Here is a 288,358-nt window from a genome sequence, read left to right on the forward strand (position 1 = left end):
AATAAATTAAAAATAACGCCAATTCAAAACTCCTTATCACCAAGCGAAAGGGTTATGTATACGTATAGGTAATTTTTAGCCGAGGACTTTCTCAGAGCAAAGGTCTCCGGCGATAAAACGCTTCTTTCGCGCTTTGCAAATGCACTGCGCCAACATCTCTCCGCGTTATAATATACACTACGGGGCGATATCACGCTGTACACACACACACACACACACACACACACACAGATACGGCGACGGTCAATAGTAGTGAGGCTGTCGACAGATTATTTTTAAACTTATCACGGCTTATCTGAAAACAGCGCGTGGTCGTGCAGTTTTCTTATTTCCTCCGAGAGCTGCGTGTGCTGTGCGTCTATACCGTCGGATTATAAATATTCGAGCCGCTTCAATGTCACCGCTCGATTTTACTCGTATATATAAGGGGCTCGAACTGCAACAGCAAACTTTCTTCGCGCGAAGGCCTTATCGCTTTCGCAACTCTGCAGCTTTTGTTAGCAGAGCTTTTCCTATTGTAACCAGTGCAGCGATTGGCGGAGGTTATGCCGACGCATAATACGCGAATTAATGAGATACGTTAATTTACGTCGGGACGATGATGAGCAGAGCGAGTTTTTTTTTTCAGAGGATTGTTATGACACAATATTGACTTTTTTCGAGGAATCGAACGAAATCGTTGTGTGCGTTATGCAATTAACAATATTTACGAGAATGACACCGCAATTCTAGAACGATCCGGTTAAGCATACGCTCGATTGTTGATAAACACGAACTATAACGCATAATTTATGCAATTAATTTTTCCCGGACGACCAGCGTGATACGGCGGGTTTATCGCGCTGCTGAGTGGGCTGAGTATTTTGTAGGTTATAATAATAATGGGGGACATTTTTTTCAATGCGAGAACTTTAACGCAAGTCGAGTTATCGATGTAAAAAGAGCAGAGTTAAATAATACAGTTGGTATTCACCTATTCGTATGTGCAACGATTACCCGGCAAAACGTGCAGAATGGCTCCCCTCACAGTCGTTTATTTTCACCAATAAGTATTATTGTCGTTTACAACGCGTTACGCGTCTAATCTCATTGCTTCATCTTCATCGCTGCTCAACTCCTGCCTACACAAGATTTCCTATGGTCACTGCACGATTCCCCCCCCCCCCCTGCATTACCAACCTGACATTATACGACTAACGACCGACACGTCCAAACCGGAAGTGAAAATTTCCTCCTTTTTTACACGCACGCATTTATCCCAATCCGCCCAAATAAAATCTTAATTAACCATCCCTCACATAATCCGAAAAAATCAGCATCAAAAATTGCCTACTTACCTCGAAAAGAAGAAATAGCGCCGAAAAAATCTGCTTGGCGGGAGAGGCGCTTTTCCCGGAATTCGCGGAAACGACGGTTGGCCGCTCGCGGCGTCGCGAGATTCGGCGGGCGCGTCCGTCACTCGCCCGCCGCTGCACTTGACGCTCGGACCGCTGCTGAAAGATCATCGACGAATCTTCCGGCTTCATCACTGCAGTATAATGGATAATTAAGCAAGGCGAATTGCGAGAGTAATTAGGTATTTAGTTGTATTTGTGTGCGCGAGTCGCGGCCCCGAAAAGTAATCGAAAAGTCGACTCTTCCCCCGGGGGAGGTTATGCGGTTTTCGCGATGTCCGTAATCGTTGGGCTCGGATTCGAGCTCTGGTGTGTGTTTGTTCAAGAGAGAATGAATAGTTATGCTGATTGTGTAACAAAATGGCCTTTTTAGAGTGTGAAAAGTTGCTTTAGTTAGGTGATACAAAGTGAGTGCGGTTTTCGCGATGCCGATGTTCGTTGAGCTCGCATCGCGCAGAGCCTGTGCGTTTGTCGAAGAAAGAGCGAATAGAGCTGTGCTCTTAGTGTAGCAAAATGGCCTTTCTAGTGCAAAGAAAGCGTTTTAGGCAGTGATAGAGTGTGCTTTGCGTGATGTGTTAAAGAAAGTGCTAAAGTGAGAGCAAAAATGGCCTGTTCGCAATTCCCTTGCTCATATAGTGCATCGCGACCTGATAGAAGACGCTGGCATACATCGTGCCGGCGCCTGATGGGCTCAAGTGCCCGTCTTTTCCTGTAGCCGCTTCTAGGAATCACGAAGATGCAACGCCGAGCTGAGCTGGCCAAAAGTCATCGCATCATCGCGATGGCTTTCCAATCACCCCCCGGGCGCCATTGCAGCTTCGCGGTGAGTTTCGCTTTTGTGTCTATTCTAACATATACATTTTGACGTTTTTCCTCCTACATACGCCCGATTTTAACTCGGGCCGCGGCATTTCAAAGTAAGCGCCCATCTCCGAACATTCCTAACGGATACTAGTTTACCAAATATCGACAAAATGTCTAGCGATCGATACCTTCCCGACGACGCGTAACCGTCAAAATTCCGAGGTTGCTGGTCGGTAACGCAGACCTCTACATGTTACCGACGCTCGAATCGCAACTTACCATCACTGAGCATCCACGGTCGATAAGTCCCCACTGTAGCTCCCACCAGATGCCGCTGAGGCTCATTTTCCAAGCTCGCAATTCGAGAAAAACATAACCAGCTTTTATCAGCTCAGTGCTACCCTTCGAGATGTTTATTAAACTAAGTTGCTCGCTTTTTGTGCTTTGAGTATTTTTCCGATTTCTTTATCGCTCAAGTAGCGAAATGGCTAACGATCGCGAAGTGCTTCGTGAAATATGGGAAGGCAAAGTTCCCGTCTGTTTTCAACTGGACTCGGAAGAAGTTTATGAACTTCAAGCTCCTGATCCTTTTTACTTGATGGTGCCGAGGCTAAGCTATTTTCCACTTTGCACTGATAAAGTAAGTGATTCATGACTCGTGATTAATATCCTGCAGCGATAAGCAATCATATTATTATCATATTATTGTATGCGTTGACAGGTTCGAAAACACTTTCTGCGACATGTTCAGCAAGACATACAAGATAAACAAGAAACCGAGATGTGGCTGGAGTTTAACGGCACACCCCTCAAGTGGCATCTTCCCATTGGGGTACTCATGGATCTTTATCACAACGACATCCAGCTACCTTGGAATATCGTTGTGCACTTTGACAAATTCCCTGAGGAAACCTTGATGCATTGCCAAAATAAGTATGCTCGACTATTCTAAATATTGATAAATCAAAAATGAACATCCGACTTATCGAATCATCTCTTTCAGGGAAGTTGTGGAATCGCATTTTCTTTCTTGCATCAAGGAAGCAGATGTACTGAAACATCGTGGTCAAATCGTTTCGAATATGCAGAAGAAAGACCACAACCAATTGTGGTTAGGATTGCTAAATGATAAGTTTGATCAATTCTGGGCTGTGAATAGAAAATTAATGGAAACTGGCAGTGAAGAAGGTTTTAAGTACATACCTTTTAGATGCTATACAAGCGAGGATAAATATATACAAAAATTAGTGAAGCCTATTAGTGAAGATGGACAGAGGAAAACGTTGAAACACTTGCTAAATGAGGTGTTTCCAGACACGGAGCAAGGTTTTTAATACTCGATCATTACATTCAACAATTTTCTTTTCTTCTGATCTAATATGAATATGTAATTTTTGTTAGCTATAGTACGCACACATGGGATCCTTCCTCCACTCGATACACCTCTTCAGTGGCTCTCAGAACATCTCAGTTTTCCAGACAATTTCCTTCATCTGACGTTGGTAACGTCCTAACACCTACATATAAATCAAGATACTCCTGGTGGCTCTCAAAACTGAACTGAGAAAGAATCTCAGGATATATAAAAAAAGATTACCTTATTTTTTTACAATTATAACGTTTTCTTTAAGTAATTGTACAATGCTTAAATGTTCTTAGAGTTTTATCTATACGATTCAGAAGCTTCAGTTCCCTGCTCTTGTCTAATCGTATTTTGATATTCAGATAAAGATTAAATAATCATATCCAATGTACTTCAGTTGTGTCCAATTCTGATAATAACAAAGATTCAAATGTAGAGATGGAACATGTTATCGACTTGATAAAAATGAAACACTGAGTTAACTTTTCCTTGTACATGAAGTTTCATCTATAAGAAGTTGAAAGATTTGGGCACAACTACTGTCTTGAAAATTTTGTATTTTTTCCAAATAAATGGTAAGCCACATTGTTGGACAAGACCAGAGCACTGGAGCCTCTTCAGACTGCTTGTACGAAATATCAATCGAACGGTCTGAAAACAATCTGCGTATTGTACAAAATATCCGATATTGTGAAATTATAATTATAATTTAAAGTGAACCCGTGCATGTATATAAGTTTAGATTTATGCATAGTCAAAGAAATTGTAAAAGCTTGCGAGCGCCAAGCTACCAATGCAAATGTTGAGAAAAGTATTCTTTTATTTTTTACGTTCATCGAATGTGATTATTGTCTGTTTTTTTGTTTTTGTTATAAGTTTTATTTGTATAGTAATAAAAAACATTTGTTCGCTATAAAAACGTCTTTGCAACGCTACGTTATGTACACAAGAATAATCATATATATATATTACACAGAAGTACTTAGATTCTAAGGATAAACCGTTTTCGTCAGCTTATTGTACAACTTTCGCTCGATTTGCGATAGCCGCGGAAAACGCGCGACAAAAGCCTCGCGTTCTCGTCCTCGTGAATCGTGACGCTCTTCATGGACCTGTGCACGAGAACCGGATCGTTGCCGTTGCTACTGTACGCCATGGTTCTCCGATTGATACCGAAACTCAGATACGTCGATGCCTCTCGTTCGCTCTCTCCTGTTCTTCGTCCCCGAAACAGCTGATGTTCCTTGGCACAAAAATTCGAATCGTAATATGAAAGTCAACTGTAATAACTAAATTGTTCGTCGTTTCAGAAATGTTCTCTCACTTTGAAGATAACCAGCGAAGTGTCCCTGTACCTCTGCCGAATCTCGTCGAGCGTCAGCGTGCTCTTAACGTCGGGCGACACATAATTAGCCGGCATCTATCCGAAAAGCTCTGCAAGCATGTACAAACAGTTAGAAAAAACTTTTCCCTCGAAAGCGTCGTCGTCGTCGTCGTCGTCGTCGTGCGGTGCGCGTAAGCATACGGCGGGTAACTAAATCATGGGGTGAGGAGGAGCTTTCGTCGGCGGTGGGCTATCGGCGTGAGGAAGATTAACGTTGCGCATCTCCTAAGCGTGTTACACACATACACACACATATACGGCTATACAGCCTAGGTACGTATGTGCGTGTTCGCGCTCGCGCGCAGGGACAGAGAGAGAATGCGAGACGCTCGGATAAAAATACTCTCTTCTCTCTTTCGAGAGAGTCGGCCGTCGCGCGGCCTCTGCTCGAGGCGAGTCGCGCTGTTGCTGCTGCTACATCTCGTCGTACACACTACACACACACATACACGCACGATTCTTGGGTGTTTTCGCGCTTTTCGCAGTACGCGAAAAAGTACAGAGGCGACGTACATCAGAGATAAGCGGAGTCGAGGGCGCGAAGAATCTAGCGTCTTGAGAAATTTCTCGGTGTACGTATCGCGAACGCGAGCGAGAAAGTTGATTGATCGGTGAGAGGATTTATCGAGAGGTTCGATCATAACCGAGTTACAGCCGATTTTTTGCGCGCGCGCACGCAACGATTTTGGTTTCAAGGGTGAGCCGCGCCGCGCTACCTTCGGTTTCGAAAGCTTTCTCGATTGCCCGATGAGCGAGACTGAGACCGCGAGTCTGTGTGCGTGTGTGTGTTTACAAAATGGCACGCATTAAAGTGACCGATAAATCGCCGGCGAGAGGGTTATGCAAGCCGGCGTATTATGTTGAAAGCGTATTTTTAAACAATCGACGGCAGCGCGTTTACTGGTTCGGTTCTTCTTATTGTAGCGCGCAAACGAAAAGTTGAAGAATCAAAATCGAGTCCAACGCACTGATATCGGCCGATATTCGAGAAATCCGACGGAGCTATACCGGCCGCGTATCGCGATGCAGTTAATCATCCAATTCTGGCAGTCTATCTTTCGGTCAAAGCTATACGTTGTCACGTAGTCATGTGCAATTAGTCACTTGCTAGCCAAGACATATACCGCACGGTCATTGCGCGCATTTTTGTTACTTAATATTCGGTCATTCGTTCCTCTCATTCATCGCATCGCGTTCTCATTTTTACGCGCCTCGATTTCCTCTTTCGAGTAAAAATTCTTCGCTCTCTCTCTCTCATTATTATGCGCTCGACGCTACCTCCACACCCAAAAAAGAAACCCATCCATCCGCGCGTAAAGCGGCGCATTAGTGCACTCGATCGAGGAATCCGCAATCCGCGCGAACCGAGGAGAAAAAAAACGTCCTCGGGCGCGCGCGCGCGACAAATAATAGCCTCACCGCGTGCGCAGAGCTCTGATTCAGTGCGTTCGCAATACAAAAGAATCGGCGGCGGCAACAGAAGACAGACCGCCGCCACCGCTGCCGTTTCGGTGTTTACTTGGCGCGAATGACATGTTTGCATTACGTGCGTCGCAATATATCGTGTGATTTCTCGAGGCGAGTTCGCGCGCGTGTGTGTGAGTGCAGCGATGGATGCTCGCGTCCGATAGTAATGTATATAGCCGCCGCCGCAGCCGCATGACAGTCGATTACGGAGTCGGCGGAGCTCCTTAGACGCGAGAGCGAGCGAGCGAGCGACACATTACACAGTCAAGGCGTTGCATTAAAGCCGCATTAGCATTTACTGTGTCGTGTGCGCCGCGACTCTGTGGATGTGTCCGCAACCAACTGCTGCTGCTGCTGACAATGAGTTGCGTGCTCGGAAAACTTAAACGCGAGCGAGCAGCAGCGCAGCCTTTCGCGATAACGGAAACAATGCGCGGAGAGTCGAGAGTGTGCGCGTATACGTAAGAGAATTGGATGGCGGAGCGCGAGAGTGCAGTATCTCTGATGCTCGAGGGGAGATTGATGCGTTGCGAAAGTCGCGGAGATGAGAGAGCTTTTGCTCTGCGCGGTGCTGCGAGTCCAATTGAAATGCTTTTGCAGTATAATATTGTATGTAGTGCGAGGAAAACTGAGCGTATCTTTTTTTTCGTAACTTTTAGGGAGATTGCGGAAAATACGCACCGCTGCTGATACCGATTATCTGTCGTTGACACCGCGCGCTCGCTATTTCGTTTCTGGAAAGTAGACGCAATTATTTTAATCGACATAGAGGAGAGTGCGTATTTAATTAACGTTTTCTGCATAATACAATCTCTCTCGCTGAGCTTCCTGTGCTCTCTTTGGCTTCTTGGAAATCGTTACAGACTCAGCGTCGCGCCGAAATGAAATATTCTCAGCGGAGACGCTCTTGATTTAACATTGATTCTATGCTCTTTTTTTAACGCTTACGTATACGCGCAAGACACACTTTTACGCACTCGCGAGATAAGCACGAGTTTGTGCAATGATTTCTCTCTCTTTCTCTCTCTCCTCTCTGAGCAACGAGCGAAAATTGCAAGCAATTAAGCGCGCTGTAAAAAATGCGCGCAACTACGTAGACTGCTACTCGTGGCTGTGTGGAGATTGAAAAATTGGAAAAGTGAAAAGCGTGCTGCTGCTATGTACGAATTCTTGTCTTACAACGTGCAATTAATAGCTTGGAACGAAACTCTTTAATAATTTATTCACGTAATGAATTCCGAATCCAAGGGTGCAATTATAATGTTTTGCGAAGGGTATATAGAGACGTAGTTGCTCGAAAATCAGATAAGAGAGCCCGTTCGAATTATTTTAGATAAAGAGGTGTGGGCTTTTGCCGAGAGATCTTGAGGAGATAGAAAAAGGATGGAGGTGTTGTTTTTGCAATGAGAACATGATTTTGTTTTGTTTTAAAATAATCTCTTATATTTCTTTCAAATTCAATATAAGTTTCTATTCTTTCGCACATATTTCTGCATGTACGCGCGCATGATTGAAATTTATATACATATACAAATACAATAATTATCAATACAATATAGTTTCGTTTCTCGAGCGTAGAAAAAAGGACGTCTTTTTTCTGAACCGATGTATACAACGCCGTTTTTCTCTTCCCCCCTTTACACAGTCGATAGAGACGTATCTATACGTATATAAACTAAAAAAATCTTTTTGCACTTTTTAACGTTTGACCATTCTCACGCCAACGCACACGTTCTCAGCCACTTTCACTTGTCTCTTTTTCTCTTGAATCGCTTTTTTCGTCGATCTATATAATCACAATGTTCGATATGTTCTCGACGCATATCGTAACAAGAAAATTTTGTTGCGAAAATTTCGTGTATGCGTATACATAATATAATAATATGCGCTAATTAAATATAAATATATAATATATACTCTTACATTTTTTGTCAGGCACGACGAAGACTCGTGGTCGAATTATACAAATTTTTTTAGAAACAAATTTCGTTTTATCACATTTTTAGTTTAATCGGAGGATCCTTCCGAAATATTCAACAGCAAAGACATTATGTATATCATATTATATTGTTGTCGTAAGGCACGATTGTGATTCCTCTGTGTCTCGTACCCGAGCAAAAGCTCGCGCGTTTTGTGTTTTGTAATAAAAATATCGTATCTTTCCCGAATACAAATAGTACGTTGTGGCTTTTTTCACAGGCGCTCGACGCTCGCTTATAAATATAATAACAACTTTTTCTTCGATTCGTATACACCGATTGTTTTGTGATTCGCAAGACACCCGAAAAAACGATCTGCTTAACTCGCAAAGGCTGATGCGTAAAATATATACTATATGTAATATAATGTGTGTATGAATGATTGCACGGAAAGGGGCGTTGGTCGGCCGGTTTTTCACGCCGAGCCACCGCAGGTGTCCCGTCTCGCATACTCTTTTCCTTGCTTCTGTTTTTGTCTGTGTGTGATTATGGTGTCGCTCTCTTTCTCTCTTAAACAAACTCGCAGTCGTCGATTGATACACGCATACACGCGACATTATACAGTTATAGACTCTTGTGGGCAACGATGCTGCAAAATATATAACTGATCGCCTGCGCTCCTACATACCCTCAGTCGTTCGGCGATGCTTATGCTTCGTTTTTTTTTTAAATCCTTTAACTATAATGTATAATATAATAATTATAATAATATAATATATCTCTATGCGATAATTATGTAAAACATTATGGCATTATGTCATTTCATTATGGCTTACGACTATTAAACTTATGCACTTAGTTCACGTCGTAGAGACGACGTTGCTGTATTACTATTATTAGCTTTCAAAGTTTTTGAATTTACTTTTTATTGTACACATTACGGCCTGGACCCGGCGAGAAGGCCACGCGGGCAGGCTAAGGCACACGACCCTAATATTCATATAATTATTGTTGCATCTGTTTTTCGAGAATCACGAAAGTCGTTTAGTCGTAGATTTACTGCTTCGATTGTTTTTTTTCTTCTTTATCTTTTTTGGAAATGTCTCTTACAAACACTTTTTAGACGAAAAGAATACCGGGGCTTCGAGTCGAGACGCGTCGTTCGCGAATCCATCGTTAAAAAATATATAATTTACTCTCGAAAATACTTGCGGATCGTTATTATGCTGAGAAATTCGCGAACGAGTCTCGACGCGCAGCCCGTGAAAATACTGTTCAGAACGAGAAAAATCGCTTCTCTCACAAATCGCACGCTCGGACGCGTTATTATAAGGCACATGAGTTACACATCGTCATCACACGACTCTTAATTGTTTTTCGATAAATGATCGATCGAGATCTCCTGCGCGCGTAATATACATCTATATTATCTGCACACTCGCGTCTCTCAATAAAGCACCGATACGCTGACGCGCTCTTCCGTCGGAAGAAAAGGCACACGAGGACTCGTATACAATATAACGTATCGATCTAGTTTGGAATCATCGTCGCAAGTGTTTCTTCTGTCTTTTGAAAAAGCACATCGTTTTGAGCGTCTTATCCGCGCGATTCTCCAACCGATCGATGAGGTACAAAAATATCTTTGCTGCTAAGCGGTCGAGAACTCTATTTACATATGTACAAATTACAAACGAATTATGCAAAAGAGAAAAGAAAATGATAACGATAGTATAGAAGAAGAGAGAAGAATATACCGTCGATCCGCTCGTCAATGGAAGCGAAACACCTCTCGCAGCGACGGACAAGCACCCACGCTCCGATATATACACGTGTTGAGTGTGTGCGTGTCGCGTCGATTGGCCGTCGCCGCCGCTCCTATTTGTCTGTACGGCGGCCCTCCCCCAGCGGATCTCGCGTAATAAACGCGTAATTATCGTCGTCGGCGTACGCGCGCTGCACAGGACGACGCGACCTTCGCGCGACCTCGTGTCGCCGCCGCCGCCGAATTCTCGACTTTTCCAGCGGCCCGATTATCATTATTATTCGAAAAGAGTATATTTATAATAACGTACGCTCACGACTAGTCGATCGCCCTGTCAATCTCCGCTACTTGTGTACGCATGTCTTCTGACCCCGCCCGCGAGTGTATAATTCGATTAACCGATCCAGCGTTGATTGCGATTCAATCAACGATGATAATTCGAGAGCATATTCGTTTCAAACGCAAACAGCCGTAATAGATGCAGATCATCGGAGGAGGATGATCCCCAGAGTGAAAACAGCCGCGGAGAGGGTCAGAAGAGATATTCCTCAATAATACCGACTAGATCCCATTTGTCCGGCTCTGTTTCTTGGTGCGTCCCTCCGAGATAAGATCTCTCTTTCTCTCCCCGTGTTATTCTCCCCCCGTCTGCGCGCGCGGGGCCTATACAAACAAGAGATAAAATCCGCAAGTCCGCCAATATACGATCTATTATACACAACAAGGCAAGTAGTTAGAAGCTGTATACATCCGACTACTACGAGTAGTGAACGCCGATGGTCGGATACCTGAAGAAGGCACTTCGTTGCGGGTACTCCGGGTACTGAACCTGCTGCTGCTGCTGCGGTGCTGGTGGTCGGAAACTTACCGGCGGCTTGAAGCTAAGCTCGAGCGCCAGGTCTGCTTGCGCCGTGGGCCTCTCGTTGAAGTTGGTCGCTTCCTGGCTGTTGTTGTTGTTATTGTTGGTGGCGGCGGCCGAGGTTTCCTCTGCGCTGGGCTTGCTCACGGGGTTGTCCAGGTACGGTTTGAACAGGATGGCGTTCTTCTTGCTGGTCTGCGCCGCTGGTGCAGGGAGCGTGGACACGGTGCTGGACACCGGCTCGTCGGCGGGCCTCTTCGGCTTTACCAGACAGAGCGGCGTCTCCTGGATGGGCTGTTCTTCTTCCTTGGGCTGCTGCTTCTCCTCGGTGCAGAGCCTCTTGGGCGCGGGATAGCAGCAGGCCTCGGTGCATGGCGACCGCTTGAGCGCCGGCGGCGTGCTCTCAGGCGAGTAGCAGTAGTAGGTCTGTCCGACGGGGGTGGGCTCCTGGCAGCAGGAGAGCGAGCAGCCCGGGGCGCTGTAGGGCGGCGTCAGCGATGAGTCGACGGCGTACTCCTGGTACTGGTGTGGCGAGACCTGGCCGAGCTCGCTGGTCCTGAGGTCAACCGGTGACTCCGGGCCGTAGGGCGTCTGGGGGGTCTCCTGGAGCGGTCCCAGCCGCTGGCGGTTGTTGCTGCCGCAGAGCTCGATGACGCCGCGGAGCTCGCTCTCCTGGCCGAGCCATTTCTGCACCTGGCGCCGGTTGATGCCGAACTTGCGGGCGGTGGCGCGCTGGTTGCCGGCGACGCCCGCGTCCCGGTGGAAGGCGTCGAGTACGTCGAGCTTGAAGCGCAGACTGAAGGACCGTCGGCGAGCGAGGTCGGCGGCGTTGGGGCCTCCGGACTGCTGGTCCATCTCGCTGTCGGACGAGGAGCAGCCGGTGGACCTGTCGCTGTGCTGGGGGCTGGGCGGCAGGGCCTCCAGGTGGTGCTGCTGCTGCTGGTAGTCCAGGTGCTGGTGGTGACTAGGCAGGGGCGGGCTGACGCTGCTGCTGGCGCTGCGCTGAAAGTCGTGCTCCTCGTCGTCCAGTCGCTCCCTCTTGAGCTGCTGCTTCTCGGGTTCGACGGCGGGTGTGAGGGACTCGCGCTGAGAGTCGGGGCTCGCGCGCTCGGTCTTGATGTCCGCCGGCGCGAGCAGCGAGCTGCGCGGGTAGCTCTCCTCCTCGAGCTTGGGAGACTCGACGGGGTAGCTGATCGTCGGGGGCTGGAAGTAGCGGTGGTGGTGGTGGTGGTGCTGCTGCTGCTGCTGCTGGTAGAGGCTCGGCGGATAGAGTTCGAGCACGGAGTAATCGGCCGGCGGCTGGTAGTGCTGCTGGATCGGGAGGACTTTGTCTTTCAAGTCCGGATATCCGGTCGGCCGCGCGGCGGCTGCAGTAGCTGCAGCGCCGTGAAATCGGTAATTCGCTGCCGCCGCCGAGGCTGTGGGTTGGTGCTGCGCAGCGAGCGCTTGCGCGCTCGAGGAAGGAGGCGGCGGTGGAGGGGGAGGCTGGTGCTGCTGCGCTGCGGCCGCGGCGGCGAGCTCGTCGCCGTGCAGTCTGGCGAGACTGAGGTTCAAGGCCGGCGATGCTGGAGCGCCATTATGATGATGCTGCTGCGGTACTGTTGCTGCTGCTGGTGGCACGGCCACGCACGAGTCGAGGAGCAGCTCCTTCTGGGGCGAGCTCGCGGGAGTGGCGACGTTCGAGGACGAGCCGCTGCTGCTGCTGCTGCTGCTGCTGCTGCTGCTGCCGTCGGCGCTGCAGCAGCTGCGCAGGTTCTCCTCGCACTGGAGCCACTTTTGGATCTGTCGCCGGTGGATGCCGTACTTACGTGCGGTGGCTCGCTGGTTGCCCCGGCAGTCGATGTCTTTGCGGTACGAGTCGAGCACTTTGAGCTTGAACGCCGGCGCGAAGATCCGCCGGCTGCCCATCACACCCACGCTCTTCCTCAGATTGCCGCCCGACTGCTGCATGCTCGTCGGTGGCTGCTGTTGCTGTTGCTGCTTGCTGGCGGCGAGCATTTTCACGACGGTGCTCCCCTCGCCGAGCACTTCGCTCACGCCATGGGCCATAGCGGTGCGTGCGGGCGCGTGAGACGTGAGTATGTGTGGCGCGGCACTGGTGGCGGCACGCGGGCGCGCGCTTTCTCTCTGTCTCTGTTTCGCGCTGCCGCTGCTGCTGCCGCTGCTGCTGCCGCTGCTGCTGCCGCTTCGTTCGTTCACAGATATACGTTCAATGGAAATATACGCGCGCTTGCCCCTCTCGGCGCTAGCGTGCGTGCAATGCAATAAAACAACGTCCGCACTGGTGGCACTCTCGCTGCTCTCTTTCTCGGAGGAGAAGAGCCGCGCCGCTGTTCCGAGTGTAGTTGCACAATGCTGAATACGTATACGGGAGCACTCACACTGTCGGCGACGATCGGATATACACGCGCGCAATGTGTCCGTGATTCGTCCGTCTCTCTGCTTCGGAGTGGCGCCTCTATCTGCTCTCACGCAACAAGACGAAGATGAACAAGGCACTGGCGATGATGAGAGGAGGCTAGTCGACGACGACGACGTAACATCGCTGGGGTATCGGACAGGCACACGAAAATACGAGCTGCTGCTGTTGGTTCTCTGACTGGCTGGGTGAGCGGCTGCACTGCTGCAGCACTCTCTCACGTAGCGCACACACCGGACGCACACAGCAGTCTCGACTGACTGGCTCTGGCAATGCCTGCGCTGCCTGCCTCGCTAGACTCACAGGCGGAGGCGCTCGCTCCGTCTCCGTCGCTCTGCGCGCCGGGCTGCCCCCACCACGCGCGCTCGCGCTCTCTCTCTCTCTCTCTCTCTCCTTTTCTGACGAGCAGCCGGGCACCGCTCCACCCCCCTCTCCCGCCGCTCTCCTCGCCGCACCGCTCTCTGCGCGCCCCTCGGACCGTTTACCCTTCCAGGAACGGCCGAGAGAGACGGACTGACGAGGCGCTAGCGCACGCACGTACACCACTGCGCCGCGAGCCGAGTTCTCTCTCGCGTGTGCGAGCGAGCGAGAGAGAGAGAGAGAGAGAGAGAGAGAGAGAGAGAGAGAGAGAGAGAGAGAGAAAGAGCGGCGTGCCACTGCCACCAGTCGTTCTTCTTTCTTTGCGCCACTGCCTTCTGCTGGCTTTCGGCCTCCATAGGTACTTTTCCGTCTCGCTCGCTCTCAGATATACGTACACGGAATACATGCACACAGAGCCGGGCGTAGGCGCCCTCCTTCTCCGCCTTTCACACCTCGAACCGAGTCCGTCGATCGTCCTCGACGTCGACGCTAAAAGGACGCCATTTTGTGGCCTCACTTCCGTTAATGACGATGCATACGTTGCGCACACGCATACACAAATGCGCAGCCTTCGTCGGCGATGCATGTGCAACAAGCACACACACACGCGCAGAGGACGGCGGACCCCGACGCGCCTCCGCGATCGCGCGCCCGAGCCGAAGAGAGCGAGAGAGAGAGAGAGAGAGGAGTGGGAGAGAGAGTGCTGCGGAGAGCTGCGAGTCAGTCCCGGCGCCATGTTGTCTGCTCGATCGGTTGCCGCCGCCGCACCGCAGTCGACCAAGCCAGCCAGCTCGGAGCCAAGCGGATTTTTACGCGCCTGCCTCTCCCTCCGCGTTCCTGCGGCGCATATACCGAGTTGCGCTCGCTCATGCGCCTGTACGTGTAAGCTCTTTCTCACTACCACTTTACCGTGTCGTCCACCTCCCCCCCCTCTCGCGATGATAATGACGACCACGGCGACGATTTTTCTCTCTGAAAGCGTATACGAAGATTGCCGATGCTCCTCTCTGAAAAGTCGGTAAACAAGTGTGTAGGTATATCACGCGCGCGCGCGTTGCTGGTATGCCAGCGAACACATACATAGAGTCGCCGCGGCGATTCGTGCCTAGTCCCATAAAGAGGTCAGCTGTTATCTATCAATTTAGTCAAAACATGCGCGCGCGAGATTATTACGGCAGGCGCTGACTGATGCCGTCGCGCACACATGCTCGCGCGGGGAATGAGTATGCGCGTTCGTGTACGTACGTACATACACATACGCACACGATACAGGCGGGAGTGTATCAATTAAAACGACTGCTTTATGTCGCGATACTTGGCTTTTCCTCCTATACACACATCGGTATGCGTGCTGGGGAAATGTGTGTGGTTGGATTTTTCTCTCTCTGTCTCTCACTCTCCCGATGGGTGTGTTGGCGAGTGATTTGACGGATTATTGGGATTTTATTGCTCGCGGACCGTTGGCTCTCGTGATTTATTCGCGGATGTGTTGTGCACGCGCGTGAGTGGATGTGCGGAGACGGCAGTAAAGCTCTCCGCTCCTCCGCGTTTAGCAAAGCGGGGCTATAATTACGCCGAATAATAAAAGCCGTTGCGTTTACGTGGGTAATGCCGCTAATTATAGATGGCGGAGATTCGCTCTTGCGAAATCGGGGGCTGACGCTGCTGGTGATAATGCGCTGCGCTATCGGCGCACTCGAAAAGATCGGTATTAGATTAGTTTTCCGAAATGATCTTCGGTCGGAAACTAATCCCCCTCGCCGTCTTGTTGTTGTTGTTGTCGTCGATTGTGTATTGTGTAGCAAAGCAAACAGACGCGCCGGTGTTTTGGTGAAGACAGCGGAAAATAAAATTAATCCGAGAGCCGTTCATTGACGTAACGCGAGTATTCTCTCACCTCGAGCTACGTGACGCCTCTCGATCGAACGCGGAGAGAGAGAGAGAGAGAGAGAGAGAGAGAGAGAGAGAGAGAGAGAGAAATCCGTCCAACTAGCAGAGAGAACACATATCTGTGGAAATTCGCCGCTGATTTACGATGTTTACATAATACGCTGCCTACTAAAAAATCACGTTTATCGTATCGCTCTCTTAGCGCGTGAGAGAGAGGGGGGGGGGGCGAGAAAGAGAAAAAAGAAGCGAATCATCGAAAATATAATAGCCACTTATCAAAATTGCCGGAGAGATAGCTCGACGAGTGTTTACATAATATGTCACGACTGCGGGACAACAAAAAAAGCGAAGAAGCCACCTGAAAATCCGCTGCCGTGTGCGCGCGAGAGATTTTTCAAGGTCTCGGTGAAAACCAGATTTTCATTGAGCGCCAGCGTATCGTGTTACTCGCGAGAGTCACACGTTTTGAAACGTAACCGCACACGCCGCGAGCGCTGGCGCGCGATTCAAAAGTTGGCATTTAAATGCGCGCAGTGTTTGAGAAATTCTGAAATCATCGAAAACACGACGGCTGACGCCATTAGTTAATGGGGTGGCTGCATGCGCGCGACAGATTGCGTCGGGTGTTTGCTCGCTGGCGTTGAAGGTTTTCTTCAAGGAATTTCACACTCTCGAGAGAGCATATGCTTGCATTTCAAGGGCCCACATCTCTCGCAGCAGCGCGGCGGTGCGTTTCTCCGAGCACTGGTAGGTTCGTTCGTCTCTGGGATAGGAGATCGTTATGATTTCGACCTGCGTCAAATGTCGGGTTACCGTCGTAAAGTGTCATAAAAGGTTCTGCCGAGTGACACCTTCCCCTCCCCCTTTTTCGCACAATAATTCCGTACGGAGCTGGCTGGCATATTATAACGGCACGGGCTCGCGCAGCTCTGCGACGGCGGCCGATTTTGTTTAGAACATTCTGGACGGCCGAGAAACGCGTCTTGGCAAGAGGGTACGAGGATAGAGTGTGAGAGAAGGAGGAATCCTTTCGTCCAGCCGTAGAGCTTCTAAATATATCTCCTAATCCCGAATATCTGGCTTATATGCAAAGCCGGCACATCGATCGGCGGCTGCGATTCTCGCTGTCGAATGCCTCAAGAATGTTAACAGTCCGCAAAATTTCTCCTCTCCCGCTCTCCGGCGGCGCGCGGAGATCTATACTGCCAAAAGAGTCGCCCCTCGCGCGGGAGAGAAATAAAAAGAAGAGGAAGAAGAAGAGGTCGAGAGCGCGAGCGCGCGCGGCATTCTTCATAAACCACTCGGCCGCTCCGTAAAAAATGACTCTCCTCTCACTCTAGAAATTCCCGTCCGTAAAATCCGTGTGAGTTCGGTAGACTCGGCGGCGGCGGACAGAGAAAGAGAGAGAGAGAGAGAGAGAGAGAGAGAGAGAGAGAGAGAGAGAGAGAGAAGAAGAAGCGTAGCGAAAGAGAGCTAAGCAAGCACCGCTCGGGCCAGCCTATCCGGCACCTAACGAAGCTCGCTTCTCGGAATTCCAACGAAAGTGATTTCCTGCCGCCGCTGCTTCCCTCGATCATCATCATCTCTCTCTTTCTCTCGTATGTTATATACTCGCGCATCGGGCCGCTGCGAGCCGAGTGTATGTTTTCGCGCGACTTTTGCTCGCTGGCGCGTGCAATAAAATCGGAGCGCCGCGTGCGCACCGCTCGGCTCCGAAGTCCTATGTGCGGATAATCGCTCTCCGGCGAGCTATGCATGCGTACACACTAACACACAGAGCGACGCCGCCGCCGCCGCCGCGCGCGTATATAACGCTCTTAAGCGGAATGAGATCATGTTGTTTTTGTGTGGCGTGAGCCGACAGTTTAATATGTTTAGCTGCGGTGGCGGCCGCCGAGAGAGCAGAGAGCTGCGCCGGCACCGCCTGCTGCTGGCGCGCTGCGTTGCCAAGTTTCTCTTCTATCTCTTTCTTCCTCGCGCGGCTCTTCGCGCTCCTCTCCTCCGCGATATGCCCACGTACCGATGTATATACGCGCGGTGTTCTCTCCCTCTCTCTCGCTCTGTCCGTCGGAAAGTCGGAGCAATGACGCAAAGCGGCGCGATAGGAAGCTCGTAAATTTCCACCGAGCCGCATCTCTCTCTCTCTCTCTCTCTCTCTCTCTCTCTCTCTCTCTCTGTGCCCGCGCGCGCTCAAGCTCAAGCTGTACACTCGCAGAGGCGCACACGTGCCAATAATCATCAGGGATTTCGATTCGGCGCGAGAGGAGATCGAAAAATCCGAGCTCGCGTAGCGCCCGCGGATGTGGGTATATAATTCGAGCCGGCGCTGGCTCTCTTTGAGTCAGCGCTTAGGAATTCCGGCATTATCCGGCCTGAATCTCCTCTTCTCTCTCTCGCTCTTTTATTCCCAGATCTTTTCCTCGGCCCGGCTTTTATAAGCGCCACGTACGCGACGCCGCCGCCGCAAACACGCGCGAGAGATAAAAGTTTTTCCTTGGAAGCAACGCGTCCGCGTGATAGATGGCCGATGATATTCAGCGCGGTGCATCGCCGAAGCAGAGGAGGAGCGAATGCTCAATGCTCCGTCTTTGTCTCTCGGCGGTCGGACGAGACGAGATGGCGACTCCGCCGGGGCCAGGTGCATCGGAGCGTGTATACCTGTGTATACGCCGGGAGAGCAGTAGCGCACGCATGAGCCGCGCTGCCGATGCCGAGAGAGAGAGAGAGAGAGAGAGAGAGAGAGAGAGAGAGAGAGAGAGAGAGAGAGAGAGAGAGAGAGAGAAGAAAGAGCGAGCGAGACAGCGAGGCGTCGGCCGCGGACAAGTGTGCGTGCACGCGTACGTGTGAGGCTGCTGCGAGTTCGAGTTCTCGTTTCTATCCTCGTCGCTCTCGCTGCTCCGAAGCCCGCAAGCGTATAGTGAGTACGCGAGCAGAGCCGGGCAGCGCAAAGCGCAGTCGGCGCGCCACGATGGCTGGCAGCGTCGGATTTGTCCTTGGGAGCCCGAGCGCGCGGCCAACCTCGCGCGCTCGCGTACGTGTGTGTGTGTGCGCTGCAGTCGACTCCGAGAGAGCGAGAGAGAGAGAGAGAGAGAGAGAGAGAGAGAGAGAGAGAGAGAGAGAGAGAGAGAGAGAGAGAAGGAGAGAGAGATCGGCTCGCCGCTGTCGCCGCCGCAGCAGCAGCGATTCATAATGCACACACAGAACCGGCGCTCGGTGTGTATACGTATATACATCCGTATTGGCGAGGCCGGCTAGACTTGGCAACGCCGCTCTCTCGATGTGTCTCTCGGCCGGCGTTACACAGAGAGCGAGAGAGAGAGACAGCACATCGTCGGTGCCCCTCCTTTGTCCGCTCGCGAGCTGAGCTCAGCAGCCTGCCGTGCTCTCGAGAGCCGGTCTTGCCAGACAGGGTGTCGCCAGCTCGCTCGGCCCTCGACTCGTTCGCTCGTGCACTCGAGGGGGGAGCGAAAAAGGCAGCGCGCACACACACGCGCGCGCTCGCTCGCTGGTGCTTTATGTAAGCACAGCAGGGATCGGTTCGCCGCCGTCGCCGCTGCCGCCGGTGTCGAGGACCTACATTCGCCTACACACACACATGCAGCCCGGCAGCGCTTGGAGGGGGAGAGAGACCGAGAGCTGCGGAGAGTAGCCATGTTTGAAAACTCGCGTCCCGATGGAATGTGGCCTGCTGCGGGGGCTCGCGCGGATGTGTGAGTGCGTTGCACGGCCGCCTTCCCCCCCTTATTGCCAAGGCAGGCGCGCTCACACACTAGCTTGGCGCCCCACATGCTCTCGTAACTTCGTAACCAGAGACGACGAGGCAGCAGCAGCGCAGCGCAGCAAGCACGGCCTGGATGGCCCCGCCGCCAAGCGCGCAACGGAGCTGAGTCGAGCGAACGCGCCAGACTTCTCGGCGCCCAAATCGTGCTGTACATCGAGCTCTGCTCTGCTGCTGCTGCTGACTCTCTGTCTGCCGGGAACATTCAATGCTTTCTCTCTCTCTCTCTCTCTCGCTCTGTCTTTCCTGTTAGCGTATACACTCCTTCCTTTTTTGCTCGTTCTCTCTCTCTCTCTCTCTCTCTCTCTCTCTCTCTCTAGCCACAGCACATACTCGCGCTACTCGCTTTTAAGACACACGACGCACCGCGGCCAGCCTCTCTCATTGTGCACGTATCGAGAGATTCCGGCGTGTACTCCGCAGCTGCGGCGATTTTTTGCCCCCCTTGTCGCGCGGCGCACAATCATTATTATTATTGCGCGGAACGCACGCATGCTTATGAGCTAGGAAAACAGAGTCGCCACCGCCACCGCGGCTTCTATACACACACGCGTATTATGCGCACACGTACACGCGGCGTGCGAGCCGACGGCGCTGTTGCGCACTTTCGATTTCCGAGCGCCGGCTCTTTGACAGGGAGTACTCCACAGTGTGTGCGGCGTATTGCAGCTCGTTTGGGGAAAATTTTAATCGATTGCGTGTCGACTATAATACACTCCGCTTGGGAATGTTGGCTTTTATGATTTGAGCCTTGCAGCCGAGCCGAGGATGGAACGGTCCGCGAGAGAGACTGACGAACTCTCTGCGGTGGAAATTTTATGTCCGGTGGTTAAGAGAGCTGCACTTTTTTAAATGGCCTGGTAATTGGATTTTTGAGAGCTTTGATGGGCTCGCTCGGAGTCGCTTATTTTTTTCTCCCCCTTTACCGCCGATGGATACTTTCGTTTATTGAACTGCACGCGCGCGCGAGCCTTCGATCTCGAGGAATTTCTCGTTGTCCTGAGGAGCTCGAGTGAGAGAGAAAGAGAGAGAGAGAGAGAAAACGCGATGCCTTTTTTCGGCGGCTCGTGTCCCGCGAAAAAGTGTCGTAAATTCTTGCGCGCGATATTGTGTGCGCTCCGAAAGAGGCAGAGGGATTTAGAGAACAAAGTTCAAGATTCGAAATAAAATTCTCGGAAACGATGACGGCTCTGATTTATAAAGCCGCGCGCGGGCGAGAGAGAAAAGTTATCTACGCCGAACAATAGATTTAAAAATACGACGATCGGAGAGTTTTTGCCGAGAGTGAGATGATAATTCAGCGTTATATTGGATGCGCGATTGTCTTCATAGGCTAGATTGCTCATTTTTATTCGCAACTTCGTTTTCCCTCACGAGATCAACGCTCAGACGTCAATGGCAATCGATCAATATTCCATCTCTCGATTACTTCTGAAGAAGTTCAATCGGGGACACGCGACGTCGAGCTAACACTTTTTTTCTCTCGCAAACAAACAACGCGCTCCGAAATTTATTTCTAAATTTCTCCGAAAGACGACGCTTCTCGAGAAGCGAGTATAACAAAAAACAGCTAAATATTCCACTGGCAATACACGCCCAACGCGAACGGGTTACCATTACCGCGGCATTATCTCGCGCGCGCAGAGTGTGTTTAAACTATCATCGATTGTGTATATGGAGAAAAACACGAACTGCTGTTGTCGAGTGCATCTCTGAATGTAGAGCGAAAAATGTAAATTTTTCATCAGCGCTGCTGCTGTACAGTAGCAAATATTTCAAAACTAGAATTCGAAGCGAGCACTCAACGCCGCGCGAAAAACATTCGAAGAATGCACTTACCGCATCGACGAGCTTACAGTGATTCATATTTTTATACGACGCCGCGCGCGAGCGATTTGCATATTATCGCAAGTATTTATTCGAATAGCAATAACAATAGCGCGTGTGTCCGCGAGGGAAGCTTTCTAACGTTTTCCTCTCGGCCATTTTGCAAGAGCGGCGCATTATGCAATTATGCGTTATTCAAATGTTTAAATATGTGCCGGGATACAACAACAATTCGTTATACACGCACACACCCAATCGCTTTTTCGGTCTCGGACTCTATCGCTTTAGCCGCACAGATACACACACGCGCGCACAGGCACACACGATCGATTAATCTGCCGGCTTTTTTTCTGCACACGAGCCTCTCTAATAATCGCTCTCTCAAATATTATTCTCGCGTATAACAACAAGATAATCGAATATCGCCCGGTATATCTTGCTCAATTTACCGTGAAATTCTAAGCACGAGCTCTCTCTATCTCTCTCTCTCTCTCTTTCTGTGCACACACTGCTGCGCGTATAATACAGAGTCAGAACGCAGAATTTTTACACGTTCAGCAATAATTCACGCGGCTTAGCGACGAAAACATTTTTCGGAATTTTCCTCCACCGCTCGCGGCAGCGGCCCGCGCTTGGCATAGCTCCACCGCCGCCGCCGCAAGCAGACATGCACGTCGCTGCAGCAGCAGCACAGCTGATTAATTCAGCTCACGCAAATGATTTAAAAGTAATGATCGCGCGAGCCGTGGCGTGGCTTGTAAAGCAACAATTTCAATGCACTAAAATCCAGCCTAAGAAAAAAAGGGAGCGTGGATAGGTTATAGGAGAGGAGAAAAAGACTCCTGCGACAAGTTTTCCCCCCACGTATGCGCGCGCGCGCGCGTTAACGCTCGTTTTTATCGGCTCTTTCTCGAGCTTTTTGCTCCTCGTAAAATTGTTGCACAGCACAGCATACGCTTTAATTGTAACGTAAACGCTCGCAATAATACGGTGTGCACACACACGATCGCCGTCGACGCTGGTGCGCGCGAGCGCATGCGATACGCTTGTTTTTGTGCAGGCGGTGCACATGTGCAGCGCTGCATGCATACATATGTGATGCCAGTGCTCTCGTGCGCGCGCGCGCGTGTACGTGTGTGCTAGTGTGTGCCCGAGTGAGACGAGGAGGAGGTGGAGGCAGTGAACGAGCCTCGGACAGCATAATAATAAGAGTGACGAGAGCTGCGCGGCGCGGCTGCGGCTCAACACACACGTGCATTTTTACTCATACACGGACACTGATGCTGTGCGCATGCTGCGTGCCAGTGTAAGCGAGCGGGTACCTTTTTATCTTATCGCTGCGACGAAGGCACATGGCCGCCGGAGCTCCGCTGCTGCAGTTGGGTCTCCCCCGTATAATCGGACGAGACGCAGCGCCGCCGCTGCTTCTGCCTCATATTTTCTCTCTCCTTCTCCTCCCGCAGAGAACGACGACGCTCTCGTGTGTGTGCTGTACGTATAGTACGTGCATGTGTGCGCGAGCGCGCGGCGCGTCGATTCCCTCCGATTCTCGGAGAACGCTCTTTTTCTCTCTCTCCCTCGTGCGCCTTCGGGGATTCAGGATGCGCCGTGCTGCTCTTTTTCCTCTTTCTCACGACGTGCCGAGCTCTCCGCTGCCTTCTTTCCCCTCGTCGAAGCTGCTGCTGCCGTCGCTGCTTCTTCTTCTTGTTCTTGGCTCGCAGCGTCGAAGAACAACCAACGCGACGACGTATAATGCGCAGAGGACACGCCAGCAAGTCTCCCGCGATCGATTGCTAGCCGCTGCTGACGTCACGCTCGCTCACGCACCGCGATCGCGCTCACGCGATTCTCTCTCTCTCTCTCTCTCTCTCTCTCTCTCTCTCGCTACAGCCCTTTTACCGACCGAGACGATTCTATTGGCGCTGGATACACACACATAGGTACACACATACATTGTGCGCGAGTGTGTGAGTGGCGACGACGGGTCTGCCTCGAACGCTACGCTGGAATGAATGTATATTGGGAAATTGCCGCGCGCCGCGCCGTCGAATTTTAACGACGCAGTCTGCGTGGCGACAGCAGCGGCTCCCGAGCGCACTGTTTGCGCACGCCGGGCTTTATAACTCTCTGCGAAAATTGGCCCGCGGCTTCTTTTTTTTTTTTTTGCTGCCACTGCCGCTGCCGCTTTTACGGCCGAGGCCGAGTTTTTATTTTTCTTCGCGGCGTACGTACGCTCGAAAGTTTTCGGTCGTTTGGCGAAAAATTTTTATACGACCGATGACTAATCGGACCGCGCGCGAGCGCGATATTTATCCGCGCGCAGAATGAAATGAAAGTAAAGTTCGAGAGTAGCTCTCGCGAGCGAGCGCGAGGGGGACAAGTTTCAGAAAAGTTTTTTATGCGTACACGACGTATAATATGCGTTCGAGAGCGCGATCTCGGGAGTTATATGGAAAACATGAGGCGAATAAGCAAACGGGTAAATTACAAGCTGTTCCCGAGGCTTTTTTCGCGGTTTATTAAATGAAAAAGATCGATCACGCGCGATTTGACGCGCTTATCTCTTGGGCCTCGGGAATTAAGACTCATTAGGCGGCGGCTCAATTTAGTTTTGTTTTGCATCCTGAAAAATCGATTGCGTGATTGGATTTTCCTCGGGATTACGAAAATCGAAAATAACGCGGCTCAGCTCTGCTAATGGCTCGTATCAATTCTGATGGAGAAATGAAAATATAGAAGAAAGCCTACATATACTGTTATATTTCGCGTAAACAGATAAACTCGCCTGTGAACAATAACGTGATCATCCTATAAAACTGTTCACAACTGCTAAACGTTCGCTTTTTTATCTGCGATTTGATCGCCAATCAAATAAATTCTCTATAAAAGTTTTTTTTTTCATAAAAACGCGGATCTTCTTAAAAAGGCGCTTTGAGATAAGACGGCACATCTCGTCGAGTAAGACGAAAATAAGCGTGACTGACTTTGAAGCGAGACAGAAAAAATAATATCGGGATTATACAGCAGTTTTAGTACTATAGTACGGCCGTGCTTATAATCGTATGCAGTCTTCAAGTTTGGAAATTGAGACGTTCAATATAGCGATGCTGATGTCGAGTTTATCAGCTGTTGGCTCTTGCAACGGATACGCTCTGTAGAATGGGTTATCGGAGGCAATTTTTCCGTTTTAGACTAAAATTATTTAACAGTTCATGTTCTTGCGCATTTTTAGTTTGTAGCAGTCACGCGATAACCTCTGATAAAATTGATACTCTCGATACACGCTATTTTTCCGAATAGATTTTTTTCTCATTTTCTGCGCGAGGTCTATTTCTGCGGCCATCGTCACGCTGTTATTCCAAAATGTATAGCCAACATTTGAAATATTCGCCCCGCGCGTGCAGTAAGCGTTCCGCTATTATTTAACAGAAAAGTGCGATACTGCAGGACCTTTTAAAGTCAAAATTATCAGAATTTTCATTAAAAACTGTTACGTATGTATATATATATATATGTACGTATATCTGATCTAAACAAAATATAACATAACATGCATTTTCTGCCAGCGAAGATATTTCTCTCATCAATATAAACTATAGTCATTTGTTTGACTATTTACCTTTGTTCGACTTATTGAGAATAGTTCAAATTGAATTGCATAGGTGTCAACTTGCAAATGTCGATATAAGTTATCATTATTTCTCGCCCTTCGAGACTTTAACAAAAATGCACTAAATGCACTAACACACCCCGTACGCTCTATGAATTTTAAACCTGCCAATGCAAATGTTCCGCATAGTGTCCTTTTTCAATTATTGGATTTCTGCGTATAACAATACAGCCCTCTTAGCATGCGCATTCTAAAGTAGAATAACTACGAGCGACTGGTTCCTAGAAGCGAGGTCGAACTGTGGAAGGCGGGGATCATGCAAAATAAATGACAAAAGTAAATTTCTCTTTTGTTTAATTATTAAAACAGTTGTACGCATACATAAATAGTCTAAAATACACACACTTATTATATGTACGATATTCATGAATGCATGTATAATGTCGTTGTATACAAAGTACAATGAATTTTCCGAATTCCTGGCTGCGATATATACATTACGACAACTTTCGCTAATTTCATTCCACATATTTATCATTAGTATAAATTCATCATTTATAAAAATCTTTTCCTCGGGTGGGCGTGAGAGCTGAATTTCGACGAAGAATTTCTTACACACTACCGTAGACAAGAAAGAAGTAGAGCTGAGGACGAACGACGAACAAAAAAAATATATCATCATTATAAACACGAAACTACGTAAAACTGTCTGCATATCATATATGTATATTAAGATCCAGTCTGCGCGTCACGAAGCTCGTATGCACGCCTATATGCTTGTGTATATATATGTATGTATAAAAGTTACGATACAAAAAATGAAGAAGAATAATGAAGCAGAATAAGAACCAGGAGACGCAGAGAGATGTGTGTATTATAAAAGATGGAAGAGCAGATAGGCGAATCGTATATAGAGTCATCGCTATAATTTTTGCTCTGTCGCGCGAAAGAACCTCGAAAAAATTTCTCAAACGAAATCTGACATCATTATAATATTTATGTGCGCGTGTGCGCGCGACGGTGAACCGATGCGGTGTGTACAGAATGTGCGTGTGCGTGCGCGCACGCAAATATATATATATATATATATATATATATATATATATATATATATATCCGTTCGTCCAATTCGAAATTCATTAGAGAGCCGTCGCGTGCCGATTTCGAAAGAGTTTTTATAAAAGCCATTTTAAACTCGCGCACATTAACAGCGACGGCGCGAGGCTCCATTGCGCTACGGAAAGAGTGAGAAGACAAATTCCTTACAGCGCGCTCGCTGTCTCGCGAATATGCGTTATGTATATATATATTTTATAATGAATTCCTAGCTTAGTAAAATTGTCGCTCAACTAATGTCCTACCGTATGATAATATATAATGATACCTTAAGAGCTACCTTATACAAAAAAAGAAACACATGATTTATTCGAATTTTTCTGGATATGTTTTCCTTCTTTCTTTCGTTTTCCATCGAGAGACGTTAGTCAAGCGTGAACCTTTAAATGTAATATATTTATATATGTACCGCTAGTCTTGATGCAGGTTACACGTGTACCGCCGATTTGCAACTTCAGCTAAACGTGTGCGCGTGTATACACGTTGATGCGATACACGCGCACCGAGAGACGGGCTCGGACAATGCGTGGACGAAAAATTAAAATAATAATAAAACTCAATTCGACGCATACAATCATTCGCGAGAAAAGAAAAGACCGTGAAGAGACGATGCTTTGTTTTCCGTTTTTGGTGCCGCAGCGTCATCCGTCGCCCGTCGTATTTATCATTTTTTTTTTTTATACTCGTTGGCTCCTGCGTGCGCGCATTTTTGCAACCCGATCAAAAGTAGCCACGAAGATAATGAAGACTTGTTATAGGAAAAAAATGCCTTATACGAAGATAGAGTGAAAAAGTACAGTGGGCTCGTGTAAATATGTATATGAGATAATGAGGCGGTTAATACGAAACGAGGAAAAGTCTTTTTTCTTGTATACACGAAGCGAATCGAACGCTCGGGTCCCGAGGCGCAGCTCGCGACGATTGTCGTGCATTAACTTTTCATGAAAATGCATAGAAGCTTGTCGTCCTACATCGATCCCCCGATAAAAATCTATTTTCTCTCCCATACTTGATTTCTCTTCTCTTCTTGTGCTTGAAAAGAAAAAAAGAACTGTCCTAATATACTCGAATAAACACGCGAGGAATCGGCGAAGGACGGGATTCTACGCAATTTCATGACTTTTGGAGAGAAAATCGGTGCTGCCGGGGGACCCGAGCGTAAACGCACTGCTTTTTGTTCGCTTTTTCCCACTACTCGTGCGTATGTAATAATTATTAAATGCAAGTCTAGCGCGGAGTGATTTAGCACGTCATCACCTCCTCAAAGAAAATAAGTCTTCTTAATAATCCTTTTCTGTTTTCCTTATCTTCTCGCCACTCCTATCTCCCTTTCACCCCTTGATTTTCGTACTTTCGCCTGCCGTCGGGCGGAAAGAGACGAGATTAAATTTCCGCTTTCCCCGATCATTTTTTTTTTGTTTTGTTAAATTATTGCAGTCTCTTTCCGTGTCGACGGCTCGTTAGGGTCGAGTAACTCGCGTTCAAGGCATCATCTTCCGCGGCGTCAGCCACTTCTTCATGTAGTAGCAGAAGATCGTCGAGACGTAGATGAGGATGAGCAGGGCGCACGTCACGCCCAGCGCCAGCACTGACGTCTTCGTCGGACATGGCTCGATGATGGTGACGGTTTTGTCTGAGAAAAAAAGAGTACAACGTTTTAAAGATATGCGATCGTTGTGCGTTATTGTACGCGTGAAAGGAAAAGTGAACGATCGACCAGTTGGTCGTGTACGTACCGGCCTCGTTGAAGTCTATACTCGCGTCGCTCTTCAAGAACTGCGATTGCTTTTCGTCGCCAAAGTCGAGGACGAGGATTTCTTGAGATAAGGTCATGTCTTCCGCTTTCTCCTCCGTCGAGTTGTCGAGACTTCTTCTGCGCCTCTTGCCCCAAGACTCGGACGAATCACGGCCGTACTCGCAAACCGCCTGCGACAAAGAGTTTTTATCGTATTACTTGGCTTGCCTCTGATTAAAACTTCGTTTTCACTCTCTCGTGATGCATGATTCACTCCATGTTTTTAATTCGATTTTAGAAATTGAAACGAAGGCAATTTTTCAATTGATCGACGTGATTAAGCGCAATAATTACCGGCTCGCAAGGTCCGAGACAGTATTTAACGTTGCATTGGAAGATGACACCGTATGACTCAGTAAACCTAAAGGCCTCGTACGACGACTGCAGAGCGTTGCCGTCGGGTGTAAAGCTCGGGAAGATCGAAGAGTCCACTGGACATCTGCAAGCAGCGAAGCGGTGTTTATAGTTTAATTACATTCCACGAAAAAAAAACGATTAAGCTTTATTAATATTTGAATCACACATACCCTTCGTCGTCGATGATCTGGAAGGTGCTCTTGGCGTCCTTCGCCATGGCTACACAGCTGCGAGCGAAGATTCCGTAAGGAGCTGGAAAAGAACGAGCGCAAGATTAGCGATTGCGTCACGGTGCCGATGCGTTTATCAGATGCTAGCGTCGAGTATTCTCTCCGATGAAAATTCATTTCGAACGCGTAATTGGGTGCTTTTCAAGAAGCGACCGATCCTTGAAAGCGCGGTAACCTTGCGCGTATTGTGATTTTACCGTCACGTACCGATACACTTTTATAATATTCAGCGGAGCGTGTTGTATTGTACTCTCGGCGAGATAGCGAAAGAATTTGTAAACCACCGATGGAAAAAAAAGTGTGACGAAACACAGCCGGTGCTTCTTTCTGGTCTATTTTTTGCTAAATAAAATAGGAGAGCAAAATCGTCCTTACTGTCTTCGGGGATTTCGATTCTGAAGGTGAGCTTGTCACCGATCCTGACGGTCTCAACCTCCTGGGCGCGGTTGTCGAGGATACGGATCTTCGGTGGTGGCGCCTCAGGTGCGCTGGTGATGCTGATCATGTCCGGATCGCGGATCGGCATCATGCCGAAGGTGATGTTCTTCGAGGACATGTCGTAGGTACACTTGACCTTGTAGATCTTGTCGGCTTTGGTCATGACGACCGAGTGGTGCTGCAGCACCACCGTGTTCGAGTAGGTGCCAGTCTGAAAACCACCGTCACGCTGGAGATGAGAGAATATTGCGGACGGCTTTAGCTTTACACTTTTCTCATTGACATGGTTTATCACGTTTTTTTAGTACAATGTATTGGTTTAGTTACGTATGATGCAGCTGCCAAGCAGTTTCGAATGCGCTGAGCGATTTTGCTTTGCTTTTCGGTTGATTAATCAGGCGATTTTTTTAGAGAACATGCACACAGCGATCATAGCTTCAGGCTTTCTTTCCTCGAAATTATTATGTATGCGATAGTACGTGAATAGCATTATGCACGAATGGCGTTACATGGCGTTAGATATGCATTATTACAAATTGCTCGTCGGTACTTACCACGCTCTGAGTGTTGCAGTCCTGTCCGGTCATCGTGAGATCGAGTCGGAAGAATTTGCTGTTGCTGACGTCTATGTTACACGTCTCCGAACGTCCGAGGGCATAGATTCTTCCGTTGAACGGCTTGTTCGTCTGCACCTGCACGGCGATCCTCGTGTCCTTACAATCGACGATAACTGAAGCAGCCACATGGCATTTTCCGACCGTTAGTCTCATAAATTATTAAGAAGCTCGCTCTCGCGATTGTCGCCGAGAGTGAAAAGAAAAAACTCGTTCTCTTACCGTCATAGCAGGTACCAGTCTTGTCGCAGTTGATGTCGAAGCGCGAGTCGCTGGGATTGATCGTGGTGAGGTTCAAGTCGGGCTGCGTGTCGGTGATCTTGCCCTCTGCGACAGGAGAAAAAAAAGCCTCGTTGAGGATCGATTTTTCAAAAATACTCGCCGCGGTTTTGAAATTGTATAGCCACAAAGCGGCGCGTAACCGCAGGGATCTGGCAAAAACTAGTTTCACAGAGAAAAAGCTGCGGCTCTTTGTGCCGATGATCCGCGGGCAACCCGATAAAAGCGCGTCATACGTTTAAAAATTGAAATTACTTAATCACGCTCTCGATAAAAGGGAGAGAAAGACAAGAGTCGGCCCGACGTCGGTGCGCGGCCGATAAGTCGGACTATAAGAGAAAAAAAAGGTAAACATAGCGTGCGCTTCGATAAAAGAAAAAACAGAGATGAAAAAAAGCGGCCGAACGAAAGAAGAGCACGGACGATAAGCCGTTCAGGAGTTTCCACGTCGTTGCGCAAGAGCCGCGCGCCCATGCGCGCGTGAGATCTAAACTCCGATGGTGGATTGTGTGCATAGTTGACTTTACGAGAGCCAATCGGGCAGTATTCAACGGCGGCGATGAGATTACTCTGCACTCTAATTGCTTCCGAAGAAGAAATTAAATCGCCGCCGGCCAATTAAGAGACTCGTCTCGGACGCGCCGTTGCTCCGTAAGAAAATAATCTCCTGCTAACGGTACGACTGCGTTTTTTACGAGCTTGATAGCTATATCAATGTGCGACGCAGTTAAGTACGAAATCCGGCGAAAACTTACTCTCGCAGAAGTTTTCGTAATAGGTGCCAACGCGCTCGCCATTATCGATAAGCGGCCTCTCGGCGTTGAGGTAGGTCGACGGTCCGTCGGGTAGGGTCCAATGATCCAGATGGAACAGGTGGCAGTTGTAGGCCTGTCCGATCGGCGGTCCGCGGTACAGGTAGGACCTGCAGAGGAACTCGTTCTCGATTTCGCAGGCGATGCGACAGGCAGGGTCGTTCTGCACCTGCAGCTCCTTGTCCGCGTAGTAATGCAAACCGGCGTACTGGGCCACCTTGTCGTCGGCGACGCCAATGCGCGGTACTTGGAAGTAACGCTGGGCCTTGCAGGACTCCTTACCTGCTCGAGTTGTCAAGCGCAGCAAGAGATTAGAATAGAGTACGAGTTATTGCGGGGATTTTATTGGGGGGAGGGGGGGATCGTTGTCATGGGATAATAAAGGTGTTTATGATCGGGGGAGTGGGGGAGAGAGGCGTAAGCGAAGATTTACTGCGGAACGGTCTCGATGCGGCTTATGCATGCGCAAAAGCAAGCCGAGCGGTGGGAATATGCGTAAAAACTTATCTTACGGATGCGTACGCCGATGATTCAGGCGTTGCTAGGTACAGTTAGTCGATTTTCCCGGTAAGTCGGGTGAATCCACGCGACGCGATACGGCGGCTTTTTACCCAATAAACGATATAATCGTTCAAGGAATATGGAAGCGGGTCGTACGCGGCGTATCAGCTTTTTCTCTCTCTTGTTTGCGCGCATTGCTTACCTTTCAGGCAGAGATTCTCGAAGTAATCGACGCCCTGGGCGTCGACGAATTGCACGAACTGTCCGGTGGTTCTCCTGTCGGAATCGCTGAGATGGCACTGCAGAGTCACGTAATTGTACTCGACAGATCTGCAGGTGAAGCGGTGCTCGTTGAGACACGCGGCCAGGCAGGCCTCCTTCGTCGACGTGTAGATAAGAGCGGCGTCGAGGCCGCGGATCATCTTGTTCGGCACTCGCTCGAACGCCCATGGCCGCAGGCAAACGTTTTCTGAAAAATTGTATTTTTGTTATTTTTCACGCTCGTAATCCATACGTAACGAGAGTCTGTTCTGTTACTCCTGGCTCTATCTAGAGCTATTTCCACAAGCGACGAGAATAACAACGATAGCCGTGCAACATTGTCGTGCAATGATGAGTAATATACTATACTCGGCGCATCAAAAATACCTCCCGCTGTTCAACGCGTTTTATTGCCGTACTATAGTTATAAACCCTCTTCCTCTCGACCCTCCTCAAAATCTTCATTCGGTCTTATACCTGCAAACCCCCAAAACTTTTATACGCATACAAATTTTCCTCCCCCGCCCCGAGGGAGGGCGAAAGAGAGAGAGAGAGGGGGGGGGGAGAGCACAGCTGCTCCACCTCAAAGCACCGATAAATAGGGCTTTTGGCGCCTATTAAAGTGTGCGAGCGAGCGTGCGCGTTAATTATAACTCGATTTCTCGGAACGCATCGCGCGCTCGCGCGACGGCCGAACTAGCAACAAATACAGTGCGCTCGACAAAAGTCGGATAGGTCGCTAACGATCGCGCGTGCGTCGCCGCGCGAGCGCCTACGTGTGTGCGATTCTGGCCCCGATCGAGCGGCGATTCCGAGAAGAACCCCTGTAACCCCGCAACCTCGCGCGCGACCGCGATCGAACGCCTGCATGATTCAGGAACGAGCGGCGCCAGAGACTCGCGGTCGCGGCGGCGCCTTACTGGCTGCAGCTCTGCGGGGCTACATCGGGCCCGGCGGTCGGGTTAATCTGCCCGCATCTGCCGTCGGCTCTTACGAATTAGCGAGTCGATACGTCCTGAAAAGCAATCCAAAATTACCGCGGCCAATCGAGTGTGCGAGAGTGGCATTGACGTTTTCTCTGTGTCGTCGATGCGGAACGCGAGTCACCCACATTTGTATATCCCCCTTGCATTCGCGAGATTCTCGGAATCCGCTACCGCTATTCTTTCTTCGGCCTACTTATGTGGGGGCGCGTGTGTGTGCGCGCGCGCGGGTGGCGGGGCGTTGTGTATAGAGCACATAATTTATATAAAGAAGCCAGCCGTCGCACTGTGGCGTGTTTATCTAATTTAGGAGTTGTCGCAACAGTATTTATAAGGCGCGCTATAGAGAGTCGTTCCCGGAATCGCCGATGCAATTTACGAGGAAAACTATCGCAGTGAGAAGCTAGTGGCGCAGGTGTATGTATTAGTGCATAATCGGCCCGAAGTACGTGCAGTGCTATTTTTACAGCCGTCCTCTAGCCGCCGCTGAGCCAGTGAATAATTGGCTCTCTCGATGCGCACCTTGCGATATTATTGTCTCCGTGGCGCTAGGACGGATCATCGGAAATCCGCAAGCAGATCTCTTCTCGGAGCGAGTCGTTCCTAGGACTGTACCCCCCGACGAGTCTTTGGCTATTCAGGGTTAGCAGTTAGGTCCTTTGGATTACGGAGACTAGCGAGAGAGAGAGAGAGAGAGAGAGAGAGAGAGAGAGAGAGAGAGAGAGAGGCGCATCTCCTTTCTCCTCGAGAAGAAGATGAAGTCTCTCGGAGAGAAGAGCAGGTAAAAACTGGGCGCGCAATAATCCTTTTACGGAGGACACATAGAGCCGAAGGTGTGTCTCTCTTTCTCGCTCTCGGCGTGTGAATCAGATAGAACGCGCCGCTGCACCTGTACACACAGACGAAAATATTTTCCAAATTATCGGAGCGGATCTGTTTTTCCCGGTAAACGTTCTCGCGCGCGCGCGCCCGTTGCCGCAGGGCGCGCTCTCGTGTTTGCGGGCCCAATTTAAACAGGATACGGCGCTCGTGATTCCCTTGTTTTTTCCTGTGTGTGCTTAGGCCCTATCGTTGAACGCGCTTGTTTTCACGCCTGATTTCCAAAATATTTGGCTTCTCGCGCGCGCTCCTACACAAGGGCGATCTCTCTCAAAGTGCGAGCCCTAAATATCGGCGCAATGATCCGAGGAACGTCATACGCGCAAACCTTTCTCATTCATCGGCTTTCGGTCCCGGCGGATCTCGAACCCCCGCGTGTACACGAATCAAAAGGTAAAGCCACCTCGGCGCGATTAACGTCAAAGGCATAGCGAGAAAGAGCGACGCCGCATCGGCGCAGGAAGCGCTGCTGCACGCGCGTCGAGGTCCCGCTCGCTTTTCGCAATCCCTCTCCCCTGACCTCTGCGTATCGAGTGTCATCCCCGTACAGTAGAGGGTCTCGGCCGAAAAGTCCGAGAATAGGGATGGTGGCGCGGTGGACCCCCCGTGCTGCGAGAAAGCTCACCTCCCCCCTGATGGGGGGGTACCTGCGAGCGCGAAAAATCCGTAGGGGCGCTCTCTCTCTCTCTCTCTCTCTCCTCTATTCCTCCCCGGCGCGCGCAGGTAGTAGGAGTGTCGGTGTGCTCGCACCAGCAGGCTTGTTAAAGCAATATTAGGGGCTCCTTTCAAGCACTCGATCTTTTCGACACCTCGGCTCGGCCGCACGGAGGGCACGGCCTGCGCCGACTACCTGAGAGACCGAGCTGGTCTCGGGGGGTAGGGGCCCCTGTTTATGCGCCGTCTCTCTCTCTCTGTACTTAGAAGCTTCTGCTGCCGGCCCAAGGCTAAGATGTTCGCGCCAGCGGTACCAGCCGAGGCCCTTTGTCTTCTGTCGCCTGGAAAACCGAGCGAACACGGAGCACCAGTGCCGCCGCCGCTGGCACTCTCTCCTTCGTGCATATTCAGCCGCATTGAGAGGCAGCAGGGAGACGAAACGCCGCCGAGGTCTCTCCCTCTCTCTCGCTCTCTCGTTTGCTCGGAGCTTACTACGCGCTTTATGGCACCCCCAGAGAGAGCTAAACGCCAAGCTGGGACACACAGTACGAGGGTGGCGGGGGAGGGACCGGTGCCCATTTGTACGCTCCTTTGTTGGGGTCGTAAATTTTTTGGCACTACGCTCCTTTCAGGAGAATTACACTACGCGCGGCGGTCCGGCAAGCGGTGAGCGGAAAAGAGAGAGCTAAGCTAGCTGCGCGGGGACCGATTGATCTCTCGTGAAATTCGAATTCGCGATGGTTTTTACCTCTCTTCTCCATTAGCCTTTGGCGGTATGCGCGCCTCCGGTACCAGCTGCTACCTCTATACGTGTATGGACACACGCGAAGAGAGCGGCTTAATTGAAAGTTACGCGCGCTGACTCGGCGTTTCGATTGTTGTATCTCCCGTAGAAGTCGATCGTCATCGCGCCTCTTTGCGCGCGCAATTTTATTTCGAAATTTTCTATTCTCGGCAGCTCCTACAGCCCCTAAATCACGCAATCGGCGCATCTGGCAATTCTGCGCGGCTTCTTCCACGGTGCTCTCGTGCGCGCAGTACGCACTTCTAAATCAATCTCCCTCGCTTGCGTTTACTGCCGCTGCGGCGCTGATCCCTCCGCTACGATAATAGAGCGCACTGTACCTCGTGGAAGAGAGCTGAAAGAGCCTCGGCATTTAATCAATGGAGCGACCCTCCCCTGCATCGCGATACAGCTCGCCATAAACACCTCACCTGCCTGTGGAGCATAGTCCGCTCGCGCGCACAAAGAAACCTACAATATATTTTCTATACGCACCTGATCTGATCTGCAGCTTGGTCATGTAGTACATGTTGACGGCCCGCTGCGGCGTGGATGACGGGTTGGTCGCGGCGGTCTCGTTCTGCAGCTGGCAGAGGGTGTCCTGCATCGGCGCCAGTGGATTAACCACGAAGCTGAAAGCCGCGGCCTGACACTCGGGTTCCTCTCGGCACCAGCCCTGGCACTCGTACAGCGACAGGTTGCGCACGCTGTAGTAGGTGGTGCCGCGGTAGTCGAAGTCCGTCAGCTTCTCGAACGCCGTCCGCGCTGAAACATGGCCTGTCGTAAATATACTCTCGGTTCTCGTTGTTGCTACCTTTTTTGCGCTTCCGCGCGCGAGATGCGTCAAGGGAGTGGTCGCGGAAACGTCACGCACGGATAGCCGCGATGGATATCTGTCGCTGCTGCTGCTGCACAACCGCTCGGAATTTTGCACAGCGGTAAAAGCAGAACCGGACCGATTTAACATTCATGAAGCCAAGCCGAGCTAGCGGTAATAGGGAAATTGATTCTCGCGAAAATAACAGGCCGCGCGTGTTATGTGCAAAATGAACTGCGCGAGGAATAATTTAAAACTCGATTTTTCTTTTACAGGTTTTCAGTTATCCCCGTGCATAAACCGACGCGGGAGAGACGGCGGAACAATCGCAGGTATTTCATTGGTTGCATTTACATACAATACTGTTTGTGGTTTTTATCGACGATTGATAGCCGACGAACGTCATTAGGCCGGCGCATTCCTGTACCGATACAGAGCGCCGATCGGAAACAGGGCCGGGGATATGATATAAAGAAGGCGACTTACCAGGTCCGGCGAGGGTTCCGGTGATCAGGGCCAGGAGCAGGCATCCCGAGGCGACGGATCTGATCGTTCTTCGCGAGTCCATCTGCAAGAAGAAAAACAAAGGGGAAAATAAGTCCTCGGTTAATTGCACCTTATCCCCCCCCCCCCTGGTAGCGCTGTATCCCACCTCCATCGCACTGTCGCCCGAGGCTATGATTTTTTTTTCATTTCGTTTACTTTCTGTTTTCGTTGCGCGGAACTGACTCCCCTCCACGGCTCTCGGCGTGACCCCGGCCGTAACCCTCCCTTTGTCTCTATCTCCATCTCGTGTTTTCTCGCACGCGAACTAGACACCGGAATTTAAAAACAATTGTCTCGTTAGTCGTCGCCGTCCGAGGGGCAGCAGGAGGAGGAGGAGGAGTGCAGCACAGCAGTGCAGGCAGAGTCTCGGGACGGAAGGCTAATCTTTATAAGCCCGAGCGGGCAAAACCCGCAGACGCTTCCTGCTATTCTTCTTTGCCCTCTGCTATTTCCTCCTCCGCGCTGCGCTGTTCCCCCTATTATACAGAGCTTCTCTCTCTCTCTCTCTCTCACTCCGCCTATCGATTTCTTATATGTGCTACTCTCCGCGCGGTCGCTCGTTAAATCCGCGGCCGTAAAAACACGGCGCGGAAAGAATGATAAGAGATTATTATCCGCGTGCGTGCCCGAGGAATCCGAGTCTCTTTGGATTCCTCCGGTCTATTACGTGCAGTACACGCCTCGCGTAACGACGATTTTCACACTGATGCCGCGACGCCGATGCAAGAAGATATCGTCGTCGATCGCTCTGCACACCGTTCGAAACCAAGAGCGTTTTTTGCAGCTCTCTCTCTCTCTCTCTCTCTCTCTCTCTCTCTCTCTCTCTCTCTCTCGGTCGGCTTCCTGGTGCGCGTCTTTCTTTTTCAAGCGCGAGGATAGCAATTAGCGCAAAATTGCGCGAGAGGGAGAAGCGAGCTCTCTTCCTCATTTTCCTCGCTCGCGCTTTCCTCTCTCTCCGTATTTTATTTGCCAGCAGTACGACGTGTGTATAGACAAGGCGCGGGGCATCTTCTCGGAAGTAATACGTGCCTGCGACGGGCTTCTTCGATCCTCGGCTTCTTTTTTCCCGTATCCGTGCAACTCGGCTTTTGTTTTTCACCTATGCCATACACTATGGCCATAATATCCTCCTCTTCTGCAGCCCGCATATTTTTCCGAGCTCTCGCGTTGCATGCGATTATCCTCTCTCTCTCTCTCTCTCTCCCTCTACTCTTTCTCCCCGGCGCTCGTTTGCGCGCGCCGTAACAAATCAGGCTTAGGTGGACGGCAAAAATTAATAACGCCCCTAACGAGCCTTATCTCTTTCACTCGGCGGTGTAAGGAACGAATGTATACCGCGCGATTGCCGGAGATGATCATCCGGAACGAGAATTAGCTTCTTAGAACTGCACCTATGTGTGTACGTGTTTTCTGGGGTCGCTGCACTTGCTCTCCGGTGCGTATGAGTACGTGCAGCACCTCGTCCCTATACGTATACAGGGGAATTTCATGGCAAGCGGGATTCAATCGCCGGAGGATGAGGCATCAGCCCGGTGTTTTATGTAATACGCGCGGTCCGAGGGGATATTTATTTTACGATTTTTCCGAGTGATTGAGGGGTCGTTAATTCGCGATGCTTATTATTTCGTAAAAATATACATACGCTCGCTCATTAACGGCGATTACGCGTTTCGCGGGAGTGTACGAACGCTCGCTCTTAATCTCGCGCGTGGAAAACAGGTTAAGCTCGCTCTTGCGCGCGTAGGCCGTGTGCAACAACGGACAATTTGCGTTGTTCGCGAGGGGGGAAAATCGCGGCTATCTCGGAAATATTTAAAACCGGCGCCCATTCCGACTCTCTCCCTCTCGAAGTGTGTAATGTAACCGAGTGGAGAACGTAAGACAAGAGAGCGTAGTTACACACACACACACACACACACGAGGTGGTTCGAAAGGGCAACCAAACACTCCGCGTGCGCTCGTCCCGCGTTAGCATCAACTTCTCGTTAGGCCTTTTTTCCGACGCGTCGCAAGGCGAAAAAGAAAAGCGTCTTCTCTCTCTCTCTCTCTCTCTCTCTCTCGCGCGAAACCAGTTTGCTCTCTGTTTATCTCGCGCGGTTTATCACTCGACTACTACTCCCTCGCAGTGAGAGCGAGAGAGCTCCCTTTATGTATGCAAGAGTAGAAGCCAGTTCTAAGGTTCTCCTCCTCCCGGTATCCGCACACGGCTCCTGCGCAATGATCTCCTCGCTCTACGTAGGTATACGAGATAACATCCGCGGGAGGACACGAGAGAGCGGCTTGTCTTGATTTTCGCCCCCCACGCGTCACGAGTCGCAGCTCCTGTGAATGTCACGGTCACGAAACTCGCCGCCGCTGCTACTGCTATTATCTCTCTCCGAGGAGGGTAAAGGGGGGAGTATGCGAATGAGAGACTCTTCTCTTCTCTGCACTGCATAAGCGAGTCGCGCTCAGCTCGCTCGGTTATGTGAGCTCTGCCGTAACTGTTATCTCATCCCGCTCCTGCAGTCGTGGATGCGCTTTCCAGTTATCGATTGCACCCGTCGGTGCAGCTTCTGTTTTTGGAATTCTAGATACACGCGGATGCATATGTATCTTATGGGAATTCTCTCTCGACTCTCCGCGGCTGAACGGCGAGTTGTGCAATCTTCCTGAATCCGCAATGGAAACGATTTTTCTCCCGAGAGAGAGAGAGAGAGAGAGAGAGAGAGAGAGAGAGAGAGAGAGAGAGAGCCAGAGATAACATTCCGATGTTGTTGCATTATGGAATTCGCGAAGCGGCAAAAACCTCGAAGACGAGCGGGCTACGCTGAAAATTAAAGCAACAGTTCGACGCGCCGTCTGTACATCACGCCGAGCGCCATGCAAAGTGGACTCTCTCCGAAGAAAAGCTCCGCTGCACGGGAAGATTTTACTAAATTCCCGGTAGACATTACAGAAATTGGCGCTGTCCAATTATTTGCTTTCCGCTCGGCGGAACACTGCTCTCCTCTTCTTCTTCTGCAGTCCACGCGCTTGCTGTGTATAGTTCCAAGTAACATTTCCTTGGCCTTTTTTCCCTTTGAAAAACCTATGCAAATTACTACGAGACTCGCTTCGGTTACACTAGTGCTTAATCTTCTCTCTCCCTCCCTCTCGTCTGTATAAATATTTAATTCGCACCTCTCTCGAGCGGTTTGATCTATCACCCTGCGCATTAGGAAAATTCTTTCCTCGCACCCGGTTGGATTGCAATTTCTAAGCACAAGCTTGTACATCATTCAGCGCTGGAATTAGCATGTGCGGAGAGGCGCTTGATTTACGCCGCAGGCATAGGTTCTCTCGAGAGGGAGAAATCGTCGCGCCCACGGGTATCAGTCGAGCTCTAAACACGAGTGTGTTGCGTCATCATCATTCTCTCCCGCGTACCCTAATAAACTCGGAAATCCTCTCGGCGAAGTACCGAGTAGTACACTGGTATTACACCTCGAGTCAGGGGCAAATTACAAGCCGTAATCCTGGGACAAAAATCCCTCTGGAAAATGATACACTGCGGCGGAGCAGGGAATTAGATTTCCTGGAGAAGAAGCTACCGATTCGCTCGGAGCCCTTTGTCTATATCTAATTAGAGAAGAAGATGCAGCTTTCGGCCTAAAGAGCGAATAAGACACGACGCGAAGGAGTGGGGGTATCAGAAGAAGATCAATCCGCTGTCTCTTTGTGCGCGCGCGCGGAATGAATCGTGACGATGGGCCCGCAGTGACTCGGTAATAATTCCTCGAGAGCGAGTAAGAGTGACTCGCTCGGTAATGGCAGGCTGCTGCCGATGCAGCATAAATAAGAGTTCCCAGAGCTATGCGACCGATGCTGCTCTTGCGCAGGGTCAACGGCAACACTCTCTTTCTCGATCGCCATCTACAGATAAAATTTACTCTCTCTCCGTCTTCCTTGGATATGATCGTGAACGAGATCGCGATCGTCCGTTTCTGCGCCGGATAGAAAGAGTCTGTGTGTGAGGAGAGCACTGAAGAGCTGCCGTTACCGCGGCTATGCAGATTTATGTTTCTCTTAGCGGCTATGGACATGTGCTGCTCTATACGCGCGATTCTTCGCGGCCCTTTTCTATCGCCTTTCCTGCACCAGCCAATTCTGTCTGTAAATCAGCGGCATTGATTTTCCGCTGTGCGTACAACGCCATGAATGCGTTTCGAAACCCGTGCTGATACATCGCGAGAGAATAGTGTGTGTGTGTGTCTACTTCCTGTGTGCCGACGAGGAACACCAGTGCGTGATTTGTTGTCGGTAAAGCGAAACGATTTAAAAAGCCTATTACGAGCCGATGTTATAAATCATAAATTTACATACGTCTGACCTTAATTGTGCTCTCGCGAGCCGAGCAATACCTACGTAACGGAGCGCGCAATATTCGGGCTTATTATCATTACTTATAGCCGCGCTTGCGCTGCTGCTGCTGCTCGGCAACGGTACCGGCTAATTCTTTCGCTCGTCTTCGGGTCATTACATATCCGCTTCGATGTCCGCGAGCGCGTATCTCGCGCATAAATCAAATCGCGCGCGATTATCATTACACGCGGAAAATTAATATCCCTCCCCCACCCCCGCATCAGGCGATAATTATTAATAAAGCATTGTAAACGAGATAATTATCTCTCCGCGCGGACTCGCGTTTATCGGCGCTTAGCATCCTAATCGGCGGATTAGCCGCGCGCGAGCGCGTGAATGCGCCGCCGGGGATGCGATTATCATCCACTTGACCTTTTTTTCTCTCTCGCTCGTGTTCGCGCGCACGCTTTCGCGCGACTGATGGAGACTCGCGGAATGCGGTTCCCATTATCGGGGGGAATATTTGAATATTTATGCGCCTTGTGTGTGTGTGTGTGTGAGAGAGAGAGAGAGAGAGAGAGAGAGAGAGAGAGAGACCAGGGGATGACCATAGATAGCGCGATTACGATCTCTCTCTCTCTCTCTCTCTCTCTCTCTCTCTCTCTCTCTCTCTCTCTCTCTCTGCGTATGTACGTATGCGCAGAGGAGAGAGCGGGACAGACGCATCGCGGGGGGAAATTGACAAAGGTACGCGACGGACGGTAAAAATGAATACCGCCGCGGCGCGGAATAATCTCTCTTCCTCGCTATTCGCGTATTCGTTTTGCGGCGGAGAGGTTGCCGCAGCTGCTAGGAATGTGGGACTTGACTTTAAAGGCAGTTCTCGAGAGAACTGCCGATGCCGAGAGACTTTTTTCGGAAACTCGCACGCGCGCGGAACGGGAGTGTATCCTTTGTCGGCGGGGAAAAATGGAAACTGTGAGAGAGCGGGTCGCCCATTGTATATACGTATATTATAAGAAGAGGGGAGGGATATTTATGCGCCGCTGCAACACCTACTCGGACTACGACGTATAATCTGCTTATTGCGCGTTCTTTCTTGACGCGCGCGGTATCTGTACGAGAGATCGGTACAGAATTCCGCTGGAAACTGCGCTTCCTGGAAATGGAATATCGCTCTACCGTAAGAAAAAAATTCGCTCGACGGTGGCGGCGAGAGATTCACTAGAACAATATCGATACACATCAAAGCTTGAAATACGGCGAAGCGGTGGCCGCTTCCTTACGGATCCGTATAGCTGTATAGCGCCGCGTTTACCGACCTATAAAGCTCGCATTTACGAGGGACAACCGTCAGATTCCTCGAGCAGTTAAGTAATCTCCGGGGTATCTCGCGCTCTCCTCCGCGGGAGAGAGACAAAGCGGAGTAATTTTCAATAATATCGCTTCGCCTGCTGCCTCCGGAGAATCCGTTATGCGCGTATCCTCCCCCCTCTCGCTCGCGCGATTGATACCCGCACCGAATTCGTTTTCGTCTCTCTTACATCATGCGGCGGTCATCCATGAGCAATAAGGCACGTACAGCCCATTCGGGGGGAAATGAGAGCCGGGTGAGTCGGTGAATTTCGCGGAAACAATGGGACGGCAGCGCGCGCGGGACGATATAATAACGGAATATACGAGAGAGAGAGAGAGAGAGAGAGAGAGAGAGAGAGAGAGAGAGAGAGAGAGAGAGAGAGAGTCCTCCTCCTTCGCTTAGCAGCAACCGCGCACATCAGGGTTATACTCGAGCGCGCGGCGGCTCAAGCTCAACCCCCCGGCGCGCCGCTGCCGCGAACGGTATTCGATCACGGCGGTGGATCGTGATCGGGTCCGCTCGCGAATAACGACGAGCTGGCGGTATACCGCAAGAGATGGCCCGCCGCGATGAATCGTGGAAAATTGGGTATCAATCGTGAGTCTAGCCGCGGAGTCTTTCTGAAGATCCTCTTCTTCTTCTTTTCTCTCTCGAAGTGGGACGGGACGCCCCGCGGGATTCAACCCACCGCGCGCGCGCGCAGAGAGAGAGAGAGAGAGAGAGAGACTGTGAGAAAGGAGAGACGGAAATAAGGGCAGCGGAGAGCTGACCTTTCGGTGAGAGGAGATACCCAAGTGAGAGAGGTGAGAACGTATGCGCGATGAGATGCGGGGCTGATAAGCGCGCTCTCTGTACGTATAGGTTCGCGCGAGTGTGTGATCCGCTTTGATTAATGCGACCGGCGACCAGAGATTTTCGAGAGCCTATGTGTACAACACACGCGGTTCTCGTGTAAGCCGATATCGATAAGTCGTGTACCAAACTTCAATGCGGCTGTATGCGCCCGTCGATCGTTTATCAAAGGCTCGATGCGGTCTGCGTTACGAAATTCTCTCATCCTCGGGCTAATGCACATTAATTAGCCGCGACTCGCGGCAGCAGGTGTAATGGCTTTCCCGTCATAATAGAGGAGCCATTGAGCATCGCGGAAAGAATGCGCGCGTTGTACGCCTCCGTATAGACGTATGTATACACACGCGGACGTAATTAACAATTCAAAGAGCGAAATTTGTCCATCCCGTTACGACGAACTCTCTCTCTCTCTCTCTCTCTCTCTCTCTCTCTCTCTCTCTCTCTCTCTCGTCGAGTAAATAAATGATATATAAAGCCTCGCGCGCATGCATAATATCCCCCGCGCACATACTCGTGTATGCACATACGCAACCAAACCCGCGGGAGGCCAGCGAACGCGCGCAATCAATCCGCCAGAACTGACTTTTTCCGTATAAAGAGACGCGCGCCGCGATATGCATCGACATCGGTGCGCTGCGCGATCGTTTACATAAAATACGACTCGATAAATCTCCGGGGTAATTAGACGGGGCCAAAGGAGCAGCGGCATATACTCCCCCGAGTCTAAGGATATACGCGCGCGAGCTTCCCCGCGGGGAGGAGCAACGAACTTGCAAGAGGTGCACGCACACTACAGCTTATTTTTTCCTCTCAGCGAACTGTGATTTAGGTGCGTTGTGTCAGCGGCAGGTGCGGATACGCGCGACGACTTCATTTTCTACCTCGACTTTATTATCGAAAATACACACTCTTCCGCGAGCGACACACACACACACACACACACACACACACAGAGGTTATTAACCCCGCGCGCGCAGGTATAACGATCATCGCGGCGCGTCAATCAGAGAGTCGATGAGCCTCTAATCCGTCACTATGATCGACGACTCGGCTGCAACGGCGTGGAATATCCAATTTCACATACTACCTCCGCTCCTCCTCCGGAAAAAGCGCATCTACCGAGCCCGTAAAAGTAAAAAATGACAAGCTTCAGCTCTCTCTCTCTCTCTCTCTCTCTCTCTCTCTCTCTCTCTCTCTCTCTCTCTCTCTCTCTCTCTCGCTACTAAAACTTTTTCCCCGTGTGCTGCAGCAGCAACGCTGATACAATGGCCGGGGTCCTGCTGCATAAAGAAACGCTCACGTTTTCGCCATTTTACCCGGAATCGCGCGTACATTACAGCGGCAGCAGCATCCTCGGCAGCTTTTTTCCCTTCTACCCGCTTCAGAGAGCTCTCGCTGTGTGAGTGAGTGAGTGTATGTTGCATACACGGGCGCAGTAATGGATCGGTCGTTCACGGCACGAGATTAGCCCGAGGCAGTGAGGCTCGTATAAAAGCCCCGAGGCTCGTTTTGTGCAGCTCTCCCCTTCGCCGCCGCCGCGATGTTCGACGATTTTTACCCTCCCGTCAGCGTATACTCCTCTCTAAGCGGATCCTCTCTACGACCATACGTTGCTCGATGCAAATGCGCGAGAGGATGTCGCATACCTATACACGAAGACGACGTTCAAGGACGGACGAGCGAAGGCCTGCCGTATACCCGTGTGCCCACACGTCTTCTTCTTCGTGACACAGAGCTTGAGAGAATCGCAGCGATTATAGGCGTATACAGCACGAAAGTGAAGGCGTGAATAATGGTGCATCTCTCGGTCTTACTCTCAAAAACAATAGCGAGAGCAATAAAACACTATTGCCGCATCTCTCGGTGCAGAAAACAGCGGGCCGCGATCGCGTGTGTGTATGAATATACATAAGCGAGGGAGAAGAGGGTATATCTCGTACAAGAAGATGCGCGCTCGGCAGGTTGCATTTACATGAACGCCTCGCTGCGTCCCCCCGAGCTAGTACTCCTCTCCCTCTCTCACGCGGAGAGATAGAGATGGAGAGGTATTATAAGAAGCACATACGCGTATGAATATATACAGAGGAGAGGAGCGAACGCGGCGCATATAAATTCGCGGAGAGGATCCCAGCGAAGCCGAGAGAGCAAGAGCTTTCGCGGCTCCTGGCTTAGAACGCTTTCGCTACTCTCTCTCTCTCTCTCTCTCTCTCTCTCTCTCTCTCTCTCTCTCTCTCTCTCTCTCTCTCTCTCTCTCTCTCTCTCTCTCTCTCTCTCTCTGCTATCCCTGCTCTCGTCTATTATGCGCGCTCTCAAGGCCGTCTTTTAATAGAAGCTCCTGCAGCTGCTAGAAAAAAGGGCTTCGCTATGCGTGACCATCCTTAATCATCCTACTTGTTGCGATTTATGCGCGCCGGCTATAAATCAGAGACCGGGAATTACATACATGCGCCGCGTAGTAGTACTCCGTATCGTTAATGGGGGATGAGTCCGAAGAAACGTGCTGTTACTGCTACGTAGTGGAAGACACACGCGTGGGAGCCTGAATGACATGCATGTGGGTCATCGGGTGCGTTATTCAGGATCGTGACACGTGCAGGTGTTCGAGGAAGTTATTTACTCGGTGTTGTGTATATATATAAAAAAGCTGCTATGCTAATGCAGTAATTGAATCATAAAGTTGGAAAAAAACCGGCTAGTCTCTTGCAACTTCGCGGTATATTATACTAAATTATGGAGATGCCTGTGCCGATGTTACATAAATAATGCACGCGCGCCTATCACGGCCAGCGAGAGTAAAGTTTATTCTACTTACTTCCATCGCTTATTCATTTGCAATTCAATAATTAACGCCTTCGAGGTGCTACTGATTCCGAATCGCGAGCCTCGCTCCTCGAATAGCTTTTATTAAGTTCCTCGCGCAGCCTTTTCATGTACTTCGTGCTGTATATCGCGATGAAAAATCCGACGTTTACAAGAGTTTTCGAGAGGAGCGAAGCGCACCGCCGCGAAACCAGAAACTACGCCAGCGGCCAATTATGCAGCGTACGAACCCGGAAGGATTGCTCATTAGAAAATATAAAACAAAAAAATCTGCAGCGATTTAATCCGTGAATTCAAAGCCTGTACAACAAAGAAGCTTCTCTCGCTCCACCGCAACAAATAGCCCCCATTATACCCTACAATACACAGCGAATCGTGTTACGCCTCCTTCGCGACACTATTAGTCGTCCCTCTCTCTGTGATCGTCCCCTGGGCGCCTGTCTCGCGGCCACACGGCTCTGCACGCTCTGTAATCATCCCACAGGCGCTCGATCCTTCTCTCTACTCCACGACGACATTGTGTCGCGCGCTGCTGGCTTTGTCATTTCTTCCCGGGAGAGGTATTGCACAGGAAGAGTGGAGGCGCGCGCGAGCGAGCGATTAATGAAGATTCGCTGTCTGACGGTTTTGCGGCTCGTGGCGAATCTTTGTTGCAGCGGATAATGCGCGCTTGATCGACGCTGATGAAATTTCCATGGTAATCGAAAATCGCCTCCCGACGACGACGACGACGAGCCGCAAGGATTTTTACGTATTGACCGATGCCTGATTAAACAAGTCGAGATGAGGCTCTCTTCTATTACGAACGAGTATATGCGCATTATTCATGAGGTAATTACGGCGTAATCACGGGAGCTGCCGCTTTTAGAGCTCGTATTTTGCCAATTTTAGAGTGCAAATAAATCCGTCAGGTGCAGCGCGGTGATGCGCGAAAAGTCAAAGGGAGCTGCGCGCCGCGGCGATACTTTTTCCAAGGCGTAATTAGACCCCCATTTCAAGGTAATCTCTCGCGAGTGAATATATGTGGCTAAGAGCAACAAGTCGCTCACTTCGGTACAAAGCAACGCGGAAAATAGACACGGCGGAGATGAGGGAAGGAGGAGGTGGTGGACGTCGCGGCGACGCGATTAATGAAGATCCCCGCACTATCAGGCGGCCCCGATCGTGACGCCGCACGACGTGCATATTTCTCTCTTTCCCTCTGCTTATTCTATAATTAAACCCGCGCGTCGGGATTCCTCGGTTTTTTGCCCCCGACGTCGCCGCCGCTGCCACTTCCTCCGGATAATCTCATTGCGAAAAATCTGCCGCTGTTGCTGTGGTGCGGTATTACTTATGTATAGCGTACAGTGGAAAAGTTATTATATATGGAACGCACGAGCGCCTCGGCGGTTATGCTCGATGCTTAAGCGCGTGATTACCCGCATGACGGAGAGAGAGCATACGCACGGAGTGGGACGAGTATCTGGTCGGTACAGTTACGGATTTTTCGCGGCGGGATAGGAAGCTGCGGGATCGCGGAAAAAGAGAGCAGCGAGGATGCGTGCGCGCCTAAGAAGTGTACTCTTCGTTTTTGCACATCTCGGGCTCTAATCGCGAGCTTGGACTTTTTCCGCGCGCATTAGTACCGTTTTTCAAACTGGTTATGCATCGCCGACGACGTGTGTCGGTGTTGGAAATTATAAAAGCCGATGGATCGCGGCGAGGAATGATGCGTTTAGAATTACCATGCGGTTGCACAGTTACGAGATTGCGTCGGGAGAGTCGTTTGTACGCGTCTTGAAATTGATGGCAGGCGCTCTCCTAATCAACGATGAAACATTTTGATAAACAGCTCGGTGATAAATTGAATTAATAAATACTCGAGTTTTGCCGAACACGACAACATCCTATACCCGGCCAATAATTACGGATGTAAACGACGTCTCTTCAGGCCTAATTCCCCGGCACTTACGCAGCAGCCGCCGCCGCCGCGGTGCAATCAACATACCAGCTCGCTGCTCTGCTGCATTCAAATGCTAATCTCCCCGGCGCAATCTACTTTTCACTCTTGTGTGTGTGTGTGTGTGTGTGTGTGTGTGCATGTACATCGCTACCTGTCGTTGACACATCCAGACCGTTTTCACAGATAAGCACCGCTCTTATTCTCTCGCAGTTCCAATATCTCTCCTCAATTATCGGCGATTACTCGACAGATACGATCGAGGATTCCTTATATTCATCCTTCCTCTCAGTGCACGCGAAACAAACGCGTCCTTGTCACGCAGCGGCCACGCGTAATAAGCCCTCTCTCGACTCGGATATATATATATATATATATATATATATATATATATATATATATAGTCTATTGAATTTACGGTTACCCGTCGAAAGAAGCTCGCTTCCTCTCTCGCAAAAATGCTATACGCTCGCTCTCCCTCTCTCGAGTGAGAGCAAGAAGCTGCATGAAATAGACTGACAGGCGTATTTATCGGCTACAACGCGCTCGCACTCAGGTATTTGGGCACGGGTAAAAAAGCTCCTCGGGATATCTCGTCGTCGTCATCATCATCCCTCTCTCGAGTCTCGTTATTCACTTTCAGTTCGGAAGGACTTCGCGCTGGATTTTCACGCGTCGTTGCCGTGACGAACGTCGAAATTTCGAGTGCGCGAGTCTGATGAGGTGTTTTGCTGCAGCGCACTCGTTATATTCCCGCGCGCGTAATTGGACGCGACGGCGTGTCTCCGCAGAATCGGTTTATTATACATCAGATATCCTTAAACGCTCGATCGAATCGTCGTAATCGTTCTTCTGTGCGCCAGTAGGTCGTTCGGAGAAAATATATCGTTAGCTCTCTCGGGTGTGGACGACGACGCAATTAAAATCGCATCAGCTTGTGGGAGAAAAAACGCCGTCAAAAGCTCGAGATAATTCTGTGAGAACCGCCGCTCTGCGTTTCCTGCAACCTACTCTCTAAAAAAGCGCAGTCTTCCGAAACGAGGCGCAAGAAACAACCAGGTGCGGCGGCGGCGAAACTATTCTTCGGCTTGTAACGGTATTCATATCCTTGCCGGGCAAAGCAGCAGCAGCAGCGACACCAAGCTCTCGTGCAGCTCGAAAACTGCTGGCGCGTGCGCCCGAAAGAAGAGGAGAAGAAGCGGTGATTAATTGTTTTGTGAACACCTAGCGGTGAATCGGACGCGATCACCGTTACCTACATATACACCTGTATATATAGCTGGTATATTAGAGTATCACGGATTTTTACTCCCCCGCGCGTAGCTAACGACGATGATCAGGCTTAGGTTATTAAGTCGAGGTCGCGCGCAGAGTATGCGTGCGAGGGAAAAAGTTTAAGGGCGAAGAACGATGCGGCCATGTCCTCTTCTTCTATACGCGCGTACCCCTTTCACATCGATCATCATCCTCGACGTGTGCGCAGCTTCTTTTTTCGAGCGTATAGCAACTGCTTTTTTTGCCGCCGCAGTCACGGACGAAAAGCGCGCGAGACACACCTCGTGAAGAGGGAGATGATAGATGGATCTTGAGTGGGCAGACGTTCTTCTTCGCCATTACCTTTCCCCAGAGATAAGACGTACGCTCGCTCGTTTGTTATGAAATGTTTACGGGCTATTGTTTTATTCGCGGCCGCGAGTCCGCGGTACAGTTATCGCGAGTGATGAAGTGCGTTATACACACACACACGCACGTGCTATGCAAATCTCGCGTATGGAGAGAGAAAGGGAGAGGGAGATCCGCGAACAATTTCATCTCTCCCTGTACTGCGCCGCTCGGCCACGCAGTAATCGCTCGTCACGCATTGACGTGCCCTTGACAAACAGCGTACGTGCCTCGGACTCTCGCACCACTTAATTAAAAGTAACGAGAGCGCGAATAATCCGAACAAGCGAGCATCGCGAGGAATCCAAAAGCAAACGAGCGAAAGCAAGTATGCCGTACATGCACACACGTATCTATAGGAGCTGAGCTCGTTACAGGGCGACTGCCTGCACGTATTAAGGCAAAAGGAGCGCTCGCGCATACACGTCTATACATATCTATATACACGTGCGCGCGCTGCAGCGGTCAGCTCGCGCTGGCGTTACATGTAAACCGGGAGCCCGCCGCCGCAAATAGGTCACGAAAACGTGCAGCGCGCGCAGAATGTCAATTAAAGCGGCTCTCGGGGGTCCCGCCGCCGCGTGGAAATAAGACGGCAGCGGTGGCTGATTTGCGTATGGAAAAACAACGGCCGCGACGTGTGCTATAGCAGTAGCTCATATTTATGCCTCCGCTTTATTATTCACGATCGCAGTTGCAGTTGAGAGTCGAAGGGATTGTTCTTTCGTGCTGTACGTCGGCGGTGCGCATGTACCTTCGGCATTGCCGAGGTTGAGAGAGAGAGAGAGAGAGAGAGAAGCTTCTATGATGGGTGGTCCTGACTACTGATGGCTGCAGTAGGGATTTCTTCTCCCTCTAATGGTATGTGCGCGCAATATTCGACAAAAAAAATACGTCTGTAAAGCAGAGAGAGAGGCTACACGAGATTAAACGTTCTGGAAATTCGTTCGCCGTGTGTACAAGTGCGATCGTGTTTCAATTTTAGTGCGCGCGGCGTACGCGAGTATCCAGTTACGCTACTTCGCGTTTTTCTTTACCAAGTGGGCCTGTTATGACTCTATTACGGAACAGTTATCGGATAGTGCCGTTCGATTCGCTGCATTATGCATAGAACAATAAAACGCCGCTTAATTTTCTAGCGGCGGTATGCGTTATCTCGGTTGCGCGGAGTGAAAAAAAATCGCATTCACACGCAGCGGGCTCGGCTCTCCCATTAAAAATGCATTAGATGACTCTGAGAAATTCCGGCAATTAAATCATAACCGTCGTACTCGACCCCCCCGAAAGAATCATCGTCGTCCTTTATCGCTTTATCTCTGGCTCTCTGCGATGCACAAAAGATCAACTCGCTTGCGCGCGCATTATGCCATTGTTCCTTTCGGCGCCTCCTTATCTCTCCTCTCTCTCTCTCTCTCTCTCTCTCTCTCTCTCTCTGCGCGAGACGTGGGACGATTATTACACCGGTGCGCGCGCGCGGCCGACTGTTTAATCAGGCCCTATTATGCCACACGACAGCCGTTTAATTGAGACGCTCGAATATTCGTGACACAGCGGATCGCGCACACAAAGCTCGCAGTATGTGCACTCGACCTTCCGCGGCGAGGCCCTACTCGTGTCTCTCGTTCCACGGACACTCCGCCGTGTGATCTGGTTCATAGAGCCGCACGATGATACGCCACACGCGTGACGGAAACGCCAGCTCGATTATAAGTGGGCCGCACTGGTCGGGGCCAGTGTCCGCTTCGATTATATTGTTTCCGTTCGATGATTTTTTAACGGTACATAATACAGACGCACAATACGTGCGTATGTGCGTGGTCGAAAAATCTAGTCTAGCTCTCTCGCGTGGGCGGGGAGGAGAGGAAGAGTATTGAATATTCATGAGGGCAAAGGCGCCGGCGAAGCATTCCGAGAGAGAGAGGATAGTCGCCGCGATGTAACGATGTGTTTTACACATGCGCGCGCGATGACGAGTGTGCTAATACCGGCAAGGTGAAGGTGACGTCGCCGACTACCGCCGCTGTGGAGGTGAGCCAAATGACAAAGGCAAAAGTGTTCTTTTTTCGCGCAGCTCGTCTATAGAGCTCTCTCCCTCTCGCTACTTTCCGCATATCGCTCTTCTTTACGAATGCAAATCGTCGCGCCGCGCACGGATAGTCCCCGCGGAACCGTTGCTGGAAATAACGTCGCTCTTTTGTTGTGAGTAGCGACGCGAGGTATTTAGTACACACATACTGTGGATTCTATTCGCGCATCTTCACATTACAACGTATCAAACTCATCAAGCCCGCTGCTCCCGTTGCTCTTTCTCTCTCTTTCTCTCCTACGTCTTAATTGCCCTCCTCGCGCGCGCAGCACCGTTCCTCCATCCGAGCGTAATAACCTTCCTGCGAGAGCGGGATAGAGCATAGCGGCAGCAGATGCTGCTGCAGCTACCTCGCACAATCGTCAAATGGGCTTCATAATTCATACTTGACATAACTGCAAACACACGACGACGCGAAGAATTTAGCTCGAACAACGGCGCCGGCAGTTATTATATTCGCGCTCGACCGAGTCATCTCTCGCTCTTGGCTAACCACCGATGTTACGTTTCGGTCGGAGCCGCCGTGAGTAAGCGGCTTCTTTCCTCGGAACGACGCTGAGAGAGAAAAAAAGAGAAAGAAATAATAAAATCGGAGCGCGCCCGCTGTATCGAGTCTATACTATCATGCGTATACACACGTCCCGAACGGTATTCCACTGTTTACCGCTAGGACTATTAATTTGGAAGGATCGGGGCAAAAATTCGGGCGCGGACGGACCCACATTCGGGGCGCTCCGTGCGTATAGTAGCGAAAAAGTAACGGTCGGCGAAATCCTCCAATAATAGAAATTCCTGCGCGCGAAGGATCTTGCCTACTAGCTCGCGTCACGCTTTAATTAAGATGGTTGGCGCGTGTATACGCACGCGAAAATCCCCGGAAGGTTTCCGTCCACGACTTTAATAACGATTATTCGCTCTATAGGATAGGGGGAGAGAGGAGAGGAGTCCCGGCTATAAGTGTAACGGTGTTAAAATGCAGCGTTCCGTTGCACGCGGCGGCGGTGGCGGGGTCCACTAAGTCCTGTGGCTTCTTCTCTATCCACAGAGCTCTCGCGAGAGAGAGAGAAAGGGACTCTGTTTTCATTCCGGCGCGTCCCCGACTCTTCTTCCGCATGCGACGCGACTCTCGCGGCTTCTTGCGCTTCCATCCGAATTCCAGCCTACATTCTTCGCGAGTACATGTATACTTCTGTGTATAGCCTCTCGTGTACACACGCGTGGCTCGGAAAAATCGGGTGTATGCACGTGGAGAATCGATTGTATCGGATTTGCACGCTTTTCATTTGCATGAGAATTCCGCGCGAGCCTTTTCTTTATCCTCTCTTTTTTTTACGTTCGTTTCCTCGCTCTGCACACTCGCCGTTTCGAAAAAGCGTGTGGGTAACGGTTCGTCGCAGTGCTTTCTCGTGTAGGTGGAATCGGGCGCTGTATGGAGTATTTTGTCCCGCCGCGGCGGTTTTTTGTCGGATCGGGAACACGTAAAGCTGTGTATGTGCATGTGTGTTTCTCACGAAGCGGGGAAATGAGATATAGCATGGGAGCAGAGGTAGCTATGTACTATGTAGAAGCTGATTCCGGGGAATTATAATTTTTCATGCAAATTACACCGGCGCTGCTGTCTAGTTTTCTGTTCTCAACGCTCGCAAGGCTACGATGCGCTTTTATTTATACCTCCTGCGACTCTATACGTCCGTTATTTATTTACGCTAGGAAGTTGCGCAAATTGCGCAATTATGCCTTGTATGTATGTATAGCTGTCAAGTGCATATATTTTGACGTTTGCTCACGGCTCAATACGCTGTATTGATATAGTTTTCGAGGAAATAGACTTTTTTTAGATCGAACTCGTCACAATGGGGCGTGTTATTCAAAAGCCTTTTTAGATACACACCGGCCGTATAAACGTGACTGGCGCTATGGCAATCCCCTCCGAGCGCACTTAACTCGTTAACTCGGCTTTTCCATATCCTCCCTCGTCAACTCGGTGTATATTAATTCTACCGGCAGCGGCACCAAATAAAAGGCGCATCGCCGCCGGCAGAAAAATTTCAATTCGATTTAATCTCGTCGATCATCCCCCAACTTTACGATCCGCGTATTACAACCCGCGCAAAATACCTCGAACGTTATTATCCGACTCCGCTCTAAATTCAGTCCGATAGACCCATAATGCATCCCGCGCCTCTCTCGTATACGTTATATGTGTATAAGAGCATAATCATCGCGCGTAATTAGAGGCCGATACAGCCTTGTCCGCGCAAAAAGCCCCGCGTATAATAGACACGTGCAAACTCACGTGGTCAGAGACAATGTAGCGGGTAATTGGCGTAAATTATTCCTGGCGACCTCCTTCTTCGATGCACGTATATAACGTACGTATAAACACAATGTACGTTATAGATCGTATAGGGCCCTGAATCGATCGTGTTTCACCGGACCTCAAAACCGTTAATCGATCAATTTGCAAGGTATACCTATAGGTTCTCTCCCTCTTTCTAGGTGCATAGCACAATCGGCGGCGGCGGCGGCGGCTGCACCGTTATCGATCTATTGATCCCGATCTACATTACACGCCGCACGCGCCGACGCCGCCTTCTTGCGCGCGTGTATAGCCAGCCGAGAGAGAGATAGCCGAGCGAGCGACGAAAAAAAGGAAATTAACAGAGCATCGGCGTTATCTCGCCGGAAGCGGACTCGATCTTCTATTTGTAGCGAGCGCGTTACACAGCGCGGCGCTAACCATTAAACTCGAGCGGAGCAGAAAAAACAGGAGACATTCCTCGGCTGAGCTCGCGGAGGTGCCGGAGCGAGCAGTTTTACTCCCTTTTTTTAGCTCTCAGCTCTCTCGCTCTCGAGTTCGCGTGTTGTTATACGCGTCCCGGTGCGTAATGGTCATCGTACGCTCTTCCTGCACGACATTGGCGATCTTCGCTACCGCTGCGGCGGAATAATTGAATTTCTGTTTAGTGTGTGCACCTGCCAGCGGCGACTCTCTTTCTCCCCCGGATCGCCCGTAACGAAAGCGTCGCTGTTACTTATATACTATTGTATACGCAGAAGAAAGAGGCCCATAAAGAGGGAGACGGCTAGTGTGAAGCAGCGGCGCAACCTCTATGCATATACGTGTGTGTGTAGCTCGAGCAGAAGAAGAGGCGGCTAGTATATAAGAGAGAGAGAGAGAGAGAGAGTCTTGGTCAGGCGCTCGGGGTCAATGTCCAGGCGGCGCCTAAGATCCTCCGCTGCTGCTCTATGCTCCGTCTCTCTCTCTCTCTATAGGTGCGCTCACCGAGCTCTCTCGCGCGCGCGCTGAAAGAGAAGCAAAGCAGCGCGAGGAGGATAGTGGGGCAGGTCGTGCCAACTCGATGAAAAAATGCTTAATTTAATGGGCCGATCGAGATCATCTCTCCGCTTCTCCCTCTTCGTTTGTCCGCCCGGCTGTATAGCTTCTCGGCGCAGTCCTCCTCCTCTTCTTCTGCTTCTCTCCGCTGCGAGAGCTGCTCGGCGTTTCTTGTGTATGTGGAAGAGGTTCTCTGCTTCTACGGAGCGCAGGAAATTTTCTCGGCTGGGTTAACTAATTTGCTCGCGAGCGAGTATACGTATGCGACAGGGGGGACGTCGTCGACGTCGTTCCCTTTTTTTCTTTTTTAACGCAGCGAAGAAGAAGCAGAGGAAAATTATCCGGAGATGCTTACCGTGAAATCGGCGTCGGATCGGAGCCCGGCGTGCGTGATACACGCCGCTACTGATTTTCCCGATTTCACGGTAAGATTTCGGTGCGCTCAGTCAATTAAGGCTTCTTCTTCTCCTCTACTGTGCGCACAGGTGTACGCGCGAGAGATAATCGAGCTTTGTCGCCGCAGAGGCTTCTGTAATATAATTAACGCGCGCGGAACTTCCAGCGATCGATTATAATTAGAAAGCCTACCGGATTTCGCGGGTAAATTGCCATTCCGTCCACACCCGTCGCTCATCATTCCGCACACGTTGTACAGCTCTCTGTACACCGCGCCTTTTTCGCTCCCCTGAAATTCCTTCCTCTCGCCATATTCGACAAAACATTCGCATCGGCAGCGGTGTGTATAACCCTTTCGTCCGGCATGTGTACCTGCCACGCGACGTTTACCACTGCTCGCTGCAGGGCTTATCGGGCTTGCGATCGGATTGCATTTTTACCAAATGCTTAATTAGCCCGATGAAGTCGTCCGATTGCTCTTTTTGCTCGGCAGCCGTCGGTAATTGATCTCTGCTCGAAATCGAGACATACCACGGTAATGACTCAATGAAGCCGGCGCAGCGACAATGCGCTCGCTTTTCAATTAGAAACACGATTTTTTTTCTTCACCGACGCTCTTTTTTCATCGAGTGACTCTCTACCCCGCATGAATGCGGTGTAGCACTTTTCTTCGAGGGGCTCTACCTATTAGCCTGCGTGACACGCGTGCGCGTGTATAATAATCGAGCGGCGAAGCGTCGAATCATGCGGGCGGTGCGAACGTCGAAAAAAGAAGAGGATGTGAGAGAGAGAGAGAGAGAGAGAGAGAAGCGATAAGTCCCGTGTTACACCGTGGCATTAATTACCGAAAATAAAGCGTGACGACGGCGACTCGAGGCACGCGGTGTGTGTAGCGATTTTTTTACGCCGTACAGAAGCGCGACTTTTTGCCGATCGGCATTGTGTGCGACTGGCGGGGAAAGGTCGAGAAACTCTCAGCCATATCGGGCAATTAACTCTCGGGCGTCCGGGGGCTGAATCGATTCGCTCGAGGTGTTTTAATTGCTCATTTCTTAATCGCGATCGACTGCCTCGGAGCACGCGTCGTCACTTTTTTCCCTTTCATACCCGCAGAGCGCGCATAATGCCCATCTGATATTGTATAGACACTCCGGCGGCGCTCATGAATATTTACAAGCCTCGAGTATAATGCATTTTTCCAGTCGACAGTCGCCCCTTTTAATTTTCTCCAATCTCCGGCCAAGCTAAAAGCTTGCATGAGTGAAGAGCATAGGAGCTCGACGAGCGCCGCTTGAAAAAAAGCTGTTTTAAAGCTTCCTTTCCGCGCTCGCGCGAGGCGGCGAGAGTTAAAGACGGAAACTCGTAAAACTGTCCCTCCAGCTCGACTGCATTCCGAAATATCCCCTCTATGCGCCGCTGCTCATTTTCATACTGCCGACAACACAATTATCGGCGCCGCGGATAGACCGACAGTTATCCGCTCCTCCAAGTGTACGTAAACACACTAATTTTGGTACAGATAGCTATACCTGGAAGACGCGGCGGGGAAATTACAGCAACTAATATAGTTACGCCACATACTCCCGCAGCGGATCTATGCGCCGTGATTCCACTTTCATTAAGAAAAAAAGAGCAAGATGAGAGCGCAGGAAGAAAAGAATGGAGCTAAAGAAGAATGGCTCGTCGAGCACTACACACACATCTTCTTCCGAGAAGCGACTTGCGCGCGCGCACCACTTCTCTCAAGGTCGCGCGCACGCGCAAAAGGGCATATAAAGCCGCTCTTGCGCGCTACTGTCGTTGAAATTCCGTGGACGATATATAGCGCAGTGGTCGTCGTAGCCGCCTGTTCAAGCGTTGAACTCACTCGATATTTCGTCAGAGGCTGCACCGTTCGCTAGCTTGGATTCCTGGCACGCTTCGGGGGGCATCGGCTCTTTTATCTATGCACCCGCGGAATATCAATGCGCGACACACGGCGTACGAAAATAACTCTCGCGATTTACCTTCTCTTGGAACTGCCTTCGCGCTCACACTCATCAATCCGCGAGGAGTCGTAAGTCGCCTCTTTCTCTTCCTTTTTCTATTTCTTACACTGCTTCTCTCTCTCTCTCTCTCTCTCTCTCTCTCTCTCTCTCTCTCTCTCTCTCTCTCTCTCTGGCGCAGCTCTGTGTGTACCAATGCTTCTTCTTTCTCCTCCTCTTTTCGCGAAACTAAGCGCTGTAAATCATGCCGGATAACGATCGTGTGGGAAAACTTTTGAAAATCCACACAGCGCGCGCGCTCTGAGAGAAATTTCTAGCTCTTTGAAATTCTCTTAGCCAGGCAGATAAGAGCCGCGAACGATCTTCAGCGGCAGAAAGAGCTACCGCGAGAGTTAGAGGTTTATGTATCGGCAAAGTGATGCGAAATCGATTCGGCTCGAGCTGGGGAGAGAGAGAGAGAGAGAGAGAGCCGATTGAATTTTAGATTGAAATTCAACAACTGAATTGATCGGGAGGAATCGCGGCTGTATCGGTCAAGGTCTAGTTTGCCGCGCAGCATCGGCGATTTAGTTTATTGAATGAGAAAATGCGCCTTTTCAGATCGGCCGAGAGAGATCCGAGCGCTAATTTATTACACGGCGCATCGGGAACGATCCATTCGTTCGAATTCGAGACGTCTTTATCGGTGTGTGTGCAGGAAAAATAAAATTACTCCGATCTATCTACCGAGAATATAGCGCATTCTCGCGAACCTAAAAATAGCCTCCTCCTCCTCCGCATCGGTGTTCTCCGCTTCTGCGGAGATCGTCGTAATTGTTAAATTGCCGCCGCCGCGATTAAGTTCTAAACGCGCTTCCCTAGCCTGTACATCTGTGTGCGGACATATAGCTATATATACACGCGCACAGGTTGCGCGGTAAGAGAGAGAGAGAGAGAGAGAGAGAGAGAGAGAGAGAGAGAGAGAGAGAGAAGTGGCCGGTTGCCTAACCGTCGCGCGGCTCTGACTTTGACCGCCGACGAGAGAGTTCCTAGGCCGCGAGGAGAGTGTTTGTGTATATGCGGAGAGCGTTCACCGTGGGAATGGAACTTTTTCACGGGAAGTTCGCTTCGCCGTCTATCTCTCTTTATTAGTCTGCGTCTGCGTCTGCTGAGTGGTTTGAAGAGCCCCTGCTTTTCGACCCCTTACTAATTGCTCATTTCTGGCCACTTTGCCGCGTGTCCGCATCGTGAGGTAACCGAAAAAAGGAGAGAAAATTACGGGTCGACTCTCGAGAGTATTATGCGTGCGGTTGTATAATCCTAGAGCGTGTCTGCGACTGGGTTTTTGAACCTTGAGAGCTTTGATGATTCCACGTTTCCTATATGTGGATTATTTGGGTCTAATTTATTCGGCTTTGCAGTTGAAACATTTCGAAACAATCTAGAGACGCAGCGACCGCCGCCAGTCCAATTATCAATGCCAGCTACGATATCGCGTCACTCGATACTCGAGCACAGATAAAACTCAAACTTTCATATACACGCACGGTGCAACCGATACCCCGGACGACGTCGTTAAACTACTCGCAAACGGACCAAGTTCAAGGCCCTCGACATCCTCTGGTTCTCTCTCAAACTCATTACAAAACAAACCACGACGAGAAGGCAATCTCATCAGCGCAGAGCGGCACGCTCGGGCGACTTCCGCGAGGCAAAAAGCTCGTGTCGAAGAGAGAGAAAAAAACGAGTCGCGTCGATACGTACGGCGCGAACACGCGATTTACACCCGAGATAGAAAAGCTCTCCGACTGTACGCGTACATATTTAAACGCAGGATATGTCGACGATAGCTTCCGATGTGCATATGCGTGTGTGTGTGTGAAGAAGAAGCACGTACCTTGATGGCTCACTTCCTCGACGACGTTTCGAGCAAACTTTTCTTCCAACGGCAAACAGCGGCGGCGGCGGCGGCAAGAGGAGCAGCAGCAGAGTTTTATCACACGGCAAACACTCGCGCGGGCTCAAGCGCAAGAAGAGACCGGCCGGCGAACGGCCTACAACAAACTTCCGGTTCCGTCGCACACAACAGTCTCCTCTGATATACGGCACGCGCACACACTCGCGGGGGCACTTGCTGCGCTGTATGTTCAGATATAGCTAAGTAGCAGTGTTCGAGACGAAGAAGAAGTAGTAGAAGAGGAAGAGTCTGTGAGCTGCGCTGCGCGGCGCGTCCTGATGGCTGCAGCGTCGGCACGGCTCTGTCTTCGGGGCCGCGACTCGACCTGACTTTATAAACCGGGCTCTCGAGCTCGCGAGCGCACGGGCCCCTCGGTTGGCCGCGTCCCGCCAAAGCTCACTTCCCATTGGACGCTCGGCTAGCGGTATCATCCACCGCGGCTAGCTCTCTTTCTCCCTCCTCGCCTCCTCTCTTCCTTCGCTCTCCCGCTCTTTCTCGCTCACGGCCTTTCCTTCCTCCAGCTTATATTCTCTCCTCGATCTAGCCGAGCTATATTATATATACCCATACGTGCAAGAGGCTAAGTGCGCTCTCCTTCCCCCCGCATAGTGTAGCTACTCTTCTTCTTCGTCGTCTTCTTCTTCTTCTTCTTCTTCTTCTTCTTCTTCTTCTTCTTCTTCTTCTTCTTCTTCTTCTTTCTTCTCTCGCGCTCGCGTCGAGAGTTTCCGTCAGCGGCGAATTCGTTCGTTGCTACTTGGCGACACTAGTAACTCGGCGAGTCGAGCGCGCGCGAGCGGCAGCTAACAGTGACATTTTACCGTTTTCCCTCTCGCTTTATGCTGCTGCCAGGCTCGTGCTCCGACTGCTTTTTCGCGAGGTACACGTCCATAACACACACACTCGACTTTCGTTTTGAATTTTTCGCTTTTATCCACGCGAGGGCAAGGATATCTTAATTACTTAATCGACTTTTAATGACCCCTCATTCTTCTCCCTTTTTTCGATTCTTCTCACGTCTATAATTTCGAGGGAGCGCTAGCTGTATTTTTTTCCTCCTGTTTAATGAAAGTATTTGCATAATCGCCCTAATTAGAGCAGCAGGCGCTAGTAGCTCTCGGTAAACAAAAAGCATTATTTTTAACGACGGGATTTAATCGGTCATCCGAATGCGTAATGCGGAGATAGGAATATATAGTTTGTTATTTCTGGACCTACATATTAGGTGCGAAATTAGCACACGGCGCGATAGGATCGCCGATGCACACGTCGCTGGAATTAATAAATAGCCGCTGCTGCAACTCGCTCGCTCGAAAGTATCTTCCGTGACGATCGTCGTGCGAGCTTCGATGCATCATGAGTCGCGATGGAAAAAAATGAGCACCTCGGTACATTATACGCCTCATTTGTCAGAGCCGGTGCGTAGGCCTCCGCGTGAGTATCTAAACAACGGCGATCGGCGCGAGCTAATAAAATTTGGGTCAATGCAATTTTTTCGCCATTACGCGCGCTTGCGCTGCGGGGTAGGTACCGTTATGCTCACGATTTATCGCTTTCGCACCTCATTAGGAAAAAAATGCGCGCGTGAAGGATAGGCATGTACGCATCTTTATTCATGAAAAAAATTCGTCAACTCTTAACCCCGTTTACCTATATATAGGTGCTCGCACACGCGCGCGCGCGAGTATTACAATATTATATGGAGAACGCGGTCATTATTACGCTCGGCAAAGCCTGACTGGGCCCCGTTAATAAAAATCTATCCAACAAATGTTTGATTAGATTACCCAAACCGTTCGCTCTCCATCCACGGCGCGATACGTACTCTTTGCTCGATGTGTATGTACAGCGTCTATAGGTGGGATATGGGTCTTTTGAACCTCCCGCGGAATGTTTGCGCCGCTATTACGCTCAGCACAGCGGGGTGATTGAGAGCTATCGAGGCGTGTAAATTGAAATTGAGGAAGTAGCACCTAGCATGTTATAATACAGCGAGCGAGCGCCGAGCGAGGGAAATTGCGGGAGAGAGCGGCGGCCGGCCGAAATATCGCCCAGAGGCCTGACTCGACCCGCGCCACTTCCACTGATGCAGAGGAGGAGGACTGCTGCTATATGTAGTGTATACCGTCGCAAGCGTGCTCGCGCGCTACTGATCGAATCCCGAGATACACGCGGCGTAGCGCCGCTTACCGCTATACACAGCCACCGCTCGCGTAATGTAATTTGAAATTCATTTGCTTCGTTTTTTTTTAGAAAGGGCGTGTTGCGGAAAATGCCCCATCGCAGGGGTGCCGTTATAGACGAGTCGGTGCGAAATCAATTTCACATCCCATCGTGAAGCATTGCTGTGGCAGTGCTATGAGGTCGGAAAAATCGATTGGTTTTTTCCGCGCAGTCAGTGCGATACACGTCGGCGATGAGATCGCACGCCTACGCGATTCAGACCGAGTTGTTTGAGGATAATTGCGCGCATAATGTCGAGATAAAGCCAGCGAAGCGCGCAACAATAAAGACATTTGCATCGCACTGCTGCATCATGCCTACACACGTAACATAATCGATCGTCGTCGCCCTTTTCATTTCCCGGCTCTGTAATCGCGCAGCACGACGTGTCTACGACGATGATGATAATAATAATAGCGCAGAATGAGACGGCGAATCGTGATGGTCGTGCGACGAGAGGATTGCATCGGAGAGGGAGAGAGACAAGACGCGCGAAAACGCGCGCCCCGTCGCCTAAGCATAATGAGCCGAGTTCTCAGATAGCTGCGGCGGCGGCGGCGGCGGCGACTGCTGGAGCTGAACGAGTCGCTGCACTTGACACAGATCAAGGACACGTTACGTAGACTCGCCGAGCCAATGCCCCTGAATAGAGAGTACATACAATGCGAGAATTCGCTGAGAGGAACATTTTTGGACGCCCTTTATTGACGAGGGTCGTTTTGATTGACGTGTGTTGAAGGTCGATTCGGTCGCGAGGCAAATTTGAGAGAAAAAGATGATTGAATTTCGCGAAGGGGAAAAAATCGATCAGCAATTTTAGAAAGTCATCGCCTGTATAAAGCAACACGCAGATATTCCAAAAAACGCAGAAAATAGAATTTCGCCGCCGAGAAAAAGAGAGCGTTCGATAGATCCTTAATAACCAACGCTCATTTGAGAGAGATAGATAGAGAGAGAGAGAGAGAGAGAGAGAGAGAGAGAGAGAGAGAGAGAGCCTAGAAGATGCGCGAGAGCGAGAGGGACCCTCGGCTTCTTGTCTATCCTCTCTTTCTCTCTCACTGCGTTCTCCGCGTTCGCGTAATAATGGGCTTTCGCGGTCGTTAGTCTCACGCGAACTTCGTTATCCATGGTTCACGTCGAAATCGACAAAGGAAAACGAAACGGCGAAACATATGGCGTCCTTTTCGCCGCTGCGGCGACTCGTATCTGCGCAGTATACACCCACGCCGTTTCCTTTCCTCCACACACACACACACACGCGCGCGCGCGTCTTTTAACGGCGAGCCCGAGCTCACGCGTCCTCTCGCCCAGCGATCCGATCACGACTACTACTACTTCTCGTTTCCTCCGCGTATAATACACTCGACGCAGAGCAGCTGTGCCGACCGAAATATTAGTTCGCTCGATTGGTGGCTATAATTCTAGCTGAACGAGGGGGTTAAGCATTTTACTCGGAAACAGACTGTGGGGCTGTTAAGGCGCTTATCTCGAAACTGTAACAATGCTGCTCTGCTCCTGCTGTAGCAGTCGTTAATCGAATCTTCATGGTCAACAGTTCGCCGGTGGTATTTAGAAGCACTTGCGAGAGTAATGATGCGCACGCTGACGAGAGAGAGAGAGAGAGCAGAGCCGGAAATTTGAGCAAGCATTCTCTCTCTGATGCGGCTTTAATTGATGCAAATTGCAGTCGGCGGTAATAAATTCGCGCGCATTACTTGCGATTTCTAGACTACCACCTCTTCGGCCAGAGAGAGAGAGAGAAAGAGAGAGAGAGAGAGAGAGAGAGAGAGAGAGAGAGAGAGAGAGAGAGAGAGAGAGAGAGAGTAAATGCTTCTATGCAGAAGAGTCATCGAACCGTCACAAGGGTCGCCGTGTAATTCCACGATTTCCTGAAAATCGCTTCGTAGCGACGAGTGATTGCGCCTGACTTACATTCGGGGATAAAAAGCGCGCGCGCGCAGCGCCCTCCCCCCCTTGATGCAACTTATATCGACCGTGTATTATTTTGTATTACGAGGCAGGTTCGCGAAACAAGTCACCTGGAAAGCGTCGAGTTCTTCTGCTGTCCCTTCTAGTCTCTCTTGTCTGTAACTTAATGCATGTCACACGGCCATTACGTCGAACGTGTTTTCTTCTCCTCCACGCGCGCGCAGCTTTCCAGTTTTCGAGCTATAAAATAAGCGCAAAAGAGACGAGCAGAAACAACGTCTCGCGTTACGCCGAACGACTGTACAATGTAACGTAAAATGCGTATAAAATCAAAAATGAGCATCGGAGTGCACAGAAGATAATCCCCGCACGTCTCCGTATTATAATGATACGTCACGTAACCGCACTAAAAGCCCCCTCTCTCTCTTGAGCATTGCGATCCGCGATAATTGCATCGCGGCGTCAAAAAGCTTGAAAATAAACAATCGCCGACCTTGAGCCTCTCTCTCTCTCTCTCGTCCTCGTCGCATCATCATCGCGCTCCTCCTCGTCATCATCATCATCATCGCAGCAGAGTAGTGCCGCGCACCAAGAGTATAGGGCTGATGATTATTCAACGGCTAGAGGTGCGCTGCTGCAGCTCTTTTTCCCTCCTCTTTTCTTCTCCCTCGCAGCTCGCTGTCCGCGCCGCTCTCTCGTTATTATCATCAGAGCTGACGGCGAGAGGGTTGGCCCCTCGATTCTTTTACGATCGCGTCGCGCTTTTCTTGTATATAAGCTGCGCGCGCTTCTCTTTTTACGGCTGTATAAGACTCGCGGTCGGTCGCCCCGTGATTACGGCGCCGCTGAAAAAGGATTTATCGCCGCGCACGCGGCACGGCTCGCTCGATTTATATATATACAGGCGAAGGGCATCAGCACAGTATACTGACTTTTTCCGAAATCCCTGGAGTACCTGGAAGCTTTCTCTCTGGAAATATGTAAGAGGAATTTTGTGTCGCTCGAGCGCTGTTTTCTCGCGCTGTTTAGAGAGAATACAGAGTCCGCGGAATGCGCGGCGGCGGCGTTTCCATTGAGAATTCACCGGGGAGCTTTAAACTAATTGATGCAAAGGCGTATAAGGCGCGTCGACGATTCCGATCGCGAAAAATCGCACCGCTGCTACGTAAGAAACTCGGTGCGGATGTGAGCATACATCACGTGCCGAAAAAGCGCGAGCCGTGTATACAGTTAAATCGCCAAAACTAGCGATTTACCGTACGCTTCGCGCCGCGCTAAACTCGAATATTCTCGCAAAGTGCGTAAGTACACACATGCCCAACTGGAGCTAATCCCAGTTTAGCGTGTACAGCCGGCGCTATTCGTCACGCTCGAAGAATGTCTCGTGTGTTCCACCTCTGGAAAAAAAATACACACGCGCGCATATGAGAGCCGTCGTTAGGCGGTACAGTAATACAGTTCCCCGGCGAGGATTAGGCCGGTGCCTCTGTATAATATACCCGCACACGTCGTCCTTTTGTCGCTAGCGAAGAACAGCAGCAGCAGCCTCGCGCGCGCCCGAGAAACGGTCCCTCAGGAATGCGCCCTGGATAATTACGCTTATAACGCCGAGCGTATGTGCTGCGCTCTTCCTCCTTGTTTTTTCGTGAGCCCGAGTCTTCGCTCATCTTCGCGCTACGGCTTTACGACGCCGTAGTAGCCTCTGCGCCAACTGGCTTTTGCATATAGAGGCCATAACGGAATTTCGCGACGCCGCCGCCGCTCGTTTCTCCCTCTCGCGCTAATTACACTCCTATACGTGCTGTGTACCCCTCCCACATATGTGTTCGCTCTTTCGTGTCAAACACGCGTCGTTTGCCCGTCGAGTTATCGCGGAGAGAGCGGATGTATAACGCGGAAGCATCAGTCGGGGAAACGGCTGCTTTTAGCCGAGTGACTTTTAGAATATCGAGCGGCTCGGCTTATCGCGCGTTTTTTGGCTCGCCGGCAGCGAGAGAGCGGCTTTTTATCGAAATCGCAAATAAACGAGCGTTTCATTCGATCCTGATAGAGCATCGTTTTTGCTCCCCGCTTTATAGATTTTACGGCTGCTTTCGTCGAGAGATAAACGCGCTTTTTCCCCGTAAATACTCCTCGCCGCGAAACTGTTTCAGATAGATACGCGCACTCGAGAGGGACACACGCACAGCTATAACGTCGTCCTCGATGATTCCACTTCCTAATGGTTTGCGTTCTCCAAATAAAAATTACTCGCGCGAGTGCACGAGCGTCTATCTTTAGCCGTAGGTAGGCTTATTAGCGGAGAGTTTACATCGGGACGAAGTAGCTTATCGGGAACAGGTGTCGTTGCGGCAGACCCTTATCGCCGCGGGTAATTTACACTTCTGCCGCTGCCGCCGCTGCGGGCTCTATAAAACCTACTGATTAAATTTAATTTAATTTTTTCATCCTTGTAGCCGTTGCCGATCCAATTACACACGCGAGGCTATAGGAAACCAGTTCAGGGGAAAAAGCTCTTATCGCATAAAGCAAAACAAGTCAATTATTCGCCGGGGGATAATCGCGAATACAATGCGGCGGCGGCGGCGGTGCAGGCTTCCTTCCTGCCATTACATACCGCAGCGGCTCTCTCCAGCTCTTCCGCGTATAACTCTAATGGCGTGTAATAATATGCGCCGCAACTTGTGTAACACGGTTACGGCGTATTACGCGCGTTTAAATCCCTTGTCGCGCTCCGCAGTATCAATGGCATGTAAATTTCCTCCGCGTGTCAAGTGCTCTTTCTCCCCCTCTCGAGAGAGATAGGATAACGCCGCGCACAATGGACAAAAGTGTGTTGGCTCCTTTTGTTTCTTCTTCTTCTTCTTCTACTTCGTCTCCTTCTTCTCGCCACCTATGCACAACCGCATCCCCCTCCGGCGGCGCAGTAAATCACGCATCATCGTGTGTCACACTTGTGCGCTCATATATCGCATGACAATGAGCGAATACAAACCTGCGCACTGTGCTCGTTGTTGTCGTCCTTGTTTTGTGTACACCAGGCGCTTACGTGTGCGAGGAGGATCCCGTCCCCCGAGAACGCGTCATCCAGTGCGAGTGAGAAAACCGCCGAGGGCATTTCTCATAGTGGCTCTGTTCGGAAGCGCCGCGCGCGGATTCCTCGCTCGTTCGCCAAACAAATCTATCCGCGCTTTTCACGTCCGATGTCGAAGTAATCGTCGGAGGATTAAATGATTATTACGATTAGAAACTTAAGCAAGACGATCGCGCGTATAACGATAGCCGTTAAAATTCGCGCGCATAAATCATGGAAATAACGACGTTTCGCCTTTAATGGCCGTCGAGTGCGCTTGTTACTTGCAGTAAAGCTCCCTGATGGTAAAACTTGAGCGAGCGTGCGACGCGCTTTAAAAACTTTATAATACCTCAGCTGTTTCCCCGCACGCACGTGCACACGCGGCGAGCATAGAGTACCGCGTGTATACCCGCTACTCAGGAATCGATTTTTCTCGGCTCGGAATAATTTTTACAAGCTCGTAAATTAAGCCTCTCCGTGTAATACGGCCGCGGTAAGCGCCTATACTAAAATCCGCGAAAAGCCCCAGTGCACCTGTCCGACTGGGAGCTAGATGATCCTACTTTGATCTTCTCTCTCTCTCTCTCTCTCTCTCTCTCTCTCTCTCTCTCTCTCTCTCTCTCGCTTTTACGATCAGCTGCAGCCCTTCTATATAGAAGCTCGGGATAGTTCTCCACACACGAGGACGAGTCGAAAGCTGTGGTATTGGACGTCATTACCGCGAGAGAGAGTAAGAGAGCTTCGGTGGGGATAGACACAAAGAGGCGCGTTACAGGCTGCACGGAAGTTGCTACCGCTTATCTATCGAGCTCGTGATGCGCCCGCCGGGAGCTTATTCCCCATTCGTCGATATTAATCGAGGAGATCGCGCCCCGAGATTTTTCTCGAGGGAGGCTGTAATAATACGGCTCCTAATAGATTCGCCGTGTTCGTGTGTGTGTAAGTATAGCTGTATGTACAGAGAAAGATCGCGAAGCCCGGTAGCGTTGCTCCAGCGGGGGATAATAATGCCCGGCAGATTTTCATTTAACTTCGTTCTCCAGATCGAGATACCAAAGTACACACACACAGTCCTTCTATACAGGAGGAATTTTCGGCGACGTTCATTAGGTACAGTTAGCCTCCTCTTTGTTTATGCATAAAGCCGTTGCAGTGTATAACGACCCATCGCTGATGAGATACACGCGCAGAAAATGTCTAGTCCATCAATAGTCTCTCCCTCGGCGTCCGGCATAAGATGATTTGCCGCGACAATAATTGAAAGGGCCGCTCGTTTACAGTATTTAACGCGCGCCGAGCGATAAAAGTCATCGGTCGCCTTATGCGCAATTCCCGCGATTTATCGCTCGTGCATGTACGATGATGGACGCTCCGTAAACGCCGCCTTTTGTTTTTTTCCCTCCGCGTAGTAGTGCACAGTAGCAGCATAGCAGCGTGGATAATGAACGAGTGGGCTTTTTTCGCGTCGCAAATCGGCCGGGCGTATTCGTTCCGGATGCAAGCCTCGGAGAAAAGGATCGTCGACTCGAGCGAAAAAGACGAAGGAAGAGCGGCAGTGGACGCATATAAGAAAAGCACGCCTATCATTGTTGCGCGCACGGCGTTTGCGCAAAAAAGAGATCCCTCGAGAGCAAGAGTCACGCCTGCGCGTGTATGCCTACGTCCTCGAAATTACACACAAATCCTGCTTAGGCTCAATCGGACACTCCAGTGTGTATTCGGAGGTAATTGTTTATGCGCGGATAACGATTTCCGCGGATATACGTGTCGGCGTCCTCTCCGACATTCCTTTCGGACGCACAGCTTCCTGCTCCTCTCTCTCCCTCCCCGGCTTGGCTGGATTTTTACCGCTCGATTCGCACCGCGTCTATCTATCCCATCCGGCCGCGCGCGCTCTTCTCTACAGGCGTAATCACTATATTTTAACCGAGAGAGAAAGAGAGACTGGCTTTTCCTCGCGCGCAGCGCCGCGCCGGAGCAGCGCGGGGTAGGGAGAGCGCGAGGTTCAGGGTCGGTCAAGGACTCCGCTCTCTCTCTCTCTCTCTTTCGCTCTTGCCTATGCGATCGACCGCGAGCGATCGGACTACTACTACTACTACTATGCTGCTTGCTCTCTTTTCTCCCCCTCGTCGCTCCTCGCGCCTCTTGGCTAATGGAAAGTGCAGGACGTATGGTTGCGCGCGCGCATAGCACGGTGTCGTGGGCGCAACGCCTGTGCCTGCGGGGCTATTGCTCTCTCGTTGCGTTTCTGATCCCTGGAATTCGCCGCGGACTGGGTACAACAATGGGGTTACGACTCCGCGTTTTCGCCGAGACGGAGTAATTGCTCCCCGCCGCGTTGTTGTCCACTTCTCTCTCTCTCTCTCTCTCTCTCTCTCTCTCTCTCTCTCTCTCTCTCTCTCTCTACCCCATTATAAGCTGTAACAGTACACGGGGACCAAATAAGGGCACCGCGACTAATGGCGGCCAGATTGCTGATGTATGGGATACGGCCTTGATTGTAAGCGGCCTTGAGAGCTGATTCCTAATTTAATTAGACTCCGCGCGGTGTGCGTGTGTACTTGTAAACCTCATCAATCGCGCGAATCGCCGGATTTTTGCCCCAAATTTTTACCATTCCTCCGAATCATCGCCGACAATTGGCCGGTCGTTACGTGCTCCCCGCCTCCTCCGTCGGCCCGTCGTAATCATCAATCACTCGCACGCTCGCTCGCGCGCGCGAGTGCGAAGGTAAGCTTTAGTTGCGCCAACAAATCTGCCCACTCGGCGGAAACTTCATCGCGCGCCATCCTATTATCAAGTTAAAGCGAGGCTAAAGAGCTCTCCTCTCTCGCGAGAGAGCGTGCACTTATGTACCTATATCCATTTTTCAGTGAGCCGATATAGCTAGTCTCCCCGAGATTGAACCATTTTTCAGCGATCGCGCAAGCCGAGTCAATCTTGATTCCTCGCAGCAGCAGCGGAGCAACGTATATGGCGATCGTTACGTAGGCTCGCGAGTCCCTCGCTCGGTAATTACCGGTCATTTGATTCGGCTTAACCGGCCGCAGCTTCGCGAAAAGAAGAGATAGCCGGCCGCGCGCTTTATGACGCTGCTGCACTCGGTGTGTATAGCAATATATACCTTCCTCTTCGCGCATGTATAAGCGATAGGTTCGTTCCTTCGCTCGGCTACTGCTGTTGCTACGCACTCGGATATATTGAATTCGATTTAAGGCGTATGGCTTAATGGCATGCTTTGTGCGCCGGCGCTCTGGGTAGTTAGGAGCGTGTATAGAGCCTTTCCCTCTCTTATATATATATGTATATATATATACTCTTTCCATTTGGAGCTTGCAAATTAGCCGGCGCGCGGCGTCGTTAAAGCCAAAGGGCGAACGATGAGCTGCGGTTTCTCTCTCTGTATACGACTACGTACATAGACACGTATGTGCAGAGGATGTGTGTGCGTACGCGAAACGAAAATAAATCAGTGATTAAGTGGCAGCCATATATCCCGAGACGGCCGAGACAGCAGCGGCAGCGAATACGCGCGAGCCAATCGTCCGATTTTTCCTCGCTATTTTCAATGCCAAGGTGCTTGGTTGTTGCGCAGGTGCCACCTCTCGCGCGAGGATGTTTCCACTGCAGCGCAGGGAGAGGAGGAGATCAATTTCAGCTGCTATACAGCTCGTCTGCAAACACACACACGCACGCACACATACACACACACAGGGACAACGACCCCCGCGTCGGCTGTTTATAGTCTGGTCTCTCGCCACTCAACGTCCAGCTCATATACGCTTTACATCCATATGTATAATATATGCTAGTTGCAGAGGCAAACACCTCGGCCGAGATCGCTGAAACTTACGAGACGAGATGCGAGATGGTTCCCGAAGCGCGAAAATACGCTCTATCGCGCAAGCGTGCAGCTCTTGTACGGATTGTGTACGTGTACGCGCGCGACTCAAACCGAGCATGAAAACGCCTGTTTCTCTCTCCCTGGACTAATCTCTTCCTTTTACAGCCAAGCGCACTGAGCTGCTGTGTGTTGCATCCAGATATGCGCGCGGGGGAGAGAGCGAGATAGATCGACGGCATTCGAAGCAACGTATAATGCTCGCTACTCTTCCCCGGAAGTCTTTTGCGTAAATCCGCTCTCCCTCGCAGCCAGAAGAAGAAGAAGAAGCGCTGCAGACGAGCGAGAAAAAGCAAAGCTCGCGCAACAAAAGCATATCTCTCTCTCTCTCTCTCTCTCTCTCTCTCTCTGCGCGCACGCTATGGGAACACGAGGAGCTAACCCACTGTCTATGCACAGCCTGCGCAAGAGTGAGAGAGAGAGAGAGAGAGAGAGAGAGAGAGAGAGAGAGAGAGAGAGAGAGGAGACATTCCAGTCGTCCGCCGCTGAGCTGCGATTCTGGTATTTGATTAGGGCAGTAGCTGCTGCCGCTGCTCCTCCGGCTTTTCTTTTATTCTCCGACGGACGAGTAATGCGGAAGAGAGGGAGAAGAGCCGCGAGGAGCGACCCGGAAAGCCAGAGGAGGATACTTCTTCGACGTTATTCGGAATGCCCACGATGTTAAGGAGCTCCGCAACTCCCTTCCGTCCGTCGCCGACTTAATTAAGAGCCGCGCGACGCGCGTATGAAAAGCAGCGCTCGCTTTGCATCCCGAGCTGGCGCGATCCTCGCCGTGTTTTTTCCTCTAATATAAGAGAGTCTTTTATATATTGCACGGCGCGTGGGCTATCGCTTAGCGGCTTTTTGCGGTGCGGCTAACGCGCACGGAAGACACGGCCGGTCATTAGGCGTGGCGGGGACAAAAAGGATAGAAGCGAGATCCTCTAAGCGGAGTAATTGGCTGCAGTGTTCGGCGTTTAGCCGCAGGTATATACTCGCGCAGGCAATTGGTTTCTTTGCGCTAATAGCCACGGGCGTTCGTATCAGCTGTGCCATCGGAAATTGCCGTTTAGGCTCTCTGTCGTTGCTGTTGTTGTTGTCATTGTTGCTTTTTGAGAAAACAATCCGCGCGTAATGACGACTCTTCCTCTCCTCCTCCCACCTGTTGCCGCCGCGAGTGTCATCGCATTTCCTTGTTATACGGTGCAATCGCTGGAAATCGATGCGGCCAAGCGAACGGGTGGCCGAGACCTTTAATCAGAGTATAGAGAGAGAGAGAGAGAGAGAGAGAGAGAGAGAGAGAGGTCTTTATTTGCTAAAAGCAAAAAATAATACAATATATATCACAAAGACTGTGTCGCATACAGTCTAACAAAAAGAGAAAATAAAATTTATAAAAATACCGTCGCATAAAATCACATTTCGTCCTATTTAATTATCACATAAAACTTTTCTAATATTACGCTGTACATTTAAGGTTTGGTCATAGACCTATCTGTATTGCATGTTTGAAATCTAAAAATACGTAATATTGGAAGAATTTTTACGGACTAAGGGCCGTGTCTGACTAGATTAAAACTAGATTAAGATTAAGAATGCAGCGCCAGAAGGCTCAGAGTCGTCACGATTCAGTGACCAGCAGGTGCCGCCGTAGTGCCCCCTTGAAGGAGGCGAGAGATGGCAGGTTTCACAGAGTAGAAGGGAGAGAGTTCCAGAACCGAGCACCCTGGACCTGGAAGGCCCTAGCCCCGGTTTCAGTACTCACGGTAGGGATGCTCAGTTCCGGGGGAACTCCCCTACTGGTGGGTCTTTGCTTGTGTTTATTAAACAATGAGGCCAGATACGAAGGTTCACCGATCCGGATTATTCTGTATAATAGAATGGTCTCAAAGTAGAGCCTTCTGGAATCGGTGCAAAGCCTTTCTAGACGCCTCCGGTAAGGACTGATGTGTTCATCCCTCCTAACCCCGAAGATGAATCTCACACACGAATTGCTCAGTCTCTGTATCCGTATTCGTTGTTCGTTAGACGCGCCCAGGATAGTCACAGCACAGTAGTCGATGTGCGGTTGTATAAGTGTCTCAACTAGCCTTCTGCGGAGAGTCTCAGTGGTGCAGCCCCTGATAAACCGCAGGCTATACAGGACTTTATTTACTTTTTTCGTGATAGCATCCACCTGCGGTTTCCAAGTAGGTTTGCTATCCAATACAACACCGAGACTCACGACCGTCTCACTGAATGGGACGATCACTCCGTCCGGCAACGGAACCCCAGGCAAGTTCCATGATTTAATATCGTTAACGTTCTTCATGGACCCGAAAAATATAGACTTGGTTTTGCCGGAGTTAAGTCGCAGACCGAAGCTCTCCGCCCAGCCAGAAACCAGCCGTGCCGTCGTCGTCGGTCAATTTTAATAACGCTGTCTGTGTACTGTGGTGTTTTCGGAAACCGGCCTGGAAGGGGTCGATAATATTATTTTTATTGAGATACTCCGTGATCTGGGTGTGCGCGATCTTCTCGAGTACCTTTGAGAGGAAGCAGAGCAATGCAATTGGACGAAAGTCCTTAACATTGGAAGGAGCGCTGGTCTTTCTTAGCGCGATTAACTGTGCCTGCTTCCAGATACTCGGAAAGATCCCCTGTGCGAAGGAGCAGTTAAATAGATTAAGAATAAATTCGCCAATAATTGGGAGGGCCTTGACGACCACCCCGCATGGAATACCATCGATACCCCTCGCTTGCGAGGAAAAATGCGATATAGCTAGGACAACGTCGCTCATACTAACAGGGCTAAAAGTAAAGCCCTCCTCGCTTGCAAGTAAAATAGTGCGCGTTGCATTGTCTATATTTTCGAGGGGTGACACCGATACTCCCGCAAAGTGCTCGTTCAGTTCCCCCGGCGTAAAACCAAAAAACTCCTCCTCCTTACGCCCAGGCAGGAGGCCGAGATGACGCATTACCTTCCAGATATTTCTATTTTTATCAAGGGCGTCTGATAGTTGTTGGCGAAGGAAGGACTCACGCTCTTGAGCAGAACGCATGTCGACCTCGTTGGTGAGTCGAAGGACCTCATCGAAAAGCTCCGCCCTCCCGGTGCGCTCATAGCGCCTGAGTGTAGCATTGCGTTTATCGATGAGGGGCCTCAGCTCTGGTCCAGACCAAGGAGCATATTTCCTACGTGGGCAAACCGTTTTCAAAGGCGCCAATTCATCAATTGCTAATTTTATATTATTATTAAGAATGCATAAAGCGCCCTCCAGATCGGATTCGATGCAATTCATGGCTGTCCAGTCACAACAGGACAAGAGATCGACAAGACTAGTTGTGTCTATGCACTTGTAATCCCGGTAGGAGAAAGTGTCACTTGCGGGAGTGGGAGCGTAGATGTCTAGCGAGACATCTATGACACAATGCTTGCCGAAACTAGGCAGCCACTCATTCTTAGAGTCCAAGATCGTGTCGTTTTCGTCGGTCATGATAAGGTCAATCCACGTGTGAGACGATGAGGTATGATGTGTGGGACCATGCCGGATGATCTGAAGAGATAACTCTTCGGACAAACGCTTGATAGTAGCAGCGTCGTCTGAGTCAGATAGTAAATCCGAGTTCAGATCACCCATTATGATCTTATGACTAAATTCGCCGCATCAGTCCCGCAATACATCAAAAAGGTCTGAGTCCTTTTGCATCGGAATTTTCGGGGGCCTGTAAATAACTCCGAGTAGCACCGGACGTGAGTCGCCCCTTTGTATGCTACAAAAAAGGTACTCTGGGATTCCAGGTTTTCCTAGACCCATAGTATCAGATGAAGCAAGCTTTCTAATTTTGAATCCATTGCGCACAAACAAGGCGACGCCACCTCCGTTTACATTTCGATCCTGCCTAATGATGGAAAATCCCCCGATGCTAACTAGGCTATCATCCACAATCGGACCCAGCCATGTCTCCGCAAAACCAAAGACGTCAAACGAGGGGCGCTCTGCCAAAAAATTACGGACGATCTCAATGCGAGCCCTGAGCGAGTTCACATTGAGAAAGCCCGCCCTCAAGCCACTCCCAGTACCCGGCGCATTGTCAGGGGGCCTCGCGAGTCACATAGAGGGTGCGGATGATGATGATGACGATGATGACGACTGTATGGAAGTTGATGCAGATGATGGCATCGATGCTGGCAAAGTTGCAGCCGATTTGCTTGCCAGGTCCGACTCAGGTTTGTTACTTGAAGTAGCGTCAGAGTTTTCGTCCTTTTCAATGACAGTCATGCGTGTGTTTTGTCGTCGAGGTAGTTTCGAGCCGGCCTGACACGCTGTGAGAATAGCCTGCAAATCGGCAGAGAGAGAGAGAGAGAGAGAGAGAGAGAGAGAGAGAGAGAGAGAGAGAGAGAGAGAGAGAGAGAGAGAGAGAGAGAAGGATCGTACACGGCGGAATGAAAGGAAACGTAAGATGGCGGAAACGTGGATCCGTTTCATCTGCGCTCGGTACACACCGGTCATTTGTAGGCCTGGCATTGCCGCGAGAGGGATAGCTGCGTACGTGCCTTGATTGCGATGACTTTGAGTTTTTAATTGAAAGGATGTATAGCGAGACTGACTGGATAGGAGAGCTGGGCCTGTCAGATGCGCCGCTTTTGTAATGGACGTTAATGAAAAGCGAAACATTTAATTACCAGATAAAAATAGGACTTCCCTCCCTCTCTCTCTATATCTCTCTCGCGTGATGCAGACCGTCGTTTTGAATCCGATGATTATTAGCTGCGCGCGCGCGGAGGATGCGATAGCTGGAAATTAATTTATATCCCTCGCGCGTCAGTCTCTTTCCTCGTTCCTCAGATCCTCTTGCATCGCGCTGCACGCGCTAATTTTAGCTATACGTAACTCCCTCGAGAGCATTTCGTTTCGAGTCCCGCCGAGATGCGATTGCGATTCATCGCGTGTTTATAACAGATGACTTCACGTGCCCGTGGCAGACGTCAGGCGCACTCTCGCATCGTCGAAACTTGTTTATGATTGAAAATTCACATTTCAAGGATGAGAGCGATGATTTCAGGAAGTTCTGAGCCGCTCGCGCAGACAGCCGTCGTGTCGTTCATCTTTCGCACACGAGCGCGGAAAACTGGTTGACGGGGCAATGCCGGGAAAAAGAGCCGCGACGGCTCACGATCTCTATCCCATACACACTTGCGCATCGGAGAGAGAAGGACAGTGACGAGGTCCCATTAGCTCTTCGGCTTTGTCCTCGCGCATGCAAATTCGCCGCTGTACACACGGGGTAATAAAACCTCACCTACCACTATATACGCCGTTTACGGCTTTACGAAGGATCCTCGCTTTTGTATTCCGCGAGCCAGCAGCGTGTACGAGTCTATTTGCCAGCGTAAACTCTCCGCACGTCGGGAATTTAATCGAATTTACTACCACGCGGTTTTGTTGCTCATATTTACAGCAAACGCACGAATCCCCCGCGGCGATCAGTGTTTGTTTTGCATCGCGTGCACGCGAAGCGAGAGAGGGTCTCGGCTGCGACAGGAAAAATATCCGAGCTTAGATAAATTAGATAAGTCGATTTTTGCGGAATTTATTACGGACCTCTTCCTTTTCTATATCGCATCGCGGACGCGCAGCCTCTCCCCGCGCTCGAACCGGTTCATTGCGCAGTTAAGTGTGACCTTGATACAGTCTATCAGCCCCCCAGTGCCCCGCGCGATGCTCTCCCAAGCTTCGCTGGATCTGCACCACATGGACGCGAGAGTAATTATTTGCGCGTTTCTAATGGTGCGGCGGCGTATTCGTGCAGTATCGGCTATCGCGGGGAAATTGAATAATCTCTTCCGCGCGGACTTTTACGGCTGCATTGTTAATCCGCCGCATTATACCCTCGCCCGCAGCGGCTGCTCCTATAATTAATTTTCAAAAACAAACTCACGTCGATTATCTCAGCGGAAGATTCAATACCATATCGTTACAGCGAGAGGCAGGGAGCGTAGAAAAAGAATATGCTATCTCTATACTACACACGGGCATACGTGTATAGGTTCGAGTCTAAGAGTTGCTCAGCGAAAACGCGCTTTCTCGATAAAACAAAGCTTAATTAATGCTCCTCCCGCTGCCGCATATTACTGATTAGTAAGCGAAATCGTAATCTCGGGGGAGAAAGAGAGAGAGAGAGAGAGAGAGAGAGAGAGAGAGAGAGAGAGAGAGAGAGAGAGAGAGAGAGAGAGGAGATTAGTGGCTCTGCTTCGCGGAAAAGTCGCCGCACCGCTGCCGCCCTTAATTAGCGCGCGCTTCGATTCAATTCTCTCTCTCTCTCTCTCTCTCTCTCTCTCTCTCTGTCGCGCGCGGTTATAACAATGCCTTTTCTCCCGATGCATTTTTCCCCTCTCGTCGTCGACTCTCCCCCCAGCGCGCGGCCCACACAGCGAACGTAAGCAGAGAGAGATAAATCCCGCTGCGCTGCTGGATACGCTGTTGTCCGCCGCGCGTATCAGCAGCTTCGCGATGCGGCATCGGATTTTCTGGAGCGCGCGTTTTTAAAACTGCCTCGCTGCAGAACGGAAAAAAATAAAACGCGAAATCTCGGGCGTGTCTTACACACAATCCGAACGCGATCCGTCCGACGTTTAAAAACCCATCCCTCCGCTCTTGCGCGCGCAATCCATCCTGATCCTCACTGGAGGGCAGGGCGGCTACGATCTCGCTCTCTGCGCGAGCGCTAGAGAGGAGAAAAAGGCGCAGCAACGAACGCACGACAGCAGCGCAGGGTCCGAAAGGGCAATTACATCGGCACGGCGGATCTAATAATAGCGCGGCTTTTTCCCCAGCGCCGACGAGAGCGAGCAAGAGAGAGAGAAAGAGACCTTGACGTAGTCAGAGCGCGCACGCGCGCGAGAGAGAGAGAGAGAGAGAGAGAGAGAGAGAGAGAGCGAAGCAGCAGCAACCTCGTCAAGGTCGCTCAAGGTCGTCGCTTCTCGCGCTCGCGAGGGATATGCATCGCGGGCTCAACAACCTCCCCCCGTGTGTACGTACGTACGCGAGCTGCTGCTGCTGCTGCGAAGCTTGTATAATAAACTAGTCTACGAGCCGCTCCCAAGGGCTTCATCCTTGTCGCGATGTTGCTGCCGCTGCTGCTATGCGCGACAAGTGTGCTGCTGCTGCTGCCCGTGGCGATTTTTCACGCGCGCGCTCGCGCATATAAGATACGCGAAATTGGCTACGCTCGAGGGGCGCCTGAATGGGTTTCCGAGAGATCGACCGATGCTGTCTCATTCAGGACGTTTTTTCACCCGCGCTCGTCTTCCTCTCCATTACGCACTCCACTGCGATGCCTCGGATGGAGGATGATTGTTTTTTTTTTCGATTGGTGCGGGAGTAGGCAAAAAGTCGCAAAAAGATGATGGCTCGTGTAGTCGTGTTTTTCGACTGGCAAAAAATGTACTCGAGTGTAAAAAAGGAGCCCGCGGTTGCGTACGAGTTCATCTCTCGAGCGCGCGCGATGATTGTCTTGTTTTTTTTTTCTGTTTGGACAGACGTCACGTATCGGAATTATACGCACTTATTTACTTTGCTTAATAAGATTGGCCGCGACCGTTAGCGGCTGAAAAAGTAGCTCTCCGCATATTATAAGATACGCGATAATTCGCCATCGCTATACGGCCAACTGTCGTTTACGATAAAAGCCCCGAACTTTCTCCGCATCAGCATAGATAAAGCCGGCACCCCCGTATGTTCGCCCGAAAAAAATGCGAGAGAAGTAGCTTACACAGCCGGTGTTCAGGGACCCACATACGTTGCGTAACCATCTCTTTCTTGCTCTCGCACACAGTTGCAACCGTAAGTATATATCCAGTCTTGCGGGCGAGACACAGTCTCCCTCTCTCACTGTATTCACGCTCGGATAGCCATCTCTGCATCCGAGCCAAGAGCCAGTTCGCGTAGCTATACGCATCGAAATGTACCGACTCGCGCTCGGGGGCCTCACCGTCGGGTATAATTCGAAATTGCGCCGCCGCGTGTATCTCGACTCTGGCATCTCGCTTAGATATCTCTACGCGCACACTGGCGCAGAGTGTACACATATACATATGCAGCATGTATATCGGGAGAGAGAGAGAGAGAGAGAGAGAGAGAGAGAGAGAGAGAGAAGTTGCGCGCGCGGCACAGGGCAAGGACACTCGCGCCAAGACCGGAGGCAGCTCTCCGTTGGGTCGTTGATCTGCCTCCTAGCGCTCTGGCTCTCTCTCTCTCTCTCTCTTTCGCGCGCGCGCGCGCTCTTGCTGCTATACAGAGCGCATTCATCGCGCGGTGCAACAGCCCGTATACTAGCTAGGTATATGCTATACGGCTTTTATACGCCGCGCGCTTTATTTATATATATATTATTTACTCTGCTTGCGCTAGTGCTACCTGCGCGCGCGCGAGCCGCAAGATTTCCCAGAAGGGCGAGTTCGTACACACCTGGCTCTCGGAAGTGCCGTGCGGCTGTGCTAAGCACTACTCGGCGTCGAGTGCATAGATGTACACACGCGCGTATCTGATGGTTCGATGATTGATTGCCGATCGCGTCATCGGAGAATCAAAACAGTTCTGGACTGACTTTTCCTCCACTGCTTGAACTTCTAGTGTCCGGCTATCGAAGATAGGTGGCGCGTACGGACTTCTTCATTTTCCTCATCGCAATGGAGCGTCTCGATTCGTTGGTGTAAATAGCGGAGCGTGCTACTGCGTCTAAACTGCCTTATTCGGGCCTGCTGCTTGAGCTGCTCATGCTGTATTTCTTCCTATCTTCTATTTTGGCTTTGGCCTTTCCCCGATTTTCCGCCGCTTGCCCTTTCACCCTCGAGACGAGTCGATTTTAATTTATCATCGTGCTGTTCCAAAAGCGTTGCGTAATGCCTCGCTAAAATATCACATTACGCGACGGTAAAGGATACGTTTATGGATCTCTCTTTGCGCAACGGCAATGGGAGAAAGGGCGGTTAAAAATTACGCTTAGAATTTGCGGGAGAGAGAGTTATGTCTGCCGTACATACATCCATATGCATAAGCATCGTTTCATTTCGCTCGTATATAGCACTCACACTTACACGTGCATATAGTGGTTGAATGCACTTCCAGAACTTTATATATGCTTCGACGCTGCAGTTGCTACGCGAGATAATGCGCACCTGCGTTATAAAAATTTAGAAGCCGTGTCGTACTTATATGAACAAAAAATAAAATAACCGCGGGAGATTAGGATATTATGATATTATTTATACGCCTTCGGTTTTTTCCGATCGTACATCTTAATGCCGCTAGAGCATTATAGAGAGCTCCGCGGTTTAATGACCATGAATGCGACTAACTTTAGCTGAATAACGAGCCACCTTAGAGCCATTGCACGATTACTGCATTAACGTTTAATGGGATCGTCTCATTAGCCATATATGCGGTTCCGATACGCGTGTGTATACCCTGCACGCGCCAAACGTATGGGGCTAATACGACCTTTAAATTGCCCCGGTCCTTTTAGGATACCACTTTAATTATATAATAATATCGAGAGCTGGGTGTATAAATACGTATATTAAACGTCCCATACTCAAAGGTCTTTGGCGAAAAGTGGGATCTTCGAAGTGACGAGTGTCACCTGCCGGCGTCGTTCGTCGTGGAACCTGTCGATCATAACTCTTCACCCTGATGCGCGTATATTGCAGCCGCCACAAGTAAGTGTTTTTCTCGTAAACGTATATAAGCAAACAACCTCATTCCGATAAACACACCGCACTCGGTATAAATCTCTCTCAATATACACGCCGTACACAGGTGCGCGCGAGGCGACAAAGAAAGAGAGAGAGAGAGAGAGAGAGAGAGAGAGAGAGAGAGAGAGAGAGAGAGAGAGAGAGAGAAAGACACCGCAGATCCCGCAAGAATGTCACGCAAAACAAATCTCATCTGCTCATCTTCACGCAGCGAGTAGAGTGTGCGCGCGCCGCAAATTCGCAAATAAATATTCTAACTGTGCAGCGGCAGTAGTCCCTCTCTCTCTCCCGGCTATTATAAAAGCGAAGAGGAGGATGAGACTCGCGTATACACTCGGGACAAATAATCGTTACGGGATTCGCTCTCAAGAAAGAGAGAGAAAATGACGAGGCTCTCGGCGTGCGAGAGAGACTCACTCTCGCACCAAGGGTATAGCTGATAGAGAGCTGCGCTGGCCGTTAAAAGCGAGCAACGCCCAAGTTCCGGCAGCGCGCTTAATCTCTCTCTCTCTCTCTCTCTCTCTCTCTCTCTCTCTCTCTCTCTCTCTCTCTCTTATTCGAACGGTACACACCGTGGCCAGTCGAGAGAGGAGTCGTCTCCGCGCGCGCGAGTGTCGCGTGAGCCATTTTACACTGGCGTGCATTAAGCCCCGGCGGCTTAGTCGGCGAGTCTCTCGATAGAGACAGACTTCCGCCATGTCGTACACACCCGCACACCCCGGGTTAAATTGGCATGAAGCGTGACCATTGTCCGGCGCGTATCGCGTTTTAATTGCTATCGCGCCGAGGGACCGTGATGCCCCGTACCGTTCTTTTCCCCGCCGCGTCCTTCCGCGTATACCTGTATACACGACGAGAGCCATAGTCGCGAGGGGACACATGCGCGAAGAATCTCGCCGCTGCTGCTGCTGTCGTGAGGAAGCGTTTTATTTTCGCGGGTAACGTCCATGAAGTTGCGCAATGATAATGGCCGGGGCTGGTTTCTTGTGTGCTTTGTTTGGAGTTACGCTGCGGGGGATTCGCGATGATTCGGCGAAAGCGTCGCCTCGGCTAATTTATTCAGAGAATATTTATAGCTAGGAATCGCGCTATTTCGAGTTTCTTCTCAGGAGGCTCAACGCGGCTCTCCGGAACATTCTTGTTAGGCTTTTGAAGGATATAATCGATAAACGCGCCGATGATAAGATTCAGGTTCTGGGCATTATCCCGCGCGCGAGCACATGGCCGATAGGAGTAAAAAGACTCGTGATTGATATATCGACTAGAGGGCTCTATGCGATACACACACACACACACACACATACACACACCTTCGAGGAGATAAACGCCGCCGCCGCAGCCGCCATAACCGGCCACATCCTTTTCCTCGGCCCCGCTGCTGACGGGATCAGGTTCTAATTTCAATGTTTCACTATGCGCAGTCCTGGGAGTAATGCACCCACGGACCGAGCGAGACTATTATATCAAAGCGCCGGATAATCTCCAAATGAATTTAAATAACTCGTGCGCTAGCCGCGTCCAGGCGGGGAGTAGGCTTATACGGAAAGGATCACGCGCGGGATAGATCTTCGTTATGTGGAGCAATTTACCGATAAGTATACCGTTTTGCTTAATAACCGCTGCTTTTTATTGAGAGACGCGCGCGAGAGTGGGCTTGAATGCGCGTGATTTATTAATTGTATACGCGCGCACGCGCCCATTAATCGACGAAAATAGCGAGGATTCCGGAAAGCGGTTATTATTCGCTGCGGTATATGGAGAACGCGAACGCAACAGTTGTTAGAATTTCACATTCTCAGCACGTTGAGTGAGATATGGTCCCCCTTCGTACGGTCATTGATATCACCGGCGAGAAGCAGTGGTATAAACTTTTCGATTAATTTGATTTAACAGCGTATTAGTTTTAATATCTGGCCGAGAACTTCCCGGTGTATTAGAGATAGTCAAGGTACGTTAATCGCGATTTAATTACAGGTCTCCCGTAATATAAGCGTTATCGATAACGTCCAAGTTCCCGTAGAAGATTGCGCAGTCAAAATAAACTATTTCTCCTATTTCGGTGAGAAAAAAGAAACGAATAAAGCGAAGATCTAACCGCGATACGCCGCGCGTATAAAAACGCATCGATCACCCGAGAAAAAGTCCAGCCGCGGCATTTCGAAATGTCATAAAACCACGCGCACCAATCGATCCAGATCGATCAATGCACCCGACCGCAAGCGAGAGAGAAAGGACGGAAAAGGGCCCGCTCTTTTTCCGGAATGCTCTCACACAATTTTTTTTCTCCTCTATAATGCCCAGACGCGGTCAGTCGAGTCACCTCGAGAGACTGCGGCTCTCGAAGGCTATGAATATTCTCGGAAGCGAAAATTCCGCTCCGAATCGCTTAACGGTCTGCGCCTCGCCGCTCCATCAGTCTCGAGCCCGTACGCCCCCGCCGTTTCGTCGCGCCATTAATTTACCGACTCGGCTGTTTGCCCAGACTACGCGCGATTTGCCTATACACTACTACATTCGCTGACTTTGCTTCGATGGAGGATGACACTCCAAACACAGATCGGATGAGTAATTGGGCTTTTGACATTTCGAGTGTAGTAACGGTCGACGCCGCTGCAGTAGCGCGAATTTTTTGCCGCTTATCGCGTAGGATGATTGTTCGGATGTATTCGCGCAACGGTACAGCGCACTCTCGTAGCTCTCGTGTTGATTTTATCCTCGATGAAATAATGGTTTTCGGATAAATTATATCGACCGTTAAGACGACACGTATTATTAATCCGAATGTAACAGTCTCTCGTCTATTAATTAGCGGCTGAGCCCACCGCGGGAGATCTAGAGCCATATACCCGTGAACCGTTCTCCGAAAGACCGAGAGCCGCATTCCCGAAAGCAGATCACCTGCGCCGCGAGCAGCCCCGTTATCGCCCCGGTAATTGTTACAAAATTCGAGCAGTGCCCTTATCTCGAGCCGCTCATCTCGCGCCTGCCCTCACACACACACACGGGCGTAGACCGAATCCTCCTTCCCTAATCTAATTAAGAGAAGAAAAAAAGACGCGCTCTCCTCTCGCCGCCGCAGTTGCTGTATACACACACACACACACACACATATATATATATATATATATATATATATATATATATACACTGCTCGTCGGTTCGGAAGACAAAGTGTGAGAAAAGGAGGCGCAGCTCTCGCGGAAAAGGCCTTGAGGGTATACGCAGCACACGCATACATATATCCTGCACAAAGGCGAGATTCTCAGAGTATAGAGCTCGGCCGTGTGTGTATGTGTGTGTGTGTGCTGCAGCGTGCACTTCCCTCGACTGCCGAGGCAATTAGCATGTAATAATCCTGCAAGTTCATTAGCTGGCCCTTTGTTCGACTCGAGCTCGCTCGCGCGCGCTGGCTTCCTCCTCCCTCTTTTCAGCGTGTATACGTATATAATAATATGCCGTTGCTGAACTCGGCAAATAGAAAATTAATTCCTCCGTGCGGTAGCCGTGTGCACGATGAGCCATCGATTATTTTGTGCGCGCTGCGCAGGGAAGAGAGAAGAGACTCCGTTAGCGGGATTCACTGGTTACTGTTACGTCATTTGCAAAGCATCACGAAAATCACTTTTACCTAGGTGTCCGAGCGTTGGCGCTCGCGCGCGTGTGTCGTGTGTCGAGAGGAGGCTGCAGCTCGCGCGTGTGCCAGCCCCGAGATTGCACCCGCTGCTTTCACTAGGTTGTCCGAGTGGTTGATAGTTGAGGTGAGGAGAGAGAGAGAGAGAGAGAGAGAGAGACTTGTCGAAACTGTGCATCTTTGGAGGGACGCTGGTGAATGTGTGCGTGGATTGAGCTTTCGTAAGAGCTGAGTGCTGATGAATTGTTGCGATTATGCCGTTGCTGTGGGAAGTCGTGCTGGGAGATATTAATTGCTGTGATGTATTAGTGTCGCTGGAAATTATTGTTTCTTGAATAATTCATAATTTTCGAATATTCTTGATTTTCATTCATTTATAAAACAACGTGCCTGTATCGATTTCAAAACAGTCTTGCTTGGCTTATTTCGGTCTCTCAAATTATAACTGCTCGAATGACAGCTCTGTCCGATGTCACTCATAGATAAAGTCGCTTGTCGTCCAAGAAAGTTTTCAAAATTTCTATCTTTGATATCTTCTATCTATTTTGTAAAATTTAATTTTTCATCTTATTCCTTACAAAAACACCATTCTTGAAAGCAAAAAAAAAACTTTTTTCAAGCGACGAAATGAATCACACTCTGCCTCACCTCATTCCTCAAATTCGACGCAAGCCATAATTAAAGCCCAACTCCACTCTCCGCGTTATTATCTTGGAACCCCGGCGCTGAGCATGAAACGTCGTAAAACCTATCAATAATCTTCACGCGAGGTGTCAACAAAAAAAGCCACACACACACGCGTCCACTTAACTCCACGCATAGCTTCGTGTATAATCAGGAGAGAAACGTACCGCCCTCGATTGCGTAATTCAATGATCGTTCCGGGTTGAGCGCTCGCTGAAATTGCCCGAAATCTTCTTCGCTCTACTCCGCCGCATCCCCCTCCGCTTCATCTATAATAACAGACGGCAGAGCCAGAGCGAGAGAGCCTCATGCGCGCTGCATAAACGGCTATTCGTGCGCGAAGCCGACTCTCCTCGGCGCATATTTTCGAAATCGTGTGCGGCCTGCATCACACGGACAGGTATAGCGCTGCAGTATGCGGAGCCGCGCACTGCACACAAACGCTAAAAGGGCAGCGGCTCGTGTGTAAAGAGCGGCCGAGTGCGTGTGTGTTTGTGATGTAACGCAATCAAAAATCGAGAAATCCAAACGGAACTCGAGATTCCACCAGTCCGTATACTGCATATCTGTCCGTGTGTATTCACACACAAGACACTCGGGCCGCGGGCTGCAGGCGGAGCGAGTCAACCGGTTTTCATAGATTAGAGAGCACTCTAGGAGCAGTCTCCTCTCCCAGCGTATCCATGCAAGAGCGAGCTTTTCCGTCCGGCGATACAGATATATATATATATATATATATATATATATATATATATATATATATGTGTGTGTGTGTGTGTGTGTGTGTGTATACGCGATTGCGGCGAGTAATAATACACAGCCGCGAGTCGTAAAGAAGGAGCAGCCGCGAGAAAAAACGCGCGCAGCCATACAGCCCGCGTGTAAATCGCAGCTCGTATAGCAGCAACGTCCATTCGAATCAAGCCGGGCCGTAAAGTCTCGTGTGCTGTGTGTCTCTCGACGAGTATATGCAATCGCCACGCGTCAATAATCCTCTCGGCCGCTCTCCGCGGGATAGTTGGAAAACTAGTCCCGCCGAGGCGAGAATCTGGTCGTATAATGCGCCCACGACTGTCTTCGTTTCTCGATAAAGCGCTTTTTCCCCCCGAGGGAGGAGGTGTCGGCCGGACATTCGTATACCGTTCATTTTTCGAAATTTCTCTTCGCTCCTGCCGAGGCTGGTTTATGCTTTTACTGTATATTTTGACGCGCGCGAGAGAGAAAGATGCCGACCGACGTTTAATTGCCGGTTGGCTGCAGCGCCGCGCGGCTATCTGGCACCTGCTGGTATTTTTACCTAGAAGAGAGACGCGTGGCTGCGATGCCGGAGTTTTACGGCGAGCTATCGGGAATGATGAAGAGTTTAACTGCGCTTTTTTATGAAATTTTTCCGAAGCGCATTCTTCGCTCTCTTATACCGACGCCCGCCGCTTTAATTGCCTCGATCTTACATTGCTGACAAATTTCGAATTCCTATACGTGTAAATACCGCGATGATCGATTTATACCATAACTTTTTGAATACACATCGTATACTTCGCATGTGTAAACAAAACGCTTCCGCGTAGGTCATAAAGCTGGATTTTTAATTGGCCTCCGTATGAAGCTTCTAATGTCAAGGTTGATCTTTCGCAGCTGGCAATCAAAATGCTGTTATTCCTCCGCGCACGCGTTGCGGAGACTGCGCGAGCCACAAAGATGCATTGTTGTATCTGGGAAGCAGCTCGCGCTGCAGCTCGGATGTATAAAGCGGCTGCAGAGCGCATGCTAATTCGAAGCCGCTAAACGTAACCGTTATCTACAGTGCGGCGTCAGGCGTTATTTTGATGAACCATCTCGTACGGGAGCATCGACAAACGACGCGCGGGACTCTAATAACTCGTCGTAAAAATCATCGGCGCTGCTTTTTGTTTGCATAAAAGTTTTACGAGTCGTCGTTATTTGCGATGCTATCGACTTAATGAGCTATCGGGAAAGCACTTTGCTCGCGCGGTTCCATCTTTTCTTCGTCGCCTATACCAGATTTTAACTATACTCTCCGCGAACACGGGCACATTCACTTGGCCATTGTGTATTATGGTTCCGCGTAAACATCAACACCGATCTTGCTAATCAATTCTCCGGAAAGCGGATTAATCAACATTGGGGAGAGAAACTTCATCGCACACTCAGACACTCGAGAGCCTCCTTCGCTTAACAAACGGCCTCCTTCACTCTCTCCCACACGAGTTTCGCGCACTGTTTACCGATATATTCCGCAAACTCAACCGGGAACAACGAAATGCCCTGTACCCAGGCGCTAAACGTACATAACCCCGCAGCGGTGCTGCGCTCGCGGAATTCGCAACGATGTTCTTCCCCCTCCCCTACTCCTCCGCGCGCGCTTGTATTATGTATATGCACTCTTATTCCGCTGTGCTCTTCCGGAGCAGCGGATCGTCGCTCGCTCCGGGCCATAAATTCCCTGGGGCAATATGTAATATCGTTGGACGATGGACGACCGCCGGCCGGAGACTTCCGCCTGTGCAGAAGAACTGTTTTCGCTGTGTTCGAGGGGGGCGTCCACGCCGAGCTCGGATTATTTATATCTAATGGAGATGGACGGATGTGTGTGTGTGTGGGGACTCTGAGTTTCGCTATTAAATTGCAGAGAAAACGCGAGGAATTCGAGGAAGCGGAAAAACACAGGCTGGATCGGGGTACCGTACGCTCAAAAAGCGCCTTATCTATACCGCTCATTAGGCGAAATAAAAAAGAGTCAACATCGCGGGATCCCACGTATAAAACGAGAAACCGCGAATCCTTTCAAAAAAAAAAAAAAAAAATACACCCCCGTACACTCTCAGCTTCTCGTGCAATTTATTATCCGACAAAAAGAGGAGGCGCTCACTGAAATTGCACACATACGTGGTGCAGTTCCACTCACACACACACACACAAGCCCCCGAAAAAAGGCCGCAACACGTGAAAAGTCGTGCGCCGCCGCGCGGCAATAACAACGTGTATTTCTCGTATAATAGCTTAACTGCAGGAGCCGCGGAGTCTCTATATATAAGAGAAGCAGCAGCGGCTATAGAGCGGCCGCGCGCGAGTATAGGGAAAGAGACGGCGCGGAGAGTGACGAGGATCTCCCCGGCTCTCGGGAGCGTAGATGTGGAACGGCGGATAGCGCGATATACAGTTACCTTGACACGACAACGACGCATCCTTGCTCTTGCTGCGGTGGATATGCCTCGTCGTCGCCGCTGGAAAGAGATATAGCGACGCACGCGCACCGAGGAGCGATATCAAGGGCGTCGAAGGAGGTCGCTTATTACGATTATCAATACGTATTTATGCTACCACTCTCGGACACGCGCGCGCGTGCGCATGTATGAGAGAAACTTCGCACTGCGGTCAGACACTCGGCTTCCTTCTCTTCCGACGCGTATTCCACATACGAAACTAGGCGAGCAGACTACCACCACTACTACTGCCAGCAGTCGTATAGGAGTTATAAGCGCGGGAAATTTACATCGCCGGCATCTCCAATTTACTTCTCAATCGCGCCTGCGCTTATAACCGATTTCTCGCGCGCGATCGTGCCGAGCGCGTTATAATTTTAGCCGAGAGTAGGTGAGCGTTTGGTTGAATTATGCACGTGAGATATTGCGCCGCGTTTTGTCGTCGATATAACGCTTGTATATAACGAGGGATTCCGCATTGCCCCGCGCGACAAAGTAATTTACTCGCGCTCGAGGTTTCAGGGCTATTTTCGCGGTGTTGTCGGTTTTTATCATATACGTATCGGCGCAGGTTACACGCGAGAGGGAGAAAATATCGCGGAACACGAGCTTTTGATGGTCGGATACAAATTCAGGTGCACACGAGCCTACGGGCGCATGAGAAAGACTTTATTCTAATAGCTATTACGGGAGCGCAGCGGCGGCGAAATAGATAACTCAGCCGTGAGCGCGCGTAAATTAAATGTAACATTGAACTTTATGTTACGGCTGTATAATTATGTAATTTTGAATCTCGCATCATGCGCTAGCGTACAGCTCTCTCACGTGTATATAATATAATGCTTCTGCAGGTATACGCGAGTATAATTTATGCGCAGGAGTAGCGATATTCTGAAAAATAGCGATACCCTCGTTTCTCTCCCCCACCGCGCGCGCATCGACATCTAAATCTCGCGAGCGCGCGATATATCAGCCGCAGGAATCTGCGCAGCTCTCGGTATGCGCGTACGAGGAAAAAGTGGCGGGATTTTTGAATCCCAACCTGTTCTCGCACGCACGCACACACGCTCCAGATACACCGCCGCAGGACTAGAAGGAGAGAGCAGTCCAAGGATAGATGATCGATAGAGGCTATCTGCGAATGTTTATCGGCAGCGCGAACAGCGCTCGACACGCCGTGTATACCGGCGTAGTCGGCCTGGCCAAAAGGGTCTGGGCCGTCATAGATTTATCGGAAGCACAGGCTAAAACTCTCTCGGCAACGTCCTCGTTAAGGTTGTTTCACTACCACATAGCGCGCGGCAGCGAGGAGAGGGAAAAGAAGGAGGCTAGTACGTACGCGCCGAGGGGATAACGGTTCAAACGAGCTGTGATGCCAGTGACACCTAAATCTAAAATGGCCATGGGGGTCGTCTCTCTCTCTCTCTCTCTCTCTCTCTCTCTCTCTCTCTCTTTCGCTCGGTTTTAATGATACGTGCGCCGCCTCCGCGTATATGGCTCGGCAGAGACGAGCCGACGACCACAGCGCGCTCCGCTTCTCGCGAATCTCGTCTCGATTTACCTACGTGTGTCCGTCTAAAATCGAGGGGCTTAATACGGAGGAGTGCACGTGGCTATCCGTGTGTGAGAAAATGAGCGCCGACGACGACGAAACTGGCGCATGTGCTGTATGTGGGCCGGTGGATATGCGGGAGTAGTCGGCCGAGTAAAAGTCGTTTTTGGCTTGCGCGACGATAAGAGCGCGCGGCGGCGGGCCTCGAGAGGTGAGTAAGTCATAACGGCATTCCGTGGCTTTTTTTACAGCGGCGCAACAGGTCGCTCCTATCTGATATGATAGCACATGCGTATCTCCGGCGGGATCGTTGGATTTATCGATGCGTGAATCGATGCGCTTCGTTAATGCAGGACGCGACGCGCGCTTTATATAGTCGCGGGTGCCATTATATTAGATCCTATCGATATGCAAGCACGCGGTTAATCGTTATTGTACTGCACATAAACCCGCGATGATGCGCGTGGAAATCGCTTAATTCGGCTCTCTGTGGCGCCTAATCGTGTTTGTACTCGCGACGTGGCGTGTATTCCGAATGGGAATTAATTTCGCCTCCTATTAGAGACGCCTGATAAATGGCTATAGCTGTGTTGTTTGAGAAAAATTTGTTGAGTAATAACAACAATAATAATGCGTCACGCGCGAAACAAATAAACCGCATCAGTTCCCGCGCGAGCGCCGGCGTGGGCGATCGATCACCATAATACCTCCGATACATAACTCTGTCTTGGGCCAAACTTTATCATTACACGCGAGAGGAAGAGAGAGAGAGAGAGAGAGAGAGAGAGAGAGAGAGAGAGAGAGAGAGAGAGAGAGAGATAGAGAACAGTCTGCACTTACGCAATACACACACACACACATACACACACGCAGAGGGTTGTAATTAATGGTATCTCGAAATTAATATCGCTAATTGGAAAGTTAATAGAGCCGTCGCAAGAATAATCATCATCGGCGAGGAATTAAGTTCCCCGGAGCTATCCATTACAATGTACTACGACGTGCTACCTTTTTCTCTCTCCCCGGTGTATTACATAAAAGTGCAGCAGCGAAGGGCCGATTAGTCAAGGAGCAGCATCAGCTGCGGACGGGAAGCAAAGAACACCGCAGCGGACCCCACACTCGTCGCTTTTTGTATAATACCGCTGCACACAACTCCGCGCTCATCATCCGCTTAATTAACAATAGAGCTAGCCCGCACCTTTGGTAAAAATGAAAAGGGTTATTGATAGATCGAGCAAGACTCTCTATTTGCTTCGTTTGGGTATAAATTACACATTGAACGAGCGACGCCGCTCTATTCTGGAAATTGCAGCCCCCTTCCCTCTCTTTCTTCCCGAGGATGAAATACCGAGAAGAAGAAGAAGAAGAGGCAACGGCCGCTTCGATTTCACGTTCACTTTATATTTCCATGATCGCTTTCTCGGGAGAAGAGCCTCTTGTGTATACGGATAATACATCTCGCGCGCGCCCGCGGAATTGCTCGCGCACAAAGAAGAGGGGAGCTCGCGCTTTTTATGGATCAATCGCCGATAGAATTTCCGAGAAGCCAGTGAGGAACTGCTGCTGCTGCTGCCGCGGGAGAGAGTATACGTAGGGGCTGGAAAAAAAAGACATAGGGAAACGCGCGAGAGTTTCCTTGATACGAGCTCGTTTTCCGCACGCAGATGATTTTTCGGATCGGCTTCATTATTTGCATCCTCCCGGCTACGATGCTTCGATATTTAATGGCGCGCATGCCTGTGCAGGGTGTATAACCTCAAAATATTATACGCGTATTTATAGCTTCTTTAAAAAAATACCGCGAGCTTCCTGTATTGAACTTTATGGTCACTTAATAACGTCGAGAGAGCTTCAAAGGAAAGAAAGCAAGAAAATCTCTCTAAAAACGATATTCCGTGCAAGTTAATTAAATCCAGCTTCTTGCGAACACCCCCAATCCGGTAAAAAACATCATCGGCATTCTACCCGCACGGACCTCCGCGGTAATGGACTTTTTTTATTCCTCGCGCGGCCGATTCGACGACCATCCCTTTTTTACAACACAGATTACGCGCGCACGCTGTATAGAAACGCAAGTAGAATTTTCTAGGCGGCAGTCGCGGAATGTCCCTCTCGCCGAAGCTGTCAATTATTTAGATTTACGATTTTCTGCGAGTGGTAATGCCGCCACCGCTTCCTTCTGCAAAGATGTGTGTGCGTCCGCGCACATGTACACACGTTTACACGTCGGACTGCTGCGCAGCCGTAGCATTGTGCCGCAGCCGGTAAATAGCTACACCCACGAACATAACTGTACCGGCTCGAGAGACATTTAACATACGGACATACGTGCCTCGAATAGAGCCAGCCGCTGCTGCTGCATCCCAGGAGGCTTGTTTTGACTTTGAGCTTCGCTGCTTATTACCTCTGTTCCTCTTGTTACGCGCCTGGCGCTGATTGCCTACTCGCAGTTTTCCGCTTATAGTTTTTGCACTCTCGCGATTCGTAATTGAAAAGTTGCATTGTGCGTCGCGCGGATCATAAGTTGCGCATATTGTGTGCGAGTGTGTGTTTGTTTTATTTTTCGGAGGAAACTGGATCTCGCAGCAGCGGTTAGAAAATAGACTCGAGAAAACACGTTTTAGTCGCGTATGAACGCGCGACCGATAAGGTTTTCTCTCTCTTTCTCGCGCGATCGGGTCCCGGAATCTTAATTTCGATCGGAAATTGTTACTTACGGCATCAGATATGCATACGTTCATACAGTCGCGGGGTATATCGAGAACCTGTAAATTATCTGATTTGAGAGCAATTAAACGCACGCATATCGGCTGCTATTTCGTAGCCGCGCCGAAGCTACATTTCAACTTCGTCCGGCAATTAAACACGCGGTGATGGAAAAACGACGAAAACAACCGGTAAAAAAATCAATACGCGTTCGATATCGCAAAAAGCTGTGACTCGATTATTCGCGCTCCTTCTTCATCATAATAGCCCTGAGAGAGAGAGAGAGAGAGAGAGAGAGAGAGAGAGAGAGAGAGAGAGAGAGCAGCACATGCTCCCCCGATCAAAATAAGTAAGCCAAATATCTCATTAAGCCCGACGGCGTCATTACGCTTCATTGATTTGTTGTACATGTATATACAGCCTATCGGGTATAGCTAGCTAGCTAGAGAGGAAAAAAGCTGATTGACCAGGTCGCGATATAACCGTCCGGAGTCACGAGGGTTCGCCGCTTCGAAAAAAATACCCCGCGCCGAGATATATGGGTTAGACGTCGTCGCTCTCGCGAGCCCCATAAGTCTCCTAATCGACATCACGACGTTATAGACTTTCGAGAGATACGCTTCTATTCCCGCGATATCTGCGCACACGTTACGGAGGAGCGCTTTCTGCCGATCCCTCTTCGTGTCTTATACATACATACCCGCGGTATACCCCCACACTCTATACATACATATCCATACAGCAGAGCGATGGTCTGGAGAGTATTTTTCATGCCGAATGCGAGAGGGAGAGAAGAAAGCGCATCGAACAAAAGGAGGCGATTGACAGAAGGCTATCTTCGATTGGTAATTGCCGGCAAACGGGGTAAACCGCGCTCGCGCGCGCGAATTCCCGCAGTGGACTCGGCATATGCGAGATCGCCGCGGTTATTATATATCGACGGCGCATCGATATGGCACCCGGGTTATAGGGTCAGAGGGTCAGATGATCTCGGAGAGGAGTCAGTCCCATGGTTTATTTTTACCGTCAGGGGAATGTATCGCTTTTTTTCTCGCGAGTCACGACTCGTCCTGCAGCAGCAGACGTAATACTAATCCTATACTGATGACGACGACGACGACGATGCTGGGATTACGAAAACCGTATGCAAGATCGTAATCCGCGACGAGGAATCTCCAAATAATGTGCGTGTATTGCACTTCTTCTCGCGGAATAATCGAAAATCCACGCGCGCAGCAATGCAGCCGCAGTATAATTTGATGCCGATAGTAAACTCAGGGCTTCCATCATAAAAGCCTTACAGCGAGATATTCTCAGAGCCAACACGACGATCGGACGAACAAAAAGTAATCAAATGAAATTTACCTCTCATCTCCTCCTCGTGTATCTGTATTATATACTCGGCCATTGTCTTTTTAGATCTTTCTGGACCCCATATACGCCATCCCTTCGGAGAGACGCTTATCTCTCGGCGAATTGCATAGATATAGGCAGTTCTCCTATAAGAACTGATGCTGCTGTGCCTTAAACCCTTAAACACACACACACATGCGCGTGAGTGACAATACATTCGAATAAAATCGCGTACATTCTATTTTTACAGCGAGAGACCAATTATTATTGACGTGACTTTGCTTTGAATACTTCAAAACTGAACAACATCAAGCTTTCGAAAATTATATGAACTTGATTAAGAATGAATTTGTTGTATTGCTCGTATGAGAAGTCATTTTGCTCTCGATCATTGGACTAGTCTTTCCCGTACTGCTACGAATTTTGAACTTTCTAGTCCTTGACTAGCGGCGATAGGTGGCGCATAGGCAGATTTCGATCTCCCTCGTGAAAATCTGCCTTCCAGTCTAGATGTAGAGGTGTGTCACCAATGCCAAGACAGCTTTGTTAGGCCTGCTGCTTGAGTAGCTCATGTTATAACTGCAACTATACTATATGCAGCATTTAACCCATGTGGACAAAATTTTCGATACTGGGAAAACCCCTAAAATATTCTTTTCTATCAAGTCATATTCCAAAAGCAATTGTCTTTCGGTCTAAGTTCGCAAAGTCTCGATCTTTCCATCATTAATTATCATAGTTTGCTCGATATTCGATCCATCGTCCTATTGCAACGACGCTCAACCCGCGCCTCGTCGAGGTTCGCGGTATAAAGGGCGTTACATCCGGGTTTCGGAATATTTCACGCTGGTAATTTTCCGCCGCATTCCCCGCTGAACTCTGCCGGGGGATAAATATTAATAAACATTGATGAGTTATACGAGCGGATAAATATTCGCGGGTAAATCGAGCTGGATCCGAACGATATAAACAACTCGGCAGGACGTGAAATAAGCTGTGGAAAACGGCGAATACGTATCAGAATCCCAGCCGAAATCCAATTACAAACGCGCGACCAGCACCGTGCAACACAACAAATCTTCTTTCCGGCCGGTGCACGCACGTCTTTTACGGCTCTCGGTTTCGCGAATCGCTTTACATATTGTGCGCGATGCGCCTGCGCGTGAGATCGGAATCCGGGAGCAGATATTGCGCAAGTCAAGCGTAACCCGCTGGGAGAATTTTCATTTCGAATTCATTAGGCGTTATCGCGGCGCAACGGTGCTGTCCACCGCGATTTTTCCCTCGCGGTAGAGAAAACCGTTCTCGATCGAGAGAGAGAGAGAGAGAGAGAGAGAGAGAGAGAGAGAGAGAGAGAGAGAGAGAGAGAGAGAACTATCGAAAGCGCAGATGTGCCAAGTGAAAAGAGTGAGTGCGTGCACTCTATGACGCGAGCGCGCGCGTTGATTATTCGGACGAACGGGATAATGTCGCGCTCGGAGGAAAGTAAATATACAAGGATCGCGTGAGGGGAATGTTATAACGTTCGCGAGGGGAGATTCGAGTTTATCCAGAAAAAAACGAGCACACTTTCGGTTTATTAACGCAATACACACATTTTTCTTCCAAGAAGGTGTTAACAGCTTTCGCGAGAAAGCTGCGCGCAATGACTGCAGGCTTGAAAAGCGCGTCTCTCCCATACGTAAAACCCGATCGCCAGCTCGCATCGCACTCATCACCTCGCGGCACTGCTCTCCCGTGTGCATTACCCTCGTAGGAAACAATGACTCTCCGGCGCGTAAAGTAACGCGCGTTCGCATCGCTCGGCAACATCTTCGAGCTTTTTCCCCTTATGCGCTCATAATAAATACACACGCGACGAGAGAGGCGGCTCTCTCTCTCTCCTCTGTGGGAAGTTGAACTTCCTAGCGACTTTTGCCTTCGGATGAAAAGTCGTGCGAATCCCCGCGCATATATATTGCGTGAGCGCGTTACATAACGCCGCCGCACGGTGTACAGCCGTGTACGTACTTGCGCGCGCAGTAACGAGTTCGTGTATACGCGCTGTGAATCTCCCCCGATGTAAGCTAATATTTTTCTCTCCGCGGGCTTTTCTTGTAGCGAGCGAGCTCCTGCGATGTAAAAGGACTTTTCGTTTTTACGTTGAAACGGCGGGGGGAAGAGAGCAAGTGAGAAAGAGAGGTCGTGTGGCATTGACTTTGACATTCCTTCGGCCGTGAATTACTCCGGGGAATTCGCTCACGTACTCGCTTCGAGAGCTGTTTAGAGAGATGGAGATTCCGCGGTGGTGTCCGTAAATTGCTTTCCGGACACTTTAAATCAGTTCTTTTTTTCTACTGTTCTCTCGGATGAAATCAATTCCCGAACACGATGTCTTACACAAAGAAGCCAGACAATGCGTCATAAACACCTTTGTCCGCGACGCCGCGCAGCGTTTATTACCCCAATTCATTTGCATCTCCGCGCGAACACGAGCCCCCCGAGGATTTACCGTCCGCGGTAATCGACAAGACTCGCAACTAATTGCGCTTATTAAGGCTAACAGAGTCAGCATAATTCTCTCTTCGCGGCTATAGCAGCTTTATTGCGGCTCATTGTCAATGCGAGAGAAAACGGCGCGTGTGTGTATGTGCATAGTAGTTCGCGTGCGCGCTCGCACGGGATTAATGAACGAGGCGTGTAAAGGAGGGAACTTTCCGCGTCCCGTTCTCCGGGCATCTAAACGCCGATGAAACGGTAAACGCGTCGATGCGCGTGGTACACTAGTTGCCAGGATATCGCGCGAATATACATCCGCAGAAGAGAGGAAGCAGAAGCTGCGCGTCTGACTTAACGAGCGCCGAATGATCGCTGAAGGACAGTCGCGCATCCGAGCGATAAATCTCCCGTTTTATTGTCAATCCAGATGCGAGCGGTAATGAACCAATCAGCGGCTGCTTAGATCTCGGCCGTTCCCTCTGCGCGTGTATAAGCGCTTCCTCGAGACCGATCTGCTTTGCTTCGATTTTTTTTCCATTCTCAATCGAGAGCTGCCTAATTAAGGCCATGGCGGAAAAAATACATTATTACGACTGATACAGACGTATCGATCAGATATGTTTTCTTCTATTCGACGTCTATTAATCGAACAATTACATTTTCGGAGGCAAAAAAGTGAACCGTGACCAAGACGGCGATATTAAATTTTCTTCGACTGCACCTTACTTCCCGGCGAAAAAAAAATGTAATTTAAATCGTGCATCACCGTACACACGCACGTGCCGTTGCATTCCTCCGAAAAAATAGTCCGGCGCGCGCGCGTGTGAGCCCCCGAGAGTGGAATCGCGTTATTATTCAAATAAGACTTTTTTAAACGGTCGTGAAATTAAAATTCTAAAAATGTAATGGTCGTATAAAGACCGCAATGTATTTTAAGAGCCGGTCGCGCTCGCATATACCTATATATGCGTACCTCTCTCTCTCTCTCTCTCTCTCTCTCTCTTACATGCAAACTCGCGCCGCGGCCGCCTCCTGCGTTTATGCGTGCTTTTCTCGGCCCGACATTCAGGTGCGTATGCAAATTGAGACTTGTAAAATTTTTAGTTCCCGTTCTAGTTCTCGCTCGACGAAGGACGAGTGTCTGCAGCAGCAGCAGCCGCCGTCTCGGTACACATACACGGAGAGCAATAAGCCCACAGTTGCTTGCTCTCGACTCTCGAGCGCGCGACAACGGTTTATCCTGCGCGCACAAACGATGTTATATAAACCGAGAGAGAGAAATAGAGAACTCGTAATTGTAAACGAAGCTCCGGGATTCGCGGAAATTTTAACGCTACGCCAGGATTGGTCTCAAGGATTTCAAGGTCACACGCAGCCCAGCGGAGTCTATTTGCATCGAACATAATCTCGCGAGTTAGTCGCCACCGTGTACAGTCGAGTTTTTCGATTATAAATTAGCTGCAGGCTGTGGAGCTTAATCTGGCCGGGAGGGTAGCTTTACAGCGATTACATCATTATGCGAAATATCTGCATTTGGAGTATGGAACTGGAATCCGCGGCGAGTGAGCTTAACTGTATAGCCGATTAATTCCCATGAGAGATGAAAGCAGCTACAAATAGCCTGCGTGGTGTACGGGTTTCTCGCAAGGGATATAATCACCGCTTAATAATTTCGTCGAGATCTCTCGAAAGGCCGCAGCTGTTAGAGAAAAGTGTAAAGCGAGTACTCTTCTGAAAACTCTTTTGAAAATCCGACGGCGGGCGATAAAAATAGTGCCATAAAGGTATTTCACGCGCGGTATGGGCTTTATGCGCTCATAACCCGCCACACGGCAATCGTAAAAACGGCGCTTATACCCTTTGAAAATACGCGAGATTTTCAGTTTCGGATTTCAGCTCGGCGTCTACGAACCGTTTGCGGCGCGAGAGATATCGCCTTAATATCTTAAAGTGGAACAGCCTAATAAAGACGTAACAATATAAACGAACGCCATACGTTACGCAATTAAAACTGGCGCTCGTACACGAGATGCAGACGCGAATATCAAGATCCTCCGGGAAATGTACATTATAAAGCCGGCCTCGGTCTCGCGTAACGTTACGAGGACACGAGGGAGAGAGAAAGAGAGTCTGTCGCCAGGACTGCGCTATCAGTATGTTCGTCGTGGACTCGACGAGCGGCTGGCACGTCGATATACATGTAAAAGAGAGAAAGGAGGAGCCGGAGGAATGTGCCGCTACGTGTCCCCTCGTACGACTCTCTGCCTCCGCAATTATATACAATAGTCTACGTACGCGCGCCAGTGTACAGGACTCGCCTCCGTCGCCGCCGCTGCAATTGCAAATCGCGAGAATTCAATATTGCAGCGCTGAAAAATAAAAAAACTCATAATCCCGTCGTCTACGGTTTCGCGAGGAGAGAAAGATTACGCAACGGGGAAGTGCGAGGAATAAAAGAGAAAAAAATCCCATGAGAGCTGCGCGAGGATTAAGGTTCCTCCTCTCTCACACGCAAGCGCGCTGCGGCGGAACAATATACGAAATTTTAACGGTTACTTTGCATCCTGCCTTAACGAGAGACGAAGAGAGCTGCTGCTGCGCGCGCATAATACCCCGTCGTCGTCGTCATTTTACTCTGTATAAAGCCACTTATCTACAATCGCACGATAATTCCTCCCGCCGCTATGCACTCGCTTTTTATTATAGAGCGCGTTATTGCTCTCTCTCTCTCGCGCGCGCGCGAAGTATAAAAGGCAAGAAAGGCCGAGAGAGAGAGAAAAGAAGCCTCGCGCGAAAAACGGTCACGCACACATTCCTCTCGATATATTCGTATACGGCCGCGCGCAGTTAAGCTGGGATATCTGTCTTCCCGGAAATATGGGCCACGCCGCGGTATCTCCGCGTAAAAATTCCACCGATCTCTCTCCTACACCTGTATTTATTCGTATCTATAGCGAAACTGCCGCGGAGGCACAGATACGCGCGATTTTTCGCTCCGTCTTCAAAGGCCGCGAATGATCGCGAGGGTAGCCATATACCCCGGAAACGCGGCGCGCACGCTGCAGTTGAAACGACTTTGGCCCATATTTCCTTCTCGAGACACTCGAGAACGCGCGCGCGCGCGCGAGAGAGAGAGAGAGAGAGAGAGAGAGAGAGAGAGACAGAGAGAGAGAGAGAGAGAGAGAGAGAGAGAGAGAGAGAGAGAGAGAGAGAGAGAGAGAGAGAGAGAGTGCCCCCGCGTTAACTTACAGTTACGGCCGACTCTCGCGCGGGTTGTTCTTCCATTACCGCACACGGTTAGCTTCGTACGACATTAAGGTCCTTTCGAGACTCATTTCGTTCTTTTTCCAAGCGGCCTTTCTTCGCCGCTGCTGCATAGCTCGATTTTCTAAAACGCGGGAGAGACAGAGAGGTTAATGCGCGCCTTTGTGTGCATGTGAAATGTGTGCGCACACAGGTTGTATAGAGTGTCGTGTGAATAATTGGACGCGGCACTCTCGACTTTTCTAAAGGTCGTCTCCTCGTGTGTGTGCATCCCGTGTTTGAATAGGGTTTCCTTTTTCCACGGCGACGGCGTCGCGTGGGTGTCCTCGGGTGATTAATCGCGTGTCGTCCGTTAGAGCGGGAGATGCACTTAATACGGCTTGTTAAATTTATTATTATTTTGAGCGATACTTCGCTCTAGGAATGCCGACTCTCCCCGCGCATTTCCTTGTATTAATTGAGAGCGCACTTGAGCGTGACTGCAATAACATTCGTTTAAGGCTGTGCCCGTGTATGCGTGTGTTTTAATGAAAATCCAATCGGGTCGAGTTGTAAAATCCGACCTGCTTTCGTAAGATATTCCAGCGCATAACCGTTCGCCATCAGCGATCTTTTGGAGCAGTCGGGAGGGAGAGAGGATGTATCGAGATGATGTCTAGATTAGATCGAATCGAACATTCACGCACTTTGGAGGAGAGCGTATCTTGGATGCAGGCCGTGTGACACGTTGACAGTCATAAATCGTCGCCGGCGTGAGCTCGCGACAGGTGTTTGCATTTGTCGCGGCTTTTATCAAAGATTTCTCGCTGTGTAATAAGCTGCATCGATGATCAATTCTCTTGTTACTCGTTACGAAAAACACTTGAATTACATCGGATGTGCTTTCTTGCTGCGTACATCTCCGCAAAAAGTCTAAACTCAATAACGAGGCGCATAATCGCAGCCGTAAAATAAAGACCGTGCAGCGATAATACCTCCGCCCCGAGTCACGCGCGCCAAAAACAAACTCTCCGTCGTCCCGGCGACTATTACGAGGAAAGAGCGATAATAATAATTACGAGCCTGCCGACTATAAGTGATTGACGTCCCGGCGGCGCATAAAATACACGGCTCGACAGCAGCTGTCCTCGAACCCGGAAAATACTCTATAAGCAAAGAGACGACATCCCGCACACTGTACCGAACGGCAGTCGATTAAAAGAGCCAACGCGACGCCAAAGCTGCACAATCTACTTACCCATTTTCTCGCGGCACACACGCTAGCAGCGTAAACATAAAATCGCGACAAGCCGAGGCTATATTAGCCGAGCTTGGTATTTATGAGCGCCGGTGCGCGAAACTTAGTGGCGCCGATCGCTCGCCGTCGATACATTCGCGCGCGTCAGCGAGCTGGGTATTAAAAGGAGCGGAAGCGTGTACTGCAGGCTCCACTCAGGGGGAAAATAAGGAATACGGGTCACTGTTACGCTCAGCGACGCTCGTAAAGCCGCCCGTATATAAACACGCGCTAAACTGTTATAATTGCAAAGACGCGAGCCGAGCGCGATGAACGGCGCCGATGCGCGCGCGTGACGCAATGGGACGCGATATATATATATATATATATATATATATATATATATATATATATATATATATATATATATGTGTGTGTGTGTGTGTGTGTGTGTGTGTGTGTGTGTGTGTGTGTGTGTGTGACATAAAAGCGCGAGGCAGGGATTAAAGAGCGAAAACGAGGGGAGAGCGCATCGCAGACTCGCGTAACGGTGTCTCCGTGGAAGCTCGTCGTTCCAAGGCTGTGCACGTATAGCTCGAGATCTCGGGTCGACTGGCTCCCTCTACTCGGCGGGGATAGAAATGATAGGCTCTCCGCAGCCATGTAGGTCCATACGTAACGTCCGCGTAATTATCCCCCTCGCTACGGTTCGCCTAAAAATTGGGAGAACCACTACTCTACGCGGCGACGGCGTCGGCGGCGATGTCGACGGTCCTCGTGACACGGCCGGGGGGGAGGAAACGGTACACCGCAGCTGCTGCGCTGCCGGTGTCGAAAAATATCGCAGCCGCCGCCGCGGCCGAGAGTATTTACAGCTAGAGTCCTACTTCTGCAGCAGAGGAGAGAGAAAGAGGAGCCGTAAGTTTGATATAATGGACAGAGAGATGCGGGGAATTACGAAACGATCGAGCGGAGGGCCTTCCCAGGATAGTCCACGGCCACGCGATCTCCAGAGAGTCTATGTGTGTGTGTGTGCGACGAGGTGATGGGGATAATGGAGTGAGAACCCGGATGATCCGGATAGCAGACCGAAAGAGCCTTGCTTTTACGAGCCGTGTGCAATGATTAGGGCTGATTGTTTGCTGATGATGCTCCGGAATATGTATCTTCGATGCACGTGAAGCGTTTATCGCGCGCCGGGATTCTCTTCTCTATCCGTCATGAAGAAATGCGGATCGCGGATACTTAGGCTTTTGGAAGCGTATAGTAATGTCAGCCAAGTGTGCGAAACAATAGAAGAGCTCGAACGAGAGCTAAGTGGAAAAGCGCGGCGCACTTTATATCACATAAAACGAGTACACCCTTTCCCGCGCGCACGCGCGCGCGCCGGCTTCTCTAAATTGTTTACCGCGCAACAAGACCCCAATGACAAATCCTCGTTCGCCTGATGCTCTTCCAGCGCGCGCAATTTGCCTACCGCAATTGCCCCGGCAAGAACAATAAAACATTCTTTCTCGCTCTCTCTGCTCGAGGCAGGATTTTCGCGCGCGCTCCTTCCCTGTAATTCTCCCCCTCCTTCTTCCAAAACGAGCACCAAAGAGTACGCGCGCATACGCGGTAGCGGAAAAAAAGAAGGATTTCGAAGCTAGAGCGGAGCGAACATGTCTGCTCGGCGCAGCGCACATATGCAAATGCGCCGCGTAAATGTAAATAGGCGCACGTGAAGCGAGTTTGATGACTCGCGTCATTACAGCCGCGCGGCGGCATATGTTTGCCGAGAGAGCGTGTAGAACAACACAGCTCTCTGCTGCTGCAACAGTAGCTCGCACCTCTCTCTCGAAGTATGTTTATGGTGTGCTGCTGCACCGCTGCGTGTTGTACGAGTATGGTATAAGAGCAGAAAAACGGGGCTTTTTCAGCAGTACGTCTTTTAGCGATGATTCTCCTCTTCCACTTCGCTTGAGATTTAGCGTATCGACTGTACAAAGGACTCTGCGGCTCGCGATGATTATAATAATCAACGCGAGTACACGAGCGCCGAGCACACGTGTCGACGCCTCGTCGTAATGAGCGCGATAAATTATCCGAAAAAATTAATTTTACACACACACGATAGGTTCCATTTGTATTCTCTCTCTCTCTCTCTCTCTCTCTCTCTCTCTCTCTCTCTCTCTCTCTCTCGCGCGCGCGCGCGCTCACACGAGGCACATACGTGTGTGTGTAAACGTGCCGGGAATATCTATAATATTTACGAGCGGCTTTAATATCTGTGGATGTGTACATTCGCACATAAATTCATGAAACCTGTTGCGCATATATAAAATCCTTTTTTAACACGCTCTCGCGGGGTAATTTGGATTTTTACCGACTCCCAGCAGCCTACTCGGAGTCCTTATACTCTCTCTCCCTTTGTGCGAAACATCATCAGCATACGCGCAAAAAGCTCGAAATTCCATCACTCGCCTCAGAATCTAGTAAGATAAAAGGCGCCCCAACAAAAACGAGATCTAATCAAAAAGCTCGCTCGCGCGCGCGTGCAATATCTCGTGCGGCGAATCAAACGATAAATTATACGCGCGGGCTTATTGACGCGGCGCTGATGCAGCCCGGGCTACTACTGCTGCTGCGGCTGCTGCTATCCTAGAGAAGAGGAGAGGAGACGAGAGAGAGAGAGAGAGAGAGAGAGAGAGAGAGAGATCGAGAGGCTGTTATTGAAGCCTTCGGCGGATCTCAAGCGTGGAACACATTGCGCGGACTCCCCGCAAAAGAGATCGAGCGCGCGGGCGCGGGAGGAAGACGAAGTGCACCGCTGGCGCGAAATCGCAATTGTGTGTATGCGCGCTATGCACTGGTATACGAGAGCAGTGCACGTCGTCGTTGCCCCGACAGAAAAGAAGCATTAGCTCAATATTCATCCTTTGCTTGTCGCCGCCACGGCGTTTTCCCCCGCGGCTCTCTCACTCTCTCTCTCTCTCTCTCTCTCTCTCTCTCTCTCTCTCTCTCTCTCTCGCGAGTAGTGTCTATCTCTTCTTTCTCTCTTTGTTCGACTATACGAGAGCTCTGCGCTCGCTGCATTCCAACGCGGCGGCTTTGGTTGCGGCGAGCGACCGCTCGCACCTTCCCAGAGGGATATCTCTTCGCTTCTCTCTTCTGCACCCTTTGTACACGGGATCGCACGCGACTCTGTGTCTTTCCGCGCTTTTATTGCAGCCGCGCGCGCGAGCAAAGGTCGACGCCGTGCGCGGAGGTGTCTCCTTACGAGCAGGAGGTGGTGCTGTACACTCGTATTGCGAGTGGAAAAATGCTTCGGAGAGGGTATTGGATGGCTTTGCTTGATTTAGAATTTCGTAGGGTGAGATTGTCCTTTCGTTTTTTAGAGCAAAATTTTTATGTGAATCGGAAACTTTAGATGCGCTCCGAGGATCTTCGTTGTAGTGGAGGACAATATTTTTTTACATTTTCAAATTAAAATTACTTATATATATATTTATTAAAAACAGCTGCGAATCCAGTCTCAGTCAGTATGGTGTATCGTAGACTATGTACGTGCCTTTTCCCCTACCGTTACAACACTCTGTGTCTCTGGTCAGCGGAGATAGGTGGCGCATAGACTCTTTCCTATTTCCCTCATCGCTATTTGCGAGTCCAGTGCATATATAGCGGTGTGCCATCTATGCCAAAACAGCCTCTCCTGCGTCTTAAACCGCTCATGCTATAACAGCTAAAGCTCTAGAAAATATATATTAAAATGTCAAATTCAATGTCTTAGAAATGTCTAAACACACTGATATTTGCAAAAAATTGACTGTAAATAATAATTGTAAAAATGCTGCAATAGAAGTAAAGTTATTCTTCACACGAAAAAACGAAACAATTTAAAGGTATTCGTGAAATATATAATCACAATGCGGTTAAAAACTAAGAAAAGCTGATTTTATATTACATCTCGAAAACCGGAACCATTCGAGCGTTAAACACACAGGCTGATGTTGTTAACAGAAGAGTTTGCACACACACACACACACACACACAAGCAACGCAAAAAAATGCATAACCCGTTTGAAAGCGCATTCTTCAACAAGTCACACACCCGCGCGTTAGTCTCATTAGTACGCTCTATTCGCGCGAACGCAAATCCTCGTGGAATAGCGAGATAAAGGCCAAATACACACAGACGCACACACGCGATGCCGCAAAGTTGACAAGCGTAGAGACCCGCTAAATAAAGACGTCTCGACGACTGGACCTCCACATATATTGACTCTTCAAAACGCACACGCACATACACACACACGCGCGCGAGAGTAAAGTGACTCATCGCCCCGTGTCTGCGTGGAAAAGCACGAGCGAGCTGTCCGTCTAACGCACGCGCCTCAAGAAATAGAGAGGAAAAACAGATAGAGCATAATACTGCAGCACCAAGAGAGAGATATACGTCCGAGGGAGGAGTAGTAGAGAAGACGCAGAAGAAGCTGCAGCAGCTTCACTCGCGCAATAATCAGCCGGGACAGAATTATAGACATCGCTCTCGCCGACGCTCCGCGCAAAAGCGAAATTCCTCGCACTGCGTTTCCTGACTTCGTGTCCCGGGATTCCTGGTCTGTATACACGCTTGCTATTACGTATACGTGTAGAGGAGAGGAATCCCCTCGCGCGCGCACGTGTAGATAGCGCACGGGTCAAAGTGTCAGGCTCGATTATTCAATAGCCGCAGCGCCGCGTGTGCCGAACTAGAGAGACTCAAATGCGTGGATACTCAGCTGCAGCAGCAAAGAGAGACGATCGATCGAGCGGCGATGTGCCTTTGAGCTCGTCGTCCTCGTCGTCCCAGTTGCATGAATGAACGAATGACTCGCGGCGGATATTAGATGAATCTGCCGCGGCGGCGCAGTCGGTTTATAAGCTAAGCGTTTTTAAAGCTCCTGCAGCGTCGCATCAGGCGCATCGGAGAGGAATGGGTTCCGTTGGACAGATGAACTCGCGCCTCCCCTATTAGAAAGACGGACGAGTGCGCAGCGCGGAAAGTGGGTTTCTCGGAGAGTTATACTACTACCACACTGTACTCGCGGGAGACAATCTTCAGCAGCGGCGGCGGCAGCGGAGAGCTCAGGGCAAAATCGTTGCGCTCGCGCGCGCCAAACACAAGAACCGCTATGCGCCAGATGGCTGATGCTCGTGTGACGCTAATGCCGCCGCGTGCGCTCGGCTCCTCTTTTCCCTATTCATCGTCGACTGCAGAGTTAGTGCGCTGCAATTGGCACAGAATGCGCCCCAGTCGCTGCCGCGAGACAAAATCGCACCACGCTCAGCAGCGTACGCATTAGCGGGCCCGCATTTTTTCGCCAATCAATTACCGTCTGCGATGCAGTGTACGAGGCACAGCAGCTTCTTGCTGATGCAGCTAGACACGAGGAGGGTACCTTGTCATTATGAGCTGATGGGCCGTGTGCGCGGAGGTTCAGCGCGCGATAATCGAATGATGGTTTTGCCTTGATTACCTCATTGCTGAGGAGAGGCCTTACCTGCTCACATCAGAGGCTTTTGTAGAACGACGTGATGAATTCCTCTAGACGCTAGAATGCCGTGGTTTTTTTTCTTATTATAGTACATAGCATTCTGGGCTGTCGGAGTATAGTGATGTATCGGTGAACGCTACCGCGTACACACGGGCTAGTTTATTCGTGCGTCGAGTTTTTTCGTCCGGACCGCGCACGGTGAACGAGATTCGTATTAGGCTGATCGTATAATAATGAGCGGCGTTCATTACGGTAAAGCACGAGGTAATGATGAAAAATTGACGCGGTAAACGGTCCGACGCAGCTGCTTCTTGGGCGGTTGAGAGACAAAAACGTTATTTAGATGGGAGCGTGATTGTTCTCGATGTTTTGTTTTGATAAGAAAGGCAGTTGATGAGCTGAGGAACTCGAGAAGCATATTAGTGAAAGGTTGTGTTTCAGTCGGATGAATTGTACATTTTGAGTAACTAACGGTATGAATTACCGAAAGAGTGCAGACACGCGAGTGCTATTGATCGGCCGCATCTGCGAATCGTGCGCCTCGTTCGGACCACCCAAAAGCCGCGGTGAGCTTCGACCTGCCTCGAGGCATTGTAATAAAGCTTGCGTCGGCAAAAAATATTGTCAGAAGTGGGATTCGAACCCACGCCCACAGAAGTGGACTGCGACCTGAACGCAGCGCCTTAGACCGCTCGGCCATCCTGACTTGTGCCGCTGCGCCGATATAGGCCTAGAACAAACTGGGGCCTAAACTATTTATAGTTCTCGTGCTTTTTGCAAGCTAAGTTGCTAATTGGATGTCTTTGATCAATTTTCAGTGCAAGCATGCACGGTCTGAGGCAGCAAACAGTATTTTGAACAGATTTTCCAGACGCTTGCGTCGCTTATTTCGTGAACATTTAATTTTGATTAGCTGCAGTTAATCATTCATCAGATTTGCATATTCGAAACATCGGGTCAGTTGCATAACAGCGCTTATCAGTCTTTTTCAAAATCCATCAAATTTAACCCATCGCAGCAGTTGAATAGCACAGCCAAGAACTACGTTATCATTCGCAAGAAAACGATTTATATCAAACAATAAAATAAATCAAGTATCAATATCCTCTCATCCCAAAAGTACTCGATCACTCGCAGTACCCAGCGATGTCAAAGCACCCGCCTACCTTACCGACTGCAGCCAGTACCAGCAGCTACACGCGCCGATAAGCCTGAGTAGTAGGTGGTGCCTCTGCATACTCACTCCACTTATGGACGCGCTCGATCCAAACCTGTACGGCAACTAGCACATATCACGTACTCGCTCGCTCTTACGCGTATGACATTTGCGAAAATCATTTCCGAGGAAAGCTTTTCCGCCGATGTATCGACTTTCACTTCCGCGATTAAGTCCGGTTTGCATTTTGCGTCTGGGACTCCGCCGCGGCGCGCGCACACGAGTGGAGCGAAGTTTATTAATTCCCCTAACGATTGCGCGATTACGTCGGTATCGAATTATCCGCCGCTGATGAATTGCGCGCGGCGTTTTTAATAAAGAGCCGGCGATAAAAGTCGTGGTAAATTATCGAGAGCGTTCGAGCTCGTTATCATTCGGTCCGCCCACGCTTCTCGTTGCCAAACTGACGCGCACGAGCTCGAGAGTGTCGGGTTAAGCACTCAGTCAGTCATCCCGAGAAGAACCTGCGAGAGTACCTTCGTGCGGTGCAAATGAGAGGAAAGAGGCGGCACAGGTGAAAGTGGGCGCAGCTGTGCGAATTTCGGTGCAACGACAGCAGCGACGAGCGGAACGATGGACATAGCGGCTTTCGCGGATTTATCTCGATCACATGGTCGCCTCTCTCGAATAACCGGTTACCTGCCGGTGCAGCTCGATCGCACACGTAGAAAGCTCATACGCCGGCGCGTTGCGTAAGCCGAGGCGCTAAGAGATTCCAAAGAGCTTGTGTGAAATGCGAAAAATTTTCGAGGAAGTGGGGGTTCTCAGGCGGCCGTATATTAGCAACGTAACTCTCGCGCGCGCGGCTCGATCTGATTATGCTGGCCTGGAATCTGAGGAAAATGTACGTGGATACGTATACTGGATTGCAATTTTTCTTTTATTACGTATGTGTGTGTGTGTGTGTGTGCTCGGATTAGACGGGTTTCAGCTTTTACTCGCCGGAATTTTTCACCCGTGAAGAATTTCAGCCAGATGCGGTGTGTAATTGCGCGCCGCGGCGAAAAGTTTGATTGTACGCGCTTGCGCAATAAAAGCGATCGGCGGCGATTTTAAGGCGCGTAAATCAAAATATTTTTTTAGTCACACGTATACGTGCGCTCAAATCGAGCTCGCGGTGAAAGCTCTCTTCCGCGGGATTTTTCAGGCAGTCCACTTTGGCGAGGGCATTCCGGGAAAAAAGTGCGCGCGCGAGGATTCGTGAAATGCGCATCGACATCCTGAAAAGCCGTTGCATCATGGCAAACGAACGTTTTTGAAATCAAGATAATGGAATTTCGCAACACAATAGAGCTGCCGTGTGTCTTCTAGAATCTGATAAGCGCTTTCTCTATCAACGAAGCACAGAGAGAGAGAGAGAGAGAGAGAGAGAGAGAGAACTTGGTCACAATCCAGGTCAGCAGTGTACTGCAGGATTTCGGCCGTACGTCCCCGTGGCTCGACATGATGCAGCTTTGACGCGATGTCGCGAAGCCGTTTCCGCCGCTGGGCGTATGCAATTTCCGGTGCACGAGGCTCTACTCTGCTAGGACGAAGGCTCGAAGTGCAGGACAAGAGAGACGGAAGCTGTGCACCCACACACGTGCGATCGGCATCGGAGAGGAAAACCTGGCGCGATTTTTATAAGTTTCCATTAGGAAAACTAAGTACCGGAAAATTTTTCGATACAGCTCTAGCCTTAGGGAAATGTGCACGTTCTATGATCTGGGTCGGTTTTTCGCTCCATAAATCGCCGATCTATTTGTACTCGAAATTTTATCCTCGGCCGAAGAAAAAGAGAGCGAGAGGGAGAGAGAATTTTATTATCACTGTCGTCGTTGGCCGCAAAAAAGAAAAGTCCGTTTCGCGGCCGCGTTAGCAGGCCAATAAAATATGATGGCGGCGCTCGTAAAGAAGAGCCTAGCTACCACCGGCTACGGGCGTGATTGCAGTAACGGAATATTTGATTGCCATTTGATTGTAACACTTTTTCGTCGCGCCAGGTATATAATGAAAGCGCGAGCGATGCGCCTCGTTTTTGCCGCAGGCAGCTCTCGGCTGACCGGCGTGATTACCCTTTTTTTCGCCAAAGCGCAGCGCGCGGCCTTTTTTGGTCAAGAGAGACGACTGCGCGCTCTTAATTTTTCATTGCGTATACCTTTTTTCATAATCTCACACCGCGTCGGCGTATAAATCAAACCTGCATTTTGCAAGGGGTATGACAATCCGTCAAAAAACCCAACAGCATTACCTGCATCCGCCGTGTCCGGCGCACCAAAATCTCCCACAGAAGCGCGTGTCGCAAGCGCGCGCAAGTTGCCAATCGCTCATCAGCCGAGAGCTATAGTACGGCCCATCAATTCGCGAGGAAGTTTCGCATTAGGCTCGGCTGCTGCAGCACGTGCATTGTAACGATTTCTACGGGAGAGAGAGAGACGGCGACGGCCGGTAACAGCAGCGAGAGCGAGAGTGGCAAAAGGAGCGAACGGCTAGGACAACAACAGCAGCAGCACCAGCAGGTACACTGGAGTAGTGGGGCCGGCTCCTCATCGAGGTCCGCGCACGATATTTTGTCGTGTGCATGTCTATAGCCATAGCGGTGTGCCAGCGCTTGGCGGCGAGAGGAAAATGCAGTGCGTCGCTGTTCAGGAGAAAGGGGACCCGTATAGGCCGGCGTCGAATGCCACCGCTGCGATATTCGCCTTCCGCCGCTCATTCAGTTGCCAGTGCGTGTGATCCACGGACAGCTCTGCATCGGAGGACCGCCGCCGACTTCCAAAGATCGATCCTCGCGCGTAGTCGCGGTGCTGTAGACACGCTCCCCTGCAGTGCGCGACTCGACGATAACGCAGGAAAGTGGCCGAAGAATGGACCGCCGCAACACCGGTCAGCTCCTCCCGCACCGTGAGACCTAACGAGAGCGACTCTCCGCACGTGTCGCCGCACACACACACACGCGCGCGTGTACGTGTACGCACGCAGGTGAATGGCAGCAGTGGTGTGCGCGGTCGCACTTAGATATAGATAACGACGCGGCGAGTCTCCGCAGTGAGAGGTGAACCGGCGATTCGAGAGCACTGTCGGGTTAATCGGACACACGGAGTCCATGCGATCCGCTCTTCGGCACATCATCCCTGCGCGACCTGGTAGTTGGTAAACATGGCCTCGATCTACTGGTCCCACCTGCTCCTGGTCTTCTGTCTGCTGGAGTGCTACGATGCCGCCGGAAACGAGTCCAACATCCTGAGGCTGAGCAAGCCCAGGACGAGCAGTGCTGGTGCAGCGCCGACGAAGCTGGAAGTGGCGAACAGCAACGCGACCGGTAAGCCCGACGTCGGCGGACACAGGCCGGTGGTCGAGTTCAGCAAGAACAACCCGGAGCTCGACTGGAAGACCCAGTTGAGGAAAGTGGCCGAGCAGGAGGAGAAGACCAGGTCCAAGGAGTTCGACCTGGACTTCATGAGGGACAGGCTCGAGGAGAGCGCCAACAGCATCCAGTGGCTGGTCGATCTCTACGACCCGCTCAGGTGGACCAAGATACCGGGAGACGTGGGCAGCGAGTGCCGGAGGGACATGACCACCTTCCTGAACAATCTCAAGAGGGGAGAGCTCTGGGCTGCCAAGTGTGAGTCTATTCACTTTCGATGTTTGTTACGCGTTTCCCGCGCGTATGCTGAAACGGCGCGGAGTCGATCGAGGGTAAACTGGCTTTTTGCGCTCTCGACGCTATACCCAGTACACGGAGCCGTTCGAGATGGAAAGTGCGCGGCCTTTGTGCATTCTGTTTCGAGACAATGACACTTCCAGCGCTCAAAGTAGATCCATTACCCGTTTAGCATTCGTATACTAGTGCCATAACTTTTGAAATCGATGACGCGCGCAACGCGAAAGGCGCGACGCAACGAGCCGACGTTACGACTCTGGAAATCAATATACGATGTACTTTCGTTTTAATGCAAAAGTACATGTTAACGACCGCTTTCGCAACGTTTCAAAACACAATAATCTATATCTCTTTCAAAACTAAATCGCAAGCGCGCTCGGCCTGGCCTGCAGTGCACCGGTCACGGGTGACGGATTCCGAGAGCTCGTTATGACTGAAACGCTCGATATGGCCTACTTGAATCTTTCTCCCTCCCTCTCTCTTTCCTGCCCCGAAAACTACGCGCGGCTTTCATTTTTCTCCGAGAAGCTCCGATACCGCAGGAAAAAAGTTCGACGAGTCGAAATCCCCGCGCGTACGAACAATTAAAGGCCAGAAAGGAGAATCGATTTCACTCTCTCGCGAGTCGAGCTGAGAAAGCAGCGCCTTAAAATCAAGTTTGGCGCGTTGTATGTGCACGTAGTGCTCCGCCTCGGTGTATATGGGTGCAGCTTACGTGTGCGAGTGTGCGTGTACGTGCAGTTGTGGCGCAACTGCACAGAACGGGAATTGGGACTCTCGTGCACGGCTGCAGCTCGCGAAACTTTATATAGAAAGCGAGAGTGACCCCTACTGCAGCGGCATGAAGATGCTCGACGATCGATTCATATGACTCTCGCCGGACTGTCATTACGTGTGTACTCGTCCCGAAGCATTGCGGGGACCGGTTACATTGTGTTTTTCGCGCTTTTAAAAAATCCCCAGCTAATTTGTCGGAGCTTTCTCTGATTTAATCGCGGCGGCGTATCAATTTGCATCGCGAGATCGCCTCCTCCCCGCGGTGTTATTTCGCGCCATTAGTATACTTTCATTAATTTAATTATTGATTATTACTTATCGACCGCCTGCAATTACATTGCCAGACGCTCTCGCGTTCTATATCTTTACACGTCAGTGCGCGGCCTGTCATTAAATTAAGCTGCCTATACCGATCACGGCATCAGCTTCGCTTCTGCGTTATTGTTTTTCCCGCGCAAAGACGAGCGAGCACGAGAGAGAGGGCTATTATCGAACAGCAGAAACGTATGCGCACGATATCGTCGCGGATATTGGGCGTCGCAAACTTCCGGTTCACTGCGTTACGAAACTCTCTCACACACTAGGCATTAATCGCGTTTGGCGAATATTGTGTCAGAGTCTCGCAATTATATATACGCGAGCGAGCGAGCGCACCGTCACGAAAGTTACGCAGTCATAATGCACTTTCAGAGGTTGCACTTATAGGTATACGCGCGTACCCCTTCTGCTTTTTATTGCACTTCTCTCGGTGCAACCTCATTTTTCAAGATCAGAAGAAAGATCGGCTGCTGCTGCTTGTGTTCCTCTCGGTTCCTTTTCCTTTTTTTCTCGGTTTATCGTGCGTGCGCAGAAACTCGAGACTACCTATTAGCGAATTAATGCCTATAGTGTGTATACGAGAGACTCTTTGCTCTCTGCGGTTCTGGAAAATCGCTCGGTCGGATATACGCGAGAGGGTAGGAGAGCAGTCGTAATTGTTGTTATTTTTCGGATGAAGGGGTATACGCGATTTCGCGGAGGTCGTTAGACGGGAATGACCTCGTTATTCGTGTATCGTATACCTTCAATTTGAAAATACAGCGGACGTTTTTTCATTGGAAATTAATCAGACAGCTGCTCATTGGAAAGTCCCTCTCGCTACTGCGCAAGCGATCTCCTCGTTTAATAAATTCATTATCATTACGAAGAATGGGAATATTTCGTGGTTGTTAAAATTTTGCAACATCGCGCAGGCGAAATGCACGCGTCGAGGGGCATACATTCTGCGCGCGCAATACTCTATGGATACTTTCTACGTTCGTCGCTGATCTTTTGCCTAGATTTTACGTGCACGTGCACTTTTACACGCGCATCAGATGTATATCATTCGCCTGTGCGTTTGGCCACTTTGCAGAGTTCGACCCGAGCATGTGTTTGTATCTAAGACGCGGACTGTAAATCTGGCCTAAACAAATTTCTGACCAGGGGGCGTTGCACAACGCGTGCATGTAATAAAATAGTCGAGACCGTAAACGCCTGCTTAGGTATTTCTCAATGTCCATTTTCTCAGCGCGTGCAAAATCAATCTCGATCCTACTCGTTCTCAAAGCGGCTTGGATTTTCGATATTTGTCACAGTCCAGTATTATAAAAGCGAGCGATAAATACAGCTCACTGCAGCCGACGTTTGTGTATACGCAAACTCGCTCTGAAATAAAAAAAAGCTCATCCAACAAGCGCTCGTTACTCTCGTCCGCGAAAAGCTGCGTCTCCAAAACAACGACTACGACGCGATCTCCGTCATCCCAACGAAAATTTGCTAGCTCGCGAAAAAAAGAGAGAGACGGACGCACGCATGGGAGAAGCGTCCCGCTAATAACTTCTCGTAATAAGAGAAAATGTATGCCTCGCCGATGTAACTCGACCGCATAGCGGCGTCGGCTCTGCCACACGAAATTGCACTTTCTACTCCTCGTCGCCGTGGTGTGTTTACGCAACCTGGCAATGAACCTCCACCTCGCGGTTCTTTGTATTCAGTGCAAAACACCGGTCAAGTCGCCTTACCTCCCCGAAAGATTTTCCGCGCGCACATGTGCATATCGCGTGAGAATAATCAATGTTAAGGTCAGCGCTTTTGCTTTCTATACACTCAAGAGTGAAATTGCAACGAGCTTGATTTTCGAGATGATCGCGTGCGCGGCAGCGAAGGTATAAGAAGGTGCCGCAGGCGATCGTATGATTAATGAAACGGCCGTATAGTTTTCGAAGATCGAGCAGATGATGCGGACAACAATTTGCTTTCTCTCGCGCGAGCGAGGGATTCGACATTGTTTACGAGTGACGAAGTTTTACCTGCAGCGATTAGCGGATTTAATTTGAAGAGCCTTCGATAAATCACAGATGCTGGGCTCTAATGAAACTCGCGTAAAAACGACGCTGCTGCGGCGGCGGCGGCCGGGCATCTCAATTAGCCTCGGAAGTGGTACGCACAGACGCGAGCGAGAGTGAAGCGGAGAGGAACCTACTTACAACCGCAAGGTATGAATTTCGGAATTTATCGACGGTAAATCGGCGCTTTCAGTTTTCACTGGCAGTCGTTTGTTTACACTGCCCTATTCCCCTGTGTATAATAATAGTTGCTCAGTCGTCGTTTGCAAGAGCGAATCGTTGTTCGTCAAAATTACAGTGACTGCAGGAACCTTGTGCCGCGCTTTACGATCAAGGCGTTACGGCGAAGTACGAAATTAAGGGACATATCCGCAAACTAAGCCATCAAATTATGCTAACCACCTTCATAAAAATCTACCCACGGAGAAAAAATATATCGTCAGGTGTAGTAGCGTGGAAATCATACTAGCCGTGAAATAAAACGGCTTGGATGGACTGTCCTTTGCTCCACCGTTTGAACTTTCCGGCAAGCGAATGTAGATGGCGCATAGGCACTATTTCCGTAGGAAATAGTTTTCCCTAATCAGAATTTACGCGCGGAATGTACATATAGCGGTGTGCCACCCTTGTTAACACTGTCTTATTGGATGTACTCCTTGGGCTGCTCAGGCTATAACTGCCTACGCTAAGTATTTCTGTATATAAGATCCTTTGGCTTTATACGTTCAGTATTTTTCCTAAGGATTGTCTCTGCCACGCTCATATAATATTCTTGAAACTTCATCAATAAAATAACGTAATTAATACTGTTGGCTTCGGCCCGATTTTGGTCAGTATTATATACGCAAATGCAGTAAACATTCGCTCTCGATTATCGCACTAGTCGGCTGAATTACACCTGCATACATATACGATATCCCGGCGCTCGCTCCCGTAATACACGCGTTCCCTCGTAATACCTGAGGATTTTCCACGTACGCCGGCGCGTCTCAGCTTCCTCTAGAAAAAATCGCACGCCGAGAGGGAAGAGGCGGAAGTATCCTTTCTCGTCGTTGCTCCTTCGACTTTACACAGGGGGGAAGGAAAGAGATGCCTATCGCTGCTAATCAGACTGGCGCGCGCGATTACTAATTAAATGTCGGAGCCTTATACTCGCGTCCGGAACAATGTCCGACAATTTTCCGGATCGGGAGCTTTGGTAATTGCACGATACGCGCTGCTAGTACTGCAGCTCTGCGCTCGTTATGCCGTGTGTGTGGGATCGATTATTAATCTTGGAGGGAGTAGGTACGCATCATAGAGTTATATTTTTTCGCAATTTTCGGAAGGATGCTCGCGAGGCGTTCCCCCGCTCGCGCAGGGGCTGATTATCTAAACGTTCAATTTGCTTGTTTGCCTGGCGATTCGAGCAACGTACTGATTTGGGAAACGACGAGTCATTAGGCTCGATGCTGGGGGTACACAGTTTGTATGTAAATACGTGCGAGTGCGAAAACGTTTGCGTAATATTTGTAACGGGTATTGAATTTAATCGGTATTATACTTTCTATACCGCGCAAATTGTCAATAATAACAAACACGGGGACTAAAATCCAATCATCCCATGCTCAGAGGCATTCCATTCAATTCCCCGGTGGGATAGCGCTTCCAGAGACAAAAAGGCGCAAGAAACTACACGGTAGTTATCCGATAGCTACGAGATTCGCACAGAGCGGCTAACTCTCACTTTTTGCAGTGTCGGACGCGAGCGGACGCTACTCCTCGCAGTACCACTTCGGAAATGGATTCTGGCTCGGCTCGAGCACGCTCTGTCGTGAGCTCAACGCCACCGACGTCCTACCCTTCCACGTGCAATTCTACGTCACGCGCATGTTCTTCATGCTGCCCAGCGATATCGAGAGCTCGGTGAGTATCGAGTGTTATTATACTTCGCAACGATGATTCCGACATCGATCACACAACGCGAGTGTGCGTAGTTCGAAACTCGGCTTAGATAAATTGCGGGAAAATTATTGCGAGCCTGAAAAATTCAATTCTTTTCTCTCGCGCGCGCGGGAAATCCGCGAAGATTTATATGCCCGCTGAACGCCACCCATATAACGTTCGGCGAATTGATTTGTACGAAACCTCGGGAATCGCTTCCGGTCACACTTTTTACGCCCGACGTGCGTTCGTATATTTTTGTTTCGACTTATAAAGTAAACGCAGCTATCCTCTCGGGGTATGATACATCAGGCTCATTTTTCAGTCGGCTTCCGCGCATGGAATCCGGCGATACATAATTTATCGAGGCGCAGGTCTGAAAAACGTCGCGGAGCTTATACCTCCGAAGGGACTACTATAGCCACAATATCTCGTTTCGCCTTCCTAAGCGCGTCGTCGCGTGAAAAATAACGCGCGAGAGGCTTCCGCGTTGAGGCGTTAAGCCCGAGTTTTGTGTATATCTATATATGTGCGCAGAGCGACGAGCCGAAACGTCGCGGCTCGTATTTTAAACGCTGAAGCGCGCACAGTTCTGGATTTTGGATTCGGAAGGCCGATCATGCAAAAATATACGGCGAAGCTTTGAATTTCCTGCTTTGTTTTATCGCGTGTACAGTTCGAATTTAATGACGTTTGAAATTCCCTGTCCGCGTATACATTACATCGTGTCGTAACAGCGACGTCCCGGCGTGTACACCGCGAAAAATTCTCACGAGAAATAAATCTAAATCCTCGTCCGAAGATTACTCGGAATATCCCTTTCAAAATAACGTCTCTAATGAAAGTTCAACCGCGCCGTAGGCGACCCCGTCGCGCGGAAAACATACATATAAATGCCGCGCAGCCGGCGTCGAAAACTCGCAGTATAGTATGGCAGCGGCAATATGAATTCCGCGAAAGCAAATTTATCCCGACGAGGATTATACTTTCTTCTCTCGCACACAAACTTCGGGTATACATGCACTCGTCGAGAGTAGTCGCACCGCCGCCGCCGCGGCTGTGACGAAATCCGAAAGGAAAACGTTTGCACTCGGTCATTATGATCCTCTCCTTCTTTTTTTTCTTATTTTCGCGCCTCGCGCAGGCGGTCCACCGCAGAAGAAAAGTCGCGCGCGCGGGTACCGTCCGAGACATAAATTACCTGCATTACGTGGCGCTTGCGTAACCACGTGTACTCGCGATTGCAGTCGCGTGTATGTGTTTTTTCCAGTGTCTATAGACGCCGAATTTTCACCGCCTATACGCTCTGTGCAACGGGTTGATCGTTGGAAATTGATAGATTGATCGAGCACAATTACGCGCTTATCGGGCCCATGTAACTTTCAGCGTTTTATCGCTTGCGAGAGAGAGAGAGAGAGAGAGAGAGAGAGAGAGAGAGAGAGAGAGAGAGAGAGAGAGAGGGAGGGAGAGATTTTATAATACCGTTGGGATCTCATCGAGTCGCCGTCGTCCGGTTTTCGACATACGCCGATATAAGCGGAGGGGAAGTCGATTCTTACATGGCGCGTATTACGAAAGAGCGAAACGTTAAGAAAGCATCGATCTGCATGCGCGGTAGGCTTTTATTTTTAATTACGTTATGCGAGCTTATTAAAGGCCTTTCTGTGAAATAGAGTATCGTTTATGGCGTCGATTCACCGAGATTTTTATACTTTTTGCAAACGATTTCTGCAATGCGGCTGAATAATGCATGCGTGATTATCGTCTTTAATAAATGTAACGAGTTGCGTATGCGAATCAGTCTGGATAGAGATACGGCATTATTTTTCTCGATTTATTTACAACGTAAGCGACGGGCGTGTGTAACTTTCTATGCGCAATATCGTGGAGAGCGAGCGAGGTCTTCTAGGGGGTCTGCTTTATCCTATTATTTTCTATAAATCCGCTCGGAATATCGTATACGTCGATAACAATATTGACGCTGACGTTGACGGGGTCCTCCAGCTCGCAAGATCCTATCGCCGAAAGTATAGCGAGAGAATCAATCTCTATGGCCCCCTCGCGCTCTTCGCGCGTCACTCACACTCTCAATAGATATCGGACCTAATGAAAAATTACACCGCGGGAGCGGTGGCCTTCATATTTCAAAATTATCATCACAGAGAGCTTTCTATCAATATATCGTTAAATCGAGACCTATACATAGCCGCAATAGAGCCATTCATCTCTATAGTTACGCTATCCCATTACCAGCCCTTAAACGTACTGTCAGGCCGAAAAACGAATGAGCCGTCGCTCGCGGCTTTAATAACAACAAAACCGCGAACAAAGAAGCCCCGAGAGCGTCCTTCACGCGCCGAGTCGCGAAATAGCGTCGCGCATCCGAGGCAATTTCTTCTCTCTCTCTCTCTCTCTCTCTCTCTCTCTCTCTCTCTCTCAGCACTATACAGCACATCAGGAATGAAAACGCATCGCTATCCCTTTATTCCAGTCAGCTGCGGAACTAGAGCGCGCGTCCTTTTTCACTGTCTCGCCGAGTAGACTTGCTCTCATTCGCTCACGAGTGTGTGACATTTCCACAGACGAGGCAGGTGTTCATCGGACTGTGCCTGCCGAGCACGTGCGATCAGTCGTCCGTCAAGTCAATGCTAAGAGCCTGCGCCGACAGGGTCGAGCGCCAGGGCAACGGCACACATCGATCCGAGGGTCCGAAGATTCACATAGTCCAAGTCAGGCGGGTTCCCTCCGACGACTACTCGCCATGGAGCGACCCCAAGTTCTACGCCCTCGCGTGAGTATTACATTACATTATCTCTCATCCCGAATCGACTCCGTACTCCCACGCACGCGTCATCTCGCGTCATCTCGTCCGTCTTACGGCCTCGGATAGGTGATTTACCTACATTTGCCCTTCTGATTGAGACGAGCCAAAGACGCAACTGGTGTCTCTTGGGATACTCGCAAGGATTTCACTTCTCCGCTCCGCGAGAACTTGAGGACGTATACGGCATTGTGTACGCACGCCTTGACGACAGAGAATGTAATCTTATTTTTGAAAAACAACCACACGGGGCAATTTGCGATCGCGCGCGCTAGAATTTTTTATCGCACACGCGGCGCGCGAAAAAGAGAGGGCAATTTCCTTGGTAGATGATGAAAACTGAAGGATTTTTATGACGAAAGTCAGGCTGCAAGTGTGTCTCGGCTAATGGGCTAACCAATTTTAGATGACTGCTTGAATTCGAGCGTAATTACTCCCGGCGATCGTTAGAGAGAGGGAGAGAGAGAGAGAGAGAGAGAGAGAGAGAGAGAGAGAGAGAGAGAGAGAGAGAGAGAGAGCGTGAACATGCTGTTTTTTATTTTGCAACTCTTTGAATAATTGGGGGAAGTGTGTGTTTTCGAGCCTCGTCGCCGCGAGGTGTGATAATTTTTCCCTGGCAAAATGGGAAAAAAACCCAATTCAAACCGCCGAGATATTTCCATAAGTCCTTCTAGACTCGGCCGAGAGGAAAACTCGTTATTGCGGATACGGGCGCGCAGATGTGCGAGAAGTCGTACAAACGGCACATATCGACGCAGTGGTGCCGGCGCAGAAGGGGCTATTAGTGCAGCAGCGGTGCGATTGTCCGATCGCGTAACAGGTCTCATGAAAATTCCAAAGTCGATCTTCACGTAATATTCGAGTATCGAATTTACGGAAGCGAAACTTTCTTTTCGCATGCGCGCACACTTACGCAACGATTGCAGCTGCCGCTGCAGACGCGATTTTTCCCGGCGCACTTGCATGCGTATGTGTTCGTGTTTTCTGCGTATGCGTCTGATTGGAGGCTGCCGCTGTCGTCGCTTTATTAGAGAGTCGTAACGCGCTTGAACCAGACGTCGATGTGTGTATAGGAAATTCTCTAATGTTTAATTTTGTGAGATTTACGGTAGCGACGGCCTTTTTTCGAGCCCGATGTTAATTAGCGAAAGTTGTATGTAGCGTAGGTAAACATTCGCGCCGATTCTCGACGGATTCATTAGGCTCGCGCGGGAAAGCGGATGCTGAGAATTCCGACGAATTCATTTCGTATAGAATTATAGCACGTTCGGCAAATTGCCGTGTACAGGGCTGATTGGATCCTACGGTAATTTTCTTTCGAGCTGTCAAAACACTCGAGATTCGCTGAAATATTCAAATCCGATGAAAAAATACTACCCGTCATATCAAGCTTATCCCAGTAAAATAAAACACCCTCTTCCTATCCCGACGGCCCAAATCCGCAGCAGTCCGAAAGGAGACAAATGCACGTCCCACTATCATCAGCAAACACAGGAATCTACTTAGTTCCCGCACTATAACCAAATAGCTCCGCCGCGTACCGTACAGCGCCGAGAAGAAAAACAAAAAAAGGAAGCCAGTCCGCGAGCGCTAGAGCTATTACATAGCTGCCCCGCTGCTGCACTCTCTTCATGGAAAAGCTCTCGCCTATAGCGGCGTTTACGCGCGAAAAAGGTTAATAGCTGCGCCGCGCTACCACAGGCATCTCGATTAGATGGCTCCAACGAATTTTACGTAGGCGTATGGGTACGCGCAAGGCTTTTAGAGCCGAACGGCCGCCGATCGCATTTTACTCGTACAATCCGAACGCGCGCACTCGTAACACTTTCCGTACGTATGTGTACACTTTCTTTCGAACGGTATTATAACACTTGGGGAGGGGCTGATTTTTTTGCGATCGCGCTTGCGAGATTCCGTGATCGTAATTATTCTCTAATCATTCGCTCTGCGCAGCAATACACGTCGCGCAACAACGAAGTAGGTTCTCGGACCAATTTTTTTTTCGAGGGAGCCGAGAGACTCGCGCAATGAATCATTGCGGCTCTTGAATAATAAAACGGCCCATCCGCAGCGGTCTTTCTCTCTCTCTCTCTCTCTCTCTCTATCCCGCAATTGCGCAAAGGCTACATTTCTGCGTTGCACCGAGTTTGGCGCATCTCTCCGGCGTGTATGTGTAATAAATAATTGCGGTCGGACGCGTCGTCGCGAATCTCTTGCAGTGGAAAACTTTCGAGCGAGAGTTGCAGCTTTGTGCAATCGCTCGGAAAAACTTCGCAACTAGTATCGAATCGAACGCAGGCCGTTGGCCTCTGCTGATAAATTAATTCAAAGCGCGAGCGACGATGAGTATTTTCCGACTCGATCGCCTTGATACGGATAGCCTATAGCGTCTCTCGCAACTGGCTAAAGTTTCTTCTTACACCGACTATACGTACACACTGTGTGTTACCCAACTTTTAATCGACTTCGCCCTACAGCCAAGAAAAAACGGCGCATAACTCGAGAGAGAGCTTCTTATGCGTTTACGAGCTCATCGAGCGACATCGTGTGTAACACCTATATGTAACACATGCACACGACGAGCGATCGCTTACGTCCGATAAATCGGGATTTACAGCCTCGGAATTTCGGGGCAACGATCGTCGAACAACTATACAGTTCGCGAGCAATAACTGCAGCGCGCGTTTACGGGTAATTAATGCCCGCCCCGAGGATTTGCTGAGCCGAGGCTTCAAGGCAAGTTACAATCTAGCCGGCCTGGATTTGCCCCACCGGCTCACTGAAAGTTCTCCCGCTCTCTATAGAGTTCGCGAGCGAGTAAAAAGGGGCCCCGGTGTATATGCGGCTTTTTTGTTGCTGTGTGTGCGCGCGCGGTGCGTTCGTCGAAATAAAGGAGCTTTTGCCGCGGAAAGTTGCGAGGGTTATTCTGGAAAACTTGCTTTTTGTATAAAGTCGGCAGCAGCCGAGTGCGTTTTATTATATCCCTGCAGTTTATTATACGCGTTTGCTCGCGCTTGGTTTGGCTAATTAGTTTTTTACGAGCCGTGTGTGTACTCGCGAGAGCGGTATACAGCTGTCGAGAATGTAGAGAGGCTTGTTAATTTATTGCACAGAGTGTCAACCGTCGGTGGGGGATTAAGCAATCAACGAGAAACTGGTTCTTCTGGAGGGGCTCAATCAGCGATGTGTATGTAGAGCTGGAAGTTATTCTAGGTGTACGATATTATAACGAATTTGATCCGTACTTAGGAACGAAATTGTCGGAAACCCCGGCGAACACATCCGACATTTCAGATTATTATTCAATTCACATCCGCGCGGAAAGCTCATTAACTCTTCTCCTCTACAATTTCAGCTGATGCTTGCACACACTTTCCATCAAGAGGTCGAGCACTTCTCTCTCTTGGCTCATCGGTCGCTGATAATTAAGACAGCGCGGCGTCGCAATTATCGCCTCGACTCTCGTCATCCAGCACACACACGCACGCACACGTGCACACAGTTCTCGAGTCATTGAACCGCGAACCAATAATCACCCGCCGCAGCCAGCTGATAGGTATAGGATCTCTCGCCGAGAAATTAGATACATATACTCGCGGCTATGATTTATACGGGAGATTCAACGCTTCCATGTAGCTAGTGGAGCGCGAGATAGTAGTCGGTCCGTTTTCCAGCGCAGGACGACGCGCGAAGATGAATCTCGCGTGATAAACAGTCCTCTTTACGAGGAGACGCCGCCGTTCTCGCCTACAAGATTTACCATCCGGCCAAGTTTCTCGGCGCGAGCATTGTTCAGGCGATTCGCTGCTGCACTTTGCCGTAGTGGCTTCTACCGATCGATTCTAGAAAGTCGACACGGAATCTAGCTTTGCGCGAGCGAAATTTTTATCGCTCCTTTTTCGAGCTGCTCGCTACTGTTTTGTTGTTGGGGGCCACTTGAAAAGAGCTGAAGTCTCGCCAGGCGTGTTATTGGGATAGTTTTATCGGCCGGAGTTTGTATGACTCGCGCCCCGCACCCGACTCAAAGTGGATCCGCCTCGCGAGTTTATTTCTATAGAGAAGAGGGCGACCTGATTATCGGCTCTCTTTCTGCGCGTGTGTATATGTTCGCACAGCCGGTGGTGGTTATTCGCGCGCCCTATTTCGTAAGGTAGAGAAAGAGAGAAAAAGTTGTTTGAACGAGTATCGACGAGGCGGAGCTAATAAAATTGCCGACCAAGTTTCGAGTGTGATCGGCGTATGATACATTCGGTAATTCAAAAGCAATTTTTCGGTGCACCGAACTCCAAGCTGATTCGATTCATTATTATTCATACTGTGGCGCACTTCATAATTTTCATTGGGATTTACGTCCATCAACGAGCCGTATGATAAAATAAAATCCGCGCAAAAGATTCGACAATTGGATTCCCAGCAGCTCTCGTATATATTTATATTGCCGTTTAATTTCGCATGAGCCCGCGAGCTCGGCGAATTTAACGAGCCTTTTTCCGATACTTGATTATTACCGTCGGCCGCGCGGCGCGGCGATGGGCTTTCGTATATGCAGGGGGTCGTAAATCATTGTTACGATGCTCGCGCGGCAATTAGATAACTCTTACACCAGATTGTATGTTATTTTACGTAAGCTTCGGCATAATATAGTCCGTTTTTCAGCGGATACTCTCGCGCGCTGCTCCGCGAAGATATCGTTATTGAAACTCGCCGCGGTCGTTGTTGATGTACAGGGGATATGTGCGCATGGTAATTGAACGTAACCCCTGGTGCTAGCCTGTTTATTATTTTCAATGACTCCTGAGAACGAGCTTTATGGTTAATAAATTGTTCGAGTATGCAAAATTGCGTATCGACGCGCAAAAACGCTGAATACGGCGGGCTGAACATAGCCGTCTGTTACTACTCGAAGCGTTATTGGCTTCTGCGCTCGCTGTGTCATCAATGGCGAAATTACATGCAAACGACCGCTTTTATTTTCCATGCACTTTGTTTATACGTTGAATGTAAAATTTAATAATTATCTTTCACCACCGCTGGATACACGCAACCTCTTTCAATTAAACCAATAACTCCCGCGAGTAATACGTAACATGCTGTATATGTATCGGGGGAATTCCCTCGTTTAAATCTGCAGACTCAGCGCGCGACAATAATCGAACTTCCCGCGCAAAAAGCACCTCGAAACTTGATGAATCACGTCTCACAGCCTCGCGCGCGAGATCCTCCTTCTCTCAAAGCAGTTGCCGGGTAACCGAACCTCTGTCGCGCGCAAACTCGATACTCCGCTGCAACGCACCTTCGGATTATATCTGCATATGCATAGGCGGACACGTGCGCTCGGCTGGTCATAAGCGTCCGAATATTACGCAAGCCCGCATATAGAAAGCCTCGGAGCAGGCTGCACCGGCTCGTGAAAGTGCAGCGTATCAAGTGCATTCCGTACGAGACACGCATACGCGCTACGTAGATATATAATGCCGGCCGAAACGCTGGCCGCTATTGTGCCGGTTCTCGCGGTGGCGACCTGACAATTAATTACGCGCTATAAGGGTAACGAGCCCGCGTGTAGCGCGTCAATTTTCCGAGATTTTGCAAGGCGGTGCTATCTGACGGTGTGCATCTCGACGGAGGTTGCAATGTTATTTGGTGCAGCGTGCTCGAAAGAATATTTCATAGAAAGGTTTCTCCTGTTTTGGTTGCATCGTTACAAATTGTAATTCAAGAGCGAGCATCCGAGAATAGTGTAGATTCACGTGTTGGTCCATTTGTGGACAAATACAAGGGTCGCATAAAGTCTCCAAGTTGCAGCGAACTCGGAGAGAGGAGTAAAACACTTCCGTCAGTCTGCATAAAATTGCAAGTTTGTAGCTCAGAGTTACAAGTCCACTTGATTACAGTATCAAAAGTTTCTCAGGGAAAACAACGCTCGTACACGCAGTCCTATGTATATGCACGGGTCAACATACCCGTCAGAACTCTGTCCATTTGGTCGCTCTCCAAGCGCGCTGCACTTTATCGTTCTTTATCGTAGCCTCTCGCTTTCATGGCCAAATTAAATTCGCCGAAAGCTCCGCATATAGATTCGGGAACGAAAGGCTATAAGCTCGAAGAAATTGACGTACGGGCTCCCATCCTCTAATATCACAGCAAAGCTCGAATAAAAAATACCACCATTTGTCAGAGCGTCTATTACTTAATTGCTTATAAGAAAAGAGCTCACCGGCAGGCGAGCGCAAAAAGCCACGAAGAAAAGTCCAATTAAAGCCGCGCCGCACTACTGCTGTTGCTGCGGCTCCGCGAATTTCATACGAAAAACTTTGCCTCGCCGCTGTCTGCAATTTCCGACAAATCACCCAAACTTTTTCCTCCGCCATAGCCCATCGCACGCGGCTGTATACCCCCGCGCCCGCGCGCTATATATATATATATATATATAAGTAACAGATTTACAGTACGTTCGACTCCTCCCTTATCTCATTCTCTCACGATCACTCTCACTTTCGGCCATTATCCTTCGGCCCTGATGGTCTCGCGGGTGTAGCCATGTGCGCCGATACCTATATACGTATATGTATATAACGTATACCTTCGACCCTAGTATAACACAGGGACACTGCAGGGTAGAGAACGGGTCACTGGCTGCTCTCTGATGGCTCACGCTTTGCTGCTCGATTTGTCCACTTATCGATCGTTGCACGAGCCGTGTGCTCCTCTGATGTAGTTCGGACTCGTGCGGTCGAGATTTCGCAGTTATCGTTTGCCAGAAAGAGAGGGTGAACTAAGGCCCGTCTTATAGCTCAGAATCAGGATAACGGCGCTCTCGAGTCGAGGGCTATACTTTTTCCCGTAATGCCACAACTGCGAAACACTTGGCCGTGTAACGCCGGCGTTTACACGATGAATGGCGTCGCGGATAGAATCACGTTAAGCGTATAGCTGCAAGACGTGGTTTACACATCTGCGCTCTCTCGAAGTTAATTGTTATTGATGAAGACATAACTGCCGCGGCGCATTACCGCGGAAATGAAATTGCGACGCAGCTTGCATATACGCTTATTTGATGTAACTGCCCCTCCACTTTATCGCCCGTCGTATTTTATTTTTATAGCGCTTCGGCACTCTCTCGTTAGTTTCGTCCTCCGCGGAATGCTAATAGAAACTATTCGTCAGGCTAATCGAGCCGCTGACCTCCGCCGAATTGAATTAAGGCTCCAGTTAATTTTATCGCCCCCTATTTGCCGTAGAACTTCTTGCTCTCGCCGCGCGCTCGTAAAAAATAATCTGCGAAAAATCTCAATAACGTGATCTTTTTTAATTCTCCCCTCGCATCCTGATCTCCATGGAAAAATTGCGCTCTTTAACAAGGAATCGAATAGCTCAGCCAAATAGCTTGATAGCTTGGCTTATTATACGACGGATGGGATAATAAAGTTAAACGACAAAGAGAAGCGCGGAAACGGATTGACTGGAAACGATGGACGTTGAGGGATCGAACGAAATCGTAAGGTTATGCGCCGTATAGATTTCGCGCGCTTCTTCATCTCGCTATAGTAGCATGGCTTATACTCTTGGGGGGATTGAAAGCGTATTCCGGAACGATGTGTGTACGTATGTTTCGGGATTATACATCACGCTCTAGCGTATAAATAAAAGTTTTATGTGGAACCTCTTCGAAAGAAAGATGTATTGCTAATGCGCTGAACTTAAGCTTTTTCTTCTCTCTCCATACACAGTCGTTCTGTATACGCGAGAGAAGAAAAATTCTCGACGATTCCTCACAGCTGTCTATTTAAGAATATTTATGGTCCGCGTCGATTGGATATAAATGCTCGTATACGTACGGAGTCTCGATCGTAAATAAATTCACGGCGAATTGTAATGTGTAACGAGATCGGATTTATTGTTAAAGCTTATATCATGGGGTATACTCATTCGCGATGCGTATTTATCATGAGTCAGACAGAAGTGACCGTATAAGTTTCCGCTATGCACTTATTGTATAGAACGGTTTCGTTATTTATGTACATATCGCATATCAATGGGCGGATCATTTGTTATGCTGTCGATATTATATTGTATCGAGTGACATTGTTTTTTCCAGGCATGACGTGCGCAGAATTATACGCTTTTCAGAAGCGTCATCGTATCGATGATCGCGCTACGGAGATGCCCGACAAGACGCACATCTCCTTTCTCATATTCAAATGCCTGCATCTATGAAACGTTCGCGCAGATTTATACGTCCCAATTTTCGCCTATTCAACTGCAAGAATCAACAATGGATCGAAAAATCTCGCGCATCCATACTATAGTACAAGTCTAGTTTATACACATGCGCAATCGAACATCGCTCGCTCATTCAATATTTCAGCCCGACTGCGAATCGCGCCGTGATATCACTCTCTCTCTCTCTCTCTCTCTCTCTCTCTCTCTCTCTCTCTCTCTCTCTCTCTCTCTCTCTCTCTCTCTCTCCCTCTCTCTACGTCTGGTGAATAAATCGCTAAAGAGCCGAAGCGGGATATACCAGTGCGCTGCAGATATAGCCATAACACAAGCGCGTCACTGAATAATCAAATGTGTTTGTTATCGTGACGCTGCAATATATATATATACCTTAGCTTTTCCGTCCGTCCGTTCGTTCGCGGATAAGCCAGACGATCCCGCCATGTGTGTGTGCGAAGCTCGCGAGAGTGAGCTTATCCCTCGATAATCCGGTTGCGTGTCCTGCATCGCTTTTCCCGTGAGAGGGAAGTCGTGACTGTATACGCTCGGTCTAATTGAAGACGAGTGCTCTGATGAAAAAAGCCTTTTTTCCGGCATTAGACACTCAGCTCTCCCTCTGTGCGTTTATGTATATAAATTGGATCGATGTAGCCAAAGAAATTATAGCCTTTAGCCGCGCCTCTGTTCCGTCCTGCATTTTTAAAAGCTAGTGATAAGGAGCAGTATACCTGCAGTAGGGCCTCCGGGAAACAGGAGCAATTTTTTTCGCTGTACGCCGTAGCGCTCTCCATTGTGTTTGGAATTTCCGCGTGAAATGTATGATGCGAAATGTTTTTTTCCTTTTTCGTAATTTATCGCGGCGTTTTCAGGGCGAGAGACGCGCGTTGTTACGCGTAATATAACTTACAATTAGAAGGGAAGTATGAATCACATTTGGTTGACGGGTTAAATTAGATTAAAAAAGTGAAATATGGCCTGCTAGGATAGGGTGTATCATTAAACGAACACGCGCCACACGTATACAATTATTTAATAATTAGCTTTCTTTTGTTTCCGAATACCGAGCAGTTGCATAATTCACCAATTGCGGCGATCGAACATCGCACGCCGTGCCTGGAATACTCACGTAACGTTCCAATTAATTTTTAACAAAGAGGCCATTGTTTTTGATTAATAATTCGTGAAGAAGCAGTAAATTCTCGCGCCGCTGAAAGCGCGTATGAATATAAATTCATTTTTTTACGTAATACAGCAGAGAACTGCAATGTCCGAGAAAAGTAAAACTTTAAGCCACGAGATCCGAGCGCTAAAATCGAGGTATAAATTTCCAATATAAATGTTAAACCCTCACGAATCAAAGAAGCACACGAAATCCCATCTCTAGGAAATTTCAATCATGCAGCACTTACACACAGAGCGGAATCCTATTCCCCCTCCGCAGAACTAGCGATTGAAATTCCGGTTGCCAACGGCGTCGTATTTCTCGTCGGAGTGACACATCCTCCCTTTCTCGCAAAACACCTGCGGTTGATACAAATAAACAAACAAAATTCACCGCGTGCAGTCGACAAACGTTAAGTTGACTACATAGTGCAGGCACGTTCTACACGATAGCTAATTAAAATTTCTCATTTCAATCTACCAGGGGGATAAGCTGCTTGACGTTCGTCCTGATGGTCTGCGCGACGATCTACGAGTACCGCAGCGGAGCCTTCAAGTCCAGCACGTGGACTACGTCGCCGGACGTCGAGTCACTTAGCGCCTCGAACAACAATGAGCGTCGAGCTGAGTACGCCGACAAGAACCTAGCTACAGAGGAGCAGCAGCGCATCAGCGTGATACCGGACAATGACAAGGAGCTCATCGAGAAGATCGAGAAGGGCACGAAGCTCACGGCTGCTGTGACCCCGCTGAGAAAGGAGGACAAGCCCAGGAAGGAAAAAGGTTGGTGCACTTGACGCGTCCTTTCTCTCTCTCAGTTTTCTTGTACTGTCGATTCCGCGGAAAAAAGAATCGACGCCTGCGGCAGGGCGTATACGTGTATACTCTGACTGACGCTTTGCTTTCTCTCGATGTTACAGGCATTCTGTTGAGCTGCCTGCTGGCCTTCAGCCCGATCGCCAATGGCAGCAAGATCGTAAGCACCGAACCTGCGACCAAGAGCAGCCTGACCTGTTTGCATGGACTGCGAGTGCTGTCGCTCGGATGGGTCGTCATGGTGCACACCTACCTCCAGGTCTTCTCGATCGCCGGTATGTACGCGTCTCGAGGCTGCGCGGATAAACAAATCGAGTCCTTGAATCGCTTTTGTTGTAAATGGTGTTTTAGACGTACACTCGTAAAAGTAGGTCTCGCTATACGCCACCGGTCGAAATTACGCGATCCTCGTAAAAAATATAGTGTTCTCTGGCTGGAAATCACCCGGCGAAGTACGAAAAAAAAAACACACGAGCTGGCGAACTTGGCTTCTCGTAATTGAACCATTTTCAACGGAGTTACAGCTTCGAAAACAAGGTCTTAAAATACCTCCTTTCACAAAGACTGTTTACATATTTGAATGAAACTTTCGGCGAACTTTCCTTTGGCACTTGTTTTACAATTCGCAAAACTTTTTATCTTATCAAACCGTAAAGATTGTTATTTTTTTCTAGTTCGAGAAAAAATTTTCATTTAACGACGCTCGAATCAGAATTTTACATCACGCCTATACCCTTGTTCCTTCACGCAAAGGTCGAAATATTCGAGACAGGTGGTGCGCGCGTATATATGTAAGACCTGTTTGCGATTCAGCAAACCGGCGCCGGGGCTTTATAGCTCCTTGGCGGTGCACTGCTAGATTTTACTGCTCAATAACCGCGGAATAAAGCGGCCTGCTCGCGAAAAAAATCACGCGCATTCCTCCGCGTGTTTCGACCTTTGCAATTTCCGTAAGCGCGGGTGTCCTTTACCGCGCACAGCTGACCCCGTAGACGGTAGCATATGTGCACTGCCGTATGCGCTCGTGTGTATGTGTACGCGAACTTTCACTGATAACTCGCCAATGACGCCGCCTTTCTCTTTTCTGCCGCATGTGTGCACCTTGCAGAGAACAAGATCTTGCGTACTGTCACCGAGAGGAACTTTATGTTCCAGACGATCAGCAACGCCACCTTCTCCGTCGACACGTTCTTCTTTATCAGGTACGGTATATGTGCTTCACTAGGGTATGTATAAAGCGTCGAATTATTGTGCAATTACGGGAGTCGAGGCAAATGTGTTCCATTGTTGATGATCGCGCTCAATCGCACTCAAATCCACCTTTATTAAGCAACTTGCGAAAGAGTTATCGGACTTTTGTTGTCTCCTGTTTGGCAACGCTGCGCGTTTATTCAGACATGATGCTCACTCGCACACCTCAAAATGTGCCCACGCATTGCGCGCTCAAGATGACGCTAATTTATCGCAATAAAAAGCACGATAAAGCAAAACTTGAGAATGGAGATAACGCTCTTAACGGTAGCATTAGCCTTGTTTCTGCGAACTATTGCGTGAAATCCAGCTCTGCGATTCACTGCGGGAACAATGCGCGTGCAGACATATTAGACGACTGAACTATGTGCACACGCGATAATTAAGTTCTCGCCGAAAACTTTGCCGCTTGTGCAGCGATCGATTGTACTCATGGCACGCGCTGTGTGTTTAGATTCGCATAGGAGGAAGCAGATCTGTATGTGTGTGTATATTATGCAAAAGTTGTTTTCCAGAAAAAGACCAAACAAAGTTTTACTATCGGTTATAGAACCGGCGACTAACGAGGAAAGTAAACGTTCGATAGTGCATTTAATTGCACTTTTATAAGCTCGCGCGCGCGTATATGCCTGAATTTATTGAGCAAGTTTTTCTGGTTGTAATTCAAGTGATTTTTAAGGTTCGACGATGATGTAATTAATCGCAACGGAGTGAGTACAATCGCACCTGTTGAGGATGTTACTTGAATTTCATCAGTTTATTAAAATGCTGTCGCGTAAGATTCTCAAGGAGAAAATTTTACAGCGATAAAGCAGCGAAAGAATTTAATTTTAAAGTTTATATCATTTCATCGTCGCTACGGCGGCACTTTCAAACATGCAGTTACATAGTTATTCCCATTAGGCTAACTCCCGTCTCGATTATATATAATTATAACACATGCAGGCATGCTTCCCCTTAAGGGTAGACAGAGAGAGTAGCTCGGCAGCAAATTGCGAATTATCCGTATCGATCGTAAATTATCGCCAAATGATTGCTGGCCTGTATAATTAAATATTCGAAGTTCCCGTGGTGACTCCCAAAGGATTTCGCGCGCTCGATAATCACAAGAGAGAGATCGAACTTCCCTTTTGATTCTAATAATTTTCCACTCGCTTTCAGTGGCTTGCTGGTGACCATACTGTTCTATCGGTCGATGGGAGGAAGCTCGCCGAGCGATAAGGGCAACTTCGTCAGGGCGAGCACGAACAAGTTCGCTATCATGATTCTCTACAGATTCGTTCGGTAAGTTGTTGCGAACTGCAAGACAGAGAGGAAGAGAGAGAGAGGGAGAGAGAGAGAGGGGGCCGCTCACCCGCGGCTGCAAACTGCTCTCGAACGAGAGATAATGAAAGATGCCTGTGAGATATGTCGAGAACGCATGCGGTGAATGCTCATGTGTTGTGTATATCTGAGTTGTAAGGAATATGTTTTGCACGTTCAAAGGCTGACGCCGTCGTACCTGTTCGTCCTGGGGATCAACGTAATAGCCATGAAGTACGCCATGTCTGTGACTGTCTTCTCACCCCAGATCATCGATCACAACACGTGCGAGCAATTCTGGTGGAGAAATGCCCTCTACGTGAATTCTCTCTATCCTCGCACCGAAATGGTAATATCTCGCTTTGCATACGTACAACCCTTTTCTTACGTCGCTGCTTTTTACGCCACGCATGAAGATCGTATACCTCGAGCAAAAATATCGTCGCTGATGAAATCAAATGGATTTTTTTATAGAGTAGCTCCGACGTGATCGGAGTACATACACTATCGACGCCGCCTTTTTTAGTCCAACTTTTATTACCTAAAACTGTATCAATAGCAGCCGCTGCGTTTCGTAAGGGCACCGCCATGAAAATTACTTCCGACACGATATTTTTTCGCATACCTCTCGACGCAAGCCCATCCATAATCGTTCGCGATATACTTTCACTTTTCAACCGGCGAACTTTCGGACCCACCGCGAGACATGTACACTTCTCTCGTATCTATCAATGTAATCCATTAATCTCGTCGTCCGCTACTCTTGTAATCCCGCATTTCTTTCGTTCGACGCGACACCGAAAAAGGAAAAAGAAGATTAGCAGCGCTGCGGGCTAGTAGCTGCTAAGTCGCGGAGGATTCGTTGGATGAGCGGATATAAAAAAAAAGAGGAATAAGGGAGAGAGAGCTAACTCCATCATCGTCCTGCGGTGGTAAGCCCTCTATTACGCGAGCGAGTGATGTACCTCCGGGCTGTGTCTTCTTCGATTTTCCGTAATAAATGCTCGCCGGGGTCTTTGCTTTATGCCGTGACGGCATTTTTTTCATATCGCGGAAAGAGCTTACTTACTTCGAGTCTGAACTTGCTCTCGCGAGATGAATTGAGCGTCGAATGAAACTTGACGCGGCGTCTGAGCGAAAATTAATCGTTTGAAGCGGTTTTCAATTGCTCGAGATAGCGATCGCGAGTATAACGAACGCGAACTTCAATTAACCGCGCAATCGCAAATGTATATACAATCTCGCGACAGCATCAGCCTTGCGCACAAAAAGGGCTCCCAGCCCTTCAGAGCCGAAAATTAATAGACAACATTTATTCCCGTGTATACCCTCTGACTTATCGGGTCTGTATACTCAGCCGCAGAATACACAAGCCATAACTCACACCGCAGCATCAGCGAATCGGTAGTAACTTAGATAAGCGTGGCTCGATAACCAAATTTGCCGTGTGGCTCAAAACTTTAATCACTCTCTCACTCCCTGGCTGCTTTTAGTGCATGCTGTGGAGCTGGTACATGGCCAACGACATGCAGTTCTACGTCCTCGGCATCTTCCTGCTGTTGCTCTCGGTGCGCTATTTCCGCGCGGTCGCCGCTACGATACTGCTGCTGATGGTCTCTTCATGGTTCACCACCTTCTCCATCGCTTACAGCAACGATTACATAGCCAGGTAAGCAAACGCACTGAACACTGCCGTCGATTCGCGTAAACGGCGGTACGGGTGACATAATTTCGTACAAGTACTCACACACGCACTTTAATTCTTTTATGCAATGCTCTCTCCGGCAAACGCTTTGAACGGTTATCTAATGCGCATCGCTGCCGCCGTCTCTCCTGCACTTCTCTCTGCATTGCGAAATGATCGCGGCGAGAGCGAGCGAGAGATGTGGCGTTACTCGAATTTATCGGCGTATTAAAGTGTAGCTCACTTTTGGCCGAGCGCGTTCAATTCAATTACCCGAGTTATTACGCTGTATCGCATTACGATAATGGCGAGGAAGAGAGCGCGCTCGCGCGCGGAAAATTCATCACGACGCGCGGCTCGCTTTAATATAACGTTTCATTTAATCAGCGGTTTACGCTGCGTGGGAGAGATTGTGAAATATTATTATGTGTGTCGCTTATTAAAAAAAAGTGATTCCGGTACTAGGAACGAGAGATATCGCAGCGAACGTACGAGTGTACCGCGTTTCCGCGAAGAAGCGACCGAGTAATTGCGACTCGCTCCGTCGATGATTCGATTTTCGTATAGGTATTTGAAAATCAATCTCTCGTGCAAGGTATGCGAGTCGCGAACGTGCTTTTTTCCCTTACTCCGAGGGGGAATAGCTCTCTATTTTCATAACTTGTTTAAAAATTTTTCCTCACTCGGAGAATAGATTCGCTCGGTAAACCAAAGCACGTTCGCGCTGGGGGAGAAAAATTGATAGAACCGCACGCACATGCTTCGAAAGCCAATAAAAATCAGGTTCCGAATTTCCTCTCTGAGAAAGTAACGATTTATAATTCTCGAAGAGCGAAGAAAATTCGACTTTAATAATCGGGGTTGGCTTCTGTTCGCAGGATCCAGGAACCTTTCGCGCTGTTCGACGAGCTGTACGACAAACCCTGGCTGAGAGCCGGACCGTATTTCATCGGTACGATGACCGGCTATCTTCTCTTCAAAACCAACTGCAACATCAAGATTCCTATGGTAAGTACCGACCTGTCGCTACACGCCTTCTTTTCCATCTTTGTGCCCGCCCTTCGATAGCGCTTTTAACGATGAATTATCCTTTCGCCGCCACGGCGAGAGCTGTCCAAGGTGAAAATGGACCTTTAGAGTTTAATGCGCAGATTATATTTTTACTGGCTGCTTGCGGGTATACTGCGAGGAGCTTCGCTTATTTCCCGCTGAATCATGCTTTTGCTCAGAACGTATGCGAGCGTGGCTGTCATATAACATGTGGGTGGTTTTCACTTTTTTTTAAACGAGCGATGATTTCTTTTTTGTTCTTGTTTGTATGTGAAATTGATGCTACGTAGGCGGAATATCGAGAAAACCCTCATATTATTTAATTTTTAATATTGAAAATGTTACGATTTCCGGTTGAATTGAAAACGCGCCGTGCGCGTGGGATTTCATCGCTCGTCTGTTTCTGTTGTGAGGTGTATAACAAAACCATTTTTTAATTAAACATTTTTTACGTCTGAATTTTGTTTTTAAATTATTTGGCAAAATGAGGAAATTTCGTGAAGCACAAGCATTGCCGGAAATTTCCACTTCTAAAGTTATCATCGGTGCTGCGCGAGCAGCATGTGCACAATATTATAATGCGATTCGTGATGTATTGCATTACGTACTCCATTTTCGAGCACGAAACCAAATACCAATTACTTTACCCGAATTTTAATCCCGTGCGATAGTCAGCTCTAATGCACGCTAACCCGAAATTCCGGACGGGAGCCGGCGGGAATTTCGCTGAAAATGTTATTACAAAGTGCACCTACCTAGTGACTAACAAAGCAGCACCGCCAATTAAAACTAAAAACCGCACCATGAAATGAAGCACGACTAACGCTTAAAAGTAAGTCCTGTACGCACTAACTCTCCATCTTCTCGCGTCCCTCGACAAAAAGCACAGAGCTCACTCTCTCTCTCTCTCTCTGTGCATTACCTTGCAGTTCTTCCGGGTGATCGGATGGATATGCTCGTCGCTGATAATGTGCTCGCTGGTTTACGGCCTCTACCCGGAGAACCTGAGCGTGACCGTGAGCTCAGTGTACGCCAGCCTTGGGCACACTGCCTGGGCCATAGCCGTGAGTTTTATTGTGATCCAGTGCTGCACCGGGGCCGCGCCCCTCATCGACAAGCTACTCTCCCTCAGGATAATCTACCCCCTGTCGAGGCTCACCTACTGCGCCTATCTCGTCCACCCGATGATCATGATGTTCACCTCGACGCAGATGGACGGACCGCTACATCTTCACAATGGCATCGTGGTGAGTAGGCATTGACGCGCTCGATAGCGCGCGTAATTGTGTCTCTCTCTCTCTCTCTCTCTCTCTCTCTCTCTCTCTCTCTCTCTCTCTCTACGCGCGAGAGCAAGATTGAATGTTGTGGCGCGGTATTTTGATGTTTAGTCTGGTATATAAAAACTGCAGATATGATCTTTTGATGAAATTGCCGACGCGTTAATATTTCAGATTTTTAATTTCACGCTGATATCGCGCCCGTATGTATAAAAGATTACACATTTCAATTATGCGCTTTTTCTTTTCGAAAAATACATCGCGTGTATCTGACAGATGAATTGCGTTCGATCATGCGCTGACTTTTTGCAATTTGACTTTGAAAGAATGAAACGCGGAATCAACTTTGCCGAACCCCTTTGTTTCGTGCGTGCAACAAAGCAAATATGAAAAATGCTCTCTTATCATTGAAATATTGCAGAATATCGTACATTCTATCGCATATGTATTGCTGACTGCATTTCTGCTTTTTTCCAGCTCATTGTGTACTTCGGAAACTTCGTTGCCTCGTACCTAATGGCCTTCTGCATTTCTCTGGCCTTTGAGGCACCGGTTGTTAATCTACTTAAATTAGTACTATCGCCGAATAAGCGGGCGAGGTAAGGCGGATATAGGGCGAGCCTCCTCCCGAATTCCAGGAGAGATATTCCACGGAAGTTGGAACACGGAAATGTTTAGTAAGTGAACTCCTCCTTTTGAGAAAAAACTTTTTTAATCTTCGCGGCTCAATGCCCGCCACCAGGCCTTTATGTGCTATATCACGCAGCTGCTCTTTTGCTCTTTTCTTCCAGATGAACGATGCGCGCACTTCGTTACTTCATTACTCCGTCAGCCCTCAAGAGGATATAAGTATCGATTCGTTATCAGTTTATTTCACCCTGGAAATCCGAGGGAAACGAAGAAGAAAGAAACTTCGTTAGATTAACAAAAAAGAAGTGGAGAGAGAGAGGAAAAAATACACACAGAGGAGCGAGTGTTCGTTTAACTTCGGTCGCTTCTATTTTTCAGGGATTATTACAAACTCTCTGTACCTGCTCTCATACGTATAGGAGCTTTTAGGTTTGATAATCCGTGAAAAAAACTTTTCACTCGTCTGCACGCGTGCATCCGCGGATAAAGGAAGAATTCGAAAGCCAGCACACGGCGGATAGCGAAAAATTTTTCAGTGTGCGCTCCTCTTTTTTTATGCGAGAGCGCGCGCGTACGCGCCTGTACGCCGAATGGCGAAGCCTTGCGCCTCCAATCATTCCGGAAATGAAAGTATCGTTCGCATATCAAGTTTGAACGAATCGGCGACAGAAGTAAAAAACACCCACGCAAAAATAAACAAAGTACGAGAGCGATAACCATTTTTTTATAAATTAATATTGTATACACTGTGTATAAGTCTAGTAATATTATTGTACAATATAGCTGTAATTACTGTTTTGTTACTGTATCAATAAAGCTATTTTTTTAAGAAGATTCCGCGTTTCAGATTAAAAGAACGCGTATCTTCATATCCATTAGAATCTTCCAGCGGCGTGAATCATTACTTTATAAATTGAAAGTCGTCGTAGAATCCAGATTATCCTCGGATTGTTTCGTGATATATACAAAGTGATCAAATAACATGAAGTTGGGAGATTGCCTTTTTTGTACAATAGAATCCAAAGAACGAAACGCGTACAACTATAAACTCGTATTTCTCTCAAATCTCGATAGTCTGTAAAACGAAACCATCGCCCAATTTAGCGTCTATTGGTCAAGTTCTTTCCAAACAAAAAGCTATTTCTATTGCTGTTCGATACTATTTATCTTTAGCAGGCTATATTTTAGAATGTTTATACATATATTTATTTCATTTACAACATTGCTTATACCAGCGTCATTAAAATTTTAAACAGAATTTTGTCACTGGATTGTAACGTACAAACAATTCAATTCATTTTTCGACTTTCAAAACTCAATAAGACTTACCCGTAGCGTAAGTCGAAATAGAGAACCTTGCGACTTACGGGAATCGCGCATACGTGCGTTAGGAGCCCACTTTCGCGAAGAATGCCATGTAGTCGAGTTCAAGGAGCGCATTACGACTGGTGAGTCGAGAAGAGAGGATGTACATGCATAAAATATTCCGCTACTCGAGTGACTGCTCGCGAAGCTGCTTCGGTACAGCTTCTCGCGGTTGCGTTTGTCCTCGTGGGTGGATGGCGCCTGTAAAATTTATCGGCCTCGCCGAGCCCTTGATTGTTGATTTAGGAAGCTGCCTGCTGTATCGGGAGACCAAGTTTTTGCTCCGCCGCGACTGGAAGTACTCGCGTAAATCATATATCCGCTCGAGCGTGACGTTGAAAGTTCCACTTTGGCGAACTCTTTCAGAGATTTTTTTCCGGTTAAATAGCAATGTGGTGTGAGGCAGGTTGGCGTGTACTCCCTGCAATCAGATAATTAATAGAAGGGTTTCGTTTACTGTTTTTAAATAGATAACTTTTGAAAACTAAAAACGAGTAAGCATTAACAATTGATGATAAGACCTTTTTCGGGCATGCTACGCGAAATATCGTCAATTGAGACAGATTTATAGTAAGTTCGCATATTTTTAAGATTGGCGATACTCGAATCGAAGCCATAAATCCTCGTGGAGCAGTTATGATATTTCAGTCTGTACATATTTTATGCGAAACGTGAAGCGCCGGAGAAACTTCCATACATCGGATCAATGAGAATATGCGTTTACTCAGAATATCGTTTTTCAAAAAAAAGCTTATTCCCCGGGCACGACGAAAATTTCCCAAGAGAATAATTCTCCCAACGACGTGTAAACTTTCTCGTACACTCACTCGTTACAAATATAAACTTTTATGCTTATCTCACAGCCACTTGGATCTTTTCCAAAAATTTATATTCTTTCACGCGAGCCTTTCACGTATCAAATGGGTCAAAGGCCATTACTCAGAGCGCGAAAAAGCCGAGAAAAGAGACACACAAAAAAGTCTAAAATCACCAAGAAGACAAAAGTGACCCAATTTAATTAGAATTGAATTGCAAATTACCGAGCATTGCACTGCACTGCACTGCAGTAGAGAGAAAGACAAATCGCGATTTCGGCGAGGGAAAAAAAAAAACGTGCTCCGCAGTATGCCCGAGTAAATGTACACCCGCAGGGATGTAGAGTGTGTGCGAGAGAGTGGGAAAAAAAGCCGGCAAAAAAGAGTAAGGAAAGGGCATGAGACTTTTTAATCTGGTCGTCGGTTTTTCTCGCCCCGCGCGCTCGCCTTTATCTTTGTCTAGTGGGCAATCTCGCGACTGTGTCGGCGCGCACGCGGTCGCGGAAATTTCACAGAGGGCTGCGAGTGTGATTTCCCGCGCTACGGAACAAAAGACGTCGCGTCAGCGCCCCGCCGGCTTGATCTCTGCTACTGCTTTTTCTCGACTCTTTTTACCGCCGCACACAGTGCGAGAAAATAGACAAAATTCGAGCCACGCGTCATTTTTAATCGTAGAGCCATGATTCTTTTTTAAACTCTTTAAAAAAGCATCAAGTTTAAGATACAGGTATTATTGTATCACCTTCCCCTAAACCCATGCGACCCCTAGAAGCCACCCCTACCAAACCACAAGCAGTCTAACTCACCTATCCCAGGGAACAGCGAGTTAAATCGCTTTATTTTTTCTTAAAATAATTAAGCCACACACCATAAGCCAGCTAATAACCTAAATACCTACCCCTAACCCGCTTAACCCCTAGAAACCACCCCTACCAAACCACAAGCAATAAAACATGGTTTAAAAAAAAATCTTTATTCATGTCGATTTTTCACATTGAAATCATTTAAGATTTAATGTTTAGAGCGAAGAAATCGTGTCCTCGAGACTTAAACTTCAGTGTCACAGTTTAAATTTTGAAAAAAAAAGGTAAAAGCACATAAAATAGCGGCTAACACGGGAAAATCGTGAAAAATTTCCAGAATTTTTTACTTGAGAATGATAGACTTTAGAAAAAAATTTACTGAAGAAAAAGTTCTTAGATTAAATAAAAAAAAATACGTTGAAATTCTATCAGAATTTTTTGAAGATTTCTCGAATTTATTATATTATAGTATAATCTAATATAATTAAATCTATTGATTATATGAGTGTTTGATGGTTAAATGTTTATTTTTGAATTTATTAGATTATAGTATAATACATACAAATATAATTAAATCTATTGATCATACGATTTTTCGATGGCTAAATGTCTACTTTTTGTATTTATTAGACTATAGTATAATACATACAAATATAATTAAATCTATTGATCATACTACTAGCCTGCTTGTGGTTTGGTAGGGGTGGTTTCTAGGGGTTAGGGGTAAGTATTTAGGTGATTTGTTGGCTTCTGGTGTGTGGCTTAATTATTTTGAGAAAAAATAAAGCGATTTAACTCGCTGTTCCCAGGGTTAGGTTAGTTAGCCTGCTTGTGGTTTGGTAGGGGTGGTTTCTAGGGGTAGGTATTTAGGTTATTAGCTGGCTTATGGTGTGTGGCTTAATTATTTTAAGAAAAAATAAAGCGATTTAACTCGCTGTTCCCTGGGATAGGTGAGTTAGACTGCTTGTGGTTTGGTAGGGGTGGCTTCTAGGGGTCGCATGGGTTTAGAGGAAGGTGATACAATAATTTCCGCACATGTAGCTTAAACTTGATGCTTTTTTAAAGAGTTTAAAAAAGAATCATGGCTCTACGATTAAAAATGACGCGTGGCTCGAATTTTGTCCATTTTCTCCCACTGTGCGCCGCCTCGCTGGTAGGCTATGCAGTTGTCGTGTATGTAGAAGCAAGTTCTCAGCTGCTGAAAGTCGTTAGCCGATAATTTGAGAGTTGAGCTTGCTTTCGATATCGTAAGATGACAAAGATTGGATTTGTTGGCTTTTTAATGGACGTTTGTGGATGTTCAAAGTTGTTATAATTTGCTCGTTAAATATATAGTAAGTAAATTCATGTTTATTTGCGTGATTGTTGGATTAAAATTCTGCACGTCACCGTTATGGTTCTCGACAATGGTTCATTAGAAGTAAAAACTGCATAAACTGAGAAAGCTGTAAGAGAAATTTTCAAATTTTCTTGAAAAAAGGGACACACGTCGCATGAGAAAAAGCTCGTGCCCTAGCACAAAACCATCCATTCTGAAGCCTGAAGCGTGTACACAGAGCCGCCACCTCGTCGTCATCTTTCTCTCTCTTTCTCTAGCTTTTGCGCGAATGCAAGAAACTCACCTCGATATCCCACTTTACATTTTCCACCCCTCACTCTCTCTCTCTCTCTCTCTCTCTCTCTCTCTCTCTCTCTCTCACTCTCCCCTTTCTTCTCACACTTCTAACCTACTTCGCGCGCGACGGCAGGCTGGCTCATCGGTGCAAGACCTACTTTCTCTCTTTCACTCATCCTCTTTCTCTGTCTCGCAACTACCTAATTAATTAAGGGATAGACACTTTGAGCCAAGCGCGCAACAACTCGTCTTCTCGCGCGACTCTGGCTCCTCCAAGCTTTTTCGGAGCACGAAAGAGAGAAAAGCGCTCCCATTACCCACTCGCTCGCTGCAGCATTGTTGGCAGCAAGGGCCCTTTATTACGTCTCTGCAGCCGCCCGATGTACTTCTACCTTTTTGTATTTCCTCGCCTTTCTCGCTTTCATCAATCGAACTCGACTCTCCCCCGAGCCACAATCAAGCTCGATTCACTACAGCGGCTCTCCTCCAGATTGCTCTGAGCTTCTGTTGGATGAGGAAAAAACGTGGCGAAGTTTTGAGACGCGATTATATGCGCAGTGATGTGCGGCGCGCGAGATTGGCTAACTTTTCGGAAGTTGTAAATATGTATTGGTGCAGTGTGTGCAGGCGAGAGAAGTTATAGAACTGTTATTACGTAGTGATATCTGCCGGGAAAGTTTTTCGAGTTTTGAATTCGAGCGCGGAAGTTCGAGGAAAGCGAAGTGCTTCTCCCGTGGAATTGCGATTTGAAAAAATGCTGCCTCTGTCGTCGATCGATTAGTTCTATTTCTGTATATGCACGCATATGCACGTGCTTCGCGAAAAAGTTTGAATAACAGGATAAATATACACAATAACCGCGGGGAGGAAAATATCGGGGACAACGTCGGCGCGAAATAGAAGTACAATATTTGTTTGTCTGCTCTATATAGGTTTCAAAGCGAGTTAAGAAAAGGTGAAAACACGAGGGATATTGTCTCGACTATTTGTTGTTCGAATTGACTTTTCTTCCATCACAACTACGTGATCTCTCGGTCGTTTATTTTTGGTAGCGTATAACCACTTCAATTTTCCATTTTTCCTATATTTTATATTAGACCCTGCATACCAAAATTAAGCGTATATTCCTGTAGTGTATATTTTGCTCGCCCGAGTTTATAATTTAATTCGACTTACAAGATTACAGTAGACAACGACGTGTTTTGCCTGTAAATAGATCTGGCACAGCTATACGTTGATAAAAAAAAATTTCGACGCGTCCTCATATATGGTGCACGAAAAGTGATCGACGGATGGGTCGTTGTCTGCGAGAACGCGTTTTTTTCTATACCGTGAATAGTTAATCGATTTTTCGACATTAACAAGCCCTCGGCACTCTCGCACGTATGGGTGCGATGAACAAAAGCCAATTTCATCAAAGCTGCAAGAATTTCATTTCGCCCGTGCGAACCGTCATTCGCGACTTTTTATACCCCGATCGATCGACTTGGGAGCGAAAAAATTAATACCCCTTCAAAACCGCATCGGCGCTTTCCGATACCCAACGCAAGACCGAATAAATGCTGGAAAAACTTAGCCGCCCGATAACTCGATCTCCGGATCAGTCTCAGGCATCAAGTCGTCGACTGCTCGTCGAGAGCGAATGAGGCCAGTAGCAGAATAAAAAAAGGAAGATCCACAGGATCAGACAACTCGGATTTTGCTCGGACTTACTACCTACCGCTTCTCGCACAGCTTTATATATGTATATGGCCACGTCGAAGGCTGCGAGGCGTCTTTTATTATTCACCCCCAGACCCAAGGACTGGATCTCGTCGGCTTTCGCCAGCTACAAATTTTCCGTATTCCTGCTCCCGAGCGGAGTTTCGCGCGCGAGTATAAGGACGCTATTGATGGATGTTGTCCCGTTGTAAAAATGTTGGCGCCGAATCTTTAAGAAATCATAGCCTGTTATACTCTTTAGAAAACTTTTAAAGTTAGTTTGCACCTGCCCGTAAATAATTAACTCTACCTCCACAACTCAATTTCCAAACCGTTCGTCCAAAGTAAAAACGAAAAATCCCCTAACGACCACTTAATAACTCCGCTAAAAAATCCCTCAAACTCCTCCGCTCCTTCAAAGTTCAAAAAGCCAGGGAAGGAAAAAAGCACAGCTCGATCTCGACGCAAAACAGAGCGAGAGAGTCAAGCCTCGAGTCGAGCTTCAAAGCTCCGGCAACGTAGTCGTCGTCGTCTCTCACCTACATAGTTGCAGCCACAACAGAGGGAGAGAGGACGGCGAAAAAGCTCAAAGCCGGGCGCAACGACGCGCATGCCCGAAGGGGAGAGCGCGCGCGGAGATTCGGAGCAGCCGGCGAAATCGCGGCGCGAGCTATCAGTCGGCCGCCGGGCGCCTCCGCGAACCGCGCGCTCTCTCGTTTGTGCGTGTGTATTCATCACTGCAAAGCGCAGCGGACAGCCGAGGAATCTGACTTCGGTGAATGTTGTGATCGTAATCGAGAGCTCTTTTCTTTGTTTTAAGCTAAGAGTACATCGTATACAGAAGGTTCCTAGGGTGCACGCGGAGGCTTGAGGGAGTAGGCTCGAAACTTCACCGAGAAGAGCGAAGAACAAGAAGAAAAAGAAGCAGAAGCTAGTCAAAGTCGGATCGGCGAAACTAATGAAGAAGGAGCGAAAGTTTTACCGGGAAAGTTTCTACATGCCGATACACTGATTAATAGTCCAAAGTTCCAGCCTATAAAGCTCTCTTTATCGACAGACAAGAGCTAGTATATAACGTCACTCTCGACATGACCACGTACTGCTGCCCGAAGATGTCTACGTGACGGAAAAAGGAAACAATGCTCGCGTGAACCCTCGTCGAGGAGGATAAAAAAAAACAATATCGCACTCTTCGCACACGTCAACGGTGAGTGAGAACGAACGAGCGCGCCGGCGATTTTTTACGCGCTCTCTCCCATTCAGTCTCTTTCGGAATTCCGGCGGACTGCACGGCACACACGTGCGCGCGGCCGAGTTCGATTGTACAGCCCCTCCGCCGACATGTACGCCGTCGAGCGTGCACGTGACAGGCGCTCTTTTATGTGTAGCAGACGGCGTGCGCCGATAAGCGGGATACGATGAACTAGTGCTTGCGAGCTTTCTCTTTCTCTCTGAACGCGTATTTGCGGCTCTTAGGCGCTGCGCGGAGAGAAAGAAAAGAGGGAGAGAGCAGCCTCTTGATTAAGCTGGCTTTTCTCGCTCCAGCACGTTAAAGCCGAAACTTTTCTCGTATACGTCTGTAAGTGTACATTGTTGGGGGCTTGCTCATTTAGAATGCGAGATTCGTTTTTAAAGGAGACATTATAACACACGGATCCTTATGCCGTGCGCGCGCGTGACAACACTGACGAATTAGCAGGCCGAAAGGAAGGAACTTCGTTACACTCGGGCCCTTGTCAGCGGGTTACCCTAACTTTTTCTCTCCAAAGACATGACGCGTGACTCGGCACACGGCGCGTATACACAAAAGCAGTGGTATAGTGGTCATCGTTGCGCGCGGACGACCGAAAGCTCGCGAGTTATGGACTCGTCGTAAATACGCGGCTCTGGCGCGAGCCGTAACTTTCCGATAACTTCCTTAGCGGAGAAATGAACGAACGCCACGGGTAACTGAAAATAGAAAGGGAGGTCAATCGTGTACCGCTGTTGAGAATTGAATTTTCGGCGACGGGCCGACAGGTCAGTAATGTGGTTAAACGCTCGACAAAGACGTTCCTCTTTTTCGTATTTGTTAGGCCACTGCACACGGCTGAGCGACAGCTTCAGACGACGTCGTCTCTTGATTTTCTGATTAATCGTTTCTGGCTGCAGCAGCAACGTCCTTTTTGAAATTCCCGAGGATGTAGGCCAAAGAGGGAGAGTAATGAGTGGCTTGTGGTAGAATTTGTTTATCGAGCGGAAAATTTTTACCCTGAAAGGAGGCGCTTTTTAATGGAAACTTTGAAGTACGTAATCTTCCGGGGAGAAACTGAGATTTACGCTGCTTTCAATTTTGGTTAAGAACAAATTTCATCTCGGCGAGTAATATGCCGTAAACGTTCGTTATTCCGCTCTATAATAAAAATATGTATGTGTGCAGTGCCGCACTCGAGTCGTGTATTTTTTGTCGTTAAAAAGATATAATTGTAGTGGCTGCAGCAGCAGCAGCACCGCGATTCAAAGAATCCACTTGTTAAGCTCGCCTCGACGGTTTTTTTCATCGTCGTGAAAATTCCACAGCATCAAGCACACGCGAATTTTCGCTAGATTAATCCTCGTTATCATCAGCGCTCGTTCGCACTTTTGGCCTTTTTTGCGGGGTCGCTACGGCGTGGAAGTCGAGTATCTTAGATAAATAACGCGATAAAAAGAAAATCAAGGCCGGAGTAGGGAATGAAAAAGGCGAGTAAATCAAGTTTATTGCGGCGTCCGATGAAATATAAAAATTGCGTGTGTTTTTCTCCAGCTAGCGACACTAAAAAATATATCGATGCGAAAGGTATAAAGCCGCAAAAAATCTCTCTCGATGCTGAATCGTAGAGACCACAGAGAGGCGAATGTTTACGGCGCGGTTTTTCGCTCCGGAATACCAACTCTCCTTCTCGCCGTAATCAAAATACTGTTTGGAAGACAAACTGACTTACGGTTTTTCCAAGACGAGGAAAAAATTGCATCACCTTCGGGAAAGCGAGCTTCGGCTATATTCTGCGGTCAACTCTCTGTTTTTACAACAACAACAAAATATTCGATCTAATTTCCACGCACTTTTCCCCGCACGCGCTCTTCCCCCTAATGGACATCATCGCTCCGATCCTTTTTTTTCATCCGCTCCACACTCTCGTCCTCTCCGTTACGGAGCTTTTACAGCCGCCGGGATACTAAAGCCTCGTACAGCTTCCGGTTTATTTTATTGAGCCTTAACCTACTGTATATAGTGCGAGGATTAAGTCTCATCACGGACCGCCTAATACCCCTTTCTCCGTCGATGATATCGCTATATAATACAAATTATGTCATAGACTTAGGTCGAGCTGTGGCATGAATCACTACAGCGTTGGATGTATCACTGACCCGATTTGACGCGCTATCGATTTTTTCGTTGATGATAATTCATCCTCCGCCGACAACGAGCGCCGCACGAAATTCGCATGGGTTACGAACTTTTTTCAGGCGTAATTCAATAGGGGGGTCTCTATCTCTACGTGGCATCGCGTCGAGACTACGTGTGTCCGTGTAGCTACAAGGAAAGCGATATACTCGAGATAGAAGTAACGCAAAGCGTGTGTACATAGTAATAAATACACCTGACACGTGCGTGTCTTTCCCGCGAACACGTCCCAAGTCCAGTCCCAGAGGACCGGCTGTCCGACCACGTGACTAGTGTAACTCCGTATGGCAGTTGGAATCGGATCACACGTATTGGGGTAAAAACGCGTGTATGCGTGTTTGTGTGTCTGCGGTGCCAATGGCTCGGTACTAATCGATGAATAATATTGCGGTTGGCTTCGACACTGAGACCTCCTGCTGCTGTTGGTGCTGGTCTAGCGTGGCTTTACGCGTGATAAATTTTCCAGCGGCTGATACTCGGCTGGGCGTGAAAATTGGATATTTCGATTGATGTTCGCGAGAAATCGATGTGCGCGAGGATGTGTTTATGTTAATTCGGCTCGTTTATCTCTCAGGATGTGCATGGCGCGATTTGAAATAGGCAATTGTGTAAATAATTTTCTCTCTAAATCTGAAAGAGTGAAAAATCTCACTCAATTTTCACTCGAAATGAGTGATTTTTCACTCTTTCAGATTTAGAGAGTTATGCAGGCGCGCCTGTAAATCTCGTTCAAACGACTCGAATACTGTTAACGTTTCCTCTCTCTCTCTCTATCTCTCTCTCTCTCTCTCTCACTCAGCCGTTGACTCTGCAACTCGACGTCAAGTTTGTCCCTGCCTCGCCATCACCTAAGTCGGATTCTGGATTTCATGTAATTTGTACTTTAATCGCATTGTACGTTCGAAAACAAACTTGACTACAGGCGAGCACTCGAGCCAGTGAATGTAAATGATTTTAACTTGGACGAGCTCGATCGCATTACGCTAATGGCGTTTCGGTCCAAAAATAGAGAACAATAACTGTTTAAAGTAATTAAGGATTATACGAACGCGAGGATTTCCAATTTAATTGCCGGAATCGCGGTAAAAATTAAACGCGGAAATTGAATTTGTAATCCAAATTGAATGCTATACGAATGTTACGCGTACGCATATCGTTGATGTGAGCGTAAAAGTTCTGCTGTGTTATTAAATAAACCGCGTGTGATTAAAAAAACGAAGGTAGAAGAAACGCAATTTACAGCGTCCCACGCTGGGAAGAAGCCATAGTATAAGTACAAATAAAAAAATGACGTGCTCTTGGCAGCGGTTCGCTCGGGGCTCGTATAGCTTCGGTGAACTGAGACGCCCGTATGTTCTTGCAAGTGGACTCGCGAGAGGAGATACGAGTTCGAAAATTCGAAATCTCTACGGCTATAGCGCACTTTGCCAAATCGCAATTGATCACATCTCATTCCGTTCTAGAAAAATTATCGCACAAGTATAGAAATTAAAATTTTATGCAATAATGTATAAAAGTGTCCACACCAGAGATCCATCTCCAACTTTTTTATTCCCCGCCATTTGCCTAACTGAAACAATCCGGCGACGATAAAAAAGACCAGCCCCGGGGATAGCTACAGCAGTAGTCAAACTTCGAATCAACTCATGGAAAAAACTTTGTCTGTCGAGTCTTTACTATTGAATTTATAGCGCCGGGGGCGACTAACGAGCCGAGACAGACTGAAGAAAAAAAAGAGACGACTCTCGGAATTCACAAGCACAGCACAGCGAACACATCACGCCCCAAGGGTATCGTTCCTCTCCCTCTCGAAAGAAGAAATGCAGTCTAGTATATACAGTATGACACTCGCCGGAATACTAATCCGCGTGAACACGTGTATCCCTTGCACACACATAGAGAGAAAGAGGCGAATCTCGAGTTTAATGCCGCAGCTTTTACGTTAAATTGCCCGGCGAAATGAAGTTCGCGCTCCTTTTTTTCTGCGCGAGATCTCTTTATTGGCCAAGTTTTTTTCCACTGATGTGCGGAGTCTATTTTCAGGATCGAGTGTGCGAGTCCGATGGTTGGTGTGCGAGGATGGGAGGGACTGGCTTTTAACTTTTACGAGCCCGACAATTTCGGAAATGGAATATTTGTTTTATTCAGAGGGCGTGCTTCATTGCTTTTATGAGAGGCTGCAGCGTTTTGGCTGGTAGAATATATCGACGTTCTATTTTAGTGCCGTCGCAAAATAAACACCTAAATTCTGCGGTCATATTTCGCGCGGAGATGATAATTTAGAAAATTTTCCCGCTACTCGAAGTTTATGCTGCGGAGGTACTCCGAGACATTCTTTGGGTGCCATTGAAAAAGCTGCATTCGGATGTTGAATACAAATGCAAGTTTGCGTGACTTGAAAACCGCGAAACGTCAAAATTGTTTACGTCTCTCCTGCGTGTAATATCTCTGAAATCCTCCGCAAGCAGCAAAGTCGTGGCTCGGCGAGCACATGTTCATATACACATCCCCTGAAAATATCACAATACCAAGCCATTCGTCCTTCATCCCAGCTTTGGTTCCTAAAACTCGAGGGTGTCGAGTAAACTCTTCACAGCTGTCTCTCGGCCAGTGTCTCTCGTGGTAATCTCCAGAGCCGCCGGCAATGCAAACTTAAAGAAACGCCGACGCAGTTCTCGCATAATTCTGCTGTGCTTAATTGGCCCCCGAACAGAGAGGGCGAGAGCGGTAGAGATACGAGCCGTTCGTGCGCTTAAATATTATATTCGCTTAATTAATACGACGACGAGGACGACTCTTCGGCCAAGTGGCTTGAAGAAAAGGGGCGCGAAATTTATTCGGCAGAGACTCTTCGCGCGGGCGAAAATGAATTCCGTATCAGGAGTTAATTAAGAAAGTACTAGTTCAAATTGAAACGGTTTTAGCGCGTATTAATCAAACGGCCAGTTTTGGGCGTTTGTTTATACCTTAACGCTTTATAGCTATGCGTTCATGAATTTTTCCATTTTGTAAGTTTCCAAGCTATGTAAATTTTAAAAAGAAATAGCAACGATCGCAGCGGTACAGTGTAGTATCATCATTGGCAAAAGTGAAAAATCTATAGCAACCAAGTCGACAAAGACGAAATCGGAGCATGAGTGGCCCAAGCAGCAAACCCGACAGGGTAGCTTTGGTACATTTCGTCACACCGCTATATATGCAGTGTGCACGCAGATACTGATGAAGAGAAAATATTTACCATAGAAAATGTACCCATGCGCCATCTACCTTCGTTTGCCAGATGCTAGAATCCTGGAAAGTTCGGACGCTGATGGGGGAAGGCCAGTCCAAAACTGTTTTGTTTTGTACCACTTGTAGATTCGGCGCTATTTTCCTGACGGATCATCGCTCGAATAAGACCAATTTGTGGCCCGAGTCGAACGCAACCGTATCACTTTCGCATACAGTTCGGGCGCCAAGCGAGGATTAATTAGCTGCGCCCGTTATTTTTCGTCTGTGTGCGGGTGCGCTGCGGGTATAACGATGGGAAAAATACGTCGTTATAAACTGCAGGAGAGGCTCTAAAAATACGGTGATTAAGGTAATTACTCTTGCGCAAACTGCGCGAGTTCAAATACGACTCTATACCATACCGGGACTTTGGCAAACAATACTCGTTGGCGCTCTATTATTTAACAGAGCGCAAATATTTACATACAAAAGACCCGCTAGAAACTCCGCTCGCGCGCGTCTGTGTATTATCGTCATTACGCGCGGTCATACTCCCACGCGACGTAATCTTTTAATTATTGAGCGCCTCACCGATAAATCGATGCGCACAGTTATAAAGTTTCGACCCCGTACTGCTACACACTGTTCGAGCGCATTATGCGCGCGATGATGCACGTCGTGCTCGGACAGAGTCTAATTCAATTTCGAGGCCCGTATAATTTGGTTGCATCAAAATTCTTGATGGCAGATTGCGAAGCGAAGCTTTATGCGCAGCGACGAGATGAGGACTGAAATTGAACGTTTCGGTCTGCGTGAGTGCGTTATGGCCGTTAAAGTTGAAATAGGGGTAGACATATGAGAGAAATTTGATTTTTCGGTGAATAGAGATAGAGCTTGTCGGGTGAATGGATGTTTGCGTGGATTTGCAGTTGATTTGTCGATGATTGGCTGAGCCGTGCTATTGAACGGTGTTTATTAAATGGTGAACGAATAATAGCGGTTGAAAATTTTATACTCCAATTCGGATTGTAAATAGATTTCATTTAAAAAGGCAGTGGGAAAATTGATTCAGCCACGCAATTTCCCATTCAGACTCCAGGCTAAAACACGATCGCTTATGGCAATGAATTCCCAAAATCCCCGCACATACGCCGGACGCGTGCGTAATTTCCGGCGAGTTCACGGATCGTCTCGAGCGAAAGCCTCTGCTCTTTCAGAACAAAGCCAAAACCGCGGAAAAATCCCTCGGACTTTATCGCGACGTCCGCACCTCTAGTCCTGATTTATCCATGCCTACTGCAGACTCGTCGCAATGAAAAATCCACTTTTCTCCCGACGATGCGTATATATAGCAGACTAGTGACAGGAGGAGGAGGAGTAGGAGAAGGTATATGGAGGATAGCTTTACAAATCGCGTCATTCGTTATTTGCACGCGTGGCCTGGCCCGACTGATCGATCGACTATGGAAGTGGATATAAGGGAAATTGATAGGAGACACGCGGCAAACGTCCTGCCGGATTAGGGACTGCTGAAGATTGCTGTTTTTTTAAAAGGGAACGTTTTCTGGGAGGGAGTAACTCCTGCGTAGAATCGAGAGTGCGTAAATGGAGAATGATAAATGTAGTCCGCGATGAATTTAGAATTAAAAAACCATTTTTTTTAAACGCAAATTGAAATATTTAGTGCTTTTCAGGGGTGAAAAAGTGTCCAGCGTTTTCGTCCTTAAAAACACATTAATCAAAAAGTTAAATTCCAACAGTCGGCTAAGTAGCTTAAATAAGCGCCTGCAATATTTTTTAAAACAGAAACCCTCGTCCTGCCGGCTCATAAATGGCATCACGACTCGGAGTGAACCTTGGTTAATCCAACTTGGACGGACCGTACATGCCGCTGCGCCGCCGTGAATTCTGTCGTTGTCAGCTTTGCAGGAACTCACTTTAACGAGTCTCATTATGGCGGATTAACGCAATTAAGGCCTGCATTTCAGATTTCAACGGTGGAATTGCGCGTATTGCTTCCCTCCAAAAAGGTTGCACAGACGAGGGGTATCAACCGGTTCCGTGACGCAATTTCTAGGACGGCGTGCATATAAGGTTATGGTAGTGGGGGACTAATGGAATTGCCGTATAAAATCCAGATGCGGAGTCGCTCGTCGCTCGTGTCAGGTACCGCGACTTTGGACGCGAGCGTGCAACTTCGAAATTCCTGCTGGGCCGAATCGCAATAAGTTTCCACAGATCTGTCCGCGATATTAAAAAGTTTCGGCGCGGGGTGTAAGCTCGCGGAGCCAAATAAAGGTAATTTGAGCCGCTGATGCGGGGGTAGAGCGCATTACTCGCGCGCTTGGCGACAGAGACGAGCTGATGATACTATATACGTATTAATGGCCAGGCGGGTGTATATAGAGAGCGGAAAGTTGGCTTTGTCGCGGTGCTGCTGTTATAAGGTATAAGAGTACGAGACCTCTTGGCTTTGTGGAACTCGCAAGAGTTGCAAGCATCGATTTTTGCTCGCGCGTCGAATTTAGGCAGAATAAGTTTTGGAGCTTATTTGTGGAAGTTTGAGGAACCATCGTAGGTAGGAAAATTTAAAGTTGGTTCGTTAAAATTTTGCGATTCGACTTTTCTTGACCTTCGCTTTGGAAAAGTCTGCGTCTCGAACGAGCGCATCCTTAAGTGTATCCTCCTCCGCTCCCGTGCAAATATCATCGGATATATCCAGCTCAGTGAATAAATGCATAACATACGTATAGATTCAGTCGCCAAGACGACATCTGCTCCTCTTTTTGCTCTCGTCGCCCTCTTTTCCTCTCCGCGGAAGAGGGAGAGAGAGTCGATGGGAGAACGATCGCCGTCAAAGGAGATTAATGTCCAGGAGGCTTTATACAGTCGGGCCTCGTTAAAGATGAGAGCCTCTTCGCCTAATTGATTCAGATTCAATTTCAGATTTTTTATACACTCACTCTCTCTCTCTCTCTCTGGCTTATATTCCCGACTTGCTTCCCTCTTTTATCGCCAGCTCCCCTGTACCGTTTTTTTTTTGCAGTCGTATAGTCTCATTGGTTTCCCTTTTGCGCCTTTTTATTGCCCGCTTCTCGGGCTTTCGTGTATATGCGGGAGCTTTCGACGGGTGAGAAGAGTGTCTCGCTGCTGGCTTATCGCCCCCCCTTTTTTCTTTCCTTTTGGTTCCGTCTCTTATCGGGACGAGGAATTTATGAAGAGCTCGCGCGATAACGTCGCTATGTATACACGCCGGCTTCCGGCGTATCGGTATACGTATTCAAATGCGATCTTCGGATTCGGCTCGAAATTTCACTCGACATCGTGGTCGTACGTGCTCAATTCGTATAAAAAGTTCGACGCAAAAAATATACACCCCGTCATCCAACGACGATCGGCGAAATAATCCGGCGCGGATAATGAACTTTTTCGTTACCAGCTCGGCTCGGCGCTGCAGTAAAACTTTTATCGAGTTCGGATAAAAGTCACGGAAAGTACTGCGCGACACTTGAGTTATGCTCGCGCGTCGCCGAAGAAGAGCCGAGCATTTCCCGATGCCGCATATTTCACGCGCGCGACTTTTCTCCGCCGTAATCCATACCACTCCCACATGCGCGTACATCCAGTATAGCTGATGTATATAGATGTGTGTATAAAGCTAGCGCACACATACACGCGGGATAGGGCACGGCAGCCAGAGACGAAGTGCCGCATTAGTGTAACAAGGCTCGCGGGGTGCGCGCGGATGATGTAGGAGGATTGGACTCTCTCTTTCTCTCTCGCGCGGTGTAGAGAAATTAAAAGTGAAGTGCTACTGTTGACTTCGCGAGTGGATAAGTTCGCGCAAAGTGCGAGCCTTTAAATCTTTCCGGCGATTTATGTCGAGCCGAGAAACTGCCGCTGCTGTTGTGCTCGTCGGCTCCGTGTAACTGTTGGACAAGCTCGTAAATGGAGATACCACGGCGCGTGGCATTTGAATTTCATGCAAAAATTATTCCCGGCATGTAATACAATCGCGCATTCGTTATCATTTTTATCAGACGCGATTATCGTCCTTCCCTTTCTCCTCCTCCTCGACTCGATATTGGCTCGAACGTGTGCTATTCAAATTTTCCGCTCTCCAGACTGCAGACAGGCAGACGCAGGTATTATATAGGCGAGAGAATTCCTGTAATCGAAAGGCGCCGCGCTGCCGCTAAGTCAAACTGCGCACGAAAGGGGACGATTCTTTCGGAGAACAAAGAAGAATTAATGGGATCATCCGAGTGGAGCCGAATCGTAATAACCCGCGTAAATATATTTAAGGAAAGAACTGCGCGCGCCCTGAGAAAATTACCGTAAAGCTCGCGCGACTATACGGCGCGATGAAAGTAACGATTATAGTTATTATTATTGTTTCGACAAAGAGGCATGATGTAGCAGCAGCGTTAAATTCGTTCTATCGCATTATGGCATAACTATACATGTGTAGTGGAAATTACGTATTATAGAAAAGCGAACGTTCTCCGGGAAACGTCCGCAGATTTATTCACCCTCTCTCGCACGCGCGTGCGGGTACAACGATCCCGAAATATAGGGAAATATCTAAAACGAAGAATAGAGCGTGGGCTATCCTCCTGGCTCTGATGCGCGCACGCGATATATACGTATGTATATCGCATTGAGGAAACGAGAATATTTCATTCCTATGTATATTCGGCAAAAATCTCAGCTTCCTTTATGAGAGGGGAAGGCGGCCTCGATTCCGCGTGTATATGGTCGAGTCGGACCATCGCTTGAGAAAAAAGAGAGAGAGAGAGAGAGAGAGAGAGAGAGAGAGAAAGAGAGACAGAGGAAAATCGAATCGATAGCTCCTTGGCCGAAACAATGAAGCCTGGATTTTTAAGGGTTCGCTTTTTTTCCGGGAACACAAAATAAAGCCCGGGCTATAGAAGCAGGGAGAGGAGGGGCTCTTCGCACTCTCGAGTGAATAATCGATCGCGAGGGTTATAGCAGTGACGCCGTACATACGGACAGATGAATGACAGATCAAAAGTATGAAAAACAAATCACCGCGCGAGTCCGAGAGAGAGGCCAATAGAAATTCCGAGCTCGATGTCGACATCTCTCTCTCGCTTTTTTTCGACATTCGCGCTTGGCGGAACGGTAGTCCCTTGTTTCCTCCCCAGAGGCGTATGAAATGAAAAAAAGGAAGAGAGAGGGGGCGAATATTCGACGGGTGGCTTTTAATTAATTGTTAGCGATGATTCGCGCCTTCGTGTCGAATAAGCGACGCGCTGATTTGGCCGGAGAGCTTCTCTAAATTAAATTCTTTCGCGCGCCGACGAGCAGCGATGCGAAAGATGAGCGAAGTAATCCCGAGAGAGATAGAGAGGGTTTATATCGAAGGATGAATTATGGAGCTTTGGATTATACGAGCGATATGTTCGCTGCCCGGAATCGCGATGTTGTTTTGTGTTAATAGTGAATTTAGTCGATGATCATTATGTCCTGCCGTATATAGTGATCAGACGCGTTCATTGGTATTGGCGTGCTATTCATCGACGTTGAACTTGATGGATTTTAGGGCTAATGAAGGCTTTCGCGGGGGAGATGCGCCGCTTGTAAATTTCGAACATTTGAGGGAGGGAATAATTCGGCGAAAAGTATTTTGAGAACTCCTTTGAAGGCGGAGAGGTAATTGAAGTTATAAGTTTCCCAGATGCTCGTCAGGGTTCGTTATAAAATTCTTCGATAAGTGTGCAAATTTTTTCATTCAATATCGTCTTTCAAATTTTAAGAGCTCGTTCGAAGAGGAAAAAATCCACGTAATCGGCGCCTCACGTACACATAGCCATCGCTTGCAAAAAATGTCATTTTAATCTCATTTTCCACGGTTTCCGTCATCGTTCCGTCTGAGATTTCTTTCTCCTTTTTTCTATTTTTCTTTCGACCCTATAGGTTGCACTTCCATCCCGAGTATTTCCTGCTCCAGAGCTCGCGTACGACGTTAAGGACAAGTTATATACGTGCGCGAATGTGAGAGCTGTACCGGAAGACCTTTGGCGTCACGTTATTCGAGTACTTCGTACGTCGTCTTGCAGGTACATATTATACAGCGTGTGTGTGTTGTGTGTGCGTGGGTGGAAGGGTATATACGTACGCAGCGCTTACACGACCATCGCGCAGGTATATCCGATTGCACGAAACCGCCCTAGGAGATGTGTGCGCCAAAGTATTTTTCGCTTGGCGAACGACGCGGAAATATCATGCGCGAGCGTCCGGAGATGGCCGACCTTTTCCCACCTGACTTTTCGTACCTCGGGTGTTCATTTTCTTTCTCTTCTTTTTTCTGCGGAGAATCGTTGCAACGTTTTGTAATTTGCAAAAAATTGAATTTTCCGCTCACTCGATTATTCTGCGATTGCTTTATTTTTCGGAATCACGAAGTGCAATAATGTCGAATGAAGAGGAACGGCAATCTGAATTCGGTTTTACGATTTCGGTAGAATTACATTACAGCTACAATGTCGGCTAATTACGAGGATGGAATTTGCCGAGTGAAGCTTCGTAAATTGGCGTTCGAAAATGCCTCTTCAGCAGTGCGGAGTCACGCAATCGATATTCTTTGCAAACACGATCGCGCAATCGCGATTAATAAATCCGTTTTCATTTGATCAGCACATTAAAAGCCAGCCTATCTCATTAAAGCGCGGAATAGGATTGCGCTTCCTGTGAAACTCGAACCAACCAATTACACGCAAAAAAAAGAGCTAGGCCCATTGAAAATTCATTCCGGAGAAAAGCAATCCCATCTCTCTTGCGCCGTCGTCGCTCAAAAGAAAGACAAGCCCCGTCGACTCAATTTCTTTCCAAATCCCTCCCCATCAAGCAGTAGCTTTCGCTCTCCACATGAGCCACCTACAAGTGACTAGCTTCCGGCTCGCATTTCATCCGGCCAATGCAGCGGCGAGCTGTTTTCAATTAAATCAACCGAAGGACGACAGGAATATCTCTCGTCAGAGAGTAACTCACCCTCTCGCTCTACTGCTTCCACCTACAGCAGCCTCCAGGACGAATTTCATCTAATTTCGCAATATCCGTGCCTCGGCGAAGCCCATAAATTGCGAACGCAAGTGCAGCAGCAGAAGCGGCAGCGGCGAGCTTAAGTACGCCCCCAGCGGTGCTACCGAGCGAGCTGCGCGGGAGCAACAGAGTGGGAATTATCAATTGCGGGCTCACTCGCTAAAGTCTCCGAAAACGCATGGCCGGGCGCATATACGTAATGGGTGAACGACGCGGACGGACGTGATGTTTCCAGCCGCGACGATAAGTGCGCGCGTCACGTGTAATTTTATTCGCGCTACGCGAACACATGTCAATTACAGGGGAGCCTCTCGTAAGCCAGTTTATTAATTTTCAGCTTTGCTCAGTTGCGCGACAGGAACGTCGATCGCCGGCAGGCTGTGTGTGTGTGTACGTGCTATATAAACGTCGGCGGGGAGAATCGATGAAATACATAATTAAATATAAAACTGTCTCGTCGCCGCTGACGGTGTAATATACACGAGGACATCGACGACTCCAATAACCAGCTCGACTCTATACACACGCGACAGTTGCTCTTATTTACTCTCCGTCTTTCTCCCCCTCCTCGGAAAGAATAGCTCGAAACGGAACACCATCCGATCGCTGAAGACGATATCCCCTTCGCGTCGATTTCCTATACACGAGCTCGCACACTCGTGCGTATATAAACTCCCATTTCGCCTTTATCGCTCTCGGCCTACTTAGCTTTTTATACGCGACGTTTAATTCAACTTTTCCCCCTTTGCGCTTAACGCAAAACGTATACGCGATGGAACGAAAAAGTTCTCTCTTCTTTATTGCGCTACGGATTTTCCGCGCCAGTATTTTGCTTTTAATTCGAGAAAAAAGATTGAAATTTCTCTCACTCTCTGGCCCACTGCAAGTGTAAAATTCAACTCTTTCGTTCTCGTCGGCGAATTTACGAGGAGGAAATCGTTTGCAAAAATGTCGCGGCTGCGTGTCGGACGCGGATTTTTGACGAGGCGCTTCCGAGAAGAATACATCCCGCATAGCGATTGCGCCTGTGCAGCGTAGGGAATGCGCCTCGTAAACGCTCCTGCATTTCCCCGATGGACATCCGCGTATTCACCGCAATCTTTACATATATCTCGGTGCAATAAAAGTATATTGCGATATTTTATCCAAATCCACGACGTCATACCCCGCGAAATCCCTCCCATTAATGTCGATGTATGCATCCCGATGTGCACACATGAAAAGTTGCTTTGTACACACATGTATACCTACTCCGATCGAAAGCACACACGATTCGAACTTTTACAACGTTCGCAGGCGCAGTTTCGCGCTCCGCTGGCCCGAAAGCTCTCGTTATACCCTGTGTCTCGCGAGCTTTCAATTTACGTTCTTCTTGTACGTACGCCTTTGTCGGGGCGCTCGTTTTTAGTCGCTTCCTTCTCCTCTGCGGTCGGATAAATACGAAGTCTTTTAATCTGCTCGGAGGTCATCAGGGGAACAGGCTCAAAGCGCGTGGCATCTATCTCTCTGTATATATTTATACACATTTCTCGGTGCACCGCCTGCGGAAATGGAGAGCCGTCGTCGTCGCGGAAGAGATGGAAAGCCTCTCTTATTTCGTTGTTATTCAAATATCTTCGAGTTTGTCGGCTTTTAATTGAAGGCCTCGTCGTCGACGTCGAGAGAAGATGTATATACACCCGTCAGAGAATCGTGGTATATTTTAACGTTTTCATCCTGATTTCGCCGTCTTTTTCATCTTTCCCTCTCTCTCTCTCTCTCTCTCTCTCTCTCTCTCTCTCTTTTTCCTTCTCCTCGTCTTTGCACTTTATACTTTTTATACGAACGACGAGAAGTTTTCAGAGCCTCGAGTTGTTGAAAAGCCTGCGTCATCGTCGTCGGGGCCGCGATGCAGATTGCATGAATACGACTATTACGCGCGAGCGACGTATAAATTGAATAAACGAGAAAATAATCAGAATTTTTTTTTCCTCCCCATTATCTCTCTGTCTAGGCACGAGGCAGCTGCGCTGGAATATTATTCATCGTAGCTCGCAGAGAGGAGATGCTTTGTTTAGTTTTAATGTGTATGCGCTACGCGAAATACAATACCGTTTAGCGAGCATTATTATAATCATACACACAGCCGGGCGAGCTGCTCCGAATAGTAATAGTGTTATTTAATCCAACAGCCGAAGCAGTGCAAGGAATCGGCTTGGGTAAAAATTGAAAAAGTCGATGTGTGCCGTTGGATTGATTCCGCGAAAGCTGCGTAATGCGTTCGATCATGTCAAGGGAGTATCTGGCACAACAGCAGCAGCAGCGGCAGCAACGACCTCCTGGGAAATTCGGACCGCAGCCGTGCGGCAGATCGATCGACTCGATTAACAAAGCACGTCGCTGCCGAGCCGCGGCCGTTTTTTCCTCTACCCCTGTTGTCTCTCCTTCCCCTGGAAAATTTACAACGCAATCGCGCCCTGCGCTGTATACCTGTGTCTGATGTTTCCCACTATGTGGCATGTAAATTTGACCTCGAAGCTCCTGCTTGTATAGTAGTAGTCGAAAATGCGCTGGTGCAGGCAAAGCTTGGCGGGATTAGCTTGCTAATGTGTGTTTTTCGTAGGTGTGCCTGCGCTTTTATGTCTGTATTTACGATGGGGTTTACCGAGAGATTTACTTTCGAATTCATCGGGGGGAGAAAATTCGGTTTTCGCAAAAACCAGCGTTACTTCGGCCGATTAGAGCCGATCGTCCACAAAGTTCTCCGACTATCTCGGCTAATTCTCGGACTATTATTTAGACTGCCGATACACGCCTCGTAAAGCCAACCCTCGCCTGCAGCGACTGCTCACACACTCCCCGCGATGCTCATCGCCGCAGGTTCCTATCCCGCAAGCAGCCGTCGAAACTAGTTGATCGTCTCCATAACGAGACATACGTTGTCCGTACGCCAAGGACGAAGCCTCTTCCCTCCGGCAGCATCGAGAGAGAGAGAGAGAGAGAGAGAGAGAGCGAGAGAGAGAGAGAGAGAGAGAGGGAGAGAGAGAGAGGGAGAGAGCGTGAGAATAGCCGAGCGGGCTGGCCTAATTACGGGCGAGAGGGGCCATAAAAATCCCTGCTTTATGGGGTGCGCGCGCGCGCGAGAGAGATAGAGAGAGAGAGAGAGAGAGAGAGAGAGAGAGAGAGAGAGAGAGAGAGAGCCGGAAGCAAGCCTATTCGTCTCTAGCTCGGCGGTAGTATACCACTGCGCAAAAAGCTGCTGGCGATTGCCGGTGCTAATTACGAAAGGCGACTGGACCCGACGTGTGTGCTTTCGAGTGAGCTGCTTTGGAAGGACACGTGGGTGTGTGTATGTTGACTCTCGCTTTTTTGCGATGTTTGGTACTCGTTAAGCGTCGCGCGGGAGTCTCTTTTGTTTTACCGGAAATAGATGCGGGGCTATTTTAAAGTCTTTGAATTCGGGAGTTGGAGTTTGCTAATTGCGAGGATTTGGGTTTACGCGCTGTAGTTTCGTTTTGTGTGGGCGAGTAGAGTAGCGGCTGTGGTTATGGGTAGACGGATATACTATATAACTGCTGATTCTGTGTGTCTTTTCGCACTCGCGCGTGAGTAAACTTGAAATAAAGCTAATTAATCCACACGTGTGTTTTCCCATTTTAATGAATCGGCCAACAGAAACGACTCGGTTCAGAAATAAAAAATAAATAATCCAGTCAGCGTAACCTAATCGTCACGCTCCTCTTGCACAAAAAGCGCAATCATCAAACGCATAGACTCTGATAAAAGAAGGGAAACACAAGCGTGCAAAAGAAGAGCGAGTAAAAAGACAGTCGCGTTAAACGCGGGAGCCAAGCAGCATCAGCACAGAGTAGAGGATTATAGACTCCAGCAGTAGCAGCAAGTGAAAGCGCCCAGTCGTATAGTAAGCTCCACCGCTTCGATTCGCCCTGACGATGAGAGCGTCGGCTACCCTCTTCTACTCTCCACTCAAAGGCTCTGCACGCACTGCACAGCTCTCACCGGAATCCGACTCGCTTCCCTCTCGCTCGACTGATATTCGAGCGGTAAAGTTCCTTTTTCTTCCTCTTCCTTTTTTTAATAAGATCCTCCACTAGCATTCTCGACGTCTGATATATAAACTTTGTAATTACGCGGGGCCCGGATGATCATTTCAGCGACTCGGTGTTTGGATAGGCGCGTCGTCTTCTCTCTTTCTCGTATATACAGTTTGTTTTTGAGGAGAGCTTTCTTTCTTCTCGGGGCTCTTTTGGCTAATATTTGCGCGGAAGTTCTTCGGTTACTCGAGCGGCACGATGATAGATATGCCGCGGGAATGGTAAGGCCGTTCGCGGAAGACGCGCTTTATATATTCTGATTGAATACTTTTGGCTGTAATGAAAAAAGTTCTCGGAATGTTACGTCACTACACGGCCCCCGGGGAACGTCCTTAATTTCCTGCGCAGCTACTATCAAGACATCAAATCCCGAACGGTATATCTCCCGCCGTGAAACTATACATCCTTCATCCCCGGAAACTTCTCAGCGGTGGGTCGCGTAGCAGCAGAAGCAGTGGGGTACGGTATATAGCTCTGGAATCCGATGCAGCGCGGCGTCTCTGCGCGCTTAAGAATTCGCGAGCGTGCAAAACAAACGCTCGTCGTCGTCGTGACGTGCAATCGTAATTACCTCTCCCGGGCTGCGTATATACATTCAGGGTACGAAAGACCGATCGAAACTCTTAGTCTCTGCGGTTTGAGTAGGCTGTTATTAAGCCGGGCGAGGCGCGCGCGGTGATTTAGAACGAGTTAGCTGCTTTTTCCGCTTCTTCGTCGACGCTGCGCTTTCGCGGTTTGATATCTCGTTGATTTTTCAGATGCGTGAGGAGTACCAAAAAGTGCGTTCGAGATATCTATTTTCGCCATTACAAACGAATTTCCCAGTTATACCCAATCCTGCGACCCACTTTTTCTCGCTTCTGTCGACATCACGGACGCGCAAAAACGGGGCGTTTACAAGTACGCCTCGTGCGCGCGTGTACGAGAAAATTGAATTCGATGAAAAAAGAGGGAGAGAGCGTGGAGCGTGTCTAAAAAACGGTAAAGCTCCGTTTGAAAGAAACGGCAAAACGAAGCTGCCGTTCTCGTCGCGTACATGCGAAGACTAATCTAGTCAGCGCTTTATTTGCTCGCGAAATAAAGCTAGTTTCTGGGATTTATACGCTGAATCGAGGAGTAGCAGCGTCGCGTTGTAAATCAATTTTTACTCGACGCTCCTGTGCGACTCGTAAACGTATTTTCTCTAATTACCCGAGATTTATTCCGTGGAGAGAGAGAGAGAGAGAGAGAGAGAGAGAGAGAGAGAGAGAGAGAGAGAGAGAGAGAAAGGGGATATATAGGTTTAATTGCGTCTAACGAGCCTGGCGCTATAAGGCGTCTAATAAATAAAGCTTAGAATTGCATACGCGAAGGCTATACGGTTAGAATTTCGCGTACGAGCTTTTTAATTTAGTCGGAGGGTAATTAGCTGCGCCTTTTGCCTTTTAGTAGAGAGAGAAGTTAAACGTCGCATTTTTCTTGATCATTCCGCAGTCCTGGATGATGATTCTATTAGGGCGCTGTATAGTCCAAGGGAAACGTGTTAGTTTCCTTACGTGTTTGTTACCTTCGCTGGAAAAATTAATTAACTAATTTTGCTTGTGAAAACTGTTCCAACGCGAGAGAATCAAAGGATATATCGGAAAACAGCGAGTCGTCATTTCTGCACTAGAACACAAAGGAGACATGTCTCGTAGTACTCGGCGTATTCTACTTGCCTGCAATCGATATCGACCTTATTATTCCATAATTTTTAGCCGCGTTTCTCCCACTAGTACTCTTCTAAGGCGCGACTCCGATTGTCCAGGTCACGAAGGCTCTTTCTCTCTTGGAATGAGATGTTCTATAATACGAAAATAGACTCTCTCTCAAATTTAGTCGATAGAACCTCCCCGTTGCTGTGTTCCTCGAAAGCCCACCTACCCACCCACGTTCGCGTTTAATCACGTACCTATATGTATACACAGGTGTTGAAGGATATTCTAGCAGGAAACAAGCGTGGGCGAGACACAATTTATTTGAATTTGAATTAGATTTTCGATAATGTTTTTCCCAGGAAGTGGTATGTTTCCGATGGCATAAATACAAATCCCGAAAAGTTACTTTGAAAAACAGAACAAAGCACTGCAGGATTATCATACAAACTGCCGATAGACACAGTAGCCTTCGCGGTCGAGCACAAAACTAGGAAAGTAGTGTACTGACTCGAGATAAAAGCGTTGCACCGTAAAAACTTTTCCGCGAGTTGCACTTCAGACCTGCTGCCCAATCGTCACTCCCACGAAGAGAGAAAAAAGAAAAGCCCCGCGGGAAAAAATTTATCTCGGGCAATAAAACTTTTCAGCCATGCCGTGTCCGAACAATGGAAGAAAGAGCTTGAAACTTTGCGCTTCACGATGCAACCCAGATGCAAAATATCATACTATTGTTTACGTTACTGTCTACCTTGTTAGCGATCATTACCTTACGTTGCGGTGACGTTGGCTGTTCCGCGGTGAAGACGCACTCGAAAGAGAAAATGGAACGAAATTAGAGGGTATATGCGGCATGCAAATATAGAAAAGTTGTGCGCGGGACTCGATCGCCTCGTTATCTCTTCCTCGAAACGCAGTCGCGCTGGCTATTGTCCCGCTGCGACGAGGAGTAACGAGTTTTCAATGAATAGAAGTTTAGTTTATCGGTATGTAACTTTCAGCGTAGACAGTCATATATGTATAGAGTTAAAAGGAATTTTTCAAATTATAATTTTCAATCATCAAGGTCGGAATGTCAGTTAATTGATCGATTGCCGCGGCGAACGGGCTGATTTTATAGTCGGTTAATGAGAAGGTTACAACGAATCGTTATATTATACATGATATGCGAAGCTTCATCCGATGCGCGAGTGCACATTGTTCGCCTCCATCGACGTGCTCCGATCATACCTACATACATTATTTCGATATTATATGAACGTCATTTGCGTGAAAATAGAACTGACGCATTGCCGGGCTCGCTTCTCTCTCGCCGGGGAACGAGATTATATTACCACGTTTATAATCAATTATTTATCAGTGGCTATCGTTACATACATAAAGCCGCCGAGATTAATAAACGCGAGTATTATATCGACGTAATAACCGTGAATACTGTATTTCATTCGTGCTTTTATTTTATTTTTAACACGAGCGATTCGTATATTTTTTTCAAATAATAATTCAAATACGAAGCTGTTAACGAGCGGGAGTACAAACTTCCTCGAATTGTGCGCGATACAGCGCGAGGAAATAATTAATACGTGCCGCGTAGATGGCCTCGTTAATTCTTCTCGGCTAGTGGCGGACCTAAAGGGAGTTAACTCCTTGTTATTATTTATACAACGCTGCGCGGTAATTCATCAAAAATGCATGCAGCTAGACGTCGGTTCGTAAACAGAAGGGTAAAAGAGAAAATAGTATGTATAACATATTCTATGAAAAAGGGATGATTCGCGGAAAGAATTACGAATCAAGCGCTTCAAACGCAGAGTTGAACTTTCTGGCGTTGTGCAGGCCATTTAAAACGCTTTCCTACACAAAGTTTTTACTCGTTTACTTTCGTAAACGCCGGCAGAATGATGAACTCGATTACAAAGCGACGAGGTAATTATGCGTGAATTTTCGCGGCGTCAGGCCGATGAATTTTTCTGGAAGTTAGAGCAGAAGCTTGCACGATGTGGTTATTCATTGACATAAATGAAATTTTTAGTAAATCCCGAAAATGTATTTTCGATACCCACTGCTCAGAGGATAATACAGAGTTGATCGCGTAAGCGTGAATTAACGCTCTTTTTTTCTCGAATCGATCCCGAAAGGTTATACTTTTAATCCGTTCCATTTTTACCCAAAAATTCAGAGAGCGCGTGCGTACACTAGCAGAGATTTATTCGAAACTTTCGAAATTCATTCAAAGTCGGGCGTGTACAGCTGAACGGGCGAGAACGACTATTTATTCGCTCTCGCCAGCGGCGTAAAATCGTGCAGCGTTTTAATCCGACGCCCGTCGGTCCAAAGTTAAAAATAACTCCGTAAATTTCGCCGACGCATATGCAGAGTGTATACGCGAAGCCGTATCTCAACGAGCTCGGTAATTTCAGACTCCGAAAAATCGAGCCAATCAATCACTCAAAACTATTCGCGTACGCGGCACACCCTAATATATCTCAATCAGCTTCTCCGCATGCGCGCTCAAAGCTCTATACCTCCTCTATAACTAGATTAACCTCAGCTGTGCGTGGATTCAAAATTCCCCGCATCGCTTCTGTATACTCGCTATCCTATAAAACCGTCAGCTCCCGCGGCGGAACCATAATTTCATTCGATTTTCTCGACGAGCGCGTAAACAGCCCCGACGAGGAGAAACAATAGGCCGCTCGTTATCGCTGTCGGCAGTTTTTTTGTTTCGTTTGCACGGTGTCGTATAGAGAGGTCGGGAGAACGACAACGGGGAGCTAACGTTATTTTTGCTGGTTCGAAAAATAAAAGAACAGCTCGGTAGCTCGTAAAGAACCAGCGGGCGGCCAGTGTGCGGTGCAGCCGCGAATGGCAACGCGTGTTTGGAGCAAAAAACTGGCTGATAAAAGCCGGCGTATAGGTGTGTTTCGAGCGGTATAGTGTTTATAATACACTCGAAATCACGCGGAGCACTACTATATTATACGACATCGGCGCTCATCGGCAAACTCCGTGACCCGCAATTAAAGCTTAGTCGCGGGCATATAACCCTTCCGCGCGCAGCCCTACAGCACTCTAAAACTAAGCGACCTTTCGGGAATAACGGCCTCTGCTCCTAATGGCCGCAAGCCTCGCTCTAGAAATTCTCTTCTCTGCGCCGTACACATGTCAGGCCGAAAATAGCTCGGAAGGTAGGAAGTAGGTACGTCGCTGAACGCTCTCGAGTATGTATGTAGTGTGTGTCTGTGTGTGTACGTGTGTATATATATGCATTACATCCCCAGAGTTGACACAGCGGTTATCGGGTTCTCCGGCTTTGTGCGCAGCGGCTCTAAATTATTTCCGTGACACACGCGACGCGAGACGCTTTTGGGAACTCATGACGGCCGCGTGAAATCGCTGTTCGCCAATCTGCTGCGCCGGAGTCGGTCTGATTAGGAGCTGTCGGAGAGTCAAGGCTGAAGTTGGTTTATTAATTTTTAATGCGGCTAACTTCGCGACACCGTCGAAGGGCTGGATTATTAGTATGTGTCTTCGGAAAAGTTGCTCCCGGAGACTTTCATATTTTTCCGAAGTTTCGACCCCATGAACTTCGGTAATTGAGGCGGCGGTTAATATCGTCAGCTGCCGCCACGACTTTCGAAGGAACTGACGTATATAACCGCAGCAGAGAAAAATAAACAAGCCTTCAGTAATCAGGCAAAATCATGAAAGACTCTGATGTAGCAGCAGTGGTAGCTCGTCAATATTAATAAATTTCCAAGAGCGTCGGGTATTCCAGGAATATAACGCTCCTCTCCCGCGAGATTAATTTGTTTGCGGAAAGGCTCTCGATTCTTTTGGCGCACTGGGCTATTTTCAAAACGAACACACACAGCCGCAGCGTGGCGCTTAATGGGTCGCGCGAGGAAAGAAAAATATTTGCACGATTTTGAATTGCCCGCGCTGAAAATATAACGCGCGCCGCGTCGCGTCCCTCCCTGACTCGTGTTTTCGTTCTTAGGTCATCGGGTCAATTATAGATTTTTCACGCCGCCTTTTTTTCCGTCTCTTCCTTTGGGAAAAGCGTGTACACGCTCTTCTGACCTTGAGCGTCATTTCATGAATGATGGAGGGGCGCTTTTTATTACGAGCGCCTACTCGCTCTCGTTAAAAATGCAGGCGCGACTGAATCGGGAGCGATTGTAAATAAAATTGCCGCTCATCTCGGCCCGCGGATTAAACAGAGGCGCTCGAGGGAGAAGAAAAAAAGGAAACAGAATAGGCCGTACAGGCGTATGCATAATAGACGCCAAGCGAGGTTCCGAGTCTGCGGGGATGAATTTTTCATGCATCGCCGACTACTGCTCCGTGTAATGGTTTTCTCTCTCTCTCTCTCTCTCTCTCTCTCTCTCTCTCTCTCTCTCTCTCTCTCGCTTCGGTTGCTGATTCCATTTCGACGCGCCGGTAAGGATGCGGGTATGCTCGTCTAGGAGCGGAAATTCGCCTATAAAAGATAGATCTGCTCGTATGAGATTATCCGGCGATACGGTGTTAAAGATTCGGATTTCAATTTTCGAAGTTAATTTTCAAATACGGCCAATCCGACTGATCGGCTTAATTTCTCGAACTAATCATTCGATGACACTCTCGGAAATTTAAAGACCTTTTTTTTTCAAAAGGGACATGAATTACGGCGCAAAAGCTTTATATTATTTATCAGCCCCAGTCGAATCGAGGCTCCCATCGAATAAATCAAAGTCTCGGCACCTACTCGACCTTGCGATCGCATTAGTCTCCGCATCGTTGACCCGGTCGATTCTCCACAGAATAGTAGCCTCCCTCAAAAGTCCGAGTCGTCCTGTGAAACAAAATCGATTTGCAGTCGCGAATCCAGGCCTATTCTCTTCCGCATAATATATATGCATCACAAAAGGAGAAGGAATCTTTATAGGAGAGAGAGAGAGAGAGAGAGAGAGAGAGAGAGAGAGAGAGAGAGAGAGAGGGAAAATAAATGGCCCGTAGTGGGATTAGCTCGTGACCCAGGACTCCTTTGAGCGTTTTTCCGCGGCTGTACGACAAAGCCCGTTTGATGTGTGCAGAGACGCCCGCACCCACGTGTGCACCTATACGTAGCACATACCTAGAGCAGCGAGAGAGATGCATTGCGGATGTGTACGGGGAAAACCGAAGCGGCGAGAGGGATATAAAACGTCCAAATCCCTGGTGAGACGTTGTATCCCGCGCGCATTTTCTTGCGACGCCGCGCTGCTTTTACGCGCGAGCCGAGGCTTTGTTGAATCAAAAGCAACGATACGGCCGTCCATTTTTTACACGCTTCTAGAGCTTTATGTCGCTTTTGTCTGGGAGTGTCTGATTGAAATTTGAGTCAATAGGCGCGATAGAGCGTACATTACACGGGAAACTCAAAAGAATATTGCAAGAGGGAGAATCCGAGTCGCCGAAAAGTACAATAAAACTTTCCAGCGAATTCGGCGCTTCCATCCTGTCGCGCTAAGCTCGTCCGAGAAAGGCGCTAACTTTGAATCTTGCAAATCTCGCCGACGAGCTGTATTCTCCTCTCGAAGCGGACCGCGCGGTTGTACCATTATCCGCGGCGCAATAATTATACGGAAAAGTTCGGCGAGTGCATGAAATAATGAATGCCAATGAGGGAGAGAGAGGGACTCGAGTTTGAGAGCCCGCTCGAGAGAAGTTGCGCGGCCGGCTGTATCTACACGTTTCGTGGAAAGTAGCGAGTGGATTCATTATGAAATCGCGACACATCTGTTAGTTTCGTTATTTCGCCGGGAAAAAGTCGTTAAAAAGAGCACTTCTCGGTAGCAGCCTCGTCGACAAGTGTCAAGCACGTCCCCTCCCCCAATCAAAGTCGAGCATCTAGAAGCATAATTGATGCTCCTCGTGTTATACACACGTCGCTGTTATTAATTTCGTCGACGTTAGCCATGTAATGCTAGACAGGGAGAAGCTATAGAGCGAGAGCCGACAATAAGGGAAACTCAGGGCCGTAATTAGCCGTGCAGAGCGCGGGCTGCAGTAGCGTCAAGGTAATTAATAGTGGCCTCTTCGATAATAACGCCTGCTTGAGAGAAGCTGCTGCTGCGAGCAATTAGTTGCGGCTTTGCTTCGCGGCGCTGCAGCAGACGATGCGCGGTTCTCTCGAGCCTATTCGCCAAGTCGGCGCGCGTTTGTGTGTTGTATTATAGTATAAGCGCTGAGCTGCTGCAGCTTCGAGTTATATAAATTATCAATTGATGCTGCGGTGCCGGCTGTAATCGATTTGAATTGTTTCGCTGCGCTGCAATAAGCTTCAACTCTGTTTATCGTTGCGGTGAAGGGTTTATTAATTGCGGATGCTTGCGGCTGATAAGCCTCGGCGAGAGAGATTGCGCGAACAATATAGAGACTCGAGTGTGACTTTTATACGGGAGTGTGTTTTTGAGGCGCGGGATTGAATGGGAGAATTCGAAATCGAACGAACCTCGCGAGCTGATGAAATTCGAGCGTCGTAAATGCTAGTGCGAACTAGTGGGACCTTACAGATAAGTTTCGAGGCCTGCGACTACACCCATGCGCTGCGAAAATCGATCCTCGTCGTCTGCGCTGTAAACTCGTTTCGACGGCAATCTTCCGAAACGGCCGCATCATGCACATACGCGCGCGCCTCTACTGTGTCTATCGTGGGCGGATAAACGTGTTACGTAGCCAGATTACACGGTTACATCGAGTACATAACGGCCTCTCGGCTGCGGTCAGCCTCGTTCCTCTTTTCCCCTCTCTTATACAGCCAAGGGTGTCGAGAGGATTTTTCGGCCGCGGAGCTCGATAAGAGGATTAATTCGGGGACAGAGAGCTCGCATACGTGGTTTATGCATAATTTTGGCTCGACCAGATAAAAGTCGAGGGTTATACATACACTTTAGAACGAGGAGGCTCTTTCGAGAATTCGAAATATATAGGCACCTTCCGCGCGGGACGCGATCGATGCGCGCGGCAAAGTAGTAACGGCCGAGATGATAAGGCAGCTGCGCCTCGATTTTCGCTCGCGCCGCGTATACACTCCGTAAACAGCTCTTCTCTCAATTTTTCTTATTTACGCCGCGCTGTCCGATAAAAATTGCAACCGCGCGCGGCGAGAGAATAATGCCTCGGCGCCGATAAAAAAGTAATTTCCGCGAAAACGTTTGGCGCTTTTTTTCTCTCGCTTATGCGTACGCGGCGTGCGCGAGCTTAATCTCATTAGGAGCGATCGGTGCTCTGATGCAGTAGGTGCCTTTTAATTAACACATCTGCAGATAGACGCACGTGTGTGTGGGTGTATATATACAGTGGAGAAAGCAAACTCTCAAGCTTTCGTTTATTTTCATACGCGCGAGTCTGCCCCGGTGGATGATTGAAGTCGGCCAGGAAATCAGACTCGCAGTCTCGCGCGCGTTTAATCATCGACTGCACACGTCGGCTGCGGCTCTCTTTCGCATTCATTTGGATGGGTATGCTCTGCGCTGGCATGCTCTCGTTTGGCATACCTGCAGCGCTGCCGCTGCTAAGTATCGCACACACGCAGGTGGTTTATTCGCCGCTCGATCGTATGTGCGCGATTCGCGCGATTGATTTTTACACATGCCCCGGCTGTTCGAACGGACTCGATCGATATACGCGATTACCCATATATTTACGCGGTGCGTTGGTCGCTTTGGAAAACTCGAAGTCACCGAGAAAAAGTGTCCCTTATTTAAAAATATCCCCGCGCACGCATAGTATAAAGTAGCTTCGTTATGCGCTCGATCGTGGCCCGTAAAGAGCACGTCGTCGTTCGCTCCCTCTGCGGTGTACAGAAGCGCGTTCACCTATTCCACGCAGCAGCCGACGTTATGTAAGTGATACAGGCCGTGTGTGAGAGCTTGTATACATGCGTGGATAACTAATGGAGCCGCATAGCTGAGATGGAAGCAGATGGGGCGAGGCGATACGCGCGGAGGGGTACGCATAGGAAGCGGCAGTTTATTTTTATTTTTATGTATAGTAGAGGATTAGTCGTGTCAATGCTCTGGTTCGAGGGCACATGCAAATGGCCGCTTTCCTTGTATTCAGCCTGTGTTTTTGCATTTTTCACGCGAACTCGAGGGAGAGGGGCGACGTCGTTGTTATCGATTTCTGCTCGAGAGCAGATTGTAAAATTTAATCGCATCGGCTACTGCTTACTCTTCCAACTCAAACCGTTCGTTTCGTCAATTTCTATATACTCGCACACACAAAGGCCGCGAAATTACGCAAAACCATCGCTCGAGCTTCAGGAAACAAGATAACTTGAGGCGCGCCGGCGTCTAAAAAGAGCCTCGCGCAGTGTACGGCGCATAATGCAGGCTTTTGGCGAGCTGCTCGGCGCTCCTTTACCACATCGCACACAGTCGAGAGAGTGCATATATACCCAGTACCCCTCTCGCGTATAATCGTGGCAACGGCGGCGGCGGCGGCGGCGTCCGAGATAACAGCTGCAGCATCCGAGCGCGCAACCGAAGAGGAGAGAGAAGCTCCTCGAACACACATCGCACATATGTGTAGCTAATACCTACGCTCTCTCTAGACCTGGCGATTACAGGGTAACGCAGTTCCGCCTCTATCTGGCCTGGATTATGTTAACGAGGATTACGTCTGCACACTCGAACTTTAACGGATCGGAGCCGTCATTATCGTCGGACGCACACACGCTCGCAAATAATTAGCGGGATTGCTTCACGTCGGCGTCATCAGAGAGATAGAGAGAAGGGGCTGACAACTGTCCGCGCTCATCAGAGACCGCCGTCGCGTAAACACGTTCGCGTACACACACACGGTGACGAGGTCGCGTACACGCGTGTGCATTAGAGGGAGAAAAGGGGATAGAGCGTATTCCGCCTAACGTAATCCGCCGCTACATTCCTGCAGGTCGCTGCCATAATTTATAGGAACAATATTCGCCCGACCGCAGACGCAGCGCGCGAGCGCGGTGCCGGCCAAAAGACACAATCCGCTAGGAGCCACGGAATTAGCCGTCCGATGTGCTCTGCGGCTTCTCTCTCTCACTGGCGTGTGCAGGTCATACCGATAATAAATAGCCCCTGGGGAGATTGCAGCCTTGCACACGCGCGCGCGAGGCTAGTTTTTCGATAATTACAAGGAGAGTGCATTTTGCAGCGTTGATAGTTCGTCGTAAATACGGTTCGTTACAAAGAGACCCGACGTCCTTTGCAACGCGATACACTTTGTGCGGGCTTGATGTGGCCTTGCAAAATTTTCGATAGCGCTGAGATTTTAATTAAAATAACTCTGCAGGCTGCGTTCTTTTTCGGGAAATGAGCATTGAAATTCCGGCCATGCGCGGCTCAAGCATTTGACAATGTTGCCGCGCTGCTGCGGGAGATATAATCGTACTGAGGTAATTACGCTTGTTGGACGTCGTAATACTTTTAAAGGGACGTGTAAGCGATAATTCAATTAGTTCAAAGCAAATAGCGATTTATTATATAGCGAGGATTAAGACACATTAATAGCATAACGTCGGCATTTTAATTTGGTCGCAATTTCACATTAAAGAGAAATACCTACACTTCCAGACTAGAGGTGCGCGCTTTCCTTTCGCTCAAAAAAATTAATTGCTATCGCACAGCGTATTCCGTCGTCGCACTCTCGCTACTCATCCTCAGTAAAGACGTGTCGCCCGCCACGCTGGCACAGCGCACTTAGCAAAATGAGGCAAGGTGCCAGCACCTATGCTCCGCGCTCGAGACCCGACGCCGGTAATGCTACATTATACCAGTAGGCGTTCATTACCTTGCCTCCGCTCCTTGCCTTCGCCGTATGCGTACACATGTATATACCTGTGCATACACGCCGGTACAATCAGTCATCCGAATACCTCGCATACGGCTGCGCAAATACAGCGCATATGTATATCCATCATTCAGAGGATCGGGAAAAAACCCATACCAGTTTCGTCTGCGCAAGCATACATAGCTGTAAGCTATTGTTCGGGGTGTTTTCGGGGCGCCGCTTTGCATATTTTTCCACACGCCGAGAGTTGGGAATGTATGGAATTTTCTATTGCTATTCTAAAAACATGAGAGAGGGATCTCTCGCACGGATTTGCCTAATTTTCCCCTCCCGCGTACACACAACACACACACACACACACATACACAAAAGCGATTTCATTTGGAAGATGCGAGTATAAATCATCGCTCGCATCCCGAGGAAAAGCGGCTAATTAAACGCGACGGACGAAGTGGACCCTCGGGTGTAATAATATAAGCTCCGCAATAGAGCGGTAAATATAAAGTATAACCGACCGACAGTGCTGTTATCGAAGGGGAAGTAACTTTTTATTAAACAAAGCCTCTCGATCGATCCGCAATCACCATATCCATAAACACACGCGAAGCAACAAACAAAGAACCGACCGCGCAACAAACCGCTATCAGTCCAAACAAACTGCAGCGGTTTGAAACCGCGTTTCTGCACTTTGGTAGATCCTCTCAATCCCACGCTGGTATGTATATGCGCTGGCTCTCTCTCTCTCTCTCTCTCTCTCTGAGCCTCGTTTATATTTTTGTCCCTACCGCACGACGGCAGAAGCGGCAAAATCGTATACCTACTACAACGAGTGTCTTTGTGCCGCGATAGCGTTTGTTTATCGAGAGATAGATATCGCCGAGGAGGCAATCACTGGTCTTTGTCACCTTTGAAATAGAACCTGTCCCTTTTTCCACAGTCGACCATTATTGCGCAGATGGACTCGCGCGAGCGAACGGGAATTGCGAGTTGAGCTAAATCGAGCGAACCTCTCGACCCTCGTGTATAGCTTATGGAGGAGAAGCTTCGTGTCTGCGAATTTTTCCATATTTTATTGTTGCGGGAGCTGTGTGGGAAAAACGACGATACGGTTATTCGATAATTCATCCGGCGCGCTGTTTTAATTTGATTGCGAGATATTCATCTTGGGTCGAGCGAGCCGGCGAATCGGATAAGAGCTTGAAATTACCGCTATCGGTGTCGTGCACTTGGCGCGTGTGTATATTTTCATTTCGTTTTATTATATTTGATTGAAAAAAACGTGTTAATAACAACGCCTGAGGCAGCTTTCAACGCGCGAACATCGTCAAAGTCGAAAAAGCTGACAAAGTTATACACAGAGAGAAGCGCACAATAGATTTAGGAGAAACGGCTGCTCCCTTTCTCTCTCGACATCTGCACTGTGCACCGAACTGCAAGTTAGCTTACGCGATATTAGCCCTTCAGAACTATTACACACTGCGGCTCACAATGGCTACACGCGCATATAGTCAGCGAAACTTTCAGCCGCGTATTTTGAAGCGTCGGAACTTTATTCTCCAGCAACGTTCGTTAATTCTTTTCAAATGTCGTTGCAGTGACGCAGGAGAGACTGATCGCGACGATGGCGACGGAAGTGGCGAGACCGGCGCCGAGGCCTACCATGCCCACGATAACGCAGTCCAAGAGGCCTATACTTATTTACCCCACTGGTGAGTATACACATATATACAGTCAATTGTTGTCCAACGGGAACAATAGGCCGCGCAGAATGGAATCGAATCTCGAGTGTGAATGGCTTGATGCTAATGATGACGTTGGCTTTGCTTTGTGTGCAGTCTGCCGGATTGATCGGAAGTTGCTCTAGTTTGTTTAATAGTTCAAACGCCGAGTCGTTGTTTTGTTAACGAGACTACGTTCTCGCTGTGTGTATTGCATATATATCAAAACGCGGCGATGCGCGTTACGAGCTGGAGGCTGAATTCGTTGTATAAAACGCGTAGGATTTTCTCGGAAACTTCCTACGCAACAGCCTCATGCGTTTTGCGGTTTATTTATCTGCATCGCTGCAAGGCAAAGCCGATAAGTGCGGCATATTACGCTTACGTTCGAAAGGAATATAACGTGTTGAAAATCCGGTAAAGTATATAAACGCGTTAACCACTCGAACAAAGTCAGTGAGCAAACGCGTTGATTTAAGTAGAAAATGCCGGGATCCGGTTAGACGCGCGATCGACTAATTCCACCAAACTATTTTCCAAACTATTTTCCATCGCATCTCGCGAGCTGTGCAACTATGCGCCAACTGCTGTAAAAAGTCAATTTTCCAACTCGGCGAATTTCCCTGTGTGTATATCAATTACCTACCCCCACTCCTGACCCTGAACACACGCAAAGCGAGCCTCGCGCTGCGTAAGTGCATCGTTACGAGGGGCAATTCAGCCCGAAGTTATACCCAGCCAAGGCCTAAGGCGCGGCTTTATTTCTGGCCTCCTGAAACTTACACATGCACCGCGCTATTATGCCGATACTCCCCCCCCCCCCCCGGAGGGAAATAGCCCTTGGTATATGTACCATAAAATCTCTCTCGGAGAAGCCAGACGACGAGTCACATACACACACACACACACACACACACGTGCGGATCACGGAATTCAATAAAAACGCAATCTCCCTAAAAGCAAAGCCTCGTCTGGGAGATCCACAGATGTCCAGCAAATTAGGAAATATGTCGACTCGTAAAGCATCTAAGAGGCTCACGTTCAAGGTCGCCCCTCTCTATCTTCACCTCGCACGGCGGCACTAAACTTCCGAGGCTCGCGTACGTGTACCAGCAAGTATACTTTACTCTCGCACACATACACACGCGAGAAAAGCCATAACGGCGCTCGTTAGGGGCACGCGATATTTCGCCCTTACGCCGCGCGGCACCTACTCAAAGGTCAATAGCGTGAACGTATAATACATGCACGTGTGTGCACCGCGAACCTTGACCCGCTCTGTCGCCGGCTAATTTCCATTGCAGATGCACCGATCTCGCTTGGCCCTTCGTGTGTTCTTGGTAAGTAGCCGAGTAGTTGCTGAATAATTAAAATTTTCCCGCCTCAAGGTTCCAGAGGGCGGGGGGACTGCGACCGGCCGATAAACGCGCTCTTGACGATTCACTGGCTCGCGCACTTGACATTGTGTGTATTATATATGTATAGCAGCGAGATGCTATCCGATGGAGTGGAATTTCCGGAGCGAGATGTTTCAACGAAGGATTTTTCGCGTGGGCGGAGTTACCGGAGAGTAATTGAATTTTAACGTTTCACCTTGCACTGAAAATTTATGAAAGGGCGATATCGAGCTTTATATCGAATGCGCGATTCTGAAAATAACCGTTACGTTGATAATTTAATATTTCGCGCGCAATTATTCAAGACACCGGATACGCGTTTTCGGTATAATTATAACGCACAGAATGAGAAGCGCGCGGCCCTGATGTAATTTAAACGAGCTCTGTTATTGTTCGCGAAATTAATACGCTATGTACAAGAGCGTATACGAAAGTGCGCATCCTATCGAGCCCGGAATAAATTTCACATCGACGATACACACACGTTAAAACATAATAGAAGCTGAAAAAAATTCTCTCTCAACGGTAGGAAATCATTTTGCCGAAAGATCCCGAAGAAAGGGGTAACGAGCTGCGAAGCAGCCACACAATTTTCATCCTCGCGGTAGCGTAAAAAATGCCCCATTATGTAGATCCGCCGCAGCGCACAACCCACGTCGTCGTCGTCGTTGTTCGCGTATAAGCAAAAGAATCCGCAACGCGAAGAAGATTTCCAGCCGCGGGAGATTCCAACTATTTCTAGGAATCCCGGGACGACGACGGCGCGCATTTCCCCGCCGCAAATGGCATCCGAAGATCGCGGAAGGTTCCGCCTGCGGCGCTTTCTTAGGAAAAACTCGCCGGAGAGTCGTATTTATACAATCCGGTATATAAACTTTGCTTTGCAATTAGGCGCCGCGCTTTAGGTGGATTCGAATTTTCGCGGGCTCTTTCAATGCAATGTCGCATTCAAATATCGCAACGCAACATAGTCATGAAATAAAGCACATCCATCTCCGGGCGTGAATTTACTCGACACACAGCTCGTTAGGAATCAACAGCTAATAGCGTCTGTCGGGCGGTGCCGGGGAGCAAATACACCGCGATGAAAGCTCTAAGGACGACGTTTCACGAAAGCAGCTTCTCTCCTCTTTCTCCCTCTCTCAAAAAAGACAGCATCAACCGTTAATTTATTTTCCTCGCGAAGAGTGTCGCCGGCAGGCGAAAGGCGCGGTTTTCATCATCCGCGACAAATTGTGAAACCCAGTCACGCCGCCGCTGCTGCTGCTGCTGCTGTCGGCAATTCTTTGCGGCGCGAGTTATCGACAGGTGCGCTTTTTTTACCTCCACGGCAAACTCGATTGCCTCCCGCGTATAATATGTACATACATAGCAACGGGGAGTATAGAGGAAGAGTGATAAGCGCCGATCAATTAGAGCGACGGCCGATTCGATTGATTGGGTAAATAGCTCTCTCACGTGGTAGCTAGCAATCGCTGAGATAATTAGCTGCCTTTCACCGACGCTCATTTCGCCGACTCTTTGCGATGATGCGGTATGGTGTGTGTGCATCATCCTTTCGGCTGACTCTGCCGTGTTTGCTTTGACGGGGAGGGGAGAGTTCGGGGGATGTTTTTCTGTATAATTAGAGAAACGACGCGGGTTTATTCTTGATCCGTGTGTTTGTACGGGAAATTAGGTTTGCGGACGATTGAGACGGAGAGCCATCAAATACAAAGTTAATTCGGTTTAGCTGCGCGCGCGTGCGTGCTGTATAGACACGGAAATAGAAACTCAATCTTGTGTTTACGCTTCAGTTCGCTGCTGCTGCTGCTGCTGCTGCCTCTTATTTGGTTCGTCAATGTTTAACGACTGTTTTCTTGAGCCGCGATCACGATTCGAGCTGATAGTTGAAATATTCGATATGAATGTTGGCAAATTTTCGAGATACTTCGTGCCTTGTCGGCGGCGTTTTCAAGGATCCGTTACTTAGGGGGGAATCGATATTCGCATTTTCGAGATATTTTTAAGCTCGCGCTCGGAAAATTTTTCTACAACTATCCCGGAATTCATTAAAACTTTCAGGCTTATCCCGTATAGCCTCTCTGAGAATTCAATAAAAGTGCACAATTATAATCAATAATTTCTAGCCGCTTAAGCATGAACGTATACAGCCGTAATATATTGCACAAAAATTTCCGACATTCCGCAGCTTCTACGGCCCCGTGCGTCTCGTCCTCGTATAAATAATCGCGCGCGAGGATCAGGCTTCAAAGCAAAAATACACCGCCCCGCCATTTTATATATTGAAAATATTCAAATGGGTATAGGCATTGTGCCGATCAGCCTCCGCGGCTTTATCCCCGCGACATCCGGTGTGTATATGGGAAAGGATGGATCTTCTTCTTCTTGGCTGCGACATCAAATAAATCCATAAATTCGGAAAAGGGGGGCTTATCGCGCCGAATTTGCTGAGCTTTGAGAAAAAAGGTCGCGAATATTTCTTCGGAAAAAGAAGCACACGATTGTCCACGCGTGCATTTTTTTCTCTTTTCGAGAACCTCGAGTTGACAGAGTCGCGAGGAGGCTGCACGACACGCGGGAGTCTCGTAAGAGCTCTTCTCCGGTGCGACTCTTTACGAAGTGTACTAGGTCGCGAATATCTTAACTGAATGCCACGTCGACCGGTGTATTTTCACACTGGATGTGAATTATTTTTCCTCCGCAGGGCAGCTTCTTTTTCGAAAACATCGACTTTTATTGTGCGCGCGCTGCTTGTAGAGAATCGTGGGGAAAAAGCAATTACGATGTATATACCGGTTCCTTTCTACCGGCGAAGTAGAGCGTTTCGAGTGTTTTTCTCTTTCTTTCTTTCATCGCGCACACACGCGTATAGGTACGGAGAGAAAGAGGTGAGGGTATAAGGCTGTATAATTTGGAGAGACGACGGGGGCGTTTTGTGCGTCGGCAGCAGCAATAATGATCCATATTTTCGCGATTTTCATGCAAATTCATGGTGATTTATGCGCGAAGAGAGAGGGGCGACGATCTAATGCGTCTTCGGCTACGCGACAAAGCGGCACAAATGCTTTTCCTAATCTATGTGGTCGGAGCTATATCGCGGCTTATATACTGTATATGAGTGACGTTGTTTAGAATACATGAATGTGTCGGCTCTTTTGGTTATTGTAATGCGTTATTCCGACGAATGCGAGAATCACGTGAAATAATCTATAGTAGCATCTCGAGAGCTAACCGAGCCAAAAGCGCGCGCGCAATAACGCGTTCGCTCGCTTTATTAAATTCGCAAATCGCTCGTCATTATCACGCAAATACGTGCCACCTTTGAGTCTACAGACTGTATACACCAGCGCGCACACACTAGCACCAGGCGAACTGCACAGTCGCCTCGTTTGCATAATCTCCACCTAAGTAGCATTACCGGGCGTAGTCGCAACGTCTACACATATATATGTATACATCGATCGTCCCGTTCTGCATGACCAACTACTCCTCCCGCGCCCGTCACGACACAACAAACAATAAAACTAAACAAGATTGTAACCGTATGTACAACAAGCATATAACTAATATACCCAATTGTGTTTCAGTGTCGCCGGAGAGCATAATCGTGCCCATAGTCTCCTGCATACTGGGCTTTCCAATACTGGCGCTGCTGCTCATTTGTTGCCTCAGGCGGAGGGCTAAGCTCGCCAGGGCTCGCGCCAGGAGACGCAACTGCGACGTGGAGCACGGGGCGCTCAGCCTCGTGAGATTCAGTCCGGTGCATCGGCTGGGTAAGATTTCGCTCGCTTTTCATTGAATTTTCGCGAGCTAATAAAACGTCGGCTCGCGCGAGGTCTCGCGATTATAATTACTTGTCTTGCATCAAAAGCGATAGCAAACGCGACTGACGTCGACACTCCCCCCGGTTAATCGCCAGCTGTTTACGGCCTTTGTAGTGTTCACGAACTCGTATGAAATGGCGACAGGTCGTAAACGGGGTGCCCTTGTCCTATCTTTCTTTATCCTCTATAATTGCCCTCTACGCAAACATAACTTGCTGGTTGTCTGTCTTCACTGGAAAAACGCATACACTTCAACGTGTCATAAAAACTATTCTAATTGTTAATCCGAGTCGAGGAAGTCGGATTTTTCACCCCGCGCATAAACTGTGCCATCGCGACGTTTCGCTCCCGAGGTCGGCGCATATAGCGTGTACTCGCGTGACGCCGCGGCAAAGGATGCTATAAGGGCGCGCCGAGCCATGTATTACATACCGCGCGGCAACGGCCTCTAGATCCACGCGCACCGTTTGCTCCTTCTTTCCTTTCCCAGCTCTCAAGAAAAAAAGCGGGGCGTCATCATTATCACGTCGAGGCTTTCATTACCAGCCTCTTGACTTTCACGCGAAATGATGTTGCTTTGGTTGTTGTTGTACCTCTTGGCATTCGCGGCTGGTTCACTCGTGTTTTGAGGCCTGTACGCGTGTGACGAATGTCCAGAAGAACGTTCCGTTATTAAACTCCCTCGCAGACGGTTAGTATGAATGTATCGAAAAAATCAGCTGCAACGAGAAATTCGATTCGAAAACATAGAGTGGCGCACGCTGGGCGAAAATCGATAAACGTTTCATTCGGCGAGCTTTTGATAGCCGTCAGCGCGCCCGGCAATAAATCTCACTCTCTCTCTCTCTCTCTCTTACTTTCGTCGTTCATCAAACTGAAATTTTTCATATGTCACGAATGGTCTGATACGGCGAATCGGGATATAAGTTATTAATTCAAGTTTGTTTATTTATTCGAGAGTAACGTAATTGTAGCAGAGGAAACATTAATCAGGGAATAGCGTTCGATTGCAAATGGTCAGTCTAATTAAATGAATTGTTGCAGCTGGAATAGAGAAGCCTCCTAAAGCCATGCCCATACGAGCCGATCGAGGATCTCGAGCGTTTGCCGCTCTTGAACTGGACACCGTCCTGGAAGAGCGCTCCGACCCCGAGATGAGCACTGCGGTCGAGCTCAGTAGCCCTGAATAACATTTAGCTCCGGCGATCTCTAGGTATGCACTAGTTTCTCCAATCGCATATTATACGAACAAAAGAAAACTGTATCCCAATCTCTTACCGAATACTTATTGCAGATCGCCGCGGCCATCAAGATCGAACGCAGTCCCGGTTCCAGTCGACCACAGTCCCCTGTGGACGGCCTTGACCAACGAACGTGACGGTGAGGAAGTCGACGATGCCGAGCTCGAGAACACCTAGCAGGAGGCCCCGGGCGCCGGTTTCATCGGCGCCCTCGTCCTTGATCTACCCATAATCTACTGACGTGAGTTCCAGTCTGGGCTGCTGCAGACATCTTCAGCTCCAGACTCGCAACACAACAGCCGACGTGGAAGCAACGTCAGTAGAACCATTGAACAACCCTCCTCGACCAGCGATAAACTCTAGTAGTCGCCGTAGTTTATCGCAATCAATGAATCATCTTTGATGGGTTGATCATTGACGGACGAAAATTGACCTCGTGTTAGTGGTGGTGGTTTTCCTTAAGGTTGAATATTGTGGTGTAAATAAATCCGGGTATATTTTTTGGGATTGTCGAACGTTTTCGATGCTTGGTGGTCGAAAAAGAGAGGAAGCAGTTCTGATCTTTACGAGCCGCATTACCGCAACATTGCGCTAGTGGAAATCGTATTAATCGTGCTTTTAAAACAAGCAGATTACATCTAACATGTGATCGACATATAAAAGGTACATATTGGGCCCACGTATCAAGAAGAATTTAAGCTAATTCGCGCTCGAAGCAATTCTGGCACCGTGCACTCGCGCAACTTTGTTGTTCCCGATCAACTTGGCACACGTGCATCAGCTCCTCTGCTTATGTGCGCTACGCATAAACGTACACACTTGACAGATAGCTACTCGGCCTATTATATATATATATATATATAAAGTATACATTTATAGACTTCGCTTGGACGTATACCGACAAAAATAAAAAAACGTTGAGCACTAGTGCAAAATCGTACGCACTCGATATCGAATTTTCGGGGAATAACTATAATTACATAGCGGGTGTAATCGATACAGACCATCGCAGACACACTAGTTTTACAAACGACGATGTATATTTTGTAAAGTGGATCTTTATTATTTTCAACGTTGCAAACTCCCTTCCAAAGTTTTCTATACAATGCAACTTTGTGTTTGACTTTAGACATGTGTATGGCTATTATATACGGCGCGTGTTCATGCGTTTGTCCGAGAGAAGAAAGTAAACGCTGCAAACTTAAATCACAAGTTAACTAAGAATTTTATACACGACACGTAGAATCGTAAATTATGTACAGATTGGTTGGTCGGTTTCTTTGTGAACCAAGTATATAGAGCATACAACAGAAATAGATGAGTTTTTACAGAAAAATTATATGCAAATAAAGGTGATTGTGTACAATTTTAGTATGTGTATATGACCAGCTATGTGCCACTGCTTAGATTAAAACAATGAATGTATATACATTATGTTTGAGGAAAACTTTAATGACTTATAAATGTGAACGGAGATTATTACAGCTTCAATGTCAGAGGTGTTGACTTTTTAAATATTTTCTTCCAAGACAAGTATTTGGTTTATGAAAAGTAGAAAATTCAATTGTGAGTGTGCTATAAACAATGTAAATATGAAAATATTCACAAAAACAAGTGTTATCATTACATATCTATAAACATATAAATATATTCTTTTAAAGTACGTATATTGCACACTGTTTGAGTTTTAAACACAAAAGTACATGTCAAAGTTTCATTTTATATGTAAAAATTCATTTAGTATGAAAAATATTTGTATTTTCTGATAGACCAGAAAGTTTAATAAAAAAACAGTTAAGGAGAACCCCAAAATTTTGATCAAAGTAGATGCCTTTTTTATCTACAACATTGATGGTAATTTAAATCTAAATTTATCATGAAATCCTGTTTTTATGCGTCTTCTTTTTGACCGCTTGTTTTAGTTTATTTGTTTTTACATTCTTTTTCCTTTTCAGTATATTTTCCGAGCTCTTTTATTGTCTTTCTTTTACTGCTTTGTGCACTCCTACTCGCCCGTATTTCCACTTTTTGTGACTGTATTTATTTTTCTATCATTCACACTTTATTGTTCTTTTTAACAATTTATGGCCTTTTATAAATAATAACGAAACACCATAAACTAGTTAACGTATTTATAAACTACTAAATACTGACCTTTCCAAGCATCCATATTCAGTCCTGGAAAATTTTTCAGCTTTATCTTATACTGAATTTTGTTTATTTAAAACTTATGGCAATAATGTGAGCCTCTTGCGATTTGGTGTCTGACTGAACCTGCGATAGGCCACGGAAATCCCCTGGCTCCTACCTTATATTATGTAACGGTGGCAATTGCTGATTACGTAGATAATTCATTTTACTTACTTATTTATAAAGCTTTAGAACGCGACAGTAAAACGTACGTCAGACTACAGAGTTCTCAAAATTCTCAAATTTTATATACTTTTCTTACAAAATACTTGATCAAAGTTTTAAAACTGTTTCTGTATAAAGAAGCAGCTTGACTCAAGAGCAAATATTGTTTCACAGCTCCAACATAAGCTTAGAAAGAAGAAGTTTCTTCGACTGAACTCTCATCCCCGTGACAAACGCGACACATTGCGCGTTTGATGTTTCTGTCCCTGTAACCATAGAAATTCGCAGTACTTTATTATTCTCTTGAAAAAGGTAAATACAAAATTGCTGCAATATACGACGACGTCGCGAAAATAGCCAAGGAGAAGTTTCAGCTACATTGTTTCGAATGATTATAGACGCGCGCTTTTCTTCTCGTTAACAGAGCATCGATACGTTGTACCATCAGTCTATTGTCATACACTTGTCTGTTACGACGTGTATACCTTTCTAGGAGTTCCTTGAGTATCTCTCCTTTTGAAAAGTTATGAGTCAAGCGATAGAAATCGGCAAGCTGGACGATGTCAAAATTTCCAACGTCGGCGACGTCGAAAAGAAAACGTTCCCCAGGACGTTTGCACTTCTGATAATAGGAGGACTATGGGCACCGACGACCATCAAATAGCGCGCACTGTTCATCTGCTACCAAATCTACGCAGTCTTCTATTTCATCAGCGCTCTCATGATGATAATCACGATAGTGATAGATAATATCCTCTCCGATGACAAGTCGATGGAATATCTGATGGAGAACTGGTAAAAGCTCATAGTTTTCTTTAACGGACTCCAGCGTATAACAAACCTGGCTGTCAGGAGAGACAAGATCCTGCACCTGCTGCGAAGCAACATCATGTCAGGCAGGTGGCAGATAATTGAAAAGTCTAGAATCTCGGAAATGTAGTGCATTTACTCGTCGCAGTGCGAGAGACTTGACGCAATTAACCGAAACAAAAATTTGCAGATTCATCCTGAAGATCTGGGGTTCTCTCATCTTCGTGAACGGCATCAGCAGTTGGCTCAACCCCATAGTTCACGAGAATCCCGAAAACAAGCTGATGTACGAGTGCTACTCGCCCCGCGACAGGAGAACACCCACGTGCTTCTGGATCGCTTACGCCTATCAACTGTTCGGATACCTCGTCCTGAGTGCAGCCAACGTCGGGACCGACTGCTTGATCTACAACTTCATCGACCGAATAAACGCTCACATGATGATATTCCTCAATAGGTTGCTGAAATTACCGACTCGAGTCCGGGATACCGCAGCCCAGGATGACGTCGTTGCTTTTCACTACGAGAACAAGTACATCAGGGAGTGCATAGAGGACCATCACGATATTTACGAGTAAATAAATGTTCTAATACACTTTTAATTTTTTTAATACTAATATCCGATGACAGCTCGATAATGTGGTACGAAGGTCGATCGAGGAGCTCAACAGAATATTCAACGAACTGATCTCCATTCAATTCCTCTCGTGCATATCGCTCCTTTGTATGAACATTTATTTTTTATCCAAGCAGGAGCTTTTCAGTCTGCCTTTCATTGCTGTCTCTGCTTTTCTTTGACGCAAAACTTCTTCTTCTGCCACTACGCAAACAAGCTGTCCCACTTTATGACCGCTCAGCGCGAGTGCACAGTTGTAAGACTTATAGTAATAAGGTATATTCCGAAACGAAAAATTCCGCCTATAAAACGTCATGGTTTGCAGTCAATATTTTTTTCTTTTTTTAAATCCATGCAGAAGCACGTGTATGCGGTAGTGACGTTCTTGAATATACAAAATGTATAAAAAAACTCATAGTTTTATTTTTTTTGTGTGCAGCAGCAATGCCTGGATTGATAAATTGTTTCGACATTTTAACTTTTAACGAAAACTTAAACTTCTAGATATTTTTAAAGCTATAATGTGCAATTATCTCTGTGTATACCAGCATATTATAATAGTCTGCTCATATATACATCTAAATTACTTTTATTTGCATAGAACTTCATTGAATTATATACATACAGTTCGATTGGTTAGTTTTTCTGCGACTAACCATAAGTTTAAGGAGAATAGAACGAAAATAGATAAATTTTCGCAGCAAACTATGAGAAAATAAAAAAGATTACATACAATTTTAATATCCATGCCTAACCCTACTATGTGCCACTGATTAGATTAAAACAATAAATTAATGCATATACATCATGTTTGAGGAAAACTTTAATTATCTATAAAAGTGAATGAAGATTATTACAGTTTTATTGTCAGAGATGTTGATTTTTTAAAATTCAAGTATATGGTTCATAAAGCGTAGAAAATTCAATCATGTGTGTGCTGTTAACAGTGTAAATATGATAATCACAAAAACAAGTGTTATCATTGCATATATAAATATACATATATATATATATATATATATATATATATATATATATATATATATTCTTTCCAAGATGTGTAATGCGTATGTTTCACACTGCTTGAGTTATATACAAAAACGTACTTAGTTTCGTTTTATATGCAAAGATTTATTTAATACAAAAAATATTTGTATTTTCTGATAGAACAGAAAGTTCAATAAAAAAAAGTTAACAAGAACCCTGGAATCTTCATTAATGAAGATGCTTCTTTTATCAACAACAATCTTGATGGTAATTTATTTAAAACCTAATTTAAAACTAAATTTATTCTAAAATCCCGGTATTATACGTCCCTTTTTGGCCGCTCGTTTTAGTTTATTTGTTTTAACATCCTTTTTCCTCTTCATTATATTTTCTGACCTCTTTTGTTGTCTTTCTTGTACTGCTTTTTGCACTCCTACTTGTCTGGACTCCCACTTCTTGTGACTGTGTTTCTTCTTTTGTTCTTCACGCTTTATTGTTCTTTTCAACAGTTCAGGGTCATCTTTCACCTAGTAGTATTAGAAAGGAGATGGTATAAATAATAATGATAATAATACCATAAACAACTAGTCGACCTTTTTTTATAAATTATTCATTACTGACCTTTTCACCGGTGGCTTTCGCCAGTGCTGATTTCCATGCATCCTTTTCCTTTATTTCTTGGGCCTTTTCTTTCTCTCCGGCTTCTTCAAGTTCTTGGACTTTTCTTTTCTTTTCTTCCAATTGTTTTAAAAGTTTTTTCGGATCCTTTTCTGCTTTCAAAGTCTTTTTTTTAGTTCCTATTTCCGAAAAGTCAAATTTGCTGAATACCATATTGCCTTTTGAGTTGAAAATTGGCTTTTGTTTGGGAGCTTTAGGTGCATCGCCTTCTTCTTTGACTTTTTGAGTGCCGTTTGCCTCCGCAGCCATCCTTTCAGTCCTAGCAAGTTTCTTCTGCATCAACCTCTCTTCTCGCTTAGTCTTTTTCTGAATTCTGTTTTTCAAACCCTTCTTAAGAAGTTTATCCTTATAGTTCAGCTTTTTCCCCTTAAGTTCATTGAACTTTGCATGCAACTCTTCAAAAGTATGGGCACGTTTAGCTTTTTCTCCAAAACCTGCAAATACTTTTTCTAAAAAAAAATCACCAATTTTATGAATGGATGCACAAAATGATTGATTTAATGAAAATCTGTAAGAACAATAAATACCTTTCTTTCGATTTGAAAACTCCTTTTCGTAATCTTCATGTCCATTTTGAGCAACTAATATAAGGAAAATAAATTATTGTTTGTCTTAACGATTTGCAGGTTAGAGTCGTAAACTATTGTTTTACGTACCAAGTTCGTTTGCAGGTAATGGCATTTTCGAGAAAATGTCCGAGATAAATTTGTCTTCTTCAAGAAGCATTTGTTTAACTAACTTTGCATTAAACGGTTTAGACATTTTTAATTTCATATTTTTTCACTGGACTCACGTGCGCACACCGCTGTACTGTACAACGTAAAACCTGTAAATATAACCTAAAACATCTGTCACGCTGTGTTAGACAAAACTGAAGTAGATGGCGCGCATAACTCTAGTGCGGGTATTTATCCTTGAAAATTCAAAAAGAGGTATGGAAAAATAAAATAATAAATCTATGAATTTAAAATAGTTATTTTTTTTATTCAAAATACAAAATATAGCACTATAATCAGAATCTTATTTATTCTTCTTTAACACTGTTTAGGCGGTTTAAATTTTTTTAGTATTGTTTTGTTAAAATTGTAAAAACTTAAAAAGCTTATTCTAATTACTCTTATTACAAAATGTTTAAGTCTTTTGAAATACAACATAAATTTTTATGCTCAACTCATGGCTTCTGCCATTAATCTACAAGGTCTCAAAACAATTAAATTTTTTCCAGACAAATCATATTTATCAAAAACAGTTTCAACTTCTAAAGAGTCTTGCGCTGACTTAAAGTAAACGTGGCAATAGCGTACTTCACTATTTGGTAATACTTTCATATAGCTAACAGCTAAGGGTTCATATTGTTCAAACAAATGTAAGACATAAGCACTGCCATAATCAGTATGTACATTAGCAACTATGACTTCTTCTGCATTCAGAATTACTTTTCTTGGTTGTTTAAACACATCCAGTTGAGTCTTGGTAACAAGTTCAGGAATCTCATCATCATCTGTATTGCTATTATTGTACGACTCATTAATAGAGAAAGAATTAGCATTTGCTCCTCGAAGTTTGAGAAGATGTTGAGTTCTGTTCTTTTGGTCTACTAAATTTGGTGGACTTAGAGAGTCTGCACTGTTTGAGCGTGATACTTGACTATTCATAGTGTTCTTTGGTGTCTGTGGGATGAAATTAGATTTATTACAGAAAGATTTACTACTGGGTGTCAATTGCACTGATGCCTTATCATTGTTTGGCCAAGTGTCTGAGTTTTTTTGTTTGTGCATTGATTCTCTGCTAAACATCATAGCATTCTGGAATTGTTGTTTATTAGAATCTGTCTGCTCGTTGTTATTCTTAGGTGATTTTCTTTGATATAAATTTCTTTTTACACTGTCCATACTCGTATCTTGATTGATCACATTGTTATTATTTTGTCTGTCTCTTTGTGAACCATTACAACTTTTATTATTTTTCTTTTTTGGACGATGAGGTACAAGTTTTATAGTGGGGTGATCCTGTAAATTTTCAACCGCCCTTTCAACATCTTCTAAGGTGGCATACTGTACAAAACGAAAACCTTTCTCATCACCTGCCATTGTCAAATTCAGTACTTGTCCATATTGTGAAAAAATTTCCCTTATTTCTTCTTTGGTGAGCGCATGTTTGTTGGGAAAAAGTAACCAATAAGTCCCATCATCACCTTTGGACCACATTGGTCCATTATCCGCAATGAAAGACATGTTAAAAAATTTCTGAAATTAACATACGTATAGGTTAGACTCGGATAACATAGCGTAAACAAATATGTTATAACTAATCATTTGTATTTACAGGTTCACACAGCAAAAAAATGCTGTCCTTGCTAAAACCGCTACTTTTTATAACTTGACACTTCACTGTAGATGAAGCCTTTTCCTTATTTTACTTATAAGGCAGAAAACGAGATGCATGCATTGTTTTTGAATCAACTATCAATGCAAACTTCGCAAGTTTGGGCGCACAGTTGGTAAGTAAATACTTAATACTTATAGCAATAGCGTTTCCAAGAATCTTGTTTGATAACCAAAATATGTTGCATGTGGTTCTATATCTACATGTATATGTATCTATATATGCAAGCGTAGAGATGGCGCTGTCGGTATCACTTTTCAAAAATCAAACGTTATGAAGCAATACGTTATTTCCTTTTCGACGAAAAACAAATTTTATAAATGTGTTACGCTAATGAAATAAATATAAAATAGATTGTCAATTAATTTTTTCATTTAGTTTAATTTATACAACTTTATAAAAAGTCGTGTGTTCGATTTTTCTACATGATTATTTGAATGTCTTTTTTTTTTAACGAAACTTTTTTTTTGAAAAATATTAATTATTTATACAAAAAATGTATTAAATGTGTTATAGCATTTTGGTTCAAAACTTAAAATAATTATATTATCTTTATTTACAAATTTCTGTTTGATGAAATACTTTACCACTTGATATGTCTTCTACTTACGAAATAATAGTCATAAACAGTGTTTCTAGTTGAATTACTGATTTTATAAAATTATAAAAATAATCTACTATAAGGTATTGCTTTAAAAAGTATATTTGGCTTTGAAAAATTATTTGGCATACCGTTAAGTCTTGAGTTAATCTAAAACTGCATTTGCCATTAAAGTGCTAGGTCTCTGGACAATCAATTTTTGACCAGACAAAGCAACTTGGTCAAATAATCTTTCTACTTCTAGACAATCTTGAATTCTTTTGAAATAAACATGACAGTAACGAATACTAGATTCAGGAATTACTTTGATATCACTAATAGCAATTGGTTCAAAGTAATTCAATAAATGCAAAGTATAAGGAGCACTGTATTTTATAGGTATGTTACCTATAATAACTTCTTCTGCATCAATCATGAACTTCTTTTTATTCATGTCGTTGGTCAATGTTCCTTTTCCATTTGAGACAATCATATCAGAAATTTCTTGTTCACTAGTCTGACTTCTTGTGCAACTCGTGAAAGAATTTTTATTGCTCGAGATTGATTGATTACCTCTTCTACCTTTTCTTGGTTGAGTTTGGGGAACATCCACTGTGTATTCGCTTTTTTCAGATTCATTGCTACCTTTATTACTGTGTTCTTCATCGCTCTTATTGAAATTCTCATTTCTTGTTTTGCTTTTTTTACATCTTCTTGTAGGTGGAATAAGTTTGATTACTGGATTATACTTTAATCCTTTGATTGCTCTCTCTACTTCATCGATAGATCTATATTTTACAAAACGGTATCCCGTTTTATCTCCACATATGTGGATGTAGTCGACTTATCCAAAATTTGAGAAAATTTTTTTTATGTCATCTAAACTTAATCCTGCTGTATTCAGAAATAAAACTTGATATTTCCCCATTCGATCCTGTCTAAATAATTCGTTATCATCCTTGCATTCCATACTTGAATCTAAAAAATAAACAATATAATTTATATTTTTTCAAAAATTATTATTTGATTGTATGAATAATTAAACAAAACACGAATAAGCAATTTGTATAAACCGAAAAATATAATACAAACAACTGTAAAAAATGAGTAAAATGTTAAAGCTTCAAAGAAAACAATTAAACGTGCAATAAAAATGGCACATTAAAACTAAAAGATAAATCGATATAATGCATCCTAACCTTGAAAAATGCAAATAATTAAAAGTAGATATTAAGCTTGTAATTAATCAAAAACTTTTTTCAATCCTCTGTAGTGATTAAGTTCGTCAAAAGCGTGAAAAACAATAATTTTTTTGTACCTTTATAGTTGTATGCAATGTATGCAATAAAAAGCCGCGGGTAATCCTCTCAATTTAGTGTGTTATTGCTCCGAAAGTTCTAGGTCTACTGTACTGCAGCTTACAGGTAGTATAGCTCAGATCTGCTTAGCCGCTACACTTATGCTGCCCTAACTTTGTTTGAAATAACTGCGCGATAAAGAGTAGCTCATATTTGTGCGTGTGGGTGTTCGAGCGCCGGTCAAGACAGTCGATTCTGCGCCTGACGCAATAGGCGCAACAAAGCAACTGTAGGGCTAACACATAAGACGTACTTATTCTTCTTCCAGAATGCCGAAAGTGAAAAACTGTGTTTACCCACAAAAGCCACAATATGTATGACGTCCTTGCATGGCTGTATTACTGCGAAGCTTAAGTATGAAAACTGGTTTTCGAGGGCACAACTGCACGCAAGGACTAGTTTAAAATTACTTGCGTAATTCTAATACGAAATTCGAATGCAATGCGCGATATGACCGGTGAAAAGGCGCGAAATTATATGTATGCTATCATTATATGGGTTTATAGTTAATATAGTATGGGAGAATACAATGATTTAATGAGTAAACCTTTGTTTTGCTTTGTTTATTGTCGAAAGACACGATGTTTAGAGGTAAGGCTTTGAAAGGCTCTCCTATTGGCAGCTTGTTTTCGCAGTATTGTATCTCATACCTGCAATTGAACGAACGATATAAATTGCCATTTAAGATCTTGCTTTTAAAACTAAAGAAGTAGAAAAGAGGTTCGATTTGAGCCTTGAATGGTTAAACAAATTGTGTAGCCGAAAGGGATTACACGAGGTGTCTCTGTACCATTAGTTAGCGCTTTAATTATAACGGCAGGATTCTTCACGAAAGACACGAGTTGACTCGTTTCGTGGGTGTATAGGTACTGTAAACAGTTGTGTTTACAGTACCTATACACTCACGTGTATGTTACTTGTTGTTTACAAAACTATAGACTTACTCTGATATTATGCGAAACTATGCGAGCAAAATTGAACATGGAGCGTTAACGTACTTTTTACAATTCGTTAAATATTTTTACAAAACTTTAGTCAAAGTAGAGCTGGTTTGCTTTGATTTATTTGTTTGCTTGACTCTTTTTTTTATAGAAATGTAAGATTCTTTTTATTAGCCTAGAGAGGGCTTTTATTTTTTATTAGCCTTCTGGCATATCAGCTAATCAAGTTGTTAAAAGCGGCCCTCGCACATGGCCTCGGCATACAAAAAATAGAAGATAATCAAGAACAAGAAGTTCGCCAGAGACGCAAAGTCATAAATAGCAACTTTTTCGATATCTTCTTGAAGATATAGATTTTAATAGTCAGTGCAGACGTTCTTTTTGTCACGATCAAAATACTTGAATTATAGAGTCCGCCTGCGCAATTTGTTTGGTCCTCTGCTATGTAACACCGAAAAGCAAATTGTTACGTGTGCAATTAGTTTTTCGAAAGTGCGAAATAGTAAAGAAAATCGGGACCCCCTTTTACCCTATGCTGCTTTTATTCTTACCAGTACGTTGGTGGATGCGAAATCCGCTGGTAGAAAATATCATCAGCATAATGTATCGGTATATTCATGTCGATATCCATGTTCAGTATACTAGTCATGGTACACAACTGTCATCGTTATCACCGATCATATTATAGGTGATCCGAGGTGTGTGTATATCGTCGACAGTCTTAACGCTGTCAACAGCCGTAGACTTTGCAGCTTAGGTGGTCCTAACGAGCGAAATCCGAACTAATAACGGTAAATTGCAAACGTTTGAAATTATACGGTGAACCAATTGAAGTAAATTGTATTATTGTTATTATTATCATTATTTTTTGCTTAGACCGGTTCCAAGTAGAAGCAGCGATAACGCAGCTGTATACGCGATTGTTCAGAAAGGCTCTTTTTGAATGAATTATTCTATTGGAATAACAAACATAATATAATGTAATTTCATAAGCTTTATTACACTTTAGAATCTATGGATCATCTGGCATTTTCTTTTTTTTTACATGGTATTTGGAACTCGAAAGTTCATCGCCTCATCTACGCAAGCCTTCCACGCTGCCCTATCTTGTGTCAACCCCACCCAAGATGCACCTCTCCGATCGACACCCACCCGTCCTATTTCTACTAGATCCGCTTTTACGTTGTCCTCACATCTACGTCTAGGTCTACCTAGAGGTCGCGTTACCATCGGCCTGCCCTTCATGACACGCGCTGTCGTACGGTCGTCTCCCATTCTCGCTACGTGCCCTGCCCATCCCAATCTGCGCGATTTTATTATTCTGTTAATATTTGGTGACGCGTACAGATTGTGTAACTCATCATTGTGTAGTCTCCTCCATTCCCCGGTTTCCTCATCTTTCTTCGGCCCGTATATTTTTCGCAAGACTTTATTTTCAAATACCCTAAAACTGTTGTCCGCCTGCTTAGTGAGAGCCCACGTTTCGCACCCGTACAGAACCACCGGCAGTATTATCGTCCTGTATATTCTTATTTTAACATTTTTAGACAACAGCCTCGACTTAAGTAAATTACTCACGGCGTAGAAGCAAGCATTACCCGAATGGAGTCTCTTATTTATTTCGACATTAATCTCGTTTCTATCATTTATGGTCTTACCCAGATACCTGAATTCACTAACCTTTTCAAAAGTAAAATTCCCAACTCTGAGATCTTCCTCCCCTCTGCAGATGCCTAGCTTATCCACAATCATGTACTTTGTTTTTGATTCACTCACTTCTAACCCTGTATACTCCACCGCTTTTATGAGGATTTCCGCGTTTCTTGCTACCGTTTCCCTACAATCCCCCAGTATATCCAAATCATCTGCGTAGCCTAGTATCTGCGTTGTTCCATTAAGCGTTGCGCCCATCTGGCTAACCTGCATTTTTCTAACGGCATACTCTAACGTTAAGTTGAACAGCACCGTAGAGAGCCCATCCCCTTGTTTTAAACCATCGCGTATCATGAAGGGTTCTGATACATTACCGCCTACTCGGACCTTTCCCGTGCTTCCGTTCAGACATATTTGAATTAATCTCACGAGTTTTTTCGGTACACCGAGAAGTACTAGAATCTGATACATTTTTCCATGAATTTCCATGAATGTCCAACTGATTTATTTGCGTTTAGCGTTTCTGCGCACATGACTATTGTGATTGTTGAGTCGTTTAAAATCGTAGTTTTTCTGAAGTAAGTGCCTTTTGCTGAGGCCCAGGTAGGCGGAGATTCATTTGTAGCTCTTCTGTATAGTTGTGACCTAATCAGTTTAAAGGTGTAGCCTCAACACGTCACTGATCTGAGTTTATGCAGCTGCTTGCATGCAAGTATACCTGAATTTATGTATTGTAAATAGTTGCACCGGCACATTCAGCCTTGCGTATTCTCATCAAAGAACGTGTAGATACAACAATTTCCAAAATACATTTAATCAAATTGCAAGTTCCGTGTATTATCAACACTATTTTCGCTTCTGTGACGTAATATTTGCATATTATATACTTATACGCAGAAAAATAAGTAGAGGCAATTGATCACGTATATTCTGTTTTATTAAAAAAATAAAGAAAGAAAACAATTGTATTGGTAGCTATGTTTTTTATACATCATAGTTTCTTATAAAAGTAAATAGTATGAGAAATTTGACATTCCTTCCGAACGAATTTGCAATAAATAAACGGTCTCAATCAATTTTTTGTGGGCAAAAACATTTGCGTTTCGGTTTTTGATCCCATACATCACAGCTTAGATACTTGTTGTGAGTTTTGCCGGTCACGTCCCTGATAATATTTCGATGATTTCTGTTCGAGATTAGCCGCTTGTTGTAAATCGAGAGTTGGCAGAGAAGTTATAGAAACAGCAGGTGATTTAGCCGTGGTTTGAATACGCAACGATTCTTTCTCCACTTTTTCTGGTTCTAAACTTCCTGGTTCAAACTCGCGAGCTTCGCCATCAGTGTCCCAGTAATTCGAAATGCGAAGATTAAGAACTTACTTTTTGAATACCGTATTACGGTTCGCAGATGATAATTCGGAAGCGTTTCATACTTGTGTATGCCTTAATTGCATAGGCAACTTTGCCCATCGCAGTAACAATAGCGGTACTTGAATTGGCACTTTTGACTATTTCTCTCTGCTGCTCGATTATGGATAAACACCAATCAATTTTCTGAATTTGCTTCTCGAATAGTTTTTTGTTCTTCAATGCCTGGCCAGCGACTGTGTATAATAATGCAAAATGAAATTAAAAAATAACTTATCCTACCTATTTAGATTGCAATCGATGAATTTAAATTGTGCAAGTATTAAGTTTCAAAATTAAATATGGAGATGAGGAGATACGCGTTGTTACGAAGACTTTGAAAATTCTTATGAAGAGAGAAAGCAATTATGCATTAATGTCGGACATTCAAACAAGAACAGGATTGTTTATTATAGACAGACCTTGTATACAACAAACGACAAAAGAAAGTCAAACCACTCCGGAGCAAACAAATAAAGATTAAAATTTTCGTCAAAACGTAAAAAATCCGCGCTATAAATCATTCTCGCTATATACTTATCTTGTTTTTGGTGTCGTTTTTCCCGACGGTCACTATCTCCTGCTCGATTTTGTTTTTCATGACGTTTTTCCTCTCGACAAGACTCATCTCCATACTGTTCCAGGTCTGGGTAGCCAAAGCCTTGGTATCTTCCTTGCCACCGTAGACTTGCGAAATTCAGCTCATTTTATTGTTCTTCTGTTTATGCGCGCACCTGCAAAAGACACGCGCGTACAGTATAACCACACTGTTAAGTCTTTATTTTTGGTCTTTTGTGAATATGTTGTTTAAAATAAGATGTACTTACTAAAAACAGAAGACAATTCCTGGATGTACTCAGTACCAATGTAACTGTGCTGTATAGATCTCATAGACGTTTTAGAAATTGGATGTTGGGTAATACTTTACTATCTGAGTAGGAGAAACTTTTTTACTAATAATTAAAACTTGTTCAGAACATTATAGACACTTGATTTTATGTATAAACTTAATTAGTATTACGATACCGCTTATGGATTCGAGAGTCGAGGGAAATGAGGGAAAAATCAAAGAAAATCTGGTACTACGTGGTAAAGCACGCACTTTCGAAACTATCAGATTGAAAAGTAGAAGAAGAAAAGGTGTAACATCATACTATGACCGTCTTATCGGCCCTTTGAATTTCCTCCTGGAATGGAGCGCTAGACTATCGAAGCGGCGCTGCACCGAAACAGGTTCACCGTCGAGCGACAACGGACAACTCGACAAGTGGTAACTCTAACAAGACCACTAGTATTGTTATCGAGAGAGAACATTACTTTTATCGATTTAAATTAATCAAAAGAGTTTTTCTGAATAATTTGAGATTGTTTGAAGAACTTATCAATATTACGTAATTAGTAGAATAGCTAGATTGCTTCCAAGCTGCTTTTTCTTCATTGTCTGCAGTGTGCAAACTGAACTGACATATTACTTTTACAAAAACTGAAGGCCCTATTCACCCGTTTCTCTCTAGAATGAAGAATAAACATCTTTGCACTTGTGCGTTTTATTCTTTACTTATCCCAAAGCAACGCGTCCGCCAGCACTGTTCAAATTTCCCGCCACGGCGAAATACAACGATGGCCGGCTAAACGGCGGCCATCTTGGATCTGGCGCAGGCGTCTCGTACAAGTCCGTAATTTATCGGCGGCTGGTATTGGCTGGTAGTTCGGAAAGCCGCGACGGAGGGGGAAAGCCGCCACGCTTGGACAACTTGATTTCGGAAAATACTGACTTTGTTGGGAAAATTGAAAGAAGAAATGCACCCGAAAAATCCGTAGAAAATCACAATGATTTTTGGGGATAAATAAATACGTGGTTGGTCGACGAGAAATTTTTAATGAGTTTTGCGAAAAATCGTAAAAAAATCGAGGTGGGCGGAGTTTTCAACGCGCGATCGGATATCCGCGTGCGCGTGAAACGCGCGCGAAATACGATCGTTAAAAAACGAGCTGAAAAAATATCGGTCGCTTTAAAATCGCTGTTCCGTTTTATTTTTATTCAGGACTTACGATTCGTTCTGCATAAATACTTTTACACGAAAGATGATTTTGAAATAATTAGTTTTCTTAGGAAACAAGCAATTCGATACATCGTTCCATTATTTATAGCTAGTGTAAAAACTTTTGCAAACACAAGCCTAAATCTCGTGCTGAATTAATTTCTTTACTCTTTGCACAGGAATCCGCTTTTCAAGAATATACGGAAAATAAAAGGCATCGTGTAAGCAGCAGCAAGGATTGGCCGGTCGCGGGATGGCCGCGCGCGGCGCCGCCGCTATACATATCAGACTTTTCTCGCGCATGCGTACCGCCAGGCTCAGCAGCGAGTTCTCACTTCTCGCGACGACGCCGCCGCGAACCAGACAAGGACAACAGCATCGCGGAGCCCATACTCCCGACAAAGACAGCATCAGCCGAGCTCGCGCTAGACAAGGACAGCTCGATTCCCGACGACGGCGAACTCGCTCAGCTATAGCAAGTCTCAGCGGTGGCGGCGCAGACTGTGTGGAGCTGCTGCGGGGCGAGAGTGTGTGACTGACTGCACGCAGCGGAGGAAAAGGGATAGAGTGTGTGTGCGTTGCTGGTGCGTGCATCAGCCGTGAAGAGGATCCTCGGCGTCGCAGCTTCCTCGTCGCCGCGCAGGCAGCAGCAGTGGCGGCAGAGCGACCTTCAAACACTACTCCGTATACGTAAAACACGACAATCCGTCTGAGGAATAGCGCTCGAGCTCCCCAGACGCAGAGAGAAAGATAGATATATACATATAGATATATAGAGCAAGAGAGAAAGAGAAAGAGAGCCGTATGTGTACAGCCGTATACAGAGTGCGTGAGTGCGAGTGAGATAGAGAGTTATATATATATATATATATATATTATATATATTGTACGTACAACGCGCGAGAGCGAGAAAGAGAGGGAACGGAGTTTTTTCTTTCTCGGCTCTCCCGTATTTTAACGCCGAAGTATAAATAAAGCTAGAGATAAGAAGGAACACAGGGAGCGCGCGGAGAAGAGAAAGACGGAGCTAGAGATAGTAGCTCGTGTGCGACGGGGGATTATCATAGACGTTGTCGTCGTGTCTTCGTCATACATACAGTCTACGTCTCGCGAATGTGTAGTGGAGACGGAGTTCGGGGCACAGAAGAAGAGCGAGCAGTAGCTGCGAAGGTGGAGCGTGCCGAGTCCGTACGAGAGCAGCGAGACAAAGAGGAGCAGCAGCAGCATAACCTCAAAACGGAGTGCGTGTGAGTGCGTTGCAAGCGAGCAACAGCAGCAGCGTCTCTCTCTCTCTCTCTCTCTCTCTCTCTCTCTCTCTCTGTATTCGCGGGTACAGACGCAGAGAGATACATCCTTAAAAAACACACGGTCACATATAACACGAGTGTGGTAGTCATCGTTGTGCGCGAAGCGGTTGATGGATGAAACTGGCAGGATGCTGCAGCACGGTGGATCTGGCGTCAGTTTGATGGGCGGCAATCAGGGCCAAGGAGGCCAGAACGCTGGTGGATATGGAAATATGGGCCCCGTCGACGGCTCCGCGGCCCAAGGGCCCGAGAACGTCGAGGCCAGGAAACAGGATATCGGGGATATCCTGCAGCAGATCATGAACATCACCGATCAGAGCTTGGACGAGGCGCAAGCGAGGTACGGACAGAGCTGTATCTTTTATTATTATATTTATCGTCGCGCCGATGCATCAGCCGCGAGTGTGGGAGAAAAAAATGATGGAGAGGGAAAACGCGCGCGCGTGTGTATCGCGCCGCAGTCATATGTTGGGATTTCGCGTCTGATGACAAAGGATGCGCGAGGTTTGTTTACCGTCGGTGCGGGTTTTTCGCTCTGGAAGCGCGTTGCGCTTTGAAGCGTTCGTTGAGCTGCGTTTCGGAGCAGAGTCGTTGGAACGTTTTACTTTTAAAATTGGTCAATGTTGATAATAGCGCATAGGAGCGATAGTTCGTTCGCAAACAATACTTTCGAAGCGTTCGCCGCGTACTCGCACGCGCGCGAGCTATATGTTTATGCAATATTTAAATAACTACGCTGCTGTACTTTTGATTATTTGAATACGATTATGAACTTACGAGCGATGTTACATGAAAAACATTTCGTTTTCAGAAAGCACACGCTGAACTGTCACAGAATGAAGCCAGCTCTGTTCTCGGTGCTGTGTGAAATCAAGGAGAAAACTGGTAAATACCATCAAACCCATATTTTTCAGCGCTAAATCTCTTTTCTCGAGACTCGCGTTACGAGATTTCTCGGTATATCAATCCGGTAGCTCGTCGAGTGCGTGTATATATGCACAGCTCTGCGGTGGGTTCGAGTTTGCCGCGCAATCTTAGAGAGGGGTCCTATTGTCAAAATTGTTTGATAAACGTAAATCTTATCTGGCGATGTTGACGATACGATTGCGGCTGAGATCTCTCGAGTGTTCTTTTCCCACAGCGCGGCATCCTCTAGTGCGTAAGTCTGGTCTCGTTTCCATTTTTCCACCACCAGCTGGAGCTCGATTGTGATACAGGTGTAGTCTTTGAAAGTTTATTTTACATCTCGTTGATGATTACGGCGGACATCGCATTGCTGACGTAGCAACGTAAAAAAATAAAAGAATTCCATCCCTCGCATATTATATTGTTTTATTTATGAGATCCGATCGATTAATTATTCATTTGCTAATTAAAGATAGCTTATCTCTCTTGGCGAAATTTCATCAGCCTAATTAATCCGCACCTCGTCTGTAAAAAGAAAAAGAGCGGAAGCCCCGTATCGGAGTCATCATCAGTCAATAAAAACAGCAGCAGCAGGCCGCAGTGCAATAAAATAAAAACAAACGAGAATCTCAGCGCATCGTAAAAAAGGGATCAACTCATCCGAGCGGCTCCGCGCCGAAGATAATGAAATTGAAAATTCTATCGACGGGGCCCCCGGGTGCAGGGCGCCCCGCATCACGGCCATTTGAAACTCGTAAACATAATTTTTATGCGTTGTTTGGATTACTCTCGGAGCGCGCGCGCAGAGACCGCGAAAGGCGCAATTATTTCGAGACGAAGACCGGGGGACTTGCTATGCAGAGTGCGTGTATACAGTGCCAAGCTCTTTTCCCCTTTCCCTCGAGGGAAAAGGGCCCCGTGGCGACACGAGAGCGCGTATAGCTTATTGCCGTGTATAGGGGGAGCAGCAGCAACTTTATTCGGTGCGCCTTACGTTTCTTTATTTCCACTGCATTGCAGTAAAATTTTCACGCATCGCACATATCCAACCAAAAATCCCAACACCTCATCTCGCCCCGGTCGTCCCCTCCCCCAGCTCTCTGCGCTCTCGCTTTCTCTCTCTCTCTCTCTCTCTCTCTCTCTCTCTCTCTCTCTATACCACGCCCCTCGCAACGCGCGCGCGTGTATCCCCGATGTGCATCGGAAAGCCGAAACTCTCGCATGCGTGTCCGCCGCTCCGTATATCCGCTGCAGACTTTTCTCGGGGTTCTTTCTCCGTATCTCTCTCTCTCTCTCTCTCTCTCTCTCTCTCTCCTCAGGCGCTGAAGCTCACGTGCAGCGCCGGAGACGCAGGGGGAAAAATACGCCCGGACGGAAAATTGACTTTCGTCGTCGTCGTCGTCGCCCCGATGGGCTATTTTCGACAGCACAGCTCTTTTTTTCATTCCCGATGTTTACTCGCGCCGCGGCCTCTGTTTCGAGTATATATAACCATGGAGAAAATCCAAGCCGCGCCAATTAAAAAGGAATCAGTCCGCTGCTCTCGTGCAGCCAAGAAAAGGGAAAAAGACTCGCGGCAGCAGCAGGAGCGATAAGAACGGATAATTTATTTTGTCGCGAAAGCGCGCACGTTCGAGGGAAAACGAGCGCCCGGAGTAAATGACGGGGTAGCCCTCGGCGAAGAAAGGGGTGGCCGAGAATGCGAGAAAAGCAGCGGCAAAAGAGAGAGAAAGAGGCTACGCGGAGAGTTTATGGCCAATGGCTGACGAGGCAGTGAAAAAGTAGTAAAACCGAGAGAAGAGCAGATAAACGCTATGTTAAGCAGCCCGTTTTACCAGCCATTTAATATAATCAACGTGCGAGAGAGGTGCGACTCTCTCTCTCTCTCTCTCTCTCTCTCTCTCTCTCTCTCGGAATAACTTTGGATCACGGTGTGCTCCGCGCCGCTTGCGCGTATTATTCTAATGACATCTTTGCAGTTGCGCTCTGCTGCACTGCCGCTGCGATTGTGATTATGGCTCTTTCGGCTTAATAAGATTCATCGCCTGCGGTCAATGGGCATTTTATTGCCCGGCGTGAGCGAGCGAGAAAAAAGGTGTTGTTATGCGCGCGCGAACGAGTGCTCGGCTTGATGGGCAGTTGTCACGTTATTGGACGCGTCGTTAAACTCTAATAAAGTGGCTACGACTGTTTGCTCAAAACGGCGTGTCTTGTAAATACCGACGCGTTTTCGGCTTATAATAATAATAATGTTAATCGAGTCAAAGAAAAATAATACACGTATATAATGTACATCTCTCTCTGGACATCCCCGGTCATTTTCGACGGCCTATAGTAGCTCCCGCGGGACGACCGCGAAAAGGCTCGAGGCTTTTCTAAATCCTAATCCCCTTTCTCGCACGGGGAGCCCCTTTTTGGACACATCCTCACTGACAGCGGGTGGTGTGCGACTAGACCTGGCCTCCTCGCTCTCTTTTGGTCTAATAATAAGTTACCGCCGCGTCCATTGAGTCGCCTGCGGGCCTATATCTGATTTCGGAGCAGCGGCACAATGGGAGAGCGCGTCGGGCTGTCAAAATCGGATTCGGCCTTTCGATTGTTAGATCGGGTATGCTAATGCCGTTATACTCTTTCTCTCGGCCGATGCCGATGGCCAGGGAGATAGTCGGGTATTATACATCGCGAGAGGAATTCTTTTGGCTGTGCCGAGGTGTCGGCGCGGCAAGAGTCGAAGGCGGATTAACTTTTGTTCTTGTATTATTTTTGGCTGGAAATCTGCTGTGGGAGGGAACAATTAAAAATCCATGCTCGATTTGGCTGGGATCCAGAACTAACCTGATTTCCTCGCGAGCGAGAGACTTTTTCGGCGGCGAACTGGTTATTAATTCCTCGGAGGGAGAGCACAATATCGGAATCGAGCCGAAAGAAAAAAAATGAACGACAAAGCAGAGGCGTAATTTATTCACAACTCCCTACTGTTTTCCTTTAACTCAGAGTCGCGTCGTCGGTTTCTTCTTTCTCTCTCTCTCTCTCTCTCTCTCTCTCTCTCTCTCTCTCGTATCTCCGATCGTATATTCCTATCTTCATTATTCGAGACGAGAGCTGGGAGTAGAGAGAGAGAGAGAGAGAGAGAGAGAGAGAAAAGGAAAAAGCTGATGAGGAGGGAGAGGAAAAGATGGAGGCGAAGGAATAATAGAAAGGTCTCGAGCGCTCTAGCGAAGGTACACGCACGGATGCTTCCGAAGTCGCTTTATCAACTCTTTCTGCGCGTTCGCACTCGCGAGAGCAGATCTCTCCCCCGTGGCATTGAAAACGTCAGCAGTTCGATATCGACTCTGAACGCCCTCGAGTGGCCTTTTTATTCCTCGGCACGATCGCCGCCATCTCTCGCGGGATAATTAGATTTATTGTGAACGTCGTACGCACCTGAGCAAAGAGAAGAAAAACTCGATCAAAAACGTTACATACACCTCGCGGCAAGCATAAGCATTCCCAGCCGCGCTTTTCGGCATCGCGCAGGAATCCTCTCGTTCCGCGCCGCGGCTAATCGTGAGAATATCATACGAGAATACAAGAGAGTCAACGCTCTCTTTCTCTCTCTCCTCCGCCTTATTTACGCTCGAAGCGCAGGTACGCGCGACGGTCCCCTTCGTTCTTCTCTCTCTTTCTCGCAGCCGCCTTATTCCTTTTTCATCTTATTTCCCTCCGAACGCCGAGCGAATCTTTCTCTCTCTCTCTCTCTCTCTCTCTCTCTCTCTCTCTCTCTCTCTCGGCGCAGCATCAGATCGGCATCTCTCGCGTTTTCTTTCCACTTGATCTTCGAATGCTGCCGCTGCTGCCCTACAGCATGCAGATGGGCTCTCTCTCTCTCTCTCTCTCTCTCTCTCTCTCTCTCTCTCTCTCTCCTTCTTCTTTAGCTCGGGATATCTACGTTCCAAGCAACAGCGGCGGCGGCAGCAGTCAAGGTGAACCGGCCTTCCTTTCTGCTCAAAACTTCCCCTCCTTTTTTCCCCTCTCTCTCCAAACGCGATATACGGCTCTCCGCCATCGCATCCTCCTCCTCCTCCTTCTCCTCCTATATGTGCGCGGGTTCTTCCTTCGACCCGACTAACGAGCCATCTCGCTTGCCCCGTACGCGCGTACTTTCATTCTTCTCAACAGCGAGCGAGCGACGAGCTTCTTCTTCTCCTCTATAGAAATGCCGCTCTCGCGCGCCCACGAATCGATGCAGCGAGAATTCCTTTTGTCGCGTGTATGTACGTATAGAGAGATGAGGGGAGGCGAGGAGGATGTTTTGAAGATTTTGGACGACGACGTGTTCGTGAGTTTTTGCGGCGATGCTGTAGGAGAAATCGATCGAGTCGCGTTTAATAACTTATTGACGAGAGGTGTTTCCTCGGTGAAGAAATTAAAAGAACGAGCGTAGGCGTGCATAGATCTCGAGCGATTTAGACATTCTCATGCAAACCCGCGCTCTTATCACTCGGCGGCCTCTATTTGCGCCGTTCCGTTCTCGGGATTACCATAATTGTGTGTACACTGTCCACATTGTTAGGCTTTGCATATCGATATTGCGCTCTCTCTCTGTTTAAAAGCAACCGCTACTTATCCGCGTGTACGCGCTTCTTTCGCTCTGCAGCGATCTCCAAAAAATAACTCTTCCTCAGCACTTAGTCCGTCAAGCCTAGTCGTCGTAGCGTGCTGAGCCGCGTGTAAATTCTTCTAAGGATTTTGCATATAATTATGAAAATCGTTCAAAGGTTGTGCTAAAATTACAGAGCTTCCGCAGTAACGGCGATTCTAATCAGACTCGACGTTCCGCGATAGGAGCATAAGCAAAGCCTGTCGGCCAATTATCATCGATTACACTTGCACCGTTCGAATGTTTCGCGTATGTACACGCGCATCAACTAATTGCGCGCGTCTGCGTAAAATCGAACGAGCGCGTGTTATCGGGAAAGAAAAAAGAATCTCCGCAGCACGCGGTCCACTTTACGGAAGTGTGCATTACGTGGTCATTCGCCGCGCGGCGAATTAAGAAGCGGCCGCGAGAAGGAGTATAGTATACACACTTCTCTGCGCACCACTAGGACTACCATACACGCTCTCGAGGCTCTCTCTCTCTCTCTCTCTCTCTCTCTCTCTCTCACGCGCGCGATTTAACAAACCATACGTTACGCCGCGATAAAATCTCGCAAACCTATAAACTTCAGTCGCTGGGCACACGCGAACTCAAGCGAGCGCGGGCTATGTTATATCATAAAAATCCAGTAAAATAAGCTCGTAAACCGAGAGCTTCGCCGCGCATAAAAAGCCTCCCCGCGGCAACTTCCTCTCTCTCTCTCTCTCTCTCTCTCTCTCTCTCTCGCTCGCTGCGCGTCGAGCTTTTTTTCTCTCCCGCGCTCGCGTGCGCCGGATCTCTCTCTCTCTCTCTCTCTCTCTCTCTCTCTCTCTCTCTCTCTCTCTCTCCTGGCAATCGCTTCATTCGCGACCGAGCCGAAAATCCAATTTTTTAATGCGCGACGGACAAAGTAGCTACGTATGCACCAGAGAGAGTCGTGCAGGCTAATTAGCCCGCGTCATCCTTTAAAGTTCCGCTCGAGACTGCAGCGCGGCCGCCGCGGCAGATCATTCCTCCCCTTTTTTCTTGCCCCTCTCTTTCGCCTTCGCTTTTCTTAATCGTATGGTAATTCTATGGAGATTGCACGGGCGTGCGAGGAAGCGTTATCTCCCGTATACATACACTTGTGCGCGCGCGGGCGCTCGCTCGGTTTCGATGTATTATATTTGGCGAGAGAGGTAGCTCTCACTAGATGTGCCTGCGTATTGATTATAAATAAATATCTCGACAAAGGCCCGTCGTTTTCGCGCGTATTATTAGCAACCCTTTCTCGTTACGCTTTCGATACATATTTCGAGGTCTCTTACGATTCCCGCGTGTAATTATATAAATACCTCTATCTCTTGTCGACAAAGGCCTGCCATTTTCTCTCTCGTATAATTAGCAAGCCGCGCGACATAAACTCTCGGCAAACAATGAAAAGCTCGCCGCGCAGCCCTTTCCCGTTACGTATAATATAATCTCGGGATACACAGCGCTGATATAGTCATACGCGCGATGTTTTCCCTTTTACGATTATATTGGCCTTATCGCGCTGACTCTATACATGTATACACGAAATTTCAATCCGTAGGCGCCGGCGGCATTAATCCGTAATTGTCGCGCGATAAGCAGCAGCCGGGAGAGAGTTTATATCTCTGCGCGCGTCCAAGCTTTATCTCCTACGCGAGAGCGTGACAAATTTATGCGATAGCGATGAAAAACGCTCGCGTCGAGTGTCTTCTCATCCCGCGATACGTATACGCTCTGATTTGCCTTATCAATTAGTAGCTTATTCGCGCGACATTGTATATCTACGAGAAAAAAAAGAAGTCTCCCTTCGATAGCATCGGTTCGAGACAACGGCGGCGAGTCCCAGTGGACGAGAAGAAGAAGAAGAGGAAGCTTCAACCGCGACCCGAAGACAGAGCAAAGTTCGCGCGCTGTATACACGGCAGCTTTCAGCGAGCTCGCGAAATTTCATTAAAATTCATGAAGCGTGCCGGGATGCGCCGGTGACTTCTGAATTTCTCTCTGTCCCTCTCTCTCCTCTCTGTATGTGTATAGAGCAGGTATAGCGAAGAAGAAGAAGATCCGAAATATAAGATGCGCCATAGTGCGGAGGGAAAAAACGACGACGAGCTGGCTGAGAGAGAAGAGCAGGCCGGACTATGAATAATGCAGAAAAGTTCTAATTGCTCGGGAGAGACAAAACTGTGTATACGTATATATAACAGAGCAGCGAAGTTAGTTTCGGCGGAAAGTTTTTTCCGCGTTTGAAATTTTCGGAGCCGCGCCGCGTAATACATAAATTAAAACGGAGAGAGAGATGAAAAAGGAGGATGTGCATTATACAAACACACACGCGCGCGCGCAGGGATGAATAATACACGGCTAATATCCCTCGATCATCCTCTCGAAAGTCCATCCAATTTATCCTCCCTCGAGTACAATCCTCGATTCAAAACCGCAGAGAGAGTGAGAGAGAGAGAGAGAGAAAGAGAGAGAGAGCGCGCATGGCTGAATATTCAACCAGCTCTTCTCTCACCCCTTTCACTCAGCTCGTCGATTCATTCAGCGCTGCGCTCGGGAGATAAAGAAAACGGCGTGTTGCAGCAGAGCCGGTGCAAATATCTCGCTGTAAAGGCAACACATGAACACACACACACACACACGTGTACGTGTTGGTGCGCGTGTGTGTGTCTATGTACGCATACTTGGGGCCGCCGACTGTAACGTCGCTCGTAAAAACACCGTAAACTCGACAGCAACAGGTCCCGTGTGTCTGGCAGTGCCGCGGAGTCCTGATGCTCGGCTCTCGGTACTGCTTATACTCTCTCTGTACTTGTGCCGCCGTTGCCGCTGCTACTACTACTCTATATCTTGGCGGCTGCTGTGTACTCCTTTGGCTCGAGTGATAACGCGGATGAGGGATAGAGTTCTCGAGGTGATTGGAGCTTTCGTATATAGGGAGTTTCGAGCTTTGCTTTGCTCGCGATTGTCGGCTGCTTTTTATGAGCGCTTACCGCCTCGTAAAATCAGCCGAATCCTACGCACAGCTGGCTCCGTGTATCATCATCGTCGATCAGCCGTTTGCCTTTTCACGCCAGATGAGCCTTCGCACCTTGTAATCGTTCGATGCTTCGCGAAGAAAGAAATGATTCTCTCAAGCTTGCATGAACCCAGATCCAATTTCGCTCTATCTGCGCCAAACGAACCCACGACCAATCTCGCGTCCGGCATCCGCAGAATTCGGAAAGTCGCGATCTCCCCTCTCTCTCTCTCTCTCTCTCCGCTGCAGCAGGCGTACTCGCGTCATTTCGTGCGTTATCGCGATTTCAACGCGGCGCATTCTCCGAGGATTTGGAATTCCCGTCGCCTCTCTCTCTCTCTCTCTCTCTCTCTCTCTCTCTCTCTCTCTCTCTCTCTCTCTCACCGATGCATAATGCATACGAGTATGCGTATCCGTGCGTGTGTGTGCATGCGTGTACAAAGGGGAGAGATATCTGCCGCTCGCAGAGAGGAAAAGGCTGATGCTACTGCTCGGTTGCTGCACCGGCGTCTTTTATCGATCTTCACCCCAGCCGTGAGAGGGAGTTTCGGCTGCGCTGCATACACCGCACACGTCGTCCTGCGATAAGGACTCGAGATTTCGTTCGGAGTCTCGCTTCTTTGTTATTTCATTCCGCGTGTATGTCGGAAGAGCGTATCCGATTTGCATACGTGCGAGCGCGCGATTGGTATGCAATCAAAGGAAGACCGATGCAAATTCGAACGCGCGTGTCCGTCAAAGAAGCACTTCGTACACCGGAGAATCGCAGGATTTCCTCGCATGGCACACGCATCGCAATTGTCTAGTCGTCGTCGTTGTGGAAAACAACGGAGCAATCTTCTTCCGCAATTACCTCTATAACTCGCCGTCGTAAATCTCGACTCTCTGAAGCTTGTTAAAAAAAATCCTCCTCTCAGCTGTCCGCGAAGATAAATAAATCGCGCGCGGTCTATACGCCGCATACAACCGATCCGTTTTCCGCGGGCGATGCCAAAAATTATGGCCGAACTTTCTTCTCCATATAGTACGTAACGTCCTTGGCTCTCTCTCTCTCTCTCTCTCTCTCTCTCTCTCTCTCTCTCTCTCGGCGAAAAAGCTCTTGGCTCCGTTTGCGCTTCTCGCTTTTTCCCGCGTGCTCGGCAGCGGAATTCCGCGAGAGAAGTCTTCGTCGCCGGAAAGAAGAGCGCGCCGGAAGTCCACGCCATCGGGGAGGTATATGACGCCGCGGTTGCGTGTATTTTTCTCTGACTCCTCGCTGCGCGCGATGGATTATTATTGCCAGGAGAGACCGAGCGAGCGAGGAGTTGAATACAGAGATGTGCGGAAGGAATTGTATATATACCTGATGCGAGAGGGAGTAGCTTTCGAGAGAGAGGAAGGACGAGTTTTATAAGAGCAATCGAGGGTATAGGGCGCGAGAGCCGACGTTCACGGCTCCCCTGGGAGGCAGCCGCCGCTGGCTATCCGACGGATGAAAGGGAAACGTAACGAGATGCGATGCCGCGCGTCGGTTCCGATGGACGGAATGTTTTTTTACGCGCGTAATTGTACGTATAGCCGCGGCGTTGGTTTTTGGGTCGATGAGTGAAATGTTGCTGCTGCACATAGGGCTTTCGTCTATGCGTCCCCGGAGACGGGTGTGTGTGTGTGTGTGTATGTGTGTGTGTGCTTTTCTGGAGGAGGAAGGAGCCGAGATCGGGTGCATAGGATCTTCGTATAGAACGCTGAAATGAGAAAAATTATAGATTTCTGTGAGGTATTAATCGACTGAAAGAAACTCGCTTATACACTCCTGCGGCTGAACTCAATATACGTACATTCGTACGCATAATCCCGGCGCCTGCACGTGGCGTGTATATGCGCGTAAACAGCGTCGACGCTCGACTTCGTGCCTGTGCGCAGGGTTCCTCGACCTCCGCTCTATTGCAGCCGCGATCCCTAATGTCTTCTCTTCCGAAAGAACGAGCACAGGGATACCGCACCTCTTTGTGTGTGTATAAACATCTCATGCTGCTTTTTCTCCGCCGGCGCACATTGTTCCTTTCGATGCGTATATAAGTTTGCAGCTTTTTCGGAAACTATAGCGAGTATATCCGACTTTTTCTTGGTATCGAGCTTTTCGACGCGATAGCCAATTCGGAACTTTACACGTGGCGATAAATGGAAATGGCTCGTAAATGTGGAGCATTACAGCGCGTCGTTAATAATTCAGAGCCGATCCATTTATACAAATTAGAGTAAGGAGAAGCCTCCTCTGAACAATTAGAGAAAAAACGCGAGAAAGGCACGTACGCGCGTCTCCCCTTCTTCGTAGCCATTACCCGAATCATCGACCTACCCCGAAACTGACAATGGAAAAAATCATCATACTAGGCGTCCATCAAAAAACCTCAAAAGCGTCCTCGCCCGCGTGGTCCGAAAAACTCTATCCCCTGCAAGCGTGTATATCTATATTCCCGAGATAACAAACATCACACAGCCCACGCGGCGGCGGCAGCGGCAAACAAGTTCCGCACGCGCCACCCCTACAGCGTCGCACCCACACTATCGCGCTCTATACCTACATAGGCGTGTATGTATATACGTGTATACGCAGTAGCTCTCTTCGTGGAGGGAAGGAGGGAGGAGGGGGTGTAGTAGACGGCGGCGGAGCAGCCACTCGATCAATACGCCAGCACGCCCGGCGCGCGCGTTTTCCCTCGCGCGCTGGTTCGTTCGTTCGTTCGGTCACCCTCGTGCTGCCGCTGCCGCTGCTACCCCTCGCTCGAAGGGTGGCGCGCACATGGAGGTGGTTCTCTCTCTCTCTCTCTCTCTCTCTCTCTCTCTCTCTCTCTTTGCGTGGGTGGGTGTACGGGGAAATCCGGATGCACTGCCGAGAGACAGAGAGAGAGAGAGAGAGAGAGAGAGAGAGAGAGAGAGAGAGAGAGAGAGAGAGAGAGAGAGAGAGAATCGAATGTTGCAACGCGTTTGTTTATGTTTGTGTTTTTTCGGGAGGGGGTGGCTCGCGCTCGTTGCCGTTGGTGGAGGGGGGTATTGATTTTTTGGATTTTAGCGAAATTAAAAATATCGCCAGGCGGAGCTTTCGGCCGATTCGCCGCTCGGGCGAGCGCGAGAGGTGTAATGATTTTTAACGCTTTGTTTTGGCTGGAGAGTTCCACGGGTGAATCGTTTTTCTGTATATAGAGGCTGGTTTGGGATATTCCATGTCAAAGAGCTGTCGGGAAAGAGAGCGAGTTTCTGCTAAATCTCGAATCGGGAAAGGCCAGCGTACAGACGGACACGAGGGTATATATAAGGGACAGCGTCCAGTCGGTCCTTCCACTGCGTATAGACCAGCCTGTCCACTCATCCCCCGTATACCAATAGCCGGTGTAATATACAAGAACAAACGCAGTGGCCGCAGTCACTGCTATACCGAGAGATATGCGAGAGAACACAGCAGTATAGCGGCAAACTGTCCCTCTCTCTCTCTCGCCATATAGACTATATATAGGTGGTGGCATTCCGTACACCTGCTCTGTATATTGCAAAAATACCGGACTTGCCGGGGCAATAAGAATTCCCTTCTCTCTCTCTCTCTCTCTCTCTCTCTCTCTCTCTCTCTCTCTCTCTCTCTCGCTCTCTCGGCCGTGATAGATTTTATTATTGCCTCTCCCTCAATTTCCACGCTCTCCGCTTGCGCGCGCATCCCTTTGTTGCCCGGAAAGAGAGCGATGAAAAACGATGAACTTCGCCGGCGACGTATACGCTGTATTCTCTCTGGAAGATACACCATACACATACTCGATCGCGGATTCGAGAAGAGTTGATTTTTTTCTCTCAACCCTCTCTCTCTTGCAAATGCAAAAATATCTCGACTGCGAGTGTGCACAAAATTGTCTCCGCCACACACACCCGTGCAGCATCGCCGTCGTCCCTCGCTTAATTTCCCGGGCTATGCATGTACACATACACACAGAGAGACAGACATTGGCGCACGCTCGGGCCATTTTCCAGCATTCCCCGCATTCTAACACCCGCGCGACTTTCATTAAAAGCCTTCGCCTTCTCTCTCTCTCTCTCTCTCTCTCTCTCTCTCTCTCTCTCTCTCTCCCTCGGCTTTATAAAGGGCCGCCGGAGATAAAGAAGAGGCTCTCTCCTCCCGTGGTGCTCTCTGCTAGCGCTATTGAACAAGGCGTTGTTGAGTCGGAGCCAAGTGCACAGTGTCACTCAACTCGCGCGCACACTTTCTCTTTCGCGAGAGACGAGGGAGGAAACATGTATGTGTAGTTTTTGCAGCGCGTATCGTTAGAGAGCCTCTTGACACACTGCGGTGCGGTGGATGACGCTGTGGTTTCGCTGCAGGTTTTTCGAATGATCCGCTGCTGATGAATACACACAGGGGATCTGTCTCTCTCTGTTGCGGTATTCGTCGATTATTCCGCCGCGCGACAGCCGGCGACGTTTTTATTAGTGTATAGGCTTTTTTTAATTCTATCTCGATACGCGCTGGTATTAATAGGGGTTGCGTGTTCGTGAACGAATAAAAGTGTCAGCTCGGGAGACCGTATATAAAGCGGGGGGGGGGGGGGGGGGCTCGAGCTCTTCCGGCTGAGTAATGCTTTGTTATTTTTTGCAAATCCGAGCGAGCTTTTTTTATAGAACTTCTCCTAATTAGCCCGCTGGTTATTTATAGAAGCGTCGCTCGTATATTCGCGCGCGTTGATCTGTCGTAGACGCTCTTCTTGCCGCGGTATCGTACGACCTTTTTTTCTCTTTCTCGAAATTCCCGTACACACAGCGCACGATCAAGAGATTGTAACAGCGACTAACTACCGCGGACAGTCGATTCCAGAGCCGTATATAATTTGAGTAAAGCCAAGAATCAGCTCCGACATGACTTTTACGACTCCGAGAGGCGTGACTGTACACGCAGGAGTCTCACCCCCCCCCCTCATCTGCAATCCCGCAGACAATTTAACGCGTCCAAAGAGCCGCGATATATACACACGATGACAACGACAGTAGTCGACAGAGACACACAGAAGCGAGTAGTATACCCACGTATATAGTCTGTAGCATAAGGCAACGCATCCCCGCTTGCGGGGGTTAGCTCGGGCGTAATTCCGCGCGAGGCACTCGCTCTCTCGACGTTTACGACGTGTTTTACGCGATCAGAGCCGGCCCGTAACAATTATTGGGCGATTTCGCGGCCGTAAAATTTTATACGTTCACCCCCGCATCCACCCCCTCTACACCCCTCGCTCCGCCGATATATAGTCAATCAAGGGGATTGCATTTTCACTCAGCGAGTCGTGTATGCCTGCGACTCTTTTTTTTCACTCTTATCTCGAAAATAGCGACCAGGGAGTGTGTGCAGCTAGTGCATGGAGAATATTCCGTTTTCCATTTCGCGCGGAAGACTGCGCAGTCGTTCGTCTTCGATATTCAAAAGGACGAAGCCCCTCGGGAGCTGGGAGATATTTTTTTTCTTTTTCGCGCTCGCTCGCTCGCTCTCGTGCACAATAAAACAGCGCGGAATAAGCGGTATCGAGAAAAACTCACTGCGGCGCAAGATGGAAGTATTTTTATATGCGCGGCGATTCGTTTTTCTGCGCGCACACCGCGCCATAAACGTTGAAAACAACGAACTGCGCTGCGTCTCTCCTTCCAATACTCGAGCGCATCCGTTCCGCGTTTGCATCGTTAAAACGAGCCAGTATTCGTCGTGTAAAAGTAGCCAAAAATTAACAACAAGAAAATCGCGTACGCAGTAAAGTTTGGGGCTCATACACGCAACGGCTGTAGCAGCGAAGTTTTCGCTGTATGTGTGCACAGTGTAACGCCATCCGCACAACCTTTTGCTCGTTTCCGCACGCTGCGAGTCGTTCCGAGCAGCCGGTGCTACTCTCTCCGCGTCCTTGTGTGTAGACGATATTCGCTTCGGCTTTTCAACTCGTGTGTCTTATGATTTACGAGCGCAAACTTCCGTACACACAGCATACGTGTGTACGATCTCTCCTGCACGCGAGCGACGTCATATTGGATTTTTCTCGAGGCTCGATAAGTGGATTTCCATAATTTTCCTATTTAACCCCCGCTTTCGCGCCGGCGGCTTTATCTCTTATTCTCGCGTGTGTACAATTTAGCGAGAGAGCGAGAGCTCGTTTGCGCGCCAGCCACCCTCTCGTCGCGCGAATCGGAAAAGCTCTCTCTCTCTCTCGGCGGTGTATATCGAGGGGGGTGGAGGGGTTGGCTTTTCCGAGATATATCTTCGAGGCTGCTATATGGCGTGGCCGCCTCCTCCCCGAGGAATATTCCCGCGCGAGCACAGTGTGTGTGTGTGTGTGTGTGTGTGTGTGTGTATGGTGTATGGGATCCCGGATGGATTCGCCGGATTAAAAGAGCAGTCGATTCTAGCCCTACGGCCGAGATTACCCTCGGGCTGCTGCTGTCTTTTCTCTCTCGCTCTTGCCTGCGTGTTGAGAGATATAAAGGGAGGGATGCTGCCTATTTTCTCGCGCTAGACTGTTCTGGGGGGATATATGAGGGATTTCGATGTGTTCTCGTTTCTTTCCTTTTTGGAAGCAAGAGAGAAGCCGGAGAGTGGAATTTTCAGAAGGATTTTTCGAGAGATACGGCTGCACTCCGATATTCCGGGGATTTGCATGCGCTTTCGAAGTTCCGATATTCATGGGGATAATTCCAAGTCGAGTATACGCTCGGAGAGAGACGCAAATGAACCCTGCACGACTGTCCGGCACGACAACAATACGCCTTTTATAAATTCCCGCGGCGGTGCAGTGTGTAGTAAACGCTCCTACCACCACACTAACACACACTGCCGAGAAGAGAGCGGGGGCGTGCAAGTGTCGGTCGGCAGATCGTCGGAGAGTCGTAAAACCGTAACTGCCAGTAAAAGTGAGTTTACGCGCTTGTAAGGACCCCCCAGGAGCCCCTCTCTTTTCGCGCAGAACTGCATCAAGGCCAAGACGTCGCGCGCTCCTCTTGGGGAAAAAAATGTCGCGAGAGAGAGAGAGAGAGAGAGATGCGCATCAGCGCAGATTCTTCAAAAGATCTCGAGAGAGAGAGAGAGAGAGAGAGAGAGAGAGAGAGAGAGAGAGAGAGAGAGAGAGAGAGAGAGAAAGAGGGACGAGCTTCAGCTGACCGCGTGTTCGTTTTACCTTCTGGCTTGGAACACATTTCGGAGAGTCATTTTTATCTCGTTCCAAGTTTCCTCGTTATACTCGTTGGTATATAATACCGATACATCGGAAAGCGATCTGCGAGAGGCATCGATTTTTCCCTCAGCGTTATTTTCTCGTCAGCGCGCGTGAGACGGAATTATTCAGAGACTACCGACGCCGCTGTATACTTAGCTCCCCCGAAAGTATATGTCTGTATAGGTGCACACGCGACTCCGCGTCATTGAGCTCTCGTCAAAGCGGCTGTAACCGCGTAGCGGGCGCCATGAAAATTTTCACAGCCAGTCTATAATGCATGGCTACGGATCGATTTCGGCTCCTTAACTTTTCACGAATCGGCAGAGCAGCCGAGATGTCAAAAAAAGGCGAGCCGAGAGATAGAGAGCAAGCACCGAGCCGAGCTTTTATGGGTCGTCCAGCTCCATCATGTACCGTAAAAGTACGATAAAAGCACTGTTACGCTGCAGCAGCATAAGAAGCTGCCGCCCAATGTACGCGTATATAGTACACACGTACGTATAGAGCAGAGCAGCGCGACAGGGGAAATTGATTCCTTTACGATCAGTAAACGTCCCGCCGACGATACTTTCTTCTTCTTTTTCTTCTTCTTCTTCTCCTTGCACTGGACTAAGAGTATAGTCCTGCGGTCGAGGATTTTATTACGCGCTCGATCGTGCGCTCCGAGACTCGCTAATTTACATCGGCCTTTACGGCCTCGTCTTCGCTGCTGCAGCGAGGGATGAGAGACTCTCTCATTCTTTTCTTAGAGACGATGCCATACTCCCTGGTGATGATAGCTTTTTTATGGCTGCTGGATATAGGCAGGGGGAGAGAGAAGTTTTGACGAGTCCGAGAGCTTCTCGAGATTTTTTATTAGTCGTTGCGCTTGATGATTATATACATATAATTCTGATTTTGACTGAGCACTTTATTTTCTGTTGCAGTTCTGTCGCTGAGAAACACTCAGGAGGAGGAGCCGCCAGACCCACAGCTGATGAGGCTGGACAACATGCTGATCGCCGAGGGAGTCGCTGGACCGGAAAAGGGTGGCGGTGCTGGTGCCGCCGCCTCGGCTTCCGCTGCTGCCGCGGCTGGTCCACCTGGACAACCCGACAATGCCATCGAGCACTCGGACTACCGTGCCAAACTCGCTCAGATTAGGCAGATCTACCACCAGGAGCTCGAGAAATACGAGCAGGTGTGTACTGATCCTCCTCAAAGTTTATAACTATTTTTTTTTCTATTGCAGACGCTTCGTCGGAGAAAAATAAACATTTTTGTTTCTGCACAGTCGGATTTTAAACCACCAAAATAGCCGCGCGCGTCTCCCAGAGAATGACGTTTCAATCCTCGCGCAAGCCAAAGAGAAAGAGAAAAAAAAGAATCGAGCGAACGGAGACACACGAGACGAAGCAGCAGCAGCAACAAAACTATCAAGCGAATCCCGCGTGTTTATGATTTCACTCAAGTTTCTGGAGACCGCTTCGCGTTCATTCTCTCTCAGCGCCGCGGCTACAGGGTTAATGCCTGCGTGGCTATGCAAAATGGCGTGACAGCCACGGAAATAGACGCGCATGAATTTAATGCGATCGCGTGATCAGCAGCAGCAGCAGCTACCGTCTGGCACGGATTTAACGAATGCGAAACCGCTGCATTTCAATACGGGCGCGAGCGGCGCGAAAATCCTTTAAACTGTCGTTTTGCATGTGCTTTTCGCCGACGATACGTACACACACGTTTCGTCGTACGTATACGGCTACTTTGCTTAGCTTACTGCACTGCGGTATAATGCTCGGATTGACTTACGACTTGATTTGCATACATGACTTTTTTTCCATCGCGAGCCTGTAATTTCGTAAATCCCTGTGCCAGACTCGCTTTGGCAGGATTCGGCTGTCTGCGCGCTCTCGATTCGATCCATATTCCGAAGTTCGGGAGAGTAGAAGCCAACGCATAGATTCGAATGGCCACATTGCTCTCTGGCACAAATTCAATATTCCGAACTATAATCGATGCCGACTCTGGCGAATGCGAATACCTTTTTTTGCTCGATAAAATTATGCTAAATACGCGCTGAATCGAGATACTCACTCTCGCGTGTTTGCTACTGTTCTTATTTTTCTTCTCTCTCTGTGTATAACGTGTACGGTCGAATCCTCTTTCTTCGTGGCGATACACGTCGAGTCGAGCCGTTTCCAATCGATAGGATAGAACTGGATTTTGTACAGGACAGCTTTGTGTCTGTATACCGTCGCTACCGTCGCTACCGTCGCTCAAGTTTTATGCTGTGTACTCTAGCTTCCCTCTCTCTCGGGCGAGAAAAAACTATTCGGATGAATTTTCACGCCAATATTCCGCCCTCTCATCGCGTAAGTTCGGCTCGGAGCCAATTAACTTTCATTGCTCGCGTTCCGGGAATTCCCGCGCAGTTCGAAAAAAAGCATCAGGCAATATTACCTTCAGTCAACGAGATTACGTTCAGTCGCCATAGCTCTCTTCTCGAGCGAGAGAGAAGGAAGGAAAAAGGAGAAGAAAGCTAGACGGCATCACCGTTTAAATTTTTCAAGCCGCGTCGTGCTTCCTCTCGCGAAAAGCAAAATAAAGATGGAGGTCGAGTCTCTCACTCTCGTGTTTCCCATCTCGAAAGCCTTGGCTCGCGCGCAGCCTCCGAAATACCCCAGTAGCGCCGGCTGCCGCTGCCGTGGCTGCTACTGCTGATCCAGGCCCCCGCTGCTGCCGAGGCTGAAAAGCTCAAGAGGGGAGCAGCGGCGCCAGAGAGAATCCATTCCGAAATTGCAAAGCCGCCCCTCTCCCCCCCCGACACGCCGGTCTTCCCTCAGGAAAAGCTACCCCCAGGCGGAGGCGGCTCTCGCTGCGCTACTACTGCTGCTGCTGCTCGTCGTCTCTCGAATACTGATATCGAGCAAAGTCCTTCCCTTAAAACCGGCAGCCACCAGGAATAATGCATTATTCTCTCGTGCCACGTCGGCCTTTCTCTCTCTCTCTCTCTCTCTCTCTCTCTCTCTTACTCGCTTGCTCTGAGTCTCTCTTCGACGTTGTTTTGGGGAACGCTCTTTTCGTGTATCCCCCTCTGCGTATGCCTTTTTGTTTGTTTGTTCATTTTTTCCAATGGGGATTGAATTTCCAAGAGAATATATGACTTTAGGATTTGGCCGATTCGAGTCCGACAATTATGACTTGGAAATCGTCATAATTGCGTTACTAATTCTTCTTTTTCAATGCAGGCCTGTAACGAGTTTACGACTCACGTTATGAATCTGCTGAGGGAACAGAGTCGCACCAGACCGATTACGCCCAAGGAAATTGAAAGAATGGTCCAGATCATCCACAAAAAGTTCTCCAGCATTCAGATGCAGCTCAAACAATCCACATGCGAGGCGGTCATGATTTTGAGAAGTCGATTCCTTGATGCTAGGTAACAACACATGACGTTTGACCATTGTATCACGTTTTCTTATTCATAAGGGAGCTTAAGCTAATTTCCTCTTTTCGTGATTTCCAGGCGCAAGCGAAGAAACTTCAGCAAACAAGCTTCAGAAATCCTGAACGAATACTTCTACTCACACCTAAGCAACCCCTATCCCAGTGAAGAGGCGAAGGAGGAACTTGCCCGAAAGTGTGGCATTACAGTTAGCCAGGTAAGTCAATTTAATTTTTTATTAAACATAGTGCCACAATGTCCTCTATTCTAATTCGTTTATTATTCCATTCAGGTTTCTAACTGGTTCGGCAACAAGAGGATACGTTACAAAAAGAACATAGGCAAGGCACAGGAAGAGGCAAACTTATATGCCGCTAAAAAGGCAGCTGGTGAGTTATAAGTGCAAAAATACCACAAAGAAAACTACCCGCGCTTTTTGTCGGCATATCGAATGTCGGTTACTTAATTTTCATGCTCGTAACCAAAACATTGTAATTCGTATACACCAGCGACAAAAAGTTATTTCTTGTCGTTTCTTGTCCTGGTCAATTATCCTCTGAGGGTTACCCGATGGCCACCGTAGAAAGGAAATCGTAGCGCGCGCTAGTTTCTTATTACTGTAAATCATTAAGGCCGTGAGTTACTGCACATTGTTACTTGCGCGCTCGCCGCGAGCGCTGTTATTGCGCCTGCCAATAAATCACTTTGGGGCGAGAATAAAATGAGCGATACGTGCCCGTATCTTCGCGTTGGCTTGTTTTCTGCGCGCGGGAAGCAACAACACGCGCCTAAACTAAAGTTGTTTATTGGCTCGTATTTTCTAGTTTTCGAAAAAAGAGGAAGAGACGAAGAAGAAACGCAAAACGCCAAGAAGTGGGAGAGATCGGCAATTGTATTTATAAGTTTACGCGCGCGCACTAGCTGCGTTTCCTCTCTGCGACTAAGGCCTGCCAACGCGCGTCTCGAGAGAAACTTCCACGAGGAAGTGCGAATTTCCGAGTGGAGTTTTCGAACTTAATAACTCTAAAGAGCAATCAGAGCTGAAAGAGAATATCATAGTAAAAGTAAATTGCATGAAATTCTTTTAAAATGATACACTTGGAAGTTCTTTCTTCGTCGAGGAGTGTTTACATGGTTGAAGATTATGTCGTGTCGGATTTTTTCTAGAGCTCCAATGTGAAAAATCGATGCTTTTCTTGAAAAATAACTGCGATTCACGAGATTTCAAGTATTTTCTGACAATATAATGCGATTGTTTAGTGCAGTGGCTCTAGAAAAAACATCAACTCTTCTTCACGAGTTACGAAATCGTTCACTTTCTTTAATGTAAAATAACTGTCGAGTCGATAATGACCGTTTTTGACACGCACACAATCTTCAAGATTAAAAAGCGTCTAGATGCAAAAGACAAAAACACTTCCTCGAGTCGTTGTAAGCACCGCGATTGTTTCTACAGCAGCTTTTGCAGGAGCTTCGCCGTACAGTATGGGCGGTGCGAGCCAGGGAACCCCGACGCCGATGATGTCGCCGGCGCCGCCAGGTGGACCCCAGGACATGGCCGGCTACGGCATGGGCATCAACGGCAGCGACTACGGCTCCCAGCCCTACAACGACGGCTCGATGGGCTACGACCCGATGCACCAGGTAAATTACCAGAGGGATCGCCAGCGCAGCCATGACTACGACGATGAGTAGACACGGTAGAGCTGGCCTTTTCTTATCTTAATCCTTTGCACGATGCACGAGTGCGCTCTGAGAAACGTTGCTTTCAACAAACAAAGTGTTAACGCAGACTGCAATTCTGTCGATTGTATTATTTGGTGAATTATTATATCTCCGTCGAGAATCGTATTCTTGCTTCTGAAAGCAATATTTTTCCGAGCGTGGAATATATAGGAACGATTCACTTGCTCTCCTGCACAAGAGATGTTTTCATTGGTTTATGTGTCGAACAACTGTACAAAGCTTGGGTGTATCTGTCTGCATGGCTGTTCTTGCTTCGCTTTGGTCACTTCCGGTTGAATGCGACCTCCTGGCATCGATTTTCCCGGCCGACCAGTTGTGTTGTTGGCTCGCGGAATGCACAGTTAGCCGCTCTTGCGAACATTTTTGATGAAATTGCTTTTCGCTTAATTTAGTGGAAAGAGCACGCACGCGCGCGCGGTCAGGTATTTGCCAAAAAGCCACGCTCGGCTACGTTCGCGCTCTATTTTATCGCGCCATTGTAATGAAAATTTTCAATCACACTTGTGCGTACACCATTGCGGAATTTATATCGATAAAAGAAAAAACAAACAAACAAGGACTCGCTTTAAATCATCGCGACAAACGGCTCGGAGCAAAGCCAATGGCTCGGATTCTCCTCGTCGTGCAGAATTAACCCTTCCAGTTTTTCACGCGCGCAATTATCTCGACGACGGGTGGGTGCGTATATTAACACACAGCCTCGTGCATGACGTACGTGCACGTATGAGGGGGATACACGCCTTTACGTGACTCAAGGGCTGCTGCCGCTGCTGCGCGTTCAAACTGCCGGATTAAACGCGAGAAACGAGCCAGAGCTGCTAAAGTTCAAAGAGTAACTTGGCTCGCGGCGTTTCTTTTCCCCTCCTCTTCAAGCCCTTTGTTGCCGGCGTCGCCGCTGTCGTGTAAATTACGGTGTCAGGAAGTTTTTATCTTGAGCTACTGTAATTGTTGCTCGACTGCGTTCTGCTTTTATTTTTATCCGACGATCGATGCTGACGCTTGAATTGTGTTTTAGGCGAACGACTCTGGCTCCATCGGAATTAAACGCGCGGATTCGAGTTGTTTCTCTCTCTCGGCAAACAAATACTCCAGAAATTCGCTCTCCATCTCTCCGCGCGCAAATAACGCAAAATCCAAGAACTTTCATAATTAGCTCGCGGTGCTTAGCTCTAAGCGTCCATCCGTTTACCGCGCTTTCGTTAGTCTACATTAAGAGTATATACAGGATGTATGTATGCTCTCCCGCCTCCGACGTGTACGTGAGCGGCGGCAGTCATAAAGATGGTCTTATGCGTGTATATTTGAATAGAGAAGGAAGGAAGGCCGAGGCGAGAGAAGGATGCCCGCGAGAAGGTGCGGGAGAGAGAAACGAGCGGAGGGCACGACAGCCCGGTGTATGTAGTATGCGTGTGCATAGGTATATGTAAGAGAGTAGCGCAAGGGGTAGTAGGAGAGGGCGCAGTTTCGTTGCTGTTAGCACTGTAGCGAGTAACCAGGTTGCTTAGTATGCATTGGAGTTGCAAAGTCACTTTTTTAGGCAGCCACCGCCGCGGCTGCTGCTGCTGCTTTCACATAGTAATAGACTATGCAAGGAGAGTATGGATGTGGCAGTAGAGGATGTAATGTAGGGTCGCGCGTGTGTGTGTGTGTGTAACGTAATGACGCGGGAGTTCAGACAGTCGATATTTGTTTGCTTACGCGAGAAAAAATTCGCGGATGTATACACGCCGAAGGTAAAAGGGCATCGGAAAGACAAAGGAAGGGGGGATTCTCGTTTTGCGCGAAGGAAAATTAATTAAGGTCGTAAAAGTAAATGAACGTCCGCGCGCGCGGAATGTGATGCTGAAATTTATCGCCGACTTTTAATTACTCGTTTTATTTTTCGTTTCCAAAGTACATTATTGCCTCGAGATCAAATTCATTAAAACGAAACGTGACTGTAAATTTTAATTTGATAAATTACACGTAGCCCTTTCGGCCCCCGGAAACTTTATGGACGTTCATTTCGCGCGTTGTTTCATTATATGCTTGCGCGCGCGCGTTCGATAAAATATTTGAGCGCGCCGATGAAAACGGAAATTTACTGGTCGCGCGAATTATAATGTCTCTGCGTACACACAACGTTTCTGCGTGTCTCTCCCATTCCGCATACACGGTCGTTTTTATTTCGTTCGTCTTATCTCGATTAACCGTATGGAAAAAGCTCGTTAGCGTCGCGTTACGCGCTGCAGTTGGATTACACTAACTAAATTTGCTCACGACTGGCTAACCAGTAATTATAAGCACATATTGTAGAGAACCTAACACGGAGCTGCATAACAGTTTTCTTAACCAAATTTACTAAGAATCTCTTTTCGCTGCTGTCTGGTTTTGCGTATTCTTTCACGAGATCCAGAATTAACATTTCACGAACTGTGTTTGTTGCAACGAGTTGACGATATAGTTACAAGCACAGTTCCCTAACACCCGTAGATTTTTAATCAGTAAATTTCTTGTGGTTTCAAAGCCGAGTCTCTACTTTTCAACACAGATTTCTATTGCTCGCAGACTGTCAGCTTTATGAGCACGTTTTATTACTTCGCGTTAATCTGCGATCGATCGAAATCATCTGTAAAGTTTTAACAGAATCAAGCCTAACAGTGTAAATAAAAACTAGTCTCGCGTAATTTGCAATAACAGGAGTCGCTGCTGCAAGAAAGACTCATAACTTCGTGTAATAATTCGGAAACCATGTTGTTTTTCTAGTGACGGGACACAGGCATTAATATCTCATAAGTGTGTCATCCGGACCTTTGAGAGACGAAGCTCAGCTGTGCGAGCCCCCCACGGGATCATTCGTCCGTTGCAACAAGCACAAGTTACTAGACTGCGAAACAAAAATTAAATGTTGCGAAAATACGGGGCCTGACATCAACTCTGCGTTTTTGATATGAAAACGATCTGAGATCGCTAAGGAAAGACATTCGTCGTAGCTATAATATAATTTTCTTTTTCGATTCAACTTTTACATCTACAATTTGTTAGTTAACTACGAACGCCTTTCTTCACGATTCTTTGCCTTAAGCTTATAGGCATCTTAAATAAGTGTGCAATAAGAATTTGATAATGAAAGTTTTTTTTCCTATAGCCGTTAACGTAGAATTAACAATGAAGCTTAGAATTAGGAAGATTTAAAGGTCTGGATTATTTCGATATGACCGTATCGATATGTGCATTCGCGTACTGTCTACTAAGTTTACTTATACAATGGAAATCGAGGGAAGTAAGATGAAAAGAGAATGAAAGCGTTGTCGTTTCGAAAGACCCAGTTCTCGGCGGTAGCATGTGCGACTGCATGTTGACTCTTGTCTTGTGTACGTTATTATGACAATGATTTTACACAGTAGTATGCGTGCGTATGTTTCACTTTACTCTTTGAAATACTACTCACTGGTATTTTTAAATTCAATGCCAGAAATCCATGCTAAACTTGCCTGAGTTACATTTTGTTTGTCTATAGTTTGAAAGAGAAACTTACGTAGAAAAGATGAAACTTCAAGTAGACAGGAATGATAATTTTGAAAACTAACTGATAGACGATGAATTAGCTTGTTGAGAATTGCTTGTAAACAAAAAACAGTGTAAAAAGAAACGAAAAAAATAATGACGCAGGGCAAGGCAATGGCTGGGGGATGGATGCAGCAGAGCCGCGAGCCGGTACCGGAATTTCCACCGCTGCACGGCGATTCTGCCGACTCGGATTCCGACCGGGAGAACAACAGCAAACCGCGAGTATAAGCAAACGAGCGAGAAGGAAAACGCGCGTTCGAACAACGAGAGAGAGAGAGAGAGAGAGAGAGAGAGAGAGAGAGAGAGAGAGCTGATGGTCAGTCGAAGGACTATTTTCAACTCAGCCGGATTACATTTTCAGTTTTGTTTCCTCTTCTGATTTTCTGTTTCACGTCATCTGCATCGGACGCACATCTTATGAAGCCAAGACACGGAAATTACTTTAGACATAATATGTATGCGACGCGAGCGCGTGTAGCAAAGGATCTTTCGTATAGTTGCGTGCAAAAGTGGCGTTATATTTTGTCGAGTTAAGAGACACACTCGTATTCGATGGAACTGTAACAAGAACCTTGTTCTCTTCCTTTCTTATAATTTCTTAGATTTTATTTTTTATTGTTTACTATTACGTTTTACATATGATATTATGTAAATTTAATTCTATATGTATTTAGCTCGCGCGTGTGTACTGTAACACATTAATGGTGCATTACTCGTCCGCGTATGCGTAATTTATGCTAGCTCATGTTTTATAATAAGTTTATATACTTACATATACTGAAAGTAATCAATGCATGGCATATACATATATATTTTTATCATATTGGGGCCACCGATCGTTACGTTTGTAATATCAACATAAAATGATGAGTAAATAACGTTCGAGTTGATCGGAAATTCGATAGCTCGCTGAATTATCAATGAATTATACCGGAAGCCCCGATAGTGATGAGTTAATTTTAATTTTCGTTCATAACGTTGATTGTACAGCTACACTATGAGTTAAGGATTTACGTACAATGTCGTATAAATCAAAATTATCAGGATTAATTGAACGATGCGTTTTGTATTTCTGTCTTGCCTTTCGATGAGTCAAATCACGTTTAACGCACCGATTAACGCGGTTATTAAAGTAGCGCATTCTCGTTAATCTAAGACCCAGTATAGAGGTGACAATATTAAACGGTGACTTTCTGCAGGCCTTGGCCAAGGAAAAAGAGAGCATCGCGTACGGATTAGTTACTATCACATACGCTAGTTTGCCACTAAACGATTTACGAGCGCCACTTGCTTACTACTCGTTTTTAGGTTCTTGTAAACGTTTTACTCTCGCTTCGTGCCTTTCATTACTGCATACAGTTTTATCATGACTACTTAAATTGCTACACAATTTTATTTTTAATTACGTATATTACATACTTATATAGTATATATCTAGATATTATTGTCATTTTATTTTGCATAGCGCATACTGGCTTAATCGTACGTTTGACATTGGATTTTTTTTTGTATGAAAACACACATTTTCTGCATGTGGCGAAACCGATGCAATATCGAACTCGATATAAAATATTAACCCATATTATTTGTTTGATGCGAATACGTTAAAGGAAATCGAAGTTTGCTTATCACGTTACATCGTCGTCTTTTAATTATTTTCGTTTTCGATTCTTCGTTGTAGACAGCGTGTACACGTCGTGCGAACACTATCGAGTGTCATTGGAAAAAAAAATAATGTTCTGAGTTCAAAGCTTTCGAGTTCTACATGAATACAAGTTTACATTATGTTTACAAATGTTCTTTTTTATCGTGTTAACAAGTTTTATACGAAATTTTACTAATGAAAAACATAGATGCGAGTGAAAGAAAAAATTCTATAAGCTACGTGTTAGAAATATGAGATGAAAATAACGAGCGTTTTAGATACGTCACAGACTTGTACATACATGATCAAAATGCTTACGACATGACCGGGCGATGAGCACGGAAATTTACGTTATTAAAGTTTGCTTTCTTACAAATGTTCATTTATGTTCTGTGTTGATTTCATACCTTTTCATTTTACATCCTTTGATTGCGCCTGTACTATTATTTTATCATTATTATTATTATTAGCATATTCATAAATCTTATGTGCGTAATTGTATAGCCGTGCGTGTATACGTCTATTGTGTAATTTACGTATTTTGTGTACATACAAAAAGCGCGCTGTAAATATAATTGGACAGCCGACGTTGATTCCACCGGAATACAATAGCTGAATTCGAGCTGTCCAATTATGCAAGCCAGATCTTTTTTTGCTAGAAAAAAAAGACCTACGGCAGTTTTTCTCTTGGTGCTTTTGTGTAAGTTGGTTGAAGAGGGAGAGAAGCTCTACGTTATTGTAGCATAAATGAAGGCGCGCGTAGCGTAAAATCGATGAACTTGCAGAAAAGTTCTCGCGGGATGTGGTGGCCTGAGGTCGCAATTTCATAAAATTTTCAAGGGAAAGAGATACGAAGTTTGAAATTTGAAACATTTATTAGAAACTTGTAGCGGGAATTAGTTTTATGAAAAATTTCGTATCTCTTTCTCTTTATGACTCTTTTTGTTCGAGAAAAACGAGGAGGAGAGCAGGGTTATTGCGATTTCCTTCTTTGTTGAGACCTCATTCCAACGAACTTTTGCAAAAGGATAAAAAGAGAACATATAATATACAAGATGCCAAAATCGGCCCGACGAACTTTACGCTGGAACTTGACGTTTGCTTTCAGGAGCTGTCGCCTTGAAATCCTTAAGGAGAGAAGAACCGAGAAGCACGCAGAGCAAAAAACTTAGAGAAAGCGAATACACACCGCTAAAGAAAAGAAAAAGAACAAAAAAAAAATCACAAAAAACATATATAACAAAACTAAAAAAACGCTCGCGCAATCCGATCACCCTACTATCTGTGATCCCAAGCTCGTCGGCCTCGAGCGACGAGTAATACGAACTAAACTCGATATTAAATAAGCTCATTTAAGATTTACGACGACGGACAGCCCGAAACCATAGAGCACTCGCTAATAACCCTTGATACTTCCCTTGATACACCCTTCGAACCCCCTTTCCGCGCACTATTTACCTTAGTCGAAAAAGAAAATTATAAACGCGGGAAAAAGACAAGTCGCGAAAATTATCAAAATAATGTAACTCGCATATGCTTCCATACAGGCAAGTGTTCTAGATATATAAATTGTACTAGTAAGTTACCTAGAGCCTCCAAACAGAAAGCAAAACTTCGTCATGGATAAGGAATTGACACCGAGTATAACGAAAGACCGAGAGGTATATCACTGGCTTATATTACAACCAAAACGAATCAAATCTTAAAAGCGCGCGCGTGTGTGTACATATGGAGCGAATTCACATAAAGCTAACTTTTCCCGAGGGTCAAAGGGGGGAATATATACGAGAAATTGTTTTTTAAATCTTTTTATAAGGTTTTTCATGGCTCGATAATAAAAGATGACGAATGTGCAGAGGGTAGGATACTCCTGGTTTCGGTGCATCCTCGGTAGAGACTTTTTTCGTAAAAAAAAATTGAATAATGTTCAAGTAACTATATGGTATATATGAAGAAAAAAATAAATAAAAGGAGGATACCGTTTGCGTAAAACTAAAAAAAATATATATTAACGTAAGAACGGAGTTTAGCGAAGCAATGGTCCTGCGACAAGACACAACTGATGTATACGATTTTTCAACATGAAAATATTATATATTATAGCTATACATATGGAAAATATAATGAAGAGGATAGTCTCTAGAAAAAAATGCGTAAATCGTTTAAGAAACATCATTATAACGATGATAAATATATTACTTATATCATCACGGTTATTACTTCAGTTATATAATTGCCATTATTATATATTACCACTACTATTGTGATTATTGAACATTATTGCTCTATGAATTATTATACTATTATTATTGCTATTATTTTAATCGTCATTGATATACTATATTATGAATATGCGCGCAATGAGCTAATTTCGCGGTAAGTCAAAACTATTTTATACCAAGAACACGAAGATACACTCTCGAATCCGTTCCATGCCTACGCGAGAAATTAATTTTTATATGAAGTGTAACATTTGAAGTCATGCTATTAGATGAAACAAATTTCGATGATGAAAAAAAACGGCGCAATATTATGGTTATATATTGTCACGATTATATTATTATTATTATTATTGCTATTATGATTATCCGGATCATAACTACAATTATTAAGTAGCGTGTAGAAGGATGATATCCCTTTTATTGTATAAAAAATGACGAAAAAAAAATGAAAAATAAAGCAAAGGTGCGATTAGGTGGTTAACTCTATTGTTAATAATACGTCGCAAGCGGATTGCAGTAAGGCCAACGATTGATTTTTACCTAGTTGTATTAATTGATACGAGTATATTTCTATCGATTGAATGTCGGTGCTGAGCCTAATACTTACTTAAAAATTTTTAAATGTTTCGCGCATTCGTCGATTAAGGACGTTGACACGCATATTGTATACGTATATAAACGAGGAATTTCGTTTCTAATTTTTAACAAACAAAATGACAGAGAGCCTTTTATATACTTTTAAGAATTGTAATAACTGCTGAACTGCGGGTCAAAAGTCAATGTTTGGCCCGAACGTCGATCTCGTAGCGACAAGTACAAGTGCATTATGGCACAGCTAGTATACGAGAAAAAGATCGCCTGAAGGTCGCTGAAAGCGCATTCTCGGTCGTCCCTTAGGCAACTCTAAACCTTTATTGAAGTAAACAAAATAATGAAAATAATAATAATGAAGAAAAAAAACGAACTAAAAATAAATGAAATAAAAAAAAAAGGAATAAAGATCAAGACATTTAATATTCGTGGATTACACGCGGTATAAATTTAACTATATTCATATACCCAAGCGATTTTTGAAAGCATTGCCTCTAATCCCTTAAATCTTCTTGCCCGCAATTTTGTCAACGGAGTTTAGGGAGAAAAATGTCGCCGCTCTTTGTGCAAAAAAAAAAGAAAGAAAAGAATAATAACGATGAAGACTCGAAAGATATTTCTCTGGTCTGCCGAATGTTTTTTGCATTTACGTTTTCACACTTCTGAATTGTAAACTGAGTGAGGGAGAGAAAGTGAGAGAGAAAGAATAAAAAAAAACTAAAAGAAGCGCCACACAAAGAGAACTTTAACCGAGCGCCACCGACGACGTTGCAACTATGCAGTCAATCTCTGATGAAAGATCGGTGAACTGACATCGATCTTTTTTTGTCTCTTTTTTTTTTTAATAATAATAAAGTGTATCAATGTCGCTCGAATACTTACGCAGGCGTCGTCGGAGTTGTCGGTAAAAGTTGAAGCGGTGTTTCGTGATACGAAGGTATACCACAATGAATCATTGTATCGGATGAAATCATTATGATAACTAAATAAAATTCTTAAAAATTCCTGCGGCCATTCATTTCAATGCCCACCTCGACGATCTTCTCCACGTCCACGTGTTCATACCTATGCAATATATATAGTATATATTTAAGTTTCTTGATTTATATTATATCTAGGCGTATGAAAAAGGAAGTCAGCAGTTGTAGAGGTAAAGTAAGTAAAGGACGAGCCAAACTCTCGCACAGGTATTTTTTAATACATTATTTATTTTTCTCCTTAAAAAAAGAATGAACTTGAAATCGGTTGTTTGGTTTGAATTCTGCGAGTAATGATTGGGCATTTTGAAGCGACGATACATACTAGGTTTGCGAATTGAACTAACTAGGTTTGTATTTATAATATTCTTTATGTATATTTATATATATATATATTTATTTATATATGTATAAGATAGGTATCCTGTCCCATTACTGCGTAATACATAAGTAATAATGCATTATCATCTTTCGCGTCGTTTCGCGCGCCACACACGTATTCCCAAAGATAGAGGAGAGAGAGAGAGAGAGAGAGAGAGAGAGAGAGAGAGCGCGTACACAACACATCTTATATTCGTATATGTATAATTTAAACTTCGCGTACACATCTTTGTTTCTCTCGGTTAATTAATTAATTAATTTTTTGTTATTCTCATCCTCAACCGCATGCGCACGACAAACATATTCGGCTTTGTGTCAAAGCGCGATTTAAGACCCCTCGATAAAATCGCACTTTTGCACGGCGTACAATGTTGCGTATGCGTCACGAGCGCATGCATATATAGTAAAACGACTCTCTGTCCGCAGTCTCTCTCATCAAATAAACGACGACTACTCGGACTAAAATTACACACACTTGCGCACGGATTTTCTCCCCGGATTTGCGTTTATGTAGTATAAGAGTCTTGCGTACACTATACTGTATATTTATCTCCTTCATGCAGACTTTCACGCATATGTATTATCTCAGGCGCGAGTATACACGTGCACTTCGTCGCCTCTCTGCTTTTGGATCCTCGTTTATTTATATGTATAATGTAATAATAATAATACGCATAGATTCGCAGTCGCACATGTATATAATATTTATGTATAATCCTTTTTGCTTTACGAACATAACACGAGGACGCGGGAAAAGCTCGAACGCGGCGCGACGTCATTGCGCTCCGATTTTTTTTTTAATTATACTTGTTCTCTCGCGTTATACATCTATATCTCCCGTGTCAACGATAGCGGCATTTTCGCGCGAGCTAGTTTCTTTCGTCGTTACACAATTACATCGTTAGAGCTAAGGATTCATTTAAGATATACAGTCGTATCGCGGAGATGCGAAATATGCGATTTTTTTTTATTACAACAACGCTCGCTCTCGTCGTGAAAAAAGTGACAAATTATTCGTTTATCTCGACGTGTAATATATAATATATTTTGTGCCTCGCTCGCGGTGCGTCGTTCTCTCGGCGAAGCGCCAGTGACGTCGCGCGTCGTTTTTCTTTCATTATATTATTTATAATAATAATCTCGTCCGATTGCATCGTCGATTTCATAGTGTAATTTTTTGCGCATACACGTTTTTCACTTTTAGTTGATCCGATTATTCCCTATACATTAACTTCTCGATCAGTAATAGCCGTGACTCTGATCGACTTTCTTGTTCTCCCGCACGGCTTCGTCGTATCTTGCATTTATATTTATAATAATCGTTTACGTGTATGTATAGTGTGTATATATATATATATATATAACTTAACTTATTGTATATATATATATACAATCTTTTTTGTTTTTCCTTTTCGAGACAAAGGGAAAAGAACGAATCTTATGTGGAGTATTTATATACATACAGTGAGTATAATATACAATAAGTTTACACAGTGACACGAGGCCAGACGGTAGACTGCCCGGAAATTTCCGTATATATTCCTGCGTTATATGCATCGTTATTTTTTGTCTTTTCGTTCAAGAGAGATAGAGAAGATTAAAGCGCGATCGATACGATGTCCGGAATCATCGTCGGTATAATTTTTATACTTCGTTCCGGCGAGTCGAATTATACTTTTATTTTTGTCATATTTATAATTATTTATACTTATATAATCGAGAGAAAAAATAGAGTCGACGATGGCAGTCCGAGCATTTTCCGAGCAGCTTGCAGCCCGAGCCTCTGGTTTACAATTGTTTTTTTCCTTCTTCAACATGCACGCACTCGGTTTTACACAATATTTATATATACTTGCTCGTATATTTTCGAAGGTAATTTATATATTCAAAGTCAAAGCGTCCAATGGTTGATCCTCGAATTTTCTCCGGGCTCGCGTTCATTCGTATTGACACGCACACATCTCTCCAGTTCGTGTAATGCAACATATTTATATTGTGTATAAGGTTTCGTATAACAATGAGTCGTGAGCCTCCGAAGTAGTCGCGTCCTCAGTCATTTTTGTTCTCTTTACACGTGTGTGTGTGTATTACATTCGATCATCCACGACAGCTTGCGAATGATGTTCGTCGTATTTGCATTTGCGCACCTGCAGCAAGTTTATTCGGGCCGTGTGCGGGCGACGCGTTTCTATAATAGTCATTGTCTGAAGTAATTCCAACGTTTCGTTGTCATATGCAAATGCACTCTGTCGAACCTTTTCGCTCTATACCGTTTACTGCTACTGATTTTACGGAATTTCATTTTTTCGACAATTATAAATAACGAGAGAAAGGGTAAAAGAGACGATGCAACATTTAGGCGTGGAGGTACGCAAGGGGTATAAAAATTGGAACCCGTGACTTTCGTAAATGCGGAGGAAGAGAGAAGAAACAAGAAAGTGTTTGAGTGTGTGCGTTTTTTTAAATAAATCAACAAAATAACGTGATTTTTCAATGTATGTATTTAAACGATATATAAGCGAAAAAGGTTTAACAAGACTATCTATCTAGGTACATTTCCACTCCTTGCTTCTTTTTTTTTATTTTGTTAACATTGCACACAAGCTACTTAAAGACTGGATTTTTTTCACTTTATTATACTTCATCTATAGACTTTCTCTCTCGCACATGCTCGCGGATGTATATAATAATTTTTGAGTCCTCTCTGTCTCTCAGACACACTCGCGCCAGCTCATTCACAGCTGCAGACACATAATCTCTCGTATGTATATATATATATATATATATATATATATATATATATATATATATATATATATATATATATACGCGCGCGCGCTCATCGTCATCAAAAAAGAACACTGATATTTTTTTAATAAAAAACATTAATTTCATCATTCGGATTATTATAATTAAGTTTAGAGATTATATCGAAGTGTCGACGAGTTCGATTATTATTTGCAAAAGTATGAAACTCTAGTAGAGCCGCCGCCGTGTCGCCGGCCCAAGAGGTCTAGTGACGTAGTGGAATATATATATATATATTTTTTCATTCATATAATATAATTAATAATTAATTATATCCATTTTTTTCTTTCATTTTTTATTATCGACGGGGTTATTTATCTCATTTGTTAAAGTTTTTATCTTTATTATTAAGTATTATATTATTATTTTATTTTCACTTGAATTATCGTGTATAGATGTGAATCTCTCGAAATGATATACACGTTCTCTCGTTCGCAATTTCGCCTTCAACACCACTCGACAAGTCGCCAACACACGTGGGCGACTCGTTTCAACTTTAGTTTTCTCTCTTTCATGCGTGGGATGTACGTGTATCGCGTGGCCGAACTTTTCCTCGACTCGATTCGACCAATGATTTTTGCTAAACTTTTCTCGATGATCTTTGATGTTTACGACTATAGTAGTTATAAAGGAGCCGATCACGAGTCAAGGAAAACTTTCGAACCGCGTTTATACACTGATAACATCAATTCATGTTCATGCGTGTGTGATGTAATACGTGTTGTATTGTGTTATGCGCAAATATGTATAGATAAGTAGAAAAATCTTAATAATCGCATTGTATCGTACACTCTTCATTTACGTGAGATCTTTCGACATCATTTTATATTTTTATTATACACTTAAATTTTTCTCCCGTTTCTTTTTATCATAACGTAATTATATCATAGTTCGCGTCATTTCGTTTGTTAGATTACGAGTATACATAATGGAGACCTACAGATGATCGATTCGACGAATTGGCGAGTTTGGATATTAATGCGATTCTTTGTTATTATAGTATTATTATTATTATTTTACGTCTTTTCAAAGTCCCTCGCATCGATTAATCCTTGTATTTCCCGTATATCTCGAATGTATAGTTTGTAACGTCGTCTTTTGTTAATTATAACTTCGAACGTTTGGCCACGTATTTCTCTTTATGTCAATCAACTCTTTTATCATAAGTAGAAACAAAAGTAGAATGCACGCGAACGATTTTTTTCATGTTATTATATCTCGAAATCCGTAAATGAAGACCGTCGCGCGTTTACGAGTATGACTGCGACTTGTTTCTTGTTTATTTCATACTTCTTTAACCGACGAAGGGATAAAATGAAGGAATCGTATTGAGTTATCGTTTTAAACTTTATTTGTTATCTTTTTTAAATGTAAGTACTACGAGTGAGAAAAAACCGTTGACTACAGCCATCTTTTTTTATTTTTTAATAATATACGCGCATATCTGATTTACTTGATTCTTCTTATTCTTTCTCGTATAAGTGAACATTTATACTTTCTGCCTCATGGAACAGTCACACACGTGATCAGATTGAACTCGACTTTTTAATAATATAATTATTTTAATTACCTACAAGAGTCTTGTTTTTGTTGCCTTCGTGCTCCAAGACGATCTAGCGATCATGCCAATTATTTTCTCTTACACATTTACCGCCTCGACCTATCATACAACAGCGCCATCGGAGATCTTGGTCATATATCATTAGCGTTTTTTTTTATATTTCTTTAAATTCAAGTTAAACCTAGAAATTTCAAAATGAAGATTGGCTACGCGAGGTCCCTAAGAACTACGTTTACGCCGGCGCATCTATTTCATCTGTTCAAATTTCGCTTTGTTCTTGTCGTTCATCGACACACGGCTTCTAAATAGTTAATGTAATATAATGTATATTTATTATGTAACGAATAAATTTTTTTGTCATAGCAACGTTCGTACTCTTTCATACTCTCGCTCCCGGTTTACTCTTTAATATTTATATATTTTATATACTCTCATCATTCGTAAATCTATATCTGTAACAGGTATAGGTGTGACGCGTAATTTCGACAGCATACAAACACATTTCGGGGCTGTAATTATATACTTATAAACGTCCGCGCGGACAGGATCAAGTCCACTGTTTTTTTCGCTAAGATTTTATTCATCCTCAGCATTATCATATTTATCATTATTATTTTTTTAAATATTTATTATGCTCGGATTTATCACAGAAAAACATTATAATTTATGACGATTAAACCTACTACTGCCTTATATACTTTTTTTTTAACTCTCGCGGTCTTCTCTCATTTAATACATAATCAATAGTCATATAGCAGACGCGTACTTTTGTTCTCTGTGTTATTTTCTCCTTCATTTTTTCGTTCCTTAAAGGGAGACGAATATCTTTCTTTCCTCTTCCCGCGCTTGCTTTCGATCCTTGTTATTCTTCTGCGTCTCAATTATATTAACGACGTCCGGTGCGCCACACTCTTTTCTTTAAAGGTCTAGTAACGCGGACGATATACTTCAATACGAGATATACGATTGAGTTTTGTTTTAAAGCACTTAAGGGAAGAAACCACGCGATCCCGATTAAAAAGACGCAAAATCCTCTCGAGGCTTTTCGGTTCCGTCGGATTTTTTTTACATTTTTGTCGCTTTTTATGACTTTTTTTAAAACGTTTTTGACGAATACGCCGCAACAAATTCTCGAAAATCGGTGGTGAGTTTCTGTTCTGATAACTTTTGTGCACCGACATTTGAATAGTTGCATACGATTTGAGGAATATTTTGTTGCGACGTACTCAACATCGTAGTATACTTTAGCAATGCAACGATTGTTAATTTTTTTATTTTTTTTTTGTTTTTAATACTCGAACAAAATTATATGAATTTGCACAACCATTATTTGTGAGTCAACGCGAGAATATACTATAGACATCAGAGTTTAGTATCATCGAAAACAATCAAAATGCGAGCAACTACAGTATTTGATTTTTAAGTACAATTGGAGAATAATTGATAGATTTTTGGCGACGAAACAAAAAGAGAATGAAAACATCTCGTATATATTTATATATATTTATGAACAGTGTCGGAAGAAAGCGAATAGTAAGCTCTAGTATTTCGATCTATATATTTATGAACGCTACTTACGAATGATATATCGATCAATGAATTCACGAATAACACACGCTTATTTTTCCTTGTCTTTCTATTCGATTATAATCTTGTATATCCATTTATACGCAACCGTACGATTATATATCACGTATATTTTATGCGGATATTTTGTGATCGTGTCTCGTGTTCTTGCTCATGTATTTTTTTTTATATACGTCGTTTCATCATTCAAACACTCTATACACATTGGCAGTTATGTAATGTATTTGAATTTATTAATTAATAATGTAATATTACGCATTTCAGTTTGGCGCGATGTATAATATGTTTTATATTTTCTCTTTTTTCGGACGAAACAATGAAGATAAAAATAATTGGATATATCTCCCGAACGTAATTTGTTTTTATACTTCTAAAACAATTGTTTATTCAATAATATTTGGATAATGATAACGATTGCTAAATGATATCATGTAATAAACAATACATTTTGCAAAAATTATGCACGCACATAAGAACAAACGTAATAATAAATATAATATATGTATATAGTATAATACAATTCACGCAAAGAAATTTAAAAACTATAGATACAATCTGTTTGAACTCTGTAATAGTAACGAACTGACTCTCGAACGCGCGGGATTAAAACAAAGTTGCACATATTATCTATATATATCTGCTTATAAAAGAAACATTCAATTTTCAATAATACTCTTGTCCTCGCGGGATAACATCTTTTTCATCACTTACTTTCTCTATATTGAACAGGTAGTATTAATCGCAATTATAATTACAATGTTACATTTAATAAATTTCTTCTCATTCAATAATATTTAGCAAGCATAACAATAAAATCGGTATTAGGTAATGAGCAATATACAAAGTGTGTTTTTTTTCTCAAACGGCGCCAAGTATCGTTTGGCTCCTCGTCAGCCGATCACGATTCTGGCTTCGAATGTATACTCGCGCTCGGTGTGTGGTTTATTCTGCTTCCTCGTAATCGTTTAATTTCCGGTATCTCTCCTATATCGTTTGTTATATTCTGCAAGAAGATCGCGAAATCGGCCTTCTACGATTAGCATCTACAACTCGGTACATATGCTCGATGATGGGAAATTTTATTTTTTTTTCTTCTCGAGTTATAATTAATTTTCTATTTAATTATTTCTCAGACTTTCCTCGGGTCTCTTGCGCGCGAGTTGAGTTACATATACAGCGCGGCTGCTTGTGTGATCGCATTACAAGGTGGACTCTTGGGTTTTTATCTATTTTTTAATTTTGTTATCATTTTTTATTCTGTTTGTTAGTGTATCAGTCGGTTTCTCCGTTCGAAGGCTCGACCCGTCGTATCTCTTTGTGTTTATTTATTTTTTTCGATTCTTTCGTATATATTATTTCTTTAAAATCATTTATACTCTTGCAGTGGACTTGCTCGTACACGCTCTTTCTCGCTCTTACATCTGTATATTTTCTCTTATTTATCTCGACTCGCTTCTATTATACGGTTTGATAATTTTGGCAGTTCGGAAGGAACGCAAGAAATGCAACGCTAAATTTGCAGTCGTACTAGGCTCCTAAAAAGCTAACCAGAGACGCATCCCCGACTCTTTTTACTTTCTTTCATCATATCAATATGAGTTTTTTGCGATATTTTCTTTCTTTCTTCATTATTATTTTTATCTTTATAATCCGTATAAAAAGGGGGTGACACCGTGTCCGAGTATGTTTTACATATAACTTTATCATATACTTGTGTGTATGTGTGTTTAATTACGTGTTATATCGTCTGTTCGTATGTGTCGACAATGTGTTTGTTGTGTTTACAAGTGTATAATATATACTTATATATCGTTCAGCGAAAATGGAAAAAATATGAAAAACCTCGACTGTGTGTCGTACAGTGGTTACGATGAAAGAGTTGATGCGTCGCTATATATATAATACTAATAATAATACGTCGACATTGTAATAATCGCTTCTTCTCGTAAACTCCTCCTTCATTTTTTTTTGTTTGTTTACACCTTAAATATAAAAAAAACTCTTCAGCGTGTATGTGTATGTACAACCGGTCGTGCTCGTGATAAAATCTTTTCTAGGATTAATTAGCTAGTCCCGCTCTCAGTTTACATAGAAAAAAGAACTCGTCGGAGGTTTTCTCAATGTTAATTTTTTCCGCAAGTTTAGCCTCAAGTATATATAACGCTGAACAGCTTTCTTTGCTTCTCACACTGTCTGACCCTCTACATCCTTATACTTATACTCATTATATATTTATATGTATATATAATGCATACATAACGTCTATACCGCAGAGGAAAAAAAGAGCGGGAATATCGCCGGCTCCGCCTTCGTTCCTCCGAACCGAGCCTGCACTCGCGCGCTTGTGATTATATTTATCCGTTTTGTTTTATCTTGTTTCTTTGTTACACATTTCAAGAAATTGTGTAGGGTGTGTTCGCGCGCGCGCGCGCGCGTGTGTGTGTGTACGTCGGTCGGGCGCCGCCTTTAGAGCGAAACGGACGATGAGGATGACTCGGTGTTGCAGGGCGCTCGCGGATGGCAGTGTGGTCCCGGGCGCCACCGGGGCTAGCACCAGTCGTCGTCGTCGCTGTCCGAGTGCCTGGAACGCGGCGCTCGCTGTTTTGTCTGGAAACAAAAATTTTCCAAGTTCATCATTCTGCCTGGCCATGATTTCAAGCTATCTCGATTAGTCAATATTTACTTTGAAGCGAAGTGAAAGAATTTTTATTTGTCCTATTCTTGCTTCGGAGATTCCTTAAGCATAATTCATCGACATATGTATTACACTCGTGTATTAATAAGCTCATTATAACATTTCTCGAAGAAGTACTATAGAATGATCTTCTCTAGAGACAAAGCTAATCTTCTTCAATGTTGAAGGAAAGACGTGATTATAACGAGAACGATATATTGTATCTATAGTATAACACACGAAGCTATAGAACTGTCTTCAGTAGTAACGACCGAGTTTGGTCGGGCGCCCCATATTACTTCTGCACGAGTGAAGTTATTTAGTTTCATGTTTATTATAATAAAAAATCAATCATCTAAGGTGGACAGTTATATGTATACACTAACCAAAAGCATCTTAACAACATGTTTCAAAAAAAGAAAAAAATTCTAATCTAGTATATAGTAAAGACAACTAACGAAACATCGAGTGCACGTTTCATACTTTCCACATAGAGAGAGAGAGAGAGAGAGAGAGAGAGAGAGGGAGAGAGAGAGAGAGAGAGAGAGAGAGAGAGAGGGAGAGAGAGAGAGAGAGAGAGAGAGAGAGTAGTAGGATAAAAATTCCGACAAACCTGTGGCTTGTAACCGTTGGGCACAGGGCTGGGCAGCATTCTGCCGCCTCTTCCCATGGCAACGGCCTGCTCGAAGCTGAGCGGACAGGTTCCGGCCATCGCCTGCGAGCCAAGTCCGTTCGTGGGTGGAGGCACCACAGCCCCGGGCTGTTGCGCCGCCACAGCCACTGCCGCCTGCACTGCCAGGGGCCCGTGGGTCGGCGAAGCATTCAGCTTGGGAAAGTTGATGTTCGCCGGAGCCTTGAGTTGCAGTGTCGAGGGCTTGTTGGGCGTCGGTGGCAGTCGCCGCCCGGTGCGCCTCGTCACCAGGACCGGATAGCTGTGCTGGTGGGGCTGATGGTGGTAGTGGTGGTGACCGCCGGGACCGATGCCGCCGCCACCGCGTCTAGCCGTCATCGGCGAAGGTGAGCGCGAGCGCTGCTCCAGCGACGTCGTGCCGTAGCGGTGGTGCTGGTGGTGCTGGTGGTCCAGGTGGTCTCGGTGCACCGGCGACGGTGAACGCGCCGGAGACGTCGAGGCACTCCACGGACCTGTATTCCAGAAATCGTTAGCTTGGGTCTCTTTTTTAGGCTCCTTACTTTGTCCAGTATGGCAGGGTTGCAGCTTTGAATTCCGTCTCTCATCGCAGTCGATTCTTTTTTCAATTGACAAAGATGATTTTCATCGATCGACTGTTGAGCAAGTAGAATTCGAGGCTGGAACGACTACCCACTGCTTTTATAGGTGAATACAAAATAAATGCGTTCTTATGTATATATACTCAAATTTTTATACACGCGTTTTACGAGAATCGGAGCTATAGTTTACTTCAGACTTGTAGCATTACAAAGAAAAATCGTAGAAAGTATAATCTATTACTCTAGCGATTTATACGACGTTACTCTGAAACGAAGCCGACATGAACGAGTGCGACTTTACGGCGCCTTTGCACGTCTTCATGATCGTTTTGCAGCTTTTGCTCAGAGCAACGAACTTTTCTAAATAAAATCAAAATACGTAATATCATGTACTTAGATATCCTCGATAAAAGAACAACTAAGTCTTGCGGCATTCCTTAAAGAAGAAAATATAATATATTTACAGATGATAGATCATCCGATGCTACGCTGCCTTGCAAAGCTCAAAAAATTTCAATCTGAAAAAACTTGTATTCTGTCTGTATATCATATCGATTTCTCGAACGACTACAAGTGTGCGGATTATCTTTTGAAATTCTCCTTTTGTCTCTCGACGCATGAATAACTACGTGCAATAACTCGTGTATAGCCAACGACTATTCTATAACATATGTATGTACGATTCGACCAAGTATAACCTTGCCAATGACAACAAGACCGCAGCATCGACTGAATATCGATGACGTTTAAAATTCTAACAAAGCGGTATAGAACGTGCCTGCACAAGGTGATACTTGGTCTTTGTGTAGTGTGTGTATGTGTAACACAGCCGTTGACTACAAGGCAGACTTGTCTACAAGTGCCAGGTGAGCATACTATACAACCATGTCAAGCGTCACATCTTTTACGAGTAATTATCATACATACTCGTCGTCGATCTAGGACCGGCGACTCTAAATCTCTCGTTTGGCGTGCATAACGAGTTAATTCTAAAGATACGTGTATCTAGCGCTATGGTGATGCAAATCACACATTATGTAGTAAATGTTCAAACACACACACACACACGCGCACACGCACACACACACACACACAATAATACCGAGTGTCGATCCGCTCGGAATCTCTCCCTCTATACTACATGTCTCTTAAAGCTGTATCGAGAAATGCGCGATGTAGAACAACGACTGCGGCTTAATCCGAGATATCTGGGAGAGATTGAGAGCTCGATCGTGGTGGTGTGATATCGGCGACACGAAAATGTCTGTGTTTACCAAGTGTAAATCATAGTGTGTACCTGTGATGTAAAACTATATAAAACAAAAACAAAAGAGAAAGATATCGCAAAAAGCTGCTCTTGCAGGATAAAGAGAAAGAAGGAGAGTTATATAGACAGATAGAGTAGAGAGTTATAGACAGAGGATAGAGATAGAGATAGAGATAGATAGAAAGAGAAAGAGTTATGAAAATGCTTTGGTGAAAAGAATTACCATCGTCGTAATAGTCGCAGTGGTCGTAATAGTCTGTGTAGCGCATAACAGAACAGAACGAAGAAAACTTATTACATCGATTGACACATTGAGCTTGTTTCACTGATTGCGTATGTAATCTATTAACAGCAACATTCAAATGAATTTACACAACTCTTGCTGCAAGTTTTGAACCTTCGATCAGTTGGACATGAGAAAAATAAAGATGTATAAATAATGAGTTACAAACAAAAGAATAATCGATATATATATATATATATATATATATATATATATATATATATATATATATATATATATAATCTCCGGGCCCATCGCACTCAATATACAACTCTATAAAAAACAATGGATTATGTATATGAGACACACTGTTACTTGCAGCGCGAGATATATTTTTTTTTCCAAGAGTTAATAGTATAACTTCGCTCGCGCGCACGCAACGCGGAGACAGAAGCCGAATTATGCACCTCTTATCCTCCTCGAGTGAGTGTAGCGCGGGTAGCCGTGATGCGTGTGCCTCTGGATCTCGACGACGTTGTTGACGGTTTCGCTGAAGCCCAAGCCGTCGTGGTACTGCTGCTGCCGATGGTCGTACCTGTGCTGTCGAGGTGACGGCGACCTGAGGCAAATTCGGCTATGTTTAATCCATACATAATCGATTCACACCAAGGACAAGTAGAACATTGCGAATACACATGGCAATCGGCTGACATTAGGCTGTACCTTAGACTCGGCGATCGGGAATGTCTCGCCGGATGAGTCGCTGTGTGATGAGGATGAAGTCGCTCCGCGTGGGTGAGGCTCTCGAGACTGCCGGCTCTCGAGTCGCTGATCACGACGTCTTGCAGGTCCATCTAGAGGCGGGATTTCGTGGACGACGAGGGGAAGAAAGAGAAAAAAAGTCGGCCGTGAGTATTGGCAAGGCTCGAGGCTTGATTCGCGTTTGGTTATATCGTTAATTATATGCACGTAATCTAAGTATTATAGAAAAAATATATGTAAAGTAGAGATACAAGACGAAATCGAGTCGAGCTCAAGAAAAAATATATCGTGTCGTAATAATGTAATACTCAATATATAATAGAATCTTGGCTTCGTGTTCCGATCTTGGCATCGAACAAATCAACATCGGGTTCGAGAACGACGATTTCTTTTTTAATACCAGCTGCACCTCCGCATCGTTGTTGGGCGATGCGTCGATGAGCCGAAACGCGATGTACGTTTTAATAGTTATGTATCAAGCAAGTTTTTTATGATATTCGGCGTATCGGCGCCTTTTGCCTCTGTCGATGGATCAGCTGTCCGAGCGAATCGCTATAATACTCTGTTGTAGAGATTCGACCGAAAGCTTTTCGTATTTTTTTTTGTTGCATGTGCAAGCTCCACTCAGCGTGTTGTCACTACTTGCGCTCTAATGGAATTACGTTCTCAACTATTGTTGTGCGGGTCCTTTTTAAAGACACACCTACTTTATCAGAGAAAGAAAAATGCTACGCACACAATTTTGAACTAGATTTCTGAAGTTTTGAAAAGACATTTAGTTTAAAAAGGACGTGGAGTCGTGATCTATTAGACGTAAGTTTGCTAAGTGAAACTGCTTCGAGTGAAGCGATTTGAAAGAAGTACCATAGCTTGCAAAAAGGTATGTAGAAAAATCGAGGTAGTCTATCATGCCCAAGTGTGAAAAATCTTGTAGTAGTAAAATTTTGATAGAAAAAAACATGCTCATGCGATTGAAAAAAGATGTCTATCTCATCTTCTTTGTTCTCTTAGTTATTCGCTATATATCCTGGTGCAGCGAGTATCTATTTATGCGTATACGGAGACTTGAGACTGATGGCATCTTCCAGAGTAGAGGCAGAGCGATCTATTTTAGGCGTGTGTACTTACCGGTGATATTTCACAACCGACACACCGGATTAGCGATTTTTATCGTTCGTACGCCTCATTATCGCGCGAGGTTCACGTATATTATTTCGTAATTGTTATTCTGATTATACACATTACACGTACACAGATGGTTATACAACATTATTCAGATACGTTAATCTAGTTGTTCTCCTGGATGTCGAAAGCAGCTAGGGAAGGGTGGGACTCTCTAAAGTCGTTATGTGAGTGTATAATATAAATATATAGAGTTACGGTATCATATCTAATTTCGCCATTTTCTAGTAAAATGTCATCTATGATGAGTTGGAGAGGGTTGATGGACTGATGAGGGGAGATTCACTAAACTACTGGGGAAAATGTTTGATGATTGATTTTGTATATATAGTATTATTCAAAAACGATAAAAAAAAACTAATCTTTCGTATAGAAATATCTAAATGTTGTATGCTAACGGGGTTGAAGAGGTCGCGATGGTCGTGTAAACATTGAATGTAATCTAATATATATATATATATATATATATATATAGTATAAGGTAGAGATTTCTCTATAAGAAATCGAATATCAATTGTATCATACAGTATCTGCGATCATCAACACAAACGCACTTTTAAATGTAAGTATATAGTAAATATAGCAATAAAAATACAACTGGTTACTCTATCAATGGGGTTCACTAACACTTAAACGCAATAACTAAAACACGCCTCGTGTCTACGTTAAAGTCGCGCAATACCGTCAAAGATCCAATCTCGACAGGGCTTATGCAAAGTACAATGTTGAAATTCAAAAATATTGCGAATCTTACTATAAAAATCAAAATTAATAGAGTAAAGTGATCAAAGAAAATATAATATACAAACTCAAATCAGCTCGACTTTAAAATAAAAAATAAGATAATTTGCTGTAATTGGATTTGAGAAAAAGAACCGAGCGTTGACACCTTGCGGTAACGGATCGAGGATCGAGGTGCGTAGGTGTTGGCGTGGTGACGATGATGGTGGTGGTGGTGATGGTACGAGGATGGTCGATGGTGATGATGATGATGATCATGACGATGATAATCATGACGATGCGGTCGATGGCGGTACGATTGATCGTAGTAGTACTGATCATAGTATCGATTATTATTGTCGTAGTAGGTGTTGTTGTAGCTGTCGTAGTTGTCGTAGTAGTACTGATTTCGGTAACGATTTCGGTTTCTGAGTCGGTGATAGAGATGATGATGACAATACTGGGCGTACTCCCGACGTGCCGGTCGGGAGGGCTCCGTCAGCAATGGCTCTAGATCGGGGCTGAGGCGCTCATCGCCGTTACTAATGATTGCCGAACCGTGAAACCCCGCCCCGTGAGGCCCAACCCCTCCCTGGCTACTCTCTCCGTTGCTCCCTAGTTTATCGTACTGCTGTGACACCTTCCAGTTCACCTTTTTGTTCCTAAAACCGAGCAAGCAGAGCAACGATCGTTGCGTCAGTGAACTTTGTACAGTGGAGCTCATAAATTTTTGACGAATCGACGACTTACCTGATGCTACGCTGACGTCTCTGCTCGGCGGCCGCGAATATCCCGAGGGGACCCTCCTCCTCGTCGCCGTGCGAGCCTCTGGGCAGGTGATGATGCTCCTTGTGGTCGGGTGCGCCCGGTGGTTCCAGGCTGTTGGTCCGACTGCTCGGATGGTGGTTATTCCCCGCGTGGTTCACCGCGGCCGCGTCCAGCAACGCCTCCAAGAAGGCCGAGCGCTGTATCGTGAGTGGAAGCGAAACAACACCCGTTCGGTCAGACTCTCCAAATCTCGTATTTCAGATCTCTCTCTTTCACTCTCACATCACAATAATTAATTTATAACCATCTTTTAAGAATTTACTTTTTAATTTTGCAGAATCCACTGTACTTTTTTTCGTTACGCGGTATGTACACAGGCACATACAGGCTTTTCCTCCGACACGAATCTTCTCTCGCACTGTTTTCCGCTGCGTTTAATACAGACATTTGCCTTTTTTCTACTCTCTCTAGTCTCCTTCGGGTGTTGCTTTCGCGAATGTATTATTCGAGAGATGGAGGTTTTATTTTTTTGAGAACAAAAATGCATGTAAACACCAAGAGACAAAAAGGAGCACGAGAGCAGAAAAATGTAATTTACTAACTTTTGTTGATTATTAGAAAAATGCTTAAAAAACCATGCCAGAAAAAAGTGTCGTGGTGGATTAGTGCAGAGTGTCTTTTTATTATGAGAAGATTTAAAACGTTGGTCATGCATGATTGAACAGTAATTCATTTAAGTGATCATTTTTTTTAATCAAAATTATGTGTCTCTTGAGATCTGTGCTGCTTGAGGAATGATAAATGTAAACTAGATTGACTGAGAAGTGACATATCAGCGACGATCTCATAGTCATGATTGTAAATTAAAAAATTTTATAGTGTTCGTTATTTAATTGAAGTTTACTTTTACATTTATAGATGGTTGCTTTTATTTTGAAACATTTAATTTTCATTGTCATTTAAAGCCTGTATATGTTTGTTGGATAGCGTACACTTTGAATTTGGATGCTGCTTTTATGGCACACGTGATGGTGTCGACAGTTAATGACATTTGGAATAATGCCAGTATATTACGGGACATAAAAAAGTTCTGCAATATACTTGTTTTATTTGTTATTATTATATAATAAAGCATGCAAAGCAAACTAATCGACGATGAATTTTAAAGACGATGACACACAGACAAAGTAAGAAAAAATTCATTGTCAATGGACGTTTGCGGTTATACGTGATAACGTGAATTTAACAGACGAGGATTTTCAAGCCAATAAGTAGATTTTAAGGATTTAGGGGTCCAAACGTAGCCACACAGACAAATTATTTACCTTTACAACCTATACGACAAAATAATCGTTATTGTACGGGGATTTGGTATTCAATTCATTACAAGCATGCCTGAGTAATATTTGAGGAATTAATCGCGCCTTCCGTCGACAGTGGAAAAATTCAAATCTTTCCATTGCCTCTGGAAGCATGTTAATTATGCTTCAATTTAAAAAAAAAGTGATTGTTCAGGGTAGTTATTGGGGGTAAAGACAGAAGTACGATCTAAAACACGCTTCAAGACCAATTTAAGCAAAAGAGAAAAAAGTTCTACGTTCATTATCATATAAGTATGCTAGGTTTATAATTTTAAAACTAATCTACAAGATGCTTAAGTAAAAGTTGAAGAGTATAAGTATCTCTCTAATGATATGCTTTTGTGACGAGTCTCAATCGACAACACAATGATTATCTAGAGGAATTATTGAATGAGCCATGGAATATCAATAGCTGTTCTATGCTCCTATACTTACATTTGGCTTTTTATATATCAATAAAATTCCTCAAGCATGATTGTGAAAAAGACTCGACTAGGACTACACAAGAGTATATAATTTAACTATGCTATCGTGAGTATAAGAAAAACAGTGTCTGACAAGTCAACTAGACAGTTACAAGAAAAAGAGATCAATGTTTAATATAAAAAAAGAGATAAAATATGTAATTACTCTAGCTTCGATCTAAGACCGACTAATTCTGCGATTAACTAAGCCATCGTATTGTAATGTTACTGATAAGACACATGATAAATAAAACACACTCGAGTGTCGTGCCTAAGAAGAAAAGAAAAAAGTTAGATGCGTATAAGTTATTATGAAGAGAAATGTTGTTATTGAGGCAAAAGGCGAGCTAGTTATCAATAAGTACTAGAGTCGTCAACGATTTTTATTTACGTTACTAATAGAAGAGTAAAGTAATAAAGAGGCTGCTGTTTTTCGTTACTTATACTCATGTAGACATTAGAGTTCAAGCGCAGGTTCTTTACTTACATCACAAGTAATTACTATATATAGAACGTTGACGAGAACGAGCCGCAAATACTTGTCCGGCAATTTGTAAATCGCTGCGCGCCCAGTATTTGCGCTTTCAATTTATTTAACGGGGTGTATATTTATAAAGTATAGGTATATTAAAGATTGCTTTCCAAAATACGCCTCGATTCGCAGCTGCTTATGAAGTAGTATTGTCGTTCGAAGCGTCTTTTGCAAGCCTAAAGTTCCAATCTCCCAATATCACGTGGCAATCCAAATTTATTGTAGTGTATTAGTATAGGTTATCAATTGGTCAAACATCCATTTTTTGAAAAAAGAAATGCATTAAAAGTATAAAACTCGTTGGATCGTTGCTGCAATATACGAAGATGGAACGACTACTGATCTATTTATTAACTATAGTAATATAATAATAATTGATCGTGCGTGCTCTGAAAAACAGGACCTGTTTTTATTTTGTTTTCTGTTTGTAAGGCACTAATACTTCTAATCTGCTATTATTTTAGTAGGCATTCTATTTTCTATAAAGTTGTACTATATTGTTCAGCTATAAGTGTTGCTGTTTAGGAAAGACTTAATAAAAAAATGCTCGTGTGGTGATGGTGATATATCGTACTAAAAGAAAGCACAGTTATCGATGTTGAAATCGGAACTGCAATACATTGTTCCTTTGTTGTGATTCATCGAAATCTGCGCTGCTCTCAATGTTTAAGAAAGAAATGTCAGGTAAGGTTCATGATGTTCAATGCCAAACTAAAGGGCTATAATAGTTAGCAAAACAGGTGTAACTGATAACTAAATTATAGAAACACAGTATAAGTATAATTATAAGGAACACAAATTTGAACACACACACACATATATATATATATATATATATATATATATATATATATATATATATATATATATATATATATATATATATATATATATATATATATATATATATATATATATATATATATATATATATATATATATAAACTATAATAGTATAACATCAAACGTAAATGTAAAAATAAATGCATATAAATGCAGTGAAAAAAGACGAGTTCTTCTCAAAAGTATAAAAATTTAGATAATATAATAATAATAAAAACAGAACAAAAAAAAGTTTGAATAATCAATAATAATTAATAAGAGTAATTATAATTGCAGTAAAAAAAAAGGAAGAGAGAAAAACAAGTCTTCAAAGCATATAATGATGAGGTGAACAATAAATGAGGAATGCATAAATGCTTAAACAAAAGTAGTACGACAAGTAAAAGAAAAATAATAATAGTGTCGAAAAAGAATTAAGATAAGAGAAAAGAGTAAGTACTACCGCCGTGGCCGCAGCACTTTGCCCGGCATTATCGTTATCGATAAGATCGTTATCGTTCTGTAAAACAAAGAAAAATCATAAACAGATGATTGAGAGCTTCGTTCTTAAACCTGTTGTTAAGGGTATAGTTTTTTCTTTTTTTTCTTCAGATTTAGTAGAATAATTAGCATTATAGTGCTCATCAAATAAATTATCTAATACCTAATTATAGTAGTATCAAATCACTCTAATTAATCTAAAGACCCGGCGATGCCGAGTTAATTTTCTCTGTATACTTTAATCAGATTATATCGTACTTCGTTACAGATGAAAGTCAATCAAAAATACCACTCAACACTCAGTCTTCTATAAGTGCCTACTAAACTTATTCGTTATACTCATATATTTATCTAAATCATCTAAACTTATATTAGGTCTCTAAAATTGGGAAATATAGTATTCATTTTATCTATTTCGTTATGTATTGCATTCTTTCATTATTGTCTAAAAATCGCTAATATTCAGATATAGGTTCTATATTGGCAATTCGCTTTTTTACTTATTATTTTGAGAAATATAAAAAATTAAGCTACGTTTACCGAAAACTATGTAGATTCATAAATATTAAGTGTAGGTCATCTATCAATATTATAAGTCTATTGTATAATCTTTGTAAATTATTTTCTAAGATCTATTATAACTATGTTGAAAACGGACATCACTTATTATTCTGGGTTAAATAACATCAATTATTTTCTACAATATAAAGAATTCGACTAACTCGAATCTTAATAATCGTAATATCCACAAATGCTTGATCATCGGATGATTAAGGGACAGCCGATATTTCGTCACTTCATCACTTTTACATTCAGTGATATTAACAAACGGGGTACAGATGTTCTGAAGGACAATCACAAATGACTGCGAAAGGCTTGATGAAATGACGTTGCTGACTCTATATATATATATATATTATATATATATATATATATATATATATATATATATATATATATATATATATATATATATATATATATATATATATATATATATATATATATATATATATATATATATATATATATATATATATATATATTATATATATATATATATATATATATATATATATATATATATATATACATACATACATATATATTTTTCTTTCAAATAATTATTTGGATCGGGTACACTTTCACAAGAATTATTAGCACTACTGAGCACAGAACAGTTCGAACGGTCTCCATTTTGCAAAAATGAATTCTTCTCTATTCACTATAGATTATGATCAGACTAATTGTAGTCAAACAAATATGAAATTCAGAATATTATATGAATGTGAAAATTTAGAAATGGAGACCAGATAAAAGAAACAAAAAAATAATACAAAAAATTAAAAACAGTTATCTAAAAGCTGCTGTTTAACACTTGGATATGCTAAACGAAATTCACAATCTTCACACACTGGCCGTCAACTCCTACGACGAAGAAGCCAACGACAAACACTCATTCGGACACGTAACTTTCATCATGATTTCGTTCTCTCTAATTTTCAAATTTATTCCCTTTCTATTAGAGGCTACCGATGTGACTCTGAACTAAGAATGATGTCATTTAAATGATTGAGGACGTACTAAAGTATCAAAGGGCTAAAATTGAAAAATTAGAGAGCCATCTTCAACGGTCAAAAAAAACATTATGCTTCGCATCAACATAAATTTATATAGTCAAAGGGGCATTATTACCGCGTATAGTAAGTATAAGTCTAGGTAGAAAAGGTTCCGAAAACTCACCTGAGTCGACTCCTTCTGGCCAAATCTCGTGGCCTTCCAACTCTCAAGGATCAGCAGTCCGGCGTAAATCTTACCCACCGTAAGCTTCTCTTTTTTCACGGCTGAAAAATTCATCAACAAAGAGTTTCAGTGTCCGATAATCAGAATGGAAAAATAATTTAGAAATAGAAGTACTACCTTCTGCCCTGGGTACCAATAGATCTAACAATTTCTTAGCCTGTAGAGGCCAAATGTTTCTTATGGTATCCCTCAGTTCTTCGTCGGCTTGGTCCATTTCATCCGCTGTTGGAAGGATATTCAGTAACAATTGCAAACAAAATGGTTGAACAGTACATTGCATTAAGTTCACTTATTCAATTTAAATTTGTACTTCAGTAGTGCAAGTCAGCGCTTGGTCAGATGATGCTGATACTTCAACTCACCGTTTCTCATCTTTATGCTGAGATTTTCCCTGATAAGCGCGAACAACGTCGTGGTAAAGTTGACCTTCCCGTCCACATCGACGGGCATGTTCATTCTTATCAGTTTCTTGTAGGCCAGCCTATTCGGACACTTGTTACCGAAGCCCAGCGGCGGATCCATGTTCTTCAGCATGTCGTACATCTCGGTGTAGTGGATCTTACCCGTGGCGTTGGGATCGTACTCGGCCCATATCCTGACGAACTCGTCGAGATGATGGGCGCCGAGAATCGACGAGTCGCGCGTCAGGTAGTCGAAGTTGTCCATAATGACGGCGACGAAGAGATTGAGCATGAGGAATGAGCAGAAGAAGATGAAGCTGACGAAGTAAGCGTAGGCGAGGTTCGAGCCGCATTTGTCGCCTGTCTCCTTCGAGCGCGGATCGCACGGCTGGTCCGCTATGCATGCCAGCATGATGTTCGGCCACGCCTCGCCCGTCGCGCATCTTCAGTGGGTGAGCACGAAAGAAAGAACACACGGTGGCTGCATTAGCTTGGCTCATCGTTCACGCGTTGCTTTACCGCCCTGCTCTTTATCTCTTTTTTTCTCTTTTTTTACTGTACTTTTAGCATTATAGTTATAACATGAAGCAGTCTTCGTTACTCGAGCAACGAGTATTTCGAGCTACTTTATCATATAAAACGCTAATTATATAAAGGTTTCATATAAAAGATATTACCATGTCAGTTACTAAGAAATGAAAAAAAAAACTTTTATAGAGACCTCGGAGTACGGGGGTATCTAGAAAGCCGTGCAGTGATTCAATCAAGCAAGCCATGAAACTGTCGACGTGCAGATCTAGCTCTAGAAGCTCGACCCAGTTCATGCATTTACGCTCTTTCATTGTTGGTGTGTCTAACAAATGATGATCAAGATTTACTCGAGTGAAGATATCTTTCAAATAAGTTTATACAATTTAATCAGTACGTTACGTGACTATCAAATTCATCTATGAACTCGAACCATTTTTAGGAGTTAAAATGGCTTGTTTAGATTACGTTAAAATCAGCATCATTTATTACGATTAAAATAAAAAGTGTCTAGTGTAGTGTGAGTGTTCTGAAAAGCAGTTGACGCTTCCATGGCTTGCATATCTACGTTAATAGTCTAAGTGTGTCGACGTGTGCAGGAAAACTAAATAGCTTTTGATTAATTTTGATAATCGAGGTTAAGACGGTTGTCGAAGTTTGGAAAAATAATTTACAAAGTATACTGAACCCACAAAAATCGTGGCTTACACTGATGTATACAGTACGAGTGAATGTACACACGCGAGCGCGAAAATTTTCCATAGCTTTCGTGCACGTCAAGTCTTGAGGTGGCAGCACTTACCGAAATAGTAACATCAGACCTTGAATAAAACTCTGAAAATTATTGTGCTTGTTGATCGAGTTTTTCTCCACCAAGGCGATGTTACCGAACACCTGAGGGAAGGTAAGCAGATGGCCGCAGCGAAAACAGAGCGAAAGCACCATTAGAATGAGTAGGATGATCGATTAAAAATGCGGTTCGAATTTGATCTCTTTTTTTAATAATCGGATGGTATCTTTTTTTATGTTTTCATCATCGTTTCTTTTCATCGTTCTATGGTTTTCTCTAGATCGATCGCGTGCTCTCTCTTTTGCTGGGCCAATTACTAGTGTCTGTTTGTATTTATGCCAACTAGCGGTGTGTGTATGTGTGTGTGTGAGAAAAGTATGTGATTATTAGCACTAATTGCCGTACTTGGTTGTTGATGAAATAATAAAAGAAGTCTGTCTCTACGACTAATATCATGAACAGAAAAAAGTATAAAGCTATAGTATTACGTAACGTTATTGTCTGGGGATGTATGATGAATAATAGTATAGTAAAAAAGTTCAATATAAAATTACCTAATATTCGTCGAGCAGCTTACTTCTAAGTCTACACTCACAAGCTATGACTAGTATTATCATACGTTCTTTGTTTACCAAAAAATTACTAAGTATATAATCAAGAATGATTAAAATCGCCCTTGTCGCTCAAAAGTACTGTCTTTCCATTAGCCTTCTACGATTACTTAATATAATATGTAAGAATAAAAGTATTGCCTATGTATCAGTCACTGTTGCTTACAGAAAAAAAAAGAAAGTCGGCTAAAAAGTGGTATCAAAAATATAGAAACATTGTCTGTGAAAAAAAAAGTAATAAAGTATAATAAAAAAGTTGTATTGACTATGAAGCAGAATTACGAGAAAAAACGAGTGGGCGATATGTAATAATAATAATAATAATAAAAGATTAAAAAGCGCTCTTCTATGTTTCAAGTTCATTTAGCGAGAAAAATTTTGGCCCTCGAGTAGTACGGGCCCAATATCATGGTTCAGCTGCTCGACTCACCGAAAGAGCAACATAAGACCGCCAAAAAAGGACTGAAAGTTGTTGTGTGATTCGATAGCCGTCGTTGGATCGTTCGCCAGATTTCCAAAGACCTGATGGTTAAAGATAGAGTTTTCAGATGACTTATTGTGTTCGTTACAGTACGTGGCACTGGAAACTTGCAAAATCTCTCTTTCTCTCGATTCACCGCTTTTATAAATATACTTTCGGGGACACACTCACAGTGCACCCCACTATGCATTTGTGACTATACATCCGTTGTGTGTATTCCCACCCGATCAGTAGGATGAATGATTATTATGATTTCGAGATGATTTTTTTAGTACATTTCAAATTAATGTTTTTAGCCAATGTGGCCTACGACCCTTACCTGCATGCCGATGATTGCGTAAATGAAGAAGAGCATCGCTATGAGTAAACATACGTAAGGCAGAGCCTGGAATGAAGGATCGTTGAAATTCGTGTTAATTCGGATCAGTCAAGTTACATGTAAATTACACCAGTGAGAGAAAAAATGAGTCGGACAACCGTACCTTAAATGATTGAACGAACGTCCAAAGTAATATCCGTATGGTGTAACCTTGTCTGAGCAGCTTGATCAGCCTGGCCGCACGAAAGAGCCTGAGGAAGCCGACGTTGATGAAGTTCTCCTGCAGGGGACAGAGAAAATTGCACTTAAACACAAACAGATGCTGCTGCATGGGTTTGGCAAAAGAGCTGGGCTTCGCGCGCGCAAACGAGACGGCCCGAGTCATACGCGTCGACCTCGCCCACTTCCGAGCGAGACTCGATGCGATGCTTTTTAGGGGGCCATGCTCTTGCCCGGTCGAAGCTATCAAAAGCTCTTTATCCTTTTTTTCTATGTTTTTCTCTATATTTTTTATTTACTTTTTTCATAACAACTGTCTACAGATTTGTCTTTTCTATGATTTTTATGTGGACAAAAACTTGCTAGGTAGAATGTTCTACTTTTTTGATCAATTATCTACTGGCCTCAGGCCTAAATGGAATATTTGTATACGTATATGGACTGCCTCCAAGAAATAATGTCATTGGAAAATTTGGATTCAACAATTATTTGGATTGACACTACATTATTGTTTCAACAAAAATTTTTCAGGGCTACTACTTGGTCATCCAATTTAATGCACCATCAAATTTATGTTTTGAAAATTCGAGGTAGGTACTGTGGCATATATATGTTGTACTAAATAATATGGAAGGGCCGTGTGTTCAAGCGCGAAATCAAGATTGCACTGAAACCATTGGATTGCTGAACAAGGCAGCAAATTATTAGCGACACAGTAAAAGGCAGATAAAGGTTTAACATTTATTTCGAGCAGTAAAATATATGCGAATAGGCAGTATGAAAGAAAAATATATGTCCAAAATCCAAAGTAAAGCCTGCGAGAACCGCTTATCGAATACACGGTCCAACATTATGGTTATATAAACAGGTATTGACACAAATAGCAATTTTTAACATGAGCTACGTTGCACTCCAAGTGATCTTAACACTATATTATCTAATAGTCGAATTTAAATATTTTTCTCTTGAAATGCAACAATATTTACGTTATTGGTAGCTTAATGCAAGAAGATTTAACAATAAATATATATTGAAATATATACTCTTGAATATTAACTATCAACAAAAGGAGACTGGTTCAATTGCAATGTAAGCTTTAATAGAATCCAGAGAGGTTGAAGCTTTGACGTTTTGCATGGAATTTAAATGATCATAACAATTCTATTATTTTCAAAATTTTTAATTTATGATTTGATATAACTTTGAATGTGAAAAAAAAACAACTACAGATTAAAGTCTAGCACTCACTACATCTACAAATTTTTGTAGCTGTTTTTACTTTATTCTACATTCTGTAATAATTAAAATTGTTATGAGGGTATAAAATTTCGTAGCAAAACGTCTCTTTCGAATACTATACCTACAAATTGGCAGAATTTCTGAATCAACTATTTTTTATTTGAACAATTTTTCAATCCGCTATTATACTATTATACAGAAATATTTTAAGATAACAGAATTAATCGAACAATCTAACATTAAAATAATTATTAGATCGTGTAAAAAAGTTTCGTAACTTTTGATAAGTTTTAAGCATTCATAGATATTTAAAAAAATACATTGATCTTAGTGAATCAAGCGCATTGATTTTGATTATTGCTAAGCGCGAGCAGTCTTTATTTATATCATGAATAATACTTTTTATTGACTTTTACGATACGAGAAAAGCGAAGATATTCAAGTCTCAGTGTTGCCAAGTCGGTGAAATATCTTACGTCTGTGAAGACTTTGTGTTGAATAATCTGAAAGTAATGATCTTCATTTCACAGTATTAATAGTGAAATTATGTATATGTACATATCATTCATGTGAAATATGTCAAGATATAATTTAATGTATTGTTTTCTGATTGTGAGTCTGCGTTGTTATGTAGTGCTGACAGTAAGCAAACGTGTAGAATAAAAAGAAAATGTTTTAGTATAAAGCTGACAAAAAAAGTTAAAGACAGTAACACTAACACTCTTATGTACACATTTAAATCACTCAAACACACGTTGGAAAAATAAAAAGACATATAATTGTGTATTATACTGCGCATACGATTATGCGGAGTATGCAAATATGTCTCACCTTTCTACCTTTAATGTAGTTCGTACTATCCTTCTGAAAATCGAAGTCCTTTGTTTGAATTTTGTCACATAAATACTAGTTGCCAATTAATATTAAGTAGGTATCCGATTTCTTTATAAATAAAAACAGGACATACTCGTCATAACAATACCATTGTGTTTAAATGTGGATATCGATTTTTATGTGTTTGAAACAAATAAAGTACACTGTGCACTAATATACAGCGAGTAAAGACTATGTAAACAAAATAGAAAAATTGATCAAGCACTATTCTATCTATCTATTCTATATCTACCTGTGCAAGTGCTGATAAAAGAGATAAAGGATTGTGACTGGTTCATAGATCGCATACATTGACTTATTATAAGATTAGTGTGATTATTGCATCAATTGGTGTGACAGAGTTTGTGAAACTTTGTAACACATAAACACCGAATCATATAGTTATAAAAAATGAAAGAATTTACGATCACATTTAAAGAAATCATGAAACATACATTCTTATATACTAATAATTTTGAAAAATGTTTTTCATAGTGTCTTATGTTTGTTTTTTTCCATGTTGTAATCTTGGTATAAGTGTCAATGGCGATGTGTGACTATTGTGTGGTGCATAATGTTTTTTGGCAACACTGCTTTTAAAGTTTCATTTCGCGAAACAGTTGAGGTATATAAATTGCTTTAAAAAAAGTCTTGTTCGATAATCCTTCTGATTTTCGACTTCATGGTCAGAAAAGCCCACAAAGAACGGTTTGACTAAAAAGGTAAACTTCTACATGGAAATTTACGGTTGATACATTGTACAGTTATACAGTAATGACTAAACTAAAATATACATGAACGAAATTTTCATTTTGAGATTTAACATATGAAAAATTCGATGCAGTAGTTTCTACGGTCGCTAGAAATAAACTGAATTTCGAGGAATCATATTTAGCCGCCATAAAACTATAATGATAAATTTATATAAACATCGATTTAATGAGGTTGGGTATCGTTAGAGGAGCTAATACTAATTCGGCTGATAATGGATCGTAGGTGGGTGATTTCAGAGCGCCAACGAACTGCAGCTTCCACTAAAGCGGCTTGCCTTTCTGTATATATATTTATATCAATAGTCAACGTTAAAAATAGAAACAAAACTACGGCGCTATCTGCACTTGTTACTCCAACGACTTACCCGTCGCACGTTCTCTTTCTCGTTTTGAAAAATACGTGCTATGCTATCCTGGTGTAAAAAAAGAATATTTTCAATATTGTGATTCTCCAACTGCACAGATGCGCCAAACGACTCGAAAGAGCTAGTTATACCGAACCGATCGCACGAGCGTTACTCTTCTAATTTACTTTCCAAATATTAATTGCTTTATTGTTCGTCGCGCCGAGGGTCGCAATATAATATGTAATATAAATAATATCTTTCATCTGCCTATTTTATTTAGTAAAATTTATATGCCCCGACGAAGCTCCATACAGCTTATGTTTCTTTGGAGAATTTAATTATCCAAATTCTATTATCATACAGAATTATCTTTATGATACTAGCCTCTTTGTTATGCCACCCTCGCAGAAGACAATAAAAGCCAACAATTTTTAATATACGTGGGAGTATATTAAAAATCGAGCTCTTTCGTTTCATTTCGTAAATCTGCTTGGCAGCTGCGTGGGTTGCCCAACAAAATTTCCGAAAATTTAATTTTGTCGAGCATTGTTCTTAAAAAATGCGGGTACGAAGGGTATATCAAATTCGTATTATGGGACGCTGACGTTAGAAACGAGTATGTTTATATATAATATATAGTTATGCATGTAGATTAAGAGTGCCAAGCGCACGTGGACTTTACATACCCCGAATTCGATGACTAGCGCGTCCACGATGCTACCGATGACCGTGATAAAGTCAAACGTGTTCCAGGGATCCTTGAAGAAGTTCTACATAGGGAACATCAGAAAATATGGATTAGATATGCTTGGTATTAAATTATTTTTAATAGCCATCCAAACGTATTCTTCAGAAAAAGTTTGTAAGACAAGAGTTCTATCATCATTTAGCAGTTAGATTCGCATTTGGAAACGTGTGTAACAATGGAATGTGAAAAATACTAAAGTTACACAGTATTTCTGAAGAAAACTTTGCAATGACTCGTAAAAAGCACTACATCTATATTTGTTATACATTGACAATAAGTACTACATTTAAATATAGCATCTTGAACGAGAAGTTTTATCAATTTTTAGTGTACCTCGTTTTAATATTTCGGTATCCGTGTATTAACAGTTATATTCATCACAATACCGTGTTTATTTGTGTAAGTACGTAGTGTAGCATTTACGATGTCTGTATACGAGTGTTTTAAGATATATAGGGTGTTTATAGATATATCATGTGTGTATATAGCGCGTTGGTGAGAGATGTAGAATTGTTTTATAAGGATTTATATGCGTGTGCTCAAGAATGTATAATTAAGAGCGAATAGAACTTGGTTTTAAGTAGCTATGTGTCTTTCGCTCGTATAGTGAACAGAAATTATAACAATATATATTTATTATATATATATATATATATATATATATATATATATATATATATATATATATATATATATATATATATATATATATATGGTGATCACGCGGCAATGTGAGCTGGTGCGTTTTCAACTAATGTGTGTGGCCAAAGAGTCAAATATATATATAATAGGCATATTCAGGAGGTATACTGCTATATTCGTATACTTTGAGGTCGTATAATAAGTATATAAAAGGTGATGGCGTCGAATGATCGACTAAGTATAATATATATATATTATATATATATATATATATATATATATATATATATATATATATATATATATATATATATATATATATATATATATATATATATATATATATATATATATACATACGAGTGAGAGGATTCTTTCTATAAAAAAAATATATAAATCTACAGGAGCATGCCGGTATTAGCAAGCATTCTAGAAATAGTATTGAGATATATTATTCAACTCGCGAGCCTTATATATGAAAAAAGTTTGTATGTAATAATAAGCTTGTCTAATATACTCGGCAAACGACATAGTTATAGAAAAGTATATACGTCAGTAGCTTCTCTATGATATATATGTATAATACGTAGATCTAGTGTATAAGTATATAATAAAAAACTATTACATATATGCATATATAAGATACTTATATAAATCGTCAAATATAATATAATTGTACTAAATAAGCTTTGACGCGCGTTCGTCACGTAAGTCGCTTCTTTCCGTATAATATAATAATATATGAAAATAATACAAATAAATGAAACATCAATTGTCTCGTGCACGGTTCAATGGTCTACGTATTCATGGACAATTTCCATAACAAAAACAAAAAAGCTTGTGTGAATTCTTTAGACGACCTTATACATAGGTAAACTTTTCAGATTCCTCCAACTTTATATTCTCGGCGTTTAAATCCCTGCTAAAATCCAGACGGAGATTATTTTGTATATAAAACTTCTTTCGCCACGACATACATTATTCGGTTCTTTGTTGCTCATCTATGTGGTGATATATATATATATATATATATATATATATATATATATATATATATATATATATATATATATATATATATATATATATCATTGCGTATAGTAGTAATTATATGGTGACGTTACGTTATTGCAAAATCTATATATTGCTTGATCATATGAGATACTATATTGCCATCAGATACAAAACATTATATAATATATATTCATTATCGTTATTTATACATTGATGTGTGAGAAAGTGGAGTGATGAGTAAAGGCTTTATTGTACCTTGCATCCGAAGGCGACGAGTTTAAGGATGCACTCAATGAAGAAAAGGAGGGTGACGACCAAGTTCACGTAGGTCAAGCTGTCCAATAGAACTGGCGGCGCGTCGTGATACTACAAAATACACCCAACACACAGACGTAACACACTCGGCTATTTAACTTGCTTTTTTCATCATCATTGTTTTATTAAAAATTTCAATTCAATCGAACGTACACAGGGCTTTCACTTTCAAAGCTGTGCTATCTGTGTGCCTTTCAATATAAACATCAACATATTCGATTCTTTCAATGATTTTTCACATTTATACAAATATTCATGTGAATTGTTACTTTGCTATACTTTTATTATATGAACCACTTTATACTGTATATGAGACAAAAAATCTCTTTATTTCCATTGAAATCATGAAAGCTGACTAAATATCTTACAATTAAGTTGAATCGTCAATTCATGAAAGAAAAAGTTAATGGTATCAAAGCACCGAGATATACATGATAAAATATACCCAATTGTGAGTACGTCTTTATTACTATGTAAGCCTAAAAATAGAACCTAAAGATTCTAGCGACAGTTATTTTCATTAATATAAAGAGATCGCAAAAAAGATGCAGGTGACTTCAGCCATCTCTTTTCTATAAAAAAAAAAAATTTTTCATAAATTATATCGAACAAAAGTTGATGATCGACGATGTACAAAAAAGAAAACTCCCAAGCATGCGAGGACGAAAACAAACGAAAACCATCGCCCCACGTGTCATTGTCATCGAATTCCAAATTCGTTACACGGAGTGATCAATATATAAATATTTACATGTGATATGTGAGCATGCATGGATAAAGAATCAAGGCACGTGCAGAGTGAGGCATGCGCATGCATCAGCAGAATATCATGTTCTAATGCATAGGATTCAGAGGCATCGAGGGTATCTTCTTCTTTTTCTTTTTCGGTTTTCTGTTTTTTTTTTCACTTCCAAGATCAGGTAGTCTAAGACTCCTCTTCGTGTCAATCTGGACAGTACCGAAAAAAATAATGTAATAATGAGAAATCAGGAGAGAGAGAAAATGATTGAGAGAGAGAGAGAGAGAGAGAGAGAGAAAGAGAGAGAGAGAGAGAAAAATCTAAGTAGCCATAGACTGACAGCAGATATACAATGAGAGATAAAGACAGAGAAACTGAGACAGAGGTATAGAAACAGAGGAGATATAATAGATAAAAACAAAAATAAATATACGTGTACGATTATACTTTTGTGAAGACTGAAATGTAGATTTTTGTCTTTCATATAAGTGTGCGTGTGTTCATATATATATATAATATGTTGATCGTGTAATGTGTACGTGTGGATGAATGTATTTTGTTTGTATATAATACGTATGCATGTTAGGTTTGTCTTATATTATTATATACGTTTTTATTTCGCCTCGTGTAACGTGATGATGTACTTTTTTTGTTTCGCTCACACTCGAGCCCCTCTTACGAGCTCTCGACTCACAAGGATACCGAGATCCATTCATCACCCAAGTTTTTAATTATATATATATATATATATATATATATATATATATATACACACACGATTTTGTGTACATGTAAATCAGTTAGGTTGTTTTATAGTTATTTTTTATAAATTGCTTGACCGCAATTTTGCATCATGTTTTTTTAAAGTATTCCTAGTTTAGCGACTTATTTTTAAGCTATTACGCTCTATGTTTCATCTACGAAGCGAGACTTACCAGATCGGAGAGAGGCAGTCGGTGAATAGAAATTCATGACGTTATAATTTTATTTTTCAATAAAGATTCCTCGTAGTTTGTTAAGCGAATTAAACGTCACGAAAATTCGATTCACCGATGAGGAATCCAAGGTCGAAGAAGGCAGAAGTGAGGCGAGGGGTGATGGGTAAACATGGTGGTAGCAGAGCCAGCGAGCTCAGGGATTAAAGGAGCTTTAGGTTTTTCTTGAGGGTATGGAGCTCTTACCCTGACGCCGAACGCGGCGATCTTCATAATGCACTCGACGGTGAACATCCCCGTGAAGCACATGTTCATGTACTTTAGTGTGTTCTTGTACACGTCGCTCTGCTTGTGGTACTGTAATGCACACTCACTGACAAACACACGGCCGACAGACATATCTTACGGACATATAAGGGCCCTAGCACAAGTGTCAATGATAGGCTTTTCTTTCAGATCGACATGTTCTTTTTCTCATAATTTGATTAATTGTTTTGTTGCTAATAATTGCGTTAAAAACAAGTGCTCTCTTTCGTATTGTTCCATCAAATTGATTCTGTTTTCCTTTTGTTTATCTTTTACTTTGCTTACCAAAGAATTATTCTAATCTAATGTGGTGGACTGGTAATAGTTCAAAGTTACTTTTCTGTGACTACTTACTCTACTCAAAGGACAAAATATCTCGATATAATAGTCAGAGCTAGTGAATAATAATTACCTTGAGATAACAGAAACAATCTTATGCTTTAGAAGCTGGTAAATAGATCTATGATAAGTACAAACGACAGCACAAAGGATTACAGTATACTTTTGATATAATCTATGCGGCTTGATTGTGGATCGTAACTAAATAGTGAAGGAACAAAAACTATTGGGACAAGTATATAGTATATATCCGATGAACGTTTAACATTCTTGCTGCGGTAATTTTGTTGGCTACAGGAATCATATACGTGTAAGTCGTATATTATTTTTCGTATCATTTAGTCGAACTCATGATTAATTCTTCCATAATATAGAAAAAAAAGCTAAACACGACAATGAAATCATAAATACTTGGCTTCGTCTACTTGCAAACGTCTCAAAAATTATGAACATATAAATTAGACAATGACAGCACATACAGAGATCAGATTTCTTTGTCGTCAACACACAGTTATATATGAGATTTCTCATGACTGTTATGAATGTCTGTGTCTGAAAAAATCATGAACAAGAGTTACTGCAAAACAATTAACGAATCTCATGGAAGAAATCAACTAAAAGGAATGCACGCGTCTCTGCGTTTCCGAATTATAATATAATATGCCAGAAAAATGAAGTACCATAATTATATGATGAAGGAAAACAAACGTGGGGGGATACGTGTGGGACACAGAAAAAGAAGATATAGAGGGGCTATGTGAGAGGCTTCGGGATTGAGAGTGACTTGATCATGTATTTTCTTTCGTTAAGGTGAAATGGGAGAGATTTCATTTTGAAAGAGTTCTGCGTAGTGCGATCGCCCCGTGCAACAAAGTAATCGAATAAATATTAACATTCCGTGATTGTTGGTGCTTTTCTGTTTCCTGTGCGACAGCCAGCATGCGACACGCATTTCGTGTGTGAGTGTTGGTGAGAGTTAGTAGTATATCTGAATATATATTATGAGACTGCGTGCTGTATTCGATCATCGATTCGACTCAGAAAGCTTGCATGGTCTTTTATCATTATTTCCAAAATTTAAATTCTCGTTCGCTTTCCAGACTTCGAATCTCTGCGAATGAAGAGGTCGTTTGTATGCATCAGTCTGTTAATAATTGTTGCTGTGCAAATGCGGTAAAGTCTCGGACATATTTGTTTAGGCATGTAAAACGTGACATCACGATCAAGCGGGTGACTCATCATCAACAGAACAGAAAACCCGGTTTGATGTACATACAGTATACAACAGACGGGAGACAGAGAGAAAGAGGTAAACAATTAGACATAGGAGATTGTTATACATAGACTTTGTTTTTACAGTAGGACAGTATGGAAACGAGCATTTCCACATAATATATAATATTCGGGATAGGGAACATTCAACTCAAGTTTGATGACGGTTGTTTTGTTGGTTTTGAGATCTTGGATAAGTTAGTTTCAAAAGCGTGTGCTCAAAAATCTGAATGTCGCGTGCGTGTAGTTATTCCGCGGTCAATACAAAAAGTCGCACTTTTGCAAGTGCTCTGCCTCTGTTCGTAAGAGGAGTAATTTTCACGATTCAGTTCAGAGTCGCGAATTTTTTTTTTCAAACTAATAAGATTCCAGTTAAATCATGGATTTGACAAGGTGCAGAAGCAATCGTTTGAGCGTGTGAACGCATTCGTATATAATTATAGAGGTGGTATTTGGAAGAGATCAAGAATAGTATATAATGATGAAATCAGGACACTTTATGCTGGCCATGCAGTCCCAATCAGTAATAGAAAAATTACAAAAGGATTCTAAAAGAAAACAATAAATCATGTATATGTAATTTAATGGAAAAAATCAGCTGCATTACGCGACTACGTAAGAAGGTACTACAGACGGCTATTTCATTTAGCTTCTTTCATGTGTTAGAGTAACATTTTTTCATCTAACAAATAGTAATTATTGAAAAAAAAGGAAACGTTAAAATAATATTGGTTAGCTATGAGGTTGATAATAGAAACAAAAGAAGCTCTTAGTCAGCTAATAGTGGCAATATTCTTCTGTTTTCATTGTAAGTGGTTTCAGGAGTGAGAGAGAGAGAGAGAGAGAGAGAGAGAGAGAGAGAGAGAGAGAGAGAGAAAGAGACAGAAAGGAGTACAGATCGCATAGTGGGACGCTGGAGTTTGGATTAATATTTGTTCTGGGACAGAATAAATTTTGATTAATTCACACGACGAATCGAACTAACTTTCCGGTTAGTAAATACGGGAATGGTATATCATGTTAATTTGTATAACAAAGGGAAGGGAGTATATATATATATATATATATATATAACAGTTACGTCAACAAATGATGGGAATAGTGGTTCAAGAAGAAAACACGAGCTACGTGTATTTTGCCAGTAACAAATAGGGACCACAGACATACGTATGAAACAAATACGTTGGCAAGCAAGTATACAACGAATTCTTTTCTTAAACAGATGTGCATGATTATTTTACAATTTTTTGCACTCTTAATTTTCTGTCATAACCTTGGTTAACGAATCTTAGAGAAAGCTCTCATTTTTTAAATCAGGAATAAACAAACATCATTACATGAACTTTAGCAAAGTCATCAGCAATTCTTGGAATTAAAATAATCAATCGTATGCGAAGACATTCATGTCATTCTTAGTTTTGCAAACCTACTGTTAAAAAAGTTGCTTGATTCGATCAAACTCATGAAAAAGTATAAATTATCTCTTTGGAATAGTCTAATAACACAAAATTATTTACAGTTTAGAACTATGAAGAAGGGAGCAATAGCATGATAGAAGAGCTACATCTCCTGACTATATCCATGACACTCCCTTCTTCGTGGTTTCTTTGAATCATCAACTGATTGTCGAAACGTGCTTTTACGTCGATCATGAATGAATATGAAGCTTATAATATAACTCTGAAATAATAATAAATTTATAATGCTCGCATAGCGAGGTATGCTTACCTTCATCATGAGTAAAAGTGTATTAAGAACGATAAGTATCATGATGAAGTACTCGAAGGGCGTCGACATGACTATCCTCCAAATTTTGTACTTCATGCTGTTCCGCTCTTTTGGCATGTACCTTTCAAGCGGTCTAGCCTGTATCGTAAAGTCTATACAAGATTTCTGCAAAGTACAAAATGAAGAATGAGTATCAAAGGCAGTGCACAGGAGAAAATATATAAGTCGGCTGTTGCGTTTCACCTGATTTTTATCAATTTCCCCATCCTGTAGCTCGGCTTCGCCTTGCTCCTGGAAAGTGATGATAATCAAGGCCACGAAGATGTTGACGAAGAAGAATGGAAAGACGATGAAGTAGACTATGTAGAATATGGACATTTCAATACGAAAATTTTGTATGGGACCCTTATTCTCGTAAGTGGCAGCCATGGAATTTTGTAGGACTTGTGGCCACCCCTCCCCCGTCTGTACAGCGAACAACGTCAGCATCGCTACCATGACGTTGTCGTAATGAAAGGATTGCGATTCCCATTTTCTTTCTTTCGCTTCGGGATGCAGTTCGCCTTCTTCGAATTGGAAAAACCAGCCCCTGAAAGTACATACATTAGTCAGATTAGATACATCTTTCCACTTAAGCGATACATGACGTTTGCTGTATTCTATATTTGTAACCTCTGGGTTAAATTGCATTACAAGCCTATCGGTGTACCGACAAAACGATGAGACGACAATTGACAAAACTGAGTTTCATGCAGCTGTCTCATGAGTTTCGCCGGTACGCTAATTTTCTATGGGCAATGCGATAATAGTAAATTAGCGTAAGCATGATAAATCGTAAAAGAACCCTGGATTGCTCAACAATGCCCGCACAGCACCGGTAGCATTATAAGTATACATCACAGGCAGCCTGCGACGTGTAAAACAGGCGTTTTCGCGCAGTATAGCACTGAAACGAACTGAACTGAACTCGATTACTCACTGGCAGTCCTCTTTCGTGTACTTGCTATCGTCTGTGCAGTAGAAGAACTTGCCGTTGAATAGCTGCACCGCAATTACAGCGAAGATGAATTGAAACAATATATACACTATGAGAATGTTGATGACGTTTTTCAAACTGTTCACCACACAATCGAATACCGCTTTGAGCTTCGGCACTCGTTTAATAGTCTTGAGGGGTCTGAGTACTCGAAGCACACGCAGCGATTTAATAGTCGAGAGGTTCTTGGACGCGGAACCGCCACCTTCACCGCCGCTCATCATGTCGAAAGTGAACGAGACCGCGGCGCACACCACTACGATAGCGTCCATGAAGTTCCAGAACTCGCGGAGATACGAGCCCGGATGGAGTATCACCCCGAGATCGATGATCTTCAGGATCATCTCGATGGTGAAGACACCCGTGAACGCGTAGTCGAAGTAGTTCAGTATGGTGTTCCGGGGATTCGAGTCGTTCACCGGATCCTCCGCTGCTAACGCTATACTCGATAACGAGATGACGACCATAATGAAGAAATCAAAGTATCGTAGATTGACGACCCAGTGCGCGCCTCTCCTCACGCTGAAAGCAAACGAACGAGTTTCGAGTTTTTAGTTTATGTCGAGCATTCTGATCGAGAATTAGATTATTAGATGCTGGCATATAAAAACGTACGGGTTTGTAGGGGACAATATAAACATAGACGAGTATGGCAGCATTGGTTTTGGTCCCGAATCATCTTCATCGTCTTGCTTCTTCTCTTCAGACGCTTGCTTGCCGCCCTTGCCACCTTTGCTGTAGGGACGAAAAGGAAGGAAAGACTTCAATTAGAACTCAACGCTATAGGTGTATAGAAAATGGAAATTGACCGATTTGAAGGAGCACTCACAAATTTGCCGTTGGACTTGGAGGACTTATTTCCACCTTTGGTGCGCTACCATCGCTGGGCTTTTGCAAGGACTCCATCTCTTTCTCGAGCTCCTGAATCTGCTTCTCCTTGTCTTCTTCCTCCTGTTCCTCTTCGGCCGCTGTCAGTTCTTGAGCGTTCGCCAAATTATCGACGGCGATAGCCAAGAAGACGTTTAGCAGTGTGTAGTTGCCGAAGAGCACCAGGACGATGAAGTAAAGGGAATAGATCATGCCCTTTTTGTGACCACCTTGAGATTGGATACCTTGGTACATGACTTCGTTCCAATCTTCGCCAGTCAATATCTGCAAGGTCGCACATCGTTGCGTTAGACTAATTCTAGCGTCAGACACACACAGCGACGCGTTATACGCGAGATAAGCGACAAAGGAAAAGGCCAATAAAGCTCGTCTATCTTTTCCAATTGTTCTCGAGAGAGCAGCGCACATGGCAAGTTTGGAGAGCACAACTTACTTGGAAGACAGTGAGAAGTGCGATGGGAAAGGTGTTGAAGTTCGTGGGCGGCGTGCCTGTCTCGAAGTTGAATTGACCGCCGAACAGCTGCATGCCGAGTAGGGCGAATATGAGAATAAAGAGGAAGAGCAGGAAGAGGAGCGAAATGATGCTGCGCATTGAGTTGAGCAGGGAAATGACGAGATTCCTCAAACTCGACCAGTACTTGGTCACTTTGAAAATCCTCAGGAGTCGAAGGGCACGTAGGACGGAGAGGCCGAATGAGCCGGACTTGACCGCCGACCAGATCACCTCGAATATCGAGCCCGAGATGACGACGCAGTCGAACCGGTTGAAGCTCGACTCGAAGTATATGCGCGGTCCGAGGGCGTACATCTTTATCACCATCTCGCACATGAAGAGGCCCAGGAACACGAACTCGGTGTAAACTGCAACAAGACACACGTTACATGGTATCAGCTCTGATCAATTTTACATGATCAATTCATAGAGAGGAAGGGAGGGATACTCACAAAGAAAATCTGTGAGCCATTCGGGCTGACCGTAATGCTCGACGGCTACGCAGACGGTATTGAAAAACACGAGGATGATGACGAACCAGTAGAACCACTGCGTCTTGACCGTGTGCCTGATCCAGAAGCGAAACCTCTTCTCGTTGCGCCAGAATTCCGCGCAGGCGCCTTGGTTCTTCACCTTCGACTTGAGGTAGGAAGCTCTTCCGAATCCTAGAAAAACAGTCTCGTTTAATGCTTGTCGCTCGAAGGCTCCGCAGCCACAGCAGCGCGCTTTTTCCATATATATAAAATATATGTAGTGCCAAATTGCCGTATGCCTAGCGCCAAGCGCTGCGACTTTGGAATATAAAATCATCGATAAAACTTTCAAATAATCATATATATAGCTCTGCAGGGATCATGTTGTCTAAAGCTATGACAAAGGGACTGCGCTTCCTACGGAAGAAAGTCTCTTAGATGTGCGTTACTTCTTTTGTCTTTGTTTTCTCTTCATTTAAATATATAATTACAGTATACACTGAGAGAAAAGAATCCTTGTCGCAAAGGATTCGCGACTCAACCACAGCTTATTTTTCATGTATTTGCTGCAAACGAAAATTTCTTCATAGTAAGAGAAGAATTCTTAACTATTAAGGATTTAGGCATTTTTGAGCGATTGTGGCGCACTGTCGGCAAAGACTTATCGACCGAGTGCAGCAACAGCGCGACTCGTCGGCACGCGACTACATGCGTTTATACTATTTCACGCGTGATATGCTTTTTTTACGTACCTGGAAGAAAGCATATTGATGCACAACATTTCAAATATCGTAGGGCTTGTTCGATGAAGTCCAAGATTCTGTATGCATAAATACTTTTGTGATTGTTTCATGCACACAGAAAAGCGGGGTTATGTGGAAGGTTATATTCCTATGATACCTATCGTGCTATCATTCGAATATATTTTGCAAAAACTTTTGCAAAAAATCTTTCAACATTGAATAGTCTCAGAGCGATACTAAATGATAATAAGAAGTGAAAAGAAGTAATTATAAAGTGCTAGTGATTTTACGTCGACGGAAAGAAAGTTACGAAAATTAAAAAATCTGAAAACCTAACTGTTAAGACGCTTGGATTTATCCATATTTTAATCCAATTTTATTAACAGTTAAGAATTCTTCTTTGTGTCAAGGATTCTTTTCTCTCAGTATATGTATAGTGTGTAATAGCAAAGAAATGAAGATGACAGCTATAGTATACAGGTTGATGATCGAATGAAATTTAGAATGATGACTGTTGCATATCTAGAAGACTTTTTTGTAATAGGACCAGGCTATCTACTGGTAGCTTTTGCATCAATTTATTACAGGAAATTATATCGCTAGATGTATATAAAAATGCGATATATATATATATATATATATATATATATATATATATATATACGTAATGCAATAGACGACTGATCGACTTATAGACTAGTCTATCTAATATATAATCTGCTGCCTTTACCAAGCTCCTAATAATAAAAATGATGGATAATACAGTAGATGATATGGCTTAAGGATTTAGTAAGTAGCAGTGATTAATCACATGGTATATGGACTCGCTATATTGCTCGCGAGCCATTATTGATTATTCAAAATATCTAAGATATTTCAACTGTTTTTTTCTTTTACAAAAAAATACTCGTTCTCACATAATCACTATGGAAGGTTCCACTACGACACGCGCTCGCATGTAAATGGACGTATCAATAGTTTCTACTCAGAGTAAAAGCGAGGGATATGGATATCATGATATCTATCTATATGTATACGATATATGTGTGACACTATGCGATGATATATATGGCATAATAATAAATGTTGACTAAAGTTTATGACACGGCCGAACTCTAAAGTTCGACTTGCTGGGCAAAAGTTTACGACTAGAGGAGGGAAACTAGATTTGTATATATATACGTTCGAAAAGGAGTGCACTCGCCTTTCGCGACAAACTGCCTTACTCGCTCCTACGATCAATTTTAGATACTTGGTTATACAATGAATAATGTATAATAATGCAACTATGGATAATTCGCAAAACTGCTGCGACTATGTGTGTAATAACAACGTATACATATATACAATGTAATAATAGTAATAAGAATAATGTTTCAAGTCAAGTACAGAATGTTTACTCGATACACATCAGCGCTAACTAAGTCTCTCCACTACGTTAGAGAATCGAGCTTGCTCTATTCAGCTACATATATAGGTATACACGTTCAATGACAGGTTCATGTAGTTTTCAACTATATAATCGTGAAAATGCGAAAACAGGATAGAGAAACTTTTGTATAATATCATAGCCGCTCGCTAATAATGTAACCCAATGTTCATATAAGAAGCAGAAACCTAAGAAAAGTATAACAATCCACTTGGTGAAGTTGCGCACTTTTCCGCAGTTCGCGTAAAAGATTATGCAAAGAAAATGAACTCAAACGAAAAAAAAGATAATAGAACGAATGAAAGAAACAAAAAAAAGGAGTGATGAGATACGGTGAAAACGACCGCGCGCGACGACGACGACGGGATCGGAGAGAACTCTGAAGAGTGACTGCGTTGCACAAAAACATATATAACAGACACAGAGAGAGGTGTATATATAGAATAATAATAGAAAAAAAGCAGCGCGAAACGAAGCGGACTGTATGCAGCGGCAGCAGCATCGCACGGCCCGGTGAGCGCGAGAGAAGTTATTTCGAATCGACGCGCGAAGATGAACGCATATGGAGTGAAATGAATTTTCAGTGAACGTACGTGTACAGTTGTTTGAGTGTATATATAATAAACTCTCGCTGAGCAGCGCTCTTCGGTCCGCACTCGTCGCGCACGTGGCGGATATGGATAATATAACAGAGACAGAGTTTGTGTGAGTGTGTGAGACATTGTGCTTTTCTTTTTATGTAAAAATAGACAGAGCTAGAGAGAGAGAGAGAGAGAGAGAGAGAGAGAGAGAGAGAGAGAGAGAGAGAGAGAATACGATTCATGTATACAATACTCTCGTTTTGGATGCGTATTATTACGTATTTTTCACAGCCAGGATTATAGTGGTGGTAGATATAGATGGAGAGTAAAAAAGTATGTTATAACTATGCTACCTACTGCAGCCGGCCAACTCGAGTGAAGTATACTTCGCAGCAAAGTCGACTGGCGCGCTGTTTACAATACCGCACACAATTACGTAGTAATTACAACAATGACTGTAGCTTACTGCGCTTGAGGAAATGGAACTGTGAGTGGATGTGTGTGCGTGTGTGTGTGTGTGTGTGTGGGTGTGTCGAGCTGACGTGATGGTGGAGAGATGCTGGTGGTGTGTTGCGTGTGCTCGCACACGTGTGTTGTTGTTTATCTGCTTGTACGTTTTCTTTGCGCGCGCGCGAAAGAGAGAGAGAGATGAATCTACGCTCTTAATTTATCGCGATCTTTCTTTCCACTCGCAGTCTTGCTTTTCTTCGATTAAAAAGTTTGCGAGATCGTGTTGCCCGAGAAAATCTTCAACAGACTGCCCAGAGTTTTTTAGAGAGATAAGAAAAATTCGGTTATACTCGAAAATGCTTATGGTCGTGAATTTATGATGCAAATTTTTCGTACGCGTCAAAAGTTACAAGCAATCAAGGCTCCTTTCAAGAGAGTTCTCGTATACACGTGTGCGAGTGAGTGTGCGTGTGTTAGTATAAAATTAGCAAATGTAAATCGTAATGAAATACGCATAACAGTACCGTACAGTACTCGTTACTCTCAACGATCAACACAAATAGTTAAAAGAAACAATGTAGCTTTTACTCGTAACGTTAATAATAGATATAGATATAGATTTACTGTAGTATGACCTGGATTGTAGTTACCTTTCAGTTTTTTCTTAGGCTCTGAAACAAGAGGATCATCTGATAGCGTGTGTTTAGAATGCTCCTTGACAAAATTGGAGGGATATGATACGCGAATAATGAACAGTAATAGTAATTACAAACATATGTACATTATGTGAAAATCTAAATTTTTTTTTCTTATCGAACAGATCGACTGACCGCGCGCGCGCACACTGCTTGTGCGCATACCGCGAGCGAAGTCGACTAGTCAAAAGAAAAAAAAGAACAAACAAACGATCAACGAAAGAACGATTTTCTTGCACAAGGCAATGGAAACAAGTAAAACACTATAATATATACGATGTATAATAGAACAATGTTGAATATATGTAAGGGTTGATAAAAGTATGTAACTCTCTGATTCTAAATGATAGATAATGAAAGTCGATATATTAATTTACACTAAAGTGCAAACTCTGAACTTTTCACAGATCTTTACTCAATAAAATAACAATAAACGTATGTATATATAACAATGTAAGAATCGACAATATAGTATACTGGTATATATAATATATAGTAAATATAGTCATCACATTAAAAGTATATGTATATAGTAGAAATAAGAGAAAGAGTATACGTAAGTTTCGAAAAACTCTCTATCAAGAATCAAGAGACACGAACGGGAAAAATACAACTCACCATCTTCCTGATCGTCCTCCGCGTCCTCCTCCTCGGTGTCGGTGCTCTTGCTCTTTCCGAGATTTTTCAGCTTTTTTCTCTTCGCCGCCGCTCTTCTCCTCGCTGTGAAATCGGACGAAAATTTTCCATTAGCTCATCGTTTCGAATCGCGTCCAGCGCGTTCACAGAATAACCGAAACTTTTCTCGTTACATGCAGAGATAATGCGCGCGTAAACGATTACCTTCCATAATGTGCATTTTTTCCTCCTCCGTCGTGCGCTCCTCCGCGAGTATAACTTCCTCTGTGGAAATGAAATTGACAGTTCAATTATCTCGCTTTAAATTGGAACGCGAGGCAAGCAAGCGCCCGGAAAGTCTGTGTGTGTGTGTGCGTGTGTGTGCGCGCGCGTGCGTGTGTGTGTACGTTTGTCTGTCTGAATATACATAGACTAGCGCAGCGGCTGATGCACTCGTAGACATGTATGATTGCAAAGTACTATTACAAAGGGGCAGCTGAGAGTACACTCGGAGACTCGAAACCTCTGTCCGGCTTTGCGGATATTAGGCTGCATCGCGATTAATCTGATCGTTTCTCGTTTATTTTAATACGCGTCGGTTTAAAAATAGGAGCGTGGAAATTTTTTCAAAATCGATAGAAAAAGTGTGATAGAGTACGTGCGTCATTAAGTTTATTTATAAACTATAAAACAGCTCGACGACAGAGCATATAGGAAAGCACGGTTATTATTTATAACGACTTGCACACGATGATAGCCTTTCGAATTTTTTCATCGTCGTCGGTCGCGTGTGCAGCTCCGAGTGTCGCTATATCATATGGATGAGAAACAAATGCAATGAGTGAGTGTTGAAATGAGAGTCTAGCGGCGTCTAACCTGCTTTGCAGATCCACTCGACGTAGCCGTTTAGCTCGCGCTCAAGCTGCTGGTGTCTTCGCATTTTGAGAAAGGTTTGTCGGTTCTCCACCTTCTCCCTCTCCTTCGCAAATTCTCTACAAAGCGTTACAAAAACAAATACATGATACATGCTGCTCCGCAGAAGCTCTGGACTCGATCGAACTCTCGGCTCGATCGAGCTCGACGACACCCAAACTCTTTCGTTCCTCTTTTGTTTTTGTGATTATTAATAGTAGCGTATATAATAATGATGCGTAAATGTGATGAGTCGATGGCTGTACGTAGCTTTTACTTGGAACTGATTGGTACAAGCTGTGGGTGATGTTTATACGTTAGTTCTCTCGAATGCGGAGTTTAGTGGTTTCTACTGATTAGTGTGGCTTGAAAGCTCTCGAGCTTTTTATTTTCTGGCTTACTCTTACCTCGCGGCGCTTTTTCAAGTGGCTTACTTTTAGTACATTACCTACATGTACTGCAGGGTAATTCAAACTACTACTTCTGAATACGAAAGAGGGGAAGGATTGAAAAAATTAAAACCTGCTTGGGTGATCCAGTTTAAATAAGAACTGAAGGCAGTGGTGAAAAGACGCTTCATTTTTGCCTTTTGATAAGCTGCTCGCCGTTCGACGCGCGTTCTTTCGTTCGAAAATTCCCTGGGAAAGATTCGTAAAAAAATATTTCTCTTATACATCTGCATGCTCAATTGTTCTTCGCATGTATTTACCCTTCTAGAAGTTTCTCGATAAAAAATAATAATGTCACATCAATAAGATTCGAATGAAGGATGACGTGCAGGTCGTCGTTATCGCAGGCACAGATTCGCGGATCATGATGACGATGATGATGGTGATGGTGTAAAGTAATCAAAGTCAATCAACTCACCCAGACAACACACCGAGAACTAAGTTCAGCATGAAGAAAGACCCGATGACGATCAGTGGTATAAAGTAAATCCAGTTGAACGTACTACCAAGAGCGTCATTCGTCTACAAAATTCATCAAAGCATCGTGAAACATTTCAATCTCGCTGTATGCGGCAGCTCGTCGCATCATCGAGCAACGGTATTGTAAGCAATATAATTCTTATAAATTTTTTTATACATCGATCGACCGATTCGCACATCGGCCTTCGTGGAGAGAAAGACAGACAGAGTGTGGCACACAGCAGATCGAGAATGCACATCACGCACATATTGATCAGCGACAATGAGAAATAAAAAACATTGTACACACGTAAATAGAAATCGCATACATATAAGTACCAGAGTATAGATAAGAACAAGGCTGCACATGTGCCAGAGAGGCTTTATGGCGAAGAGGAAGTCGTGAATTTTTTATGCCGGCAAAAGTGTATATTCCTTCGAGTTTTATATCTACGCGCTTCGCGCTGGCTTTACAGCATTGTTCTTGCATTTCCAGAGAGGATATACTTATATAGATGCTTTGTTTCATATTTCATATATATATATATATATATATATATATATATATATATATATATATATATATATATAGAGAGAGAGAGAGAGAGAGAGAGAGAGAGAGAAAGAAATAGGAGGTGTGAAAGATTGGTTCTGAATATGAGATTGTGTATGTGTATTTGGTACAGGGTAGGTATAGGTTTTGCTCTGTGCTGGGGGTGGTTACTCGTTCTTACAAGTTCATGATAATCTTTTCAAACTAAGTTCCAGCTATATCTAGATGATTCACTAAAAGTTCGTGATTTATACAATTGTCATAATCTACGGAACGAGTAATCGGTGTTTGGATATATGGTTTGCATACACAAACAAGTATTTGGATCTGACTATAGTGGGTAAAACGTGTGTGATTCATACCCCCTTTATTAAGCTTTCCCGTATCCTCGCGGCAGCGCGATAATTTTTCTCCAGAGATAAATGACTCGTGCGCGTAGCTCTGAAAAAGGATGAAGTTCTATTGCGCAGATTCGTTACGTCGCTTCGGCGAGAATCAGTGATAAAACTACAAATCCACCCTTTCGCAAGCGCGAGCAAATCATTTTCCGGTGAAAGAAAAACTACACCCGCGACCGCATCGAGGATCCGAGAAGCGTGAGATCTCTTCTATACGATCGGGCGATGTATATCGGAAATAAGATTACAGAAGTGAGGACTGAAACTGACAGTGTCATACTGAGCAAAGTGAATATATACGTCAGTGTTAGTAGAGATTCATGAGGAAACCCGACGGATGTCATGCTTTTTATATTGACACGACATGATTCAAGATCGAGTAAAAGAAAAAATTACGAATAAACAAAAAACGAGAAAAAAAACTTTACACCAGGATCATTATTATTATTGGCTGCGTTTATGATCGGAGGTTCAGAAATAAAGAAAAAACAACAATCACGATGAGCGTATACATCATATTGTAATACAGAGATGTAAAAAAAACAAAACACCGATAGAGAGCTATGTGGAACTGAAAAGGAACGTAAAAACATGTACAAACACACACGCGTATATATATATATATATATATATATATATATATATATATATATATAGGAAAGGCAGATGTATACATGTATATATAAGGGAGAAATCGTGCCTGTTGAGCCTCGTACTCTTTGAGTAATACCTGCGAATCTCGTCAATGACTCAGAAGTTGGCTTTTGTACACAGTGCGGCTGAGAATGTACATGTGAATCGATATGAGCGCTGATATTCTGACGAAAGAAAGGGACACGATCCGCCGGAATGCTAATGCACAGCTATATATAGGTTGTGTGTACATGAATGCTCGCTGCTAAATACTTTTCGAGGCCCGTTTTATCTATATACATATCGACTTTATCGGGTGCATTGTTTTCTTCTCGTTACTCTTAATTCACACCGACCGCGAACTTTTCGAGACATTAAAAAACTCGTTAATAATCGTGTCGTTCCTATATCAAGTATATAAGAAACTTTTTCGCCTCTATCTTCGAGAGCAAAAAAAAGAAACACGTAAAGTTTCAAGATTATTTAGCAGTTGAGTTACGTGCTCATGTACTTGTGCAGAGAAAGGTATATATTATAATGAATGTATCGCGTTACAGACATGCGAATGGCCAGTGTTCTCATTATGCCACATGCATTTGATGCCATATATATATATATATATATATATATATATATATATATATATATATATATATATATATATATATATATATATATATATATATATATAATGTAATGGTAGTTCGCACTGTGAAAGGGGTATATTTATATAGTGCGGGATATATCGAGGGGTTTTGTAATGTGAAAGCGCCAGGCACGAGTTCTCTTTGCAAAGAATTTCGATCAAAATCATATAAGGTCACCATGAAGACTTTTGAGAGATAATAATATACATCTATACATCGAAATCATAAGAGACACCAAAGTATAAGTGAGAAAAGGAAAGTACGTCGAAGAAAAAAAACATCGGAACTAAGACTTCCGACGCAATAATAATAATAATATTAAAGAAAGTACATCGAGTGCACAACATAAACAAACGGCGGCACGCTCGCGCGCATTCTATGCGTATTCTCTCCTATACGCTGGAGAATCGTCGAAGAGGAGAATATATCAATCATATCACTTCTCCCCTTCGCGAATCCAATCCTCCTGGCGCATAGACGAGAGAGAGAGAGAGAGAGAGAGAGAGAGAGAGCGAATCGAATGCGCGCGTAACTCTGGACATAATGCGGAAAAAACAGCACAGAAAAAGAGTTTCATATAATATACTCGCATATATCGACGAGACGAAAGCGCAGAAAAACTTTGTCGTTGACGAACAAAGAAGAAAAAAAATAGAGAAAAAAAGACACAATTTCGTTTGCAGCGAATTCGGTTGTAACACTGATGAACATATTTCTTGCGTTACCCAGTACAATATGGCAGTCCAGCCCTCCATGGTGATGCACTGGAAGACGGTGAGCATGGCGAAGCCGATGTTGTCGAAGCTGGTGATGCCGCTGTTTGGTCCCTCCCAGCGATCGGAGCACTTCGAGGTATTAGCGTTGCACACATGGGCACCCATCGGCGCCTCGTCTTGGTTGTCCGTGTTGCACGGATTTGGCTGCTCGCCGTCCTTAACGATTTGCTCTGCGAAAGGAGAACGACAGTGTTTATACGAATAAATTGAAGGAGTTATTAATTTTTAAAATGATTTACCGGCATTCTCTATGCTGTAACACGTCTTGTGCAGGGTCCCCGAATAAAACTCGAGGCCGATGATGGCGAATATCACAATGGCGAACAGGACGAGCAAGCCGATCTGCAAGAGCGGAGCCATCGCCTTGATGATCGACTTGAGCACCACCTGGAGACCTGCGAGGAGCAATCCAGCCCTTGATTAGCGCCGCTCCTACCCCAGAGGAGCTTTTCTCTTTCTTTTCAATACCTCCTTTACTCTGTGTCTCTGTGTTTTTCTTTCTTTTTTTTTTTTTTGTTCATTACTACGATGTGTGTATGTTTCAATGCCAACTATATCTTACTCGTGTTCTCTATGTCGTAACTATCGTATTTTGCAACATTTAAGCTATGTAGTTTCTCTGAGCGGTCGAGGGTCAACGCCAGTATACCATCGAAACTACTTTCGATAAACGAACGTTGATCCCCGACCGCGCAATCTAATCTCAAATATTTAATCCTCACGAATAAACACACTGATTAATTGTACAGCTAATATATATCAAACGAAAAAAACTTGTCAAGATAAAAACTAAAAGGAGGATGTCTATAATATGGAACAGCTAATGTGACTAATGAAAAAAAAAATCCTCTGGCATATATCGGCGTGGGTGTTGTTTTTGTTAATTGAAGCGCTCTACTCACTTGGTATGCCGGAGACTAGTTTGAGCGGTCGCAACACGCGTATCGCGCGCAACGTGCGCAGATCCATATCCAGGTTTATGCCTTGCGGGAACGCCGTGATGAACCTGCCCCAAACATACACACCCCCGCCACACTTTACTACTTACTACTCTATTACGCTAATACACTACTTAATTGTATACTACCAAAATAATCTAGCCACTATGGTAGACTAGGCTCTTATATTTTTATTTATGTAATGCTAGTTTTTGACTAATATATTCCGGTACGTGGCTGACGGGAAACGTCGCGTTTGTTAATATCTGATTGCTGCGACGACGTTTGCCGTCTGCCGATGAGACGATACGCCGATTTCGATTTGTTCTCTCTATCTGAATCGTTATACGGCGTATCGTTTCATGGTTTACTTAATTTATTAATAGCTATGAATACTCTATGATTATATATTTGCAAATTATATCGTAATGACTAAATCGTTGATAAGTTTGGTTCAAATTCTGTTCGTCCTTCGTCGAAAAGAAAAAACGTCATGGTATGGTCGTCGTAAACGCTATGATATATATTCATTTATGAGGTGAAATGAGGACAACAAAAGATGGAAAAATATAACTATGTATATTCTAGCGTTCATAAAATAAAGTACACTATATGTATATGTTCTAAAACTATGACAGCATGATATGTATATTGTACATATATAAAAATGGTAACGGACACGCACTTTACTCGTACACATTAAACGAAACAGGTTTATGTATAAGTATAGCATTGATTTCTACTGTCTTATCGCTCCGGCACACACATAAAATGTATCCTTCGGAACAAAAGTCGCAACCGTCATCGCGCACAGCCCTGCACTGGAAAATACATCAAACGTGCCTCTTAATGAAAGAAGAGTATGCCGCGAGAAAAATTTATCAATGCTCGTCTCTTTCCAACTATAAAAGATCGATGAATTATTACAGCGATCAAAGAGAGGGTGTGTACATCGAGAGCTGCAACTTTTTGTAACAAAGGATATCACTAAATCATCTCATCTCAAGTGCGCCAAGGCGAATCGATAAGGTAAATCTCTAGCCCTACGCGCGTGTATAGCTATAGATAATATACGCGAAGAAGCCGTACATAGTTAAGATTTTCGTCGTATATATAGACAAAGGCGGAGGGTAAGGGGTAGACTCAATGGGAGTGTGCACGCTCGGTCGGTTCGGCCTCGTCACAATGGGAGAAAAGGAGGATATTCCTCGTGTGCACGTGTGTGGAAGACTCGCACACGAGGAAAGAAAAGGGATATCGCCGGTTCTATTCACGGACAGCGGCATGAGGAGAGGGAGGGAGAAAGTCGCGAATTCGTCGGAGGAGCTGCGCTGCAGGAAAAGAAACCCGTGTGGAAATTTAATTGGGTCCTCGAGAGTAGTTTCTCCCTCCGGAGCTAGTTTGAAAAATACTAGGGAAGAATAGTTCTTCTTGCCTTATCTCTCTCTGTATTCGCGTTATAACTTTGGATTTAAGTAGTCCGCCGTCGAGGGCTATTGCGCGCAGACGCGCGTACGTCGTCTATGTTGTGCACGCGAGATTTTTTAACGACTCGAATCATCGGCAAAACGAATGGAAGCATAAATTTGCAAATACTCGAACAAGCTTTGCAGCAACGGCAGTTATACGTTCGTATACGTGTACAGCGTATACGATAGCGTCGCGCGGAAAGTTTGTGAGTTATGCGGCGCGCTTCGGGCGACTTAAACGCGCGCGCGGGGGGTGGGGGGGGGGGGGTGACACTCGTGTCTCGGGCAACTGCGGAAATAATCAGCTTAAAAACTTTCGAATATATTAGTTTAGCGCTGCGCTGCACGGAAAGAACTTTCTATTAACCCAATTTTCCATACAGCCAATTATTAAAAGAGCGAGATTGCAGCGAGAACCGGGGCTTTTGTCCTCAAACATTTTCCCGACGACCGATCTACTCTCGCCAGTAACTTATCTCCTGCGCCGGGGCGAACTTCTCCTTCTTTTTTTTCCTCATAACTCGTCGGCGAGTTTAAGAACACGTTTACGCGCTCGTTATGGAAAGTTTGCAGCTCGACTCGCGGCTTTTCGATTCATGTGCTCTTGTTCCAATTTAGCGATCCCTCTTTCTCTCGGAGGGGGAAAAAAACTTTTGCGTAATTTTACTCTGATCTGAGGCTTCTGCAGGGATAAGGAAAAAGGGTGATTCGTTCAGTAGGTTATACGGAGCGTCGTCGTGTCTATCAGTAGCGTATAGCCGAGAGACTTTATTATTCACCGACCGGGAGCTAAAGATAGCGGCAGCTAAATATAGTCCGACGTCTTCTGCGAGCAGCGGCAAACGCTCTATGGGTGCATAATAATACAGGTTCCTCTTTCTTTTCCTTTGTGTCTCCTGCCTATATGACATCTCTATGCACCCGTTTCCGTTTAGCACAGCACTGCTGGCACTACGTATACGCATGGTATGGTCGGTGTATTAATAACCGTCTCAACTACCCTATAACTAATGGGAGTTGGGCAACGACAAATATTTATAAACCTACTCTAGATAGGAGAAATCCTAACGTCGCTGAAGATCCGAAAAGTTGAAGCGGCGGTGGGGTAAAGCACAGTCCAGTGTTTTATTTTACTGCTACTATACGACTCGGCGCTATATACTACTACGAGTGATTCGAGCCGGCCAAGTTGACAAACTTTCGAAGCAAGTAAATTTTCGAATCACACTGCGCGCGCGAGAGATTTGTTTGTCTTCGCAAATATCCTCTAACCCAGATGTACGACTGGAGAAAGAGAGAGATGCGAAAGTTCAGGAAAGAAAGAGCGGCAATCGACTCGCTTGCCAACTTTGCCGACTCGCCCCGTGTTTCTCTATCCTAATGGATGAACTTACGCGAGCGCTCTACTATCTTATATTATATAAATCTCTTGCTCTCTTTCGAACACCTACAAACACACACACACACACACACACACACACACACACACAGACGGGAGCAAAAGTGCAAAGAATAGCCCTGTACTATACGTGTACAAAAGAAGGAAAAAATAAGATAGGGGTGGCTCGTGTAATGGAGAAAGATAGTTACACACACACGTTCTCTCGTCGGCCTTACCGCATCGCTAATGACTTTCGCAGACGCATTTCGACGACGAGCTTAACGATCCTCAGGCTCCAGCTCGCTCTACACTCGTCGTCGAGCCTCGAAAGTGCTGCAGTTTCCGTCTGTCTGGACTGTAGGCTAGGTATATTTGCTCTCGTTTGGAGGCACGAGTGGCTCGATAATGTCATCAGAGCAGAGCGAAGAAAGGGATGGGGATGAAGAGAACGTCCCAGCAAGCGTTTCTTGGAAATTTTTATCTGCGCAAATTTGCGAGAATACGTTTTTGCTAGGATATTCTTCGCGACGATTACACTAATAGTGTAACTATCTAGCTTATCTTGTATACGCGCTTGATAAGTATGTAATAATAGTAGATACAGCAGGGATAATCATCGTATTCATCTCATCTGGCGAGTATTCGTCGTCGTATAAAGTTACATCTATGTATTCTGTATAATCACACCACTAAAGCGACATTCACAGTTTAAACAATATATGTATTTTCCATGGTTATAATTGTAAAATAATACTCTTCATCTATAATATTTACGGAAAATTCACTAGACATACATTATTTAGCATATAAGAGTTCTCTAGCAGAGCTCTGGGTATACAAGGTCTCGAAAGTTATTTTAAATTTTTATAACGTGCTCAGTTCATCGAAAAGTGAGTCGAGAGAGAAAAAAAACTTTGCGAGACCTTGATAGGGTGATCGAACTGTATACTTTTATGACGTTAATCTATACGTATATAAATAAAGACATGTATAGTGTGTCTTACCTACGTCAACTATTTTTACTCATTGTCCTAATCAACTTTGTTCTAAAAAATTAACAGCCGCTAATTATATATAAGTAATAATAATAATCGTTATGTATGTGTAACATTAATAATAATAGCTCTGTATCTATTGTAACAGGGAAAAATAGACAACGATTGAGAGCGAAAAAAGGCAAGACTTTTATTCATCCCTGTCTATCTTTCGTATCTAATTCGAATCGAGTACACGACCGAAGCAAAACGTACCACATTGTAATAGGACACACATTATATAAGTATACATAATAATCGAGTCCTAAGCCTCCTATTTTACATGATTTAACTCCACGAGTATAATAAACTGACACAAGAGTATAAGCTAAGAGTCTCTATGTAGACGCAACTAAGTCAAGTTTTAAACTAGCTAAAAAGTTTCATCAGAGAGCGTCTATGTAAATTACACATAGAGAGAGAGAGAGAGAGAGAGAAATACGAGAAACGACTATATATATATATATATATGTGTGTGTGTGTGTAATTACGTATGTATAGGGGGAGCGAGCCAAATACACAACGCATAATACGCATATGAAATCATGTCGTAGAGTACATTAAAAATGTATGGGATAAATCTAGCTGCTGCGTTACAGAGTTTTGAAAACAAGGACTATTTGTGCGAGAGAGAGATAGTAGAAGGTGTGTTCTCTGGCTCGTCCAGAGGCTTTTGACTCACTTGGAATTTTCGAAACCAGCTTTAACGGTCTGAGTACCCTGAAGGAACGTAGCATACGCAGGTCGACGTCCACGTTTGTTTCGGCGAACACGGTCATCGACCTAGTCATTTTTCCTCAGCTTTACATCATTGCTCCCACGCATAATAATTGAGTAGTAGATATATAGATAGTAGCTTAATAGTAATCTCCGCTTTCGCTTAATTAATGTCTCGGCTCCTGTTCCTTTCTTTATATAGAGTCTCTGCGTCCGGTGCCCACAGCCGGCAAGAAGCTCACCGGTGCGCCGGCTTTGGACCGATTATGCTAATTCGATTGGACGAATTAAAGCCGGCGGCGACCGCGGGAGGCAACTCTCTGTACATCGAATTTCGAAGACGCGGCGAGGGTTGCCATCGCGACGGGACCGGTGAACATTTTCTCGACGTGTATAGATTTAAAGTTTATTCTCCTTCTTTTCGGGAGAGGGGAGGCTCGACGCTTTTTCTATACCTCGCTCTCTCTCCCGTACGACTTGTGCCTCTTTTGTTCGCGGAGACACGCACGTGTATGGGGGAGAGAATGAGATGTATGTGTGGGCTTGTAACGGGGAGTCGTATACAGTGCAATACCGTTGCCAGCTTTACGATTCTTTTTTTCCCTTCGCGGAAAGAGAAGCAGACGGCGTTGCACCGATTCCGTCGGATTTTTATAGACTCGTGGATGAGATAAAAAAAAGTGAATGATGATGATCGCGTACAAATGTCCCTGTCGGTGAGAAAAGTGCAAGAACGAGAGTGCTTACCCGGTGACGACGACGAAGAAATCCATGATGTTCCAGATGTTGCGGAGATAGGAGCCGCGATGGAGGACGAAGCCGAGGGCCAAGATCTTGAGGCTCGCCTCGACGCAGAATATGCCGAGGAAGTAGATCTCGGTTGTCTCGAGCTTCTTGGCGAGGGTGGTCTTGTCGTGGCATGGCAGATGTTCCTCGAGGGCGAGAACCACGCAGTTGGCGATGATGGTGAGGAGGACGGCGTATTCGAAGGGCGGCCACTCGATTATGAACCTCGTGTGCTTCCTTATGCAGTTATCCTCGCTCAGTATGAACAGGGACGAGGGGCCCTTGCCCCCGCCGTCCCCCGTCCCTCCACCCTGATCCCGGCCTGGCGCCATCGCTTGACCTGATACCTATGCGCGAGCGACCCGTGCATTGTTTTTGTTTTTTAACTTTCCCGATCGCGACGTGACAAAAACAAAAAGGAAAATCCTTACCTCCCCTCCAACGCCAACCCAGTCACCGAGACCGCTCACTCCGGTCCACCTCTGCCTTCTCCTGTACTGACTCGTGTATCCAGAGTCCCTTTGTGCCGCCTGTTGCGCTGCCAACCTGCGAAGAGAGCGACAAAGGTGAGATATCGGGTGTATAACCTCGTTTAATTGGATATTAAATATTCCGCGAAATCGTCGCGTGCAAAAAAGTGCGCGCACAGTAGCGAGGGAAAAACACCACAGCGGCGGTGTATAAACGTGCGGGATGAGAGTCGGAGAGAAAAAAAGCTCTCGAAATTTCCCCAAGGAAATTCAATTAATCTAGATTGCCTTAGGCGCGCAATGAACCTCTGCACAGTGCGGCTCGATGTCCATGGAAAATCGATGCGCACGCTCGCGCGCATATATATATATATACATCGGACACGACACGGGGAAATATGGGCCATGCACGCACCTATATAGCTATACACGCGCGCTGCATGCGGAAAGAGGGCAGCGCTCGTTAATGCTCGGGGGGAGCTCGCCGGTTAATTAAGTGCATTAGCCGAGACTTTTGCCTTCGTTAATAACCCTATCTCTCTCCCTCTCGTTAGCGGACGCGACAAAAAAGCCGCCGCTCGCCTCTCTCTCTCTCTCTCGTCTTTCTTCGGCGCAGCTCGGGCAGCGGCGTGTTACATATACCTATGTATACAGCGAGTGTTAGATGATAAAGCGGCGCGAGGATTCGTTCTCTTATATACTATGGCTCTCTCTCTCTCGGTCTAATTACAGGGGGATAATTAAAACCGATCCTGCGAGAGTTCGTTACGGGCGGACAGCATATAGACGGTGGATGATGCGACCCTCCCCGGCTCTAATTAGCCCTACTGCGAGAGGGAGATCGGAGGCGCAAGTGTGCAGCGATGATAAAAGTTTCGGTAAGCGCCGATGGATTCTCGCCAGCCGGAAATTACTTCGAAATTATTCCGTATTCGTCAAAAACCCAACGCGACTTTTCACAACCACTCGCTATCTCGATCGGCGTGTGTGGTGTGATTTACGAGGGTTCAGCTCCGAAATAAAAATATACCTCGGAAAAAAAGTACGAGCGAACCGCACGTAACGCGCACACACGGAGAGAAAAGTGATTTACACTCGTTATATATCTAGCACGGTTGACTCGTTCGAGCGGAAGTTCAAAAGTCGTCGCGGCGATAAGCGAGTGGAGGAGAGAGAGAGAGAGAGAGAGAGAGAGAGAGAGAGAGAAAGTGCAACATAAGCCAGAGTGAGAGAACGGCTGCACTCCGGCGCGCATATCTAACACGAGCCACTGGGGAGGGTATCGAAATGCCACGCATTTGCTTAATTAATCGGCAGACCGATAGCTCGATCGATGTGTACGTGTGGGTGTATATACATATACGTAAGCGCTAGCGTGTATACTCCCGCGCGATGCAGCTGCAAGCTTGCCCGAGTGACCGAGAGAGAGAGAGAGAGAGAGAGAGAGAGAGAGAGAGAGAGAGAGAGAGAGAGAGGAGAGGGTGAGGGTGTGAGGGGAAAACGCGAACGAGAGATGCGGTATTCGTTTCTTGTTAATGGGATATGAAATTACGGCTTTGCACGCGCACTATACCACGTACTCCAGGCTTGATTATGCGCGCGAATTACATTTCGCATTATTTTACGATTTGGGAAATCTGCCGCTGCTGCTGGCTATCCGTGAAATATCGCTCCGACGAGTGTGCAGCTGAGCGTTTATTTCTGAGTAATTTGAAAAAATTGTATACGCTTCGACGACGATGCATAGTTTATTACACGAAGCGTGACTCACTAAGCACGCAGACATAGGTACACGAAAACAATGGAATTCCAGTAACCGACGCCGCCGACGCCGACTGCATTAACCAGTGAGTATAAATAAAGGAGAAACTTTTTTTACATTATTAATGCCCCACAGAGAGAGAGCAGCGGCAATACACAAGTGGCATGCTAATGCAGTCCAGAGCAGCTAGCCGCGGCAACTGCTTTTCCACGCTGCAGCAAGAAGCCGCGACCGCGAGCTTTTACAAGATGCTCGCAGTATATATACAAGGAAAAATGCTGCGGAACGCTATAACGACGTAAGTAGCGGGTGTCACGCGATATAGCCGCTCGCTCGCGCGCGAGCCGACACACTACTGTACGCAAAGCCCCCCAGAAAATTTCAAGGAATTTTAACGGTTCATTTTTTCTCCCCTCGTTAATTTCGTTTAATGAAGATTACAATTACGCGGTATGGAGCTTCGTTATAGCGCGCCTTAACACAGGCGGACGATTCCTCGAAACGACGCGTTGTAATTGCTGTGCTCTATAGAGATATTGATTTCCGGCCGATATCTGCTGCGACGACGGCTTGTGTATATCGAGCTCTTCCGAAAGCGTGCGCGCGTGCGTATACGTGTGACTAATGGACGCAGTTTTTACGCCGTCGCTTCGAGGATATATAGGATGAAAAACAATTTGTGGAATAGACGCGCAAGCCGCAGGCTATTTTTAACGATCGGGGCAAACAGCGAGAAGTTCGTTTGCGGGGGGTAAACACACTCTTATACGCTACTCTGAGTTTGTCGATTCGGAAAATTAGCATGTGAATTGAGAGTCTCTATAATTAAAACATATATATATTTCACAGATGAGCCGGTGGCCGAAGCGTTATACGCGCGCGGGTGCAATATTTTCATCGATAGAAAAGCCGCCGTGCTTTTTTCTTGCTCTTTCACCTATGCACACGATCGCGCACATCTAATCGAAAATTTCGATTTCAGTAATGCGCGCCAGCGGTGCAGCGTCAACGGCGGCTCACATTCTCTCGATAAACAATTCTAATATCTCCTCACGAGCTACGAAATTCCTGCAAAGAAAACGCGCGTCCCTTCTTCCTCGACCCGAAAAGGAAGAAAAAAATCCCTCACCCCATAAATTCATCACCCCCTCGTCGTCGTTCCAGCAGTGCTGCATCCCTCCCCAAAGCTCGAAAAAAAGCTCGTATACCGGCGACGCGCGCCCCCGAAGAAGAACACACAGACACACACGCGCGCGCGCGAGTGGGGTTTCCGACACGGTTCTCCACACCCCCCTCCCCTTCTGGCGTTTCACGGCGCGCGTGACGTCATACTGCTCGCCGCCATTTTAGCCCGTGACGTCAGCCGCAACGAGTTTCTGCGTAGGTATATAGCGCCAGCCACGCGAGCCTCGCGGGAGAAGCTCGTATGTATGTATGTACGTGTGATGCATGTAGGTGGGACGCGTGCTGCTACTGCTGCTGCTGCTGCGACTAGACGACATTGACGCTTTTTCCGCGCGCGCGGCGGTCGCCCATTGTTTCTCTCTGCAGTGCCGCCGCCGCCGCTTTTGCTACTTATCGCGGATTTGCAGCGCACTCTTTCTCTCTCTCTCTCTCTCTCTCTCTCTCTCTCTCTCTCGCCAGTGTTTCGTGCGAAAGCTTCCTGGAAGTCGCTAATTCGGATGATTTATGGAAGAGATTTTTGTATGGCTTGCATTGTGAGGCTCTCCTTTCCTTTTTTCACTCGGTGATTCGCGTAATTGCTTCCGGAACTCCGTGCGGAACGACTGTAGCGACGCGCAGAAGTATAACTGGGAATTGAATTCGGGGGGGGGGGGGAAATTCGGAAGGAATTATATATTATACCTGGGTCGAACGATCGGATCACTCTTGCGGGGTATGTGTGTATTACTTCTATTGGCTAATTATAGTAATTACACTCGCGACTTGTGCAGCGTGACTCGTATTGATTTTCTTCGAAATAGAATTATACTCCACATACTAGGGCTGAACTTATGATTTATTGTTTTCCAAGTGTACCCACGCGTATATAAACAAGTGACAGACGACGACCGTAAGCTCCTGTCCATTAAACTGATTAAAAATAAGTCTTCTGCGAATTTTTTCGCCGAGCGACGACATTTCGCAACGTTTTTTCTATCGTCGCTCGATTGCCGGGGAAAGACCGCTCGACAATCGAAGTGGACTACTGACGTCACTCGCGCGCGAGCGCGTCGCTTGATTATAGAACAATTATTCGATGAATTTAATAAACCCCTGCAACGCGTACATGCTTTTTTTATTTCCGTACAGACAATTGTAACAGCGGATTATAAATTAACGTAACGATTGCCGCAATCGGAAAGCTTGCTTTGCGACGTGCAAAAACGAAGCTTACTCCAATTACGCCATTATCGACGAGCGCGATATAACCTTCCAGAACGTCTGCATGGCAAACATTTCCCGTATACGATCCTCTTATCGCGCCCTCCGAACTGCAAGCTCGCGCCGTAATTGGCTATTTTTCTTCCCTCCTCCTCTTTGTAATTGCCCAAGTCGCCGCGCAGCATATTCTCCTTTATCGCCACCGTCCAGAGGAGACAATTCCAAGTAGTTCACGCCCGTGTCGAGTCAGACGCCGGTATGCACGAGAAAGGGAGAAAAGTGCAGCAGGAGCTAGTGTCTGGCACACGTCCAGCCTCGAGAGGCTTGAGATTTCGCGGATCATGGCACTTCGTGGCGCGCGATTATGTGTGGTTGAATTTTTATGCGAATGTTTATGAGAGAGAGAGAGAGAGAGAGAGAGAGAGAGAGAGAGAGAGAGAGAGAGAACGAGTAGGGGATGAGCAGAGCGAGCGTAGGCTGGATTTTATTGTGTTATCGGTCGGGGGGAATAGTGTCAAATTTTGTCTATCGAAGATTATGCGCTACTGTACGAGTATTTTGCGTCGCTCCGAGAAAAGCGATATACACGAGGCGAGCACTTAATTGCTCGACCGAAACGCATCCTCGACAAATATAATAACGAAACGACGGGGATGAAAGCTTCCGGGCAACGGCAGTCTCGCGCTATACTGCAAAAACAATTGTGTACGAAGTTCGCAGGGAGGCGAGCTTTTTATTTTTAAAAATTCATCCGCTCGAATCACGGAATTTTACAATAACAACGTGCGGGCTCGCAGGGGAGCAAAAAGTTTCCCCGCGGCGCGCTTTTATTCCGAGCGCTCCCGCTGGCAGAGGTTCAAACTGTTTTTTCAACGCTCTAAATGAATCCGGCGCTGCGGAAGAGTTTCGCGATCCCGGACCAGACAATATCTCGGAGTCGTATATTTCCAAGCGACTTGTATCCGTGATTAATAATACCGTCGGTCGATTCGGGTAAACCAACCCGAAATCGAGTGTCAGAGAACGTATAAAGCAGCTCTTCCGTCTGACCTGCTGTACAAAGCTCCTCCTGAATTTTCTAATAATGCCGACGACGTCGGGGGAAACGCTCAACTCATTTCCCGTGTAATAAAAGAACTACGAGAGAAAGAGAGAGAAAAGTCGTGCGGAGGAAAGACAGTAGGGGAGAGAGAGAGAGGGAAGAAGAAAAGTCCGCCCTTGTCGATGGCGAGATCAACCCTTGGCGACTGGACGTCGAGCTGGCGCTTGGCACACACACACACACACACACACACACACACACAAACACTGCTGCCAAAAAGAGAGACGAATGTCTCGAGGCGAAAAATGCGTTCGCTCTACGGAGAGAAAGATGTAATATAGCGCGGATGGGAATTTTTCGTTTTGTCCTTGTTTTTGAAATTGCCATACACTTGCTCGGATGTAACTGCCGTATATACTTGCCTGGCATGCAGAAAGGGTGACCCAGATGATATTGTGCCATTTTGGAAAAGTGTATTGTGCGAGTCGGGTGATGTATCGTTCTCTCGTGCTGCTCTCGCGTTTGTTGTTTCGGCTGCAGGACTTTTTGATTGATAGAGAGAATCGCCGCCACGCGGATTTGATTTTATGGATTCGACCTTAATATATCACGCGCGGCCGCGCGCAGAGGATGCACTTTTCTCTCTCGAGGAGCAGAGAAATAATGATCGGACATGTTTTATGCATGAGATCTTGCTTGCTTGTACAGTCCGCCGTCTCGAAATGTCGATACTCCGCGCGAAATTCGGAGGATTGCTATTGTTAATCGTTGTAGAAATAGCACAAGATTTCGAGTGCGCATAGCCTCAATTTTCCCTTCATCTCGTTACTATACATGCAACTGAATGACGAGTTAACGAGACTTGCGCCGTGCATAGAAGGGCGTCCTCCGCTCGAAGAATTTTCGCGAAAAGGCTCGTTTTCCAGCCGAGGCATATCATCTCGTCAGCGCTTTATTACAAGGCTGTCTCGGAATACTTAAGAAGCGCCGCCGCTCGTCGCATCAGTCTCGACGATAAAACCCGGCTCACGGCGCAGTAGAAACAGCCGAGCGGAGTCAGACGAAAATACACAGCAGCGGCGGTGGCGGCGGTGGAAGATGGGTACACCCAGGGGCAGCTTACTATATATCTATTGATCGTTCATTCATGCCGCCCTTCCAGGCTCCTTCCAGTCGCCCCTCCCTTATTTCCGCGCCCTCCGAAACCGGCCGACGTTTCTAACCTACAAACACCCCGTCGTCGTCGTTGTCACAGTCCTGCCAACACATCTCTCTCTCTCTCTCTCTCTCTCTCTCGAAGCGAGCTGTGTGTGACTGTATGTGCACACGTGGCGCTTGAAAGCGCCGCCGGAGCAAATGCCAGCCGACTTTTTTCTCTTTCTCTCTCGCGCTTTGCTGCGTCGATTCCGTACAAGCGATGCTGCTTCTTCCATCTTTTCTCGCGCGCCTGCGCTGCTCTTTGGAGTTAGCCCGAGTGCAGGTGTACGTGTGTAAGGGAAGCTCTGGCTCGGAAGGTTCTGTTGTTGATGGTTGGAGAGCTGGAAGTTTTGTTTCTGCATGGGCTTTGAAATGTTCACTGGGTCTTTCAGCCCTGTTGTCGGAGTTGCGTACTTCGGGAGGATGTCGGCTGTGTATACGCAGTGAAGATTTTCGAGGGAATTTTAATCCATTAACGGAGCCAGCTTCGGTTTCGAGGAATAACTATGAAGTTTCGCTTGTTAATGCAATTCGCGCGCAACGTCTACTGAAAATATTGCGTTACAGCGTGTCTACGGAATTTATTTATATACTCGGCGGGGAAGGGACTTTAAAAATAAATTAGCTTGCACTCCCCAAGGCCGAAGATCTAGGTACGATTAAGTTTAAAATTAAACCCTTCGAATGTCAGCGATGCGATCGTTCCGAAACGCTGTCGTTGCGTCATCCCACGATAATAACAAGCTCCTACATGTTGTCGAACGAAATATTCTGGAAATTCCCGCGAATCTCCAAAAACCACGTCATCCCCTCGACCTCCACAGAATCCCGCCAATTATAACCAGACGAAAATCGAGCTTGCACGCACTACGCAAGCTCTGATCGTAAATAAATCGAGCCAATCTCACGTGTCCAATGGGTATTCATCTTTCTCTCGCTCTCCCCCAGCTTCCTGCGGGGCTTCGCGTTTTCAAGCTGCGCTGACGCTGCGAGCCGTACAGCGCATATACTCCGGCCGATGATGATGACTCAGAACAATGATCCGCTGGAGCTATATCGTGGAAGCGAGGCATAACGAGGGAATTGATTTACGGCGGAAGAGAGCGTCGCATAATATGCCTCTCGGCTTACGTACAGTAGACGTCTCTCTCTCTCTCTCTCTCTCTCTCTCTCTCTCTCACTCTCGTGCGACAGCCGCGTGTGTGGGAGTGTAGTGCACGTGTACGCCTACACGGAAAAAAATGGTTAGTTGTAATAACCAAGTACTTGGTTGGGATAATCAAATTGCTTGGGAAAATACGCACCAACTATTTTGTTGGTATCATTAACCAAGTGGACTTAGTTAAGAATAATTGGTAACCATAACCAACTATATGGTTGTATTTTGTGTAGTCGCGAGGCGACAAACACTATTTAATCTTGGTTATCTTAATCAATATATTGGTTTGTTATACAAACAAAATATATCGACAATGATAATTAATCTGTCAGTACAACCAAGATAATTGTTGGCTCAGGAAATAATTTAGTTCTGATTACTAAAAAAAATAGTCAAGTTTGTTTCCAGAACGCTGAAGAAAAATTTCTTTTTCTGATTTCTTTACTTTTTTTTATTTATTATTAATTATTATTAATTATTATTATTTATTTATACATGCAGATTTATTTTATAGACCCGTTTACAAGTGT

The 288,358-nt window shown here is 45.8% G+C and overlaps 11 protein-coding genes, 1 non-coding gene and 1 pseudogene across 62 annotated transcripts in view; 5 read left to right on the forward strand and 8 right to left on the reverse strand.

The window, feature by feature from the left end:
* Positions 1–2,546: 2,546 nt before the first annotated feature.
* LOC100121532 (autophagy 5-like) lies at positions 2,547–4,480 on the forward strand. The gene is made up of 4 exons (XM_016982869.3): positions 2,547–2,838; positions 2,920–3,131; positions 3,202–3,524; positions 3,600–4,480. The coding sequence occupies exons 1-4, from the start codon at positions 2,683–2,685 to the stop codon at positions 3,710–3,712; spliced, it is 804 nt and encodes a 267-aa protein (XP_016838358.1). The 5' UTR covers positions 2,547–2,682; the 3' UTR covers positions 3,713–4,480.
* LOC116738505 lies at positions 4,417–22,996 on the reverse strand. Its single transcript, XM_032596881.1, has 3 exons — positions 22,549–22,996; positions 4,886–4,995; positions 4,417–4,804 (listed from the first exon to the last, which is right to left on the reverse strand). Exons 2-3 carry the CDS (start codon positions 4,979–4,981, stop codon positions 4,571–4,573), a joined length of 330 nt encoding a protein of 109 aa, XP_032452772.1. The 5' UTR covers positions 4,982–4,995; positions 22,549–22,996; the 3' UTR covers positions 4,417–4,570.
* Positions 7,828–17,392, reverse strand: LOC116416183. The gene has a single exon (XM_031923695.2). The coding sequence runs from the start codon at positions 12,999–13,001 to the stop codon at positions 10,851–10,853; it is 2,151 nt and encodes a 716-aa protein (XP_031779555.1). The 5' UTR covers positions 13,002–17,392; the 3' UTR covers positions 7,828–10,850.
* A 2,177-nt stretch (positions 22,997–25,173) lies between the features above and the next one.
* LOC100121472 lies at positions 25,174–58,934 on the reverse strand. Of its 2 annotated transcripts, none has more exons than XM_008214241.3 (12): positions 58,539–58,934; positions 35,843–35,924; positions 35,035–35,304; positions 31,181–31,447; positions 30,421–30,759; positions 29,609–29,713; positions 29,327–29,502; positions 28,710–28,983; positions 28,275–28,356; positions 28,042–28,186; positions 27,689–27,878; positions 25,174–27,585 (listed from the first exon to the last, which is right to left on the reverse strand). In XM_008214241.3, the coding sequence occupies exons 2-12, from the start codon at positions 35,922–35,924 to the stop codon at positions 27,434–27,436; spliced, it is 2,082 nt and encodes a 693-aa protein (XP_008212463.1). In that variant the 5' UTR covers positions 58,539–58,934; the 3' UTR covers positions 25,174–27,433. The 2 variants fall into 2 exon arrangements, with proteins under 2 accessions (XP_008212463.1, XP_008212462.1); XM_008214240.3 differs by having other exon boundaries at positions 28,710–29,001; positions 58,539–58,932.
* Positions 58,935–79,289: 20,355 nt separating this feature from the next.
* LOC100121418 (nose resistant to fluoxetine protein 6) lies at positions 79,290–172,465 on the forward strand. Of its 3 annotated transcripts, none has more exons than XM_031923694.1 (13): positions 79,290–79,403; positions 114,804–114,973; positions 117,574–117,782; positions 127,678–127,976; positions 128,114–128,284; positions 129,118–129,211; positions 130,422–130,544; positions 130,746–130,911; positions 132,056–132,231; positions 133,125–133,254; positions 134,226–134,543; positions 135,051–135,250; positions 135,365–136,035. In XM_031923694.1, coding segments are annotated over exons 1-12 (1,983 nt in total). In that variant the 5' UTR covers positions 79,290–79,402; the 3' UTR covers positions 135,177–135,250; positions 135,365–136,035. The 3 variants fall into 3 exon arrangements, with proteins under 3 accessions (XP_031779554.1, XP_008212467.1, XP_008212464.1); XM_008214242.4 differs by lacking the exon at positions 79,290–79,403 and adding an exon at positions 108,589–109,886; XM_008214245.3 differs by lacking the exons at positions 79,290–79,403; positions 134,226–134,543; positions 135,051–135,250; positions 135,365–136,035 and adding exons at positions 108,584–109,886; positions 172,374–172,465.
* Positions 105,689–105,772, reverse strand: TRNAL-CAG. Its single transcript has one exon. It is a non-coding gene; the product is annotated as a tRNA-Leu (tRNA).
* Positions 172,400–178,910, forward strand: LOC116416208. The gene is made up of 3 exons (XM_031923882.1): positions 172,400–172,487; positions 177,484–177,669; positions 178,765–178,910. The coding sequence occupies exons 1-3, from the start codon at positions 172,400–172,402 to the stop codon at positions 178,908–178,910; spliced, it is 420 nt and encodes a 139-aa protein (XP_031779742.1).
* Positions 181,888–182,921, forward strand: Or112PSE (odorant receptor 112 pseudogene; annotated as a pseudogene).
* On the reverse strand, positions 183,853–185,280 carry LOC100121362 (surfeit locus protein 6 homolog). Of its 2 annotated transcripts, none has more exons than XM_031923697.2 (4): positions 185,064–185,248; positions 184,935–184,988; positions 184,351–184,841; positions 183,853–184,256 (listed from the first exon to the last, which is right to left on the reverse strand). In XM_031923697.2, the coding sequence occupies exons 1-4, from the start codon at positions 185,179–185,181 to the stop codon at positions 184,035–184,037; spliced, it is 885 nt and encodes a 294-aa protein (XP_031779557.1). In that variant the 5' UTR covers positions 185,182–185,248; the 3' UTR covers positions 183,853–184,034. The 2 variants fall into 2 exon arrangements, with proteins under 2 accessions (XP_031779557.1, XP_001604974.2); XM_001604924.6 differs by having other exon boundaries at positions 183,971–184,256; positions 184,351–184,856; positions 185,064–185,280.
* Positions 185,281–185,370: 90 nt separating this feature from the next.
* Positions 185,371–189,242, reverse strand: LOC100679843 (myb-like protein I). The gene is made up of 3 exons (XM_031923696.2): positions 188,691–189,242; positions 186,733–188,350; positions 185,371–186,653 (listed from the first exon to the last, which is right to left on the reverse strand). The coding sequence occupies exon 3, from the start codon at positions 186,639–186,641 to the stop codon at positions 185,574–185,576; it is 1,068 nt and encodes a 355-aa protein (XP_031779556.1). The 5' UTR covers positions 186,642–186,653; positions 186,733–188,350; positions 188,691–189,242; the 3' UTR covers positions 185,371–185,573.
* A 3,205-nt stretch (positions 189,243–192,447) lies between these two features.
* Positions 192,448–193,621, reverse strand: LOC116416209 (charged multivesicular body protein 4b-like). The gene is made up of 4 exons (XM_031923883.1): positions 193,558–193,621; positions 193,268–193,417; positions 192,757–192,927; positions 192,448–192,698 (listed from the first exon to the last, which is right to left on the reverse strand). Exons 1-4 carry the CDS (start codon positions 193,619–193,621, stop codon positions 192,448–192,450), a joined length of 636 nt encoding a protein of 211 aa, XP_031779743.1.
* A 1,512-nt stretch (positions 193,622–195,133) lies between these two features.
* Positions 195,134–226,020, forward strand: LOC100121307 (homeobox protein extradenticle). 16 transcript variants are annotated; one of them, XR_004226704.1, is made up of 10 exons: positions 196,190–196,419; positions 196,891–196,964; positions 212,766–213,019; positions 215,067–215,257; positions 215,345–215,480; positions 215,556–215,652; positions 216,720–216,907; positions 220,661–220,823; positions 220,860–220,874; positions 223,312–226,020. XR_004226704.1 is itself a non-coding variant. In XM_016982681.2 (9 exons), exons 1-8 carry the CDS (start codon positions 196,190–196,192, stop codon positions 220,784–220,786), a joined length of 1,296 nt encoding a protein of 431 aa, XP_016838170.1. In that variant the 3' UTR covers positions 220,787–220,823; positions 220,860–222,585. The 16 variants fall into 16 exon arrangements, 13 of the variants coding, with proteins under 13 accessions (XP_032453501.1, XP_008212459.1, XP_016838171.1 ...); XR_004344673.1 differs by having other exon boundaries at positions 195,257–196,419; positions 216,732–216,907; positions 220,661–220,874; positions 223,312–224,119; XR_004226703.1 differs by having other exon boundaries at positions 220,661–220,874.
* Positions 226,021–230,044: 4,024 nt separating this feature from the next.
* LOC100121288 (voltage-dependent calcium channel type A subunit alpha-1) overlaps positions 230,045–288,358 on the reverse strand; it is a 117,946-nt gene continuing 59,632 nt past the window's right edge. For 2 of the 32 annotated variants that reach the window (XM_031923505.1, XM_031923524.1), the window contains 35 exons: positions 280,245–280,359; positions 279,775–280,160; positions 274,391–274,494; positions 273,728–273,883; positions 273,438–273,658; positions 270,441–270,544; positions 269,538–269,653; positions 268,887–268,946; positions 268,665–268,766; positions 268,002–268,040; positions 264,128–264,340; positions 263,616–264,043; positions 263,124–263,446; positions 262,910–263,029; positions 262,238–262,816; positions 261,502–261,847; positions 261,259–261,423; positions 257,860–257,970; positions 255,880–255,990; positions 253,907–253,990; positions 253,239–253,286; positions 249,933–250,049; positions 249,770–249,835; positions 248,371–248,462; positions 247,002–247,483; positions 246,757–246,861; positions 246,580–246,680; positions 244,799–244,855; positions 241,139–241,353; positions 241,041–241,050; positions 238,448–238,578; positions 238,192–238,358; positions 237,725–237,757; positions 235,618–236,147; positions 230,045–234,937 (listed from right to left, as the gene is read on the reverse strand). In XM_031923505.1, coding sequence (XP_031779365.1) covers positions 234,878–234,937; positions 235,618–236,147; positions 237,725–237,757; positions 238,192–238,358; positions 238,448–238,578; positions 241,041–241,050; positions 241,139–241,353; positions 244,799–244,855; positions 246,580–246,680; positions 246,757–246,861; positions 247,002–247,483; positions 248,371–248,462; positions 249,770–249,835; positions 249,933–250,049; positions 253,239–253,286; positions 253,907–253,990; positions 255,880–255,990; positions 257,860–257,970; positions 261,259–261,423; positions 261,502–261,847; positions 262,238–262,816; positions 262,910–263,029; positions 263,124–263,446; positions 263,616–264,043; positions 264,128–264,340; positions 268,002–268,040; positions 268,665–268,766; positions 268,887–268,946; positions 269,538–269,653; positions 270,441–270,544; positions 273,438–273,658; positions 273,728–273,883; positions 274,391–274,494; positions 279,775–280,160; positions 280,245–280,359 — 6,097 coding nt within the window. In that variant the 3' untranslated portion in view covers positions 230,045–234,877. Of the gene's footprint in view, positions 234,938–235,013; positions 235,067–235,617; positions 236,148–237,724; positions 237,758–238,191; positions 238,359–238,447; positions 238,579–241,040; positions 241,051–241,138; positions 241,354–244,798; positions 244,856–246,579; positions 246,681–246,756; positions 246,862–247,001; positions 247,484–248,370; positions 248,463–249,399; positions 249,492–249,769; positions 249,836–249,932; positions 250,074–253,238; positions 253,287–253,906; positions 253,991–255,879; positions 255,991–257,859; positions 257,971–261,258; positions 261,424–261,501; positions 261,848–262,237; positions 262,817–262,909; positions 263,030–263,123; positions 263,447–263,615; positions 264,044–264,127; positions 264,341–268,001; positions 268,041–268,664; positions 268,767–268,886; positions 268,947–269,537; positions 269,654–270,095; positions 270,212–270,440; positions 270,545–273,437; positions 273,659–273,727; positions 273,884–274,390; positions 274,495–278,992; positions 279,094–279,774; positions 280,161–280,244; positions 280,360–288,358 lie in introns of those variants that run through there. The other 30 variants (XM_031923507.1, XM_031923506.1, XM_031923508.1 and 27 more) reach the window with 30 other exon arrangements.

The sequence above is a fragment of the Nasonia vitripennis genome, chromosome 2 (genome assembly GCF_009193385.2).
Source record: "Nasonia vitripennis strain AsymCx chromosome 2, Nvit_psr_1.1, whole genome shotgun sequence".
Classification (NCBI taxonomy): Eukaryota; Metazoa; Arthropoda; class Insecta; order Hymenoptera; family Pteromalidae; genus Nasonia; species Nasonia vitripennis.

Excerpts from the sequence above, each read along its gene's own strand:
- LOC116416208 (XM_031923882.1), top strand. The coding sequence starts at position 172,400 with ATGGCGACGGAAGTGGCGAGACCGGCGCCGAGGCCTACCATGCCCACG. Across the intron at positions 172,488-177,483 it reads TATACTTATTTACCCCACTG|TGTCGCCGGAGAGCATAATC; the intron begins GTGAGTATACAC and ends ATTGTGTTTCAG. Across the intron at positions 177,670-178,764 it reads CAGTCCGGTGCATCGGCTGG|CTGGAATAGAGAAGCCTCCT; the intron begins GTAAGATTTCGC and ends GAATTGTTGCAG.
- LOC116416209 (XM_031923883.1), bottom strand. The coding sequence starts at position 193,621 with ATGAGATCTATACAGCACAGTTACATTGGTACTGAGTACATCCAGGAA. Across the intron at positions 193,418-193,557 it reads GGAATTGTCTTCTGTTTTTA|TCTACGGTGGCAAGGAAGAT; the intron begins GTAAGTACATCT and ends GAATTTCGCAAG. Across the intron at positions 192,699-192,756 it reads TGCAATTAAGGCATACACAA|TTCTTAATCTTCGCATTTCG; the intron begins GTATGAAACGCT and ends TCAAAAAGTAAG.
- LOC116416183 (XM_031923695.2), bottom strand. The coding sequence starts at position 13,001 with ATGGCCCATGGCGTGAGCGAAGTGCTCGGCGAGGGGAGCACCGTCGTG.
- LOC100121532 (XM_016982869.3), top strand. The coding sequence starts at position 2,683 with ATGGCTAACGATCGCGAAGTGCTTCGTGAAATATGGGAAGGCAAAGTT. Across the intron at positions 3,132-3,201 it reads TTGATGCATTGCCAAAATAA|GGAAGTTGTGGAATCGCATT; the intron begins GTATGCTCGACT and ends CATCTCTTTCAG. Across the intron at positions 3,525-3,599 it reads GTTTCCAGACACGGAGCAAG|CTATAGTACGCACACATGGG; the intron begins GTTTTTAATACT and ends AATTTTTGTTAG.
- LOC100121307 (XM_008214232.4), top strand. The coding sequence starts at position 196,190 with ATGGATGAAACTGGCAGGATGCTGCAGCACGGTGGATCTGGCGTCAGT. Across the intron at positions 215,481-215,555 it reads GTGGCATTACAGTTAGCCAG|GTTTCTAACTGGTTCGGCAA; the intron begins GTAAGTCAATTT and ends TATTCCATTCAG. Across the intron at positions 215,653-216,719 it reads TGCCGCTAAAAAGGCAGCTG|CAGCTTTTGCAGGAGCTTCG; the intron begins GTGAGTTATAAG and ends TTGTTTCTACAG.
- LOC100679843 (XM_031923696.2), bottom strand. The coding sequence starts at position 186,641 with ATGTCTTTCATTGCGGATAATGGACCAATGTGGTCCAAAGGTGATGAT.
- LOC116738505 (XM_032596881.1), bottom strand. The coding sequence starts at position 4,981 with ATGCCGGCTAATTATGTGTCGCCCGACGTTAAGAGCACGCTGACGCTC. Across the intron at positions 4,805-4,885 it reads CTTCGCTGGTTATCTTCAAA|GAACATCAGCTGTTTCGGGG; the intron begins GTGAGAGAACAT and ends TTTTGTGCCAAG.
- LOC100121362 (XM_001604924.6), bottom strand. The coding sequence starts at position 185,181 with ATGAAATTAAAAATGTCTAAACCGTTTAATGCAAAGTTAGTTAAACAA. Across the intron at positions 184,857-184,934 it reads GTTTTCAAATCGAAAGAAAG|AAAAAGTATTTGCAGGTTTT; the intron begins GTATTTATTGTT and ends ATTTTTTTTTAG. Across the intron at positions 184,257-184,350 it reads CGAAAGCCACCGGTGAAAAG|GTGAAAGATGACCCTGAACT; the intron begins GTCAGTAATGAA and ends TAATACTACTAG.
- LOC100121472 (XM_008214240.3), bottom strand. The coding sequence starts at position 35,924 with ATGGACTCGCGAAGAACGATCAGATCCGTCGCCTCGGGATGCCTGCTC. Across the intron at positions 31,448-35,034 it reads CAAGCTGCAGATCAGATCAG|AAAACGTTTGCCTGCGGCCA; the intron begins GTGCGTATAGAA and ends ACAATTTTTCAG. Across the intron at positions 30,760-31,180 it reads CGAGAATCTCTGCCTGAAAG|GTAAGGAGTCCTGCAAGGCC; the intron begins GTAAGCAATGCG and ends CAACTCGAGCAG.
- LOC100121418 (XM_008214242.4), top strand. The coding sequence starts at position 109,421 with ATGGCCTCGATCTACTGGTCCCACCTGCTCCTGGTCTTCTGTCTGCTG. Across the intron at positions 117,783-127,677 it reads CCCAAGTTCTACGCCCTCGC|GGGGATAAGCTGCTTGACGT; the intron begins GTGAGTATTACA and ends TCAATCTACCAG. Across the intron at positions 129,212-130,421 it reads GACACGTTCTTCTTTATCAG|TGGCTTGCTGGTGACCATAC; the intron begins GTACGGTATATG and ends ACTCGCTTTCAG.